The sequence below is a fragment of the Chelon labrosus genome, assembly GCF_963514085.1.
Source record: "Chelon labrosus genome assembly, chromosome: 4".
Taxonomy (NCBI): Eukaryota; Metazoa; Chordata; class Actinopteri; order Mugiliformes; family Mugilidae; genus Chelon; species Chelon labrosus.
The window spans coordinates 13,247,356-13,497,072 of record NC_140340.1 but is presented as its reverse complement, the minus strand read 5'-3'; the positions used below and the strand labels follow the sequence as shown (position 1 = coordinate 13,497,072).

Below are 249,717 nucleotides of genomic sequence, written 5' to 3'. Positions count from 1 at the left end.
AGATTTGAAGTGATTATTGCATTTGAAGTTTGTTGCTGTCAAAAAAACAAACTAAAACTGACACCCTGACTGATCACCTGGTTGGGCAGGCACACCACAAACTAGAGCTGTAGTCCTCACTGCTGTGGTGCAGGTTCACTTCCAGCGTGCACCCTTTGCATACCCTTTCTCTCTCACCCGATGATTTCCTGTCGCTCTTCACTGGCACTATCAGACAAAGACACAGAAGAAATCTGAATCAAAAACCACGGCTGGTCACTTCAAGTTGTTGCCATGAGGTCTAGATGGAGACAGGTATGAGGTGTCATGAGTTTTATATCGTGTTAGCGATGACAACAATAGAGATTGGTGTTATTGTTAAAGCAGCTTAGCTCTCAGTTTGCCATTGTCATACACAATCATCTTCAAAGCTCACCTTCATGCACACAGACACACACAAACTGAACCCAACCACATCCAGTCCATAAGTTTACACAAACCTCACCTTTTAACAGATGAAAAAAAGATGTTTGTATGAAAACCAAAAAGGCCTCGCCTTTAAGGCTTAACATGTTTAATGACTTTTAAAAGTGATTCATTGAACCATTTCTCCCACAAAGTCCTAAAGATGACGTACACTTAACAACACACTTTCTACTCTACATGTACAGCGGAAACACGCTCTGCTCGTTTCTTGGTCCACGGCACGTCCAGTCAGCAGAGATCTGTGGGAACGTCTCCGTCTCTCTGCTCATGGGGACATGGATGTGGGCGGCTAACGCACCAAAGCAAGCCTATACTCGCCAAACCCTGTTTGTCTTGGTGGTCTTCCCAACCTGATGGAGCCAGACTGAGGGCGAGACCATATGAGGATGCTGGGACAGATAAAACCATCCTGGCCAATTTCCTCTCAGCAAATAATCATAACGCTGATTTCAAGGGTTTCATTTTTACCTCAGCACGCCACATTGATTTTGAACAGCTTGCTTTCCTCCCAGGTCTTTTCCCCTTTATAGTAATTACAGCGTCATGATAATGTAGGAGAGCCCTGTGAAGATACACAAGCACTTTGATGATGAACATTATCGGATACCAGAGCTGCAGTCTGCTGGGACTCTATTATATAAACAATCAGAAATTATTGCTTTGCGTTGTTTGTGACAGCACAACTCTCCAGGGCGTCTTTTTTTATTTGAGCTCAGCGCAAAGAAATTCTGCGTGGGGAGGACATAATGTACATGAGGCAGAGTGAGAAAACGTGTGTGTGCAAAGTGTGCCGGCTGTCTTAATTCACCGTACTGAGTTAAGGCACAGTGAGAGTTGCGTAGTTCGTCTTACACTCGCTGCTCCTAAAACAGTTTTCAAGTAAGACTCGGTGGCAACTTTTTCAACAGTGTGCAGCACAGTTTCACATCTCAAGTGTTGTAATGCTTCATAAACAGGTGGAAGTAGGGAGCTTGAATTTGCTTTCAAACAAGTGACACTGTCAAGTATCTGTTCACACATTTAGTTTGGTTTGGTTTTGACAATTTATTCTGCAACACAGTCACACTTATTTGATTTTAAACATGTCTGAAATTTATTTACGGTCTTTTTTGTTATATTTCTGTTTAGGAGAATCACTCAAGTTCAAGTTTGGGATGCCCTCCTGTGCAACATAAATTGACTGATACCCATATGTTGCTGTCAATAGGTCGCATTCACTGACACTGACAGGCTAATAAAAGCATTATATGACATGATATCTCATGACTGAGGTCTCAAATCAGATATGACGGTTAGTCATTTCTGATTAATCATTTAAGCAAATTACAAAGTACAAAAACAAAAAAAAAAAAATTACAATCTGTCTTCACCTTTTCATGCACTCATTCGGGGGCAGACAGACAGGTCAGAGTTTGGTTAAGCGATGCTTTGATAAATGAAAGACAGACTATCGTTCTGATTGTGGAAACATTTTTTCAGTATCCTGCTCTGTGGCCTGTTGCACTATTATGTGTCTCTGCACTGCCGGAAGTTTAAAACCAAATCTAAACCAGAATCTTTCAGCTTGTCAGTAAAACATTCAACCAGCAAGACTCAGTTGATGCTACGTTTCAATCAAAATAATAGTTTTTTTAATTTAGCGAACTTTCAACATTCAGTGACATATGCCTCTACACACAAGCTTAAGTAAAGCTGCTGCAGTCTTTTTTACCTGTGATATTTACAGCAGTTCAACATCTGATATTTTCACAAAGCTAGATGCGATTTTAGGGTAAGTAGTTAAAAAAAAAAAAAAAAAAAAAAAAATTGAAGAGCTGCTTTCAGTAAAGTACTGTCTAGTTTAGACTTAAAAATAGAGTGAGGTTTACACTGGGGTTAGTCTAAGGTCCTCGAATCTATAATTAAGTCTACAGAGATGCAACAGGTAAGCAGGTGACAATTCATTGGGCCTCACTTCTTGCATTTGCTATTAAGCTGACTGGCCGAATGAAGTTTCATGGCAGTCGCTCCTACAGAGCACAGTTTAAAATAATCTCTTTTCTCTGATTCTAGAGTAAACCATCCGAGAGCAACGACAGACCGTTATCCACTGCACAGCACTCACTGAGGTAAGGTGGATGACTGAATTGTAGAAAACTGTCAAATAATCTCTACTATTATGAATTATGAGATCAAAGTGTGAGATGCCAGTGTTGTGACTGTAACCACCCCATTAGTCATAGTTACTACATCAATCAGTCAACCAACGAAAACAAACTATCTTTTACTGTCAAGTAATTGTCTCTCAAATGAACTATTCAACATTTTGGGAAACACACTCATTCACTCTCTAGAAAAAAAAAAAGAACTGTGTCAGAAAGCAGCCCATGCACATTTAATTACTGTACATGTTATGAGTTCTGTATGCTTTACTTATATGTTTTTCATTTACTCCATTGCATTCAGACCTGTTTATTTCACTGTTAGTATAAGCTTTAGTTACTTGCCAGATTTTATATAGTAAACAAACATATTATGAGTTTAGAAAATACATACCCAACAGTAAGGAAAATAAAATCAGCTCCACATTAAAACTACATCAGTAAACTCACACATTAATGTACAAGTATTAACAATAAAATTATATAATACATAATTCTACAAAACTCACAAGGGTTATTTGGGCTTTACACATATTTAAACTTACTTTATAGTAATTATTTACTTGAGTAAAGGATTGTTTTACTTCCATGGTGCTACCATTATCACATGTCGTCGCTAGCTAGCTTAGCACATAGACTGAAAACTGGGATAAAAACAATAACACAGGCCTTGTTCAAAGGTAGCAACGTCAGGTTACACATGAAACTCGTATAAAGCTCACATTTAAACAAATTATACCTTTTTTGTTTAAGCTGTAATGCAAAAATAATGTAGAAACGTGTACCGTTACAGCCGGACTACTTCTCGGAAGGGAGCAATACATTGTGAACGTAGGATAGTTGCCTAGCAACTGCCTGGCTGAGAATATTGTGGCACATAGTTAACGGCAAAAAAACGCACTTTGAGATTTTGGTCAAACTTGTGAATTTTGAGGTGTTGGTAAGTTAATTTTATTATTTTCTAACAGGGACTGCAAATGTCTTCCTGTTTGCAGTCTTTAGCCTGAGCTAAGTTAACGAGTGGCTTGCTAGGCTACACTTTTAGCTCCGTTTTACGTCTAGATAGCTAACTATTTGCTAGCTAGGTACGTTAGCATAACACTCAACAAGAAAGTGAATGAAAATGTGAAATTATTCCTTTAAGTTAGTTAATCCATTTGGTTAAAGCACACAATTCAGTGTTCACCAACAAACAGGTATCCTGACTGAAGTTTTTTTTATTTAATTATTTTTACTTTACCTTTCTCCAATACAGAGCAAATGAGAGAGATAATCCACAAAAAAGTGTTCAAATGATGTAAATCATTGCTTTAAAGAGTAATCTGATGCCTCTCCGTGTGTCCTCAGGATCCCGGGCGGTTGTGTTGAGAGGAGGGAGGAGAGAGAGGCAGGCAGACAGCGACCACAGCAGCAGCAACAGCAGCAGCACCATGAGCAGAAAACACCACAGCGAGCGGACCTGACCACTTTGACGCTGCGCTCCCGTGCGCACGGTGCGGACGCCACGATCTCCACGGCCGACCAGCCCACACCCGAACAAGTCGATACAGCTTCGGAAACAACAAAGTGGGATCCGTCTCTTCTGCGCTTCAACACGCTGATCAGGTCAGTCACCTTCCGGTCGTTTGCTGCGCTGTGAGTGTTGTGGCTGCTGGGTGGGTGATAAAACAATGGAAACTACCGTAAACAATAATCTAAATGCATGGAGATTGAGTTGGCAACCGTAACCACAGTCTCTCTCTGATATTAAATAATTGGTGTTCGTACCTAAACCAAATCTGGACCATTTTGATGCCAATATTTTTAAACTGTAAAATTCAACATGGAGACTTCTTGAATGACCACATATACTCAACCTTCCCACAGTTTTAAGACGCATCAGTCAGACAGATGATTTCTTAAGGTGGACACTTTTTGCAGTGTGACATGGTGCCAGTGGCATACAGACTAGGGGGGGGTGGTGATGTTTATTGGGGGGGGCGGTCACAGGACTGACAACTGGCACACAGTCAGGTGTCGGTCCATACTGTGTCCGTGGGCCACACAGAGCGGGTGTGAGTTTGACATGCAAACGCCAGGCAGAGATTTTAACCATCAAAGTGGTCACAACTATTCAGGTGAGTGAAAGCAGTCATTTGTCCGTCTAGGTTTATAATTCTGACCAATTTTATATATATTACTCAGTAAGCATTCATGTAGATAAAATCATTTTTTATTTTTTATTTTTTTACACGTGTCCTTTATCTACTTATCTGGTGTCTTTATCCTCTTTGTCACATGATGAATTTGTAGGCATTACACAACTTTCAAGCAGTTCTGTGTTTTAGACTTGACTGGAAAAATATGGTTGTGACTCAGCAATAATGTGGACACAAGTTCAGGGGGCAAACACTGATTTCTCTTTGAGGTTAACTGTGTGGCTTTGTGATTGATGATGTGAACTATTAAATGACCTCATGCTATTTTATTATAGTAAGATGAAAAGAAAACGTATTGGCTCGCTGCACAAAACCCAGATTGTCACTGCCCACAGTGGGTCTAGTTGTTCACCATTGTCACAGGACTCTTTTTCTTTTCAATCTTCATGTACGATTGTCACGTCAGTGATCTGACAACACAGTGAAAAAAGTGAAAACATTAAGCAAATTACCTATTTTTTTCTCTCGTATTCGTAGATCCAATGGGAGAATTCAGATTGTGTTTATTTAAACGTACTAAGTAATGCTAGCGTTTTACATTCGTTTTTAATCTCCTTCCAGACAGCAGCAGTTTAATCTACGTCTCATTTTATTTTAAACTTTATGTGGCTGTGAAGACGCTGCTTGAAGTGCAGACAGTATTATATCATCACACCATGATAAATCAATATGCAGAGTTCGCTGTGATTATCAGTTTCAAGCAGATTTAAAGTCTCAGTATGTTAATTTTAATAGTGGAGTGACATAACTGAAGCCATTGTCATTGCCTGTCTTCTTGATAGCAGAGATTTTTAGTGATGACAATTCATTTTTAATTAAAAAACAAACAAAAAAAATTACAGTTAAGCCATTGTTCCCAGACAGGAAATCAGTGTATAGCACGGAAAGCATGGAAAATAGTTGCCGATTACGTAAAGTCCATGTTGTTGAACGTAAATTCTGAAAAACATCAAACGTGATAGGTCTTCAGGTGAGTTTGTACAAATAATCTGATGATGAACATTACCCATCACACTGATGCTATAAATTTTAAAACACTTCTCAGAATGATATCACAGGTTATACATTCATCAAAGGTTAAAATGTCATCCCTGATGTAACGTGGTTATTTTAAAGTAAGAGAACTTGTGATGAATTTGTGGGTGGGAAATAGGAGAAGTTCTAAGACGTCGTTGCTCTGATCAAATATGCTGATCTGGATTGATGTCATTATGTCACATTTTAACAGAGCGATTTCGTTATCTGTCATGTTAGTTTGGTAGTCTTTTGTCTTGCAGGCATGTTTGGCTTTTTAAATCTTTTATGTGGCAAATCTAAAAATCTCAGGTAGTTTTAATCATGTACATTGAAACCACTATCTGCTAAACTATGTTGTTGTCTCTGCATAGGCTGTATAAAGTCTGACTGCCCGACTGAGTGTATTGACACATTACCAACCAGTGAATTATTGCTTATCAAGTTATATAATTCCTAAACGGAGGTGTGTGTGAGTATGTGAATGACTGAGACAGAATTGGACTTTGCTCTGTTGTCATAAATGAAAGGAGTGCCTGAAGATACCGTGCTATGTTTATGTTATCCATCACACATGCTGAAAGTTAAAGTCTCTGTAGACAACGTACCTTCACACAAAGCTTTGTTTGAGTTCTCGGAAATGCACTTCAGTTTTTTTGGAGACGCCCCGAAACCATTTTCGTTCGGTTTTGTGTTTTAAAATATATGTGTTAATTTAAAAACCATGCAGTTACCAGTCTTCCAAGCAGTAGCTGTAAAATGTTACATATAAAATCTGCAAGAACTCAGCATAATCAGTGCATGAAAGGAAGGAAGACAGTCTTCACATTTGTATATGCGTACAGTAAATATCTAGATAAAAGAGAATGGCACGCTCCAGTTCAGCTGTTCAGCCCACAGATAATTAACCGCTTTTGCCTCTACCAACATCCTGTCTTTTTTAAAGCTATAGTTCTTATTGTTTTTGTGAGTGTTTGCACAAAACCCACCTTTGATTCAGTTGCATCAGATGACATTGATGTTTGAGATAATTTATCCCTAAGGTCATCAATTTGTTTTTTGAATTGGGTGTAATTATTAACTTCAAGGCCAATCATTTGACCATTTACTGTCTACTTACAGCAACGTTTTGGCCGTCGTTGACGTCAAACTAAATTTGGGAAACAAGCAGCCTGTTTGCAAATGAAAAATTCAGTTCTAGTTAATCTTTTATGTTTGCATCTCACCCAGTCAAACCACAATATCCTCCCCTTGCTATAAAGTGTCTTCCTGGACCAGTGTACTGATTTTATTGTTATCAGTTAAGATTGGCATTTAGATTATGAGTACAGTTAGAGCAAGATCTTTTCAATGTGGTTACTTTTGTTGAACTACAGTTCATAGACAGCTCATGTATAGTTGGGAAGTCTAAATCTAATCTTTCTAATTTTGTCTAAATCTTAATATATTTATAATAAATTTCTGGGCAGACATTTTTCACTTTGAGACAGAAGTTGAGTACATGTTTTTCTGCTCCACTTTTATACAGTGCAAACAAAATCTAGGTAACGTTTTACAGAATAAATCAGCCGTTACAGTTGATCACATTTTCTCACTGTCAACAATGATGCTTCAATCACAACAGCACCTGCCATCAGAGAAAGTGACTCATTGTCAAGACAACATCAAAGCAAGTTTTCAGTTCTCATGTCTTAACACTTTGTATAAAATACATCTGTGTCAGGATGGGAAAATAATACGTTTTAGAGCATGGTGTAAACATGTCTCTCAGGTCATGCCCATGTTTAATGGTTTGAGTTTGAAAACACACTTTTCCATCTATGCAAGTAACTGTAAATGGTATTACTGTAACAGTAAATATGTCGTTTCTGTTCTGTTTTGTTGCTTTTCACTAGTTCATATCATTACTTCATTTCAAACTTGACGATAATTCATTTTCTGTTTATCAACTAAATAACTAAAAAAGTCCATCTCTGCATTTGGGTAACCATAGAACTTCCCACAGCTCACAATGGCGTGTGGCAAAAAGATGCACAATCCAATTTTCAGCCGAACAGTTTACAGTGAGACAGCAAAGTCTAAAGCCCCGTCCACATATAAAGCAATTTGCTCGTTGCCCATTGTTTTGTACCTGGCAATTGTTTGGCCTTCCAGGTTGTCTGGGTAACCTTCAGGTATATTTCCCAACCCAAATGTTTCACAGTGAATCAAGTAGAGTATAAAAGTTATCCAGCTTAAAGATGGAGATGGTTCTTTTTGCTGTCACCACTCACTTTTTCAAAAGAACAGTCAATGCACCATAGTCAGCATGGTAAATTTGGTGGTCGACACTAAAGTTGTGAACTCTATTCTCTTTCTGTAAACATTTGGGGATCTAATGTCAGTCTCCTGTATCAGGCGCTCCCCTTCATTGTTGTCTCATATTCGTCGCCTCAATGTTGACATTAGTTTAACTTGGTAACTGCCCACTTTGCTTAAGTTTTTTTTTTCACCTGTCATCCCTACAACTTAATTTAATGTACATTACATGATCTCTTGTCCAACCACAACGCTCCTAGACGCTTTTATCTTTACCCACCTTAAATTTGCCATACATACTGTGCTGAGATAAGGTATTGATGCTGTTTTATCTGCTTTGGGTTTTACCTCCAAAAAAAAACAACAACTTGGCTGAATGTTAGTTGTCTGGATGTTTTTTGTAATGCTTCTTTGTTTTTCTGTCAGATATTGTTGGAGCAAAGTCACTGTGTTCTCTCAACTTTGTTAATTACCTTACCGAGTACAGTGGTGTCAGAACAGAGAGAAACATGTCTAAATATATGAAAAAGGACCAAAGTTGGTATAAATAGGAATCTTGCTTTATTAACCAGAGATCATGTTGTGATGAAAGAGTTGTGTGAATACACAAATCTCTGCATCCTCCCAAACAAATGAGCAATTAATTGAATTACCATAAAACAACTGACACACGCTTAACCTGCAGCTGCTGAGGCCCCTGTGGGGCTCTGGGGTAAATTAGTCCTCAAACGCACCAACATATATGTCCACTCATACAAACACACAAACAGTTTTCTTGCCAATGCACTTTAACATAGAAATTGTTCAACAGACAGTAGGGATATCCAGCAACCTTTGTCCTAATTTCCCTTTTAGGAAGATGTGGGAGCAAACCGCAGCTCCTCGGGTCATAACCTTGGTCTCTGGTGAGGACTAAGACTGACTCAGACTTTATGTGCACATATGGCACTGCTTGAGACATCACCAGTTCAGGTCTTGCTTGATGATGTCTGTAATCCACTCTCTCAGTTCAGAATTGGTTTATAAAGCGTAAATGCCAAATGACCTTGGAAACAAAAAAGAGGAACAAAGATAATCAGATAAGGCAATAGCATCTCTCTTTCCGGAAACTCATTTTGAATGTGAAATAATAGTAAAACATGAGAGATTATAACAGTTTCTAAGTCATAGACAGCTATTGCATATTAAAATCTGGCTAAACTTGTTTTGCTTTTTATTTTATCATGACACACATCTTGTTTTTTAAGTTTTTGCCCGTCTTCCTGTGTACATGTTGTCGTGAAGCTCTATAGGGCTTGGCAAGCAAAGGGAGCACTCGCTTTCATGCAGCAGATCTCCCTGTATAGATCTGCATAAATATGGCATGACTGAAAATGAGACTAAAAAAGTGAATCGAGATCACAATTAAAAACAATTAACCAATAACCAATGAATTTTAACCACTGGATGATCTATTTATTTTCTTTATATGAAAAATTGATATAAGAAATAACTTTGTTTTCTTCTTGCAGTTGAAAGCTAGTTGATCCTCTTAAGATATGATAAGGGAAAATATAACATCCACTCTTTATTTTCTACTCACATAACCTTGTTTGGCTGCTTGGCTTGGCCCACTGCAGCCACTTTGATACCAGACAAGTGGAGAAAGACCTGATCAGCTTTGATTGAAAAATCCCAGGGAGTGTGTTGGCGAGCACTTAGTTGTTCAGCCAACTCTGACCCTTCTTAAACCTCCCTTAAACTTCACGGACAATTCAAGATCCGTTTCTTCTGTGTACACCTTTCCCGGCACACATATTTACAGTACGTTCTGTGAATGAGAGTCACGTCATGGGTTGCTTTGTTATTGTCCAGCTAAACAGCAGCAGCACACCCCCGTCCTTTCCTCTCCACTTCGAAGAACAGGGCATGAACCTTTCCACATTGTACCTCTCCCCTTTCCTACTACCGCATTGCCCTCCTCTCCCTCCCTCCCGGTGTCTGTCAAAACACTAGCTTGACTATAAATCTTGTGCTAACTTCCACTGCCAGCATCTTAAACACACGAAGTGATCATTATCTATGTAATAACTTGTAAATGTATCTTTTTCTATCATACTTATTCATGTTCTTTTGCAATATATGACAGTGTTTGTAACAAAGACTGATAGGGTTTCACTTTGTTCTCTTATCACAAATTGAAGGAGTGCCTCAGCTTTGTTTGTTCTGTGCACATATATCCCCACACATGTGTCTTTCAGTGTTAACACCATGACACATACATGTGTTGACATGTGTGTATGTGTGACCTTCTGTGAGTGTGTGTGAGGCCTTGACAGCATGCACCACTCCTTCCCCTTATCCAGTGAGGAAGCTCTCAAGACTCGGGGGACTCATCAACCATTAACTCATAACTATTTAAAGGAAATGGGGGAAAGTTCATGTCCTCAGATTATTGTGAAAACTCTAGATTCCCAGAGAGCAACATATGTAGCACACACACAACATATATGATACAACAGTATGCGCTGTCTCTGTGACACTGTGAGTTTCTCTATACCCTCACACTCATGCATGCTAACCTGGGAATATTCTTACCCATATCTAAGTTGAAATGGTTAAGTATTTAAGTTCTGGTGTAGTTACATGTCATACATACACAGTGTCCTTAAATGTGTGTGTCTGTTGACATGAAAGGGTTTGCTGTGCCGTTGCTGTGTCTATCTAGACGTGTGACTCTGGCAATGGGAATGGGAATGGGAATAGGCAATGGACAGATTCGGTATTTTCACTCAGCCTGTTTGAAAACTGTTGGAGCTATGTGGGATAACATATTTAGCATTATTACATTATTACTGAGAATTAGGTTCAAGGTGTTTCCACACGTTATCATTGAGTTGATGATACCTATAATTTTACCGATGATATGATGACTGCTCAGATGTCAGTGCAACCATAGAAGTATGATGAGTTTAACCATGTCTGTTCCTGTCTAAGTCTCTAGACTGTGATCTTCATTAGGATTTTGGAATTAATGACTTGCAGTAAACATTGGCATCATGTACAACAGTGAGAAATAATAGAAACAAAACGGCCAGAAAATGGCAAGAAAAATACAAACTATATACTGATACTGATATCAGTCATACTGCTCTTTCCGGTGTTTAAAAACACAGTTTATAGTTTTTTACAGCAAACGACTGAGATGCATTTTACTGTGTTAGCAGTTTGTTAGCTTTAGAGCCACTGGTAAGTGTATTTTTCTATTTTTAGACACAGACAGGCTAGCTGTTTCTCCATTTCCTGTTTTTATGCTAAACTAAAGTAATTGTCTGCTCGATGTAGTTCTTATTCGATCTTCTCATCTAACTCTCAGCAACACAATGAAACGGCACAAGTCCTGAAATATACTCCTTTTAAGATCACCTCTATAATTATAGGACAAATTTTGATCAATGTGTTGTTGCTGTATTTACTCATATATGTTGGTTAGACATAAAATGGTTAGACAGATAGGAGCAAACCTTTTAAGTAGTAAGCTCAGGCCAGGCATATTGAAAATATGAAGTCTCAAAGTGCTTTCACACATGCAGATATAAAGTAGTTGGCAGCATGTGACACCTCATGAATCTGTAGTTGACGGTGTGTTGTGTTGAGCACATAATTTACATATTCTACTCAGACTGGACATTTGTCTAGACCTATCTACCATGTTTTGTACTACTTTGTATACACAGTAGATCATTTCCTCATGCCACCTGTTTTCTAAAAGCAATCGTAGTGACTGGCTGCCATTTGCACTGCATCTGAGGATATTTGCATAAAATTGAACCTTTTCCCTTTAGTTTAGCTGAGTGCATTTTGAGTCTGTTGAGTTGGGGGCTGGTGGAGAACAGTCACGCAAAGGGAGGTTGCAGCATATATTCATAGGGAATAGCATACAGTCCGTGCATGCGTCTGTGTTTACATATGAAAGCGCCAGTGCATTGTAGTTCACTGTGACTTTCCGAAATCAGTTGATTTTTGGCTTTGAACCGTAACAAGCCCAACTCATATTAGTTTTAACATACGCAATACACACAAAAAAATGCACAACTTGAAGTACAAAGACAGAAAATCTAGCCTCTTGATGGATGGAAAACAAGTGTATGATTTGGTCTGATGAGTAATTTTTCACAGTATTCTCCCCACACCTGAGGTTTTCAGACATGCACCTGAGGTTTATGCCTTCAGATCTACAGTACTGTATCTTTTCCAGACTGGTAGATCTGTCACGGTGTGGGCAGCCACCTTGTGTGAGCTCTTAGCGCAACATGTGCATGGCCTTGAAACGACTCAAACAAGACTTTAAGGTACAGATGCTACATCTAAATCTGTTGATCAACTTCAGTGTCACATCAGAAGGTTTTTTTTTGTTTCAGTTTTTCAAAGAACTGATCTTTCCTCCTTAGAAAACATTCATCTCTGCATTCTCCAGGTGGCTCTGCATTGTTGAAAAGACTGCTTTTTGTATCAGAGTACACATGGCAGGAGACTGTAGTGACAGCTAATGTGAAACCACTTGACCCTACCTGACCAACCATGATCTTGGCAACATAACACCATTGTGAGTCAATGTTTGCCGCTAACATACAAGCTGAGACTCTGGATTGCTCAGTATGTCTATCCATCTTGTCTCATTACCTCGATTATAAATTCACATTGTTTTTTTTGTTTTTTTTTTGTTTAAGTCTTTTTTCAGGATAACATTTGTTTGCCAGGATCCATTTTGCTTCATAATTTTTTGTGCATCACAGCATAGTCACATGACGTGTACAAATGTATGAATAAGAAAGTTCAGCCAGCCACAATACATAAGACGAAACCACTTCTCTTTTGTTTGGCTTTGGGGACGTGTCGAATCTCAACACATTTAAAGCAAGTGACAAATAAGTGTACAGAATCCTGCTCTGTGTAGAACTGCTTAATGATATGCTGTGTTTCATTTATTTGGATTTTAAAGGATACTCTATAAAACTCTGTAAAACATTGGCTATGATTGCATTTAAAAGAATGAAAAATATGTTCAGCTAACAAAAGAATAATAAAGTTGAGCTTTGGACTTCATGAGAGTTAAAGGTTTTAATATTTTGGTTAGTACTCCAGAGAACATGTTAGTTTTGTGTTTAAGGTTAGATATTGCATGAGGAAGAGAAGTGAGTGCGTCACCACTGTCACATCGACACTGAGTGACTGAGCGGAGGGAGAGAAGAAGTGCAACTAAAGAGAGGCATGATGAGGTTGCCTGTCAGAGTGAAGCAACAGGAAATCATCTGCATCTGATGTCTACCACCTCACACACACACACACACACACACGCACACACACACACACACATATATATATATGTGTGTGTGTGTGTGTGTGTGTGTGCGCGTGTACTGTGTGTGTGTGTGTGTGTGTGTGTGTATATGTATATTTATACATAGTGTGCATACAGGAGAACACATTTATAGCAGGAAACACAATTCAGCACACGGCTCTAGTACACATATATATACTGAGTATACTGTATAGTAATGCTGAGACATGCGCACATGAAAAGTGAGAATGAAAGATGCATGCACACACAAACACACACACAGACCACATGATGGTTCGCTGACTGAACTTCTGCTGAGCCCAGACTCTGTCAGAAAGAGAAAACCTGTGTGTGTATGTGTGCGTGCGCGCGCGAGTGTGTGTGTAGTTCCCTTTCTATTGGTCATCACTTCCTGAGGAAAAACATGACCGCACACACATACACACACACTCACACACACACTCACACACACACACACCAGTCCTCTCTAGTCACTACGAACAGTCATTTAGATGCTGGTCAGTGAACTGACACTTAACACTGAACTGAACGGGAGAAACAGGGTGAGTGGTCTGTCCGATAGCCTTTGCGTTTTATTGTTTGTGTTTTTTTAATTTTATTTATGTTTTGTTCTTTCAACATGATGAACTGCTTTTGACAGGCACAATAAGTTCAAAGACCAGCCCACTTCCGATGATTATGATCAGATAGCTGCAATGAATACATTTATACATATAACGTCTGGTCAGTTGAGAGCAGACATCCGTGTGAGATCCTGTGAGATAGTGTAGGTCAACCAGTTTTGTGTCATGTGCAGTGTGCATTCTCCCAGACAGTATCTCCTCATAAGCTTGCTTTGGTTTGTGTTCAAGATTAATATGATATTGAGTAGCACCACTAAGCTCAAAAATGTAACTAGGTCATGCAAGGCGTCTCCATATTCTTCAGTTTTCTGTCTTTTTGACTTTCTTTTGAATGTTGTGTGTGCGAATTGTGATAAAGACATAAGGTTTAAATTACAATTGGACATCCAGTATAATACTTAAAACCTGTGAATTTGTCTTAAATATAGGGATGGTCGTGTTTTTTAAAACGAGAGCTTGTGTTATTTCATTTGTGCCCGTATGTAAAATTCTTGCCTCCCACTCAGTGTAACCTCAGCTTGACCAGATGTTTATCTGTGCTCCATTTTCCTAGCTTTGGAAGTTGAAACAAAAATTAGACAAAAAATCAAATTGAAATCTGAGAGAGGTTGTCTGTGTGCTGTTTTAGTCACAGTTGTGCCAAGCAGACAAAGATTGTGGTTTCTATCCTCCCCCTGTGCCAAGCTTTGATGAATTTTCATGAGTCAATTCGGTACTAACCGAGTAAGTGGGTTTTCAGACAAGCGGAGACTCTCGTTTCTGTTGAGAGGGCAGTCCAGACCTCTGCCTGACACTTCGTGTGCTCTTGGTTTTCCATTGCCGTCTCGTTTGATCATTCAGGTGCAGAGGGGGAAGGCCCTTACAGGTAATTCTGCCCAATGTGGCTTCACACCACCAGAGTAAAAAAAAAAGTGGCAATTTCCTGAAGAGTGAAGCAGGATTACTTTTTTGCAATGAAACTGCATTCAGCCTTTTATACTTTGCTTTTTTGGATGTGAGAATCTGCACACAATTTGCTTTTGTTCACAATATTATTACTATGCATTTTCCAGTGTTCCACAGCTTTCTTATGCAGGACTAGCCAGGTGAAAATGAAGCACGCTAATCTTTTTCAAAGAAATTGTGGGGACTGTGAGGCAGACGTGCAGGCGGGCATATCTTTGTTTTAGTCACTGACACTGAACCACATGCTGTTTTACATGAAGAGGTCAGGAAGTCACAGCACTCTGCACTGACTCCCTCTTTCTCTCTCTTTGTTTCTCTCTGTCACACATAAACACATGCATGAACACGGAACAATATAAATGGCTTACTGTGCAAAAAAAGACAAGCCATGCCTTCTTCTCTGCAACATGTCACTTTATCTTCAGGATCTTATGAAAGCAACAGCAAGAAAACTGTCAGAGTGTCAGACTGAGCTAAATTAAGTATGTGTGCAACTCTACTAGAGGGCACATATTTCTATTTACCTGCTTTCAGTATCTCTACTTAGTTCTGATGCACAAAAAAAATGCTACTTGTATTCAAAAATCATCAAGAACATGTTTTTTTATTTACTTTGTGTATGTGCGATCTAACTTTTTGAGTTTCCAAAGCCAATTCTTTTCCAACAAAACATGTTCAGTTATCACAGTATGTTGCCAGCAGTGCTTTTGAATGAGAGATTATGATCTGGTGTGATATTAGTGGTGTAGTTCTCGCTCTCAGAGAAGGTACATTGTTTTTATTCAAACAGAAGATAAGAGTGTTAATGCCTTGAATGCAGCAGGGCAGGTTCTGCCTTTTGTCTCTCACTTTACTAAATATACTAGACAAGCTTCTGTGTTAACTTTAGTCGTGTCCTAAACTCCTTTTTACCATGTGCATTTTCTTTGCCTGACTGTTAAATGACTCCTTCTGTGTGGGAGTGTCAGAGGCCTTAAAAGAAATGATGATAAATCGCAGCATTTTCTAACTGCTGGATGGGCGTTTTCCTTGTCTTTATTATTAAAGTAATTACAAGCGCATTAATTTAATTCAATAAAGCTTCACTGTCAAACGTACAAAAGGGACTTTAGCCACTTTCTGTGCAGTAACCTGATCCTCAGCGTTTGCTTCACTGCTCTTTGGGACCAAATCACTCCTGTTGTGAAGAAATATGAACGTTAAAAAGTCCTACATTCGTTTTGCAACTCTGTCCCTGAAGGAAAGATTTCACATTTCTCCTTTTGACCTCTTGGTTTTACCTCCTTTTCCATAGCTGCTGCTTTCAGGCTGCAAGAAAAGCATCTTAAAGTTAACATTATAATATTACAGTTGCATGTAATAGTACAGCTTCAGCAGCAACCTGTACTTTCACTCATTCCTCTCCCACCTTAATGCACTAGAAATGTCTTATTTAGAAAAAAACATTTTACATAAAACGGTTGATGCACGCACACACAAACTTTTTTTGCCTACAGCAGCTTGCCAGACCTGCCTGCCAGTTTGCCGTTGGCCCTTTGTTATTATGTCATTACTGAGGCAATAGCCAATAGAAAGTACTCCTACGCACTGTGATCTTACCTGGAATGCAAGTTCTGACATGTAAAAATCTGAGAACCGGTAGGAGACACCAGCACAACTGTCACGCACGTGCTCACACGCGCACATGTTTGCAAACGCAAGACTCACTGCGTATTCCTTACTAATCATCTGTCACCTTTTGTAATGTCTGACAAGTTGCTTTCCCTTACAACACTGACAGATACAAACTTGTTGAATACAGTGCATTCTGTACTGCTGTGTTTCCACGAACACCCTATAGAGCGAAGTTACAGTAAAAACTTGTTTTCATCTTTGATTATGACATGATTTAAGCACCTTGGGTAAACTGCCACACTGCAGCTGCCTTCCTTTTTTTCCTTGCACATTGAATACAGAGCATGAATTTCCTAAGTTGGGAGGTTTTTCTTAGAGCCCCCTGGGTGCTGTTTGAGTGGTCCGGGGACTCGCTCTCCATCACCCCTCTCACTTTATCTCTCTCACCCCTCCTCTCTCATCTCTCTCCCACTAGATTTGTGTCTCCATATGATGACTTGATGCCAACCAGGACATAAGTTGCTAAATCTATTTTAGCTCTGGCTCGGTTGGAAACTGGCCAACAAAATGGAAAAATAACCAGGTTTCTCTGGTTATTAATAGTCAGCAGCTTCCATGGCTGTGGAAGCCCCTGCCTGTGGACACACACAATCTTTCTCTCGCTTGTTGAGGAACAATGCCACAGTCAATGTGAATTTTAAGTGGACACCCCGCTAATTTTCACTGCCACATTCCAAACAAGCAAAAGGAAACAATATGTAGTTGAGAAAGGAGGATGTTTGTTCCATGGGGATGTTTTGCCAAGTAATTTGGAGCCATTTCAAGCCTGTGTTATACCTGGTGCTGCTGTGCCATCTGAGTATTGCTATTTTAGTTATGTCCTGTTACATAATTCATTGCATTCTTTGTTGCATTTTTTTTTTGTTCTTTTTCCAAATCAGGCACTGGAGGTTGATTAGCAGAGGTTTATTTTGGGATTCGGTCTTGGCCACCAAGTTGTTTGGCAGGCCAGGTGTTTCAGTTCACAAACCTTTCACACTATTAACTGTTGCAAAAACCGATCCAATACCAAGCTTTTAATATTCATTACCGGCTGATCCGAGTCCCAATCTGATCTTAAATAAACAAAAATGTCCTCCCCCTGCAGATTCATAAAGGCTTTTCTTGTCTTACTTGTATTCTCCTAGATCACGTATGTACCATGCGACTGGAATAGCACTGTCAAAGCTAATTTGGCCAGGCGAGGGTAGCTCCTTCTGGCTCCAGAAGCCCTAACAACCTGAAAAACCTGCGCTTCTACTCCAGAAATGGGCTGGTCATCTAACACCATCATCTTTCGCCTTGACACTGTCTCTAGAAAACTTTTTTAAACGTAGCATTCAGTGTTCATTGTTGCTTTGGTGCCATCTTTGCCTGAGTGTACTTTACGCTTTTTGTTTTGTTTTTTCTGTGGTATTGAGTGATGATCTCTTACTACCAACTCGTGTAACTTCCACATTACACAATTTACAAATTCTGACTGATTTCATTTCCCACATTAAATTGCTTCCACACAGCAGACATGTTTAGTCACATGATTGTAGGTCATCTACTTCTTCAGTTTTAGGCAGCTTTGCCACTAGCAAACTGCCGTTAACACAGAAGAGGACAAAGGCGCTTTGATTGTACAGGGACATGGTTTTAGTTTTTATGGCAGACCTAAAATAAATAACTAGAAAAGATCACGCTTGGATGAAGCCTGATACCGATCTAATGTGATTATTTAAAAAATGCCTGGATCCAGCCCTCACTAATCTGTTATAGTATATCTTATGACTGGCCAAAGCTATTAAAAGAAATGTTCAGTGTTATGCAGCCCATATTCTATGAATCTCTGCATTAGTAAATCTCAATCTTGTACAGATCCACAGCTGCATGTAGCCTTGTGTATAGTTTGCTTTCATGTGGACTGCAGTAACCTCTGACTACTGGACTTTGATCATCTCGGCTGACTTATCTCTTCCAATCCCTGATCATGTGTTAGATACTGGAAAAACTGGAGAACCTTTAATTACTTGAATCAACAACGAAATGTGTTGTACAAGTCTATGTCTAAGGCTTTTTGTATATTCTTAGTGTACGTAAATTATACAAAAGATCAAAACCAACAATTAATTTATCCTCTTAACATGTTCTCAAAGTCTGATAAAACCCATTTCTGTGTGTCATAGAGCTGCTTTAACTCCACACCATTGTGATGGCTGATATGTTCCAGCATACTTGAATGCTGTAATTTATTCCTAGTCAGTACTTTGTATATATGTAAACAGAGAGATATTTTTTTTTTATTGTAAAATTTCTTTACATAGATTGACTTTAACTGAGAGCCACAGACAAGTTCGGGCGGTCTGAAAGTGTTGACAAACGTTGTTGTCTTTGGTCTTTCCATGAGATTAGTTATCAGTAAGACGCTGACCAAAGTGAAGCCTACAGGAAATAATAAAAAATTAAATATCCTTAGAACCTGAAAAATCTTTCTGACTACACAATGCTCCATTTTCAGCGTCCGAGCAGCCCTCCATTTCAACACTCATAAGGTGCAGTCTGTTCCACTCCAGAAGCTAAGGTCCTACATCCTTGGCCTGCTTTCTGTGTCCTTTGGTTGGGCAATCACACAGTGAGACACCCAAACAGCTACAGAGGAAGGCAGTGTTTTGAGCAGAAGAGACGTTCCTCAGTGCCAGAGTTCGTCTTGTTCTCCCTGTGACACAGTCTGCCTCCGTGTTTACTAGATAACAGACAGACTGAAGGAATGAGTTGGAGGGCCGCGTGTACTCCTTGTGGTGTTTGCATGAGAGAGTGTATGAACGCCTAAATGTTTTGAACTTTCTGGGCAAACTTACTTATCAATAACAATATGTGAAACGCTACATGCAGGTTTTCATTGTCATATTTTATTTTCCTCGTATCCTCTTGTCCTTCCCCTCCTCATCTTTTCTTCTGGTATTGGTTTCTTTTATCAATGCTCCATGTTGATATTGCTTCGGCTAACGCATCCTTGTTTCATCTGCCTTTACAGTAGACATGGTGGACACCCAGCAGCTCCTAGCTTGGCCTGTTGGATTCAGTCTGAGCACAGTGGACCTGCCGGAGCTGGACGACAGCTCCCACTCCCTCGACATGAAACATTTGTCCACGTTAGACTACGCCTCCATTTCCTCCTCCTCCATCCCTTCCTCCCTGTCTCCCCCACTTGTGTCCTCCATCTCTTCCGCTGGTGTGGCCTACGACATCAGCCCACCGCAGAGGGAAGAACACCTAACCAACATGGACTACACAAACATGCACTGCTACAGGACAGACCTGGACACACACAGTAAGTGAAGTCTGTGTGATGTGTTCATCAAGAGATAGAACAACACATTTTCTTCTGCTTAGAAACAAAATGGCCATACAGGAGGCAGAGCCTGTATTATTTGCAACTTGTAGAACACCTTGTACAGGAAAGGGTTAATGTGAATCTGTACCACAATAAGAGGAGAGTTGATCAAGGTATCATGTTGCAAACACCAGAATAGCAACATTTAGCCAATATGAAGTAGTTTATGAAAGTTTTAGCTTTTTATCTAGCTGTCCTCTCTATGTCCTACCTGACTGATTCTAATACTGTTCTATCAGATTCAATCAAGCTGGAGCCAGAGTCGCCTCCACAGTACTCTGACAGTCCGGTGTTCTCCAAGCTCCAGGACGATACATCGGCAGCAGCGCTAAACATCGAGTGCCGCGTGTGTGGAGACAAAGCCTCAGGGTTTCACTATGGCGTCCATGCCTGTGAGGGCTGTAAGGTAGGACTGAAAGATCACACGAGTGAAGATAAAAAAAAAAAAGAAGACCTATACATATAGAAGATGGCTATATAAAGACATTAAAGTAGAGATATGACTAACAGTTATTTTAAATTTTCCATCAATATGCAAATTATTTCTTGATTATTAAAGATGATTTTTTTTTTTGTCCATACAGTTAAAAACACCTCGAATTGTTCAATTTGCTATCACAAAACACAAAGACAAGCCCCAACTGAAGCTGTAACTAACTTACGGTATATTTGGTGTTTTGCTTTAAAAATAACGTATATGATAAACTAACCAGAGCAGACTTCTCTTAACTTAATGATGCTTCTGAGATCTAAATACTTAAATTAAATATATTTGAAAGGGCAATTTTGGATGAGCAGTCACATAACGCTGCATGTCAGTGGAGAATAGTATAACTGCTTCTCTAAAAAAGTTTTGCTCAAGATGAATCAAAAAAATCGACAGTCATACCACCTTAGCGTTGTTTCAGGAAATGGCAATGGGTGTAACAATTTTCTACTGCGAATCGCGATGTTTGGTTTCTCTGCCACTCTTCCTTTTTCTGTCACCATGTGTCATCCTTAGGCGAAACATGTTGGTGGAATAAATAATTCTGTAATGCATGGGGAGAAGTGTGCATTTTTTGTCTATTTGATGTCTGTCACTCTAACCACAAGCCCCATACATTTTCCACTCTGCGAGGGCTCAACATAGGCGTGTGCTTCTACACTCATACAGCCAGCCCCTTAAACTCTGTCTGTCTGTCTGTCTGTATAGAGTATAAATAACTAATAGAGTGTGGGGGAAGTTTCAGACATATTTCCATTTTCTTTGAAATATTGACACATTATAGGAAGCTGAGCTACAAACTGTGACATTGTTCTCCAGACACATAATGGATTTTCAGAAAAAGCGTCAGTACTAAGTATTCATTTCTCTGGTTTGGTTCCAAGAAGTTTTCACAGATATACAATTAGCAAAAAGACGTCTATCTTTTGACTTTACAGGATATGTCATGATAGTCACTGCATTAATGCCTGAATATTTTAAGTAACTATTGCAGATACCATGGGGATCTAAACTAAATATTATGAGTTACAATTTAGAAAAATGTGAATATTGAATGAAATAGAAACATTTACTTTGATGCCATTATACTGTGCACTGAAGAAGCATGATGTAACTCAGTACAAGTCTGTATGCAATGTAGGTGGCATATTACTATGTGTCAGACACTACCCACTTTTGGTTCCTTCACAGGTCATAAAGTCATCTTCTTAACAGCTGCAGCTATCCTATAAATAATCTTACATTACAATTTGACATTAACCTCAAAATTGACTACACTTGCACACATGTTTTATGGTTAATATAATAACCTTTTCTTCTCTTTTTCTGCCTAACTCTTAAGCACTTTTTAGATATGGCCTACCATCACCATAGAAGGTTAAGGGCATTGGATTTATTTGAACGTTTTAATTTTTCGTACCCATTTAAATTTAATTAGCCTCTTACCTCACCTACTTTGATCTATATTATTTGTCAGCACATATGAATTGGATGGACTTGGTACGAGTTATAAACACAGTCTCACAGTTGAGTGAAATCTGCCTTTAAGATTTGGTATCAGTTTAGGTGTCAGATTCCTCGCCCAATACACCTCTAACAACAATCAGTTCTGTTTCATCAGTTGCAGATGTGACTGAAGAGGCATAGAGTCTTTCAAGACAGATAAAAATGGTGCATAATGTAACTATACAGACATAGACACTGAATTTACATAATCTGTTTGAGGTCCAATGTTGTGTTGTTTTGTTTATCTCCTTGAGCCCAATGGCTGCTAATCTCCATGTATAATCAGCTTTTGTTAATTGGTGAGTTTTGTACAATTATAACTAGGGATGCACCGAATATTCGGCCACCGAGGACTTTTATCACCGAAACAACACGGCCGAAACAGGATGTTGTGATGACGCAAGCAAAAACCGCAGCCAGCACGGGCATGTCTGCCGTGTGGAGTATTTCAATATATAAAGTATTACATAAATATTATATAAATACCCACTGATAGGGATTTGCATTTAATATATCACCTGAACTCCAAACATCCAAGCAAAGAAGTTTCCCAGTGATGGTGTCAAGGCAAAAGGAGTGCCCAATACGTTGATTGCAATAACCGGTAGATCGCGAAGGCAGTGCAGGTAGATTGCGTGCCATTGGAAATTTTTTTTTTTTAATGTTAGTCTGATCATTTATCTGCTGCACCTCCAAAACAAACAGCAAGAGAAGCGTTCATCTTTTTGTTTGTTTGTTTTTCTTTTTCACTTTTTATTGCGACGTGCCCGTTCAGCGGCACACATCCACAGCCATGCACAATTTTAATTAAGACTACCGTCTTTCTTAAAGGGACAGCGCTGTTTTTCTAAAGGTGCAGTGCACCAATTTTTCTTAATAAAAAGAAAAATAAATATGCTCAGTCCAAAAAAAAAACTGCACAGTGGATCGATGCTGATTTCCAGCTGCAAAAGCTTCTGCTCCATTATTATTTAACATGAGTGGGGTCAAGTTAAACGTTTTATTTTGAATTTTATTTTATTTTATATTGTGCATTGTTGGAATGTGCTAAATAAATATTTTCATAATTTTGTAACTGATTTATTCTTTGAAACATTAATATAAATGTATGCAATTGCAATGTATTGATTTTAGTGAGGTTAGTACACAGTCATAGCCATGAATGCAATCGTACTAATAATTGTCGTAATAATTTCTTTCGGTGTTTCGGCTTTTGGTTTTCGGCCTTGGGCTCTTCATTTTCGGTTTTCGGTATCAGCCAAGAATTTTCATTTCGGTGCATCCCTAATTATAACAATGTCTAGTGCATGCATGGTGGAAAGGAACCATGCATGCTCTTCTTGTGCCCAACTTGGACTCATACGGCTCAAGGTGTACCACAGGCTTAACTTTTCTAAAGTCTGACTCTCTGAAATACAATACATATATTTAGTGATAGAAGATTGATGGGACCCATTTCAGCCATCACTTCTTTATTAGCTTCTCCTTCAGTGGTAATCCAGCCTGTTCTGTCTGGCCTGTCTTTGTTTTTATTTCATTGTGTTTCATCATACTCTGTTGACAGGGAGACTTGGTATGTTGTGTAAGAAGTACAAACGATCTTGGTCTCAGGAGGATGTCCAGCTTGGGACTGTGAAGATGTTGAAAAATACATTTAAAAAAAAAAATATTAAAAATAGGGAACAGGGAACTGGATTTATGACTTTCTTTTTCCCTTCGCCATCATGTTATGCCAAGGACACAAAGACGAAATCTGAATTGTTCTGTTAAATCAAAAATATTTGTTCACGATGAGAAGAGTTACATGCTTGGTATGAATGAGCAGGCTCTGAATCACAGACAGGGCAAGGTTGTCACTAATTTTGAGTAGCCAAAACAATGTTTAGTTCTTTGAGATGTTCAGCATTTTGCTACGATCACAACTTGTGCATTTGACTCAATTGCGTCATACTTTCTTGTGGCTTTTCATTGCATGTGGTTCTGTATTGGACTTTGTTTAATTTTTATTACGTCATTCAGAATATGACATACAGCGCAATAGAGTCAAATGCTACAAGACCACTAACTATGGCCTCCACCACTACCACAGAGTTCAAACAGTACTTCTTTGACACCGTTGTGGTGCAGGGGTTTCTGTTTTTCTGTCCCCTTAGAATAAGTCGTACAGTACCTTCAGGGGCTGAATGAAGCTAAGGTACAGCAGTTATTGTTCTGCTGAAGTCTCAGGGGAGACTCACCAGAAGAGGGGGTCAGCCAAACAGGCAAACACTTAATTGTTTCAAAACAGAAAACATTCTTTATTGAGGTGGAGTCTTGACCCCCTTTAACTTCCTTTTTCTTTAAATAGCCCATGATTAAAAAAGGGAACATCTGTGGGATCATAGGAATGCCGATGCCAAACACACGAACCTGCACATAGAGTCCAGATGTGAATCTTTGCCTGCTTGCTAAAGAAATAGTTCTTGTAAAAAAGCCCATTGTGTTTTTCTTTAAATATATATTACACACTTACGACACATATGACTAGGTGGATGAGTGTGTATTATGAGTTTGACCATGGCTGCATAGTTAAATGTTGAGATAAGCACAAGTCTTATGGCTTCTTTGGTCCTAAGGTTGAAAACATCAAAGCGTAAATCTACCCAATCTACTTTTAAATACACGAGTGGGCAGTAGGATCGATCTCTTCGCACGCTAGAAAATAAAGGGCCTAATCACTATCTATCAGTCAACAGCCATTTCTCAGAATCAGAATATTAATAATTAATTGCAAGTATGAAAATGATGGTAATTTTTTTATTGGTAAAAATAATCTGATCTGAACATAACCTCTTGCCATTTGATTTTCTGTATTTACAAGGCACATACTGTACAGCGATAACAAATTTGTATTACGTCTCCAAATTTACTTGTACAAATCTCAAAAACATTTCCAGAATTAGCACAGCAGGGCAACTAAAAAAAAAGAAAAAAAAAAGTGTGCAGTGATATCTTCTATAATAACTGTGTGGCTCTGTCTCTCTCGCAGGGTTTCTTCAGGCGCACAATCAGGTTAAAGTTGGTGTACGATCACTGCGATCTTCACTGTCGCATTCACAAGAAGTCCCGCAACAAATGCCAATACTGTCGCTTCCAGAAGTGCCTCAACGTCGGCATGTCACACAACGGTAAGATGGGTGATACTGACATACATGCATGTTACAACTCAGATTACAATGTGTGTGGTGTATTCTATCAAGATAAATTCACATCAACATTTTTTGACATGGCAATAAGGTCAAAGCTTCTGCACATTCAGGTGTTTTCATATTCTAGCCTTCTGTTCAGACAGGAATGAAACTCCCCCATTTAGGCTCACTTTAAATAAATGCATGTAGGTAAAAAGGCCCATTTGTCTTTGAAATTGTGGTCCAGGAAGTGCTTCTTCACAGATCAACTTCACTTGCCTCTTATGCCCTCTGAGAACAGCAGCTACATCTTCACCACACTGCTACCAATTTAGTCTTTGAGGTGTGGTAGCAGTGTATGCAGCAATCTACACCACTGCCTCATATGTTGCCAGTTGCTTCTTCTGTGGTCTTTGGTCTGTATCGCAACTCTCGGTCATGTTTCAGTTCCCACTACTCGTGCAGTGTAGCTGCCACCCCTATAGCATTAAAATTCAAAGATAGAATTGCGGTCGATAGCTAACTTTTACTTCCCAGGACTTACAGCGGCACAACTAAAACAACAAATAGAAGTAACAATCCTTAGTTTTTAAGTTAAACTCTGATACTTGTGCTTCTTGTTTTAACAACAAGTTATGGATTGCAGTTTTCTTTGCACAAGCAGTATGCTTAGTGTGTACATCTGTCACGAGTTGACCACTTTTGTTGTATTTGTGAAGAGTTGACATCACAATTGGTCCATGTGCTTCCTTTGTGGTTCTGTAAAAATGTCAGAAGCATTTCATGCAGCAACGTTGTAAATGTCCGGTGTTGGCTCAATGGGAGCCACAATTCACCAGACAAGAGGCATGAGGTTTTTAAGGCAGTCAGCGCTCGCAAAGCTCGCTGTCCACCTGCATATGTGTGAATAAAGTGCGTGTAAAATCTTGTAGCTGTGTCTGGACTAGAAGTTTGTTGCAGGTTTTTTAAAAGTTTGCCTGTAACCTGTGTTCAGCGGTGTGAAAAGTTCTCTTTTAACCCAACGTGTGATCTTTTTCTATACCGTAACAAGTTGTTTAGTGTTCTAAACCTAACCAAAGAGTGACTGAAAATAACCGTACTAATCAGCTCGGCGGGAAAATTCAATAGGGAATAATAGACCAAATGTAAGGAAACACAACACAAAGTCTGGTGTCGCCACCTTGGTCTACAAGTGGTCTTATAGTCTTTATACTACCGTGACTGAGTGATCATATATGTTGCTATGAAATCTAATCATCACTCCGGCAGCCAGAGACTTTCAGTGTACAGTATTTATACTTTATTAGTCAATCAGTTTTTTATCAAACCAGATACATTGTGGTTTGAAGTAACTGCAGTTATTCGGTTAAAACTTAAAAGCTGTTCACGACACCTTAAATCTCCGAGACAGATTTACAACGTGTAGAGAACAATAAAGTCTTTTCCCTCGCCCATCACTGTTCGGTTGAAGAATGGTTTTGTTTTATTAGCTTTTGTTGCCCACTGAGGCGCATCGACTTGCACTGACTCCGCCTCCCCAAGTGTGTTTCAGAGCCGTAACTGCAAGAGCACACACAGGTTGTGCTTGATTGACATCTCCATGACTCTCTTGCTGGTTGTGTTGCACCTGTTAGGGTGGGACAACTTACAGCTCTTTAACTCTTGGATTCAGGAAATTTAGTAATGTCTGAGAAACCCAAGTACCACATATGCCTTCTACTTCTCGGTTTGCACTGAAAAGTGTGTGATGTCCACTGCAAAAATAAGAAACCTGTTCTTTTTTTTTTATATATATAACAGCACATGTTTTAGTCTGATTGATTAAAGCTGTCAACTGTACATACGTCAGTTTGAGTCTGTGAGAAACACGTGAACGCGTGACAGAAATGAATGCTAGTGTGACTCTACCGGAATGCTGTGGTCATGCAGGATTTTGATTGCTGAAATGTAGTTGCGTGCTGAGGCAAGAAATTGGCAGAACGCAAAATAAGACTGGACAGGTTCTCTCACTTTAAGTCAAGCAGCATCCCTCCTCCACCTCCTCCTCTCCTTGTATTTTTCCAAACGGTTGCATTATCATCAACATCACCAATTCTTCAGATAACTAAAATATTCCACTATGAAAAGTTTCCACTCGTTATTTTCATTTGAATAAAAAGTAACTACAATAATTAGCTATTGCTGAAAGTTCTTGCTTCCCTAACAGGTCATTTCTTCTACTGAGGAAACATTTAGTTTATTTTCTGGCTTCCACCTCAGACACAATTATTTCAGTTTCTTCAGTCATGAATTTTTTTTTGCTTTTTGTTTTAGAGGCCTATCACTAGTGTGCACGTCATCCTTATCAGTATTTATGCACATTTTAGTGCACTTTTTTCAAGACATTATGTCTAGAATTGAGGTCAAATAGTTTTCTCCTTCTCCAATTTAACACTTATGGAGGCCGCGGTGCTCTCCGGGATCTTTCAGTGCGGCCGATTGTATTGTAGCCTTTGTTCTCTGCCTTAACGCAAACCAGATTTTGAGCTATGCTCACAGTTCTTTTGACCCTGTGGCTTGGTTTATGCCCTGATATGTACGGCCACCTGTGAACATCATACCAAGTTTAATTGTGAATTTTAGCCAAAGACTGTAACATAAAATTTGAAAATAGAGAAGAGTGGTTTCTGAATGACCGAGCTATAATTTAATCTGAGAACTGACAGCGTGGGACTCAACAAGCAAACCGCACATTTACTCTATTAGCCTCCACTATGATTAGTTTGTTTCTTGTCTCTTGACACTTTATTTCTCTCTTTTTTTCTCTCCCTCGCTGCCTTGACTCTCCCTCCTATCACTCTGCTATTATTTCATAAAGTGCAGTCGGTGTTTTCGAAAATCTGCTCTGTGTGTGTTTTTATTTTATCAATGATTGACATCTGTGAGCACACAGGGCTCAACTGAGTTCTCCAGCCTGCTGTGTCATCGTCGCAGGCTCGTTGCCCAGTTAGGTCACCTAAGTTTGTATTCATTTGCTCAAGGTGTGCAATCGTCACATAGTCAGGATTACACAACTACTTACACACTGCAGTAAATACAGAGCGCAGGTTTGAATGGAGGCGAGGGATAATTAATGACTTCCACTAACAGAATAGAATAGGTTTCACACGCTGGCATCAAATTACACTTCATTCTCATGGCAGAGAGCATGAGACTGCAGTTTAAACTACTTTTGATAAGTGTAAGGCAAATGTAGTAATAGAACATTTATAGAATAGAAAGTATGTAAGTAATTATTCATCAAAAGAAATGAAAAAGTAGAAAAATGTAAAAGGCTGTATTTCCATTAGCAGCAGTCAAGAAGAGGAGGAGCAGAAGATGTTTTTTTTGTGAGCTGTGAAAGCATCATTACCAACACTTCATCAAAATGAATAAGATGTTGTAATTGCTCCATGAGGCACACCTCATAAAATCACAGCAGGACCATTTGTCATGTGCTGTTGACAGTGGATTTTGTCTTTCACTGAAAGATGGCATGAGCAGCGTGACTTCTCTGTAGCTGTCTGAGCAGTGACTTAATTCCTCACTAGTAGCGAGTAGAGTACAGGGAACGATTTGCATTATTTAAAATGTGTTTGCGTATAAATTGAACTAAAGCGTGTTAACAAGTTTTTACGTTATGCTGATAACGTAAAAAATATTTTTGGGCCAAATGAAAAGTCTTGTCACATCTAAGGTGAATTGAGATTTGAATGTATTACTAAATACATTGCTAATGCATTTAGTAATACAGTGTTTGTTTGCTGTAGATAGCAGGTCATTCTGTGGACATTAGCTGCTTTGTCCGATTCATTGATCACTATCCAAATATTAGAGATGTGATAAAGAAATTAAATAACCTTGCTGGCAGTGGCAGGCGGGCAAAAAATTTCACAAGAGGAAAGCGTGCACCAACGGCAGAACAGAAATTAATCATGTATTAATGCATTCAACATCACAAAAACAAGTAAGCTTGAAAACCTTGTGCTGCAGGATTTTCTGTAAGAATATTTATTAAAAGTTTTGTTAGTTAGACGTAGTGGTCTCCACTATGTTTTGCCAATTCAAAGTTTTCTTTGGGGGATGTTTTCAAAACAAGAGATGTTACAACCCGAATACCCAAATGTGTGTTTTATGTTTCCTTTCCCAGCCATTCGCTTTGGCCGAATGCCCCAAGCAGAGAAGGAGAAACTGCTCGCCGAGTTTTCATCTGACATGGAGCACATGCATCCAGAGGCAGCAGATCTGAGGGCTCTGGCTCGGCATCTTTATGAGGCCTATCTGAAATACTTCCCCCTCACCAAGGCCAAGGCCAGGGCCATCCTCTCTGGGAAGACCGGAGACAACATGGTATGCCATACTTCCTTAATTATTTTTTTTTGTGTGTGTGTGTGTGTTCATGTTTAAGACAGTTTAGACTGAAGAACATCTCTCTCCTTTATTGCGCAGAAAATTTCTCACCACTAAAGATCAAGTGTAGCCAATTAATCAGTCAACCAGTCGGTCAGCCATTCAATAATAAGAAAAAGAAAATCTAGCTCTAATGTTAGATGAACGCTTGAACATTCACTCAGCAGTTCATGGGGCTGTGGCGACCATTTGATAAGAGAGTTGTGCAGTGTGCGTCTAGCCTCGGTTGTCTTTGAATTCCAGGGAGATATCAACCATATCATCTCCCTTTTTGAGCTGCTCTACCAGTTGCTCCATCCAGACGACTTTTTCTACACCGTGAACGAGATGTGCCGTCAAAATGTATATTTCCATAAAAAAAATGTTGTGATTACAATCTAGGAAATACATAAGCAAGGCATCACATATTGTACATTTATACTTCAATAAAATCAGTCAAGATCATCAACTCCTGCCCGAACAGACAAAGACAAAATCAACACAATCTCATATTCTACAAAAAAAAAAAAATCAGATGTAGGTCATAAAGATTTATCATACAGTTAATTATCTCAATTTCAACTCAGAGTTTAAAACTTTGAATTTGACCAGCCTTGTCCTCGTGTCACCGATCTCGGCTTTGTTCACGTGAGGCCTTTTCACGCTGTTGCTTTCACAGTGGATCAACTGGTTTCTATGTGTCTTGGCTGTTTCGTCTCAGATTACAATGGTCAAGCTGTGAAACAGGATGATGTGGCTTCTCTTACACAGTAATGGCTTCAGCATTGCTACTCTAAAGTGGAATGTAGGAAACCTGCTAGAAGAAAAAAAAAAAATCATTGTAGTGTGAGAAACCATCTAGTTCTGGGTTTTTGTACTTGAGGCTAGGAAATATTAATCACCACGATTTGTGGTAAGGATGAGTGATTCGATGATGAAAGGTTCGTTTTTAAGAGACAGGAGAACCTGATCACCCAATCTTGTTATATATTATATATTTAAATAACTCTAATACAGCTAATCTTATCGATTTAACTTCAACTAAGTAAATGAATACATACGAAACTTCTATTAAACCACCGAAGCAGCATCTGTTTGTCTTCACCTTCTGTCTTGGTCGAGTCTGTTAAGTTGAAGGTTGTTGCGCATCTCTTCTGTCTGCTTGTTATGACTGTTCGTGACAGCGATAGCGGCCAAATGACACTGAATCGTCTGCTTGTTTGAGGGAGTCCCGGGTTATTTACTAAACCACAGTGAACCTCCTAAAACAAATTGGGAGTGAATGATTTTAGCTTCTGTTGAATATTTACATTGTTTTAACATCCAAGGCCTTGATACGAGTTGATGTTTTACTCTACCGGAACTGCAGACACACCATCGGAGAGGAAGGAAGGGAACGATATTTCACCCTATAAATAGATATTTTATTAGTAAATCTTTGTAGATATGTGTATCAATCAACTCATCTATCAGCATATTTTCTAATATCATACATCTTTCATTTTTCTGTTGTGGCTGTCATTTTTACAAAGTGTCCAGGTTTCTATTCCAAAGAAGTCCTCCACTTTTGACAAATGAGTTCAGGCTTATTCAGATAAACTCTCATTTTCAGAATGAGTTTATGTTGTAGCAGCTCTATATGAGTCTACGAAATGTCTGGTGATGTTGATGTTTCACTTAATTCAGTTTTTGTGTGACTGATGCATTTTCGAGTAGGATAGACGTCTAATTTCCTCTGTATTTTGCCATTTAAACAGCACAGTACTTCAGTTCAACCAGGCCTGTGTAGCTTTTACTAAATAGCTGCTTATATGACTACAAGTATTGATGGTACAATTATGACTAATGCTGAGGTATAACATAACTGAAGCGCAAATAGATGAGATGGATCGTGACACCTGATGTCTGTAATACAGCGTCTGGTCATAGCGGCAAAGCTGACAGTCCTGAATGAAGTAAGGTGGTGTTGAACGAATACAACCTTTCATTTATAAGATATGCTCTTTCAAAAGTTATACAATTGCGTTGCTACATATACAAACAGACAAAACAAATATACACATTCATAGATACTATGATAGACTCTCTAAGAATACACGCTTGCTCCGGCCTCACTTTATTCCATCCACTCACACAGGAAATTCATTTCATAACTGTTTGAGAATTGCCTGCTGTAATTCCCTGTTAGACGGTTCATCGGTCATCCTACCACTATGAAAAAGGAAGATTTAAGTGTATGAATAGTAGCATTCATGTTTCAGGCCAGTGCATGTCTTTGCCCATGTTTTACTGAACAGCATGCTAAGTCAGTTAAGCTCCATTTACTCTGTGTTTTTGTCTGCCTCAGCATGCCTGTTTTTGCTTTGCCTGTTATACATATGAAATGTTTGCTCTTGGCCTGATGAATGAGCCATGACCAAAGTGCACAGATCTGTAGGACACATGTCCTCAGAAGACCTACGAGGAGCTAACACTGTTTTTTTCTTTATGCTTTTTCCTCTTCGTTCTGCCATCATTTTCCAATCTCCAACAATCTTCTAGCCTTTCGTCATCCATGACATGAAGTCTCTGATGGAAGGAGAGCAGTTTATTAATTGTAGGCAGATACCCATGTTGGAGCACCAGCAGCAGATGTCCGCCGTTACAGCTGGACACGGAGGTCAGTGGTGCTACATTACTGTGTTAAATTAAACATTTGTGGTCTGTTATTGTATCATAGTCTCCCCGCTCTGTTTTCGGTTTATCAAACATCTTGACAAAGCAAAATTTCACCATTCATCATTCATTAAATAAGTCGTTGAGTTTGTGATAGAGACTACAAGCAATATCGATGTGCACTCCTCAATAAGGCTTCATTTTTGTGTTGCGCATTGTGTGCTTGTGAACAACCAGTAAATAACAAAGATACAATTTAAGACACAGATCTCTTCAGACGTCTTTTTTAAAACCAGTCAGTTTCCTGTCATGTTGCAGATATAGTCTCACAGTGTAAAATTATTTGCTAAACTGGGTTTCAAAATTTGCTTCTCAGGGTTTGTTATTTATTTTTTATTTTTTGTAACTAAACCGCCTCCATCTAAAGCGTTTCACCTCTCGTGCAGTTTCAGGGATCAACGGAGGTCATCATGGTTCAGACTGTGGCGTTCTGGGAATGACGAGCCTCAGCGGACAGGAACCGACAGAGGCCGTGGAGCTGCGATTCTTCCAAAGCTGTCAGTCACGTTCAGCAGAGGGAGTGAGGGAAGTGACGGAGTTCGCCAAGAGCATCCCAGGATTCGTCAACCTTGATCTCAATGATCAGGTGAGCCGCATCAGTTCATCTGATCTTTACATATTAACATTCATTCATGTATGTTGTGAGTGATTTAATTGAAGCTAAAGGAATCATTTTGGTACATGGTTAAATAAAACAAGTTGGATGGATATTTTATATTATTTTGAAATAATTCATCACTTAATCAATAATCTGGTGAATTTGTGGTGAAAATAACTGTTACTCGTAGCTCTAGATTTTGATGCTGACAGATTACCATGTTCATTTTTAGATACACACCACCTCTCATTTCTCCAGATCTTTACATGAACCCTTTACTTTGGCCTTTCTCCAGGTAACTTTGCTGAAGTACGGTGTGATTGAGGTATTGATCATCATGATGGCACCTCTGATGAACAAAGACGGGACCCTGATCTCCTATGGACAGATTTTTATGACGCGGGAGTTTATCAAGAGTCTCAGGAAACCTTTCTGTCAAATGATGGAACCGAAGTTTGAGTTCTCCGTCAAGTTTAACACGCTGGAGCTGGACGACAGCGACATGGCACTGTTTCTGGCCGTTATTATCCTCAGTGGGGGTGAGTTCTGTTTTCGGTCCATGCCGTAGATCATAGTGACTGGTGCCACTCTGTTGTGTGCCAGGGTAGCAGATGGTAAAGTATAATTACCTACCCTGGTGAAACCACTACCGCTAAGTCAATTTTACGCTTAAGTTTCCATCCAGAGCTTCACTCACCACTTCCTGTCTCCTCAGAGCGTCATATTGACGGGAAAGAAATTAAAAAACAAAAAAGCAAATCAACACGTTGACTGAAAATCAAAATTCGGCATAATGGCGATCCAGTTATTCATGAACAGCTCAGGTAGTTAGAACAGAAGATGAAGTGACTGGCTAATTCAAATCACTGTGAACATAAAATGACACAAGGTAGCTGCTGTTAACAGTCACTATTTATGGCCAGCTAAAACCAATTTACCAGTTTCCTTTAAGGCTCTGGATATTAGTGGGGAAGAAAGTAGAGCAGAACTAAAGGAGATTGATGAGCTTTCGCATGGGATCAGTAAACAACAACTGCACCATGTGTTGTGAGATTCAGTAAAATCTGACTCATGTTAACAGTGAGGAAAAGAAAGGCAGGTGAGGTTTCACAGATAACCACATGCGTGACTGAGAATCACTCAGCTTGTTCCTTATTCGCGTTTTTACAACATTATTGATCATTTATGGTAAAAGGAAAACTACTGGTAAGAGGAGGTGGCGTAAAGGTTTATCGTCTCTCTAAGAACTTCATAACAAACTGAGGAAGTCTTCATGCCAGTGTCTTAACAAACCCTCACTCTTATCGCTGACCACATCCTCACAGGTTTATTCTGGTATTGGTGATTAGCGTGTAGCTGCTTGATATAAACCTGACCTTGAACATGATGAGGATTAAAATCAAACATCTAAGTCAATAATTAACTTCAGTGGCCAAGATTAGAGCTTGAGGCGAAGATAAGCGGCTCGGTCTAAGCTTTGTTGAGGTATTCTCTGCTGCGTATTTACCTCAGTTATTCACATCTCATTGCAATTCTAAACGTTTAAATCATCTTCCTTTTACATTTTCCCCGTCACTGTTTATTGACCCGACATGTCAGGTTCAGATTGATTTATCCTCTTCTGTCTCTGTCACCCGTCCAGACCGCCCGGGCCTGCTGAACGTGAAGCCCATCGAGAAGCTTCAGGAGACGGTGCTTCATTCTCTGGAGCTGCAGCTGAAACTAAACCACCCGGACTCTCTGCAGCTGTTCGCCAAGCTGCTCCAGAAGATGACGGACCTGCGTCAGATAGTCACCAATCACGTCCACCTCATCCAGCTGCTGAAGAAGACCGAGGTGGACATGTGCTTACACCCACTGCTGCAGGAGATCATGAAGGACTTGTATTAGAAATCCACAGGAGCCGAGGACAAGTACAGAGAAGTGCGAAGAAGTGTAAAAGAAAGATCAAAATGAAGAGATTTTCTTAGAATAAAATCATGAGTTGTGATTAAGTGACTGACTGAAATTGAGAAAGTGATGGGGAAGAACAAGAAACGAGAAATCAAGGAAAAAAAAAACACAGATTCTGAGTTTTAGATCTTGTCTAGACAGACTGCATGTGAATAACTTGTGGTGCACAGTCATTTATCCTCTGCTGAGCCTGGACATTGTGTTATGAGTAGGCTGCCAACGCAAGTATGAAACTACCACCTATTGCACCCCTCGCCAAGAGCATCTATGACTCGCTGAAAGAGTGGGGACTTTCTTATTGGCAAGCTCGAGTATAAAATTGTGAATGTTTGACACAGCCAGCTTTATGTGCCTTAAGGAGAAATGCATCACTGTGAATATCTTACACCGAATCTGACACAGTAGAATATGTGTTGTTCATGTGCAGCTTCTCTACACGTTGCATTACTATCATAGGCGGCAGCAGCAGCAGCAGCAGCAACAGCAGCAGCAGTGTGTACGTGCTTCAGTACCTCCGTGAACACGCACAAATGCTTGAGTGCTCACACACACACACAACTATTCACGGACAGTCATTTTCTGTTTTGGCATCAGGGTGAAGGTGCTATCTCTTCTTAATCAGCTTTATCCAAAAACAGAAATCTGATTATTGCCTGTAACATATTTTAGTCTCTGACATTTGCAGAAAAAACTGTGAGAAAGAGTGGACCCAACAAGAGGCACACTGAAAACCGTATACGCCATGTTGTGCCTTTAAGATTTGAATTATTTTTTGTTTGTTTGTTTTTTGTGTGGAATGAATGCCGTTTTAAAAACAAATATATTATACATATAAAATGTATGATATATATTCATCTGTTTTATGTATGGATGAAATTATTGAATGCAATTGGCTTTTAAGCCTTAGTTGTGTTATTTCAAATCCTGTAAAACCTGTTGAGGTATAATCTTTACTATGAAATTATTTTGTATCTATGGAAACTGTCTTCTCTGTCTGATCCATCAGATGTTGTTACTATGGGTGGGTGGGGATGTGCATACAAAGACTGGATTGATAGAAATTTGTTGTAAATAAAATATTTTCTAACTTTTTACTTGAAGTCTGTGCCTCGTTCGTCTGGTCTGTGAGAGCGCTTGCACATCAACTGTCAAAAACCATTTCCAAACAATGTCTTCCTTGAAGGCATTCCAGTCCTCGGGCTCTTGGAAATCTGTTTTACAGCCATTACATCAGCTGTCCTCGGTGTCTCTTACCACACACGCACGCACACACACCCAGACACACGCACACACTCACCCCGTTGGAACGATTGCAACATGTGAACTTTGCTGAACTGTGCCGGAAGGCCAAAGTCTGTGGATATGAATTTGATCAGCAAGCAGGGAAGTGGTTTTTAATGTTTGCCCTTTTTTTAGGGGGGGGGGGGGCATCACCTTTTGTCCCTTTTTTTAGACAGATCAATTTTACAGAGAGACCTGAAAAGCGACTGAGACTGGATAGCACGCAACAACAAGGTCAAAGCCACTATCAAACTCAGGACATCAAACCCTGACACACGGAGACGTCAGGTCACCTCAGCACACGGCACGGGTTCATTTGTTTTTTGCCAACTGACAAACAATCCACGATCATGTGTTATTTTGTCTCAGTAGACGCTGCCCTGGCCTTAAAATCCACCACTGGGTACAAATTCTACAAATATTTAGTGGAAAGTCAGATATGAAATGTCTGTAAAGAAAAAACCCAGAAGGCAAGATATTGAAAGTGGCATCAGAACGCACGCATTTTATGTCATAATACGGTTTGCTTTTTTATATTTTTTATATTTGATGAACCTCATTTTGTGTCCTTTCTGTCAGGAGCCAGCAATGAACACCTGAGTTTCTACCCCCTGCCTATGCTTTCATGTTATTTCTCTCCCTCCTTATGTCCTTAAAAAATGTTGTTTGTACTTTTCTGGATACCTAACGTTGTGTGGTATGTGCCATTCATGGTTTAAGGAACAAATAAAGTGGAGTGGTGACTTGAAACTGGTGAATCTGATCGCAGCCGCCATTCTTCCTCTTTTCACTGCCCTCAGTCTCACTCACAGTCAGCAGGAAAAGATACTTCATCAGGATCTGTAACTATAAAATGCATTTGTGTCTGTATTGTGTGAGTATAAAAAAAAAAAACCTGACTGGAGTTATCATTTCGCATCACTTGGCAGGTAATATTAATAATAGAGTTTTGTTTATTTGATTTTACTAGACACAGTTGTCTGTAGCAGTTTATGACATGGATGAATGAACCAGAAGAGTAAAGTTGTAGGCCAGAAAAAATAATACATAAATAATGGTAACATAAAGTTTGACTTTCACACAAAAATATCTAACAGAGGATGATAAGCATAATCATCTGTTATAGCCTCTTTAAGCCATTGTGTTTCTAGTATTTGTAGTTTTGTGTAAAATTATTATTACCTACTTGGGATGTCCCAATCAAGTCTTCTTGCCCCTTGATCCGTTCCAGGCCATTTAATATTTGGTATCGGCCGATCCAAGTCCCAACCTGATCTTAGATCAACAAACTTTCCTCCCCTGGAAGCTTTTCTTGTTATCTTATCTTACTTGTATCCTCATAGATCACATGTGCACCGTGTGACTGTACTGAGTACAATGAATAGGGCTGTCAGAGTTGATGTAGTGTCGAGAGGATAGATTGTACCTTGGCTGCAGACGCTCCAACAGACGGCAAAAACCTGCGTCCTCTGCTACAGAAATGTTCTAGTCATCCAGCTCCACGCAACCCTTTCTGTAATATTTTTTGCCTTAACACAGTCTCACAGAAAACTTTCTCTTCTTTTAAAGACAGCGATTACTTTATTAATGTTGTTGTTTCGGTGCAGCATTTGGCTGAGTGTACTCGATGTATTTCCTTTTGTAATTTATTTGTGGGCGTCTAATGAAGTGATGATCTCCACATTACACAATTTACAAATTGCTGTCTGACTGAGTACTTCCATGCAGCAGCAGACATGTTTAGTCACATGATTTTACTTCCTCTTCTTTTTCTTCTTCTTCGTGCTCTTCCTTCTTCTTCTTTGATTTTTGGCAGCTTTGACGCTAGCCAACCACCCTTAAGACATTAAAACAAAAAGAAGTTTTAACACTGCAGGGACGTTGTCTGGGTTTATGGCAGACCTAAAACAAATAACTACAAACAAAACGTTTAAAAAAAATCCCTGGACCGGCCCTGACAACAAGCTCCACACACTGATTAGGACACGCTTATTATCTACTTCATTATTCGTGAAATGAGACGTGAAATGTTTAAAGGAGGAACTTGTAAAACGTGTCCAATAGGGGTCGCTGTTGCTTCTGTTAAACAGCCCCGATGCACTTGTTTCTGTTTGAATGCTGCCTCGTGAAACTGGCGTAGAAGCAGAGTAAAGAATGAATATGTATAAAATTATCAGCCACTACGTAATGGCAAAGGAACAATATATAAAATGATTCTATTCTTAGAGACTTTCTTTAATTTCTACGGGACATGGACATCAAAGCAACCACCAGCAGATACTGCTGTAATGTAGAATTTATCCCACGACAAACCTGGATGATGGTTTGCAGGATAAGTTAAGCGACGAAGAGGTTAGAATCGTGGGCTGTATAAAAGAAAAATACTCTCTGGGCGGCCTCTTCTCGTGTTGATCTGAGACTAGACGATGCATTGACAAACTTGGAACTCGAGAGCTCTTCATCACGCCACCAACAATACGGATTTCAATATATCAAAAACATCAAATTTGTCTTCCCAACCCCAAAACCCGAACTTCTGCACGCTTCAGCTCCTCATCTGATTCATCAGGGACATGTCATCAGATATTTCGACATGTAAGAACTAAAATGTTAAGAAATGAGTGGGCGTGAGGGCCAAAAAGTTGCATTGACGCAATGGAAAACCTGGCATGACAGGTTGCTGTTGAGGGTGTGGTATGTGAATAATAAAGTTGAGAATTTTTATTTAACGACACTAATTGCAGCAGATTTATTTTGTCAGCTATTACTAATTAGTTTCGTTACAGAGACTTAACGTGTAAAAACCCCCGAAATTTAACCATATCAAACAAAGTATTTTATAGATTAAACAAGTCAGCAGTGTGTTGAAAAGGAATTTCTCATAGATGATAGATGATTCTATAGTTTAAATACATTTTGCTAATAATACTTCTCAAACAGGACGTCCTCCACCTCTGCCTCTTTTGCTCTGGTTATAAATGATGGGAACAAGGAGGAATATAAGTGGACTGTAAAAAAGGGGAAAGCCAGGCACAAGTGCTGAGAGAATAGCCCGGAGGACGTGAGAACGAAGCCGAGTAAAGGAGAAGTTTGGCCCCTAAAAATAAGCCTTTGAATTGGCAGATGATTGTGGGGGGTTTCTGGCTCGGGGCCGGATGGTCCTCTTGGATGGCTGATGATGATGGTAATTAAATGTGTTCTTTATGTCGAGTCAGCATATCCTCACTTTGTTGCAGCGGGTCTCTGCTGACCGAACGCTGCCAAGATTCCTGAGCTAATCTGCCAAATCATTTTCAGAAAGTATATTTCTGCTGTTGTCTGTCCGCGCAGAGCCAAGTCCAAAGATAGCATTTGTGATTTACACAAGGAAGTTGTGTTTTTGTTTGAGCTCTTTAAGAAACGGCAGCTTCATTTTTTTTGTCCTTTTGTTTTAGTATCAGGGAGGAATAGTACTCCCACCAGCGTGTGCGATACCTGATATGTGTGTGTCCTTGTGCGAGCCGCGTTTCTGAGGCGATACACCTGCCACTGTAAGATGAATGTAGCTCTCGAGACGAGGTTTTATTTAATCTGGTGTTTGCACAGAAAACACCTCAGGAATTTATGTTGAGGCACATCATGTTCCTGTCGGGAAAACATCTCAGAGTTTCAGCAGAAGAAATACATTTCAGGCTGAAGCCAGTTAAAGTCAGGCAGACTAATGTAGCCCCATGAATCTGCTTTATTTCTACATTTTTTCTCAGAATATCCTGGAATGGTTCTAATTTTAATTTCACACTTTTTCATATATATGTGTTATCATGTGGCTCGTTCATCCTTATCCTCCAAATCCAAAAAGCTAATGAATTACTTAAAGGACCAATTAGTAAAACTGAAAAGAGAAGGAGTCACTGTTGTTTCTGTTATATAACCTGGAGACACTGAAGATGATTTACACGTCCGTGCTTAAATACTTACGCAAAGTCTTCTTAAGCTTAAGGATAAAACTAGTAGCTACTAACTAATAGCAGGGCAAGGACGTGTAAAACTGGCTTATGTCAATGGTCAATCTGATCTGAAACGGTGCCATCATTTTGTCTTTGTAGAGCACATTCAGATCAGTGTTTGCCATCAGCCGACACTCTGACACTCACTTCGTGGTCTCGGCTTGCTGCCTGAACCAGGCCTAAAGGCCTCAACGACGACTGATAGCGGTGTGTGAGAGGAAGTGGAGCTGTGGCTGAGATGTTGAGGGTCTGCACCGGGACTAAATCTAACCTCAGGTGGCAGGGTCTACCGTCCGTCTCGTTCCTCAAAAGCTCAGAGTTTGAGCCATTGTTGTGTTGACTGTTTCATCCATAATTGTTCTGTCAACATGATTAAAGCAGCGAATGTCCTGTGTCCTCTTCATCACTTGTTCAGCTGAGTCAAGACTAAACAATACACTGACTCATCTAATTCCTACAAATGAGACACGTGAGCTTGTGATGACGGCATGATAAGTTGCTTGCCGTTCAAGCGGTGCTATCGACTACTAGTAAGTACACCAATGCTATGCAACTCCTGCTAACAAGCAGGTTACCACTTATCCTGCATAGAGGGCAGTAGGGGGTGCTAGAGCAAATCCCAGCTGTCAGTGGGCGAGGGATGGGGTGCACAATGGACAGGTCGACAGTCTATTACAGAAAGTGTCCACACATTTACAGTCACACCTATGGGCCCGGCGGTTGTGAACCCAGAACCATCTTGGTGTGAGGAATCAAACGACTACTGCAAGATATTAATATGCCATCCACCAAAAAATTAACTTCCATGATGTCTGTTACTTTGAGTTGTGAAGACAGCAAGATTCACACGGACCTGTCCGTCTCGCGAATACAGTAAACATGAACCCATGTGAAAGCATGAACGACTCCATTCTACGGTACAAAGTTGCACGAAGGGATCTGCATCGGCGGTAGCTAGTTAGCATGCTAACATCAGTTGATATCTCTGTAACACCATACATTGGTGTCGGTGACGTAATGTCATGGCTGTTATTAATTTACATTCTGATGATATTTTTGGTTCATATTTGACAGTTTTAATCTTTCATTTTTACAGTTTTCCCTAAATCCTGTGGAAGTTAGCTTCACTTGAATGCACCACTCAGTAAACACGTTTGTTTCTGTTGTAAAGTCGGGTATTTTAACCCAGGGGCGCCGCTAGGGATTTTGGGCCCCATGAAAAGAGTCTTCACAGGGCTCCCCTGCTATTTTACATACAATTATGCATTTTAATGGTATTTTTGACTATCATTACCATATTTGTGAAAGAAGAACAACATGACAGTTGACGTGTACAGTAGGGGAAGAACTGAGCACTCTGAATACAATGGAATTCATTTTGATTCATTTATTTGCTGCAACACTGATTCTTAAATTGGAAATAAACTCTTCCATGAAAAAATAGCAATTATAATCAGTGGAGAGAAAAAAATCTCAGCAAAAACAAAAACACCATCAAAATACAAAATGGCCATATATGATTTCTCATCATTTAAGTAGAACTTAATATATGAAAGAATGGCAAATATATAACGTTGTCGACTGAGTCAAGCTTCCTTTTGCAACCTTTCAATCACTGGTCCTTGCTCAACTTTTCTCACCAAAAGCCCAATGCCGAGCCTTCTCACGTGCTCCCGTAGAGCTCCATGTTAAAATTTTTAACATGGAGCTCTACGGGCATTGACTCACTTTCAGCTGAAAGAGGCTGCTGCTTGACCCCAGTTAGAACTAAACATTTTGTTTCACTTTGTTTCACTGACATTTTAGTCTTTATAAATAATGAAAATACTCCGTTTTAGTTGAGCAGTATATCGTAAGACAGAGCAGGAGCTTTTTGTATTTATGTATTGATTTGAATTATCAGTACATAAAGTAGTAGCTAACTGAAGTAGTAAAAATGTAATTAATCAGGGTTCCCCATACATCCTTAGGGTATGTCTATACAGTTTGAGGTTTATTCTTGTGTCATCAGCTTCTGTGATCCTCAGATTGTTTTAGGTGCTGTCATGTTTCTGTTCTGAAATGGTTTATTCCAGGTTTTCATCCTCTTCAATCAGTTTTCTGCTTTTTTGTGCTAGTTTCTCAGGTGCAAAACAACATTTTTCATCTTAATTCATCTAAATAACTTAAATATAACGTAATGACTCATCTGTAATTAAGCGCACTGTAGTCCAACATGAAACCATTATGTTGTAATAACGTAGAAATGCTCCTGTTCAAATGTCATCCACCGCCCACCAACATTTTTCTGTCATTGTGTGAGTTTGACCTCAAGTGGCACAACTGTCAAACGCAACATGTCCCCTTTGTTGGGAAAGTGTTTCCGAATGATTCACTGACACCACTGACTGATTGACATCAGTTTAAAGCTGGTGCAGTGATCTGGTTCAATCACATGACAGTGATGAGGCTATTACTAAGGAACATATTGTGAAATTCATGAATTTTAAAAGCGTTTAAAATAACTACAATAATTCAAACCTAATATAATGGAGTGAAACAGGGGACACAGATTATATGATACCTTAGTTTAAAGACAGGAAAGAGTTGGAACAAAATCCACTTTGCTTTTTTTGTGTTGATTCAGCCAATGAGATATAGGCTAACATGTAAATTAATGCTCTTTAGAGGCAATGGTAGGTGTATTTTCTTACCTTCAGACAAAGCCAGCCCTGCAGTTTTCCTTTGTTTCCAGTGTTTAATTTGAAGCTAAGCTGTCTCCTACCTCTCTTCGTATTTCACACACACACACACACACACACACACACACACACACACGCATAGACATGAGAGTGGTATCGATTTTCTCTCCCTTCAAGAAAGTGAAAAAGCATATTTCCCAAAATGTCAGTGTTCATTGAGTGAAAGGAAGTGAATGCAGACGATAAACAGGTTGTTTACTAATGCTGCCACGTCGTACCTGCCGTCAGAGTGTCATGCAGTTTTCCTGAACACTCACCTCTCACTTGGTATCTGTCTGTTTTTGTGTTCGGTTTCATGTCATTCTGTCTATCATGACAGAGTCTGAAAGTGTTTCTCACAGAGTTTGATCATTGGCCTTATGTACTTTTTAACATAAAGCTCTGAGAGGAAACCCTAAAATGTCCCTTCTTACTTAACAAGACTATGAAACGTTGGGCTCTCTGAAGCTGACAATGTCAAAAGGAGTTGGAGTTCAGATCAGCAGTCAGAAGGGACAACGCTCAGTTTTTTTTTTACCCGTTGTGGATTTCTCGGCTCATCATCAGCAGTTCCTGTGTTTCGGGCAATAGCAAAACTGAAGGCTTACAGTCGTTCAGAGGGACTGGGGTCACTTTAGTCAGTGGCACTCGTACAGGGAGGATCACGGCCTGCCAGTGACAGCACCAGCACTGCAGTCTCAGTCTGTCTTCTTGAGAGGCGACTCGCTCACAGGCATTAGTTTTAGTCTTAGGCCTAAGGTAGATTTACCTGGTGGAGGTTTGCTCTGTTGACTAAATCTGTTTCCAGATTCAGCAAACAAGAGGAACAGAAGACTGTCTAGCAAACTGACAGGAAACAATGAAAATATAGTTTGATTTACTGCCCTGATGTTCAGTAAAACAGTGCAATGTCTCCCTCTGCTGACCTGGAAACACAGACTGAGCATCAAGGTACTTTTCAGCCAGAGTTAACCAGACCAAACTGCGTCACGCTCCGACGACCCAACCACACATCTCCTCTGCAGCTGCTGATTCTGAGAAAACAAAACAAAACAAAACAAAAAAAACCTTCCCTGATATCAACACAGCAGATCAGCCCTTTAGCGTGATAATGACTCAAGAATGAGTCGATTATTTCAGGGCAGCCGTTCAGATCAGGGGCCACAATCAGCTCCAAGGAGTGAGTATCTTCACATGTATCTATGAGTGTTACTGATTGTCTACAAACATTCGTTGATTTGGAGGAGTTGCGGCACCTCGGCGGCCGTTGTATTGTTTCAGCTGGTCGAGCTGAGGAGGGAGAGCAACAACAGGGGCCAATAACAATACTGTAGCTGTCAGGACTGCGAGGGAGGCAAGGTCAGCGAGGCGATACGGTAAACATGCTCAGCCCAATTCCTTCCCATGGCCTCTCAAACTTAACTGAATGAAGCGTAAGAAAATATAAAGCTGCATGTTATATTTCATCAAATCTAACAGTAACAATGAGTCTGATGAAATATTGTTAGAAAATGTTGATTAGGGTCGACCTTTATGACAGAACTGGGGAGGCTAAAATTAAACAAAAAGGAACATTAAAATACTGTGGAGGTTTTTTCTTGTTTTTATTACCAAGCAAAAAAATTTTAGAATATATACATATATGGTTTACACCGATCAGGCATAACATTATGACCACTGACAGGTGAAGTAAATAACACTGATCATCTTCTGACAACACAATATTCTGCTGGGAAACTTTTGGACCTGGCATTCATGTGGATGTTACTTAGACATGTACCACCCACCAGACCAGACACCCCCACCCCATAGCAATGACACTCCTTGATGGCAGCAGCCATCCCCAGCAGGATGCAGCCTGACACAGACATACACACACAAAAACGGTTTAGGAACAACTAAAAAAAAACATGAAAAACAACACAAGGTGTTGACCTGGCCTCCAAATTCACTAGATCCCAAACTGATCAACTATCTGTGCAATGCAATGGAACAAGCCTGATCCACAGAGACCCCTCCTCTCACCCCATAGGACCCAACAGGACACCCTCAAGAGGTCCATGTCCATTCTCTGATGAGTCAGAACTGTTTTGGAGGCACAAGGGAGCCCTACACAATATTAGGAAGGTGGTCATAATCTTATGCCTGATCGGTGTATATCAAAGATCACATTAAATTCCACCACCAAGACATCAGACAATAACTTTGGTCCTTCTGTAATTTTGCGTTTTAAGACACGTGAGAGGAAAGACTTCTGAATAGTTGAATAATATGAGGAAATGCTGACTTCTGTGGTCTAAGCTGGTCACGTTTTACAGACCATATACTGCAGGAGAGACAACAAGCATGTGCGTGTCATTAAATCTGTGTAGCAATTTATGCTTCTTCAGGAACCGAGCATTACTCACGTTCCCACATTTCAGCTGAAACTCATTTTTCGTTCTATGTGACTGAAGCTGTTTTGTAAAACTTGACCTGATGTGTTTCATGATGAGGTGCTGAAATCACCGCAGCAGTTTTCATTCGACTTTTCAGCACCTGTCTCCGGGGGACTATCAACTGATCAGAAGCATTATCTCCCACCGAGTTTATGGGTTTTATTCCAGAGATGTAATTCCTCACATTTGGTTGTTTCTTTCTTGTTCTGTGGACGTAAGATCTCCGAGCCCTCTGACTCTGTGTGGTTCCGACCTTTATTTATCATTCGCACAGGCATAAATCAGTTTTTATTTTTGCACATATTCCAGGTCATAATGTATTTACAAACATGTGGAGATGATCTCATATTTGTAAGCCTTTGAGACAAATTTCAACCCTCGTGAGGAAATTAATCAGATGCAGGTCACCATTTGTCATCGCTGCTTTTAGCTTTTACTTTTGTAACGTCTCTTTGGTATTTTGGTCATTATTCAGTGAAGAGGAGGAGGCAGTTTAGAAGAACAGATAGTAAAAACACATTTTTTGCACCATGTTGCTTGGACACTAATTTGAAACTACTACTTGTCCTCTCTCACCCACATCATTTATAGTAATATAAATAAATAGATGATAATAAATAGTTGAAGAATATTAAATGAAAGAAGCCAAATGTGGATGAATGATCTGCAAGGCAGCACATTTACTCAAATTGTGTATACAAATTTGGAGTACAGCTACTTCATGGCACCAAGACTAACACGTTAGACCAGATACCTGTGAAAAGCTTCAGTCTCCTCTGGAGGCGTGGGTTCGAATCCCACTCCTGACAGCATTTTCTATTTACTATTTGCAGTGGGAAGACTGTGCTATTTCTGTTTACTGCTGCACCTGTTCATTAAGCATGTGCCAATGCTTGATAGAAGATATCCTAACTCCAAGGAAGCCGTCTTTGGCAGGCCTAATTCCAGCCAATTCCTACTGGTAGACTCATAATGAGTGCGATGAATGTCTAAAGTGGATGTATTATAAGATAATCTTCTAATTATCCCACACCTATCCAAAAGACAAACCATGAAGACAAAAGAACACTCCAAGCAACTCAGAGAAAGGGTTGTATAAGTGAAAGTATGGGGAGGGACATAAAAAGTCACTGAACACTCCCTTAGGTTCACTTAAATCAATCATGAGGGAACATGTGCGTTCTCAGAAACTGAGTGACTGTGTGAGAAGTTGAGGGAGGCCACCAAGATGCCAGTGACTATCCTGAAGGAGTTAAACGGTTCTGCAAATGAGATGGGAGAGATGCAATATACAGCAACTGTTGTCCTGTTTTTTTCACAAGTCAAAGAGAAAGGAGAGTTCATATATGAGTAAAGAATCACATGAACACAATAAATACTTTTTTTTTTCATCCGTTATGAGCTGATGTGACCAATATGATGCATTTTCATTTATGTTTTTATGTTAAGTATATAAAACAGTTTCTATTAGGTACATCTTGACCAGCTACCCATAAAGCCATGTATCTGCTTTATCAGTAGAGTTTCACTTCTGGTTTTATTTGCATTCAATACAGTTTGTTGTGCTTACCTTTATGCAAGTAATGTTTTATTTTTATCAGATTTTTTTTTTTGTTGTGGGTACTTTCAAAATGCAGATAATATACACGCACTTGCCAAAACATTAGACACACTAGTGACAACAAAATGCTTTATAATACAACAGTCCTGCACTAAATCCCCCGTCACGACTGTTAAAATAGATAAGGGCTATTATATCAGAATGAATTGGTTTTCACTAGTGTACCTAATGAACTGAATGCTGTCTGTGTATTAATGGGGTTTTAATCTAAACACAATATAGTACATAGATACAAACAGTGGGGGCAGTAATGCTACACTACCTGGAAACAAGTCACCGAAGAAGAAAAAGACCCGGAAGTAGGCTGTGTTTTGGTTTTTGTCGGGGCGGGAAAGCTCAGCTAGGAAGACTGCACACTACACTACAAGTACTTGGTAAATTTTAAAATAAATTTCTTATACATCCATCTACTGTCTGAATCTACCACTTACTGCCTACGTTGAGGCTAAACGTGTTAGCCAGACTTAGCTAACGTTGCTGTTGCTAACGGCAACCTCTTCCTAGCTGTTCACGTGAGAGCGTCTAGTCTTGTTTTTAGCTTCTCCCTAACAAAAATATAATTTTAAATCCGTTTTATGCTGCTTCGTACGTCTCTCGATGCATATGACAATATTTCCCAATACATTACATGCTGTTATGGGCTGTTAATAGTTTCAGACTGTACACAGTATAAGCTACATGAAGGCAGGACTTCAATATAATTAAACGTAGCAGGCTAGTAAATGATTGTCTGTCAGTTCATCGGTTTAAACAGTTTAGTTTATAAGAGACCAAATATGTCCATCAGAATTTGATAAAGACAAAATGTGTTTCGTCAAATCAACAATATGAATACATTACATGTCTTTAAGCAGCTGTTCATATCAGTGCTTACAAACAAGGCCTTAAGGAAATGCTGACAGGCAAGCTAACTGTTAACAGATATAGAGATGCAGCATGAGACTGCTTTGGTTGCTGGTTTTTATATTATTCTGTGCTGCTACTACCATCAGTTCTTCTGCACACCACATGTTAACACAAAACACAATTTTTAATCTACTGCAATTTCATCTCTCTGTTACCAGGGGACATATCCCAATCATGGCATCCAAACAGAAAGGCGTGGCCCCGGTTACAGTCTCGCCAGTTCTCTTCATGACTGTGGACGGTGAACCCATGTCGTTCTTCCTGCGCCCGGGTCCCACCAAACGCAACCTCCAGCCGCTCATCTCCGCAGGAGGAGGGATGCTGTGCAACATTCAGCAGCCAGGAGCAATCCTGCTGATCAACCCTGAGGAAAGAAGCTCTATTCCTGAATCTTCTGCTCATTGGTAGGTGCTAGACTGTAGTGACGATAGTAAGTGGTGATAGATTTATTCGACCCGGTGATGATTCATGTTTTTAGATTTAGTCTGTGTTTCGTCTTGTCCTGTGTTTATATTTTGCTGTTTGTCAGAGTGCTACAACAAAGTTTGAATTGCTTTAACTTTGTCTGTGATTGTGTGACGTTCTCTGCCTCTAGTGCTGCTAAAGTTGTAGCACAGTAAACTGAAGCAATAGTCCCCATGCAAATTTTGCGCAGCACATAAATGAGACTGCTGTGTTTATTTATTTTTTTCAGGTATGTGTCAACGCAGTATATTCATGACTGCATTGAGAAGGAAGAGCAGCTGAATATAGAGGACTACAGGTTAAATCCTGAAGTCCAGAAACAGTCTGCAAAACCAAACACCAGCAAAATCAGCTCTCCTGGACTCTCAGGAGGTATGATACTTTATGTATAAGGGCTTTAACTTTTAAAAGTCCCAATAAATACACTGAATTTTTATTACCCAGATCCTTTATTGTCTTATTAGGAATTTGAGTAAATCATTGGCTACATTAGTGAAAATGAATTTTAACATCAGTCCTGCACTAAATCTTTGTTTCAACAGATATTTCAACCCCCATGGGCTAAATAACAGAAACACTTTAGGGTTTAATTCAGTCCAGTTCAACAGCACCACAAACTACATCCTCCAAAATGACCATACAGTTTAATTACCAGGGTTCTTACTCTGCTTTAACATAAATGAAACATTATAACAGTCAATTTTTTTGATTATAACCAGGCAGGATTCCCTACACCCCTGAAGAAGACGAAACCATTTTGAAATATGTTAGCAAGCACACGGCGGAGATCGGGGGGAACCGGCTTTGGCAAGAGATGGAGAAGCAGAACCTGACCAGTCACAGCTGGCAGTCGATGAAATATCGCTACAGAGTACGACTGGCTAAGAGACTGTCAGAGTTTGTGGAGGTGGAAACAACGGAGACAGAGGAAATGACTGAGGTAATAAAATACCTAGAAGGTATAGCCACGTTTTTTGTCATTTATTGATCTCTTGCACATTTACATAAGCGGTACAGGCTTCAAGCATGGTCCAGCACAGTTTAAACCAGGTCAACATTTATTAATTTGTATAAAATGATTTGGCTTCACCAACATAGCTCATCATCCACATAACAACAAGAACGGTGGATTCCATAGACATTAAACACCTTGTCATTTATCACCTTGTTGTGTGCATAACATACACTAATAACACTATTGCTCTGTAGATATATATATATATTGTAGTTTATTTAAACCAAGCAAACATGCTTATTAATTTTGTTTTGTTACCTCTTTGCTTCAAGAGTTATTTATTCATTTGTTCAAATAACTTTATGTAAGTTGCTAGTTTTGATGGTACATTGTAGTACAATATATTGAAAGGTGTTTTTATTTTTATTTACCCCTGTCATGTATTAAATATAGCAGTTATTAGCAGTTAATATGTCTGTGAAGGTTCTCAGTCATCCAGGTCATGGTATATCCAAAAAGCATTTTTAAAAAAGTCTAGTTGCCTATTTTTAACGCTTTTTGGATATTAGAAGTTAACTTTGTGTCAGCAACTGTTAATTGGACGTGCAGCCTTCTGCACTTCAGGCAGGATGTGTAGACTGTAAAGATATCAGAATATTTTACAGACTGTGTCAGTGTCAGTGAAAAAATGACAGCAATCTGTTACATTTGGTTTATGAGGCAACATTTTTTGGAACATTTTGAAGTCAAGGGCTCCCTCTGGTGGGTCACCGAGAGGTATCTTTCTTGTAAGGCCTGAAAATAGAAGCAGGAGCAACCACTAATCAATTTCTGTGGAAGATGCCAAGAATGTAATTATGAGTGGTCTGTTATGTCACTTTGAAATGGAATTTTAGTCATGTAGAAAGCTCTTTATTCTCCACAGATCCAATTTTGCAATGAACATTATAATACTGTTTATTTTCAATGGGCCAACACAGTCATCACTGTCATAAAACAATGCAAACAAACTGTACTGGAAAAAAAAAACATGCATGTGAACATGTGTTACAACCTCTGGATTAGAAATGGAAGTTCCCTCAAGCTTCTTTCCCCTTCAGAAAAAATATAAACCCTGGTTGACCCAACAGGTTTTAACGGGGCGAGTGCTACCACTGGGTATAACTTTGTGCTAAATATAGTATTTGATTATACATATGTATTGCAAGACACCGTACTACATTATGACTACTGTGCACATATTTAATAGACATGAATCCTCACATCTGTCTTCTTTTAGGAGGAAGAAAATGAAGATACAGATGTTCAAAACCAGTCCTGTGAAGAAGACATTTCACATTCAGCGGAAACAGATTTGACACAGGTACATCAGTAGCTACAACTTGTACATTGTATATAATGCTTGCTGCAGTTGAAGAGCTAAAGACACAATGATTGTGTGTGATTTAATAAGTTAATTAAGTAGAAGTTGACAGAACGTTTTCGTTTTCCTCACAGATAGATGCCCAGGTCCTACCTTCTGGAAGCAGAGCAGACAATGCAGATGCACCGACGTCCACATCCTCTGTTACAGAAGATCAACATGTGAACCAACAGGCAGAAGAACAACCAGCTGAAAACACACAAGTAGAAACTTTTGAAGCTGAACCGTCTCCCTCACTACAAACTGAGGGGCCTTGTGCAGAACTACAAACAGATCTCAGTACAGATGAGACTACAGAACCAGAGCGAGATGGACTTCTGACAACTGTCTCCCCACAGAAACAAAGTTTACAGGAGGACTCTGCACCGGCTCAGCCCTCGCCCTCGCTCAAAACTCCTTCTTCCGCAAAAAAGACAAAAGGAAAGCAGAAGGCCACTCCCGAGCAAAACCAATCAGAGCGTCGGGTGACTCGCAGGCGACTCGAGCTGGAGGCGTCATCAACACCTGAACCTTACGGCAAAAAACTCCGATCATCATCAACAACACCGACACCATCTCCCCAGTCCGCGAAGAAAACCAAATCGGCAGTGAAGTCTGTGCCTCAGAAAGAGGCTACGACAGAGCAGACGCCTTCCAAGAGAGCCCGAGGAAAGTACGTGGCAGCAGAGGAAGAGACTCAGCGGGAGCAGAGTGGACATGCCACCGCCTCTGAAACGGAAGACGCTCAGCGGGAGGACAGTGGACATGCCTCCGTCTCTGAAACAACGCCAGCAGGTTTGTCACGCTACTGCTAGAGAGGGAAATACACGAGCCGCGTTATCTTTTTTTATATAGGCTTTAACTTGTCAGAGATTTAAGTAGATGTTCTATCAAATGGGGCAACTGACCTTCTCTTCTGCGTTACAGATGAACCTACTTCAGCACCACAGAAGAAGAAAGATAAGAGACAGATAGGGATTCTTGAACTGGCATCAAAGGAGTTTGAAGATGGAAGTGAGGTAGGACGCTGATTTTACAGTAGATCAGGGAGACCGTCTGAGGAGGTGTCCGTTATCAGGAATTAATGGATGATGGAGTTGGGTGTATATCTCACTTAGACTAACTAATTTGCATTTTAACACATTTTACAATCAAAACCTATTTTTCCTGAAGACATAATTCAGTTTCAGTGGTAACACAAAACTTGGAACAATCATTACTGTCTGTTAAGCTTCAATAGAAATGTTGTTCACTGCTCCACAATAAACAGGAAATGTTTTTCTAGTCACTTCATCTCATAGAACCATTTGTCTCAGCTATGAGCCAAAAATCTACCATCATGCTCTTAAGATTCAAAGACTATAACTGTACACAGTTGAAACTCAGTAAATCTAATGTGACACTGTGTTTAACAACAAGATCAGTTATCTAACCAGACAGGTTTTCATAAACAAATAATTGGCCGTGCGTGTGTGTCAGCTGCAGCCTGTCAGATGAGAAATATGAGACGATCCCTGATGCAATACAGGCCATCAGTGAGTTCAGGGCCTGTGTGTTACAGCTGCTATCCTGTGGTGTTCAGAGAGCGAGACACTCAAGGACTACGCTAAGTGTAATTAGATTTTGTCTTGCTAACATGTTGCAGTTATTAATAATTGAGTATTGCTTTGAGTGCATCTCCTGTTGCTATGGTTGCCCACTTTAAATACCGGCTGAGACCGCTCATTAATTTAGATGATGACGAACAGACAGTTTCACTGGAACTACTCAATAGCTGTCTTTTATCAGGAGTTAATAGAGACACAGAAGCCAGACATCAGAAGTGAATATTTGGTTGAATGTGTCATTTACTTTGGTCCGAGTGCTTTTACGAAAATGCACAAAATGTCACCTGCACAAGTTAAACCCGTCTACACTCTTGAACCAAACACACATTCATGTCACATGAAAACCTTGTACGCGCTCAAGTTCGATTCCAGCCTGCGCCCTTTTGCTGCACGTTACTTCCTGTCTCTCTCCAATACTAAGTCAAAATAACTAATCAGAATAAAAAAGCCCCGTTCTGTTCCTATCTCGTAGTCTGATGAAGATGAAACTCCAGATCTCCAAAACTCAGCTGAGACAGCAGCCACATCGACAAAAGCCCTCACCCCACCTTCAGACACAGCTGCAGACCCGGCTTCCTCAAGGTCTCACCCCGAACCTGGACCCATCCTACAGAAGGACACACCACGGACACCCCGTCCTGGACCTGCTGCTGCTGCTGCTGCTGCTGCTGCTGAGCCTCCTGTCTCTGAGCCTCCTGTCTCTGAGCCTCCTGTCTCGAAGGCTCATCTGTTCATATTTGACAGTGAATCTCAAGCCTCTCAGTCGATTTTTGGTTCAGCAGCTCCATCAAACCCTCAGCCAACAGTCAACAAAGCCGCGGCACTTTCTCTGACTCAGGTCCAGTTAGAGGAGGATAAGCAGCGAATCAGAGAGCTGATGAAGCAGACAAAACAGGTGAGTGTGACGAACCTGGTATTTTTTTCAACCAACATTTTATCTTTTTATTCTTCATCATTTGAGAAACTCAGATGTTCAGAATTTCTAACGTCTACTGTGTTCCTCCTAGGACTTAGTTAGCGTGACCACAGCTTTGTTGAAGACCAGCGGAGACTTCTCGGTCGCTCTCGACCTGCTTTTAAATCCCTCCACCGTTTCTGGACCATTTTGGAATCGCCACGACGACGACCTTTTGCTCTCGGATGACCCTGACGTTCGCCAGCAGCTGCAGGAGAAATATGGCGAAGAGAACGTGGCCAAAAGAATCATGTTCCTTGAGGTGGAGGGATGAAAACAAGATATTGGTGCACATGGAAATAATCGGACATATTTGTCATCTGGCGAGCTAGTTAGCGGATATTGATTTTGCTGCCTGTTCCTTCACTGTTGCTCGTACTTTTATTTCTAAATTTGAAGAAATACATCTGAGCAGAATTGAAAACTTACAGATGGATAAATTATTAAAAGTGTTAAATTACCTAGAAAATATTGTGGCATGAACAGTAATTTTGTTTGGCGACAGAATCTTTTAATGAGTTTTAGCGTAAAAATCTGTATTTTATTTTTGTTTTCATTAAATTGCATATTAAATATTTTAGATAAGCCTGTGCATACATTATGAAATAAAATGAATGTAATTTGTAATATATATGTATGTATTGTGTTTCCTTCTTTACTTTATTAACAGATCCTCTTAAGAAGAAAAGGAGAATTGATGATATGTCCTCTAGTGGTTCCAGCTTTAATTAAAAGTACAACAAAATAGGAGAAACAGACATACTTTTGCTTCTTTAAGTATTACAAATATCACTGCAACAATTTAATCTTAAAAGGTCAGGTTTAGATCTGTAATCTTCTTTTGTGCCGGCAACTGAAAATGATGGTCAATTGTTTGATTAGTGTGAACAAAATTACATGTAAATTTAAATTAAGACAGAATTTGGCCAGTTTGAAATGACAGGGGGGGACATTTTAATTTGCCACATTTCCTAAAAGTTTGTTCTTTCTCCAAAAACAGGTTAAAAATAATTATAACTGCGGCTTTAGTATTCAGACTTTTACTTCATATTTCAAGAAAACTGGAAAAACAGTGAATCCTACAAGTGAAAATGGAACTGTCCACTTTTTTTAAAGCTTAAGTACAAAAGTAATAAAAAAAGACCAGAAACCATTTCTTTTTTTATCCAATCCACCATTTTATTTCATTTTACCCCAATACCATTAGAGTACATTCATAATTTTGAAACTGAATCTGCCCTCGTCCCGCATGAATACACCGAATCAATATATATATATTTTTTTGACAAATAAAAATAATAACGGTACAAATCTAAAAGAGAAAGCGGTTAAATAAAAGTAGACAAAATGAAATCGTCAGGATGCTGCTGCCCGTGAGGCAAAATGAAACACAAAGACCAGTATCCGATACAGTTGAGTAGATTTGACTTAATGTTGGCCACGAGTATTGCTGCACCTTTTATCTCCCCGTTGTGAAATTAAACAAGGACGTTAACAGGGTAAGCTAATGACCTGCACGCAATGACAGCTGATCATATACTGACAAAAAACGCTCGTATAAAACCGCTTTAGTTTAGTATTAAACATTCACATCCACCACGACCTCATTTACATACACCTTCGGTCACGTTCTGTAACTTGGTCAGGCTAAGAACCTGTTTACTAAAGCAAAACATACCAACATCACACCGTGTATCCCTGGGTTTTAAACAGCTACAGGTTTTTTTTTTTTTTTTTGCTTTCGCTTAAGGTCTTCAGAGGAGGCCTCCGATCGAGCTACATTCAATAAGGAGGCTTGCTACAGTGTTTTCAACGGGAAGTTAACCTGCTTTGAGTATAATGGGGGGAAAAACAATACATATTTTCAGATGATGTTAAAAAAAAAAGTCTGCAAAGTGAAACATCTGTGGAAGACACGTTACAAACACTTTCCAGAGTTAGTAGGATTCATAGCTTGATTTACGTCTCACTGCACACATCTGCTTTGGTTGGCTGGTTAGTGTGAGGGTCAGAGTGGTGTGAAAGTCAGACCTGCTGTTCCTGGATGTTACAGCCGCACGGTCAATAAATAATGTTCGATGTCGCCGCTACAAAGTACAGTACCAGTAAAAGAATGGCTCTTCGTTACTCGTGAGGCTGGTTTTATATCAACTCAAAGATAAAACTTTGTCATCTTCACTTGTCAGCGAGGCTGCTCCTCACTCTGGTCGGACGTGATCGATTACTTGTTGTCATGGGTGATCTGTTTCCTGCGAAATGACTGAAAGCTGAATACGGCGACAGTAGCACACAGTTTTTCTTTGACACAGACTGATTAAAAACAGTGAAAAATACACTTACGTAATGATTAGGATAGACACTGTTTTGATTAAAAACGTAGCGCACAGTCTGCATTGCAGCTTTTTAGTTCAAAATATAATATTATAAAAAAAAAAAAACAAGGACCCTTTTCTCCCCACCAGCATGCTGAAACAACAAACGGCCTGTGTTTTGACATTCTGCTTTTGTAAAACTTCAAGATAGAAGTAGCACTTAATCTTTGATCCAGCAAACCGTACATACGTTATAATACAAAGAGGTGATAGAAAGATCACTTCTGCCCCCATGCGTCGATCAGTTTCTGCACCGAATAGCAAAATTGTGAGACATCTCAATAAGTTGCAAAAAGACAAATATAAACAACAACAAGAACCAAAAATAAAAGGCCTCTGGGGTATACGATCGCATGCCTGCAGTCCTCTATGTACAGTCTGACATTTCTAGCCCCAATTAAGAGGAGCAGGACTTGCTGTTCCCTGCACGACAACAGGAAGTAGTCTACAATCAGAAGTATAACAACCCACACTTAAACCACACACAACAGAGATCTCCTTAAAATAAAATGAATAGAAATGGCATTCATGAGTAATGTGAAGGAGAAGCTTTTTAAAATGTGTCCTTTGGTTTTGCTTAAAAGTTTAGAGGGCGTGGTTTGGCTTTGATTATATTGATGATTCTTTTAATGCAGCTGCAGGAGTTTACACTGATCGGCCATAACATTACGACGACCAGGAAACATTGTGTAGGTCCCCCCCTTCTAGTGATGAAACAGCCCTGGCATGGACTCCACTTTAGGTTCTGCAGGTTGTGGGGTGGGGCCCCCCATGGGTCGGACTAATTCGTCCTGCACACAGATTCGCCACTTTTGACTACCTTTAATGGGTACTGACCACAGCAGATGGTCACACCCCACAAAGAGCTGCTGTTTTGGAGACGCCATGACTCAGTCGTCCAGCTATCACAATCTGACCCTTGTCTAAGTCGCTCAAATCCTTCCACTTGCCCATTTTTCCTGCTCCCAACACATCAACTTTTAGGACAAAATGTCCACTTGCTTTCCTGTCCACTTACAGGTGCCGTGCCGATTACTCACGTCACAATCTTATGGCTGATCGGTGTATGTACACAAGACGAGAACACTGTTTCCCCATTGAATCAGAGCAATGCACTTACTGCTTCGGCAGCACAACATCTGGCAAATGCTGCAAATTATTGCCATAACTGATGATCTTAAGAGGAGGAAGGGGGAGCGCTGTTGTAGTTTTTACGCTTGATGTTCATGAGAAAAAACAAAATGTCCCCATACAGTTGTTTCACACACAAACAAGAGCTCTCAAACAGATACATAGAAAACACCTGCCGCGCTTAAAAGGCGAATGGTTTTTAAGAAGAAAAAAGAAGAGGAAGGGTGAAAGCCAGTCCAAAAAAATAAGGCCAGCTAAATTGCATAGAACTTCAGTAGTGCACTGATGCTTGAAAAGGCTGTGCTCCTTTCCTCTGTCAGCTTTGGCAAGCCTGTAGAGTTCCCTCAGAAACCACCAGAACTCCAACACCATTTGTCTCCACTTCTTTTTGTCTCCTGGGCAGAAGACTCTTAAACCCCCAGACAATTTAATTTGGACTGCAAATACCCCACCTGGAAATAATAATAAGGACAAAACAAAAACAAGAAAGTATTCCAAATAAGGGAATCTTGAATCTTTACCGAAAATAAATATTAAAAATGTAAATGTGTTTTGGTTTTGGTGATTAATATATTAGTTCATTAAATGAGGAGCACAATATGTACTGTATTCAATTCCTTTAGAAAAAAAGGATCTTTATAGGGTAGAAAATACTTATTAGGCCATTTAAAATATTAAATTTTTTTTCTCCCAGAAATGATGTGAAGCTCTGGACAAGGATCCAGCGAGGCAGCAGTGAGGAAGAGAGCACAGCTTGGTTTCTATATGCACTCTTTCTCTTTGTCAAGCAAAGACAACCCCCCCACCACCATTTTTTTTTTTTTTTAACAACAGAAATAGTATAAAAGCACCAGTTCTGGGCCTGCATCAGTAAGCACGACCATTAAAATGGGCCAAAACAGGCCCAGATTTAGGATGGTCTGCCGCTGTAGCAGGGTTTTTAAACCCTGTGATAACCAGGGGCAGACGGGAGGAGGGGGTGGGACGGAGCCCGGCATCAACTGACGGGGACTTCGGCTTCTACGTCCTTGTCTGAAATCTCGTCCTGGATCTCATCCGTGTTCCCTGAGTCGCTGCTGGCCACAGAGCTGAAAGACGGAGAGTTCCTGCCACCTTTTATCATCCGCCGACAGGTCTCCATCTGCACGTCGAGGCCCCTCTTCATGCTGCACATCTCCATGTACTCGTGCAGGTGTCGGTTCATGTCGCTCTTTGCTGTGGCCAATTCCATCTGAAAGAATAAAAATAGATTAAGTGAAAATGGAACAAGGAACAAGACAAAGAGTAGCAGATTTACTGTGTTCACCATCTTGGATTAGCATATTAGCATGCTAACATTTGCCAAAGTGAAGCTGAATTTAGTTTACCAGATATTTACTCATATAATCTATATTGGACAAATTATTTTTTCTTCAAATAACCATTAGCACTATGTGAAGAGTTTAAGGCCACCAGGAATGTGTGTAGCAAATCCTCTGGGAAACATGAACGTGTGTGCCAATCCATCCAGTAGATGCAATGTTTTACAGGATAAGTGAAAATGTTGAGTCAGGGAATAACCAAAATCTGTAGTCATCTTTTGTGTACCGTGGCGGTCTGCTGAAAAATTCATGGCAATCCATCAAATACCTGCTGCAATATCTCAATCTGGAATACAGTCACAGACAACAGGCCACTAGCATAGCTAAAATTAATCGCAAGTGTTTTTTATATGCTTCAATCTTCCTGCACGCTAGAGGGAAATCGTCTTTCATGCACAAAAACACACACACACAGATTTGTTTACCTCGATCTGGCCGATGGTCTCCTGGTACTCCTGCTCTCTGGTCTTAAATAGTGACTCTGTTTCATCAATGAGGCTGCCAAGACTTCCATCCTGGGAGTCCTTAGAGAGCACAGACAGAGGCCTCATTCATCTTGCATGAGCGAACGTCTTACACAGCAACCACAGCCAATGATCTACACTCTGACTCGCGTGAGTCTGATATGCGGTCAGTTCAATGCAGACAGGACTCACCGGCTCGGCGGCTTCAGCGCTCGGCTCGCAGGGGAAGGCGGTCGCGCAGGACGTTGCAGCGACGGTGCACGGCATGTTGTAGTTGGTGAAGTCCTCCCACAGCAGCAGAGTCTCCTCGTTTTCCTCCCACGTCAGGCTGTCACAGTCGTCGTCGATCTCAAACGTCTCGCGCCTGGCAACAAAGGAGTTATCTGAGCAATTTCTGTGTAGGACAAGGACAGGGAATGGAAAGGACAAGAGAGAGAGAGAGAGAGAGAGAGAAGGAGGAGAGCGAGTATAACTGCCACCAGATTAAGCAGAGGTCACATGCAAAGTGGAAAAAAGTGTTGAGAAGACAAATAGATGGACAGGAGAGTTTCAAAGAGCTTTCACAAAAATGTTTAAGGTGTTACTGGTGAGTAAACGTCTCTCAGTCTCTTTAAAGTTGAGTTTTGCAGAATGACTTAGATAGTTGCAGCTCTTTATATAAACACCAGAGGGAGATGAAGAAACACACACACATCAAATTCATCACAACAGCAGGAAACTACTGTCCTTTAACAGCAGAGCTCACTCAGCTTCACTCAGAACAGCCGAGGACTTCATTATGTCAGACGTGCAGTGCAACTCACAGCTGGTTGAGCATGCGTTTCATCTCGTCCGTGATGTTGAGCGACCCGGGGACCTCCTCTTCTGAGGGACTCGGCTCGGCATCCATCTCCGAATTCTCCTCATCGGACACCGCTTTACGCTCTTTTCTCCTGCAGCAGGCCATGGCACCCTGCAACACACACAAGCAGACGCTTCGTTTGAGTATCCGTGGACATCCTGATGTAACAGCTTACTTAATTAATTCAAGATAAAAAGTTAACAGGCTCCATTCCTGTTTATGAACTCTAGATGCATGCATACATCTAGTACTTTGACATACATGTGTACATAACCTGCTTCATAAATTGCAGATCAATACTTATGTGCATGTAAAAGTGCAAACTGACAAATTGCATATATTTCATTTAATAAATATGACAAGAGAAGCCGCCTGCTCGATCCACAGAGGATTTATTCTTGGGCTTCAGCCAGCAATGCCGGCGCAATGTGATAACCTTGTGTGCAATGGATAGTTGCCAGATAAGCATTTCACTTTTCCCCGTTTGAGTATGTGCATGTCTACACGTGTGTGTTTGGGAGCGTATTTGGTGGTGTACGCCAGCACCTGAAGAGGGGTCACTCAGTGCATGATCAGCTGGCAGCGAAAGGAACAAAGTCACCACGCAGCGAGCGACCGGCAGCTCTGATTTCATTTGTGCTGACAGTTTGCTTCACAAAACAATTCATATTCTTTGCTGCATTTGCTGTCAGCTCGTCTGGAAAACGAACAGCACATGGGTCCGACATGGACCGGGTACTTGCCTTCTCCGGCAGCGACTTGGCAGGACTGACGTTGAACATCTTCGACATGTCCTCTGAGTTGCGTTGCTGGGCCACGTCGCACAGTTTGGCCGTGATGTCGATGCGCCTGCAGATGTCCATGTCCACCCGCCTGGCTTTCTCCTGAATCTTTGTGTCCAGGTCAGACATTTGCTGCGAGGGGGAAGGGAAGCTGTGTTAGATGGCACGTGCAATCCAAATATCTTTTCACACTGTGAAAACATTCAATATGCTGAATTGATTCGCTGTGACAAAGCTGTGGCTAAGTTGATTGACATTAACTGATTCATCCACTGAGTCCTTTTTGCATCACATTTGTTTTAGACAGCTTTTAATTTAAAGGATCATTGAGCCAATTTTATACGCAAAGGTTAGTTTCATTTTAGTAATACTAAAGCAAATGCTTCTGGAAAGTCCTAAAAAACTGCAGTTCCTCTAATGGCCACCTGAGGGTGTCCATAAAAATGAGTCAATCCTCATAGACATAAACATGTTTACAGTCTAGTACAAAAAAGCAGTTTTGATATTGGATATTTAAAGCTAATCTCCCCGTGTACAATAAGTGGTTTAAATGATATCAAGGTGTAAAATTATTAATAAATAAAGGCGTGGCTGCTTTGAGTGACATGTGGGTGCCATCAGAGGATGCTAGCTTTCTGTCTACATCACGGGTGTCGAACACTGGGCCTGCAGGATAAATTTGCAAAGAAGACATTAACTGCAATTCTTCAATAAAAACAACTGCTGTTCCTAAATTGCCCACTAGGGGTCACACTAAACAGCAGATGGCAGCAATGCACAGAAATTGTACTTACTCTTCTTAAGATATTTCAGGTTGTTCATAAAATGTTTTGTAAAAGGATAAATGTTTAAATAAAGTGAAAAAAACAACAACATTTATTTAGAAGTTAAACTAAAATGAGTTTGACACCCCTGGTCTAGATGCCACCTGGCCACCTCAGCTCCACTCACACCACACCTCTTTGGCATTTTTGTTTTAATTAGCTGGGATGGAGGGTTCATCCACCTTAGCTTTTGATGTAATGTCTTCTGTTGCTATTGTGAGGTAAGATAACCCTGAGACTTTATACATTTTTAAGACCTTTATTACGAGCTAGAACTGTAAAACTGTAATATTTAATCCAACTTTATGGTCATCTCGTAACAAATATCTTGAGTGATGTCACAATGATTCTAATCTGTGTTTTTGACAATTACACATTTTTATTCATGATGTTCTAATCACATTTTTATTTTACTGTGGTCTTTGACAAATTTTATCTTATGTTTCAAGTCTGTAATTCCCTGTTACACTTTTGCATCCTCATTTTATTATTATTTTTTCTATATGCAAACGCACAATTCTGTTTTGATAAGGTTTGATAAGGTTTGCAGAGGCAGATATAGGGGCATGTAAAATAGGTCGCAGTGACGGCTGCAACTGTAGGATCAATTCTGTTTCTGCGCAGAGACAGGAGATGACAAGAGATCACCACATCCAGGGCCACAAACTACAGGAGGTCTAACATCAAGGATCTACGCCACCTACTACGTACTGCCACTTACCCGCGTCTGGATTCACACATGAGGGATGAAGTAAAGCACAGAAAATAACGTGAAACATTGACAGTGCACAGATGCAAAGGTGAAGATAAGCAGGAAAAATAAACAACAGCGATTTTGCCAAAACAAAAAGCAGCAACCCGACTATCTATCCCTGAGCGAGCACCAGCTGTGACTGGGCCCACTGCAGTACATTACAGCTGTATATCACACCAGCGCAAACCTGTCAGGGAACAATACAGGCCTGCACAGAACAGGAAGTGCTTGATCTACAGCTGCCATTTGAGCTATTTTCAATGAATGCTTGTCTTTGAGGCTTTATGGCATTATATATTCTTCGTAAATAACGAAGGAAGGAGGGAGGGGCGCGTGTTATTAATCAGACCTATGTCAATGACGTCTTCTGTTAAAACAAAGCTTAAGGACACACAGGAAAGGAATTGTGAATGCCGTAAGGTCATGACTACTTTAGGAGACACTTTCTTTGTGAAAGTTAAGCTCCGTCAGACATGAGGAAGTGATAATGACATCACCCCAGCGCTTGGACAAATACTCACGTCACTCATTAGGCTCTTGAAGACCACGAGTTCGGCCTTCAGTCTGTCGACCTTCTCGCTCAGCTCATCCTGGATCTCTGAGGACTCTTGGGCGCTCTGAACGGATGTCACAGCGAAAGAATTCAAACAACACTTGAGTTAGACGAACATTCATAACCGCAGCATTCAAGTTCAGGAACGGCATTTGTTTATTAGAGTCAGGGAGTGTGTTTTCAAAGGCACATTTGGTTAGATACAAGACGGGACAGGGTTACATTCTGATGGGCCAGTCTAAACAAATACGTCTTTGCATGATATTAGTTTATTATTTTCAGATTTGCGAGATGCAAACATCCAACTTAGCTGGAAGCGTTAAGCAATACAAAAGACGTTTTAGAGCTGTACTTGTAGCTATATAGAGGAAAGTTAGGCAACCACATAGAGATAAAATAGAAATAAGTTATTTGACTTTATGACTTGGATGGGAGGATTTCCACCACGCTTCTGCCTTTGCGATAAATATGAAGCTAATGCCAGCAGCTGGTTAGCTGAGCTTAGCTGGAAACAGCGAAGCAGCTTGCCTGGATCTGTCCAAAGGTAACACAAATGTACCCATGAGCGCCTCTAAATCTCCCTAATTGCCAGGTTCTATCTTGTTTGTTTAATCTGTACAAAGTTTAATGGTACTTTCCAGGCATGCCCCATTATCCCCAGGTGTTACATCTTTCCGTAGGAGCTTACAACATACACCACTCTGATTGCCCCCGGTCAAATAGATGGCTTTTCTATTTAGGTAGTAAACGTGGAGTTTTAAGGTTAAACTTTACAAATGCTAAAATTATGGCTCGGAGAGAGACAGCTTTTGCTTCTGGATTAAATCATGGCATGGTCACAGGCCTCTGGCTCTGGGCCCTAAACAATAAACTGCTGCTTGTTGTGAATTTACTATGTATCTCTGCACATATTTCCTCCTCTCCTATACATGGCGACATCTGCCTGTGCTCCCTGAAAGGTTAAAGCCCTCGAGGTGGGGCGGGTGACGGCACTCCACCTCTCTATCTGGGGTTTTTGCTGACCCAGAATCCAAGACAAACGCTTTCACCGATCAATTTGTGCAAAAGCAGAGAAAAAAAAGGGGGAAGGATGCCAACCAGATGAATTACTAACACACCGGCTGGGATGGCGTATGTGCTTTGGTCGTGATGTAGCCTTCAGGAGTGACACTTTGAATTGATTTTTACCTCTACATCTCTTTCCTTTACCCTGCTCTAGGCACAAAACTAATGGTGATATTCGATGATCATATCTTTATCTAGGCCAACAGGCTCCTCTTGATGGGTTTGTAATACGTTTTTTCTGATCTGACACACATCCTCCTGCTCCATCTCTGCTGAGCCCACACCACATAAAACCCTACAGGCAACTGAGTTATATGTGTTATATGTGTTATACATTGGCTGTAGTAGCGGATTCAGACATGTTAACAATGTTCCCGTCAGATTTCATTCATCTCCACGTGGTACATGTCACTTATTAAGGCTTGGATAAAAATCTGTGCATGTTAGTTTAACATATTTCACTGTTTATGTTTCCCAACCTGATGCAGGGATTCCACCGTGGACTCCAGCTGCTGTCGTTTGGACAGCTCCTCCTCCCATCTGCAACACAGAACACAGAGGTGGGTCAGTTACTGCCGGTCCTGGTCCCGTGGGACACACCAAACGGAGTAATGGTACTTTTGTGGGGATAATACTCCCGTCTCTGATTACAAAACGCCCTTGACAATGCGGGATCACACCCACTTTTTGCCCCCTATTTTTCAACCTTTTGTCTCCTTCGTCCTTTGTACGGTAATCTTCACAACCCCACTGCCTCAATAAAAACTACCAAGAAGAATGGAGTCCCATCCTTTTACAAACAAAACAAACATCATTCACCGAAAGCCTTTGAACTTTTGAGCGACAGCAGAGGGTGGAGTATCTCTCTGCTGCTGCCTGAATTCCTCTGCGCTAGCATGCTTCAATCCTCATGAAAACTGAGAGTGGGAGTCGGTTTCTCACATGCAACGAATTAAAACAAATAAAAATCTAGTGAAACTGCTGACGGAGAATAATTTAAAGATAAGCTGTTTGCTGAATTATGCAATCCATACAACAGCTGGGCAGATAAGCTGCACGGAAAAAAGCACTTATTATGTCATTGGTGTCATTCACCTATAAGCAATAAAAAATAACATAAGGCAATCCAGTACACTTAGTTACAGAATAACATAAAGCAAAATACAAATAACAGCATGATATTACGCTCAGTGTAAAAATATTAACATGCTCCTGTTTTGTAGGTGTAATGTTTAGCACTTTAGTTGAATGCATGAGCATGCTAACACTGATGTTTAACACTAAACACAAACTGAACCGTTGTTTGCAGGCATGTGTTCACAAAGCACAAGTAAATACTAGATTAGAAGTTAGTTATTTTCATTTTGAGGTGGACATAAATGTGTGTACACAATATAAAAGTGTCAATCTCAAAGATTTTCATTTGTATAAATGTCTATTAAATTGTAATCTGGTGCCAAATGAGATAATAAAATGGCAATTAGACCTTTTGTTAGGTTCATATGTTAAAGATTCAAGATGTTTCATGTCATATGCACAGTAAAAACAACAGTTTAGACCACGCAATGGAATTATTCCCTTGCAAACAATATATAATAATATAAAATCTAAAAAGAACCAAATATACCGAAATACGCTAAATTAAAAGCCTAAATTTTCTGGAAAGTGCTCCATGGCTTGTAATACAGATACAGATTTTGACACTGTCATATTTTTTTTTTTGTACTTTCCGCTGTATTTTAAAACGTACTGGGTTATATAATGAACATGGGCTTAAAGTGCAGACTCTCTGCTTTAATTTGAGGGTGTTCACATCCAGACTGGATGTGTCCAAACACATATGGAACTCACTGTTTGGATCTCTCCCAGACATCACAGAGATGTAATCCGCACATCAACCTTATGTTTGCAGGGTCCCTCCCATGCAGACCTTTAATATCTGTACATTATTTCACACACGTGCTAGACCAACCAACCCAACAACTGCATTGCCGTCCTTTGCTAAAAATAAAGCGGCATCCTTTCTGATTGGCTCTGAGCTATGATTAGCGATACAGTTCTCGTTTCCCTCTCTCCTTCCCGCTTGTCATATCGCTCTTCTGCACTGGGGCCGCTATGAATAAACAAAATTAGGAGCCTGTTTAATAGTGTGGGACACAAAGCACTGAAGTCTACTGCATCGGTCTCCTCATCTCGTGCCCTGGGATATGAAGCTGCAGGCAAGCTGAGTCACGGATGCTTCCCAAAAGACAGTCTGAGGCTGAGAATGGACAAGAAACTCTTTCAGCAATATGGAGTAACCACACACAGTATCGGACACCCATGTGACAATGAGCCGCTGTGGGCCACATGGACGACAACAGGGGAGGATAAAAAGCAGTGGGGTGGTTTCTGTGTGAGAAAGAAGAAGACTGATCCAGTGGAAAGATTTCTGGGTACTGGTGTGAGTGGCACATGCCCAAACCATATATGTTTACTTGGAGTGAGAAGGCAGAGATATGACGACCACTACTAAATTCTGAGTTGTTAGCTTATCCCTAGCCTTTACCATGGAGAGACACAAACAAAGTCTCAACATCCGTCACTATAGAGATTCACTTTCCCAACACGACTCAGGCCGGTTTCCATTCAGGAACGGCTGAATATACACTGTCTAATTAGAGAGAAGTATTCCTTGGCAGTGCTCTGTGATTGAAGCCTTGTTCTAAAAATGCTGGCAGCGGTGCTTTACTGTGTCCACAACACTCGGCCCGTCTGCCGCAGGACTCTGGCTGAGGTCACCGGAGTTTGCAACTGCATCGCATCCTCCGCAGACACAAATCCGTTTGTCACATCTGCATCTCTCGTGGCGTCGCTTCCCGAACGTCTACACCTTTTCTTTCAGCGTGTGGGGGGAGATAACTGGCCGGCAACAGGCCTCGCTCTATCAACAATATGTCAAGGCTACGTATGCCATCTTTCAACGGTAATGGAGTCATTGAGGCAGCGAATGCTTCCACATTATTTGGGGCGGTTACAAATCAGCAATCCATAAAAGTCGAATGGAAAAACCACGGAGTGTTTTCAAGCATCCAGATAAAAATGGCTAACCCAAACAAAGCTGACACTACAGCATAGCAGTGGTATTTTGCCTGGTCTCCCTGCCATAGATGTCTGTCTTGTTTTCCTGTACCTTTGGTGACTAAGTCAAAGAGGAACACACCGGGAGTCTCCTTACAAGGACAAAGAGGAGCAGGAGGGTTGGAGCCTGTGTCAACTCACAGATGTCGGTTTACTGCCAAACATATTCCACTGAAATCTCTCGCTAATGAATCAAAAAACTATGGCGTTACAGATGTGTAGCTTGCTTCTTATTACAAAGCCGACTGTGGAAACAACTAAGGTGGTTTTGTTTGCATTCTTGACAAATTCCCTGAGATAAGATTTTTAAGAAATCCTTCCAAAGAATGAATCATGTGTGTTTTGGAGCTATTGCACGAATTTCACGCAATCCAATCTAATAATAAACAATTTTTGATTTAATTCCGTATGGCATTCAAGTTGCATTGGAGTGAAACCGTGCTTTAAGAAAATACAGCGGCGAAAAATGAAATGACTCCCATCAAACACACTTTTACTCATACATTTTTTGGTCGGTGGAACAATAGCATTCCTGCAGCTCTTGCCAACTAACACTCCCTGCCTTGTTTGGTGTGTCTGGGAGTTACGTTTGCACGCGAGCTGCCTCAGCGTCGTCCCATTAGTGCACCCGAAGGCACAGTGCAATCTCAACACGGCATGTGCGCATCCGAGTCTGACTCACCAGTGTTCTTGGGCCTTCAACGTGTTTTCAACGTTAGAAATCAGTGTGATGGTTTTATGGCGCTCATAATGATTTATTGCTGCTGGATTTATTCCCGTCAGAGACAACATAATTGGAGGTAAATATTAAACGATTAATTATTATTGATCATTATTGTGATCAAGCTTGTTTTTTGAAATCCAAAAGTATTCCGGTGCGTTGTTACACAACTGACAGTAAATACCAAAAGATGCTTGGGGGGGAAAACTCTGAGGTGTGGTTGTGCATTAAACCACAAAGCCTCCGTCGCTCATCGCAAATAAAACTTTGAGTCAGACAACACCCTTGTTAAACTATATGACATGCTGGAAAGTGTTAGTCTGTGGAAGCTCTTGATAACCAGACATCAACTCACAGGCTCTACTAATGCAGATCTTACGTGTCAGAGTTAATTAAATCCCTGTTATTCATCATAATGTTTGTTTTAGCAGTTCTCCTTTGTCCTGATTGACCCTGGATTTAAATAGTGTATATTTAGCAGTTGAGATGTTTGTCCATACAAAAGATGAGGTTCGAATGGGCTGAGAGATTTTAAACCTGATGTCAGAATGTGGGCTGGAGACCTACCCTAGCTAGCTTCAGGCAAGAGGCGGGATACACCTTGGACAGGTCATCAGTTGCAGGGCTAACACCGAAAGACAAACAGCCGTTCACGCTCACATACACACCTATCATCAATTTAGAATCACCAATTAACCTAACTTGTCTTTGGACCGAGGGAGGAAGCTCAGAGCAACACACCACAGGCGGAGGGAGAACGTGCAAACCCTGCAGAGAAATCCCCCTGATAGCAATCAGTCATTATTTTTAACTTAAACTACAATCCATGTATGTTTTTAAAGACAAGAAAAGGAGACAAGTTGCCAAAACACTCCTGCACGTGGACTTGTTTTGGTTTTACACGTTCTCAGTTTAATGAGCTGGTTCAAAGACAACATGTGAGGATGCTCCAAGTGATTCAGTACCAACCTTCATCACTGTTGGAGCTGTTTTCATTTCTATGAAAACAAATAACCAGATTAAACTGTCTAGCAATTCATGCCGGGAAATATGATTAATATAATAGTTGGGTGTAGCCTCAGCAGTTCATTAGTTCAGTACTATAAGTTGAATTAACTAAAAACTAACATATTTATTTATATTACAACAATAGAAAAGATCAGAGTAGACTAAATTCCTGTATCATGTTAACAGAATTCCTCGTCCTAAGTAAGACTCATACAAGCAACGAAACCTGATCATACTTATACGGTTTGCATCTTTAATGGTAAAACTTCAAACACTGAAATCATTGCGTGTCTTTTCTAAAAGCTCTTAATAAGAGAATATTTGTTTAAACCCTATTTAGAGATTTTAACAGCTCAATTAATCCTCACGGGAGAGGCAATAGTAAAACAGGAAGTCAGGGACGATAACAAAAGGAGGGATCAATACATCTGCAGGACAAACACGTCCATTCAGCTGAGTCGCTTGTATGAAATGAGGCCAGTGACAGCTGTGATAAATCTGAGTGTCCAGAGCGCACGTGATTTGTCCCACCGAGCTCTATAGGTGTCCATATAATGTCTTCTCCGTGACAGCAGCGTTCCCCACCCTCCATAACACAGAGTGCAAGTCAGGCCGTAGTTTATTTTCAGCAGCTTATTTTAGGAGGAGCTCACTGGGTGGACGCAACTGTGCTACAGACATGCGAAACAGTGAGCAACATATGACTGTAGACTGTAGGCTTCCCTGACTGTAGTAGGTCATCGATTGAATGTCATGATGCTCTGTGATCGATAGCCTCCCCAGACTCCACAGAGAGACACGTGCAGCGTGCTAATGAGTCATGTGCAATGGGTCAGGCCGGCAGGTAAAGGCGGCTCGGGAGCCCATCGTCTGGCTGCTCAGGAGCCTCTGCCGACGGGACAACACCCAAGGCTCATGTCATGCCTCTGCCGCACCTCCCTCTCTGACCTCAATACATATCAATGACACACACATGCACACACATCCGTCTTCCATCACTCCATCCTCACAAACCGTCTTATTCCCATGGAAACCAGGCCTGCATCGGATGTGCGTGCAGATTAATTCTCGGCTCATTTAATTACGTGCACCGTGCGCGCAGAGAATCGTCGCTCACTGACAGAAGACCTCCCTGCTTTATGTTCCGCGAGCATCGCCAGTCTTAAATATAGCCCCACTAACCCAGACTGGACACAGACACCACCAGGAGGAATGTGGCTGAATGTGGCTGTTGCTAAGTGACCACAGACGTTTTCTCAGGTCATCGTTCTCATTGGCCCCCAGGGGAACCGGCTGATTTTGTTTGTAGCTAACGCGGGGAACAGGATTAAACACACTGCTTGTCGTTGTTCTTTTGATTTATCTCATTCAGGCTTTCCATAAGGAGATAATTGATTAATTCATTAAGCCATTTTAAATATCCATATTCTACTCTTGTAAGATGGTTATACTAAATCATGTGTATGTTATAGGCCTGACAGCAGAAAAACAACACTAACTTGTGGCTCTGTGATATTATAATCACACAACTGCCAATGTCTGAATGGTAGCATACTCACAATGATAATGTTCGCATGTTTATGTTTTAACAGGTATGACGTAAGCGTGCTAACATTTTTTTATTAGTACTGAACAAATGGTACAGCTGAGGTTGATGTGTGTATCATTACTTTAGCAGATACTGAAGATAAAATAAAGTAGTAGACAAATGAACAAAGAGTAGCTGCTCTTAGGACCATGAATGTGTATCCTAAATTTCAAGGCAACCCATCTAAAAGCTGACGAGATGTTTGAGTCTGGATCAGCTCACTGACTAATAAAAATGACTCAGTTGAATTGTGGTCTGAATTGGCATGAAAAAGTGAAAGTATTAATCACAATAAGCTTGGCATGTGCATGAGTGACCCGAGACAATAGACCAAAGAAAATAAAGCTACGCCCAGGTCATATAGTTATGTCTGTGTCTCCTCTCCCTCCCAGTCGAGGTAAAACAGGAAACAAGTGAAAACTACTACAGCAATGCAGAATTTCAATACAACGTTGTCCATCTAATTCAAGCACTCACTGCATTGAGATTAAGATGCCAAGTATTTCCTCTCGTTCTTGTATACACTGTTTTCTACACACATTTCAACACAGAGTTAATTTAGAAAATATAGGAATAATGTGCATGCAAATCAAAGTATTGTGTATTCACGTGTTTTTACAGTATGTGCACATTTATAGAGATGGCTGCAACTTGGACAGGGATCTTGTTTTGTTGGTCTTCATGTGTCTTTTGTCTTGTGTTGATTTTGTTGAAATATTATCAAAAATGGGTTATAAAAACTTCACACGCAAATCTTTAAATCTTTACAATCTCATCTATGAATGCATTTTTTTTTATAAATAGCTATATATATTCAAGTTATAGAAATATTAAGTCAAACAGCTAGCTAGAATTCCTGTTAACTGGACATTTGAACACTTAAAAGGCTTTGGGAGTTGTCAGTGAGCATTTTTTCTTCATGAGTTCATTCAGGGAGGGAATAAAAACATTTCTGGCTAACATCTGGGAGGTTAATTGCTCAAGGTTATTTGAACTTCTGAATGGTAATCAGTGAATGTGAATGACTACGTCTTTTCTCTTCTCCTTTATCTTTCGCAAACTGTATTTGCTTCACAGAAACCTGATCTAAACATCAAGGAGTCGGTCTGGGATTACATGGAGAGACAAAAGGCACTCACTCGGCTTCAATCCACAGAAGAACTGTTCTCCAAGTTCTCCAGCCTAACGGCCAAGTAAGCTTCAAAAACGTACGCCAAGGAGAACTGATGCTGTTTTAAAGGCAGAGTGATAACACCAAATTTTCAGTTTACCTCACTTTGCATGACTTAAAAGTAGCAACGATTTTAATACAACTATATGTCTCTTAGGTAAAACAGTGGTGACTGCGCCTGTGGCCCACTGGTGTATCATTTTAACTGGGTGTCCGAGGATATTCCCTGTAACAAATGTTGTATTAGGTTACTGCTAATGTAATCTCTGTAAACAGATATCTGGATATGAATGCAGAAGTCGTTGTCAGACTATAGCTGAGGGGCTCTCAGAATGCAACCCAAACATTTCCTAGTACTGCAAACTGGCCAAACACGAGTTGCCTTTTGTTATGAAGGAGTCTCAGGAAGTGAAGTTAGTTTGTCGGTGAGCTCAGCACTTGCCACCATTTTCCGTGCAAAAATGCATCTTCAAAACGAGACCATGTTGAACAGCGTGTCGGTCTGAAATACTTGCATGAAGAGCTGCACACCACCAGTGTAGCATCAGGGTAACCAACTTCTTTCACTATGACCTGCTGTTTGCAGACTCACGTCGCACGCAAAATTCAGATTTACACTTGTTCACAGAACTTCTGGCGGCTGTGGCTCAGCAGGTAGAGCGGGTTGGCCATGAACCAGGTGGTTGGGTTGGTGGCTCAATCAGGGCGGCAGAGAAGTGTCAAAGCTGGAGATGTAATGCTTGTTTGGAACATATTGGATGAAATAACATTAACATGGAAGATCAGAGGTTGTCGGCACAGGGAGATGTATATTTTGTGAGTTTGATGAATCTTCCCTGTCTAATAGGGTTAGGGTATGTATCTATACACTCAAACTGGGTAATTAAAGCATCTAAAAGCTTTGTTAGTGTTGACAGAAAGTCATCCTTTATATAATCTATGCATAAGCTACTGTAAATTCTCAGTAAACGGAACATTTTCTCATGATTTTCAACACCAGAGGAACTTTGAGAAGCAAGTTCAGGCAAAAGGAGCCAGAGCAACATGGATGAACTGTAACGTAAAGAATAAAGACACAAATTACAGTACCGTGATGGAACAAAATGAAACTGTAACAAACTAATTTACGCTCATCAAAGCCTCCATCTGAATGGAGGGTGTGGTTAAACACCAGAGGATCCTCCCTTCATACTGATGGACCAGCAGATAACTGGGAGTCAATGTTGTAACATGTCTAATCCTCCATCCCGAAGTGGCCCCACCACATTGCCACCCTGACGTTTCCCAACAATATAGGTGTGAGCTTGACATGTTTGCTCTCAGCGCATGTATTATCCGATTGCGTAACTCCCAAAGCCGCTCCTAGCCCCCTTTTCTCTGCCCCGCGGGCTGCTGCTGACAGATTAGCCCGTGGAGAAAAACGCATAGGTGTTCACATATAATTACCAGCAGTTACCAACTAATAGCTATGACCTGAGAGCACCCTGCGAAAAAAAACAGGGATAATTGTTTTCAGTGGAACCATAAGTGTTTATAATGGCAGCGATTCTTCAGACTGTATGGACATGCACAGGTGACGTGACGGTGAAAATGCCCGAACACAGCAGTTAATAATGGATGGCAGTTTTAAGATCTTTGCCTGAAGAATTGGCAACAAGGCAGATGAGTTTCTGTCAGCAAGAGTTTTGTAACTAAGCTATTTTATTGATATCTTATATGCAAATACTGGGAGACAGAAAAAAAGAAAAAGAAGTGGGGGCAGAAGAAGAGGAGGAGAGAAGAAGAAAGCAGAAGGAAACAGATCTGGATCAAGCATGCATGCAGCAAATAAACAGGATGCAAGACAAGAGTACAAGATATAACTGATGCAAGTTACAAGAGAGACTGATAATGAATAAAATAAGGAAAGGATGGAGCTAGCATTCAAAATATTCACTGCAGAAATGCTTAGTCTGCTCATAAAATTAATACGATCAGGGCATAAAACTGTCAGTGACAACAGTGGTTGTATGGTATGATGTGTGAATATAAGAGGCTGGAGAATCATACGTGACGCTCACACTCCCGCACGCTGTTTGTGCAGCACACAGGAGAGCGGGTGACACAGCGCTGTGACAGAAAATCTGTTTTCCCTGCAGTTTTCGTATCCCACACTGCAAAGTGACCCCACCCCACATCCTGCAAAAATAAACTACTCCACTGTTCATGTGTTCCCACTGATTTAATTTACCCCTGTCCAAATTATAAAAGCCAGAGGCTCCGAGCTACACAAACACGTTTAATTGACGTAACTTTGTAAAACACTTAACTCTGAAAAGAGCTAGACAGGCGGTCTTAACAACCCCATAATGGGGGGGATTTAAGTTGGATGTATAGATTGACAAATGGCATGGCTTTGGGAGATTCCTTGCAACTGCTTAAGAGAAAAAAGCAAAAGCAACAGCCTACATGCCCGGACCATGTTTGGGTGGAGCAGCACAGGGAGTGACATCCCATTAAGGAAGAAAAGAAGATGAAGATGTTCCAGGGTGTGCACAGTGACACATAATAGACCTACGAGACATTACCGCTAGACAAATATATCTTTTGTACCTCTGGGTACACACACCTGGAGCATGAACCCCAGCAGTAAATATGAAACTGCAACAGCTCCATTCAGAAAAAAAATAAATAAATATAAAAAGAAATTGGCGGCTTCCTGAGTAAAGTGGTTTCAATTAACCATGCACAACAAACTGAATGAAATCCAGGAGATGGTTTTATGACGTCCGGATGACATTTAGAACAGACCGCATTTAGATACCACATTCATCAAAAGGACGAACACATAAGACTGATGGTAACAAGTTATTACGCAAAGCACTGAAGTTTGTGTGTTTACAGTCGTGTTGAGCTTTTCAACGCGTGGACACGGCTGCATCCTGTACAGAGTAATGAATAGATTGTATAAAATTTAGATTTTCTGGCAATAAATCAAGAAAATAAAGAATAAAATAATGAAAAATAACTGTTAACTGCAGCTTCAGTTAGAAAAAAAGATGAGTTTCAAGCTGCAATGAACAAACCTGTACTACAAAGGACAGTAATTTGATTATATTTGGGTGAAGTTAGCATGATTAATAATTTGTTTCATTTGAAAAGAAAAAGCTGTAATTTTCCAGGAATATCAACCAACTTGGCCAAAATTCAGAGCAACATGCCACTATGAGGGAAAGGAGTCGGACGTGTTGCTCAGCTTTGGATTGTTTTTACTATTATTTCCCATTTAGTTTTACAGCACAGCCCATAGGGGATAACACATTTGGCAGAACAACATTTCCTTAATGTTCATCTGCAGAGGACGAAATCAAGGCTCTAAGGGACGTGACGATATTTAAAGATGCTTCGGTTGTTGGCACCTTAAGTGAAGTTGGAATGACTAAAAACTGTAGGCCTAATTTGATGTAAACAAACCTTTGCAGTTCCAGGAAACACTGAGAGATAACAAATCACAAATCGCACAAACAGTTCACATATAGCGACTTCAACATGCGAATGTTTTTGCCGCTGTGAGAGCTATAATGAAAATGCTGCCACAGAAGGTTAAAGCACTTTATTTCCAAAGAGCTTTAGAAGAGAGACGAGGTCGAGCATGTCAGAGCACCGAGGCAGATTTAACACCGCTGTCATGACTCTCACACACCACCTTCCCATCTGGCACATGTGTGACATTATTTACTGCCAGCATGTGATCGTGTGCGCTTGTTTCCCGAGGTGCCTGGCAAACCAGCATTTCCTGTGAAATAATGAGCTTTTGAAATAGAGAAGTGATTAAGTCAGCCTGCTGAGTCAGCACATACAGGCGTTTAGAAAAGGTGGAAGAGAGCCTTTAAAACCGAGCAGGTCTGGACAGAAAGGCAAAAATGACTTGTTAAATTGTTGGGTGCAAATAAGGATTATGTCTGCTAATTATGGACTTAACAAACTGCACATCTCCTACTTTCTGCGCAATTGCTACAAGTCAGTAAGCCTCCTGTACACGGGAGTATGCTCCACCTTTGCAGTCAGGTGCATTTCTGCACTTTTAAAACATGGCAACGTGCCACTGCTCTCAGCTGTATCGATACCCATGAATAATCAACAACAGCTGCACGGCACAGGAGCGGCTCCACACGCACAAGCTCTGAGCAAACCCTTTTTGCAAGAAAGCAGAGGTGGAAATACTAAGGACAACATCTTCATTTTCTCAGTTGTTCCTTTTCTCCTCTTAATAATGGTTTGGGTTCCAAGACGACCATGTATCCCGTGAAAAGACCATAACCAACAATGCCTTAGTATTTGCCTTATATATATATATATATATATATATATATATATATATATCCTGCTGTCTGTTGCCACAAATTTTAAATGCTCAGTAAGTTCTTGCACTGTAGAAAATGTAACTCAAACTGCATTATAAATGGCCTACTTTGGAGTCTGCAGACTGATAAATATTTGCTGTTCTAAATTGGCTCTTACTGGCTTGTGACCTCTTACAGCCAAACAATTACAAACTCTCAATCCATCATCACAAGCCGCATATTCCTGCGAGTTCACCCGCATTGACTTTACTTTCTCTCATTGTTTGAAACACAACGATTGAATACTTCACAAAACAATAACAAATTGTAAATGGTAGATTTATCTCAGGTCCCTTCAGACTTATCTGTGGTTCTTACTGGATGTGGGATTCGCTCCAAATAAAGCTGTGCTCATGCACATCTTAATGAAAAAATGTCACTGAGTTCAGCTGCGTCACATTGATGCGCTTTTCGACTTTATCAGCAGCCGTATCCTTTTAATGTCTCAGCTGAGGACGATCCAGGTTTGTGAAACTGATGATACCTACAAAAATGAATTCTTCATCTATGCAAAAAAGATGGTCTTTAATCCTACAAATCACAAGCAAGAAGCGTGTGTTAACAGATAAACACGAAGAAGGAGTGAGTAACAACATAGGCTGGAGTTAAATGGTCTAGGCGAACTGATTCTCTCTCTCTCTCTCTGTCTCTCTGTCTGTATCTCAGCAGCAGGAAGCCTTCCACTTGGAGAGGCTCTCTTCAGTGCAGCGGCTGTGTGCCAGGATGTGGTGCAGGGCTGGCTGGATGCTGGAGCCTCGGTGCTAGGTGACGGCTTAGAGAAAATCCCCTTCCTGAATAGACGGCCCGGATTATAAGCAGGTCAGGTCAGGACCAGAGACAGACAGAGACAGTCTGAGGAGATCAACAACGCTGCTCTACGTGGAGAAATATGACGTTTGAAAGTCAAAGCAGCGTTCAGCTTCGGGAATTAGAGTTAACCTCAACCTTAAATGACTCAGAGTTTTTTATTAAGATGAGCCTGAATCCCACTTTTAAAAGAGAGGCTCAGCTCTGCCTTTCTTCCCCTTTAAACACAGGAGCCAAGATCAAAGCCTTCGTTGAATTCTCTTTGCATTGATCCACGCACGGCTAAAATCAGTTGCGTGTGAATTATTCATGCAGGAAGAACATGCCCAGGAGGCCCAGAGACTGTTCGGGTTTACTATACATCCTGTATCTGCCACACTGTGATCCAGCAGGACAGCCATTTGGCCTCTGCTCAGTGATGGGAGTAAACAACCAATTAGGAGTGGCCCCAATGATCGGGGATCTCTGGTTCAGATGTTGACTGGAGCACAGCTTGATGTGTCCTTTAACACCACAGCAGCAAAAGTCTAAAACACCGCAGTAGGCAGTGCACCTTAAGGTGGGTATTCATTCATTCATTCATTCATCTTCTGTAACCGCTTGTTCCTGTTAAGGGTCGCGGGGTCTGCTGGAGCCTATCCCAGCTGTCATTGGGCGGGAAGTGGGGTACACCATGGACAGGTCACCAGTCTATCGCAGGGCCAACACAGAGAGACAGACAACCATTCACACTCACACTCACACCTACGGCCAATTTAGAATCATCAATTAACCTAACCAGCATGTCTTTGGACAGTGGGAGGAAGCCGGAGTACCTGGAGAGAACCCACACAGACACAGGGAGAACATGCAAACTCCATACAGAAAGGCCCAGTCGGCCCATGGATTCAAACCTGGAACCTTCTCGCTGTGGGGCATCAGTGCTAACCTCAGGTGGATATAAGAGTATAAATTATTCTTGTCTGTGCTTTAATTTTCTTTCTATCAGCTTTATTCCGGATGCACTCATCTTAAATGTTTTGAAAAATAAACTGTGTTACTTATCTTTATTTACACAGCTCTTTATTACTGGAAGTACACTGACCATCTTATAGTCTCTATCTGTCTTCCTGTGCACTAATCTACATAAGGGCTAAAGGCGTCTGACTTATCTCTGCACCAAAATGTAGAACGTGCAAATTTTTAAACAAATGTGCCCTTTGCCTATGTGGCCGCACAAAGACAGCTGTCACAGGCGACAGTTTCTATTCTCAGTTTGCATGCAGCGTGTTGTCGGCTGTCAAAATGTGTTCATCAATGTCGACCACTGTTTTCACAACCTTTTAAGCACTATCGCGCGCTGGTGGCAATTACTGGCAGAGCCTCGCTGGCCCCCAAGTGATGCATTTCACATGGATGCAAAAGAGTGGCATAAATACAGTGAGGATGAGGGCACTGACATTGACCTTAGCCATCTTACTTTGCACGGCCGTTTGTCTGCGCGAGAGGTATCTGACCCCACAGGCCAGACACTGCGTCACTAAATGGGCCTTAATTTAAGATGGGCGTCTGATTTATGAGGCCTGTCCTTGGGCAGTGTGTGTGTTTACAGTATTTTCATCTGTGAGAGACAGAACGGAGCACTGTGTCAATGCATGTGCAGGGGCAGGGACACTTTTGCATATGACAGCAATGAATATACAAAGCACTTTCGGAAGTGAATCAGTTAAGCAAGTAGATTCAAATCCCCCCTCTCAGTCAAAAGCTAAAGAGCTTTTTTCAGATCCACAAATACACACTCTGAAAGAACAACTGTTCTCTCTACCAAAGGGACATTGTGTCATAGCGAGCAACCGATTTAGAAATATGATTAAGGTCAATGGAAGTGTTTTTTTTTTTTTTTGGAGCTGTGAACTTTGATCATATGAGGAACGTTAAGGTAGCTCAACTGAAATAAACAGCACACAAGAGCTGTATTCCTATTGTACTGTGATAGTGAGACTAATCCCGTGACTGGGATATCTGACAAACCTACACCACAATAGAGCCAACTGATCCAAAATCTTCTTAAGTTAACAAACCCGAGGGCTCAGATGATGAAATCACAAATAAGTTGAATATATCTCAGCGACTGCAGGATTTGTAATATATTTGTGTCACTATAAAGACGGGACTTGCACATTTATTGCAGAGGTGTCTGATAGGTGGAAACAGCATAAATTTAAGATTGATTGTCGTTCATTTCAATTCACTCTTGTTCATTTTTCCTGTCTCTTCTCCTCTCAAATGTTATTATAGGTCTTCATTAGAACTGTAGAAGAATTATGAGAATATACATTAGTCTATATGCTGAATATACATTAGTCCATAGAGCACATAATGTCTGTAGGAAAGGTCACAGTTGTTCTAACAGCTGTTGAACAAGAAGTCAGAGAACATCTTCAAATGTAATATCATGTGTTTCATCTTGGGAGCACATCTGTAAATCTGCGTTTCTATACTTTGGTAGAGTCATAACAAATATATTTTCTGATAATCAGAAGCCCATTTCATGTATTCAAGCATCTCATTTTCCTGTTCCTAGTCTCTTGATCAGAACGATTGTAACATGACAGAGTATTTCATGCTACCAACGCAAGTTGGTCGGATCAGATCTGAACCAATCCATCTCCTTGTGTGTGTGTCCACAATCATGGACCTTTAATAAATCACTGGGGCTGTGTGGGATCACTGAGGGGGGCCTCCACTGGGAATCGAGGATGCCTTACAAAGCAGTCTGTATGACACAGAGTGGAGCGGAGGGGCGGGGGGGGGGGGGGGGGGCTGTGGTAGGGTGGAGAGAAGGAATGGCTGAACACAAAGAGCACCGGACTGAAAAGGCCTGGCCATGAAGGGGCTCGGGGGCTGAATGCTGAAACGTGGATGTAGTAAAGAGGATTTAGACTGGGAGACAGAAAGAAAGCAACTGGGCAATGAACTTGGTGGTGATGCAATTATTGAGCTCAGAGCGAGGAAGGGAAGAGAGAGGCAGGGAAAGAGATTGATTACAGAGATTATGAGCCAATAAACAGAGGACAGGAATGTGTCTAGTTCTTCACTTTTCCAGATGTTAAAAGAACTAAATGACTCTTACTGACACTAAAAAGTATAGAAAATCAGTTTACAATGTAAATGGCCACCATCTGGAAGCATAATATAGATTTTGTGAGCGAATGAGTAAAGTGGAGTAACTCTATATCTGCTAAATGAACGCTAATTAAAGAGCGAGTGATTAGGTGGTTTCAGTGACTTATAAAGTCAAAAGTTCCTATTTTTGCCAAAACAGATCCAGATTTTTGGATTTCAGCTGCAGGAGTTTTTAATTTGGCTGCAGTCCCAGTCCCTGCCGTTCATCTTCTACAGCCGAAATGCACAAAAAAGGACATGCTGGAGTTATAAGGAATGACTGGACAGGATATCCAGTTTCCCAGAGGAGTGGGAGAGCACACACATTCTGTGTCAGTGAGTCAGTGCGCTCACTGGGAAGTCAGCATTTGTCATAGGCGAGCTCACAGAGCAGACAGAGGCCTGTTAAAATGCCTCTGTGCTTGAATCACGACGGCAAACAGAAGCAGGCGGTTGCTTGGCATGCGTCCCCTCCAGTAGCCAGCCGAGCCGGTCAGCAGTGACGTACGTCAGCCGGGGACGCTGCAGCGGGTCCTCAAGGAAACGCATTTAACACGACTAGAAGTACAACAATTGGTGGAGGCTGAGCCATGAGAAGGAATTTCCTCCAGAGTGTGAGAGAAACAGGATCAATTCAGTTCATGTCTTTGTCTGAATTAAACTGCTGAGAAGCCGTTCAGCTCTGACATCCTTCAGTGAAACACTAGCTCTAGTGTGTAACTCAATCACTGTGAAGGCTGTCATCTCCCTCCACTACTCTGTCAGATGAGCGTGTGGTGAAAGAAGTCCCACTAAGTTAAAAGTCACAACGTGAGTCCCTCATATCTCTCAATAAACTAATAATAATGAACATTTCCTTGTCTGATTACTCATTTTGTTCCAGAAAACTCCATAAAACAAGTAGATAATGAAAGAATTACTTAAACTATTAACTGAAAATAGTTTCAGATTCATTTCCTGTCTATCTGCTTCTAGTTTTAGCCCCCATGTCAACCATTTAACATGAGAAAAGTGATTCTATTTTCAAGAGCAATATTGATTATGTGCCCTGCTTTAATGTAGCACAACATTAGAACAATTTTTCACATTGTCGCCTTGCCTTCTACGTAGACGCTGAATGAGTCCAACCTGACCAGGTCGGAGGATTATAATGTGGGATTAATGAGGAATTAGGGAACGTATGTGTGTTTTTGACTACGCATGCTGTCTTTCTTATTTCTGTGTAGCTGTGTGAGGTGGTTTAAGGGCCTACAGAAGGGGCCCCACAGCAATATTCAGTCATGGCCTTCATTTACTTTGCTGCCAATGATTACTTGATGCCACCACATAAAAACAGGTTCTAAACTGTCAGTTTTGTGGTCAAACTATGAACAGCACATACTTCAACAGGCACACTGATTTCACATTAGTGCAGCCAGGCTGACTTTACTCACCTTCTCTTGTACTCGTCCCTCTCCCGCTTCACTTTGGCCAGCACATTATACAGAGCCCTCAATTCTGGGGTTATGGTGTCTATTTGGACCCCAACTCCGTCCGGGTGCGTCCAGGTCACTCCGGGCCCGTGCAGCGTCTCAAAGCGCTCCCCTTGCCTCCGGACGTGGGTGAAACTCCAGATGGTGCCCGGCAGTCTCGACTCGGGACCGTCCGTCTGCACGGCCACTTCCCGGGCGTAAAGGTGGCGGTAGTGCGGTCTCTGCAGAGCTTGCTGCAGCTGGCTCTCCAGCAGCTTGTTTCTCCTCTCTAGTTCGTGGACTTTGGCGAGGAAGCAGCGGAAGCGCAGGTTCAGGGTCTTCAGCACATGGATGTTGGAGCCCAGGTCGTTTCGCAGGGCGCTGGTCACCGCGCCCGACCCGGTGGGGACGTTGCCGACCGGCCCGGGCGGAGAATCGGAGAAAAACAGCGAGTTCATGTTGGTAAACAAAAAAATAAAAAATAAAAAAAAAGCCCGTTAATCCAGATATGGCTCTGTGTGACTTGAACGCAGCAAACAAAACCTGGTGTTTGTTTATCTCTGCATATTCCTTGAAAACCTCACTCCCCCCGGACGAGCTTGTGACTTTACAATGCAGATGCTGAGAGTGACTGGGCAGCTGGAGACGAGGAGGTGACCATCACTGTCTGTCCCTGCTGGATGTTTACCCCGAGATACTGACATGGATCACAAGCAAACAAGAAACACAAAAAGACCCGTAATAGGCACAGAGGGCATCATCTTCTGGAGGAGGTTTGACGCAGACTGCAATAAGCAGCAGCAGCAGCAGCAGCAGTAGCAGCACTTCCCGTCACCCTCATCTCTGAGTCTGCCTTTGCTTTGTCAGGAGCTGCTGATGTTGTGAGGGTTCATATAGTCAGCAGACGAAGGAAAATGGTCCACCTTCTTTTCTTTATCATCCCCAGTTCACCGCGGCTCTACCCAGTCTCCATGTGGTGCGGTGTGGCAGGATGCAGCGCCGCAGAGCCCGGCCTCTCCGTGGATCATGTTGCAAAGTGCTAAACTAGGCACTATCACCTAAACCAGCCCCTCCCACCTCCCCTCCCTCTGTCTCTCCCTCCCACACAAGGGCGCACAAAGTGGACGAGGGCGTAAAGAAAAGCCTAATTAATAGGATGAAGCGGACACAAACAACAAAGTTAAATTTGATTTAGTTGTACAAGTTATGCCCAGGTTTTAGTTTGGGTAGTTTATTTAAATGATAGTGAAACAAACCCTCAATATGATAATACAGGCTATAATTATATTGCATTCAATTGAGCACATGACTTGTGCAATAACTATTACATGCGTAATTCTGCTTAAACTGTTTGTGTTTTATCTTTTAATCACTTCAAATATTTTTTTATATTCTTAAACATTATACCCTTGTACAGTACGAAGACACATGCAAACTCCCACATATAATTCAAGGAAGGCATTTCTATTTTCCATTGACTTTCATAAATGTCTGACTGAAATAAAGTGTGCTACAAGTAGGCTACGTATATTTCACCTGCAGGTCTCATAGAGGTTACTCTTAACGGTTCAAATTCTGTCTTCTGGCAATCAAGATAAAATATTGCTTAGAAAAGCACAGATTTACAGACATAGTAGCCAACACAACAACTAAACACTAATATTTGAGCAATTTGTAAATGCGTTTCATGACTGTCTTGTAGGTTTATGGTTAGTGCCCCCTAGTGGCCTCATTCGTTCATATTCCATGTTGATTCAGACAAATTACAACTTCACCATGACATACTACATGACAGAATGAAAAAGATATGAAACGTGGCTCAGCAAAAGTAGTCTGTTTTTTCTCCTATTAATGATGTTGATATAAACAAATATAAGTTAAATATGCAACTTTACAATTGACGATTCTCAAAAGAAGATTGTTATTAATTTTATTTTATAATAGTACATTTTTATTTTATTTTATTTTATTTTATTTTATTTTATTTTATTTTATTTTATTTTATTTTATTTTATTTTATTTATTGTCAGGCACTCCACGGTCAGCTCCGCCAAACAGAAACATTTGGGGTCCTTTCACTTCACGTGTGCGCCTGCTGCTCTGCCATCGTGAGACGGAACCATGCCGAAGTCAAAGAGGGACAAGAAAAGTAAGCTAATAAATGTTAAAATTATGATACTTATGAACATACTAATTCAGTTGAGGCTTTTTACTGGTTGCTTTATTAATGAGATATTTTGGATTAGTGAAAACTAGCAAAAGTAAGGGGAACAAGCTAACGCTAGCTTAAGATTTGTTTCAGCGTGGCTCTAACACTTACTGCTCGGTGATATTCATTAAACTTTTCTCAAACAGACTCTCTATTTTCACTTGATTTCCTCCTCAGTTTCGTTAACAAAAACCGCCAAGAAAGGGCTGGAGTCAAAACAGAAGTTAATCGAGGAGGTGAGTATTTTTTGGTTTGCTGTCACCATGAAAGGACTAGGGTCCAAGATTATGCAGCATTATTTGTGTCTGTTCTCACACGCTCATATTATTTTTATTATATTATTTTCTTAGTTACGGAAATGTGTGGACACCTACAGAAACCTATTCATATTCTCCGTGGCCAATATGAGGAATAACAAGCTGAAAGACATCAGGACAGCATGGAAACACAGCAGGTAATAGCATCTTCTGATTGTCCAGGGAGCATCCCTCTACCTAAGTACGCAGGTCCCTATTTGTGCCAAGTGTTTGCTCTACTTGTCACACTGCCCAAGCACCTGAGAAGACTGCAAGCTCTTAAAGGATTATCAGAGGTCACAGGGACTTAATTGGGTCACTCTGTGACATGGCTCATGTGATTTATTGGAGCCAATAAGTTGGATCAAATATTCGTTCATTCATTCATTCATTCATTTTATTTGGCACTTAAAATACGATAAAAACACAACAACAGTAACAATAGCGAAAGTACATTAACAATATGCAATTAAAGAAAGAAAAAGCATAAAGGCATGCCAGGGAAACCCCAGAAACCTTCAAGGGGCTTGAATAGGAGGTTTCCCCAAAAGAACATTCAAACTTTAACTAATATTCATAGTTACTATCAGTAAACGCTCAGATGAGGGACTGAATTAATAAAGACAAATGGAGCGCTATTCTGCTTGAAATATGTAGATCAGCTGTATATTTTTGAATAGTAAAGTGAAGAAAATTTAGCATCCATTGCCAATTAAGTGTTGGTACGTTTTGATTTTTATCACACACTGGCCTTCCTCCTAACAGTTTGCAAATGTGCTCTCAAGTGTGGGTGTTGTGATGGAGCCTAAAGTCAAGTGTGTGACAGGATTGTCTCTGTTTCACAGATTCTTCTTCGGCAAAAACAAAGTCATGGTTGTTGCTCTTGGAAAAAGAGATACCGACGAATACAAAGATAATTTGCACAAGGTAGGCAAGATATTAAAAAAAAAAACTGTCAACAAACCTGAAAGCATAATAACATCTATCATAATTGGCAGCAGAGACTTTTATTGCTTTTGATAATGTTCAGGTCACCAAGTATCTGCGTGGAGAAGTGGGTGTACTGTTCACAAATAAAACAAAGGATGAAGTACAAGAGTAAGTAAGGCTTTGCTAAATTCAGTTGTTGTAACCAGTATTCAGACACTGCTCATCGACTGACTATGTGATGTTCTTCTCCTACAGGTATTTCAGTCATTTCAAAGAGGTGGATTTTGCTCGCGCAGGCAATCAGGCACAGATGGACATAACTATTGATGAGGGACCTCTTGAACAGTTTCCTCACTCAATGGAACCTCAGCTGAGGCAGTTAGGACTTCCCACGGCTCTAAAGAAAGGTGAGATTGAAAGCTTGGCCGGATGCTATCTTATAAATGCATTCTTTATTAGTTTGCAGAAATCCATAAAAGAAACAAAAGAGAACCAATGTGATCGTCCACCTCTGAAAGCTTGCTGATTTCCTTTGAAATTTCCTTGAGTCTGTCAGCTCTTATTGCTGCTTACTTAAGTTTTTAGCGCACCTACTTAAATGGGTGTAAGTGGTATATTTCTTGAACAAATTTTAGTCACAGGGAGCATTTATGTCAGCAGGAAGAAACATGAGGTAACGACTGAAGGCTTTTCCTGCAGATGAAGTAACTGTTGGCATGATCAATGTGTCCTTCAAAGCCTTGTCATGCACTAATTGGTATTTGCGACTTGATGGCCCTTCCATTTTTTTTGTTGTTTGATAGGAATTCACTCTTAAACAACTTTCACAAGATATCTGTCTAGCAGATAACCTTTTGGGGTAACTTGGCAAATTGATCAAAAACTACCAAGTCAACAAGTTTGCTGTCGTAGCCAAATATCAAACTACATAAGACAAAGAAATTCAGTTTGTATCAGTCCAACAAAGCCAGCCTGGCTTCCGTGTTGCAGCCTTTTATTTTGTTATACTCTTGCCAACGACTAAAAGCCAGTCTGAGGTTTATTCTTGTCTGGTCTCTATCCCATTTTCTCATCTTATCTTCTTTAGTCACTTTAGCTCTGAAATAATCTTTTAACACAGAATACCAAGCTTATATCTTTGTGTATTTAGCTGGAGACCCATAGTATGTGTGGTAGTGTGTGACGTAGTGTCATAAAGCATTTCCTGGGACATCAAATGTAAAATACCAAATAAACGTAGCATCAAAGACAACAAGCGAGAATGAAACACCATTCTTACTACTGCAAACCAGTACTGTAAAACTATAAAGCTGTTATATTTACGTACAGTAGTTCATACTGTTGCTTTAAACATGTTTGAGTGCATCAGACACTTGATGCACTGGAAAATGACCATTGTGACCATTGCTGCATTGGGTATCCTCTTGTTATTACAGGAGTAGTAACACTGCTGAAAGACCATGAAGTCTGTAAGGAGGGAGACGTGTTAACTCCAGACCAGGCTCGCATTCTGGTGAGTTCTTGGCTGTTTCACTTGATTGAAAGAAAAAATTCAAGAGTAACACATACAATTGAATTTCATTGGACTGATGGTTTAAATTGCTTTTTTGTCCACAGAAACTCTTTGCCATTGAGATGGCAGAATTCAAGGTGCAGATCAAATGCATGTGGAACTCAGAAACAGGAGAGTTTGAGAACATTGCAGGCGGGGAAGAACCAATGCAGGATAATGACGACGATGAAGATGATGACGATGCAGAATGAAACTTCTGCAAGGACATGCGCTTGTACACACATGTTTTAAAGTCAGTTTTGCCTTCACTAACAGAGACATTTATTTTGAATACTTTCATCCTGACCGGCAGTGTCGCCTCTCATTTGTCTTTTTATTTTTACCTGCAAAACCAAAACTTCTGTCTTTCACAATGAGTCTGGGCTGTGGACAGAGTTGTTGTTCAGTAAACACAGTGGATTGGAGTCAAAAGAATCACTCTTGTACATGAGTTGTGTTGATGCTGCTTGTTTTTTTATTTCTTTCAAGATTTGCAAATGCATTGTGGGAAAGGCTTGTACTGCAAGCAAATACTCTTTCATTCAAACAATTAAACGCGTCACCATTAATGTGTTAAACCCACCCATCTCATAGAAATTATTCATGTAGGAAATCATTTTATGTATGAACATTTAAGGCTTCTGAAAACATTATTTTTCAATCGAAGTATATGTAATTTCTGCATTAACAATGAAGTGCTCTTTTACATCGACAAAACTGTTGATTCATTCAAAGAAAACAATTTCAAGAAAAAGATAAAGCTAATTAAAGGATCTCTATTTTCTGTGAAACAAAGATTGAGTGGACTGTGATGCAGATTTAGTTTCACAACAAGAGGAAGCCCTCATCTAAAGTAGTTTGGACACTCATGGGTTACGAGATTCCAGGCTTCTTTAAAGGCATCGACCACTCTCTGATCCAGGGGACCTTCCTCCGCAGCAGCCAAGTTCTGCTGAAGTTGCTCCATGGTAGACATGCCGATGATGACTCCATCTCCAGCGTCACCCTGGAAACAGTAGTTTAAATTATTCTTTCAGGTGGCAAAATTGTTTTGATGAAATTTTTTTGTATGCAAGTTGGGAGGCACAAGTCATAAGCAGTTATACATTTTGGAGCCACAGCTGGAGGTATAATGTTGAGTAAATTGTGGTTGTACAGTTGAAGATTTAAAATGACTTTAAAAGGTAGGCAGGTAAACGCAATCAGAACGAAACCTCAATTTAAAACAGACTAATATCCTACAAACGTATTATGCATGACTACTGATGCAGTACTGACAAATGTGCCGTTAGTAAGTGTGGAAAAATAAAAGCAAATTTGAGTTTTTAAAGTTACAGTAGCCAAACAGTAAATAGAAGTCATTATGAGGATTAAATATTGTATTGAATATACGGTAAACCCATACTGACACTGTCACTGTAGCTATATATTGCACAGCGGGTACCTTAAGTTGGGAGTGGTGGTACATCCAACGCATAGCGGCTGAAGTCAGGGAGGGCTTCTCTGAGCCGTACGCTGTCTCTAAGGCCTTTTGAACCAAATCTATGGCCTGAAAATGACTCTGCTTCCAGTACCTTAAACAAAAAAAGGAGGACACTTGTAACTGGTATTAAAGTGTTTGTGTAACATGCAGCAACATAAACAATGTTGAAGGACTTTTACCTGTCCCTGTATGCTGCAGCCCAGTTGTTACCAAAGAATCGTCCTGCAGGCTGAGAATTATCTTTGTCTTCGTAATGATACTTCCCTGTCAGAAGGCCACCTGGCAGAGGAAAAGTAATGTCAGACCTCACTGTGCAATAAGTACTGCGAGCACATGTACAGAGAAGCAGTTTCAAAACATGACTGAGACAGAAAATGCTGATGGCAGATAATGTTTCCATCAGTTTTGTCAAATTAAGACTGATGGAAATGTCAGGCTTTCATGTTTATGTCATTCTTAGTTTTATCTGACAATGGCGCCAAAGAATATGAAATTTGTCGGGTTTATTGAATTTCCCTTGATCTCAATAAGTACTTCAGTCTTAATCAGAGTGATGGAGCAATAGAAAGGCTTTGCCATCCCTGGAGCCATACTGCGATTATGGCTAAAAATAAAAGATGTGATGTGTGATATGTAACCGCTTAGTAAGCATGAAACATTAACATTTATCACAATTGTGAACTGTCTCCTTTTGAATGAAACAATTTCTACAACGTGCACCACAGACGACAGACTTACTGCACCTGCTAGAGGATTGTAAGCATAGAATCTCATCCCATAGTTTCTGAGACATGGCAGCAGCTCTGTTTCCACCTGCCTTGTAGTGGCATTGTACATTCCCTGTGAAAAAGTAAAGATGCAAATACCGGTTAAAAGGGTCAAATATTAATGATAACAGGTCTAGAATATCCCATTAGAGATTAGTAATGTTTAATCGATGCTTCATTGCTTAACAAATCAAATGTTACAATGTAAGGAACAGCATTTCTTATGGAGGGCAGCAACAATGCAAATAACGAAATGCAATTCCTACATTATTTTAATTATAAGAAGTCAAATAATACCTGGTACACAGTGGGAACTATCCAGTCGTTATGTCTGCAGAGGCACACAATTTCTGCCACTTCCCACGATGCATAGTTTGACAGGCCAAACTCCTTGAATTTTCCCTGAGGATGACATTTTAAACACAGTTTAATGTAATAAATTATCATAAGCAGAAAATATCTCAGCATCAAACGTTAAGCATGCAGTTTTATTTATTCGCTGTGGACAAAAGTGCATCTTTAAGCGATGTGTTTGAGGGATTTTACTCGTAGAAAATAAGCTCCCTGGTCAGATCACCTCTTTGTACAGCTCATTGCAGGTCCTAAGAGTATCCTGAATAGGGTTTTCATGGTCAGGGGCGTGGAGGTAGAAAAGGTCCACACAGTCGGTCTTCAGCCTCTGGAGGGAGGTTTCCAGCTGGGAGCGGACACTCTCTGGCTTCAGTGTCTTCCCATCCCAGGGGTTGGCCTTAGTAGCTATGCTGACTGTGAATGAACGTCAGATTAGCACTGAGGTTAGCTAGCTAGGTTAGCTAGACCCTTTTCACAGCAGACATTTTGACTTATCGCAGTAGGAGAAGCAGAAGTCCACTTAAAAGAGGGCCTGACTTACTTAATGGAACCAAGCAATTGTTAATACACCTCTGGTTTCCTACTGTAACACATCAAACGTCTGCCATGGAGAAAGTAAGTTATAGTTTGCTGGAACATACCTAACATCATCAAAATAGGAGTAGTTCATGATTTAAATGAGAGTTTGAGCTTGATTTGACATGAATTGTGTGGAACCTACACAAATATGTATTTATTAATAAATATACGCACAAAATACAGAAATAACCAGAAACATGACATTATAAGCACTGAAAACACTGCAGAGAACTAGTAAACGTTAGAAGTTGGTTACCCACAATTCAAAGCGGGTGCCAACTGCCAACCAGCAGCAGGTGCGTTGCTTGGTTACATCAATTTAGAAACTTGTGGCGGTTGGCACACACTGATAAACTCTAGTATTTCTGTTTGCTAAGAAAATGTGTGCTTCCGATAACTTACCCGTTTTGGGGAGATTCATGCCTCCTATGACTTCTTCTGACTTCCCGTTCACGTACATGAAGGCTGTGTCCAGGTGGTTGTGCCCCCTACCCAGGAAAGCCTTCGCCATCTCCAGGCTCAGCTCGGCGTCGGCTCGTCCCCCGAACGCCATGGTGCCCAGTAAGGTAACCGGCCGTTTAGCTTGAGACGACGACATGTTCCTACGAGACACAAGCCTCGGCAAGCGTACTAGCACGTCTTTAAAAGCGTGGCCCTGTCGGAGTGTGCACACTAGTCTGCCTGTTATTACCCACAGCATGCTACAGTACAGCTGTGCAGCACTGAGCATGCGAGACCAGACAAGGCAAAGGTCGTGAAGGGAAGCGGTAATTAGGGAGCGTCGTGAAGTTACTTAACCGGTTTAAAACGCAGCGAAGTTAAATTATCAACTCACAACAGCCGTTTGGCTTCTTGGTATCTTTGGTTCAGGCAGTGCAAAGTTCATTTTTGCGACCATTTCCTGTTGTTTTAGTCACGTAACCTTTGAAATGTTAATATTTGGTCAGTCGTTACAAAATACTGCATATAGGGCACTTGTCACAGTTTGGCCACAAGGTGTCAGCAAATCACCATCCATTTTATTAAAAGGGTTCATAGGTGTCTCCTGCCTCAGGTACACAAGTGTTAACGAATGCATCCCAATATAACAATCCTGCACAATATTTTTTGTTTCATTAAAGCTATGGCATTTAGCATTTGTTTAAATTGACCGAGAGAGTTCTTGATTGAACTATGTTTTCATTTTTTGAGACAGTGGTTTGTGGCATTACTGCATGGTGTTGTACCGACACATGTTTCTGATAGTCTGACAACCCCATCTTAGTCAGTGGGCTAGGCTACATAACAGAAACACTTTTTTAAGTTTTAATTTGATCCAGTTTAACAGCACCACAATCTACATCCTACAAAATGATCATCTACAGCTGAATTACCGCCTTATGCTGTTTCAGCATAAACTAAACATTTTAATAAAGGAGGACTTAGTGCAGGACTGTTACTTTAGAAGAAACTGATAATTTGTTAATGGTTAGCAACAGGAATTTGTGATAAATCCTCTAGTGGTTCACGCATTTAATCACCATTAGTCATTTGTTGGAGTGACTTGAATTTTCCTGTATTGATATGTAAACTGAAAGGTTAGATCATTCGTAGATTATCTGTAGCAGCTAAAGGAACTGGAAGATTCATTTTATTGTCATTAGACTAATTTGGGTCGGTGTTATCTGTCCCCACTTTGGCAGCAGATGTCTTGGATGGACTCTAATATGTCTGGGAGCAAATTAAAGCAACATGCTGTATTGGTAGTGCCCTCAAAGGCTGCACAGACAAGCGTTGACCCTCGACTCTTTCGGGTCATGAACACACATGCGTGCAATGAAAGCTTTGTTTAGAGAGCAGCACCCTCTGACCCTTTGACCGCCCCATCAGCTGTTTGCCCTGCAGAGTGACCACCCTCCCCTTGACACAACCCCGAACTTCCTCTGTTGCTCTACGGGCGATACTATATCACTCACTTTTCCTGGATGTCAATGTCTGCTGGCTGTGCAAACGCTCCTGTTAGCACTGCAGCGCGCATAATCAGCGGATATTGTTCAGTGCGCCCACTCACAAACTCCAGGTCACATGCGTTAAATTAAATAAACCAACTTTCAGTATAAGGGGGATTTAGGGTTACTCGTTCTGAATCCCCCAAACGAAGTCACTGATGCGCAACAGAGGAATCAGGTTTACGCTACTCCTGAGAAAACCGAGTTACCAAATCTGTGACCGCGCGTTGCCGACTGCAGGGTGTTTTTCCGAGAGCTACAGAAGCTTTGAATAATAGTAGGACGCCTCTCCTTGCGTCCCCCCCTCCTACCCTCCCCAAACCATTGCCATCATTACCAAGTCAATGGAGGGAGACGGAAAGCGCTCAGCCTCCGCGAGTAGTTGCCCGTCAGTCCAACATCTGCAGTGACGAGGTGAGCAGCGGGTTTCAGTCAGCGCTTGTGATGGCTGTGCCATTTTTGGACAGTGTTGGTCGTTTCCACGCGGAAGATCCTTTACGCGCGTATTAAGTTTATCCAAGTTGACTGCTCGATTATTTAAATAGTTATTATTATTATTATTATTATTTGTATATTGCCTCTTTATTTGTTGTTTTTTCTCGTGCTGGGTAATAATGTACCCATGAATAAGTTTGTGTGTAGTTTTTGAAACTACTGGCTAATCTAAGAAGAGGAAGATGGACAGTGTTATTTTTTCTTTTTTCCTAATATTTATTAAAGAGGTTCACACTTCCCGATATAACATTGCCAACAATCTCCAACCCTACATGTAAGTAAAGATTTCTCTTGTTTTTTTAGGCTGTTTTAGTGGATTCATTACAGGTAATAGTTACTCTTCATTTCTCTTAAGATATTTATCACATGTTGTTTGAAGTTTGGGAAAAGTTTGGTAAATCTACACATCCATAAACTTATGTCCAAGACTCAACCAAAAGCTGCCAAGAGAGATTTGAGAAGATGATTTTGCCGCTGTGCACACTCATCGTGGTCTTTAATTTGGATGTACAGTGTTACTGCAATTTCCATAATTATATAAATGGCTCCATGTGGATAGTCTGCACAACATTATCAAGCTTGTTTTGTTATGAACCCCTAAAGGTTTCAAACCCCTTTTTTTTTTTTTTTAGAAGAGCTTCTCTGTTGTTACCTGTCACTAATAACAATAACTAGCAATAAGATCTTTTATAAGCAATTATGTGTACAGCTTGAGGTGACAGTGATTACTCTTGTTTATGAGGTGAGCGACTGGCTCCTGCTGATCGCAATACGCCTTCCTCTCTGTGCTTGGAGAGCTACCAAAAAGTAAATGTTTCCGTGCTATGCAGTGGATGATGTGAAGGCAGGCGTGCCGGTTAACCCACACAGACTTTGCGCAAGGAGGACAAAACATTAGAGTTGAAAGCTTATGAATTTACCTGCGGGACAAATAGTTAACTATTGTTCTGCTGCCATTCAGTCTATTACATACAAGTGAAAACATGTACGTAGGAAAATTACACCATGTTCTTGTTGTTTTCATTTATTCTTTAAATCATGTGCAGTAAGGTGTCTCAGAAATTGCCCTTCATCTGATTTTGTTTCCCCAAAACCTGTCTCTGAAACCTTTCCAGTGGAAAATTCTTTCATGTCCATGCCACTGTCTAAATACTACCCAGTAGCACATTCAGAAGGATATTGAGTTTAAGTTGAAGTACAGGTAGTATCTTGTATCTCAGCGTTCTGAAGGCTGACGTTTGAGGAATTCCCCTTAAGTCTTTAAAAAAATACCTAAGACCAGACATCACAAACGGCCTTATACCTTAGCACAGCTAATGCCCTCACAGGCATTACGTCGTTGACAACTCGAAAATGACTCATGCAACTTTGTCCATCTATCTTCACTGCAACATTTCTTTGAGCGCTCGTAAATTGCCCTCTGCCATCTGTACATCTGTAAAAACACTGCAGAACATTTTGACATGTTAAGTATTTTTCACCACTGTTTTTGTTCCAGGCCCAATGTGTGCTTGGAGAGGGAGGTGACACTGGTTGCCCAGAGGCAGCCGTGTGTGCAGGCCTTCACACGCATGGTTAAAGTGTGGAAGCAAGGCTGTGTCGGGCAGTCGTGGTGCATGGGCTATGAGAGGAGGTGAGTAATGCACCTCATTTGTAGTCTGTCTACTCCTCCCTTTCTGTTCTCGAGGCGTCTGACTTGGCTCTTATGCAAACACTCACAACTTCACCTGCAGGGGATGTAGTGCTTTGCTGATAAAGCTCCGGCTAGAGCAAAGCATTAATTAATGGTTTTGTGTTGTCCGCATGGCTCATGCAACCAGAAGAATTTATCTGAGAGGCCATGATTCCTAGTTTAACTCTGTCACCAAACGGCATCTAATAGGTTTAGATCCAGCTTTCTGATCTCCTTTTTCCTCTTCATTTACTTTGCGCTTGTTCTATAATCACAGCTTTTAACCTGTCATACAGTTAAGTGCAAGGTGTAGCCCCACTTCACTGGGTTTACCAGCTATTTAACACACAGCCGTCTCTGCAGCCAACATTCCTTTGAAGGAGAGTCCTGATGCTAACATTTTAGCCCGTCTCAAGGATTCTGTTACAGGAGTTTCCCACTGTGCCACTCACGATCGCTTTCTCTGTGTTATTTACCCTGTTTTAAAGTCAAAGGCTGCTTTGAAGGCAGCATAGGCCACAATTACTCGCTGTAAACAAAAACGTGTTTCCACAATGTGTAATGACTGCAGAGCAATGAGAGGGGTCCTAAAGTACAGGGATAGGGGCAGTTCTCAGATGTAGAGTCTGCCAGTCTCACACTTTAAAGTGATGCCTTGAAAGCCTGGGAAAATTAGTTTGTTACTTCAGAGGCTTAGTATTTTGATTGGACTACTTGTTTGCCACATAAGATATTTAATACTATAAATATGTAGGACATATATATTTTCTGTTCTGTTATTGCTTTAAAGGGTTTGACTGACAGTTTTTTTGACATGTTAACAGGACGGCGTACTACACAGCATACAGACAGGTGTACAGACAGGATTATCAGACTGTCTACAAGTGTTGTCCTGGATGGTCTCAACTAAATGGGGAGTCTGGCTGTCTGTATCGTAAGTATCTTTGATTTTAACATTTTATGTCTTTTATGCGAGCATATGTGCAGCACACGTATTTACTTTGAGGCAACAAGGTGCAGAAGGGTGCGTCAAACATCACCTCGCCATTGGTCCAGACCTCTGAAGGAAAGGGTTTCAGAAAGAGGTCAAAAAAGTCAAGAGATGCTTTGCCCATCCAGACTCCTGAGCAGATGTTATCCGCCAGTGCCATTTCCACAAGCTGTTACGACATTACAACTAACTTCAGATGTAGATACTGGGGACAAAAATCTTAAGTGCTGCAGGAGTTTAAGTGTTGACATTTGTTCTCAAATTGGATTAGCTTTGTAGTGTCTTGTTCTACACTGGGAGGTAAAAAAACTTTTACAATCTAAGTGAGGTCATGTCTCTGCAGCGCTGCTGAAGTTTAGCAGAAATAGCATGTCTGGCAGACAGCTTTGGCCTGGCTGGAGATGCACTGTGAAGAGTATAGTAGAGATCTAAATGGTTTAGCCACTGCACTACCTTTACTCGCATTTTTACTCGCATTTTTTTCATTTATAGAAGTGACATAGCAGTGCAGGTCAGAAGGTTGCATTTTGGATATGAAAATAGAGAAGCACATCCACTGTTTAACCCAACCGATCACAGTCATTGGTTCCCAAACATTACCAGGTCATAGTGGACACCTGCTGATATGCACAATAATAACAAAAAAAACAAAAAAACAAAAATGAATTTCCCAACGGGGTCCATGTATGGAGTAGTAGTGCTGTTGGTCACACTGAGGCTGCCAGCAGGTCATCTCCTTGCGGATAAGCTTAGCTTCACACTGCTGAGACCAAGAAGCCTCCTTTGATGGGATTTTGCAGCCAGTGATCCACATCGCATAGCCTGCATACCATAGACAGACCCTTGGCAAAGCCTTCCTGTAAACAGTTTGTCCCGCTGTCCAGTGGATGGACAAGAAAGTTCCCACTTCCCTGTCCTCCTTTCCTGCCTGGAACCGACCCATGTGCTTAGTGCCCTTACACCCCGAGTACAGGCAGATTACTCTCTGGGATGACCTTCTGAAGGCTTGTGGATGGGGAGTGGGAGAAGATCCCCTGCATGTTCCTGTCATCAGTGTCTTATTATGTCCTCTTCAAAGAGCTCTTTGTTGCAGAGGAGAAGGTTACAGTATTAAATTATGAAAGGAAGCATTACACTGTCTAATCTTCGATGAGTCTGTTTTGTTTTAAAACACTCATAAAGAAATGTCTCAAAGACATTCCTCAGGACTGCCCAGTGCCTTCCAACACTTAAGTTAGACGTGGGGGTGCTGTGTCTGTGTTTCGCGTGACAATGGCTGCTTTCTTCAGCATGAAGGAGGGCTTTTATCTCTGTAACCGAAGACGTGGCAGCACTTTGGGATGGGACAAACTAATCACCCTTTTCTCTGAGCCATTGAACCTGGATAAAAGGAAGCTCACACCACAATCCCACCAGCCCTGCACACTTTGCTCTGTGCTATCTGTACTGTACCTCAGTCATGCACAATGCAATCTGTGTGGCTCCGACATCCAAAAGGGAAAATCTGCTTTGCAAAATGTACAGCTTTAGCAAATCCTCTGAAAAAACCCAAATGAGGGGAAGATGGGAATGCTTTGTGTTGAGATAGTGATTTAGTGTTGGGCACTTTTGAGGTTTTTTTATGTCCCTTGTTGCCTCTTTTTCTTCTCCGTGTGTATGTGTGTTCCCTTATAAAATCAGTCAGTCAGTGTTGGGTAATTAGCCTAATGACCTCTGGTTATTGTGAGGCAGTTGAGCGTAAATGAGGGTCTAATCATGTGCTGTATCTACAAGTTGGGTAGTTTGTTGGTCTGCTCCTCCTTCTGCCCTTTCATTTTAGTTCACCTGTGTTCCTTTACCATTATATCCATCCGCTGAACTGTACTCTAATCCATGGTCTCTGTTGTTTGTGAACGCCAACATTCGGTCTATAGCATAATTAATCATATATTTGGAGAGAGAATATCCCACAGCACAGCAAAAATCTGATTTTTTTTCACATTTTATTTCCTCCTCCCTCTTGTTTTCCATATCATTCTGTTTTAATCTGTCACTGCTGTTATTGCTACTATCATCTAATTATGAAGGTTTATGCTTTTTCCATTTAGACACTAGCACTGATTTCGATTTCCTAAGCACGTTCTGATGTCTGTGGTTTGGAGGTTTTGTTTTCCAAGTTCTGATGTTTTCCAGCATTATTGCACAAGGAATGCACAAACAAGAAATTATGTTTATATGCTCTTCTGCAAATCTTGTGGTTAATATTTTTTATAATACTTTCCATGACATTTTGTCAGCAAAAAAATCAGCCAGGTGGAGTCTGGAGCCAGAATGTGGTGCCATCTGAAAAGTGTAACTGAGGAGACTTTTGTGTGTTTTGAAAAGGCTCCAATTTGCTCAATAACTATCTGGTTTTTCCCGCAACTGAAGAGTTCTTGACTTTGTGATGGCGACTTCCTCCACTTGTGTGTTCAGAAGACCTTTCAGTCAGCGAGTTAAACCTTTTAGTTTAGTGTGCAGCCACGGGACAAGTGAGGATGGCCAGGGTTAGCCGGGAGTGGAAACAAGCAGTTATGTTGATTGACGGCCACAATAAGCTTTGTGACAGGGGCTGAGGAGCAGGGACAATGGCTACTCCAGTTTGTCGTCCTCGTTAACTGCTGAATGGGAACTGGCCCCCTTTTGTGGTGCGACTGGCGAAGGTATCTAGATGTGAAATAGGCCCTGTATCCAGAAAAGAGGAAGTGGTCCTCTGTCTATCCATGGGTGGTCTTTTGTCTGTGTTTGAGTGTGTCATGGAACGCAGCAACAACTATGTCAGCGGTCATGGGGACCACTTTGCGCATAGCTGAAGACAAATACACAGACCCAGACGCATACTGAGAAACCCAGACATTACATGCTGAATTATACAACAAAACAGTGGTGTTGTTTAGATTGTTTGGTTGATCAAAATACTCCCCCTGGTTACCACACCACTGCTTTTGATCTAATGACTAAGTGCAGCAAAGACAGCGAGGTCAGCAAAATACTCAAAACATCTTGACATTCACATTTGTTAAAGTTTGTGGAACTTATGTGGGTGCGAACAAATATTAATTTTTTCTTAACAACGTGACACACATGCTATTATCATGTCTCATTTTGTTGTATGGAGCAGTGTAAAGGAAAAGTAAGTGTCTCACTATAGATGATTTTATGATGTTTTTTTTTTTTTTTATCTTTCTTATGTAACTGAATGGCAGCATTTCTTAACCACCTACTTGATTCAACCAAATGCAAAAAGTATAGACACCACTTGAACATTGTTGCAGACCAAGCACACTCCTATGGCGTGTTCCTTGCATCCTAGTGCCGTATATTTCCTAGCCAAGTGACACACACATAACTAGCCATCCAGGTAACCTAAAAAAAACCTTAATCATCACCTTCTTTTTTCGCTTCGGCGTCCAGTTCTCATGCTCATAGTAGGCACTTTCAGCAGTGGAAAAGGGTCAGCATGGACTGCCGGACTTCTCCACTGTATTTTGTTGTTTTTCACCATATAATGACAATAAATACTTCTTATTCTATGCAGCCCCATATAAAACAAGCTGTGATGCACTGTGTGTTCACACACCTTTCTATCAGAACCAGCAATAATTCTTTCAGCATTTTGATCTACAGTTGCTAATTTGTTGGATCGGACCACATTGACCAGCCTTCGCTTCCCCCATGCATCACCCCTCTTCCTTGGACCCCTATTGATAGGCACTTACCACTGAAAGCCTGAAATACCCCACAAGAGCTGCAGTATTGGAGATGCTCTGGTGTCTGGCTCAAATCAAATCTAAATCAAAATTTAGCTCTTGCCAAAACCACACTCACATCATACCTCTTGCCCATTGTCTTGCTTCTAACACATTCAATTTTAGGACAAAATGTTCAGTTACTGCCTTGATATATCCCACCCTGTGAATGAAGCCACAATAACAAGTTAATCAGTGTTATTTACTTGACCAGTGATTATAACCAGGTGGTTAAAATTTATGGCTGATCTGTGTACAATTTAATGTAGGACACAGCAAATGCCCCACTTATTCTAATTGTACTGTTTTGCATATTGGAACATTTTTTGTCGAGCATTATTATGCTTGATTTGTCAAACCAACCTAGTTTAAATGGTATTAAAAGGTTTTCAAAGAAGCCTGTCAGAGATCACATGACATAGCTAGTCCTGGTTTTCACAAAACTCTTCGAAATGGCACATTCCTCTGCATAGCAAAACATGATTTGTTGCCTCAAAATACAGTACTCGGCACTGTGCATACCAATTATGGCACCAAACGGAGCCCTGAGCGCAGGCCTTTGTGTCTGTGAAATGCTCTAAATGTGGTCTCCCTCTGGGTCACACTCTTGGGGTTAAACAGATCGACAGAGCCTAAACAAACACAGGGGTTCCTCTATGCTGATGTGGTCATCCCCTTCAGAAGCTGTAAGTGTGACACCTGCTTGTTGGTTTTCAGTTTTTCTAGAGTTGCTGACCCCTGCTCTGTCTGTCTCTTCTTTTTGTGGAAGCTGCTAATCCTCTCAGAGAAGGTGTCTTTGTAATAGAGTGGAGGCATTCACAGCAACAGGCCAGAGTGAGTTTTATGCCACGCTGCATGCCACATTAAGGAATTATTTCAGGGAAGATTAAGCAGCATAAGGGGCTCAGAAAAGGGGGCTGCCCAAAAATGCTCTGGTTAGCTGCCAACACTCTTGTGTGTCTCACATCTCTAAAGAGGGAATGTGCATTCCCCTTGTTGTCGCTTAGTCATGCTACCCCAAAGTGACTCTGAGAGGCATCTGACCTTTTTCTTTGTAGCTGGTGTTCATTTCAGGCATTTTTTCCACTCAATTTAGGAATGTCTCATTAATTTGATCTTTCACAGCTGGTAGTAATATCATTATCCCAAAAAATTTGGATCTTATTGAATCTGTGCAATTAAACCTGACCAATGAGTAATGTTTTTTTCCTGCTCGTCTGTCATCAGTTACTTTCACCACATCAAAATTCCTTCACATTATATAATCACAGAAGTAGGAATAGATATGTTCCTGTATCATGGTTTCTGTAGCCACACAATCTTGAGGAACTGGAAGTCATCATGGGCTGATTAGCGGTGGTGAGCTGGTATTCCTGTTGGAATAGGATTTCACTGCCTTCACAAATTGGGTAAAATATTCAACTGTAAGCTATTTAGCACAAGATATATACATTTGAAATTGTGTATTGAACCGCCAGTGTGTTTATGTGATGTGTGGAAGATGGGAAGAAAGAGATACTGATGTTTTTATTAGGGTTGTGTGTTTTATAAAGCAATACTACATGTGTACGGGTGGGTTATCTGTTGATTTTGATGGTCCAACTGTTCAGCAGGTGTCTGAGGACGGGGCCAGATGACAGGCGGATGTTTAGGCTGAGTGCTAGTCTCCACAGAGCCATCTGAATTTGTTGAAAGACATGCATGAAATTACTCAGGCTCATATGCGATTATTAGAGAAAATACTTCTTCACATTCATCTCCTTTGTCTGGAAATGTTATATTACTCCCTGTGGTAGTCGCGACATGGTACAGCTCACACATCTTCTCATTTCCTAAGCTGAGTAGTTGTATCTGTTTAATTGTACACCTGTTTAAAGTATTTGGAAATGTTTTGTTGATTATTAATAAGTTTTTTGCTTCAAATGATTTAGAATTGTTTGGTTCCAAATGAAATTTGGATATAAGGCAAGTGAAGACACTGTGCTACTACTATATGTAACATGCAACATACATGAGCTGAAAGCGGGAAAAACAGCAGTAATGACAGCAAATATAAAGTATGTGTATATGTTGAACTAACACTGATCACTATCCATCACTATGACCATATATGGCTCATAAAAAGGAATCAAAAGCAGTAGCGCCTGGTGTGATGATTGATGATCCCGTCTCTGGTTGGATTAGATGCACAAAAATGCATATCTGGCAGAAGATGCTAAAATTAATCTGGCTTAACAAACATCTTAGGGAGCACTGGTATTTTAATTCCTCCTGTGATTAGCTGGACTGTACTTTTTACACTCCCAGTGTCCAACATCAATCTTTGGACCTGTCATCGATAAGCACTGTACTCTGCTCAAGAGTTAGTGCAAAAAAACAGGCATGTCTTTAACAGTTGTGTCTTATTTCACACTGATATGAGCCTGAAAACACATCACATATAGATTCAGGGAAACAGACCTACACTTGAACTGTATGTGCACACACAGTTTAGGTGGAGGGCTGTCATGGTTAATGTGAGTGTTGTGTGAGTTTATGGAATGCAATAGTACACCTCTGAGGTGGATTCACATGTTATGAGCTACCTAGTGGCTCTCCGTGTTTACATGTCCTGGATTCTTGGAATTTCACGTCTTAACTAGCGAGAGCAGTGTGACATACGGGAATTTATGGACACAGTGTCTCTGGCTCCAAGAGATGGATGAACCACGAACACCCTGTGGCTCACCCAAGCATATGTGTATGATCACAGTTTGTGACAATGATCAAAGGTTTCATTATCAATCAAGGTTATTCACGGTTAACTTTGTGTGGGTAAGAGTGCAGATTCCCGTAATAGTCATACAAGCTGTTGCTGTCTATCATTTTTAACAGTCAGCACTCTTATTCTGTGCTTGTAGTTTAGAAATTTCTTTTAGTTGGCCAACAGCCTGCTCCTTTTCTCAAAGCCAAGTGTTGGATTCCTCTTACATTGGTTAGTGTGAATGGAGGTGAATCAAGGTTCCTCTTCAGACGGGAGTTAACAGGCCGCTGATAAGTCTTTGATAGAAAGAGGTCATTGTTTGAAACTGCATATGTTGACATCTCATGACAACTGCCAGGTGCCTTTGCTTCACTTACCTGTTTGTCTCTTACCACCTCATCTGTCCACATGTACACATGCAGCGGTGTGCAGCTACGGTGTGTGCTTCAATGGGGGCCAGTGTCGGGAGGGATCTACGCAGCTTTGTGACTGTCCTGCAGGGTTTAACGGGCCCAGCTGCCAGTATGGTGAGTACATACAAGTTTTGTGTTGTGTAGTTTTTGTCTGGTACAGTCTATATTTTTCAGTGTTTTGTTATTTGGTTCCATGAATGCAATTATGTGATTGGAGGGGAACTCCTATAAACTTTCGCCATGCAAAGTTACGTTAAGAAATTGTCAGCATTTCCTTGTGTCCATTTGCTATTATTGTCTCTGGATGGAGAATATAATTTGAGAACTAGGTATGATGATAAAAAAATAAACAGACTAATCAGTAGCTTAACATGTGATTCTGATCCATTCCAGGCATTTTAGCCTGCTCTCTAACTCTGTTTAAGTGATAGACTTTCTCTACAAGTGAATGGGAATCTCCTCACATCAGCAGTTGGCTTACACGCCAGAAAGCCAAGAATTTTATCAGCAATTCCATTGTTGAATTTGAGCCGTTGAAGTAAAACAGTGGAGGATTTTATTGTTTTTCTGATAACACCACACGACAGGAAATTCCTTTTAGTGTCAACTATTTACCAGAATTATCCATGTCTTCCTGACATTAAGCCCTCCTAGAGGCTTTGTTGCATCAAGTCAAGTTCAGACTGCAGAACAATTGAACATCTTTTTTTTGTGTTACAATGGTCTGACCTAACTTAACACTCTCTTCTTGATCTACACATTTGCCATTCTCACAGGCTTTTTTGTAGCAACATAATGTAGTTTCATGATACCACTTTGCACTTTCTGCTTGACTCACAATCAAGACTTTGGAATTGCTGCACTGACAGCTTTTCTCTAGGTTCAGGGGTCTCTGTGGCAGCTAAGCTGACCTGGCTTAGGTCTGATTACTTCATGCTCGAATGAAAGACTTAATCGTTAGGACGGAGGATCCATGAAAACACATGCCCAGTGAGGTGCTGCTCAAGACCATTGGGTGTCTAAATAAGCTGGTTCTGATGGGCTTTATATATGAAAAGATTGAAACCATCTGCTAAACATAATCTTTGCTGACCAGCATTCAGTATTTACCTAAAACTGAGCATATAAACATTATCAGAAGTATAAAAGACTCACCATAAACACATATAGACCAACCTTCCTTTCTCATTAGATGCAGTTATGTACAGGTATGTGAATTACATGTGTAAGGGTGCCTTTAGGTTCTGTGGTAGGATAGGATGCTTGTCCTCTATATAGAAGTAGTAGCTCATAGTAGAAGCTCATTATCAAAACTGAACCAGTTCTGCTCAGTGTTTTGAGCAAAAAATTTAAAACTTTTATTTCATATACTTAATTTTAGTTGTCTTACCAGTTGTTCTGTAGGGTTTCTGCCACAGCTTAATTTTATTGCAAGAGGTGAGTAGGTAGAATGGTAAATGGTCTTGTTTTTAAAACAGCACCTTTCTACCTATTGGTACTCAAAGCGCATTACAGTTACAGACACATCTATCCATTCGCTCACACACATTCATACATTAGTGCCATGCGAGCCACTGCCACCCTTCAAATATCTACTTTTTCATATTATACAATTGACATGTTTTGGTCTGTGGTGCCAAGTTCTCAGAAACTATTGTGGGTCTAACACATACACTTAAGTCCTAATCTTGGATGGCTGTTGTTAAATTAATCTTTGTGCCCTCTCACTATAAGACAGTATAAGGTTTTACCCCCAGCCTGCCCTTGAGCTAGGCTTTGATATCAGCGCAACCATCAACCACCTCCCTTACTTTTCACACGCTGAGCTCCACCAGCATTGTTCTGGATTGTGAATGATAGCTGTCATGAATGGGTACCTAGGGGCCCTTACTGGTGGAGTGCTATGCAGAGCCCCCACACCCTGATCCTCCCTCTATTGGAGGCTATCAGTCCGTAAACTCTCAGGCAGTTATATTGCTCTGTGATTGGCACTGAATGGGCAGCTGCACGAAGGGTGTGGGGCTGTCAGTGACTCGCCTGACCAGGGACAACACTTGGGATGATTGGAGTCGGACTAAGGCAGGAATACACTCGCATCTGTTGCTTTTTGGGGGGTTCTGAATGTTCCAAATCCAGGTCATGTCAGAGTAATGAATCCTGAGGGCAAAGAGAATCACTGCAGGCCATGTACAAAACGGCTCATTGGAGAAAGAGCAATAACACCCCTTTAATGAATGACTGTTCATTGAGCGACAGCTCTGATATATTGTTCAGCCATTATAAAGATCACTGGTGGTCAAGCACATACCATTTTGTTGTAACTCTGTCACATTCCTGAGCTCTGGATAAATAACCTTGGCGGTCGTATAGATGTGAGCACAAGCTGCTCTTATAATTCAGTTACTGCTGCGGTCCACATCTTCACACAGCTGTCAAACCCTGCTTGTTCTCTATTGACATGTTTACGTAAAACCTGATGCCACAGAGGAGGATGTGGCTGAGGACGAATGTGTTGAGCCGCACTTTGCTCGGCGATTCACTCATCATTTAATCACTTCAGGCGGTTCTGAGCAGCATTCCTCTGCAATCGCATGTGGTGATATCCCCTTAAAGCACTTTTGATGTGGCTTGTCTATGTTTGTGTATAGCAACTGGTGTGTGTTTATGTTGTTCAAAGGGGGCAATTAGTCCTCCACTCTCAATAGTTGTCTGAAGCCGTCATCTGTTTTGCTTTTTAGTTGGATTGTGTTTTGGTGATATATAAGGCCATAATTGCCATGTTTTTATTTCAATGTTTCCTTAACTCTGTATTAAAGCAAAAACTGATGCCTAGAGGCTTCTCTAGTCCTTTCATAGACAATAAATCACATGTTTTGAATGGGTCACCAACCTCAGCTTTGTACATTCCAAACCATGATCCTATCATACAACATGATAGATTGGCTCATTTAAACGTTTCTCAATTTGACATGACTGATGGAGACTTCTAATGATAAGTCATTGTGCTTATAAAGATCACTTTCTTTTGATGTGATAGTCCTATAGCACAGCAGTTGAGGGTTTCCCTGTATTTTGTGTGAACTTTTCTCACTAGTTTGAGGTACCCTCTGCAGGAAAAAGGTGTAGTGAAGGTGTTATATATTTTAGTGCTACAATCAGAACAATCTTTGATCAATGATGTTATATTTCTTTTAACATGTACTATTTATTAGTTCTAAACACGTATTCTTGCAGTTTGAAGATTGAAACCAAGTTTGGGGTACTTTAAGGTTATGTTGTTAAATAAAAGATTACTACAATCCTGTAACTTCTGCTTTGCATTCATTTAATTAAATTGTTTTATACTGAACTCAGTACTGGAAGGCCACCCTCTGTGTGTGATGCTTTGACATTTTTAAAGCTCTCTGTCTATATCCAGTGGGCTTTAGTCACTTGGTGCCTGATGTACTTTGTATCCAGCCTGTCATCAGCAGACAAGTGGTATCCACTGGGATCTGCAGCTTCCAAGGGTTTCAGACCTCTGGCAGGGCAGATGTCTTCATACCAGCCGACATCTGGGCTCAGCTACAGACAAACAGACAGACGAACAGAGAGGCTGGCGAACATTCTTTGTAACATGAAACTTTACCGTCTTAGCTTAAGAGCTTTTAAAGCTACCTTGTGTATCATGTGCTTAGGTGAAAGGTAAAGCAGAATATCTGTTATCTGAAGACGACATTAACGTTAAATCCTTAAAATCCTACATTATTTATATGTAGCATACTGTGAAAGGCTTCACTGAAAGAGGTCTTTCTCTGTTGCAATAATTACGTATCTTTTTTTTTTTTTGTAACCTTACATGCAAATCTTGGCTCAGTTTTTCGTTCACTGTGATGCCAGGAGGACCAGCTTGTTCTAGACATCACTCAACATGGACTTGTACTGATGACTATCATCATTGTCATTATATTCTGTAAGGCTCTCAGGCATGTTTCTCAGCCACCGCAATGTTGAGCTTGCAGTCAATGCAAATGCCGCTCTGTCATTCCAAGTTACTTAACTTTATCCACCCAGATTAGAGCTGACTTAAATAAAGCTCCTTGGTCTGATTTATACCATGTTTCGCTCAACTAAAATCTGGTAAAATAAGTACTGTGGATATTTTATTGGTAACTGTATATTGTATTGGAAAGTTTGCGTTGCTAATGCACAGACGCCTTCCGCTGAAACAGATGTGGACTTATTAGGTTGTTATTCAATTCTCATTTAAATCCTAAACAAACTCAATTAAACAGCTCCTTCAGTCATTAGATATTTACATCAAATATAGAGGTGAAAATGAATTTTTCAATCCTGTTTCTATATTCTTTCCATTTTTAAAATAACTAATCACAGCCAATGATCAATCTAAACCAATTCATCTAATTTTCTTTTGTGACATTTTGTTAATAATGTCACTATTGCGTAATTATGTTCTAATTTGGGTAGATGCGCCTGTGACTACCAGTAGGTAGAAACAAGGCCATTTACCATTTGCCAATAACATAGGCCCAATAAAGAACACCTTAGCTTTGAATATTATGTCTTTTAAGTTTTAATTAGGCTTATATACAGTTGTCTGAAGCTCAAAATAATGAGGTCAGATATTTCTGTACGTGACACAAGTCCTTCACAGTTTAATGGCTGTGGTGTTGAGAAAAGACACTGGGAACACAGTGAGATCCCATTCTGAACATCTTAGGTAAGATAATGTGCAATTTTCTAGTAGATGGCTGAAGCTATTTCTAATAACCTTTCTATGATATCAGATCATATAGGTCACAATTATATAATGGCAAAGATTAAAACCTTTACAAAACTACTGTACAAAAGTAATTTTATAATAATGACATTATATACATATTTGAAGAACAGTAGGTGTACGGAGGATTCAAAACTGATCAAATTTGATCCTCACTGACTTTAGTATAGAGTGTTTTTCCTTCTGCTATCCTGATTAATCAGTTTCTGGCTCCTTTCGGAAGTTACATGCTTGTTAGCATGGTTTCAAGGTCAGGACAGGACTCCTGGAGCTATTGTGAGAATTCATTGTCTCTTGAAAGGCCACTTGTAGTGTTGCACACAGACTTTGATGTACACAGACTTGAAACCATGGGTCATCTGGTCAAGAGGCTGAATGTAGAAAATGTCTTAAGTGTCTTTCTGCAATGTGACGTAGGAGGAAAGAGTTGCAGAAAAAGTTAAAAATGCCATTGATGTTGTGTTGTGTGTTGTGTTCTTGTGTTCAAAATGTTATATGCTTGAGGTAGACATTACTTTTATATTAAACAGTTTATCTTTCCATTATAGAGTTGCTCAGTTCATATCAGACTTCATCATGTGTTTTGTTGCTCTTAAATAGCTGTTGCTGTTTAATACATAATAATAATAATAATAATAATACTAATAATAATAATCTGGAAAGTATGTGCTTCAGAAGACTTAGCGTGTATACCTGCAGTTAGCAAGGATGATTTCAGATGTTGTCCTTTGCAGTAGCTTTGTTCCTCTCCTAATAGCTGTCCTACTCTGCAATTACTTAAGGTTCAGTAGTGGTCTTTCCTGAGACTAACAGTCCGGTAACCTGTTGTAGCCTGCCTTTTTGACACCCCTCCTCTCGCCTCACTCGAATGTAGACATAGTAAAATATGTTAACGCAGGCCACGGGCCTCTAACCGATACATCCTTTTGAATTTTGATAAATATGCATCGCTTTCTTACTCACAAATGCTGTATGTTCTTGTCTTGTTTTCATTTTTACATGTTTGTACTGCTCAGTCATGGGAATTTCTGTAGCACATTAAGGCCAAATGTGACCAGAAGTGTGGGTGGCTCATACCTCCCAGATGTCAAATCCCACTTAACACATTAGTGGCATGTTAGCCGCAAGTTTACAAGTGTTGTCTGACTTTAATTTGAATGCAGAAACAACACACCAGCCAGTGATGTGTTGTTTCTTTGTCTTTTTAGTCTTGCAATGTGGAAAATCACCAGTAATTATTGCATTATGACTGTGTGTTTTATTAGGTTGATTTATGTGACAGCTGTGACTTTTGCTGTCTCCTTTTGCCTGGAAGATTGCAGAGGAACAGAGAGGTTAAAGGTCAACTCGCATGAGGACCCAGTCTGTGCCTTTTTCGGAGTGGGCTTCTCTTCCATGACTGGACACACAGCTAAAGGCAGATTTATTGTTCTGCGTTGGTGTTCATTTGACTAGCTCTAGGTTTATGTAAAGCATTATGGGACCTGAAACCATGTGGAGTCTACAGAGACGTATTTCCCTGTAGTCCTCCGACAAGCCAACAGCAATTCGCCCCTGGTATACTATGTAGGTCGAATGCTGATTGACTGAAAGGTTGGCTTGAACTGGAAGGAAGACGACCATGACAGAGTTCACCATGAGAACTGTGATATATAAACAAAGAAAGAAGAAGCACAAGCAAGAGAGAAGCCCAGACAGTGGCTACATATTAAAATTTGTTTTTCACTTCACTGCAAAGAAATTCTTCAGTGACTTTTTCCGCTGCAGGGGCAAAACAAAAGCACCAGCTACAGCACAAACACAGACCAGAGCAGCATACATTTCCAATTGTTCCACATATTTCTGACACTGACTTTAAGCTGGAGTGGACTGCCACAACAAGTAGACATGCAACATCTAGTTATATTTGAAATCTTGGGTAGCTGTCAGTCATTTGGAGACAGTGATGGTGAAGAGCAGCAGTGACACAGATGGTGTCTGTCATGTTTAGGGGATCCAGGTTCACATGGGTCGTGTTGTAAAAGTGAACATCCCTTTACCGTATGGTGAAACCCTTTAACACATCCTACTTGCCCTGTCTAGGGTACAAATTTGACAGAAAAAAATCGGATTCCTCCATGTTGGGGACCACTGAGGTATGCAACGAGAGAGCTTTTGGTATGCTGGCCTTGAGACCCTCCCTATTGTAAAAATAAATCCCTGAACTCTGAGTTCTATTGAATAGTTTTTACTTGGGATAAAAAAAAAAAAAAAAACATATGCTAAGCCTCCATGCTGAGTTGGCTAAGTACTTAAGAAAGAAATAGCCTAAAAATGAAACTCATGTGTGCACTGTGGTCTGGAGATAGGACAGTTTCACTGCTCTTCACTGATTTACTACACCGTGCCATTGCTTGACACTGCTGATCATTGTATTAGGCCTTCTTTGACTGAAGGACAATGGACGCTTTCTCTGTACTGTGAGAAAGTAAATTCTCCAGGAGAAGGACTTCCAAATGTGCATTAAGTTTATGATGGTGTAAGAAGAATGTGAGATTTACAGTACTGCCTGAGAGACTGACAGGTATACTACTATAGCACAATTGTATTACAAGGTTGTTGTGGAAATCCTCCCTCACCTTTGGCTGTTTCATCATAGAAAGGTTTCCAGGAAAATCACACCTTAATTTTTTCCTGTTGCCTCAAACCACGGAACTGGTAACGGTTGTTTGAGTAGACAGGCTTTAACGCTGGCCCATATTTCACGATTATCTTTTATTTTGGTCAAAGTGAGCATGACGGACTATAAACGCTATGCGACTGTAAAGCAGTGAGATGCCCAGCTGCACCAGTTTGTCATTCATGACTGGCGTGTCCATCCTCCACCGAGAGGTCAAAAGGTGTTGGACGCCAGTGCTTTAGGTAATACTACTTTAACGGTTATATCATGACTGCCACTCTTTTATCTGCTCATAATCTAACCATGGGACCTATAGTGCATCTGTAAGTGGGAGAGAAGAAGTTGTAAAAGTAAAAATGCTGATAATGTCATTGTAAATATCTAGAAAACCAGATGCTGTCTAAATAGGGTTTCCCTATTGTGATGGGTTTAACAGGCTGCAGCTGAAATGACTGTGAACAGGTTGCGGTCTGCTTTTTTACTTACTAGAGAGAATTGTGACATCTTAACCTTAAAGGCACAAAGTAATGTGAAAAGAATTGATATTTGTTTTAGGTGATGATATAATGTTACTATTGATAGAATGCCATTTCTCTCCTCAGCCTTAATTGGAGTTTAAATGGACCATTCAGCGTCACAGGCATGCTTGTCTGTTTTTTACCATTTGAAGGTTTAACCCTGTTCTTTGAGTATTGTTAGCAGCCAGCATAGCGAGACTTCCAGACTAGCTGAAATGAAGGAGACTGGGGTGATACAGCCAACATCTTAGCCAACCTTTTCTCACGCATTCTTTACCTCTTTGTCCCGAACTCCTTTGTTTCACCATCCCTTTATTTCTTGACATCCTTCTCATTTCCTCTTTCTAACCTTTATACGTTCCTCTTGACTTGCACTAAGCAATGGTTAGTAGTCGTCTTACTGTGGAAAGGCCAGAAACACTTTTCTTGTATGGTTGAATATTTTAGAACTGTTTCTCTCACAAATACAATGAGGATGATGGAGAAACTGGTCTTGTCAAAAACACAAAAAAGTTGTTGATAAATCTAGCTATGACACAAACCATGGATACTAAAGTCACCCCAAGATGAGATGTTTAAATGCAGCTATGAGAGAGAGCTGCTTTGTGCCTGGGAAGTCAAAAAAAGGCATCTCTAATGAGAGGGAGTGCACTGCAGTCAGAGGGTGGGGTACATCCTTGCCCACCTACCTGCCATTGCATCCTGCAAAGCACCCTAATCTCCTGTAATTGTGCCGAGTCTGAACTCCCACCCTGTCTCATTAGGTTCTATGCAGCATTCCTAATGAAAGGTCTCTCCTGGTCACACTGGGGAAAGGGCATCAAGTTTGAGTAAATTGGAAGTGACGAGAGTTTGCAAAATACAGTTAGAGGAATTATCAGCATGGAATGATCTTTTCAAGTGCCAGTGGTGCCCGATTCTCCCCATCTGCGCCTGAAGTATTACATACTCCCATATCTTCTCCTGATTTTGCCTTTGCTTCCTTTGTTCTTCTTATCTGCTTCTTGTTTACTCAACTGAGTCAAACACATCAAAAACATCTCTGTTTTTCCTGCACTTTTGACATTATTTCCACGGTTGTGTATTCTCTCCATATGGAGTGTGCTGCTTGACTCGCTGATGTTTCTTGAGGTGTGCAAAGCATATGCTAATCTGAAAGAGATGTAATGAGACATGGTCACTCGCCTTTCACATGCAAAGGCTGTTTCTTAAAATCTGATTGCAGTTTGAATGTTGTTATTGCCATTGGGGTGTATTTAGTTGTAGTTTTTATGTCAGCAGAGAAGATTTACTGGCATTCTCTCCATAGACACATTAAACTGTAAAGATAAAACACACGTAGCTTCACATTCTTACAGCATTTAGAAATAAAATATGTATTCATAACTCATTAGTTCAGTTTGGAATTGTTTTTTATTTTCTTCAATTCTTCTACTTCCAGTCGAGAAGAATAATTGTTGGTTATTAGAGAATTCCCTCAAGAAAAGCCTCACTTTTTGCCAAGTTTAATTGCATACCCATTAACTACAAATGGCCAATGTGTACGCAGGTGCCCTTGGGAAAGACACTGATCCCGACATTGCTCCCAAAAGCAAGTGAGCCCCTTGCATGGCAGCTACTGCCATTGTTGAAAGAGTACCACTAAGGTAGAAAATCGCCATATTGCTCACAACTGACCATTTACCATGCAACATTAGAAAACCAATCATTTTTGATGTCTGGCTTTATGCCTTGTCAGCATGGAGAGCCCATCATGTTGCAGCTCTGTTGTGCCACACTAGGCATGAAAACATCAGAGACATGGCAGAGCTTGTTTGTGTCAAGAAAATATCACCTAACTTATTCAAGCTGTGCTATGAAAATGGAGTCTGTTACCTCTGAAACTACATATACCCAGGGGATTATATATTTGACTGCTGTTGCTTTTAACGTTGAACAACTGTGGAACCATGTAATATCACATTTGAGCATGTAGAGCAATAATCGGCCCTTCAGTGTTTATTCCCTCTGTATACCTTGAGCATGACAGTCTGTCATGTATCTGCCACCTTATGCCCTGTAGGTAAAAGGCTCTGAGCGACTTTTCCTCTGCTCAGGTCCTGTGCATACCTCTGCAGCATATGTCACACATGCAGCCAAAAGGGAGGCTGGAAACCACAACAAGTAATTTTTGGATTCCTCTAGGCCTACATGTGTTGCCCTAGTTGCTCAAAACTCCTGGGTCAAAGATGGAAAAGACAGGCCTCAACAGGTAGTACAGAGATAGAGCACACGCAAAGGGTCAGGGGGCAATTCCCTGAGGTCTTGTTCATCTGTGTAGATCATAAAATGTTATTCTGCAGACATGCATAGGTTAATGCAGATGGCCTACTTTTTTTTGAAGTCTCTTACTTTGGACAGACAGTAAAACTGAGCGACAGAAGTCAGAAACCTTTAGCTATCCACAGGTTTTGAAGGGACACATTTCTCACGAGACTTATTGTTCTGTCAGTTTCCATCGCACGATTAGTCAGAACGGGGCTGTGAAAGCCTTTGGGGTTGTCTTTACCAGTTCAGATTTCCAGTTTGAGGTGACTGGCCATTGGGAACAGCCTTGTGACTTACTGATATGATTTGAGCTGCCTGTGTGGGAACGAAGGAGTTGTGAGAGTTGCACTCAGCTCTAGCGAAGGCAAAAATGAAAGCTTACAAAGTGAAGTGCAGCTGGTTCCTAAGAGAGGTGTATTCTTTAACACATAAACATAAATGAGAGCCTACGCTATAGAACGTGCACATTTGAGCTCACACACTTACAAGCTTGCAGTGCAGTGAAATGGATCATCAAAACAGGGATTAGAGGAGTTAGGACTCAGTAGAGCCGAATGTTCACTAAACAAACTTAAACACTGGATTTCAGTGTCTTTGATATCACCCATAATTCCCCTGTGGTCAAACATGCACAAACATTAAAACTGGATGCTCCGTGGTCAGCATAATAAGGTGTATACAGACTACTGAGTCGTGTGATTAATATTTTTACTCTAGAGTCAGACAGTCTTGGTGCTTCTGTCAGCATAACAGTCTGCTGCTTGTCTCCCTTTTCTTGTCAACACATGCCTGGAAGAGGCGCTGAATAAAAACAAAATACAACTGTTTAAAAAGGCAGATAAGCGGAAAATGTAGATTCTGTTGTTCTGCATTTTCACATGAGAACGGTTTAATCAAAGGAAGTGCTACAGCTGGCTTTAATTAGCTGTCAGTATACCTTACATTTCTCAAATCCATCCATTTCTTAATCCTTTCGTTTTTGTTGTTTTTTAACAAATTAAGCAATCGAGCATTACAAAGGACTTATAATGACTCTGTGTTTTTGTTTAGTAGTTAGAAGTACAAAAACCTTTTGAATTTGCTTTCAAGAGCCGTGTGGTTGTGAGTGTCTTTTGAATATGTTAAGGTTTAAAGAAATGGACTTGCTTTTCAATGCTGTAATACCCTATTTTATGGTTACCCCAGACTTGAGAGGGATTGCTAATGACTTTATGGAAACGTTAGTGGTTTGTGAATAGAGGTGCAGATGTCTTAAACCTCAGTGAGTGCACATCACAGAGGCCTGTGTATGGTTAGTCCTTTGTCATTAAAAGGGGACATTTTTTTAACTTCTCTGATTTCAGAAAAGCCACACCACATCCCAGTGATAGTGCCACTTAACAACAGCTCAGCTGCCATGTTGGCCACAACTAAAGACCTTCAGGAAGGAACTCGTACTCAAAACTGGCACTAAGACTGGATTAAATAGGACTAGGGGAGGAAATTATAGGATGCTTAATACAGCATACATATTTTTCCTGAGTAGGTCAGTGTGGTACACCAGAGTGAAAGGCAATTTGACAAGTATGACTTTCTTTGACAGTGAATTATTTCACTGTGGCAGCTGTGTTTTAGTTACATGATGAATGAGAACATGGCAGAATTACACAGTGTCAGTTTAATAAATGCTCACTTCCACATCTGGGCTGTAATTGATGTAACAAAAGATTAACAGCAGGGGGCAATGTTGAACTTGAGCTGATGTCTTGCAGAGGATAAGAAAAAGATAAATATGTTGAGTTTATATTTTTTACATAACATAATCACACATCAGATAGTTGACACGTGTCGTTTGAATTGTAGTTGTGTGCACTGGCAGTCTGACTCGGACTCATTTGGAGACCTGACCAACCAATCATATCAGTCCAATCAGTCCTCTCTTATTTACATGTTTACACAATTGTCTCCTGAAATTATGTGCGTTGTTGCAAAAATGTGCCAGAAAATTAACGGTTCCATGCATCTTTATTTTTTTACTTATTTAATTAAACCAGAAGCAGAAGTCTTTGATTACACTTGCCGTGAAAAATGTGCCATTTTCTTGATATCTGCTTTTATTTGCTCTTAGTCTATCTGTAAATGTTGCATAGCACAGAGACGGCAGTCTGGAAGGAGAACTTTTCTAAAGAAACCTTAGTGTCAAAGTACTTACACAGTGGAGACACATTTATCCACACTTCAGCTTGGACAAAACATTTAGAAAATATCTTTGTGATATTTGAGTCCTATCTGCAAGGGTTCATAACCTTCATGTGCTGTGAGCTTGGGTGAGCATATTTCACCAGATCATCTGTTTCACTTGGGCCCATAGGAGGCAGGATTGTGATGCTGCCTGTCAGATGGCTACAGGATGGCTACACTTTAAGGGTCGGTTATACTGGAGGTCAAAGATGAGGATGAGTTTCCTTTGAAAGAGTGTGAAGTAAATTGCTAGTTCCAGTTCACAGACAGTTAGTTCCTCAGTTGGACAACAAACATGTTATAGACTGTGTTTCACCTATCGCCACATGTGCAGGTCAGCAGCTGAGAAATCCTCTTCTGAACGAAACCTGTGACTCAAATACGTCTCATGGAACCTCTGGCCAATCCCCATCTTTGTAGCACCTGGTAAATGAAAGCAGCTGTGAGGACTTCAGGGAATGCAAGCAGGAATGAACTCCACCAAAGCACGTTATTACACCAGCAGGCGTTTAGATCAGAACCCTAAAAGGAAACAGGTTAGAGCTATCCACAGTGTCCCAACCCCCCCGATCCATGATGAATGCTGCAATTTTCTGGCCCATCAACCCCTGAGATAATATCAGAGGTCTCGTGGTTTTCTTTGGCCCTGTTAGACCCTCATGGTCAGTCGAGACATTAGCCTCATCCTCCTGGGACCTGTGGCGGTCGTCCTTATCAGAGGAAGTCACACAATACAGCAGAAGAATGTAAACTCAAAGCTTTGCTGCAGCTGAACTTTCAGAAACATAAAAGTTTTTGTGAAACTTTATTCTTCATTCTTTACCGGGTTACTTTGGAGCAGAGTTTCCACTACAAAGAAATGCACATTTTCTTCAGATTTGTTTGTTATAGATTTGTTAAGAAGACACAAGATAATTTGGCAGTCGCTGTAATGTAGTTGAGATTGTGTTGTCCTCACAGTACAATGCACAGAAACTCCACCTTCATATATACACATAACAAAATATTAGAAACATTTTCAGAGTCCTCCCAAGAAATTGTTCAGCTCTGGAATTTGGCCATTCAGATCCATTCACAATTCTGTCTTCTCGTGGTCAGTAACATTTTTGACATTTGTGCTGCAAAATAGCGTTTTCCCAGATGTACTTTTTTATGAGGTTATAAGAAGAAGTTTTGGTGTGAGGCAAGGCAGCCCACCTCTGCTAGAAAACACTACAGGGAACCCCAGATGCACTGCAATAAAACACCAAACCACTAACCACAACCTCCAGAATTAGCATACAGTTGATGCAGCATTTCTTTGGTGGCATGCTAACAGAAGCTAAACACATTGCTTATCCAGCTGAGTTGATTAGGGAGGGAATCAGTGACATTAATTACATATATTTAATTATTTAATGTGTCATTTACTGTTTTCAGACTTTCTTACATTTTATAAATTAAATAATTAAAGGATTGTTTTTGTAGCATTCCAGAAATGGTTTAGCATTAACAAAGAACTGCACAAGGTGTTGACCTAGTTTCCAAGTTCCCTAGATCCCAGAATGATCAAGTGTCCTTGGGATGACTTGGAACAAGCCTGATCCACAGCGGCCCCTCCCCTCAGCCCATAGGACCCAAAGGCCCCCACTAACAACATTCTGTAGCCAGACACTACAGGACGCCCTCAGAAAGCCCATGTCCTCTGATGAGTCTCAACTGTTTTGGGGGAGACCTTCACAATATTAGGAAGATGGTCATAATGTTATGCCTGATCGGTGTATATCCAAACATCTGCCAAATGGTGAATGTGATTGTCTCAGCATGCGATCAGCGCTGAGCCTTGGCCTTTGACTCTGACCAAGGGGCATGAGTTTGTCTGTAGACACACCCCTATATTCTAGGTATCTGATCTCCTTTGGGAAGCAGTGAAGACCGACCTCCTCCGAAGGCTCAGGTCAGGTAAAAGAAACCTCTGTGATTTGATGTTCACGGGATGGGGCTAATCTTTAAACACTTCTCCTTTGTAAGAAAGGGTACAGCTCTTGTTTCACATCCTTAGATGTGTCTGGTAACCCTGCTGGATGTTCAGTCTGGCGACGGATTGATGGATGGGTGAGCATGACGTATGATGAACTGGAAAAAAACAACCCTCTGGCGTAAAGTGTTGGTGTAGCCTTTGTTTCAACCACGAGACTCACTTCAGAGGTCACTGAGTTCAACACACAGAGAAGATTGTTGTTGTTGTTTTTAAAAAAGGTTGCATTAAACAGCAATGTAGCAGAAATGTATTATCAGTCGTGTTTGCTTTTCTCAGTCTTTTGGATCGTTTCATTTGTTTCCAATGAGTTCTTCATTATGAAAGAAAACAAGGGGACTCAATATTATTTATACAATGTCATCCTAAAAGTACAAGAGAAAATGTTTATTTCTACGCATGGCCTGCGCATGATATTACACAAATTATTCCTCTGCCCGCTCGCTCCCTGTTGAGTAAATCCTGTTCTGAAATAAAAAAAAAAAAAAAAACATAAACATTTAGTTTTCCACTCCTGCATTATATATTCTCTTTCTAACGCTTAGCTGTTCAACATTCCTGTCTGCTTATTGGGCAGAAAGACTTGGAGAATGATGAGCGTGACTCTGACTATGGCCAGACCCCGGCTCAAACTGCCACGCAGGTGTGTGGCCTCAGGGGGCAAAAGGGGGAGATAGACATCCTCACACACACTCAAGACAAACGCACTCATGGTGTAACCGCAGGATGCCTGAGGGTCTTCAGTCCTACCCTTGACTTAAGGTCACATACTACTTAGTGACCATCACTTGTCTGCTTTAGTCTGGTAGTTTTTTTTTGCGTAAATTTCTACAAATCTGCCATTTACAAGATTAATAAACTGTACTAAAAGGAAGGTACTCTCTCTCACCCGATGACCCAGACTCAGATTCAGTCAAGCTTTTGTGCTCTAAGCAGTGAGCATCCCTCACTGGATCTCTAGCTAGATATCATCTGCTTCATCTAAGAAGGACTGGTTTAATAAATAATTAGAAATCATGTTTTATTCTAAAAAGAAAATCTATTCTTGACATTAAAGATGTCACCTCATTAGATTACGATGTCTTGCAGGCATCATGAAAGTTTTAAACACTTGGTAATAGAAAGAATGCAGGGTTTTTTAGCATGAGCATTTCCAGATGTTGTGAACAGAGAGGGAAATCATTTAATTGGCTGGTTAAACACTGGCATTGCAATGTACCGAAATTTGCTAGAAGGGGGAAAATGTTCTATATAGCAATTTTCTTTGCATTCACACTCTTTTCTCTGTAGAGTAGCTCTCTACTTTTATGACCATCGAGGATGTTTACAAGCTGATTAGTGCCAAATGAATGTTCCTCCTTAATTTGCTCCATGGTTTTCAGTTTTCAGTCCAAGATTCCTTCCGCTGGCATGGCAAACAAAACTACCCACTGTCATCAAGTATTAAACAATACAGAGAGCATAATCTCTCCCGACAAAGCCCCATATGAACAAAATTTAATGTTAATGCTGGGAATGTGTGCCTTTGTCTTAAAAATTGCAGCGGAAAACTGAATAATTCGTAGCACGTTATTCCTTTCATTCTTTATTTATTATCTCATTATGCAGAATCTCTGCACCTCCAATTATGGTATGCTGTCATCACCTGTATCTGACCCCACTCATTATGTGTAGTTTGGGGACCGAGGGGAAAGATTTTATCAGGTTTCGTTGTTGACAGGTTTGGCAGCATATTTAGCGCTGATGGATATGAAATGGAAAACTGTGACTTCTTGTGGAAGTGTTTTGGATGTTCTGCATGATTGATAAATGCTACTTCATGGTTCACGTCGGTAGTACATTTACAGGTTAAAAGGCAACGGGGATAAAATGTTACTACTGCATATTTTCTGTTGTCTCACTTAATTTATCATGCCGATGTTTTTTATTCCGTTCTTTTCTATTTTCTTTGAAGTTGGTACTATGGAAACAAATTTCGACAGTTTCCTGAACCATTTCTCATGAAGTTCCAGGCCCATGAGAACTTTCCACACGTTCAAAAGTCAGATCCAGATTTATTCACGGAAGACATTTAAAGCTTAATAGACTGACATGAAAAGGCAGACACATTCTCTCACAGCTCAGTCCTGTTTGAAACAAAACACTATTTTTGAACACAATGCATGACTGAGCTTTTTCATTTAACCTGTGTCACCCTTTGTTCTTCCTAATTTGTGTTTTAATCTGTGGACCATTGGATTAACTTTGTCTTATTGTTCCCCGTCAGATGTGAATGAATGCGAGGAGACCAATGGAGGCTGTGAAGCTCTGTGCTGTAACACCATTGGGAGTTTCTACTGCAGGTGTCCCCCTGGACAGAAACTGAATGAAGATGGCAAAACATGTCAAGGTCAGTGCATTGTTTTATTTATTTATTTATTTATTTTTGTGGTGAATTTGTTTCAGTTTAAAGGTACATGCTACAAATTGTAGAGTGACACATTAAGTCTCTGCTTTTCAGTTTTATTGTGTACTTGGTAGCTGTGGAGGGAGATTTTTTTGGAGTCAGAAAATTAGGGATATCTGGGTTGTCTGCATGCTACAAATTGGAGTTTTAAAAACTCACTAGACAGGGAGGGTTGTAAGTTGCTACTGGCTTGAATTATGTGAAATGGGGCAGTAAAACATATTCAGGATAATTTGGCCTTAACTATGTTGTTAGTGCCTCTAATGTGTACATGGGAAGAAGTGTTAACTGAAAGTGGCTGGTTTTATCTCTGGACCAGCTGCATCTGGACAGGGAAGGTGAAATAGCACTGGTGCTTGCTCCTCCCTTATTACTGGTACTGAGTGCCTTTGAGCAAGGCCGTTTACCACATACTCATGGTGCTGTCGACAAACTGTGGTTCTGGTGGTTCTCTAGGGAGTGAGTGTGGTCAAGATGTTCCTGCAAAACATTAGCTGAGTTCTGAAGGACTTCCCGAATGAAGGTAAAAAAAAAATGATCCTTATCATGACTGACATCATCAATGACCACTGTGCTATAGTTTGCCATGCCATTTTTGAGTTCATTTTCATTTTATGCTCATTAACGTGGAATCAACTTCAAAAATACCACAGTACCACAAGGATCTTGGTTTCTTCTGTTCATCACTCAAAGTATTTATGGAGGAAAGTTTAGCTGCCAGTGTGCTGGAAAGCCCTGTATCTGAACCACAGCGCACCAAAACTGAGCTTCTTCCCTACATTTTGCAATAATATCTTTTTGCTCCATCATATTTTAATGTTTCTGGTTAGGGAATCTCTGTGAGTGGTTGGATTAATCAGAATAATGATTCCTCTGTGCAGCGGCCAAGCCTAGATGAGAGTGTGGCTGTCTGCTGGAGGAACCCGTGAGAGATCTGATCCATGTCACGGTTGTTAGGAGAGCTGACATGAACGTTGTCACAGCTGGCTTTCATAGCTGTCTGCCCTTTGCCATTGGTGTATATTGGAGGAAAAAAAGCTAACCACAGCATTAATGTCCTAATTGGCTGTAATTGGCAGGAGTATTAACAATGGTAAGAAAAAAGAAAAAGAAGGTGGTTAGAAGATTTTAGAGTTGGAGATGTTTAAGTTAGAGCTGCCTGTGTGTTGCTGCGTCTGCAGAAAGTGATCTGCTTTCCATTTACATGATGGCCTGAAGCTCAAACGGCTGCGGAGCAAAACACACGTGTCCAGATGAGAGACAGCATCCATTCAGTTAGCTGTTAAGAATAAATAGTTCTTGTGAGTTCATGGATGACCAAGTGACTGTGTGGTATCCTGTCCTTGAGAACATGTGTAGTGTTCAGTATCTGGTATCAATAAGAAACAAACAAATACAACTTTTGTTCTGTGATGTTTTTTCTAAATCATTCTTTTTTTATCCCCGTGCAGAATTCATCTTGAACCCCTGATTTAATTTTTTATTATAAAGGCTGCACAGCATTGATTCAAGTGGTGTCGATCAAAGCTGACATGGCCAACAGAAACAGCTGTCTTGCTGAGTGCAGCAATGTCAACATTTTAGTCGTCACGCCAAATGAACTTTACAGCTCAGACCATTAATGCTGAGCCAGTGCTTGGCACCTGTTGAATAATGAGCAACCAGAATCAACACGTTTTAGTTTTTCCTGTTAACCCGGAGAGCTGGGAAGTTACAGCACAGCTTCTTTCTTGGATGGTGTTTTATCCATATTTCTTTTATACTTTGGTGAGTTATTTTATAGTCATGGCTCTGAGCCTATCATCTGCCTCTTGTCATCTGGCTTCCTTACTTGAGCAGGCTGCTTTTCTTCCATACCTGGTTGGCATGGTTGTCCACACATGATTTTGATGTCCGTACAAATATGCATTTTTTGTGTGCAGAGTTGGGAAGATGTTGGCAAGCGCTGTCATAAAAACTTTCCATATTACTTTCTGCTAGTGTGTGTTTGAGCCACTATGATTGTGGCATAACTGTACAGATGTATGTCAGAGGGAATTTAAGGCTATAATATTTAAAAGAAAAGTCATAAAAGCGAATTTCAGGGTCATTGTATCCTGCAGTGGTCTCTGCGGGCCAATTCTCTGTCAGACATTTCTCTACGGGCCATTTGTCTATCGTCCATTTCTCTACGGGACATTTCCCTTCAGAGCGGCAAAGGGATGCTGACCATGAGCATGTCTTGCTCCTGATAAGTGCCCCTTTGGTTCTGCTGTAATGTTCGCATGTATGTGTTGGCAACAGATGAGAGAGCTCAGCACTGAGCTCCTGAATAGACGATTTCACTGTATAGCTCATTCCTTTCTCACATGTTTGGATTAAAAATACGGAATTTGACTTCTGGCGTCGGATTTGGCATTCCAAAGGTGGCCGTTTTTTTTTTTTTTTTTTTTTTTAAATACATGTCAGTATCAAAAGAAAAATATAGACAGCACATCCTTTAGTGTTCTCATTTTTTGAGAACAGACCTCATAAATCATCACTTTATATCACAAAATATTCTTTGAAGGAACAGAACAATACAGTGGCCCAGCAGTGAAAGGTAGTGGACTCGTGGTGATAGAGAAGTTTTTGGACAAGTTGGGAAGAGAGAGGAGGATCTATAAAGTGATGGACATGTAGCTTTGGTAGATGGGAGGGTGAAACAAAGAGGGAGATGGAGGGAGGGAGGGAGGGAGGGAGGGAGGCATAAAAATCAGGAGGCAGAGTGAATAAGAAGTAGTTACAATGTTATTTCAGGCCAGGAGTCTTTACCGGAGAACTGGTCATTCATTTAAATAGGTCAATATCTTAAACAAAAATGTTTACAGCATTTTATTTTTTACAGTAGATTATTGGACATTTAAAGACATATTCTTATTTTGAATCTTTTCTGGTGCTTCGTACGCCAGCCATGGCTTTGTCTTCAGAACGGTGGATTTTGTTTTTGCTGGTCATTGAGGCATCAGCATATCTGACATCTGCTGCAAACTATCCATACAGTTACTATAGGAGGATTTGCTATAGGCCACACTGTTACCATGGATACCAAGGATACAACACTGGCTACCTGGCCAGAGGTAAGTGATGATTTCACAGCCACGGTAGCAGCTTTAATGGTGCCCGCACAAACAACTGTTATTCATTTGAATTATATTTCTTTTTCTTAATAAAAAATAACTTATAGTCTCAGAGGACTGAGTGAATAAGCAGGGAGTTATTTACGGGAGTAGTCGGAATAGCTAATAAATTCCTCTGATAAATGTGCCTGCTGTATGTGTTGGCTGGCACTGCCCATTTAAGTCTGTGATGAGAGCAGGAGAGATTTACCTCTATCAACATAGATTAGTGCACATGAAAACAACTATGCATGAGAAATGCTTTGTAAAGCCACCACTAACAGGAATAAATACCAGATACACTCTCAACACATTATGTCAGTATTGTTATGACTGAATATCTCTTTTTAAGTTTGAGATGACTGCAGTGCACATGGTGAAACATGTTTTACAGTTATTATCAACAAGTTGTTGATAATCCCTCTGGTCTGCTGCGTTACTTAGATGTTTTAGAAATAATTCATCCAATGCACACAATAAAACAAATCACCTCTCATACCGCAGTAGTTTTCCATGAAAATGACACTGTGCTGTAGGTGGCTACGAGCAGAGAATTAATGTCCTCTGTAAAAGCCAACGTCTGCTGAGGCTTTGGCTCGAGCTTTTGAGAGGATCGTGTTCTGGACGTGGAAACCAGGCTGGAGGGGATCCGCTGACTTTGTGCTGCAGTAACAGCAGCTCCACAGCGTTGGTCCCATTTCATGAAAAACCAAACCAAAGCACAGCTTACAGCATGAATGGAGGGAAAAAACCAAAGGGACAGCTTTCTGCCAGCTTTCCAGGATGAAGAGAAGCTGAAATTTGGCAGCAGGGAGACCAAGAAGAGGAAAGTTTAGAAGCTGATTTCTGCTCCAAACTCTATATTTGAAGGTTTTGTTGGATATTACTGGGAGCAGATGGGTTCAGCTAAAGGATATTTCTATAATTCATTATTAACAGTCCCTTTATGCTCATATCCTGCATATTTTTCTCTAATCCTTTTTTTTTTTTTTTTTTTATTATAAAGCACAGCATTGATTCATATATTAACCACAATTTTTAATGATATGTAACCCTGTATTTCCTCCTTTATGGCTTATAACATCAAGGTGACAGACTTTTGGTCTTGTAAAGACCTGATTTATGTGTAAATCACAGGTCACAAACTTTGAGAACACAAAGTTGTGATGTGATGGTGTTTAGTGTGCAAGGTCAGGCTCAGATACTGATTGCCACACAGCATGATGCAAGCACTATGAAGGCCAGATTTTCTCTCTTTGTTACAAAGAGATTTATGTTCAGATGTCTCCCCGTGGGCCACAGAAAGTACGACTTTGGCTGCCACGGTAAATATTTTTACACTGATTCAAAACTGTGTGAAAATGTGAAAGGGGTCACTTGTGCTGATGGACTCTAGCCTGTACATGGAGCTTTGCAGCTGCATTCACCAAGTGGCTAGGAACATGTTCGCAAACATGATTGCCATGTCAACTGAAAAGGCGATGATACTGTGTGTAGTGTTAGAACATCTATTGTACAGTCTATCTATCCGTTATCTGTAAGTATTTATGCATTGCAGGGTTGCTGTCCTAATTGACATGTCTGTTGACTGGTAGGCTTTCCATTGTATCACCATGTTTATATAAATGGATGGACAGCTTACTGTGTCATACAAACAGTACCCTAGCAGGAGGAAGATGCACTGTAAGACTGAATCTGTTATATATCTATAACGTATTTATGTGCCAGACTATCGTGTCTGTTATTTAAAGTGTCATTGTGTGGTAAGACGGTTTGTACCAAGTAAAACTAAAAATGAAGAAAATGTAGTAAAAGTAATATTTATCCATAGTGAATTGTATAAATTATCTACTTTATAAACCCCCTTTTCGCAGGAATTTCAGTGAATTCTCGAAATGGTTTCTTGTTGAAAATTCCTACCTGGAGTCATGAACAACACATTTTTCAACCGGACATTTAACTTGGCCCTGACTAAGCATATTTTATGGTGTGCTAGTTGTTTTTACAGGCACCCGGCAGCCAAAATACATTCCCACTCACCTTTTTAATGTGTCGTGTCACTTGTTGCTGTCAGCAAAATTTTCAACAACTCCACTGTGATAATTTTAGCAATCTTGAAGCAAATGTGTGACTTGTCATTGGCCTGTAGGTGAGATGGGTTTGGCTTAATGTCCTAATAGCAGCAGACAGGCTGCGAGCAGAAGTCCAAACAGAGCGGGACTTCATAAATCAGCTCAGATCTCACATGGAGGTCTACTGGGCGATTCACCAAACAATTTATTAGTCTTTGACCCCTAAAATAAGTGTTTAGGAAAAAAGTTTGTTTCATTAGAAATCTGGTTACACAGTGAGGAGGTCAGGTTTCGCTCACCACTACTTTCTCAGATGAAGAACCCCCTTCTTTTATTTGTTTACAATCCACACGCTCGACTGAGAGGAATGTGTATGTTTCGCATCCTCCGATTTAAGTTTCCATATGTTTGTGCACCCAAGGGACTTTGACAAGTACCCCAGGAATTTAAATTTGGTTTTAAATGTTCAGTAGTTGTTACCACATGGGGGATATGTTTGTTTGAGCTGCAGTGCGCTTATAGAGTACTTTCCCTTCTCATCCATCATCTCCCAGGGTACATCTTTATCCTATAACCTGCTTTAAGTTACTCTCCCAGCTTGCCAGCTCATCTGTGCTTTATACGTGTACACAGTTCTTTCCCATAATGAGCGGATTTAGTCAAATTGCACTCATTTCTCTCCTTCTGTCTGCTTCTGTCTTTCTCTTTTTTCCCCCATCCTTCAGATATTGATGAGTGCCAGGTCCATAATGGAGGCTGCCAGCACAGATGTATTAACACTAGAGGCTCCTACTACTGCGAATGTCACCCGGGCTCTCGACTTCACGTGGATGGCCGCACCTGCCTCGGTGAGTAATGTTCCAGCTTTGGTTCAGTGATTGCATTGTAAAAAAAATAACCATGTGCACATTGGGGGAGAACCATATCAATTGTTGTGCACTTGGGTTACATCTGTAAACATGAGAGTGCTACACAAAATTTTAAAAACCTGAAATAAAGTGACATAACTGAGTACAACGCGATGAAGGGGATCATTTTAGGTCTTGTCCTTCACTGAACCCAATTAGAAACACAATATGAAGGCCTCTAGAGGTGCTTTGTAATGTAACCTCACTTTTCAATACAAACAATGGAGCACTGTTTTGGAGGAACTCAGCTACTGGAAAAATTTTTTGGAGAGTCCTTACCGTGAGCTTAATTTTTTGTTCATTATTTAATTGAAGTTTAGCCACATATGGTTTTCGACACGGGCTCTTAATCATGTAGACCGCATTCATGATGTTGCGACGCACCCTTTTGGTCCTGACAAAAAGCTCTATTATGGGGCGTTTCAAATAACATTTGCTGATGAAGCTACATTTAGTATAGTTCATGGAGCTTTTCCTTTCACTGCATATCTTGTGCAAAGTCTTTTTTGAAGTTGTTTTTCTGATTGAATCGACTCCAACTGACATCCGATCCTGGAGAAATTTTGTATCGTGGCTGCAACTAATGATAGAACCATTGGTCTAAAGACAGTTTTCTTGTGTCAGCAGGTTGACAAATGACTTGTTTTGTCCAAAAATCTGAACATATTGGCAAGATACTGACTTTGAAAGCATCGATAGGAAAAATCAGTAAGAAAAATATCATACAACAGAGAACCTGAAGCCAGTGGAATTTGGGCAATTTTGAAAAATTCTATCAAAATAGAGTCCCTGACTCTTCTAGTCTTTTATCTCTCTAACATCTAAGTATGCATACTTAGTATATATATAGTATAGCACTTTATTTGTCTCAGAGTTTTGATCCCTGCACTAATAGATTCTGCACAGAAATCTGTGAATGCACCTGGTAAATTATATTTGAATACAATGATGGTGGTATTTTAAAATAGTGTTTCTATTTCCACTTTGACCTTAACATCAGAGGACAAAAAGGAAGAAAGCATTTAAAATGAAATACATTATCAATCAGCCTTTAACGTGGATGTGTCGTCCGTCAATTGACACAATTTCTCTCGTACAAATGAAGTAGGATAACACATGCTCAATATAGTGCACTCAGTAATTTTGTTGTCATAGCTGTACTTCTTACGTTTTAGTGTGTAACTTGTTGACATTGTGATTTTCTGTCTGCTTCTTGTGGTGTCTCACTTTAGAGCGAGTTACTCAAAAATCTACAATTCAGTGACGGCTGGGCAAACTTTCTTCTGAGGCGGTCGGTGTGGTGTGATCAGACGCACCAGAATGACCACTAAATGGGCACTGCGGAGAGATTGTTTGGTCTAGAACTTCAATGAACCTCGTGTCTGAATCACAATCCAAGAAGCATTGTTTTGTTTGAGTCGGAATTCATAGGGAATTATTTATTAAGATTTTGAAAAATTGTTTTAAGTTTTGCCTAATGTAAAATAAGGGAGAATAATGGATACAGACAGATCCGCCATGTATAGTAGATAAATAAATAAATAAATAAAAATTCAATTAAATAAAATGAAATGGTTATTATAATAACTCCAGCCATTCCATCCTTTAAATGCAGCTCATACAGAAACACTTACATAAGTTTCATTCCTTCAGTTTGTGCTGTATCGTGTCACTTGACCTCTGCACTGTTTGTACATTGCTCCTGTCATAGCAGATACATTAGCTGTGGGCTTTTTCAGAAATAGCTGATAGAAAGAAAAAAAAAAAGAGTATAAACCTGGCACTAGTCTCTACAGTCAGGAATGTACACAGAACGTCCTTTTTGACATTTTTAGTGGAAAATCATTATGTGATTCTTGGCTTCATAAGGCAAAGTTGTTTCATTGTCTTATAGAACAGATACAGTACGTTAGCAGGGACCCATCTGTCCCGGAGAGGCTCTAGTGAGACAGCTGTTGCATGAAGAAAGGACTGATTGCACTAATAATCACAGTGAACATGTGGACCCACTCACAGGTGAAGCTGCATATCTGTCTGCTGACAGTCGTGTTAAAACTGTACAGAGCCAAGCTGCGAAATATTTGGGGTTTCTCAGTTTTGCAGTAAGATGACTAAATACAGACTGGGCAAAGGACAACACATACCAGTCAGTAAAGTCAGATTTCCTCAAATCAGTTCTGCTCATCTGATCCAGCTCATGATCTGCTTGTAGAGGTCAGATGTATCCCACAATCTTAGCATGTAGCCGCACTGAGATGGAAAGCACTCCGTGGTTTGACATGTACTTGAATGAATGGATTTTGACTTCAGCCTGATTATAAAAAAACACTGCCTTTGAGAACAGCGGGCTGTTCGGCCTCTACCTCTTATTGTCTTTTAAAGAGAGCCAACGCAGATGGAGAAGACCACTGAGCTCACACTGCCCTCAAACTCATCAGAGTGTTGTTCACCACGGATTCATGTCCTTCTGTTATTTAAGTCTCTCTGTGATTTTTGGTTCTTTTCATATGACGGATTTCTCATAGTTTGAAGCATAACAATTCCTTGAAGTATTCTCTGTGTCTTATACAAATGTCAGTATAATAATTACAGTTTCTCTGAGAAGCTTTTCTCAAGATCTGATGTTTCAGTCACATCACAGGTTCAAAAGGCCAATATGAAACTTCAGTTTGGACTTATTTATTTCTGCAGCGATGCCTGATTTTCTCATTCCTTCTGACTGACTACTGCACCTGCATCTCAGTAGTTCTGTCCCTTTGTTGTATAACACTCTTTCGTTTTCTGTGTGTCTTTAGCTGTCCATTCGTGCGCCATCAGCAACGGGGGATGTGAACACTATTGTGTGCAGCAGTCTGCTGCTCATTTTCGGTGCCGCTGCAAGCCAAATTACATCCTGGCAGAGGATGGCAAGCATTGCAAACGTGAGTGCCCATGTTTTTAGAGTAAAGAAACACTAAATAAACTTGAACACTATACAAAACAAGGAATTATGAACGCGTGGGTGATTAGGGAAAGTACTTTGGAAAGTTATGAAGGTGTGAGTCTGACATTTGAGCATAACATTAAAAACACATTGTCTGCATCTGCTGCCAATTGTAATTATCTCACAGGATGTCTGTGCAGGAATATGATTAGCTGTCATTTATGGGATAAGACATTAAATTGGAATGAGTCACACCAGTCTTCTTCATTCGTTTTCTTTACTCAAATTAATGTTTTGATGCCCTTGCTTCTTTTAATCTCCCCAATCTTTGAGGCAGTGCAGTCACGTTTGGTTCACTGGAGATGGCAAATTATACATATATTTTAAATTACTGTCTTTCAAATGCTTTTACTTTGTAATTGTTGGCTGTGAACGTCTCTCATCCCAGATGCCAGACAGGCTTACACAAGTTAGACACACATACAACTATGCAGAGAGAACAATAAAGGGATGAGGTGGAGGTGCATGGTGGATTTAAAGCTTTACACAAGATGTAGTCAGTTTAACGCCTGAAGCACCATGTCGCTTTATGTTGATGAGCGCGTGCTTCTTGTTTTACAGTGCAGAATCCCTGTGCAGATCAGAATGGAGGCTGTATGCACGAGTGTCGGCCTGATGGTGGCAAGGCTCACTGTGACTGCAAAGTTGGCTACATCTTGGCTGAGGATGGGAAAACCTGTGAAGGTAAATCCTCCAGTAACAGCGATGTGTGTTAGCGATGCTACTGTGATGTAGCTCGGGGTATCGATTGATAAAGATGAAGATGAAGTTATTAAAAAAAGAAAAAAAAAAAGAACTGTGGCTTTTAAGATATAGAAAAATAAATAACTTATAAATGAAAAGAAGATGGAGAATATGGAAGCCATTGTTTCAGTGTCAGTATCAGCCAACACTCAAATGTGTAAATGTAATAGTAAATGTTTATATATCAAGACATGGATTTGATTAGCGACCAGGCTCTTGAAAATGAATCTTTGGTCACCAGAGGACCATCTTCCTCAATTCTGTCTTTTTTAATCCATTTTTTTCCCCACAAGATATTGATGAGTGTGAGACAGAAGAGGCCGACTGTGCCCATGGCTGCCACAACACACTGGGCTCGTACGCCTGTGTTTGCAACAGTGCCTATGAGCTGGGATCTGATGGAAAACAGTGTTACAGTCAGTTTAAATCCTCCTACCTAAATGTTTTTACATCCATACTTTATCTATTTAGCTCCATTTACTCACACATGTTCTGATCTCACTGTGGCCCGAAGGGATCGAGATGGAGATCGTGAACAGCTGTGAAAACAACAATGGTGGATGTTCGCATCACTGCCAGCATTCAACCAGCGGGCCAGTCTGCAGCTGTAACCGTGGTTACAGGCTAGATGATGACCTTAAAACCTGTGTTGGTAAGACACTGTGATGCACTTATACTGACATAAACACATATTTACAACAGTACATGCATTAAATCAGCTCTTACAGCAAAAGGCCACGAACTACTTATTGAATTATTAGTAATTATGTAAAAGTGTATTTGTAAATAGGTGTTTATTGGATAAGTGTACCAATACATGTAAATAAATAAATGCCTGTCTTCACAATTCACTACTTCTATATCGCATTAATGAGTTCACAGTTACTGTGTTGCATTTTGGTCACAGCTGTTGTCTGTATCTGGTATTCAGTCTGATTTTGGTCTTAAAATAATTCTCGTCCGTTGTTGTTAAGCTGTTTTTTACACACGTTTTTAACATTTTCTGATGCATGCCAAAGTTTGAAGGGTAAAGAGTGAGAAGAAAATAGAGAAGTTCATTATCATCCTTAAACTGGAACTTTACACCTTAATTAACCATTAAACCTGCACAGTTTATGTCTTATAAACATTTTCTCTCGGTGAGCAGGGAATCGCATCACTTCACTTAATCATGAATTTTGTCTTCCTGCAGATGTCGATGAGTGTGGAGAGCAGAGCTCATGTTGTGAGCAGGACTGCACCAACTACCCCGGGGGTTATGAATGCTACTGTTCAGCAGGATACAGACTCAGCTCTGACGGGTGTAGCTGCGATGGTTCGTTTCAGCCTGAGTCAAAATATGTTATTCGCTTTTTTGATGCTGATTTAGCAGAGTTCTTGTTTGACTCACACAGTGGTGTCTTTGTTTTGGCTGAGTTTCACTTGGTTAAGTTGCTTATGGCTTTTCCTCTCTTCTGCGCTGCGTCTGTGTTGTTTAGATATAGACGAGTGTCTGGCTGCTAATGGCGGTTGTGATCACACATGCCAGAACAGCGCCGGTTCCTTCCAGTGTTTCTGCCGCCGGGGTTTCCGTCTGGACGAGGACCGGCAATCCTGCATCCGTGAGTATCAGCAATCATGTTTAAGAGAGCGGGTGAGCGGGAATCACACCAGAAACATTCCAGTGGAAAACCTGGCAAACTATCTGCCTCCAAAAAAACCCTCTGTGTACCAAGTCATTTAGACAGGGTCTTTAAAGAGGTGTTGACACGTAAAGTAGGAAAATGTGATCCATATGCTGTTGAAGTGTGAAGCAGGTACTTCTCACTGTCGAACAAAGTTTTGATTTGCGGAAATGGGATTTCTGAGCCAGCCTAAAATTTGTCAAATTTGAATTTGACGCGGACAGTAATATTGTCATGAACTCACAGTTTCAAGAAAAAAAAAAACAAAACGAAATATCCGAAAGCACACTTAAAATTTATTGTAAAGTAACTTAAAAGTTTCCCTGTGGAGTGATCCAACAAACATACCGGATGCTTTTCTTTTGTCATAAAACATTTGCAAGGCTGATGTTTTGGATAAGTTTCACTCCTACAATGTGCACTTGTATATTTACTACCAATTTATTTCTTCCCTGCCGTTACTGGCACTTAACTTGGTATCTTGACCTGCATGTCAGTAAAATATTTAAATAAGAGCCAGCATGTGTGACAAACACACTGGGGGCTTATTCATTTAAAAAACAAAAAACAAAAAAAACAATAAAATGCTTGTGTTGCATTGCATTCATGCACAATCATACCATCACACACACACTAATTAGAGCGGTTTTAAAACAAGCAATCTTATTCAGTTTGTGCATTTTGTGTGTGCATGTTTTTTAATCTGTTCAACACATGCTGTATACACATATTGGGTGATTTCCCATTTTTCCTCTCACTGCAGCTCTTGAAGATGCGATAGAGGCCCTCTCCAGCGGCGGTGCCATCGAGCTGCCTCTTGTTCGGCCCCAGCTCACCTTGCTGCAGGACTACAGCCAACCCCTGGAGCGCTATGACGACTATGAAGATGACGAGGGGGAGCTGAGGGCTGAGAGTAACCTGGCAGAGAAATTTGGTGAGTTTCCTCCCAAACCATTAATGTCTCATTAACATTAACAGGAAACCTGTATCTGATTACCCGGCTCCCGTGAAGCTGTCTGACAGGCTCATTTAGTGAAGGCAGGAACAGCCACACGGTGGGGGTTAATTACTTTGCTTCATGCTTCCAGACGTACATCGTAATAAACCACCGCACTTTCTCTAGAAGGAATGCTGAAGCTTATGAGGCCTGGCAGCTGGTCAGAAGCAGGAAGTCGGTGGCTCTGTTTTGTGTCGCCTGGACTTGATAAAAGCCATTGTTGAAAATTCAATCTAACTTCCCTGAAATTTGACAGACTATCACCTACATACAGATTCCAGTGTATTTAAATGTGCAGTGTTGCAATCCCAGTAGAGTCCTTTCCATTTAAACATATTCATGGTTTGCAGTTTTTTGTGTTTATGATGGTTAAATGGTACATGTAGTAAATACACTGCTTGCATTTTAATAGTCCTGAGTGTGAACACACAGTAGCTGGTTTCCGGAGTTAAAAGTCCTCATTGATTATTTTGTTTTCAGTGTGTTTGGATGACACCTTCGGCAACGACTGCAGTTTGACATGTGACGACTGTTCTAATGGAGGAAAATGCAATCTGTGGAAAAATGGCTGCGATTGCCCCGATGGGTGGACAGGCGTCGTCTGCAATCAGAGTGAGGATTGACTCAACTCACACAAAAACCTATGTGTCACTGCTGCTGAGTTTTTAGTGATAAACCACTTTTATGTTTCAATTTTACAGCTTGCCCTGAGGGATATTTTGGTAAAAACTGCTCCTTCTCCTGTAAATGTAAAAATGGGGCCAGTTGTGATCCTGTCAGTGGAACCTGCCGCTGTCCTCCTGGTGTCAGTGGAGATTTGTGCCAAGATGGTGAGTTGCCTCCTTCTACTTCAACACTTTTATATCTTAGGTTTCACCGAAAACAGTTTTTGTTCTAAGATATGATCTAGTTATTATTATTATTATTATTATTATTATTATTATTATTATTGAGGGTGAAGTTGCTATCTGAGTTTTCCTGAGAAGTATTTTTGTGTCCAGGCTGTCCTAAAGGTTTTTATGGGAAGCAGTGCAACAAGAAGTGTAACTGTGCCAACAACGGACGCTGCCATCGAACCTATGGAGCCTGTCTGTGCGATCCTGGACTCTATGGGCGCTTCTGTCACCTTCGTGAGTACCACTGCTTGCACATCACCAGCTTCTCATCCTCTTGTGCCAAGAGACGCAATTTATAAAAACAAAACCTCTCACAGTCACTGCAGGTTTTTCTAGCACCACATAAATCCACATTCAGTAAAGCATACCTATAAATACTCATCTTGTGCCTATAAATTTAATGTCATATCAAATAGTCTCCTCTACTTCATTTTCACCTTCAGCATGTCCTAAGTGGACGTTTGGACCCGGCTGCTCCGAGGAGTGTCAGTGTGACCAGCAAAAAACTTTGGAATGTCATCGTCGCCATGGCACCTGTGTTTGTAAACCTGGTTACCAGGGAAACACCTGCAAGGAAGGTGAGGTTTTTTTATTTTTTATTTTATAACTTGCAACCTTGACATTTAGCTGTTCCGAATGGCCAAACTCAAAGGCAGAGGGAAAAGCTGGCAGACATAAGGAGGGAACTTGATGTCTTCATTTCTGTTTGGGTGTAATGGTGCTCATTTTCTGTCTCGTGGGTGATATTCAAGTCATTGCAAGTCAATGCTCTTATGTTCATATAGACGGTGAGAAATAAGAAATAGCAATAATCCTGTCAAAAATGACAAAGAGATTTCTAATCCCTGGCTCCTCGCTCTCCTCCAATCATTGCATGAAGTGGGTGTGAAAGCTGGATCTTCAGTTTTGGAAAATTACAGCAATAGTCAAACACAGACTTCCCTAATTTGACATAGGAAAAAATGTGGGTGTTTTCAAAGTAATCCAACCGTCCAATAAACAGTTCTGAAAGTGGATACTTAAGTTTCAGCTAATTTGACTTGCTTTCTCAAATAATTAGTGAAAAATGTACAACATGAGTCACTCAGTCAAGTACTGTCTTCATTGATATATGCACTAACAAAGAAACCATTTAACTGAACCACTTAATAAATGTAAGGATAGGAGGGGGATTTCCATGATCTCCAATAACAGTGCTCCGTCTTCTCTCAAGAGTGCAAACCAGGTACTTATGGAGCCGGCTGCGAGAAGAAGTGTGTCTGTCCGCCGGGAGTGTCATGTGATCATGTGACTGGAGATTGCCAGAGAAAATGCCCTCCTGGTCGACACGGGGAGAACTGCGATCAGGGTAGATGACTGTGTAGACAGCTTGCTTTTGCATACATGAACGTTTATTTGTGTTAGTGTCTGAGACCAATACTTCCTGCATGTCCTGCGTCAGACTGTCCAGAGGGAAGGTTTGGCATCGGCTGCGTCCGTCCTTGTAACTGTACCGGTGCCCCATGTGACAAAGTGACGGGACAGTGCCAGTGTCCAGCGGGAACATCAGGAAAGCACTGTGAGAACTGTAAGTCCGGCAGTAGAGAAAAAAAAATAAGCAATTTAACACGACAAGATGAGTAACAGTGTTCATGATCAATCTTTCTCAGTGTGTCCGGAGGGTTTCTGGGGTCCAGGCTGCGCTGAAACCTGCCCAGCTTGTGAGAATGGCGGTGTGTGTGATAAACACAACGGGTCGTGTAGCTGTCCACCAGGACTGATGGGAAGGCTCTGCCAAAACTGTGAGTAACAGCAGTGTACTTTTTTTTGGGAGGGTTTCCATAGCAACAGGCATCAAACAGTCAACCAGATGAGGAGGATGGCAGCGCTGTGGAGATCGGACGTGGTGCAGGATGTGAAACGAAGCAGCATACAAGAAGACAAAGGAGTAGTTTTCCTAGATTTCCAAGATCATTAGCTAAAATCCTCCAGACATATTTCCACTGGAAAGAAAAACAATATAATTCATCTTTACCAACCACTGGCACATCAAGAATCACTCCACGGCTGAATCCAGTGCAGAAACTGCCATGGGAACTTGGTGTGCTTCTAATGCAGTCTGGTCGAGTGGGTTATGGTAGATTAGTGTTGATGTTTGAAGTATTTTTTTCCCCTTTTTCCTTGTGCAGCTTGCCCTAGTGGACGTTTTGGACAAGGATGCCAAATGAAATGTGTATGTGAGAACAATGCTCGCTGTGACCCAGTGAGTGGGCGGTGTACCTGTGCTCCTGGTTGGACTGGACACAACTGCAGGAAAGGTAACAGTAATAATAAGAAGAGCACAAGCTATCACTGCAGAGTCAACCTTGCATTTACAATTAAAGATTATACTTGATGTAATCCGACCCCTCGGTGTGTAGCTTGTGATGCAGGACACTGGGGAGCTGACTGTGCAGAAAGCTGCGACTGCAGAAATGGAGACGGCAGCTGTGACGCTGTTACTGGCCAGTGCAACTGTGAAGCTGGTTTCACTGGAACACACTGCCATCAGAGTATGTTGTTATCTGCTTGTGTCCCATGTGACAAAGAGGTTCATTCTGTTTTGATGTTTTTACATAGTCTTGCCTTCTTTCAAGTTTTATTCAGAGCTGTGTCAGATTAAAAACCGTGATTGTGAAAGAACAAAATAATACTATCTATCAACATTATTTTGGTTTGAAATAACGGTGTGAGGACTGAGATGTCAGTAATAAAGAAGGATTAATTGTTCCTTCACGGCTTTTAGAAAAAAAGAAATAATCTTGGTAGAAATTGGAAATTGATTTGATTTTCAGTCCGTTCATTTATTAGCTGTCACGCTTTCCTGCCGCCGAAAGGCACCAGAGCCAAGCGTATTAGAATCACTATCCATTGAAGCTATTTTATTTAATTTACGAATTTATTATGATTGCACGGCACCTTTTCATTGTTCTGCAACTGAGGTATTGTGTGTGTGATACTCTCTCAGAGTGCCCAGCAGGTATGTTTGGTCTCGGTTGTCGTCATCGGTGTCAGTGTGACAACAAGGCGTTGTGTGACCATGTGAGTGGAGCTTGTACCTGCCTGGTCGGATGGACAGGGACCTTTTGCGAGAAACGTAAGACAGGCTCCTTGATCACGAAGCCAAACTCACCCGCTGAATATGTTAGCGAGTAACTGGTGGTCTTTATGTTTGCGTGTGTCTTTTACAGCGTGTCCTCAAGGTTTCTACGGTCTGGACTGCCAGGAGAAGTGTTTGTGTCTGAACGGTGGCAGCTGTGATCACGTCAGCGGTGTTTGTTCCTGTCCTGCTGGCTGGATCGGCCCGCACTGCAACCTCAGTGAGTGACAAGTTATGGTATCAACAGGTGCAGTCTGATTGTTTGCAGCAGGACATTTCTGCAGCAGCAGCAACAAAGCAGTGAGAACGTCTTTCAAACGCTGCCTCACAGTAGAACAAAAACATGCTTGGTGTGAGAGTTATTCGGGAAAGCCCAGTCATACATGAGAAAGTACCAACTTGATGTTCCCCATGCTGAAGCCTGTATTACTTACACCAGACACTGGAATTTCCACTTTTGATCTGCAGAGTTCATCAGGAGGTAATGATATTATTTGTCTCTCCTCTGGCAGCGTGCCCAGCTGGGTTCTATGGGGAAGATTGTAACCAAACCTGTAGCTGCCGTAACGATGGCATCTGCCACCCGGCCAGTGGGCAGTGTGTGTGCACGCCAGGCTGGACCGGACCCAACTGCACAGAAGGTGAGTTTACACAACAGAGAGAAATGATCGTCTATACGACGAGGTAAAGACGAGGTCACCTGATTGTTTTTTTTTGTTTGTTTTTTTTGTGTGTGTGTTTTTCTCCCAGAATGCCCTTCAGGATTTTACGGCGCAGACTGTCGCCAGCGCTGCTTGTGCCAGAACGGAGCCACCTGTAACAAGACCAACGGAAAATGTACATGTGCCAGCGGATGGACGGGAACGGCCTGTGAACTGGGTAAGACTCAGGGATAAAAGTCTCTGTATAAACCACCGCTAAACCACCTTAAAATGGAGCAAGGAAAAACTCTTAATTTATTACAACTTGGAACATTGTTTGTACATTTGGACGTCATTTATAATAACACTGTGCTGAGAAAATTAATCTGCTGACATACGTGTAAAATCCAAGGAGGTTTAGCTTGTTTAAACTGGTACAGTGTTTTATTTTAAGGTAGAACTCAATGTGAACACACACAGAATGTTTCAAATAAGGATTTTTATAGGAAAACCATCTGCATGTCCAGCTGCAGCAAGCAGCAGAGGAAAGTCAACCAGCAGAGCGTGGCTTTAATGGGATATACTGTAATGTAAGGTGATATGTTGATACTGCAGGAATGTGATGATTTATCCTGCTATAGATTTTAGGTAATACTGTCCAACTCTGTAAACTCAGCCTCATCTTTTTCAAACCATCCTATTAAACCACAAAGACTTTATGTCGGTTGCTCTGGACAGACATGCAGAAGAATAACATCACCTGAACCCCAAGGTAAACATTAAAGACTGTGGCCTGTGGTTGTTTTACTGTGCTCAGGAAATACATCAGTCTGAGTTTAATTTGCTGCCTGAGCTCATTTGTTTTTGCCTGAAGTCTGGTTATTTGCTGGCAATAAGTTGGTTGTGCACCACAGACGAGTCTACTCTGTAAAAGTCTTGGTCGACCTGGCTATGACATTCCAGCTCCTTCTCCCTCTGAGCGCCACATCACACACTATCCTCCCTCTGTGCCAGTTACAACCTTTCCCCCGGCCTGCCGTGCCATGCCCGGCCCCCTCTTCGTGCTCAGGAAACCTCTAATTCTGTCACTGGAATGGCTTTAGCCTCCAAACTCTGTGACCGCTACCTCCGATTGCCAACTCAATAAACGGTCCAACTATAAATTATTGGAAAGAAAAAAAAGGAGTGTATTGCTCTCCTCAGCAGAAATATGACAGAGCGAGTTTCCCAGTTGTATGTTGTTCACATCATGAAGTCTCTGTTTCCTTTCCCTTGTCCTCTCTCTCATGTGTTTCTGCTTGTGCACGCTGGATGTTTACACAGAGTGTGTCGCCGGTCGATTCGGGGCAGACTGCCAGCGGCAGTGTGAATGTGAGAACGGCGGCCAGTGTGACAGACAGACCGGACGCTGCAGCTGCAGCACCGGCTGGATTGGAGAGCTCTGTGAGAAAGGTGAGCCAGTGAGTCAAATTTAATTCAGCTACAGAGGCCTCATGGCAGATGGTGTACTGTGGAAACTCTACAGCCACAATGGCAGTTCTATGTATTTGTGTTAACCATAATGTCTACTGTACGCCTTTCTCTGCCCAGCGTGTGAAGCAGGCCTGTTTGGTGCAGGCTGCGCAGAGCGATGTCAGTGTGTGCACGGGGCTTCATGTCACCATGTCACTGGAGAGTGCCAGTGTCTGCCGGGATGGAGAGGAAAACTCTGTGATAAAGGTACAAACCTGTAGTTAAAGGGACTCTAGCACCTCCTGGTGGACGGAGTAGGTCCTGTTCTCTCAATAATGAACCTGTTCAAACCTCTACATTAATGTCCAGGACTGAAGAAACCATATTAAAAAATATTTTAAATAAAACTCTTTTACTCATTTCAATTAATAGTTACTTAATATTATATGTAACACATGGTATTTGATATTATTTATTTTCTCTAAATTATACCTCTACTACTGATCCCTCTTTCCATAAAAATAGAAGTTTTTCCTTACCTGTGAATTTAGTATCTAGGAATAATTTTTATTAAATATGTGGTACAGGACAAATAAATGAATGTCCGTTACATTCAAGCTCATGTCAAACAAGCTGACACGATGCTAATCAAGATAATCTGTGCCAGGTAAATCTCTCTCTATGTATGGCAGGATAGCAGAATTATAAATCCGGTGTCTGTAGTGAGATTCCTACGCTTCCAGGTCTGAAGAGGAAAGAAACCGTAGCAATGTAGACGGAGTAGCCTGTAACATCTAGGAGCGTGGTGAGAGTTACTAATGTAACTCAGGTTCTATGAATTCACTGACTCAGGAAAAGTTTCTGATAATCCAGATTAAAAAGGAACTCTGGGTTCAGATGAAGGATTACAGTCAGATTACGGCAAGGGCAAACACTGTTCTCATTGGAATGGCTTTTAGTCTTTGGATAGTGCTGTAGATTGTAGGCGTACATCATACTCATGTGTGGACAGTGTTTGAGTGTCAGTAGTTTGTAGTTTTTTTTTACAGTTACACCTGAAAGGTATAGGGAAGAAATACACTTCAGGGAACATTGTTTAACGTTTACATTTATTTCTGTCGGATTAAAGCTACGGAAGTAAAAACTAGGTTGTTACTGAGATCAGAGTTATTGACCTGTGAGGTATAAATGAGGGATGCTCAGAGCTAATTATCACTCATTGTTTCCTTCCCGCATCCTTCAGCGTGTTTGCCGGGTACATATGGAAAGGGCTGCATGCAGCGCTGCAGCTGTGCACAGGGAACATCCTGCCATCACGTCTCTGGAGAGTGCGGCTGTCCTCCTGGGTTCACTGGCAACGGCTGTGAACAGAGTGAGTTCAGTAAAACTCTAACTCCTCCCTGCGTTATAAAATCATTCATTCAGTAATAAAGCACTGATTTCTGGTGCATCTGAACACGGTGTGTTTCCTTCTGTCAGCTTGTCTCCCAGGAACATTTGGGCAAAACTGCAATCAGGTGTGCCAGTGCTCAGAGACGAACCAGCTCTGCCACCCGGTGTCTGGGTCTTGTTACTGCGCTCCAGGCTTCCACGGCCCCAGATGTGACAAAAGTAAAAACAAAGAAGCCCTGACATAAACACTACACTGAGGAAATAAATAAAAACAAATGACATGGTTAAACTCTTCCTTGTTCATTTACAGTCTGTGAGGACGGTCGCTATGGTCCAAACTGTGAAAGAGAGTGTCAGTGTGAAAACGGAGGGAGGTGTAATCCTTCCACCGGAGCCTGTGGATGTCCAGCAGGATTTATAGGAGCACGCTGCAACATCAGTGAGTCCTTCTTCAAGCTTTGACGATGATGGTAATTTTAGAGGGTTCACTGATGAGTGTGTGTCTCTGTTGTGACAGCGTGTCCGACTGGACGCTACGGCGTCGACTGCGTCCGGGTGGCTCTGTGTGGAGACGGAGCCCAGAATGACCCGGTCACCGGTCGGTGTGTGTGCAAGGCTGGACGCAGAGGAGAGGACTGTGGAAACGGTGAGCTCTCATTACCACCGATACATGTTTGCTGTGTTTGACAGCCGTCTCAGTTTTCATCTGTGACTTGTGCGAGTTTCTGAACAGCGTCAGATGTCTGAAATGGGGCCCTGTGACCATTACAAAGTCTAGACTCCTCCACAGCTCTCCATTAGTGTCACGGAGACGGTGCTTTCTCTGATGGATTATCTCAGTCAGCCAATTTTCATGTCCCCTGTAAGCTGTTTTTCATATTGTATAAGAATGAAGGGCAGCAAACTGCTTTTCTTCTTCCCTGATGTTTTAAAGTGGACTACAAGTTGAACAGCGCGAAGACTTGATTTAAACTTTTTTTTTTTTATTAATATTTAAGCTTCTAAAGTACATTCACATGTCTGGCTGTTTCCCTCAGTTTAATTAGAGCGTGTGTGTGTGTGTGTGTGTGTCTTGCCTCAGGCTGCCCTCCAGGCTGGTTCGGGGCAGACTGTGTCCAGCGCTGTAACTGCAGTAATGGAGGAGTGTGCGACTCTGTGACCGGCAACTGTACCTGCGGTCTGGGCTGGACCGGTTCACACTGCAACAGAGGTGACGACACAGGATCTCTACGATCTACTGCAGGATGTTGAGTCTAAGCAAAATGAAGTCAGGAGATTGATTCTTTGTCTCGTTGTTTTGTTCTTCTTGTCCCAGAATGTCCCGCGGGCAGATTTGGTGCCAACTGCCAGCTGAAATGTAACTGTCAAAATAACGGCACTTGTGACAGAGTGATGGGGACGTGTCAGTGCGGTCCGGGCTACTACGGACATGTGTGTGAACACGGTGAGGGCTGCACACATAAAAACACACACTAAGAACGAGGGAAGTGTCTTCAAGGATAAATAAATAGCTTTTAGATCAACACCAACAACGCTGCATAGTCAGACCCTGCAGACCTCCACAGATTTACCCACTGTTCTCTAATTATGGCGAACATGAACACTACAGCAACATCTCCCTCTGTAAATACCACTCATCAATATTTTATTGAACGTAGTAAAGACTGTGCAAGGTGGAAAAAAAAACTCTAGACGGATGATTTAACAGCTGAAGACGACTGACGTTTATCTTTCATGTCGACTCTGGACTGAGACCAAATCTTTCTATATTTGATCGTTAAAAGAAAACTTGATTTCACAAGATGTAGAGAACCTGATAAATCATTTCTGGTGCTATGAATGAAACACAGCGTTTCGTCCCTTTTTGAGTCAGTTCAGCTGAAAATGATCAATATCAACTTGGAACTTGTTTATGTTTCCAGTAAGTTTGGTCTTTTCAGTGGATTGTTTTGACAGAAGAATAATTATGGGAGCCAACATTTCACCTTTAAAGGATGAAATGACATTACTATGATACACATGACGGCTAAAACTGTGTGGCTGTTACAAGGTTGAATTGTAGTTACCCTCATAACCCTCAGTTCTTACATATTATACAAGAAAACAAGAATATTTTAAATTGCATAAATTAGTAACAACCAATTCTACATTTGCGTGTGAACTAAAATGCATTGAGTGAGAATGTGTGAATTTCTTCCTTACATGACAGAAACCTCTGGTTCATAGTCATTTATTAATCGAGCAGAACATTCCCCAAACACATCCGTGACTGTACCGACCTTCCTACCTTCAAATCTCTGACAAAAACACACCTTTTTAAAATAGCTTTTAATGTTTAGCTCAGTTTGTGTTTTTGATGTTATATTTCACATTGTTTTGCTAATTTGATGTTCTTTTTATGTAAAGTGTCTTTGAGTATCTTGAAAAGCGCTTTTAAATAAAATGTATTATTATTATTATTAAAGGTCGACATTAAACCTCCTTTAATTCCCCCGTTAGCCTGCCCTCCCGGTCTCCACGGCCCCCTGTGTCAGCTGCAGTGTGACTGCATGAACGGGGCCTCCTGCCACCCTGCGTCAGGCCAGTGCGTCTGTCCTCCAGGATACCACGGAGCCCGCTGCCACAGAGGTCAGTCACATCTAATTAAATAACAGGGTCACTGGCATGTCTAATTTATTCATGTTGACTATGATACCCTCGTCCCCGTCCATCTGTCAGTGTGCGAACAGAGTCGATACGGTCAAGGCTGCGCCAAGGTGTGCGACTGCGAAGACGACGCTCCATGTGATCCTGCGACGGGACGATGTCTCTGCTCCTCAGGGAAGACCGGACCCAAATGTGACATCGGTACAAACTTCAGTCATTGGTCACACATCAGTGAAACAAAGGAACCAGAAACAACCTCAGATGAAGACAAGTTGTTTAAATGTTTAATGAATGAACTCGAGTTTGAATCATCGACCTGATGTAGAAGTTGTCCAGCTGCTCTGTTAACAGTGCGCTCACCTTCCTCTGTGTTTTGTGTCAGACTGCAGAGCCGATCGTTACGGCCCAGACTGCTCCGAGACCTGCGAGTGTGAGAACGGTGCTCAGTGTGACCGGCGCAACGGCCGCTGCAGCTGCCCGCACAGCTGGATCGGACTCTCCTGTCAGGAAGGTACGGTAATGACCAACACTCATGTCCACATGGCTGGCGGGAGACGGTCGTTTGCTCGCTCTTGAGTCAGAACAGATGTGACATGTCGCTGACTCGGTGAAATGGGAGTAAACAACTAAGTGCTGACAGTGTTCAGTGACTGTGTCTGTGTGAGGCAGAACTGCAGACGCTGCACTTCACTTTGGTCTCCTCTTTTTTTTTTTGTTCTGATCAAATATGAATGTTGTGTGTTTGCTGAGCTGGACTCACAGCTCTTTGTGTTTGTTTCCTCAGGTGGACCTCCGCTCCTCACGTATGGAAGCAGCACAGGAGACTCACAACACGACAACTCGTTATAGCAGCACCACCACCAGACTGGAAAACTCCAACTGGGACAGAGGTTTTTACTCAAGTGACTCAAGTGAGTGAAAACTTAAAGAGAGGAAGCTGTAGCAGCTGGAAGATTGATGGAAATAGACTCTCTGATGAGAACTGCAGTTCCATATTTGATCCCAGCTGGATGATATCATTTCTTTTTTTTGTGCCAAAGTGCCCTTTTTGAACCGTTGGAGTCGGTGTCATCAGCTGCCCGCCACCGATAGATGCTGATTTTTAAAGTGGAACATGAAACTCCTTTAATCATCAGGATAAGATTTTCTCCTCAAAACCTCCAATCAGAGTGCAGCATCAGGAGATTCACTGCACATTTAGTGATCTGTGTTTAATATTTCTGCGCTCAAAAATCTGCAGGTACTGTATATAAAATAAGAAACCAGCGACAATACTGAATATGTTCCAACCTCTGACTGGTTTTCCATTATGATGAAGTTGTTTTTCAGTATGAAGTATGGCCCTCAGTCCAGTGGTGCTTTACTGCTCAGTGCATCAAAGATTATAATATCGCACTAAAGCACATTCCTCACTACGCCTTGATGGGCAGCTGGAATTTTACAGTTCAGTTGTCTAAATGTTTTCTTTTGACTTGAGTTTTTTATAATTGTATAAATTGCTTCATATTTATATTTTGCACGGTTGTATACATTTCAATAAACGGCATCTTTGTTTTTTTTTTTTTTTACTGGATAAAAGAGACTTTACAGCTCTGACACATCCAGCAAACACCACGAATAAAGACCCAGAACAAGGCATTAAAAAATAAAAATAAAATAAAGGACAGACGCAGACGGGTTTTGTTTTCCATTCTTATTTTTATCATGATTTCATTTTCATTGAAGATTGAAGCTGTACATCCTGTCTAAATTTCAGATTCAAGCACAGTGCAGATAGCAACGCCTGCAAAAGAAAAAGAAACCGAAAAGAGAAAAGGCAGAGGTGATCACAACCAGAAATATATATATCTACAAAGGTCAACGTATGTACAGGAGACACCGGGCTCTCACTACGTCGTCTTCAGAGTGAATTCAGTGCACCGCTGCGTTCGAGCACTCGTGATGCATACACAACACAAAAGATTGCTTCTGTTTGTCAGTCTTGAAATCAACACAATACTGATTAATGCAGCATGATGGAAAAAAAAATAAAATAAAAACTGTTCTTTTAATTCTCTCTACTGCATTAAAGACTAAAACGTAAAAAATATACTCTCTGTATAACCTAGAACCTTCTGTAAAGCTCTATCAATCTGTGGGTCTGTTTCATTTCTAAAATGTAAGAACGGCAAATGCGATGAAACAAGAACCTCTTAAAGCATTAATACACTCCTACACAGGTGAGGGCATCACACAACGTTGCGTTATTTCTACTGTCAGCACGGTGAGAAATAACACTGACGCTCAAACAAAACGCACAACGATACAATTCACAGGAAGAGTTCATCAGCTGAAATGGGCTCATTGGAGCCAAGACTTAAATAAGAAGATTGATACCACTCTCACATCTGTCTGCTGAACACAGCGTTAAAGCCAGCAGCTGGCTACGTTAGCTACGTTAGCTTAGCATCAAGACTGGAAACGGGCAAATCTGGCTGTTTAAAGGAAACACAATCAGCCTATCAGCACCTCGATAGCTCACCAATTAATGCCTCATTATGTCTTTTGTTAAATCGTTGACAACCTCCAACTTTATGGTGGGTTATGAGCAGGTATTGTTTAAGTGTTTCCTTCCACCAAATGAAGGTGATATTTACTCAAATGTAATTTGTAAGTCCTGCATAGATACAAACAAAGATGAGATCAGAACAAAGTTATGTAAACTGTTGCAGAACATGGTAGAGTCCCTTAATTTAAAGGGCCAGTATGTGGGGTTTAGTGCCATCTAGTGGTACGATGGCAGACTGCAACCAAATGAATACTACTGTAGAAATATGGTGGCACAACATATGTAAAGTAGAGCTCAATCTAAGCTAACGAATACACAACATTTCCACTTCTGCCAATACACCCCTATACATTCAACATACTAGAAACCTGCTCTTTATCTGGGAAGCCTCAGCACATCCACAACTATTAAAGCTTAGTGAATGGTTAGGCATCAGAGATAACTGAGGTTGAGGTCGTGTTAAGCACAGAAAATAAAAAGACTGGTTAGGGTTGGGAATACTTTAGGAGGAAATAGACTTGGGCACAGTAGGCGTCTATTTCCTGGCTGGGACCGGTGACTTCCTGGAGTCTCTGCTAGTTTCCTGGCATATGACCCGGTAAATAACAAAGCTGTAAAACAGTGAATAGTTGCAAACGGCTGGTCTAAAATGAGATAAAATGTCACAGATCTGACAGAGCTGAGTACTCAAGGGTCAGAACATCAATATTTTGTTGGTGTTTTCAAGTTTTAATATGGCCTCTAGCGTTTACAGTTTCGTCTGTGTGGATTTAACAATCTATAAGGTGTTAATTAGCGAGCGTCAGAGATGCAGGCAGGTGGATAGTGTTTCCTTAGGGCAGGGGTAAATGAACCGCTTCCCTTTGTTTCTTTTTGCTAAGCCGACTTATTGATTATAGATGCGAGTGTGGTGTCAGTCTTCTCAGATAACTTTCAGCCAATAAGTCTATTTCCCCCCAACTTCTCCTTTACGACTCAGACTTATTTTCCGCTCCCTACAGATGAAAATATTAAGACACTCCACAAACTCCACAGACTAATAAACTAAACGTTCTTTCTTTTTGTTCTTCTGAGACAAGAGCATCGGCCTGCGCTGGTTTTTATTTACTCAGACGTACAAGACGCAGCAAACCAAACCTATAAAGGGGTCAACTAATACGACGTGTCCCCCCGTCCCCACACAGACACAAAATCAACAGCAGATCACTTTGCTGTTAAAAACTAAAAATCACCTAGTAGTACTGACGCAGACTAAAAGTCCTCCACACGGTGACATTCACTATGAGTATCCCCTCCAGCTGAGAAGCTCTCATTCACGTCATTCACACTAATACAGTTTTCTAATCTGCACTTGTTTTTATCTGCTAAGAATCAACAGTTTATCAGCTGTTAGTAAAGATTAGTCATCTACATGTGTTAGTTAAGCTGAGAAGCGCCCCCTAGCTTGTCCCACAGGTACTGTAGGCTGGGCGAAGAGGGTCCATGCTTGGAGGATGTGTCACATGCTATCCACTTGTGCTTTAATCACAGTAAGAGAGCACCCGAAGGACAAAGAATGATAAAGGGCGGCGTCAAAATGTCTGCAGTAATACTCGTGACATGTCTCAGTTCGTCTGCCGCCTCAAACTAACCTTACCAATCCTAAAGCACTTAGCTGCACTATGCATTCTGTATATGAAGGAGATATTTGTTTACTAGTATAACAGCTTGGTCAAGTAAAGATATATATGGAGTCAAGTCCATACCATAGAGAGATAACAAGCTGGACAGCACATGCGTCAACATGATTTCTATAATCTTGCAGGAAGTGAGACTGAAACGCTGGGGTATGTGTCTAAGAGATGAAGAAGAAGAAGAAGAAGATCTTTGGCTCAAGCCACGCTAAAAACATCACTGGTCCTCCCCAGTGTCCACACATGAAAGAAAGACAGACGACTAAATACAACCTCCCAACCATGTGCAAGCCAACACACGACTGAAACCACCTGCTCCGTTCCCTGAGCTGCTGCCACTCACTGATTAACTGGACACGCGACTCCTTCCTCACAGTTAGGGAGCAACAAACACAACTTTGACCAGGCGGCGTTCCCGTTTACTCTGGGGACGCGTGACCAGTCGGCCAAAGAGGCAGCTGTCGAGCTCCTCGTCTACACCAAAAGCCCAAAGCACAGTTTGATGCATCTGTAAATAAGGCAAAACAGTTGAACAGAATTTGAGCAAGGAGAGGGTGAGATGGAGAGCCAGCACTGATGTGAGCGCTCCTACAGCGGCCGGGTAACACAGTGAAGCAGGGCGCTGCATTTGATTTAACACGACTGCTGGGGATAAGTAGACTGCTCATCTCTTCAGTGGCAGACAAGTTGCCCAGACACATCAGCCTAAGCTCCTAAGCTCCATCATGGCGGACGGTTCAGTGGTCGGGGTGGAGGAGCTTCTCCTGCAGAGGGCAGTCACTCCCCCTCGTCCTCTCAGTCCAGTTGAAATCAGGACTTTGAAGCTGGAGCGTCGGAGCATTAGGCTGGACAATCGCACTGCCAGTGAAGACACAGAGGGAGGACGAAGAGAGGGAATTATCAGGAGGCGATGTGATTCTAGTGCAATGGCTGTGAGATAAGATTATTATAATACCCATTCTCTCCCCTCCAACAGCTTTACTGACAGTACTAAAGTGCTGATTGTTAAAGCCCACGAGAAGGCTCTGGTAACGTTGACAACACAAAACTTTTCTTTCAGAGAAACACTGACGGACTTGTACAGTACACAGGTGTTTGTAAACAGAACGTCTGAGGAACAAATGCATGGCTATGGTACATGTGCAACAGTAGCTCTCTGATATTCATACAGTGTGAACTTCATCTTCCTTTTAGTTGCATTCAGTTTTAGAAAAAGAGCAAAAAAGAAAAAAGAGTGAACCAATCTGGCTGCCAAGCAAGCGTGTGCTTATTTTTTAAAAAGGTAATTCTTCTCTATGGTTTTAAAATACGTTCAGCTGAATTGAATGAATAACTGATTTAAGTATGAGCGCATATCTATAACCTCGTCTCATCTTTCTTTCTCGATCCCATCCTTCCCTGTGGAGGTGACTGACTATTTTTCCCCCCCTTTTCTTATCTTATCCCTGTAACTCTAAATGAGGTGCCCCTGGGTGGCCTTGGTGTGGCCAGACTCATGCGCCAGGGTCTCACTCAGTAAAAGCTCAAGCAAACAGAGGATCAGGCAAAGGTGGGGCACTGCGGCTGCAGGCCGGGTGCAGCCCTGCCGGGCGGGGCCGTGCCGCCCGTTAGGAGCGGTAGTCCTTTTTACTGTACGGCTTGTTCCCCAGGATGCTGTCCACCTCATGTGTTATGGACGACGACAACTTTGGAAGAACCTGCGACAGGAGAGAGACACACAGGGTGAATATCCAGGAGGATTTAGTGTCACGATCATTTATTTATTTTTTGTTCAACAGTCCTTTAGGTAAAATCAGAAGAATCTGTTGCAGTTTCACATCACAACCTCTAGATGGTGCTGAAGAGCGATTTAACAACATCCTCCTCATCACTGTATTAAAGAAGTGGATGTAACCACCTTGTAAAACTGTTCTGAAGCTTTTCGTTGTCTTCGTTTGTGTTTTGTTTGGAGCCCATGTGGTAGCAACTTGTCAATCACGTGTATTTTAACTTGTACTCTATACATTTTGCATTTTTTTTGCATCCAGTGGAGTCGCCCCCTGCTGGACATTAAAATAAATGCAAGTTTAAGGCGTGCTTCTTAAGCTAACATTAACTTCTTTTACACATCATATAGTAACTATCAGTACAGAGGGACCACAACACTGAGATAATAAAGAAGAAGTATTTTATTTTTTATTTTTTAGAAGATCTGCAGCTCATTTGTTTCATTTTTGTCCAGTGTGCGGAAACGACTGCAGAAAACCTACTCGTTACACAGCAGGAAACACTCTGTGTGTTATATTACTATGTTTTACAGTGTTTGAATATTATTACTGATGCATTAAGTTGCATCACTATTTCTGTTGAGAGGGAGTTAATATTAATTCTTTGTTATATTGTTGGGTGGTTTCATCTACAGTTTTAATTTGCAGTAAAAAGGCACATTATTTCCATTTAAATGTAGTGAAATAGAATAATAGAAGAGCAACAATCAAGTGCAGCACCTTTTAAATGACATTATTTAGTAAAGTCCTGTGGATAATGAAGAGTTATCTTTGGATGCAAATACTCAAATCTGTGTTCTGCAAAATGACAAATTGTTTCATCTCACTACCATTAAATTAAACAGGAACTATTCCCATGTAGTGAATATTAAAGGTTATTTGCTCACAAATGTTAAATTATGAATTAATTTCATGTGAGAAATAAAAACTCTTTCCAGTGAAGAGCTGCGTCAGCCTGTTTCAGGCTCTGTGATATAAAATTGTGGTGAAAAGAAAACTGCAGAGCCCTTGGGAAATGTGAGCATAGCATTTCAAAATATCAAATGCACTAAGTGCGAGCAGACACACCGGAGCGTACGCAAAGCATCCGAATAGAGGAGATGCTCTTTACTGCACGCCAGACATAATGTGAGGAGAGAACCCCCCACCGGTCTGAAAACCCCATTAAAGAGTGCATCTTATCAGGAGAGGAAGAAGAGGCCGTAAGCCTGTCTCCGGCGCCCCCGGCAACTGAGACTCTGACCTTATTAACTCGGTACAGTAAAGCACCCAAGCGTGCAGCAGCAAACTGCCCGAGAGGCCGAGCTGTACCCAGGAGAGGAGGCTGCTGCTGCTGCTGTGGACTTTAAGGCACGAACGCGAGCCTGTCACAAGTTAAGCTTCTGATTTTCTCTGCGGGAGAAAAAAAACACACACTCACCTGAATCGCTCCTATGTTTTCCATCAGCTGGTCGGTGTTGGACGCCCCTAAAAGGACAGAGCTCACCCCCTCGTTCCGTAGGCACCACGCTGCAGGAGACCAGTAAACAGCGATGACACCCCCACCATGACTAAACACACACACACACTCGGACAACTTCGCTGATTCACACAAACTGCACATCACACATTTGATTTTTATACGTGTCAAACGACAAGAAAAGTCCTGATAAAACTAATTAATTATGATTCAATATAGCTTAAAACCTCACTCTCACCACACACTGTATCACAATGCACATACATTTAATTCTGTTCTTTTTTTCTGGAGGTAGTGTGAGACCAGGGGTTGGTGTTGTGACTCATCTTTCTACCCGTCCGACTTTAAACAGGTTAGTTTTCCTTGTCAATGTCGCCTTAGTGCTCGCTCTGGGAGGACTTCAAGAGTTTGGGTTCTTCAGAGCACCTTGAGACAATTGGGATTATCACTAGCACTATATAAATCTAATGTTTTTTAAATAAGTGTTTTTGACGTAGCTTAATCCTGATCGGACGCAGAACAGAAACGTTGTTCATAACTACGTATAAAACGTGTACAAATGTACTTGGATTTCAGCGCAGCACAGGAAACCGGCCTTTTTTTTATGATTGCTCTTGGAAAAAAAGAACAAAAAACACGGCTGCTTGGTGTGCCATTATAATTGTGTGCCGCATTACGCAACACAACTGCATGCTCTCGCAATGGAGGAAAATACACTTGTAAGCAGATTACAGCATAAAAGGCTGGAGGATGTTAAAAATAGTGGGATTCACATTCTACACAAACCTTCCACCAATATAAGAATATGGCCACAAAAAGAAGAGGAAGAAGAAGGAGGAGGAGGAGGAGGAGGAGAGGTCTTCCTGTGGACTGACGCAGGACCTTCCCTGTGGCCGCTGAGACTTCTACCAACATCTGTTATCTCTGTTCTCCTGCTCCCAGTCTAATCCCTGAATTCACCTCCTGCTCCAGGAGCGACTGCCTCTTCACTAATATATAGTTTTAATTCAATACTGGGGTGCCACAGTGATGTAGGGGACTACACGGTGCATATAAATCTCCTGTGCTGCCTTCAGGAGCGCTGAAAGGATTTATGGTAATTGGGAGAGTTGAGGGTTTCCACTAATGGGCCGTGAAACCTAATCTATGACACCGTATTACTGCGGGAGTGAAAAATCTGCTGTGATCTGCGCTCAGACGAGAGGCCGACCTCCAGATTTATTCTCTGCGTCCCTCACGTCCGGCACTTTAACAGTCATTGCAGGACTGTGTGCGTCTTCGGGGTTTGCACATTCTCACTTTCCTGCTTGGCAGTGAATCAATAACAGTCACCCACTGGATTTATGTCTGGGATGCCGACAATGCTGACACTGGAAACTGTTAAATACATGTAAACACCAGGGAAAACCTCCGACCTGCAAATACAAACATATTCTGTGAACATAATCACAGCATCACTGTGCTGATGGTTTCATGTTTAGAGGAGATATTGTGTGTTCTTAGACCTTTTTAATGTTTAATTTCTCAGTGTCCTCCCTATATTATTTTTCTAATTTCTGTTTTTTTTCTTTTAAACCACAGCAGTTACAACACAAACACAAAAGTGACAACACAACACACCAACAGTCAAACCAGAGCGGTGCTGACCTCGGCCCGTCCGAGGCAGAGGGACGGACAGACAGACAGAAAGAGAGAGAGCGGCAGAGTGTATCTGCGTACCGATGGCGAGTTGGGGCAGAGTGCAGCCCAGCCGCTCCGCGATTGCCTGCAGCTCTTTCAACTTCGCCTGCTGACGCCGGCCCTCCTCGCTCAAGATCTTGTCCTTCAACCACTGGTAGCCCTGTCGAAAACACAGCACACCTGCTCAAAAACACAGCCCTGCTCACACCGCTGCGCCGCAGCTCCTGTGTCACCAGGGCCTGTTTTTAAACACGTGACTCTGTCTCCTGCTGCCAACACCTCCAGCCAGGGAAACACAGCTCCGTCTGAATATTCATTTCATTATGTCATAATTAGAAAGTTACAAAAAAAAAATAGCTATTTAAATAGACCATCTGAGTCACAAAGTAATATTTATATCCAGCTGTCAGAGCTAAATAATATCAACGGTGCTATTAGTAACACATTAGAACCAGAGAGATTAATCACGGAGTTAAAGAGCCAAAAAACATCCACAGGCAACACTGAGCCAAACAGGAAGCAACACATTCCACACAAGTCATCAAAGGTACAACACCAACACGGAGAGCTAGCTTCATGAACCAGTGGACATCTAATCAACTGACACACAATCCACAGAAACACAACATGCCACTCCACCACAGAGGGACAGAACATTGAACTGAGTCAGCTGCTAGCTTATATGTGTTGAGTTGGACTGGAAAACTATTACAACACTGCAATCTGACATGATGGATAGTGTGTGATTACTAAGTAATACTGTTCCTTCTCTTCATTAATGTTCAATTAAAATAGTCATTTTGTTTCCGTACCTAAGAGATCTCAGATAACTTCATGATTACCCCACCAGTTTAATTATTTAGTTTCCATAGTTGGTGTTCTCAATTAGATCTGTTAGTAAGCACCCATGCTGTGCTGTTACTGTCCCCTGTGTGCTTCTTGTGCTCATGTGCGTACACTAAAATGCAATAAGCAGCGTCAACAGCGCTGCTTGTGAAAAGGTGCACAGTGCGTGGCGTCAACATGGCACTTAAAACACACAGGTGAACGGTATGTGGTGCGCACAGAGTTACAGAACCTAAAAAGACACAAACACACGATAAACAAACAACCGGTGCGCCAGCAGGCAAACACAGAACAGTGACAGTGGCACGCACAGACGACCGAATCAAGACAGGGAACAGCGAGCCAGGGGTGTCTACCTTCAGAGAAGCCCGAGAGTAGGGAGGGACCCTGCCGTCGTATTTCCCTGAGATGATCCCACATGCCAGTGGAGACCACGTCATGGCCCCCACACCTGAGAACAGAAATATGTGATCATCGAAATCCACACTGAAAGACGGAGCGGGAGTAGAGCTGAGGTAGACAGCCAGCACCCTGAGAAGGCACTCACCTGTTATTCAAAGCTGTGGTATTTATGAATACCAGTATAATAATATAATTTGAAACGAAATAAAAATCCACTTGTACAGTTTTCATAAAGGAGAAAATTGGCTTTAGACTTAAAAAAAAAAGCTGTAAACTTGTTTATTTCTGCTCTTACAGGGGAACTCCGGCGCAAAATGAACCTGGGGTTAATAACACATGTGTACCGAGTTCGACCGTTCTCTGGTATTTGTTTTCATGTATTTGTTTTGTTAGTCAAATGTGACCAGTTTTCTTGCAAACCGCTATTTAGCGTATAACGCTAGCCTTCGGGGCACACCGACACATAAAAAGAAATCGCTATTTCTATACCACTAACAAGGCTCACAATATCACCACACTTACACGGTAGCATAACTAGGGTCTCTACATGTAAACCGAAGCATTGAGAACTTTGCAAGTATACAGGCAGTTTATTAAAAAAGGAATACAGTACCGTTCGCGTCCGGCTCGCTTATCCAGGCGGGCGCCATCTTGGGGAAACTGAAGTGTCTGTTGCCGGAAGAAAGCACTGAGAGCACTGAACGAAGAGAGTTCAGTTTCCCCAAGATGGCGCCCGCCTGGATATGCGAGCCGGACGCGAACGGTACTGTGTTCCTTTTTTAATAAACTGCCTGTATACTTGCAAAGTTCTCAATGCTTCGGTTTACATGTAGAGACCCTAGTTATGTAAGTGTGGTGATATTGTGAGCCTTGTTAGTGGTATAGAAATAGCGATTTCTTTTTATGTGTAGGTGTGCCCCGAAGGCTAGCGTTATACGCTAAATAGCGGTTTGCAAGAAAACTGGTCACATTTGACTAACAAAACAAATACATGAAAACAAATACCAGAGAACGGTCGAACTCGGTACACATGTGTTATTAACCCCAGGTTCATTTTGCGCCGGAGTTCCCCTTTAAGTTGGATATTTGGAGCCAGCCCCAAGTGGCCATTTGTGGAACTGCAGTTTTAGTCCTTCTGCGTTAGATTCATTTTTCAGCCCTGGGAGTTAAAGTTTTGTGACAACACATACAAGACCTGATCCAGCTACAGTGTGAACAAGCTCACTTTAGATGGACGGTGATACATCTATTAAACATGTTAAAAAAGCAGAAAGGATCTGTGTAGTTTCACCACAACATAAAAATATATATAAAAATATCCCATATATGGGATGTTCTCTTTCTTTACATCAAACCTGTGACCCTGAACTTCAAGTTTGTGTGTCCACGTGTCAAATGTCACCCAGGATCTATTGTATAAAGCTCTGTGTTATATTATTTGTCTGTGCTCACCTATCTTATGGAAAAGCTCAGGAAGCTGCACCTCCACTTTCTCTCTCTGGAACATGTGGTACTCAGCCTGCTCACAGATGGGAGGAATCTGGTTGAACTGTCGTGCCACTGAGTACGCTTCCTACAGGGGAACACAGGCGAACACAATCAGTATTAAAAACAGTATGAGGAACAGAAACAGATGAGCTTGTGATCACATTATTTTGGACAGTTATTACGCAGCCACGTCGTCTCACCATTATTTCCATCGGGCTCCAGCGGGATGTTCCCCAGTACATGGCCATGCCTTGGTTTATCACATGGGTCATTGCTCGAACCGTCTCTGCAGACAATAAATATACATAAATGTTAAAATCAGCATCACCCTGTAGGGTTTTCTGCAGCACATTATACAGCAAGTAATGCCCTGGGAGGCTACTGTATGTGTCTCTGCTTGTCCTTAAACCGTATAAAAGATGCATTTGTTATCATCTGCAATCCAAATTGGCCGGGGCCATTCAGGAGAGAAGTGGAAAAGCTGATTATGTTAATCAGAGCGGTGAGTGATTCATTCTGATGAGGGTGACATATATTCATAACGGGGCACACTTGACTGACATCAACGTAAAAATTCACAAGAATCTGTTTTTTTATGAGTCCTCAGCTACAGATTATGTATTTTAGGCAGTGAGGGTTAAAAATAGGGATTTTTTTTTATGCGCTGCCTGAATGCTACAGAAAGATCTGTTTCACGGTGTAGTGTCAATACATCTTTATACATTTTTAAAAGGGAGGAAGCTGTCTGTGTGCTATCGATCAGAATCTCACATTACTCGGCTATAGTTTATGTCTTTTCGTTGATAAAAGCGTCATTTTGCTTTTTCACAACCAAACTATCAGCATTATATCCTCTTAAATAAGAATCAGGGCGTCTCAGATAAGAGCTGGAGCACAGGAGTGTAAATAATATCGGTGCATCAACCATCAATAATCCTCCATGCCTTTATTCACCTTACTGATGGTCCGTTTCTAACAATGTGACCCCTCCTATCGCCAAGAGGCTGCTTGGCTTAAGAAGGTTTCTCTGCAAACAGACAGAGCAGCAGTTCACCTCCTCCTCACCGTGTTTACCCCCTTGGCTACTGCCAGAATAAAATACACCAGATGGCTTAACCACTGTAGATTTAGAGACATATACTCGGAGCTGTCCATGCGAACTGTGCAATCTTTAAATGGGCAGATGGGCAAAACAATCATCCTGACTTTTACATCAAACAACACCAGCTACTTCTGCATAACGAGACACTGAGGTATTGTGCAAGAGCCAGAGCCGGTGAGGCATCAAACACAAGGAAGCAGGGCGACCTCTGACTAAACTCTAGCCCAAAGAGGAACTCTGACACGGGAGGAGCAGATGGGTACCGTGGGACCAACCGAGCCCACACACAGTTAGCGCTCTGCCATTTAAAGGTCTCCAGCTTCAGTATCTATCCTCATTCTCACTGTGGAGGTGGAAGCACCAGGACAACATGCAGCATTTAAAAATAGATGTTTCAGTTACAAGAGGTTTTGTATGTATCTGAGCCTTCTTGTTGCAGTAGCCATAGAGACAGAAAACAGGCTTTAAAAAAAATACGATAAAACAAGAAAAATATGATAAAAAAGGTGATAAATCAAAAGGCAGATTTCATTACCTTCCATAGGTGTATTAGGGTCCGGTCTATTCGCAAAAACCACGTCCACATAGTCTAACTGGAGTCTTTCTAGAGAGGCTTTTAAACCTAGGAATAAGCAGCAGAGTTAGTCAACAGTACACCTCTATTATAATCTCTACAGTATTAAATGTTTTAGGCAGAATTAGTGCAGATGAAAGTTTATTTTAACTGGGTTATTGTACCCAAAAGTTTTCTTGGCAACTTCAATAACCTGAAGAGGATGTCAATTATTAATTGCAGCTTTGATTCCTTTTGACCCCGAGCAACTAATTAAAAGCTATTTTCTTGTTGCAGTGTCAACATTAAATCCAGTAACACGCAGCGCTGCTACTTACCTTCTATAATATGTTTTCGGGATAAACCTCTTTCAGTCTCCGCTCTGCAAAAAAAAAAAAAAAACGTAAACCATTAGACACAATCATTTAAAATATGACCAGACCTGCCCTTCAGCGGTAACATAATATCATTTGACCCACTGTGAAATATGAGAGGTGTTTTCAGCTTCACAGAAAGTACTTGACAACAGATCAGTTTGGATGACACATGAGCCCATTACCGGGAGCATCGTCATCAAACAAAATGAGAAAAATTGCACGTCTGGATGGTTTTTCATTTGGGCACACAAGCCGAGTCCAAACTTACTTTCCGCCCCAGAAGATCTTTGTTGTTATCACCAGACTTGAACGTCTAAAAAAGAAAAATGACAGCACATCTGTTAACACAGCTGCCAGACAAACAGTGAATTATTGCAAAAAACACTAAAAACGCTGAAGTCTGTGATATTTGCAGTCTACACTACACTACACACAGACCTTATAATATATGTTCATACGCTGTGACATAGAGCTCAGACACGTCTCTTAGGAAAACATGACATTTCCACCTTCCTTTATCAACGTCACAGTCGTCCACATCCCACAACAAGTGCGACTGTGCCAGAACTTTGCTCGCACCAGTGAATGGTTGTTGTGAAGTGTAACCTGATCCAACATAACTTGAGCTATACAAATGACAACCCAGGACCGAAAAAGTAAAAGACCAGGAACTAGAGGTCCATTCATTATTCAGCGTCTTTGAGGAGGGACACGGGAGTGTGGGCATGGCACGGCTGTCCGCATTAATCTTTCATCTCCCCACTTCACTGCTTCTGTTCACAACACAGAGCCTCCCGATATGTGCAAAGGAACGAGATGATACAACAAGATTAGGCCGGCTGGCTGGGACGGAAATTAAAAAACACCAAACTAAATTAAAGTGTGTCTCGTACCTCCATCCTTTCTTCTTTATGATGTTCCCGAGCACCACCTCTGCCCTGCAAAGCAGACGGAGAGAGAAGACATCATTAAATAAAGATGGTCTTGAATTGATAAGAGCGCTTTATACCAGACTGTCTGGGAGCTGATTTCTAAATTGAAGAAAGCAGCCCAAGTCTGCGCACAAGCACTGTATAATTCATAAAGAGGCTTTCACAGGAAAGAGCACCTGTTTAGGACTGGTGAGTGTGAATTAGCTGCCAGGTCAGAGTTGGCGAGGCTTGGGCCCAGCTGCGCTGCGGAGCCACCACTATGTCAGTCATTAGCAGCCACGGGGGTGCTAATGACTGACATTACGTTCAACATGGGGCTCATTAGCACCGGGCAGAAACCTGTCAGTAAGATGTCTCTCTAGTCCTCTGTCTCTGACATGTAATGACCCGCACCTTCTTGAAACACACCCATGAAATGCATTTAGACACCCAGAGGTACAGAAACACATTCAGCAAGATTTGTTTCAGATTCATTTTTGGTGTGCTGGTAACATTAGTATCAGAATCTTGATTGTCGTTGTGTGAGTGTATACAACAAAATTATCGTCAGCAGCTGAAGTGGTGTATTCATTAACCATAAAACAAAACAAAACAAAACACAGCACAACATTCTAGCAAAATAGTGAAAACTGCTCAACTTTAAAGTACAGCCTAGTGCAAGAATAGCAGAGGTAAACAAATAATGTATTATTTATTCAGTGTGACAATGGCTGTGGGAAAGAAACCAAGTCTGGTGTAATGTGTTTTGGTAGCCCTGTAATGTAGGGTCCTTAATGATGTCTCTAGCCCTACTAGCATGACGTAGCGAGACCTTCCACTGGGGGCAGCTGCAGTATTTCTTACACTCCGCAGAGCTTTTTTGCCAGGGTGATGCAGTATGTGAGGGCACTCTCAATGGTCGCACTGTATGATTCCACCAGCAGCTTCCTCTGAGCACTCTTAGTAGAGTCTTAGCGGTGCTCTCTTGATCACAACTATTTAATACCAGCTGCTCTATCTATCTATCTATACAATGAATGGGAAGATGAAAACACAGACAAACAGACCAAAACAGATTTTAGCCCAGAGGCATAGCTGCATCAAACGCTGCCAAGTCTCGAACTCATTAAGAGACGGGGGTCTTGCAATAGGGTGAAATATCTGCGCTTTACAGTAGGAAAGAGTTATGAAGAACTATTATTGTTTTAAGAAGAATACGGACTTCTGCGAAAGATGGTATGACACCACAGACTCCTAATCTTAACATCATGGTGTCAGCCTGGGACACAACTCCAGCAATTCCAGTCAGGATGCTTTGAACAACCTTCCTGACAAATACCTTGAAGAACTGTGTGTGAATGTGTGTGAGGAGAACTGTAATATTTAAAAAAAAAAGTTGGTTTCTGTTCACTGCACTCAAAGATAAATAAAAAACTGCTCGTGGCATTAGTTTTGACAGCATCTTCAATCTTGAGCTGGTGCGTTAAAATTCTCACAACACTGCATATGCGTCAGCTAAAGTTGAAATACGGATGGCTGGTTCCAAACTGCTAAATTAAACATGCATTAAATTAAATTACAATTCTTTTAAAAAAGGGGTCATTAGTCTGGTTAGCAGCTAGCTACAGTAGTTAAATCAGTTAACCATATATGTTAATGTTAATATATATACATGTATTAGACTTACTAAGCATTTTAGATGAAGAGATCATTTTTGCACTATATGCAGTATATGTAAAACTAAGTTTAAGGTACCGTCACTGCACCATAGCAAGAAACAAGCTAATTTATCAACTCACTATTATTCTGTTTCACCAAATAAACAAATAAAACAACTTGCTTTTACTATGTTTTGAAACATCATCCGTACCTCCTTTAAATTTTCACACTATTGTCTCATCCTGCATTTTTCCTTTCTTTTCCCAGTTAGCTACCTGAACTATCTTTTCTGTGTGGTTCTGCACTAGTTTAACTCTTCAAGAAGTGTATTAACCAGACAATATAACTATTTTTATGCAGTGACCATTTGGATAATATTCATTTCTAATTTTCTCTTCTGCTTGTCTTTTGTTTCCGTCTAATGCATTAGTATTAAATCTGCAGATGTGTTTATTGCGTTTTATTTTGTTCATCTTTTACTTATTAAATATAAACTCAGTTCTCCTCCCAAATCCTGTGTGTGTGTGTGTGTGTGTGCAGCTGGTATTTTCTGCTGATCCAACCAGCACCATTTGTACAGTAGATGCTGCATTTCTACTAGAGGTTCAGACCCTGCCAGCTGGACCTGCATCTTTTTTTAACAACAAGCATGTGCTTCAATGCTTGTTGTTTAAAAAAGATCCCCTGAGATCAATAACGTGCGAGTGTGTGCATCCACATAGTAAGTGTGTGTGTGTCTGTAGCACACCCACGCAGCGCTCCGAGTGCTGCCCTTCGGAAATGTGAGTAATTTGAGTACCCAAACATAAGGTACGGCGTGCCTCGAGCAGGTTGACTTTCTTCATCCACTCATTAATTAGGCCTTTATGCTGCACAGTTGATGCTATGACTTACGGCAGAAGATGATGATAATGCTGCATTATTCATGGGTTTATGATATTTTATTACTTTTCTGATTCCTCTGTAATTATGCTACCAGTCACTGGTTTCACATAATGACATGCTTTAAGTTTGTATATGAAGCAAAATGTCTAAGCCTGGAAGAAAACTGAGTGAAATTCTGTTTTGCTGATTACTTTCTAATGCGCTGGCACCATATGTGTTTGCTGATAACAGCATATGACATGGTATAAACATTTGTGCAATTAGTCATATTTATTTATATTTCAGAGAAACAGTAGCCTGCATATTGTGATGAATGTGCACCACAATCAGTATTTAAATATTCCTGCGTTGAACGTTTTGTTGTAGGGGGCTGAGCCACAACAAACATCGTTCAAACTGTGTTTATCTGTCAACAACATAGCACCCGACTGCACAGCCACCAACGGCACTTCATGTTGTCTGACTCCGTCTGATTAAAGAATCATAATCCACAACTGAAGACTTTAGATGAAAGCTTTTTCCATTCTGGTCTGCAAAGTGTGAGATCTCTGTATGCGTCTGTGTGTAATATAAGCTCCTCTGTGCTGCTTTGCAGTGGAAGCTGTCAGGATTAACACCTGTGCAACACATACTGAGCCGTGTGACGTGCTGTCACAAACATTTGCACGTGCCAGAACCGTCCTTTCAGTTGAACTGTGGACGCCGATCAAACAGAGAGTTGGTTATACTTCTGTGTCAAAGATCAACTCTGAGTTCGTTTTTCTGGTCCAAACATAATACGAGGCAAACTGGCTGTTGAAAACTACACAGAACAATGAAGCGTGTAGTGATGACGTGTATCAGACAACAGCTGCTGAGGGTTTAGATGAGAAATGAGGACAATCACTGAGACCGACTGTTTGTTTCTTCTTTCTGTTTCCTTCTGAGACTCAGGCGCCTTGATGAATCTCCCCAAACATAACAGCAAAACCAGAATATTCTTGGGAGGATTAAAAACAGGACTCAGTGCTGTTAATCAGAGACACTGTTTTCAAAGGATAATCCCTCAGATGATTTCAAAGCACCCAAATTACTACAAGGCCAGATTAATCCATGCTGGAATTTAAACCATCACTACATCCGGCAAAAGGCAGCACAAGGCTGATGTTAAAATAACATCACTGTTATATATATAAATGTAGGCCATGAATATCTGAACCCTTGCAAATGATACTGCGACCATGACACGGAGATGATGAAAAGGAGAGCCCCAGTTTCAGGTCTACGTTCAAGGAGAGAGACATTAAAGTACCCATAAAATCCAACTCAATGTCTTAGTTTTTAAATGTCTTACACTATACATCACCTGTACACCAGTATCTGGCCCAATGACGACAAAAAAAAAGAGCGTAAACTTTGTAATCTCCCAGAAGATGATCTAGAAATGTTGATGACTCATCTTGCACTTGGGGGCGTACGATAAACTTGCATGTAATGAAATGTTCTCTTCAATTTCATCAGCTCACTTACACTATCAGCTCTATCTCTCAACTCAAATATGAATTGGCGGTGCTTTCTCAGATTATCTGACCAATCAGAGTAGACTGGGCTTTTCAGAGAGGGAGGCGACCTTGCTAGCTCTGTATTTACAGGGAAGTTGTGCAAATGAATTATCATCTCGCTAGTCGTTTTATGGGGACTTAAATCTGTGGTGGTGATGAATAGTTTTTCTTTTCGTGTAAATTTCCAGAATATTTGTGAAACTACTGAACTAGTGAAGTTATTACTCTCGCTTGGTGGCATTATGCCATAGTTAAAGAGGATGGTGAAACCAGAAGACTAACCTCAAAATAATAGGGCATTCATTGTACGTCTTTATCATGCATTAATTTGGGAAAGGTTAATGTATTCATCACTCCACGTAGCTCGAATAAATTCTCCACAATGAAGGTGAAGCTTCAGTAGATAAAGTAATATATGTTTCACATTGTGTACATTGTGATTACTTTGCTAAATGTGCTTCCATTGCACTGAAAGACACTGCAGTACAGTGACGTCCACCATTTGTTGGAAATTCCAGTTTTACATATGTTTTTATGCACAAAGAGAAGACGTCTATATATAGATATATATATGCCAACACATGTAGTAATGTTTGGGGACAACGCAGAGTTAAAGGACAAAATTATTTTGTCACCACTTTTAGTTGCTAAAAAGAAAATCTAGCCCCCAAACATACTAGGATGGTGGTAGGAGTTCTCAAAGCTTCGATATATGTAAACTGAATCTATGCTTTATATACTGGGTTAAACTGACTGATCAGGATTTTTCACATCAGCAGCTTGTATTCAGAGTCTACACGCAGTAATATACCATTTACATCTTTTCTAATGCCAGCATCATAACACCTGGCAAACACAGTCAGCTCATATACAATCTCCACCTGGTGCCTTCACAATCAATCACATGGTACTGCTCACTGAGAAGTGACCTGCAGCACAGGATATACTCACTTCCCAGCAGCGTAGACCTCCGCTGTGTCAAACAGATTGATGCCATTTTCATAGGCCAGAGTCATCAGCTGCTCTGCCATCTGTTGAGAGAGCAAGGAGGGAAGAAACACAGAGGGGATAGGGTGGGGTGAGACCACTGATGTGAGGTGTTAGGACTTTTCAATTATTAAACTGCCTTCACACGACTAAAGAAGGCTGCAATGACTTCCTGTGACCTTTATTCTCAGACTGCTGATGCCCTCTCGCTGTGTGTTTTGACTATAAGTAAAAATAGACTTCTTGAGCAACCTAGCACATGCCAGATCATATGGAGGGTTTTCATTCCCGAGCTTTGACTGATGGAAGATGACAAAATCCATCTGCTCTCACCTCGTCCGTTATCTGTCCGCCGAACGTCACCCATGTTCCTGCGTAGGATGACAGGGAGGCAGAGTCAGCAAAGACACACACAAACACGCATGTGCACACAGCAAATCAAAAGTGATGCTACACAACACAGTGTACAAGATGCAAGACTTGAAGAAACACACTCATTAATAGAATCTGAGTGATTTCATACTTTCTGCAGACTCAGTGGAAGCTTCCATTGAGCTTATTTTTTTTCCACAATAACACACTTCACACTTACTACAAAAAATTGGTGGGGTTATAATGTTCCCCTAACAAATCTCTCACGCAGAGTCCTCTTCTGAGTTTTTCTCGTGATCTTACCTAATCCAAGGCAGGATACCCGCAGGCCCGACTTCCCAAGGTTTCTGTCAAAACAGAGAGAAACACATTAACATTAATGCAGCTCTGAGGTGGCAGTGATTTGTGATACTGTGCACTCCGTCGGTGGCTGTGACCAGCACAGAGGGACTTCAAGCCTCATTTTAATAAAATAAATAAATAACCCTATCAATCTTCGGTAATGTTAGCTTCTCTGCCGTTTAGGTCGTTACTGCAGTGGAGGCTTACAGTGATGGAGGCAGAGAAGAACAGAGCTTCATGTGGATTTCGAGCCAGCCTGCATCTATACTGCAACCCTGACACATGTAGAGTGGATGGTTAAGGGAGGACAGTAACACATGAGCTGACAATGAGAATGCATGTGCAGAAAAATGTCAGGAGGAAAAAAAAAATAATCAGAGACATGAAGTGGGTCTTTAGCAGTCCCACCATGACATCCACTGAGATTTCTCACAGCACACCAGGATCCCCCAGCCTCCATCTGACTAAAATCCCCTACAGCAACACGGAAGCTCGACTACTCACAACTACTTGCGCCTAAAGCTGGCGTCTCTGAGCCTATCACAGTCCAGACAGACCCCTCTGCTGACAATAACAGCTTTGGTTTGGTCTTTGATTTGCACAGGCTTCTGAAGTTTGCAAAGACGCCCATGGTTCCTCGTTAAAATGCAGCATCATGACAGATTTGTTATGAGCAGTCAAATAACTAATCTGTTTCAAATTCTTCCAGGAGGGAACTGCATCTTCAGATCTACAAAAATGTTGATATTTTAACAGTGCTGTTTCTTCAGATGTCTCCAAGCTAAAAAAAAATTATTAAACATATAGGGAGCAGCATGCTACTTTTGGTCAATCCCTACCCAAGACAATCTGGCAACACAAAAAAGATAAAAGGCATCAGAGATGATGTAACGTGCAGGAGTCAAAGTGAGCATGTGGGAGGATTTCTAATATAGTTTTATAAGGCTGACTGTATAGAACAGTAGGAATGAAAAAGGGTATAGAAGGAGACAGAGGTGTATGCATGCGTGCAGATGTGTATATCATTGTGTTGCATGATTGTGCAAGTGACTGCATGTGTGAGCGGGACTGTGTGTGTGTGTGTGTGTGTGTGTGTGAGTGGGTGTTTTGTGAAGCCACGGTAAGATTGCTGAATTGCCGCAGTGACTAACAAAACACTTCCTTCACTAAGTATGAACACCAAGTCCAAAAACACAGATGAGACCATTTCAAATCTCAACAGTATCTTCTCTAAGTAGGTTAAGTGGGCTCCATTTGAGTAGCAAACAAAAAACAAAACAAAATTCAAGCTCTTCTTATGCTTGGAGTGTGGTTTAGCGTGCATCCATAAACACTATTTTGGAAGAGTTAATCCGGTTAAATGCTCACTACAGCGTCCAACGTTATTAGTTCCACTCTTACTTCGCTAAACCACCGTGAACACTCTCCCTTCATTTATATTGTTTGTTTTCTCACACAAGATGTTTCAAAGCCGCATCACACAGCAATAACCAACACTGTCATATTCAGTTTGTGTATTTTTTTTTAAGTATACTGCTTGTTTTCAACTTGTTTGTACAAAGAACCTCATTAAACAGATCTTTTTTTGGTCAGTGAGGTCTGTAATCGTGTTACGGTTTGACTCTGAGAGCCAGATGACGTCATGAATAGGACCCTTCTGAGAAAAGACTGTCGACTGAGAATCTAGAGGGACCATGCGTCCGCACGGTGCACCACAGTGCAAGTCCCCTTTGGCAAACCACTAGAGCCGATCGACAATTAACTGCCTCTTAATTGCATGAGTAAAATATCCCCTCGGGGAGCTGCTGCTCTGCTACACAGAGATGACCGAAACAAAAAGCAGCTTACTGACTGAAATTGTTAGTGTAGCATGCTTGCTGGAGTGGTTTTAATGATGGACAGAGACATTTCTCCAGTGGTTATGCGAAATATCGTCTTAGCCCCACATTTGGCTCGTCTTTAAATAGGTTGTATAGGTTACAGTCACTGCAGACATCTTCCTGAAACACGCTTGTGCGGCAGAGTGCTACTGTACATGCTATTTCGAGAATTACATTATTCCAGATTTAAACACCACATGTGAATAAATAAATCCTTGATATTTAATATGATCAGAGTTCACAATGAGACGCATAGTAAAACTGTTTGCACCATTTTCATCGGGCTTATCACGAAGCAAAGCTTACTGTGTAAGTGTTGCATAAGCATGTTTCAACCATGAATATAGCACATGCAGTCTCGGTGCATATAAGCACTTCCCCAAAGCTAAAAATAAGTAACAAGGGTATCAGAACACGCAGCTCTGTCCTTGCCATTGTTCTCATTGCACGGATTCCCCATTGTCAGCACATTGTTCTTTTCGATATTTCACCAGACTGGTCTTCAATACTAATTTGTCCGTTGCCCCAGCGACCCTCCACCACGTTCTGTGAGCCGGCAGGGGTCAGGTTACTGCTGAGCCTAAGTAGACATGAACCGCAGCAGTAAAGTCATCCCTCTCATACCCTCCTCAATAATGAAGGAGACAGGCACAGTACAGGACAGTAACGCCAGTACAGCCACAGGAGCAAAGCCAGAAGGGATCCAGTGGACAGGACACGTAGTGACCATTACACATGTCAAGAGTCTTTGAACTAGTAGATAACCTTTCTCTGAGGTTCTGCTAACGTCAACAAGATCCACAACAGCAAGAAGCCCAAGGGGAAAGGAAAGGAGTTTCCACTGGATTTGTTTGATACAGCATGACTTAGGAGTCTGTTTGGGGTTTGCTCACATGAAGGCTGAGACACTCATGGGGTTTACAGTGTTGTCCTGACATACTGAGCAGAACATACAGCACTCTGACCTTTCAAGGTCATTTCTGACAATGTCCCCTCGGTCAAATACACTGATGAGACAGAACAGAAAGATCACTGCTGCATAGTATGCTGGTGGTCTGTTGCATGCCACAACAGCAGGTCTGAGCTATGCCGAGACCTGCACTCCACCATACCTCTGAAGGTGCCCTGTGGTGTCTGACAGCACAGAGCCTTTATCGGCCACATCCCACAACACCCCGTCACCGGTTCATTGTTTGTCCTTTCTTTGACCACTGTGACCACATGTCTGATTGGGGAGCCCCCTACGAGCCTTGTAGTTTCAGAGACGCTCTAAACCAATTTAATCTGATCATTTCTGATTTTAGTTGTTCCGGTGTTTACAACCCGTTCATTTCTCCCACGTCCAGCATGGTGAATGCCCATTAGATCCAAGACCTTGTACAATATTATTCACCAAGGTTTTGGCATATCAGTGCATGTATTATAATTAAATTCTATCAGAAAACATCTTTTTTTACGGTTGAATTATAATATTAAATAAGATGCTAGAAGGACTAGGACTATGAATATCATAAAAATGCATCTGTTCATTATTGCCTCCTATAAGTCCTAATTTATAAAGGACAAGTTTTTATCATATCGAATCTACTGTGAAAGTGTTTCTCTGAATGGCTGAGAGGATTGACGGGATGTGATATTATTGTAGGAGATGTGTACTGGTTAAGACTTGGTAGTAAGGTGTTAGAGCAGAGTGGAAGTGAGAGGACTTAAAGTTAGGGTGTAAGTCAGCAGACAGGACAGGGTGTCGAATGAGGAAACAAGGTCACAGAGTCGTGCAGAGGAACATGTTGTTCACTGAGCAGAACTATTAATGCAACTAACCCCGAGCTTCAACTTCAGAAAAAACTTACACAATGAATGCCATTAGCTTGTTTTTGGCTGCTGGCAGTTTCCTCCTCTATTCAGGTTTATAACTGATGTATGTGTATATATATGTATGTACATATAACAAATAAACCTGAATAGAGGAGGAAACTGCCAGCAGCCAAAAACAAGCTAATGGCATTCATTGTGTGAGTTTTTCTAAAATTGAAGCTTGCTCTACTTGCAAAGCTAGACAAATGGGCAACGGGGAACTTAAGAATCACTTTACCCTGAAAAGCTGCTTACACACAGGAACCCAAAGATTAAGATTTAAAAATGATGTGCTCCTCTTTGTGTTAGCTGAAACTTAAGCATACAACATGCAAGACCTCATAAGCAAATAACCTCAGTATTCACTGGTAAGAAACTCTAGTTTTCAACATCCTACAGTTTCACCTTCAAACTTCCCACCAGTCTCGTAGAACTGAAGAACCTACTCGGATAAGTGGTGAAATGTCTTCACAAAAAACTCAAGTCCGGTTTCCTTTTTTTTTTTTTTTTTTTTTAAACGCCTTTTGGGTTTCACCTTGAGGTTTCGTTCATTGCTGGATGTCCTTTATTTTAACTCAACAGCGATAAGACACATTCTTGTTTCAGATTAGATGAGTTTCAACTGGAGGTGAACGGATAAAGAGATTTGGGGAGTTAAATACAGAGGAAAAGTCTGGGAAATATACTAATCCATTTCCGTGCTGAAATTTAGATGAGGAGATTGATACCACTCATAAGTATAAAGCTGGAGCAAGGACATATTAAGCTTAGCTCAGCACTAAGACTGCGAGCAAGACTGGCTCTGTCAAAGCTAGATGATGAGAAATGTCCACCAGCATGTCTAAAGCTCACTAATTAATAAGTTATGTCCCATTTATCATTCACCAGAAATGTCAAAATGAATTTTTTATCTATGTTCTCCAACATTAATGACAGTAGCATCAATAGTAACCTTTCCCCCAAGATATATCAGATATGGATGAAATTATCCGTCAATAAATAAATCATCATACTACAGACCATTCGGGAGTTAATGCGCATTCGAGTTTCAGGAGGTATTTTCTTATGCCATCAGTATTCTCCAGTAAAAACTAAATAAATAAATGTATACTGGCAGGCAAAGAGGCTAATTTGAACCTAACATTTTCATGTCGTTTAGAGAGTGTTTACTTCTTGTTTTGAGGAACCCTGTGGACATCTCTGCTCTCGCTCTGACGGTCAAGACCATTGTGAAGCGTACACACGGTTATTGACAGTAGCCTCAGACATCTAATGTGATTAAACTATACAAACAAGTTCGTACACACAACAGCAGAGACATAGAGCCGCTGGCACCGAAGCACTTTAAAGACAGCTGTCAATGGAAGTTATTTTTATTTATTTTTCTACATGGACATAAACAGACCGTTGGCTCAAGAGGGTTTTCCTGAGGCAGAATATGTTTATCATCTAGTTTTGCAGAAGCACTTGTCTGTGGATAAATCTGCCAGTGCCCACGGGGATGGAAAATCTTCAGTTATATGCTGGAAAGGAACGAGCAGAAAAACTACTGGAAGCTCTGGGGAAGTTCAATTCAGTGCAATGATTCTTATACTGAATCTTTAATATCACACTGAGCTGTACAGTACTATACTATTTTGGCATGCTATTAAATCAGAGGCAAAGAATAGTATAGTCCAGTGACCAAACTGAATGCATTTTTATAACCGTAAATAAAAAACAATCTATATTTAACTTATTGAAAGAAAGTTAAAAACAAACATAAACAGAGTCAAAGAGTAATTTAATGATTTGATCTGATTTATTTGATTAAAGATGCACACATCCAAGAAGAGACCAGCCATGTGGAAGCGAGTTCAGAAAATTCAGCAAGTTGAAACAGCTGATATCAAATTTAAAAAATGATCTAAACTTTGAGACGACAGCTAATGGGAGCTACTTGATATATGACCCAGGTATAGAGTTCCCCACAATGTTCACACAGATGGAGCGGTGGTCACTGACAGTGTTTTCTTTTCAAATAGCGATCGAGAAAGCGAATTGCTTTTTATGTGGACGGGGGTAAACCAATTAGTTGATTGACAGAAGCTTCACTGACCCTCAGTCAACACATTCTCTGGTTCCAGCTTCTATGCTTCAAATATTTTCTGGTTTTCCTATTCTTGTATCATCTTTAGGAGATCCAGTCAGATAAAACCAGACATCTGAAGATCTGTCATCTTGAGATCAAGAGAAGTTTAAAATTAGTGGCACATGTCCATCAAAGGCTACACAATTAACTAATCCAGATAATATGGGGCAGCTGTGGCCTCGACTGTCAGGAAGAATATATGTGTGAGTATGGAGCGAGTGAGCTCTGCTTTTCCACTCAACATCCACAGCTGAAGTGCCCTTGAGCAAAGCACCTAACCCCATATACTGCCCAATTCTCCATATGTGCTCACTTATTTTTGTGTGTACATACGATGGTACAGATAGTTTAAATGTAATGAACAAATTTCCAAACATATGGGTAATACAGATTCTTCTAATAAACAACAGATTAATGAATAATCAGAATGTTTGCTTTCTGTATGTGTAATCAGACATCAAACAGAGGTTTTTATATATTGCTTGTCAGAGACACTGCATACAGAGAGGAGATTACACTGACCACGTGTCACTTCAGAGCAAACTGGCGCCATTTGCCTAATTGGAGGAATGTTGAGGTTAAACATTCATAGTACGCTGTGTAATCACGATGCCGTGTACGCTAAAGCTCCCGTCTCGCTCCTATTTGGGCAAACCTTTCTCCTTCAATGGCTGCCTTACATATTATGTAACGAGCTGTTCAAAAGCTTGTGGAAATGTCATTGTCGAAACAAGAAGGTGATTCAGTGTTCATTTATAAATCTAAATCTTACAGAATAACAGCTTCCTGTGCTATACTAAGGCCCAACAATCATGAGTAACCTTTAAGGAAAGTACATATAAACAGTCAGATTAAATACCTGCACACACACACACATACAGTATGGAACTGTATAAGCTGCACGACTATAATGCAGTTATTGAATGAATCAAGGATTCGTCTCGTCTTGGCAGCGTACAACAGAATTAATAAATCTAAGCTATTTCTAGAGCTTTTATGAAAATAACACGCAGGGAGACATGAGCGGCGCTGAGACACAAACACGCACAGAGGCTCTAATTAAACTCTATCAGTGAAGCAAAGAAAGAACAGCTGTCTTCCTTTTCTCCTTCAACATAACACAAGTGTGTCTCTCGCATGCTCATAGACACATAAGCAGAACACTCCACAACGACCCCCACCCCTTGATCTTACTTGTTTTCTTTTGCGCAAACACAGACAAAACCTCAGCGCATACAGTGAAACATGAACGTACATCAATAAATGAACCATCGCACTGTTTGGCAGTTCCTCCCCACAAGCCCAGAGCAAACAGATGGGAAATGTTCTGCACACATTTAAGACGGTACCTAAGTGGTTACTGTGGCCTGAAATCTGTGCCGAGGATGAGTCTAAGTGTTTATGTCAGCGTGGTCAAAGTGTACCGCAGCATCGTGCACGTATTGTTCCAACTACCACGGACTGTTCATGATTCATATTTTCAAGAAGGGGAGTGCTTGCCGTGGAAAGCTGGCTCCTTGATGAAGAGAGGCCTTCAGAATGCAGGAAAAAGTCCCAGCGTACACCCACACTCTAGTGACGCCCCAAATCTCACACCCACAACTTTTGTCACCCGAGTCCAAATGATGCAGATTATTGCATATGTGTACCAAAATACTCAGAGACCTCAGTTTTATGGTTCTTAAAAAATTACCCAAAAGGACAACAATGCTCCCATGCTCAAACACATCAATTTATTTCCCTTTCTGTAGTCACAACTAATAATGTTATGGCTGCAAAGTGATAATTAATGTGTAAAAGTTCTCCTCACGCTTCTCTTTTTCTGCCATCTGTTACTTCAAGGTACACTAAACAAAGACAACTGCGGGGGGGACAGGCTATTTCCTTGCGTCGTATCATTGATAATGATGCATTACAGTTTGAAACAACGCAGTGGTGGGTTTTAAATGCCATCCGCTTACACAACACTGCCAGTAGCTATTGGCTCTGATTCACTGTCAACTTCGCAAACAAAAGTGGACCTCCAAAGATGTGAGGAATCCCACTGACAGCCTGGGCTAAGGCGAGTTACTTGTAGATTTACACCAGGGGAGGAGGTGAGTCAGCTCCAATTTACATGGCCTCTGCAGTAAACGACACGGAGTGCAATACAGCAGAGGAGTTGTAGCTGATACGGACTGTGGCAAAGAACAGCGCTTTGAAAATGTATAAATCACAATTGTTAACCACAGCAGTTTTCAGGTGAATTCTTAGTCTGCACAAAGCGCAAAAAAATGGCAGTCCAGCTGAAAAGTGACACTTATTTAACTCAGCATTACTTTGCAGCAGTTTATTTGTAACACCTTAGCAATGAAAACTGTCTCTGTCAGCTGGCTTTGACTGACTGAGAGAAGGTACTGAACTGTGAATGGCAGGAGTCTTATGGGATTGCCTCCTCACCTGCACTGCCGGCCCATTCGCACAGAGATTCCTCTATTCCCTCAGAAGGGCTACTTTACATAATCATAAGCCATTTTGTGTGCATCATTAATTCACTCCTCCTGACTATACGCATTTAATCATTCCTCCGAAGAGGTGCGGGCTCTCACAGTCAAGCTTGATGATTTTAACCAGTCATATCAAGCAGAAGCAGAGTCACATTACAGCCCAATAAAGCTGCAGCAATCCTTCCATACCTCGACAAGACGATTATTTTGATGGTTTCCTTCTCCTAGTGAGAGAGAGGTCATTCCCCACTTAATCTGCATCCTTGCCCATAGACGTAGACTAAGTGTCTGGATTCAAGGCTGGCATTCAAGGAAAGAGAGGAGGACTGTATGACAATGAGGCTGATCTGAATTTCACACTGCTATTCTGCAGAGTGGATAATCGGGGGAACTTTTGGTGGATGGATAAGACAGCTTTAACTGTATTCTTTTGGGGCACAGTTATAAAACCACCAACCGCTTCAGCTGTCGAAATGGAAAGTTCAAACTCTCGTTATTAAAAAACGCTGAAGGATGAAAAGAGAAATTCATGGCAACGTTAAAGGGCTTCGCCTCTGAGAGGCACGTTTGAAAGATACACAGTGACATGAGCACAGATCACTCCAGCCTACTGTACTTCCTCTTAGGCATTGTGCCCACACCAGCATTAACCTTAGTGACTTCTCCCTTCCTCAATTTCACTCTCGCCTTCCTTCCCTTTCATTCGCATCTCTTCAAAAAAAAAGAGAAAAATCACAAACTCTATGCCACACAAATCTCCGAGCCTCATGCTGCATTTAAGTCTGCATTACCATCCGTTTACATCCGATACGAGCCTGGTTCAGAAACACAGAACCCGTTATTTACTTTGGGCTTCACTACAAAGAGCACAAACAGCCGTTAGTCCCCCGACCTCCCGGGCTGAAAATAATTTGTACTCATTCAATATCATTAGCCTCAATAATGACAGTGTTCCAAACCGACGAGGCTGCTGCTAGCTAATCAGACGCAATGGATCGTCATGTGCCTTCAGACAACAGTGCTGAGAGTGGGTAATGTGTCTTCTAGCATCAACCCTATTTCATGAGACCAAAAAATAAAATAAAAAAATGAAATGTAGTCTTCTTTAAAAATTTTAAATTTCAGTTTACAGACTACATTAGTTTGCTACTTAGAGGGGGAATGAGAAATTACTTAAATATTTTTATTGCTTGTTGACTTATTTTTTCTTTTACATCACTATTTCATTAGAAACCATGATTGTCTTTTGTGAGCCGTTGAGTAAGAGCTGGGCAAATATACACGAGTCGGTTATCGTTGCATTTATAATAACTATTTTTACAACGCTTGACAATGCTGAATGAAGTCTGTGACGCAAAGCAAATATTGATGACCAGCTTGCTGCAGATCATAACATACTGTACCTCACCATGAGCTCATTTTCTCACTGATACGGCATAAACATTCTTTATTCCTGTACCACTACTACTCAATCTGCCATTCACTGTTCTACCCTCAGTGCTTCAATATCCATTTAAAGCTATCCTATTTTATAATCAGTCTCCGGCTCCTTTTTTTCCAGCCCTTGTGTAAAAAAAAAAGCTGGGCTAATTTAAATGATTCACCACACGAATAGACGGCATTTGCATTTTGGTACAAATACGTTTCTACGAGTAAACATTCGAAATATGGGGAGTGGAAGATAAAGCGCAGTCATTAATCTTCTTGTCCCTAGAGGTTCCTGCACACAAACGGGCTTGATAATTTCCCTTAAATAAAATACAAAACCTTTTATCCATCATGTCAGAGTGAAAGCTAGGGAATTGTAAATTTTACAAATGAGTGGCAATCAGCTGACTGAACGGTCGGGTTTGTGTCAGCATACAAAAGTGTAGACAAAAGCTATTATTGTGCAAAGTGTAATCGTTTTAACTTGCACGTTGACTGCTACTTATTATTAAATATATCATCTGATTTTATGTGGCTTTTGCTTCAGTGATACGATCAAGTACACGTTGAAAAGTACCTGTAATGGTAATAATACATTGGAACCCAGCATACTAATTAATTCTTCCTTTTAATTCTGAACAATTGCAGCTTACTGTTCTTTATCTGTAGGGTTTGTTTATGTCACTTCTGTGCAGAACAGATTAAAGATCAATGGCCATTAATTAAACTCAAATTACACACCTACCAGTCAGTGCTACAACTATTTTTATAAATAACAGATACAATTCCAAGTTGACCATTTCCTCATTTGTAAAGAAATGCCTGGGGAAGTTTAAATAACTGGTTACTTTCATGATAGGGAACTAATGTTAAATGGCATTAATCTCAGACAAGTGGAGTTTGGCAGTTTTGGCAGGTAGGAATACATCAGTTCTCTGTCATGTATGTTTGTATGTGTGCATACTCTTCCATCAAAATCTGATTTAACTAGGTGAGGGAAGTTAAGTTTAAAGCTGCCACTTAGTAGTTCAGACATGCCCTACCTATACTTCATGCCAGTCCTCACACTTTGCTCGCTGGAGGAAGGCACACTCTGAACAGAGAGTTGTCCAAGACTGCGAGCAACCATCGCCACTGCTCTGAACTTGCTGCGGGTGCCTGTGTTGGGGCTGTTGGCATTTTGTCGATTTAGCCGGTCCTCCGTGGTGCGGCTCACCCCGCCTCGATGGTCCGTGCACACTAAAGACACCTGCATCTTGCCTTCTGGCTGACTGTCCCGACTGTAGATTCTCTGATTAAACTCTCCTCTGGATAGATCAGGTGAGGTAAACTCCCAGGGGTGGCAACTCCTCGTAAAAAACGTGAAGCAGTTCAAACTGAGGGATGCTCTTACTCCAAATCGAAATCTCGCACACTGCGCCTCTTCTAGAAATCACTGCCCAGTCTATAAAGTGACCGACGAGCTCACAATGTTCAGGTACAAAAAAAAAAAAAAAAGCGTAAAAGGGTGGGACAGAAGATTAGAACGGGTGCAGATTGCTGATCGGGTGAAAACAAAATCCTGTCAAAGGAAATCCAAATCCAAGCATCATTACAGTAGTTCTGCCTCAGCTGGTATGAGAAATAAATGTGCAATCACCGCAGACTTCACTTAAACGCAAGCCCAACAAAAAGGAACCAAAAACACAACAAAAAAAAAGATTGTATAAATTTCCCTCTAAGTTTTTTCGTGGATTCGTTTGGGTGTCCTCCTCTTGCTGTATCTTTTAATCAGAGGCTCATCAGAAGCTGACAGGCAGAGTCTTACAATTTCCTTTTAAGCTCAGTGCTACAGATAACACCTCTTGCTGCCAAGCTTTAAAAGAGTGTCAATGCATAAATCCACACAAAGAGATGGAGAGAATAAAACACGACACACAGTTCCAGGTGGATTTCATCTTCCCTTCTAGGTCCGTCTTGACAGTTGCGCTGGCTCCTGCATATTCTCCTGACTACTACTGCATGTTAGTAAAAGGGCAACCTCCTATTCACTTCCCAGCTCTGACTGTTGCCTGGATTAAACTTACATCTGTATGCCTTGTGCTCAGCATAAAGCTGCACAGAACACACAGGCGAGAGATGGGAGGAGAGAGAGAGAGAAAGAGAGAGAGAGGGAGAGAGAGAGAGAGAGAGAGAGGGGGGAGGGGGGGTGGTGGGAGGGATATGAAGAGAAGCTATGAAGAGGAATATTCAGAGAGCAACAGCAGCGTGAGAGAGCAAAGCATTGAAATCTGTTGTTTACAGCGGCTCCCCTAAGAAATGGTAGTACATATTTTGTGCTAATCTTTGTCCGTCTGTTGCCCTGAGGTGTGGTTTAATTTCGTTTTTTTCTGTCAGGAGAAAAGGGACAGACTGAATGTTCAGTGGTCAGGACTTTGCAACCGCCTATAGCCCCTTAAAAGGGGGCACTCACGTGGGTCTGTTCAACTGCCCATGAAATATTCATTATGCAACTTTATCTGTGACAATATATGTCCAAGACAGACTTGTCACAGACATAACGCTGACCCCAGCTTCATTTCTCATCTCCAGTCTTACATATTCTCTCTTCATATTGTTTGGTGGAGAATAAAATAATTAAGTTTGTAAATAAAACACACCTGCTAAATTGGTATAATTAGTTTTATAATCTGTTATTAATTAATTACGTTTATTGCAATTGTATTTGATTAATTATAATAGCTACTCTTAGGATTTACTGAACGAACAGCAAAAATATGATAATGGCTGAAGGTTGAATGCCACAGTAGCTGGATTTAATGCTACAGTGGTTACAGATTGATGTGACAGCAGATGAGACACGCGCTCCAAGTAATATAACACTCAAGCTTATCTGAGTGGACCAGCTAGTGTGCCAAGGAGATAATTAAAAGAGATGCCATCAGGAACAGACATGTATAGTAAAGCAGTCGAAGAAACAACCTCCATCAAAGGAATCCAGCTAACAGGCTGTTGCTAACTGACAGCCCTATTCTTAGAGCTATGACCTTTTGGTCTCCTGGACTTAAATAGAAGCTTGAGGGGAAAGGTGGTTTAATTGAACTGAAATCTGATTTCAGTTTCACACTGAGAGCCGACAAGCCAAGCTCAAAAGGTCCTTCTGAAAGATCCGTCCTGTAACAAAGACAGAATGAGGGTGCTAGTGTCAAAATGCCAATCATGTTGAATGTATGTTTAGATATCGGTTTCAGCAGCAGCAGCAGCAGAGACCACATACAGGAAAGATTGATGGGCTCTTGAAATCTATGCAGGGTTAGGTCTTTACCTTTAGGTCAGGGTGACCGGAGTAGATTTTTGGACTCATTTTCCTTACCATCTCTGCCGGCTCATTTTGACAGAGCAGTTGACCATGAAAGCAGAAGTCTGACTTGATGTTGTTCAGCACGCGGTATGGTCCACGCATTCACCTCCAGACACTTGGAAATGTGACACCACAATTCATGCTGCTTTGCTCCAGGGCCCCATCAGAAGTCATGACATTGGGATGGTAGTGAGAAGTGGGACAGGAGCTCAGGCCATACAGATACAGTGCCAGACTTGTGATCTATGCTGAGCCCACATGACTAGACTGACAGCTAGCCATAAAAACACGCCATCAACATCTAACTTAAACACACATCTAACGCTAAAACAAAAAATAATAGACAATGTATGTCCTACAGGATATTATCAAGGCTGTTGCTTCCCCGTCACTGCTTTTTGACATTACTGAAACCATGTGACGACTGATTTCTTGTCATTACCACTGCACATAAGTCCTTTGTTGACTCTTGATTGATCTGCGTCTAAAAATCTACACATTTATTGAATGGTGTGCAATGCAAGGTACAGTAATCAATACAAGTATGCATCATCCGACAGCCTAGTGATCCATCAACTAAATAAATCAATAGAGCAACCATCTTTTACATATTGCTCTTTCTGGCATTTTGTCCAGCTGACTACCTTCCACCATCAATAGCAAACCACAGTGCAACACGTTCACCTTACTAGTCCTGTAAAATAGCTAAAATAAAAATAAAACAACGCCGTGCACTCCAACGCCTTGCAATTAATAAGTACAACATGAGCCGTTACCAGCTACAAAAATATGTCAATGGAGTGAGCAAAAAATATGTCAAATCCAATAAATCATGCCTGTCATGCTCACTATGATTTAATAATTCACATCTGCCAGCAATCAGATTGACGGCATGCGTTTGATTCCCTTTGACTGTATCTGGAAAACAAAAAAAGCACCAATGAACAGAAGAGACGTTCATTAAAGATGACTGACACCTAATCGGTGCAAGATGACATGCACGCACACTTGACAGACATTTTAGGATCTACACCTACTGCTGTGAATGAAACGATGATTAGTGAAACCTTCATTTTCTTTTGCTGCAGACCTTGTTCAACATTATCAACACGTGACACCCCTTCAGCGCTATCAAGGCATTGCTGAAGGGCGTTCATATATGTGTCCTACTCATAACCTATAAACCATTTTTGCATGACACATGAAATTGTACTGCAGAGGACGTACGGCCTTTTGGCCCATTAGTAAACTCACAGGCATTTTATGATCTCACCCAGCCCTTTATGCCTACTTTCATCACAATTTCTTATCTCAACACCATTATTGAGGGAACACTGGCCTGAAAAATGAGCTGCTTTGCGTTCATTCATCACAGTGTGCTGGAGCATGCAGCGAATGAACTTCTATTCAATGTTTGTCACGAGATAAATCAGTCGTAACAGATGCTGAACTAAAAATAAGAAACTCTGATCTTCACATAATGCCTCAGGGCTAAATAGCTAATTAGTGACATTGTGTTTCGGGTGCACGTAGTAGTTTCACTCAGAAAGCCAAAGCACAACTGTCCTTCTGCAATAAAAAGCAATTTTTGTATTGATGCAGGAGGAAACAACTGAACAATACCTGAAACCCAAATCCTATTAGTTTCAATTGTTAGCGCTGGACTCCGTGGCTGAACTAATCTCTTCCCACTCCACATATAATCACAATGTCCTCCCTCGTCTTCGGGCCTTCACCTCCAAACTTTGATTAAGTGCCTGATTTGTCGTTATCCTCAAAATCTACTGAGCTTTTTAAAATCCTTCAGACACGCCACCACTGTGAGTGAAAGCAGAGGACTGATAGGGCCCAGTGCCTCATTCAATGTGTGGGGGAGGAAGAGGAGAGAAAATCAGAACATGTGTGTTTCCCTGATCACGACTACAGCTCAGTGAAATTCACCAAAACCTACCTTCAGATTTGAATTCATTATGCAGTCCAACAGCTGCAAGTACAAGCAAACTGCAATTAAATTAAGTTGTGGAAATACATCCCATTTATTGACATACCAACATCCTTCATCGTTAATAAAAGAATAGGAGGTGGCACGTTTCACACTCATAATTATTGGTTTTGTTCAGCCCTGGTCAGAAAGAGGCTTAGACCATTGATGATGTTTTGCCATAATGAAGCCTCTGGGGTCTGTCCTGCTGGTTCAGGGATTTCTGCTCAGACAACTGACCTCTTCCAAACTACAGCCCACATACTGCAGCTAAGCGGCACAACGGAAGAGAAGAAGGCAACTTTAATTCAACAGAGCATCAGAAACTACTCTGACTGCAGAAGAACTGATCGGTACGGACATGAGCAGAGCAGTGATCCTTCGCCACAACTGCAGTGTGAGCTCTAAAAATAGCCATCGGATCTCTGAATCAATTCTACACAGTGAGCAGAGACAAAATACAAAGTATTCCCTGAGCTGCTGAAAGGGGACAAGGACTCCCAAAATTCACAGTCGTCACCGGAGCGAGTGTCTCATACAGTCACTAATTTGTTCTCAGGGGCAAACTGGGTACAGCCATCGAGCTCGGTTGGGCACATGAACTGGCATCCAAAGTTGCTGCAGGGTTCTCAGCCTGATCTGTCCAAGCTAGTTTAGCAAGAAATGTCTTTCTGCCCCCCTCTGTAAGGACTTTGGTAGAGTCTGTGAAATCTGTAGTTAAACAGGGATGCAACATTTTAACACAAGTGTCTTTAGACCTGGGTAAATGACAAATTTAAGGGCTTCATCGTAGTCTAGCTCGGCCTCCTTCAGTGTACATATCTCAACCAGAGTCTCCAAGCCAGAACAATGTCATTTGTGGCAGGCAATGATTATTAGTGCAATGACCACAGCTGTATCATATATAACCATCGTCCAGCTGTCCAATGGCGGTTTAAGTAACACTTACTGAGAGATTAATTGAACAGCATTCATGAGGATTTGAATTGCTGAGTGAAAAGGACAGCATCCCTGAGAAGGGGGGGAGGTGGGTGCGTGCATGCATGTGTGTTTGTGAGTGGGTGGAAGGTCTTGAGATTTAATGGAAAGAGATGTGAGGTCAGACAGACTGACAGTGTTGATAAGACAGATGTGGTAACGCTTTTCAAGCTGCTTAATGCATCCCGAAGCTGTCTAAACATGGCCGACTGTGTAAATCACTAATCAGGAATAAACATATTTGTCATTTAAAGGTTATTTAAGTGTCAATATTCTGTTTAGATTACCGATCTTAATGATCTCATCTGTGACTAAGATGCACTGTCAGTTGACTTAATTTAAATATAAAGGAATAAAAGGGAATTCCAACAGAAGAGAGAAAAGAAACATAGGTCACATCTGCTTGCAGTGAGTGCTACAATTCTTAATTCTCCGGTGAACACGGCAGATTCCCCGCAGAGCAGGGCTCAGGAGGAGATGTCATTTCAGCTGTCCCCACTGACGCATCTAACAGAGCAGGCGAACTGAGACAGTCAAAAAACAGGACAGGAAACCCCTGCTCTTATGTAATGTCAACTCAGAATGAGAGGTTTTGGCTAAAGCCACTCTACGATAAAATTATTTTATTTTAAATATGGGAATGTGGCGAGTATAACAATCTATTTACAATGTTTCTCATACATGTGTACTGGGATACAATAGCAAGTACTGTACTATAATTATATACTACCTAACAAATGTGTTTCTAGTGCAGTAGATTGTGGATCAATTAGACTGTGTGAGTAAGTAAATACATTGGCTTTTACAGTACAGCATACAGTGATCTCATGGTTATGTGGGGATTTTAGCTTCATGACTTGAGTAACTAGGTGTGCTGACACCAAACAGGCTGATTTACACAGTCTGAGGGAGCAAACTCACTAATCTGAAGAGAGAGAGCTGCCATCGCTTTGCAGATGCCATTTGAACTAAGCTTATGATGATCCTATCACAGACTTGCTGAATTAACAGGGTTAAACCAAGCTTATGAAACAGATGGTTTCCATTTTATTCTTAGCAGCGACCCCAAACGGCCTCTACCTGTAGAACATATAGAAACAAGGCAGCGCGGTGCCGTTAATAAATCCCTGACCTTGGCATTCTGAGAGGCCAAACCTTTTTTTCAATCTGCAGTCTACACAAACCTTATGACCAGATGGTTTCATAATAAATCTTAGAGGAACTATGAGGCATAACAGATAGCAATGCACAAAAATGTTATATATCATCAGTAGAAACTGAACAGAAAGGGCAATAAGTCAGAAAAATACAGCAAAGAAGCGTTGGAATGTGAATTTGAAACACTTTAGCTAAGTAAACGCACAAACACACTGAAATGAAAAGAACACTTGGTGAGTGTTGAGACGAATAGCCTTCTTATTTTCAGATGCCTAAGGACCTACTGTAATTTATTATCAAAACAGAATCAGAGACATGAGAACACAAATCAGAGAACGTCTCTCACAAATTTATCAGTTTTGCAGTTATGAAGCAGAGAAAGGAGATAATGCAATAGTCATGGCCCTAGGAAAACTTTTAAACAAACACAACTTCACATTTTATTCAGCTATGGAACACGACAGATGAGGAAATATATGCTGAATGCTGTTAAGAAACAAGACTACAACAGAGGTCTAGAGCATCTAAAAGGCTGGGGACACCGGACATGGCCTCCAACCGCCTACCTCCTGTCAATGTTGGGTATTCATACAAATAATCCTCAGCTGCCTCCAGCTGACTCACCCGAACATATACGCACGTTATGTCATAAAGAGAGAGGACAAGGTTATGGCACAGAGGTATGGAAGCATGTGAGGAAGGACAATGGCAACACAGGCGTGAAGAATGATCACCTAACATTTCAAAATAAAAATAAATAAACAGGACATACTAAATGTTCTTATACCGTATATGAGAAATCAGTGACTGCAAAGCTGAAAGGAAATCTATTTTATTATCGTTCATGATAACCATTTAAATTATCATCCCACAAACGAGTTTAATAAATTAGTTATATCAACAGAGATCACATAAATGAAGGGAGTTGCCCTCTACAACTTGACCAATCTATTCCTCTAGATGTCTGAGAAGATTATCAAGGTCATCAGTTGTAAAAGAAAGCTAAAAATAAAGGCAATTGGACTTGTCTTCTTGAAGACATTTCCCCACTCATCCAGGAGGACTGTTGAGGAATGACTGTTGAGGAATTTAGGTTTTTATTTGAGACTGTGGGTGGTGCCCGCCTGAAACTCACATGACAACCAGTTACTCACCTGTAATTAGAGGATGTTGTTCAGATGAACCTGGGTAGTGTCCTATTTTAATCTCTAAGATTTTAACTAATGTAATACTGTCATTAACTGCACGTTTAACAAGACTCTGTGGGTGAATCAGACATCAGATTTAAAACTATGATCAATCTGTTACAAGCAAACACAAAGGCCTACACATCATGATAAATTCAAACACTTAAAAATCACTGCGGTGCCATATGTGACATAAATAAAGCAACGACCACCAAAACAAAATGGAATTGTGTAATCACTGGCATCCCCATCTCTTGCGCCCACGCTTCATTTCTGACTAGAACATTTTGACAAGCTGTCACACTAGGCTAGCCAGAGATAGCTCAAAGAGGAACTGGAGAGGTCAACACTGGAAACGAAATCTATACCACTCCAATTGCCTAAACATCACCTTATGACAAACCGAAAGAAGCACGGCCACTTCTGCATCTCTCAAAATAGCTGCCAGGCAGTGGGTTTGAGGTGAAATAGTGGATGAACGGGTTAATCTGAAGCCCATTCAGTTGTATCCAGCTGCAGCTGTGGATACGAGTCTGTTACTAAATTTAGCCCCCCCCCCCCCCGAGTAGGGGATCGCCTGAAGAAAAACGTCACAGTCGCCTGGACTGACACATGTGCTGCAGTTCCGCCGGGACGGAGCAAAAATAATATTTTGGAGAGGCCCAGTGCAGATTTCTTTATCAAACAGCAAGGGGTTAGTGAGTGTGTATCAGAGGACAGAGGATGATAAAAGTGTGTGAGAGAGGAACAAATAGAAAAAAGCTAAAAAGAAAGAATTCCTCCACACTACACGCTGATGTAACCCTCCTATTTTAAAGGGCTTTAGTCATCTCTTGTTAAAGTTTCAGTATGAGGCTATGATCAAAAGACAGCGATACACATTAGCTGGACAGATTACTTAACGGTGTAGGAGTGTTCACTGACTGCATTATGGCATTAAGTGCAGTGGGAGAACATTTGAACATGAACATGTGCAGCCGTTTCAGTTTAGCTCCTTAAGTGTAACATCTGCGCCACCTAGTGGAGGTTAGGCGTTATTGACAAACCCTCCCATGATGTGTTAGTCTAAAAAATGTCATAAAACAGTGGAAAAAAAGGATCTATGATATCTCAACCTGAGAAGAAATCCTCAGATGGTAGGGTTAGCTTTGGCTCAGTGGATAGAGCAGGCTGTCCAAAACCAGAGGATTAGAGGTTAGTGCATGGACCACATGGCTTGAGCAAGACACCAAAAACCAAGTTTGTGCCAGAGAGTAGCCCAGGTGTTTGAACGTGTGTACGTATATGGGAAAGGGGTTGATGTGTCATTGTGACTGTAATGTGTGATGAGTAGCAACAGGTAGAAAGGTGCTATATGAATACAAGTCCAATCACCATATGTTCTATTCGAATAATAGAAGAAAGAAAAGTGTTTCAGGAAGCAGCAAAATGTTTGTTTGTGATGTTTTAATACCCACAAAATGAATTGGATTTTAAAGACAGATTTAAATTTATTATCTGTGAACTGTGTGGAGTAAACGTACCACACAAGTGTATGCAGAGACATTAGAGAGCTTCAGTGCATTCTTCTGCTTGTTTAACAAATGTTCAAATCTTTTATGCTTTATATGCTGTTTGTTCTATGGTGGAAAAAGCAACAAAAAAGACTTTATTGGTTTAGATTTCTTTTGTTTTCAAAGCTATTTAATGGTTGACAAGTAGAAAAATAAATGCTATTTGGAAAAATTCGTTATTAGTTATGTAATTACAAGGAGTTGTAGCCGTTATCTGTTTATATCACTGTAACTGAATATATTTTGGTTTTGAACTGCGAGACCATCGTTAAAATCAAGAAAACATTATTCTGCTTTGGAGCTTTTTGAACCCCTAAGAGATGTTTCAAAAAGTAAAAAAAAAAAAAAAAAAAAAAAAAGTTCTTAAACCTAAACCTACTGAGTGCCAACAAAAACAGAGACTTGAGCATCTAGAAACTTAAGACATTTTTGGCAGGATAAAGATATAAACAAAGCTAAGACATACAATCATGAACACAGTTCGGACCCCAAAAAAATGCTGTTAATCTTCCTTGTTTGTGCTAAGATGAAATAAAATGGGTCTAAAGACTGGCCTCTGGGCTATAAGAACTTGATAAGACAGTAAAGTGGTGCAGACTGTGAATGTGTCAGGTTTTATGTTTTTCTGCCCTCTAGTGGCCAAAAGATGAATAATGCAGAATTTACAAAACTAAATCCGCACATAGTATCTGTTTAAAAATCAGTGGGACCTAAGATTTAATTCCTGGGTCCCATTTAATTCTTAGATTTTACTTGTATTTAATTACAGATAGATTTCCTTTCATTTTCTTTTCACATTGTGGCTGCTACACATTAAAACTTTTCACAATGAGCAGAAAAGATTTATTGTACAAGAAAGAACAGTCATGGTCACCCAACATAGTTTTCCATGTATGAACGCCCAAGCGCAGGTCGTTACCATGTCCATTAGTGTTAAATCACTCCAGAAATCTATACTCACTCAGTCATCCTCCATATACTTCAGGAGACACAAGGCTTCCTGTCTCGCCTCACTGAGCTCTAGCTGGCTCCTTTACCCACTGCCTGGCTCTTTCAGTCAGAGGACATCAACACTAGGGAAAGTTTTCCGGTTTCCAAATGGGCCTGCTGAGTGGTGGTATTTAGTTTCAAGGGCAATATAATGGAAATACAGTAACTCCTTTCATTAATTTGAAAACTACTGTATTTACTACAATAATAAATTATTCATAATCAAAAGCAGAGACGTTTTATTTAAGCATTAGCAAAAAACTTCTCCATGTCTGCTGACCAATGTGATGTCAATTATATGAAATTAGTCTCATGCTTTTCCGGTGATGAAAAGCAATTCCTTCCTTAATAGAAATTAGCACCACGAAGGATATCTGTGTGGATAATTACTAAAACAAAAAACAACAGTGGGCGAGCCAGAGAGCTAAAAATGAGACAACTTTTTAACTTGTATTTGGTGGAAAAGGTGATGTACCTACTAAGAATGGTTAAATGTGACTAAGTAGCAAAGCTGGCCTGCCATCCTGACCACACGCCTGAAATAATGATGAGTTTGAGTCAGAGGTTACATGTACTTGCCGACCCAATTACAGCCCAATTACAGAATTGCAGGCGATCACAGTACAAGAAACAGGCGATCCTTGCAGGACATCCTGGAGCTTATACTACTGCAGTAACCAATACCAATGATTAAACACAACACCGCAAAAGAAACCACTTAAATCCCACTGCTGTTCTGACCTATGATCAGTATTGATAGTTACTGTAGGAGACTCTGAACAGCTTTCTACATACAGTAGCTGCAACCAACTCCGACATGGGCCACTGACTGAGCTTTACACAACAGGGAGGTACTGTAACTACAAGCAAGGTAACATGCCAGTGATGGTGACATACAACACTGCCTGGAGATGAATGTAAAACGTGGTCACCCCAGACATAACAACAGCAGCCAGCCATACCTGCGTTCTAGTCACTGGACAGAGTCAAAAACAACAGCAGCCAAGCCTGTGTGTGATGAAAGCTAACCCTGTCCACAACAATAACCACACCAGCTTAACGGGCCATACTAGACAACACAACAGATGCCAGGCCTGCTGCCCCATCAGTCCAACTGTCCATAAAATAGCTTGTTTGGTTTCTTGTCATTGTGTTGATGGCACGGACAAAACGAGCAAATGTTTCAAATTTTATCTCGTTTTACATCCTGTTAAAAAAACAAAACAAAAAAAACTCCAACATAAAGATTCTTGACCTCCTGCTTTTGAACTAAAGCTTGGTCTACCGACACAACACAAATATATTTTTGACACTGTTTTGGAGCTAAACACATTTGGGTTCCGGACTAAAAAAAGGACATTAAAGACATCGACTTTTTTGCTCAATATTGTTTTATGAGAACGTTCATTAATAATGTGTTTTTTTAGACTAATGTTGATTCAAAGGACTGAATTGTAAAGGGGATATTCATATTGCAGCAGAGAAAAGTTGAAGCTCTACTGTTTTTAGGGCCTCTAAAGGATGTTTCAAAAAGTAAGAAAGTTTTTCTCAGCACTATCTTACCAGCAATTAATAGTTGGCATTGATAATAATGTGAAAATATTTAATATATTTAATGACACATATCATGCAGTGGGTTTTAACTTCACCATACATGGCAAAACACTGAAATAGGTTCAGAAAATAATTATAGTATTATCAAAAATTAAAAATATTTCTAGCCTACTATCACTACTTATATAGTATAGTATATATGTATCGGCAGATCCACCCTACTTTCAATACATGTGAAGTAGTATTAATGCCTTTGTGAGGCAGAAAACTGATAGGGAAGCATGGCTAAAAGAAGGGGAAAAGGAAAAGTCTGAGTGCGATTTTAAGGGGCCAGGTAACTCCTTACGGAGCAGTCTGTCCTTCCCATGTAGTTGGGCAAATATGCCATCGACCTAGATGATTAAAATAAAACCTGAGCCCTGGTGCTGTACCTTTGCATAAGTGCAATCTGACCAGAGGACAGAGGAAGACGGTGGTGATATTGACCAAGAACAGGCAGCTAAAGACTTACTAACTGCATATATTATTCATGGTGTAATATTAATATAAATTAAGTCAAGTTAAAAATGTTATGTTTGGGGCGAACCAAAAACAATTGATCAAGCACCTGTTCAGAAGACCATCAAGTCTCTGATCCCTCCAACAACAAAGCTGAGCTCACCTGCCGCTTCTCAGCACCCACACCTGTCTCAGTCAGGGAAATATCTCCATCCCTGTCTAGCTCTGCCTCTCTCTTACCTGTACTTCATGCCTGTCTGATAGGACACACACTCCTCCAGGGCCAGGCCATTCATCTTCAAGAAGTCTTCCATGTTCTTTATCTGAGCAGCTATCCTTTGTTCCCGGAGTCTCTGCAGCTCAGCCGGGTCAGTGGGCCTGGCCGGTGGCTGATTCAGCCCCTGGTCCGAGTGGTAGCGGTTGATCCCGCTCCGGATGCTCTCGCTGTATGACATGGACAACATCTTGCCGCTGCCACTGCTGCTGCTCTTCCGAACACCGCTGCCTGGAGCTGGCGGTTTGGGGATCTGCAGGTTTTCAGGAGGACAGTAACTGGACGTGCGCCTGCCAGGAGCCCCCCGGGGGCCACCAGCGTACCCTCCCGCAAACATGCCCCCCCCTCCTCCTCCTCCTCCTCGTGATGCTAAAGCGACCCGTGCAGAGTATAACAAAGTAGTGACACGGACGGAACGAGGAGCCAGCAGGGTACAGCCACCTCCTTAAATAGCACCTGCTCCCATAAAAAAACAGCTCTCCTACTTGGGGCAGTGCATGGCCATGCATCCTGTAATCAGAGTCGCACAACATAGCCCAGCACCACCCTCCCCTGACAGGTACACAATGGCAGGGTTACACCGATAGGGAGCATTCAGGTGACTTGCTGGTGAGTAAAGAGCAGGACGGTAGAGGGCACATGCTGTCCACAGCGGGGAGGCATTCAAACATGCACCAAGCAACAGGAGGGGACAAGTTCCAGTTTTCACTCCTCATTCTGACTAGTCTAATAAGAAGAGCCAAGAGTCAAACTTGATGAGAGTAGCCCACAATCTAGTCTGATGGAATAGGCACAAGAAGCCGATCTGGATCAGAAAAAATAAATGATCACAACAAGGTCCAGAAAACCCTTCAAACAACTGTTTAATATGCACTTGCCACGGTTGACTGACCCTTTTCGTTCTACTAGAATACACACCTTTCCCACTCAAATGTTATTTGACTCTTCCATGATTCAGGCAAAAAACAAAAAACAAACAACAAAAACATTGTTCTGAATTCAATCAACAGAGGGCAGCATGCTGTCAAGTCCACTATCACTATGAGCAACTTATTGCCAGTAGTCTGCAGCAGACCACAAACCCACTTTATCCGTAAAGGCAACATATCATTTTAAGACTGCAAAATTATATTGATACATAATTGATACAGAATACTCAACCGCTCAAAACAATGTTTGAGTATTTATCTGTATATATAATCCAATAATGACGGAAAGAAAATAAAAATCATAAAATAGTGAATATATTTTAGTAAATCATACAACAACAGATAGAAACTCACAAACATGATCATTATGTAATATAATTATTTCATTAAACAGTAATACGTCACGTAATGAAGACTGTTAAAAACAATCTACCTAAAAGTAGTTATGGTGACATTTTCATAAAGAACATTTTAATAATTATTAACTATATAACTGCAAATTTACATTTATCTTAAGCTCTGCTTCCTTAATGACACTTAGACCCAGTTTGTCCATTTAGAGTCCTGCTTTGTAACCACCTAGGAAATTATATTCTCCTGCTGCCTTTAAGAGTACCTTAAGCTCCAGACTCTATTGATCGTTTAAAAGTCTATTGACAAATAGAACACATGAACAGCCCTCTCTTTGCATCTGTACAAAGCATCTCGGAGCTACAACGGCGCTGACACCAAACCTCCATTGAAAAACTAAGAATTTAAGTCATAATAAATGTTCAATCTCCCGTTAAGTATTTAATATGCAACACTGTAAATAATACCATTACCATCTGTTTGAGATTCTGATACACAATGTAAAATGAGTCAAAGCGTTGGTGCTAGCATGACATGACTCAGTCCCTGTTAACTGCAAATTTCATCAAAGTTTTCCGAAAAGAACTGGTTTCCTCACACATAGACAGAAGATATAAATATAGGAGGAGACTTCAGGCTTGGCAGCATGCATCCACACATCCTCTCCATAGCACATTGTCATCCGCTCACACACAAAACATACACGCAAACAAACACGCTCCCTATGTTGTCGTGAGTGTAAATCTTTCCTCAAACTCACCCGATTTCTTGGAGGTCGGCTCATGAGCGAGGTCAGTCTGCTCTTATAAACACACACTGCAGACAGCGATGAAGCAGGTCCACCCAAACTGGGAGTGTCTTACAAGGAAACGTCTAAACCAATTAGTGAATAAGAGAGTGCATCCCTCCCCTCACCACTTGGACCATACTCTATCACCACAACCAAACACCTCTCCTCCTCCCCTCCCTGTGAGATCTCATAGAAGAAATCCATTTATGTCGTTTAGTGGCCCGTCGTGTTTCTGCTAACCGCAGCAAATAATATCAGCCCTGAATTATTCACCAAAGCTTTTGCGCTAAAAGCCTCTGATTGTTGTTCCACAGGAAAGAATACTTAGAGATGGACAATAATGAGTGGCTGAGAGTTGTGTGCACATGAAACAGAAACACAAGCACACAAAGCATCAAATACAGACTGTATGCGTACATGCATAGGACAGAGAGAGAGAAGACAGACCACCAAGCATGTTCGAGCACTCTCTAACCATGAAGGCATTATGAGAACCACACCAGTTAAGCATGCTGACAGCATCTCTCTGCATCTAGCTTAGTGTTGAGGTCAAGGTCAAAATCTCAGGGTGTCATAAAATAATGACAGCTCCCACACAGATATGAAAACACTCCCTTTACTTAATGGACGCTTACGTTCATGATTCAATCACTAAAATATTAATAGGCACTATTCATACATCATTTGCACCATTATACAAAGGTAAATAATATTATTACTCTATTATACAAGAGTCATTGATTATTTGGACATATTTGGCAGTAAGAATCTTGTTTGCACATGTCTCTCGTAGCCTCTTCGACCCTATCTGAGCTATTGTGGTTAATATGTTGCTGCAACGCCACGTAATAATAAAATCACTAGAAAGTAACCCAAAAAATACATACGCGTGTTCGGTTTCTTTCATTTAGCAGCTCAAGGCCTCAGGCAGTAAACAAACAATCAGCCAAAGTCATGAACACCTGGAAGAACGAGTGGTAGGGGTTGAACGACTTCCAATTTTTTAAAGTCGACTAATATGTGGTTATTGATATGCACCCTCGTTCTCTCTGTTACCGTAGGACGTTTGGTGAAGTTGTTAATTGACTGCTGTCCAGAGGATCCGGACCGTTCCTCAGCTAGCGTTAACGTATGTGCATTGCGCATTGCAGCAGTGTTTCAGGGCTGACTTACATATGGGCTTCATCTTAAGTGAAGTATTTCCACACTCTTGATGAACCGTTGCTAGTTTGCTGCAATGACCCACTAGGCTCCTCACCCATTTTCTCGGACAGGTCTGTGTTGTTACCGTCACGTGATCGGCGACTAGTCGACTTCCTCCCTAAAACATCACGGTACAGCAGTGACTAGTCGACTAGTAGGTACAACCCCTAGTGTGTGGTCATTAGTGCCCAATTAAAAATGGCGTACCACCTTAAGTGGGATCTTAAGTTCATTACTGATGCTGCTAGTAATTTTTTATTTTGATTTAGCCAACTCCATTCAGTAAACTTTTAGTTTTAAATACATTTAGAAAAAAAAAAAAAGAGAGAAGTAACTGTGACTTGTCTTAAAAGCGTGTCACTGTAGGTGAAATGCCTGGTAACACTAAAGTGTAAGACTTAAAATATATTTTTCAACAAAAAACAGTGAATTCAAGAGGTTAAACTGCTAAACTGCACATATACCCGTGACATCTGCAACAAATCTTAAATCCTTAAAAGAAGAGCTTGCCATGAGAACTCTTTTTACTTTCTCAGTTTTCCCATAATCTATACATCATAGAAGTGACATATAGGTCAGAAGTCAGCCACCTTTACTATCAGGAAAGTACTCCCTGGAAAATTGTAAAATGGTTTAACAGCCAGCCAGCGCCGGAAATACTCAACTAAAAGCATTCTTAGCACAGATCATAAAGACTAGCTTAAAATGGTTCATCTACTCTGACAGTTATACAACTCGTGTTGGATATAGTAAAGAAATGTAATTAAACAAAAAAATGATAAAAGTCTTTCATCTGGCTATTTCTGTTCTGGCTCAGCACCCAGGTAGTGTTTACAACTATGTACAGGTTTTTATCAGATGACTAAATTAGTTAATTAATAAGATACAGTATAATGAGCTAATAATGACAAAGCAGTACTTGGATTCCATCATAGTGAGATAACAGAATACATTGGTACACCAGTAAAGGTTGCATTAGCAATCATGGCTCCTGTTAGGGTTTGTTACACTGTTGACTGAAAAGAATAAAACTTCCCTTCCCAGCATCAACCCGTTTGGCCGTCAGTGTGACAGACAGACACAGATGGGGGTCTTAATCGATCCCCCTTCACATAGGCCAGGGGTGCAGCTAGTGGAACGGTTTGCTTTAAAAGGACAGAAATGTGCAAGGCGCCAAGATAAAAATTCGATAGTGAGCTCATTACAAGCACATCCACACAGTCAGGGGTTTTTATAACTGCATCAGCAGAATAAGGCTTGATATTGGTCCATAAAATATGATCCTACTCTAAAGCAGCCGAAAGACTGACCATCTAAAAGCTCACTCCAGGAGGAGTGAGAACCAGATACTCTACGAGAGCGTGTTCTCAGCCCCAGCACTGATCAAAATGCGCTCTCTGGTTTTCAGACCAAGACATATCAGATTCAGCTACCAAGAGTTCAATAAGAAGCAGTTTAATATAGAAATGATGAATAAAGGAAATGACTATCTGCTTAGTTATGCCAAAAACTGTCTAAGAAGCAGTTCAGTTCGAAAAAATGCATCTTGATCACATGTTGAAGTTTGACAAGTACAACAGTGGTTGTCTCAGGTATCACTGCTAGAAAAAAAAGGAAAAAAAAAAACATTTCAACTCTGACAGTTATTGTTGATTCAAAGGTTTTGTGAGGCAACCTTGCAACTAAATCCATCCTCACCCCTATCAGGTTTAAGCTGGATAGTGCACTGCCAGCTAAATAGTAGATGATAAGTGTCATCTCTGCTGCAGTGGATGGATGCATGGTTTTAAATGACAGAACAGCAAGTCTCCACAGCAAGGTTATTATAGTTAAATAAAACAAAAATTAAACACGAAATACAGACATATACTGCACACACATAAAGAACACACACGTTACAATAGACACAACGCAAATAAAAGAAAATGAACCAGTTCTGTGACTGTCGGATACAGAGACAGACAGGTACCTGTAGAACTGCAGCTGTCGTTTGGGGCTCCCATAACGAGCGCTGAAGGCAACAAGGAAGAGGAGGAAAAAGAAACCTTTGATTAATTAGAGTAGGAAAGGAAAAACGTTAGTAGTGGCGAAAAGTTTAATACAGACATAGAGAAGGAGACTGAAAGCTGAATGTTGAATAGCAAGCACAGAGCAAAATGTGGAAGAGTGACACAGGAGGAAACAGAAAATTCTGCATTAGAAGTGACACACACAGACACTGTTTTTACAAATCTGTGTTCGTTCAATATGTTTGATGGATAGAGTAATGTATGCTGACAAGTCAGACTTTAGCACACAATCCCTCTTTAACCTTCACTAGAAGAGCCATCATCTTTCACGATACTTTTTATACTTTAACAAATCTTCTGAATACAGATAAAATACAAGTTCTGAACATTTTAACTATTTATACATTTATTACGAGAGGCTTTATTTACTTTTCAATCCTAGCCCATGTAGCAGACAAGTAAAACAGCAAGCTGTTTGTGGTCTTTTACATAAACTGTGCTAGTCTCTCTATAAACAGACTGTTCATTTCAACTTTCAAACTGATCAGGACCCAGAAAAAGTAAATGCAATATTGTGATAGAAAAAAGTCATGATATTTTTGACAAAAGTTGTTTTCTTTTAAAATGGTACGTCTTCATTCTCAGCGTACATCTCACAGTTTTTAATTACTGTATTCCCTCGAATAAAGCTGCCTGTTCTGAACAGGTAATGTTTGAAGAGGTAGTGCACTATTTGAGGAAACAGAGTACCGCATCAGCTGGTTTGTTTCGATGAGTGGTTCTGGAGAGGGCTGCAAGCTGTAACTGGTCCAATCCAAAAATACATAGTTTGTACAGGCTCTGCACTAGTAAACCTACATCCACAGTAGCAGTTACACACTCAGCCTTCACCTCAAACAGTTTTGAATCATTCTTTGTTAGGAGAGAAACTTAAGCATTCATTACCTATCCCTTCTAGTGTATTGTTGTTGTGCAGCAAAATATACCTTATTATAAACTCGGCAGCTGCAGCTTGGAGCTTATAGTGTTTGTGCTATAGCAGAAGAATAATATGGAACAAATATGTATTCTTTAACTTACTTAAACACAAGATAATGCAAAATAACAAGGCTTTAGTGCCGATTAATACAGTGAAGAAGTAAAAAGCATGAATAAATGTAAATTGTTAAGAGGCTCAAAGCGGATATACTTTGCTTTATTAAATCTCACTGCCACAAAATGTCCTCTCATCCACTTGTATTGTTACATTACTCAAGTGTATAGAAGACAAAAGTCCAGTAGCTGCCCTTTAATCGTAGTGATGCATCACAAAACATTTCAGCTGACAGCTACTGCATCCTATATGTCCATTATGAAGGTAATGTGAAACACAGCCATGATGCTGACTAAGGAAAAGAGTGGAACAGATGCCTTTTAATGATTAAGGTGGATGAGTCTCTGGCGCCACATGCTGGTGAAGCGTCAGGACGCAGGATAATCTCTACTAATTGTGCATGGCTGTTTATACTGCTGTCCCCCCCACAGTAAGTAAACAACTACAATGTTGAGAGTACATTGAAAATGCCGTGACATGTCTGCATATAAGTGTGTTTGCCCCATTTCACTATTTATGGTACACAGTGAGTGTACATGTGTTGGTTTTATTGAGAACATTTATGCTGTTTTTGCTTTATTTCCAGCCTACTAATAGTTGACCTCAAACTGACTGAAACCACAGTAATCATATCAGAGTGAACCCAACTTAGGTTCACCTCCAAGTTTTAGCTTAGTAAACATCTCACAGAGCAGTTTTGTTTTTTTTTTTGGTTCAAAAGACGCAGCATTACGTACAACAGGAATGTGTTTATATCAGCATGCATGCATATATACTATACATCCATCATCTCACCTGTAGATCATGCCAGGTGAGCCAGTCGGTCGGAGGGAGAGGCGGGCGGGGGAGTCTGTGGTAGATTCAGGATACATGGAGGCAGGAGGGAGGGGATGTGGCCAGCCTGCCGGGGGTGGACTTCTTTCAGAGGGACCACAGGGGACAGTCTCTCACTGCTCAGGGCCTCTGGAAGGGAGACAGCACATCTGAGTAAGTGAATTAAGTTTTTATCAAGGTGAGAACAAGAAAAAGAAAATCCCACCCCAAACGTTAAATATTATCAGATGAGGAGAAGAACACAGATGGTTCTGTGCCATGAGTATGAATCCACAAGGGTTTTTTTAAATTTCAATTTGTATTTGCACGTCAACTGGCTGGGTTCCCATCTTATTACTGGCCACAGTGGCCAGGCATTGTTGTTTGACTCAAGCAAAGTTGATAATGATCCTCGACAACGTCCCAAGCATGAAACGATAATTAAACAATGGCGCACTAACCCTCCTGGACAGAGTTCACAATGGCCCTGTCTGTAACGTCCCAATCAGGCGTTCAGTTGATCAGTTGCACTGGTTGGAGTAGGCGTTTCTAAAACAAGTCCCTTATCTAACCTCACAGGGGAATAGAGCAGCATTGCAGATTACAGAAAGAGCCAATAAATGTGTCATTTGTGAGTTTATATAACCTTCGTTTTGATTTTGGTTTGCTTGCAATCTGGAGACCCAAATGCAAAACAATATTATGTAAATCATGAACCTGAATTTTTCATAAGGCTGCTACAAACTTGCACCACTAGATGGAGTCATGTCCTCACACTCTGCGGACATGAGCTGAATAAATAAACCATCAGGCCAATTTAACCTCTACTCTCTAGTTTCCCACAATTTGAACAGAGTAAATTATGTTATGGATACCAATTTGGAATAATAACCTATTTACACAGGAGGATTATTACGTCAAAATACAAAGACAGACTCCTACCGTAAAAAAGGCAGTAAAAAGGCAACAACACGTATAAAAGACCTCAATCTTTCTTACTTCACCAGCTATGACTGCTGTGTACTGTGCATTCGTGCATTCACTATAGAAAACCACAGCTGATCTACTGCTAAGAGCGACTTGGATCTATGAATAATTCAATGTGTCTGCCCAAGAAAGAGGCCGTTGCTGTAAAGAGGTCTATAACAAGAGAGCTGGGTGAAGGGTGGTCTGGGTGGTTAGGTATACGCAGAGGCCATTAACACACACAAAAAAAAAAAAACCTCATCTGAACATTTCAAGTAAAACACCACGGCCTGTGAGGGAGGAGAGCTGATAGTTCTGCCCATTTACTGTGGTGGATAACATAAAATGAAAAAAGCTGCAGAGAGAGGCGTCCATGTCCCCCTGATAAAACGGCAGTCGAGCACCTTATTTCACCAGTGGCTGCACTCACGTGAGTCATGTGTCGTAACCAACATTGTAATGATAACGTGAAGGTGACTTTCTCCTCCCATCAATTTCCCAGGCAGTGGATATACGTGTCCTGTGTTCCCAAGGACGCGCTCATCGTTCCCTGTAAACTCATTTCAATCATGCCACAAAGGATCACAGGTTATCCCTGCTGTTAGATGATGATTGTGGCACGACCCTGATGGACAAAAGGCTTTGTGGTAGATTTACTACACGGCACAGACCAGTCCACGTGGGTCATCTGTCACGGATGTGGATCTGAGTACACTGTGGTTTGGGTGGGGGACTATAAAAGCAGACTGATCCAGATTGATTGCAACTGAAAATAACCGATCATAGGCAATTAATGCAAATGCTAATATCCTAAAGATACCTGTTGGCTTAGTTACATTCAGAATGAGCTGGCTGGTTGATTCACCCATACAGTGGTTGACCAAAATAGGATGTGAGCTAACGCTTTATACGAATTCAAATGAAAACATATGCATCTGGCTAACCCCACAACCATGCTGTAATTGACTGAACTGCCGAAATGGAAACTTTTGCTTAACAGAAGTTTATTAACAAATCAACTATTAAACACACACACAACTACAGTTAAAAACAAGTACAAGTTAAAAAGATTTGAACAGCAATGGCGAGATCCTACCAGACACCAATGATTTGACCCATTCACGCGTAACAGAAATATACTTGTGTGGCATTGAAATCAGTTTGTTCTGAAGTTTTGCTAAATTACATCATATTAAACTATATCATCATCGTCATACATTGGTCAGGGCTCATTTTTCAAGCAAGTACCAGTCTCATCACATCACAAAATCTACAGTAGAGTGAAACCAGGCCAGTCTAATTACTACATTGGATGCAAAATTTAAGAAAAACAGGCTCTGGTGCTATTGCTGCTCTTCAGTTATTGTAACCTACTTAGACACATCCCAGCACACTTGTGTTTGTGGAGATCTGGCTGTAGCACATTGTAGAGCAATGCACCAATCTCACAGAGATTGCCTGTAGTGAGCTGCAGTTTGGAGAGGTTGCTGCTGCTGACTGCAGCAATGCGGTACAGACTCATCCTGGCCCAAGTTAGAGGGCTCAGATTTACTGCACTAATGGGCCACTGTGCACTTTGCAGATTAGAACTGCAGACAGAAAGAGGGAGAGAAAGAAGGGGAAAAAAAAGAAGTTGATGTTGGACAATAACTGTCCTATTTCGACCCATCTGATATAAAAACTAACAACCAAGATGTGACAAAAGAAAAGGAACATTTGTGGTGTAAACTAAAAGTCTAAAAAGTATTCAGTCCTTTCTCCCAGCTTCGAACATCTTACCTGCTACTTGTAATTTTTTTGTTTCTATTTTAGGCTAAATACGTTTCTAGGTGAAACTAGTTTTTGCCAGGTACAAAGGAATCAATCGGCGTCAAGGTGAATCATGAGCCTTCAACTGGACTTCTGAATCATGTGAGATATGTGTTACAGCACACACGCATGTAAACACTTTATTCTGGTCACCTAAACAAAAAGCGAAACAGGATGTCAAAAATATGTTCCTTGACTTCCAGTTCCAGTTATGAGAATAAAAATGCTTCATAGAAACCTTGATCAGATAAGAAATAATTCTGAATCGAACTGGGTGGGGTGGCGTAAACCTTTGCGAATCCAATGAATAGGGGAGCACCCATGTAAACAGTCAGAAGATTTAATTTGCCATCTATTTACAATACAGTTTTAACTTCTGTCCCCAAGAAGTTTCAGTCTCATTCACACCATGACACTGGAGCCTCTGACGGACAAGAGTCGTTAGAGAACCATTCATAGGAAAGAGGACAGGGACAACACAGTCCCCCCCTCCACTACAGGTAAGTACCCAGTCGTTAAGGGAAATTAGCTGCACCAGTTTCTGGTTATTAGCATAACAAGCAAGTTTTTTCAGGAGGAGTTCCTATTTAAACCTCAGATTTCCCACCAGTCCACCAGAACTGAAGAAGCTACTCGGATGAGTGGTGAAACGTCTTCTGAACAAACTCTACAAGTCCAGTTGCCTCTTTAAACCTTTTTTGGATATACCATGACCTGGATGACTGAGAACCTTCACAGACAGTCAGAAGAAATATTGACCATGTAAAATGAAGCATGTAACTAGATTTCATATTAGTGCAAGCATAGCATATAGCTTTAAGGCTGCAGATTGTACATAAGCATGTGTTTAAATGGTAGGACTTTACGACGTTAGAGATGCATCTTTTCAAAAATGATTGTTGCCATTAAGTAACGCTTCAGCCGTCAAATATTAATATCAGTCTTCGACTCAAAAAGCCACTCAGGTTAAAATATTAGTTACAGATGTATTTCTTTACAGATTGGAAAAGGTTGTGGTCAAACAGGACAGAGTAGATGGAATGGGAGAAACAGTGCCAGTCATGACATCCATCTTCACAGCCTCTCTAAGTTTTGTCCCATACACCTCAGTGTTTTCCAAACAAAATGCAAAATTGAGTCACAAAAAGGCGGCTCTTCATGCTTTTTATCCATAAATCCACCTACACCCAGCATGAGAGAATTCCCTCTTGAGACAGGGCTTACGTGAGCAAGGCAAGCAAGCAGGCATTGCTGGCCTTGAAAGCACAGCTCCGTGTTGTGTAGTGTATTGGCAGCTGCAGAAAACACACACAGACCCGAGCAGATGGCTGCATAAGAGGGAGACAGGCTAACAGACGAGAACTGCCGGGGATATCCTACATGGGAGTTCAGTCAGGCAGAGAAACAAAAGTTGAGATACCCTCGTTCTCCGTCAGCCTACAAAGAAGAATCAGACGGAATCTCCTGCTTCTTCAGTGACATTCAAAGGATTAAAGCCAAACCCGTGTAAAGATGTGAATCCACGATAGCACATCTTCTTTACTCTCATCATCAGACAGACAGTTTGTGATTTTATAAATGGCCTCATCTCTGTTAAGCTGTGGAGGGCCCTTGATTACAGAAACGGCACAGGTCACTGGCTGCCAACTGAGGAAAAAAGCGAACAGCAATTTGCATAAATAGCCTATTTATACAGCAAACTTCTGCTACAAATCCTCCTCCCTCCAGTTAAAAGATGTCAAAAGCGCAACTGAGAGCTCTGCTGTCAGCAACCATTACGTTCTGGGACAGCTGCAGCTGTTGTACACACAGAGGGTTGCCACATACAGTTCTATGGTCAAACTTTAAGCCATGCCCATCATTAGCCGCCATGGTTGGGACTACACAGATTAGAATTCAGCTTCAAATGTCGAATACAAGGCATCTTGCACTTAAGTTATAATCCTTAAGATTTAAATTCCATCAAACCTTTTGAGGAAAACGTTCATATTACTCGCATTCTCTTCATGTCTCTCCATATACTGCAATAGTTATGGTTTTGTTAGAGTCACTCTCAACTGCAGAACACATTGTGTTCAAGTAGAGTACATATGTATGTGTCAGACACAGGCCAACCCAAACCATCGGGTTAAAACTAGCGTAGAAATCAAAGGTAAACACTAAGGCAAAACAAGATTAAGAGTTATGCAGTGTTTTTGAGCATGTACAAGCCATAAAGTATCCCCATGAAATCTAGTAAGCATCTCCCACTACCTGGTTATTGCAGCATGAGATGTATGGTCCCAGGACGCCTGTATCACTGACAGCATGAAGATGAATCAGTACTCTGTATACCCTTGCTCAACATTTTCTTTATGCTGTTGTGCTGACTTACTGAGAATCCTTGATATTAAAACATGGCGCTACTGAAGCTCCTACAGAAATAGCATTCACTGCAAACACGCAAAAAAAGTCAGGTTCAAAGACACCCTGTAAGCGTGAAAAGAATGAGGCAATCTCCTCAAACCTAGACGGTAAAGGGGCTGCACAGCAAACGTGGGCCTGTGATGCTGAAATGAAGCATTTGTTAGCACTGCAGGGAGAGAACATGCTGCAGTGAACCAGGAGCACAGAGCAGCACACTGCAGCAGAAATATGAAACCATCTTCCTCTTGTTCTGGGTCCAACCCAGCACTCTCTCTGCTAGCCAAAGACAAATAAAGACAATCAAAATTGGACCTGGAAAGAAAGATGTGATTTTCCGTAGTGGTTCTGGTCTGGGAGCAGAATCACATGCCAGCACTTTGGAACCTGGTATGGGAACTAAGTGTTCATGACTAAGACAGAGAAGTTGAGGTCAAACTACGGTCAGACTGACCTTTATAACATGTATATGAACCTACACAGGCTGCACTGGCATATCCCACATACATTTTAAAGCACCACTATGTTCAAAGTGCTCTTACTTAGCAGGTTTGTATGCGCTTTTATATCGCCACTGTAAGCATTAATACAGAAATACAATATTTGAAATACATCTCAGTTACCTGTCAGATTGTTTCAGTACACAATCTAATTTTTCTGTGCTTAAATACCAGACTCCATTAGGTTCATAACATCCTTTCACTATTCATAGTCTGTCCTGTTTTTTCCCCTTTATCCTGGGTCAAGTAGTACATATCAGAGCTCTCTGCATCACTGCACATGTAATGACACGTGGGCATGAGCTGGCCGTACAGGAGTTCAATATTTAGTTCTGCACAGGTGAGCAGAAAGCATTAAGTTGAGTAAAAAAAACATAGCTAGGAAGAGGGACACTGTGGCGATGGTGATCACAACTAAATCGAATTATTAGGGAAGAAGACAGCAGCAGAGGAGTAAAAACTATATAAATACTAATCATTTTGAAGTGAATAGCATATACCAGTGACTTCATGCAATATGCAACGACGGTATTTTGTGCACATGCAGTCTGGCGTTTGCTGACGCAGCCTAAGAAAGTCTCTATAATATTTCTACCACCTACTTAATCAGTTTTGTCCAAGCAGAGTTTAATGTTTGTATAAGTGCGGATGGAGCTGTGGGCTCTGGCTTGGTCTGGCTGGAAAATGGAAAAAAAAATATCTAGTGACATTTTGGTACTAGATACTTCTCACTGCAATAACCTTTGTCAAAAAACAAAAATAGGGAGATGAGTAATCTGAAAATGGAGCATATTTGCTGTGGAGGTTACAAAGTGTGTGCAATAATAAATATAAACACAGACATCATAGTCTGTGGTGGTATTTAAGTTCTCTGCCGGATTTATGTTAGGTGCACTTGGCTAAGGATTCCTAGGAGCCTGTGCAGATGGCAGAGAGCCACTGCAGCAGATAAGAGCTGTTCAATACTAACAGCTTCTGCTTGCTGGTTTTCTATTTATTTAAATACTTCAGGAACTTTTGTTTATGCATTGGACCTAATGACTTTACATATATACTGATCAGGCATAAAATTATGACCAGCCTTCTAATACTGTCTAAGTTTCCCTTGTGCCAGTTTTGACTCATCAGAGATTACACAACAGAATGCTGTTATGGGGGATCTTTAGTTACTATGGGTTGAGGGGAGGGGCCTCTGTGGATCAGGCTTGTTCCAGTGCATCCCACGGATACTTGATCAGTTTGGAGGCCAGGTCAACATCTTGTGCTGTTTTTCATGTTTTCTGAGTTGTTCGTTTTTGTGTGTGTGCCTGTGTCAAGCTGCATCATGCAATTTGGGCGTCCCTGGTCTGGTCTAGGTGGTTGGTGCATGTCTAAGTAATAGAGCTGTCCCAAACGATTATTTTTCAAACGATTAGTCTAGCGATTATTTTTTCGATTAGTCGACTAAGCTAACGACTAATTATAAGATTTGTCTTGAGTTGTTAAAGTTGTGCGTGGCTGTGGATGTGTGCCGCTGAACTGTGGGCATGTTGCAAATATAAAGTAAAAATAAATAAAGATGAACGTTTGTCTTGCTGTTTGTTTTGGAGGTACAACAGATAAATGTTTTAGACTAACATCTAAATAAAAAAATCGGCGGCACGCGATCTACCGCACTACCTTCGCGATCTAACGGTCGATCGCGATCGACGTAATGAGCACCCCGTCACAGATCATCTCGTCGTTTCTCTTCTCAAAAAATTCTCAAATTCTCTTCAAATGCCATCATGCTGTCCTCAGATGTATGATAGCGCCAGGTGCAGCCAGGAAAGCTCAGACAATGCAGCGCGACCTATGCGTGTGTATGTGTGTGTGTTTGTGTGTGTGTGTGAGTGCGAGTGCGCTCACTCGCGGGCTGGAGAGACCGAGTACACCGGGATGGGCTGGCTGACTGTGATTAGAGATGGTGAAATACTGTTTATTATTATTATCATCATCATCATCATCATTATTTATTTAATTTTTGTAATGATTTTTGTTTATGGTCAAATGAGACTGTGGCGGGCCCAAACGATCGTTTGAAAAATAATCGTTTGGGACAGCTCTAACTTGCTCCTCGCTCCCACTAAAGCTTGCCGCCGCCATTGTTATGTTCTTCTACTTCTTCCGTTTTAAACTAAGGCGTCTACAGCGATTGGCGACTAGCGTTCTGGTGCATATTTACTGCCACCACTGGACTGGAGTGAGAGTAGTAGGTTGTTGTTTGGAACGGGGACTTAAACCCAAAAAAAAAAAAAAAAAAAAAAAGGGGGCGCGACGCGTCGACGCAAATTATTCATGTCGACGAATTTATGACGTCGATTACGTCGACTACGTCGACTAATCGTCCCAGCTCTACTAAGTAACATCCACACGAATGCCAGCTCCAAAAGTTTTCCAGCAAAATGCTGCATTGTCACCAGATGGTCAATGTTCTTTACGTCTCATGTCAGTGGTTTTAATGTTGTGGCTGATCAGTGGACAAGCACTTGATACCACCAGTTTTCTATTTTCCAGCCACACAATATTCAATCTTTTCCCCTGGGGGGCTACCATGCCACTCTGACGGATGCTTTTTCTAACTGACAAGGAAAACAGAGCGAGTTTCAAATGAAATTTGGCACGAATGCAGCAAGTGGCTGACGGTCCTTTGAACAGACTCTGAGTGGCCCCAAGAGAAGCAGCCTGCAGTGACTAGTAAGCAACACACATACACCTTCTGGGTAGTAGGAGAGAGAAAAAATAAAGAAATATATAAATAAATAACAATGCCTAATAATAAGAAGTGGGAAAAGGAGATGGAGGAGAAAGCAGAAGAGAAAACTGCAGTTGAGTAGACATTGCAGGGAAAAGCTGAGTAGGCACAAGAGAGCAGGCTGGTCCAGGTAGGCCATGTGCTGCGAAACAGCAGGGACATGATCCCTCCCTACAGCGTGGCCTATGGCCATATCAGACTTTCACCTTCACTTACTTCCTAGATGCTTTTCACTTGACTAGCCACAGGCCCCATTTTCAAGGCATGCACAAAATAAACAACCCAAATATTGAAACATTTAATAAAATGGAAACTTTGGCCCAGGCAGATATTTGCCAGGGCATAATCAGCTCCAATCTAAACATTTGCACGGGCTTTATGCAGTGATGGATAGAAGAGTAATAACAACTGTATTGTGTGTCAGTCAACACAATATAAGTAAGTAAGTAGGAACATTTTAATGAACTTCATCATCATCATATAATGTTGATACGCAGAGCTGAATATTTTTTTTCCCCTCAACAGCCAAATCCAGGACACTGGAGTATCAGTGTCCTGGCCTAAACGCAGGACACAGTGATGATTCTTTTGGAGAGTGGCACCTTTCTCCACAGTATCCTGCCACGGACTGACATACACAATCAATGAACTGATACTGAAAAGAATCAGAATCAGCACGATCCTCAAAGTAACTACCACTGAGCTACTAAACAGTGTGACTAGCTTTAGGAAAGTAAAGCAAAGACCAACCTTGTGGCCTTTCAACTAACTGAAAGTACAAGCAAAGACAGAGACATGCTTTCCTATTGCTCTGAGTCATTCTGAACAGTGCAAAGTCATTGAAGAACTGAGAAGCTGTGAAGGGAGGAGGTGTTTCTCTACTCGTATCTGCACTAACTTTAACATTTCGAACTGCTGCAAATGTGCTTTCACACATTTCATTTCAAGTTCTGCTATGGTGTTGGTATGGTCGAGCACTGTACTGGAAAGAGAACAAAACCACCCACCCCAACTGTGATACAGGCGATCTTCTGTTCCCCATTATTAAGTACACAACACTGAAAGCATGTTTGTGCTTAAAACTTGAAAAAATAGTTGGTTGTAAGGTCTGTTTGTGGATTAGAGGTTTAAGGCACTGACTGCACCAAGTACAGCTAAAGTCTGATTTTTTTAAGTAACCAGAAAAAAACAGCAAATCTCAATACATACAAAAGAAAAAAGCAACCTATTCCTCCTTATTACAAATACTGCCTTGCAGTCATATGTTGCTGCCAATCAGTCAAGTACATAATTTAATTTTTCAGCATGAGACACAGTGAGTTAAAGAGCTGTACGCATGGAGTGCAAATCGACATTTGTGCCAATTTCTAAGAAATTCCCTGAAGGCATTCTTGAGACACTGATTGTGTTCACCAGAATGGGGTGGGCCTGGTGCCATAGCAACCTTTGACAACACAAATATGATTGCAGTTCATCCTTGAGTCCAGGAAAAAGTTTATTCCAAAACTGAGCAAATTCTGTCGAGGCATTCCCGAGATATCATGTGTACAACATAGGAACAGAAAACCCAAAAACAGAATACCTCCTACAAGGGCTGTCACCGGTGTAGATGCAGAAAAAGCTGGTATTTAGCTCAAATACAGACATAATAACAATACAACTATTTGATGTGAAAAAAAGGGAAAGAAATAAAACTCCCATGAGAGTTAATATGCTTACTGTACTACAGCATCCCCTACATAGGCTGTTTATGCATCGCTGTACTGTACAGAGGCATGGTGACAAACTGGCGAGTTACACTGTATTACCTCCCACTCACTAACACTCCTCACTCACACAGTCCATGCTACTTTGCCCACTCAATGTGGTAATATTGACAAGATGACCAATATGCTCAGTCACATACAGATCATATGTGACAAAGAGCATACAAACTCAGAATTAACTGGGTTTGCCGTGTATGGATTACAACCCGGCATTGCATTTGGGGGGAATACATGTTACATGGTACAAAATGTGCCCATGCTGAGGGACTTGTCTAACTAGACTCACTCAGCTCCCTCGTAAACTGTGAAATGTTTAGATATTTGTCAGATTGCATCAGATTTCCTCAGGAAATGAGAACCAACTACTTCCTACCCAATGAAGATTAGGATTCTAAAACAAATATATATTCCAACAATCAGGCTCATTTTCAAAAATGATCCTGGGTCATGTGCTAGTTGGGAAATAAAGGCATTTAAAATCACTGCTACTGGATTTTGATGTCCTCCTATCATGGTGACAATCTATACCAACACAGGCCCTGTATCAGGATACAGCATGCTCAATATTACAGACTAGTGAGTTGATGTTTGGGAAATCCCAATGTAAACAACAGAATGATATCACGATAGACACATGCAAATGAAACAGTTGGCGGACACACGCATTCAAGACTATTCAAGTCCAGCTGGGCTCCATGCTGTGTCTTTGAAATAGCAGTAAAATCCTGAATATTAGTGGAACACAGACAATCTGCCCGTCTTGACATAATATTTGTGATTCAAACTGGCTTTAAATGCCAGCTGAGGGAGGCCGCAGCCTTTACGGTGGTTATCAGCTGTGAGATAGATGCCGTTTACAGATAAAATCTGGCTGCATACAAGCATGAAGTGCATAGGCCTCCATCCCTCTGATCACACACATGGACGACTTGGCAGGTTCACACACACACATACACCACCGTTGGTAGCTGCTCTTTTACAACAAAACACTGCTCCTTACAGTGACTCTAAAGTGGGAACATCCTTCACTTTGAGATCGCAGCTTTTGTACTCCAGAGGGTACTGCAACTAATTGCTTAATTAAGTCACTCGACATTCAGATTAACTGAATACATGGGGATTTTTTTTTTAACACAAAACTCATGTTGCTCAACTATACATTTTTCTATACATTAAGGAAGCAGAGAATTGCTTTCAAACTTAGTACAAAGAAGCTGAAGTGCAGCAAGATGATACACTGGGCTGAAAGTAGGACGGCCTTAATGGTTAAGTGCAAGTGCCCACACAATGACTGCATGGTAGTGTATGGATCCACCTAACCATGCTTAAAGATTCTAGCTATTTGAGTTTCTATAGGAAGACAGAAGGACGACTGACACCAAATGTCTATCTCCCTCTTTCCTTTTCTCTACAAATACAAACACACTCGCATTACATCAGACTACCTACACAAATCCTTAGTGCTTGTGTGGTCAAGCACGGGAATATTGCCAGGTTTCCTGAGGCATAAAGGGTTAACGTCATGCTGTTTATTCATGTCCATATACATGCCGTTGGCCTGCCCATAGTCTGTGTCACAGACAATAATTGCAGAAGTTCAAGCGTTTGTTTACTGACTCCCTGAGGGGGAGTCAGTCCTCTAAGAAGAGAGGGTTTCTATGTGTATTAATGTAATAGCGCTTGTTTTGATCCTGTGTGCCGGTGCAATGTGTCCAGGTGTTGTGATGAATCAATGTGCCATCTGTACTGTAAGATTAACCTTGGTAAACTCTGAGGCTAACAGCTACTGTTAAGATGTGAAGTACTGCTAGCGGATGTGGTGTAACACTGAATGTGTTCATTGCATAAGATCAGTTGTTACTAGTCTATCATTGTTATATTTTCTCGGGAAACCAAAGTGTGACCATTTTCACAGACGAATCTTTAAATGAAGCCTATTGCTTTTAAAATAGTGTTTATTTTTTCCGTGTCGCATGAGTCAATGTATTTTCTGTGTGTGAGAGATCAGGTGCTCCATCTGCCATCTATATAGTAAATAAAACACCTGGAACCTACATTTTTAACACAGATGTCCATCCAAGTAGATTTTTAGTATTTTTACCTCTGCCCTCGATCTGGGAGCAGACTAGATGTTTCATTCACAGTCTATCAGTTTAACTTTTACTGACTGCAGCTCTTCCAATTTCATAGTTTTTCTCCTCATTGATGTTCACTGCCTCGGCCATTATTTTCATTCATCTTCTATACCCGTTTAGTCCTGTTAAGGGTCACGGGGGTCTGCTGGAGCCTATCCCAGCTCTCATCGGGCGAGAGGCGGGGGTACACCCTGGACAGGTCGCCAGTCCATCGCAGGGCTTGTCTCTTACTAGTGAAGATTCTAATTCTGTTACACAAAAAGTACAAATCTTGCAAGTGAAACATTAATATATTAATAAAACATTGCTCTCAAAGTAGATTTTTCTGTACATGTAGGTAAGTGTAATAAATGGGACAAAGCTGCTTCTTCTTAAAATACTTTCCTAAAATTTAATAATTTAATGGCATGCATCAAAGTTGAAAGAAATAGCTGCAATGCCAGCTTTTTGCATTTGTAGACAATTCTGAGAGAGGTAGCAAATTTTAGCTTGGACTATGTTATGAAACGCTTCAGGGGATCAGGAGAATTGTTTATTGCCATTAAATAGAGGTATAAGAATTATAAGGCAAGCCATTAGTATGTTAACAATATATCACTTCTAATAAACTTCACATACTGATGAGATTGGATGAGATACCATATTACCACGTTACGTCACATTCCTGTCAGCTAACAAGACGATGACATGGTTACACAGGACAAATCATCACCCAAGTCTGGAGTGGAAACACTTCTACCTGGCCAACATTTTCCAGGGTATGGCGTTACATGTTGATGACAGGGAAAGTATTTGGCATCGATGGCACTCTGACGGAGTTGCAGTATAGGGTTGGAGTACATTCGGACATAAGGCACCTTAATGTCAAATGAGCATTGCCTGAATGCCACTGCTTACATACACTGCTTACATACTTACAACACTATTGCGAAATAAGTGCATCTATTCTTGGCTACTTAGTACAGGACAAAGGTTCCTGACAGTTTATATCAAATGTGCACACATTCCCTAAGTAGCACATTTTGGATGAGGTTGATCACTGTGTCGCTGTCACACCATAAAAGTTGCAGCAATGAATACTTGCCTCAAACTTCAAATATTTTTGAAAAATCTTTGCAGGATGTGACTAAAAAGGGGTGACTTTCTGATCTAAAACTTCATTGTGAAACTATTACATAGCAGAGGAGTGATAGGAAAAAAAAAAAAAATCAGTGTCACACCCGGAGCTGGCAAAACATTTTGGGAGGATTTCCGTCTTTAAAGTGGAAATGAAGCAATGAGAACTGTGATTATTTTTTGGTTGCTTTTTCATTTTTGGAAATACATGGATTTTCATTAAAGCTGAAATTCAAGTAGTTTCACTGGAAAATGACATGTAGATAACGACTTTCGCCACGAGGGCGCGGCCATGTTTTAAAAACATACGTCATCAGAATGGTTAGCGTTTGTTTTAGCCATTAGCTTCCTACTAGCTTTGTCGCTAACTGTCAAATAAACATGGCAGATCTTGGGAAAAAAACAGGGGGGTCATTTTGTATTGCCCCTGGCTGTTCAAACGAATTCTATCGGGTAAAAGAGAGCGGTAAATTAGTTCATTTTCACGTTATTCCAGTCAAAAAGCCTTAACTGCTCCAAAGATGGTTAGCTGCACTGAGACTGAAACGCCTCCGTCACGTTTATTTATATAGCACACTTAAACGCAATGTAATTGACCCAAGGTGCTCACAGAAATAAAATATATACAGTAATAAAAACAAAAATATAAATGACAAAAAATAAAATAAATAAAACATAAAAGGACAGAGAGTATGTAGCGACCACTTTATAGAGTCTGATTACGTCGAAGAGGGAGCTTTTGATGAAGATGGGAGATTTGTTCGCCGTCCCACCAATCGCCTGAAGCCAGATGCTGTGCCGACAATTTTTAATTTTAGTGGCTATAGTGCTGGAGACACGGACAGACCTGTCAAATCGGACCCGTCAGGCGCTGCTATGCGTAGAGACAGAGCGCAGAAACGAGCTTGCTCGGCAGAGGAACGAGAGGATCTGTGGGGGGCACTAAAACTCCCACTGCTCTAACAGGCTCAAAAGCATAGGCAATTGGATCCTGCCCTCATTGGTGGGTCTGTCCCATTCGTCCATATCCATTTTGTTTTCCATTTGAGGCAGTAAGCTAACTGAGGCTACGACAGCCGCTATGTAAACAACGTAGTGTGGCACCAACTATTCTCGTGACGTCATCATTTTCGGAAAACAAAGATGGCGGCGCACAGGCTGAATTAATGCAACTTGTTTGTGCTTTTTTCTGAATAACGGGTCATATTTCCGACTTTATTTGTATTTATGGTATATTTAAATATTTAACTAGTGCTATAGACATCTGTTTTATTTGACTGCTTCATTTCCACTTTAAAGTGGCATTCCTTAGTTTTAACGGAGGATACACAATCACAACACACAATCTCTGTAAATAAATTACAATATTAATTATGTTATTTCTCATCTTAATAATTGAAAGTGAAATAGTTTCATGTTTACATCTAAAGTAGTCAGTAGCACAATACTAACACTTTATTACCTCATAGCAGGTCATTGTGTAAGTTTCATTGTGACCAACGATCAAGAGAGTTGACTATAACCTCAGAAAATTCACCACAAGATCGAAACCCCCGGTAAGCCTCAAAAACAGAAGTAGGAGGTTGAAGTTTGCGAAACCATATAAAAAGAAATGGTGGTGGTTCCGTTATGTCTTGGGAACTGGCAAACTGACAAAAACATGACAAAAAAAAATAAAAAATGAGATGGGAGGAGGATCCAGTGCTCAAATTTAATTAAATGCAACAAAACTTATTGAGGAAAATGACACGTGACCAAAATATTTGGAGATAGGGATATACGCAAAGCAACAAACACAAGTTCATGAGTTCCTGAAAGTGAGGGAGGATGGACAGAGAAAGTCTTGATGAGGACAAAGGGTTAACACATGGGGCTTAGAAGTCAGAGTTGCTGTCACTTGGAATATAAAATATCCTAGAAAAGAATCCCCAAGCATGACACCCTGGCCTAGCCTGACGAGCCAGACCCACATTAAATGTAGGGTCTGGGCACTCTCCATAGACAGGGCTCAACCGGAGGGGTGGGATAAACGGTTGTCTTTCAAACTCCATTTCCACGCAATAGGATAGCGCTACAATCAATCAGAGCAACGAAGAAGGTGACGTAGTCAGAGCGACGGAAAAGAGAGTTCCTTTCTCAGAGAAAAGCTTAACTTCAAGTCTTTCAGAGTGGCGGCCAAAGCCGATTCGAAAGAAAGTTGTTCGCTAGCAGCAGCCATCGCTCTGGTAGTTCTAGCAGGATGGGGAATTCACGCGTAATTCACGGAACTTATGGTCGCAGGTCAGTCGTCATCATGTTAAGCCCGCCCACCGACTCGTGATTGGCCTGGTCCATTTTGGATTTTTCAAAATCTCAAGTCAACGGAGAGTAACTAGACTGCCCCTGGAAGCAAATGTAATTTGCTGCCACTAGGGGCGCGTCTAGATTCTAGGCTAACCCTGGCTCTCTTTTAAACTAGCTTTTTCTTTGTAACCATAGAGAGCCGAAGTCCCGCCCCCTCTACTTCCGGGTTATGGGACCTATCTTTCGAAAAAAATATGAACGGCAGTCTATGGCGAAAGATAAATTATTTTCTGGTCCCGATCGACTTGTGCCTTGGATTATACATATGTTGTTTTTCAGAATAAAAAATGATTTTACATGTCAAGAATGTCACAGTTTGTCGCAAGATAGTTAAGTAAAACGCTATGTTTGTTGAACATTGTTCGAGACGAGAGATGTAGTTCACTAAGCGATCTCATACAAAACCTAATGTTGTTCAGTTTATTTACGTCAAATAATTTATCTCTTGACGTGAAAAATTATCTTTTAAATCCACACACATCATATGTGAAATTCATGCCACAATTTGAACGGGACCAAAAAATAATTATGATCTCTCCATAGACTGCCGTTCATATTTTTTCGAAAGACAGGTCCCATGACCCGGAAGTAGAGGGGCGGGACTTCGGCTCTCTATAGGCTGATTTACCCAAATCCCATATCTTGCCCCTGTGAGCTGGACCTCCATTTTGTTGTGGACTTCTATTTTCTTTTCCATTTGTGCCAGAAAAGTTTTGAAGAGACAGTAACTAATAAAAATGGACAGTAAATATGTCCATTGGTAGACTGGTCTCCTCTCTTCGTCTTCTTCTCCTCTGCATTTCCCTTTCCATCAACCTATTTTCACCCTCTCCCTTTTGACTGTGATCTATGTGCCAGGTCGGCCAGCCCTCTGCTCTCATTACAGTACGGACAAGCATGCTAGGACTGACAAACCTCCAACAGAGGGACAGGATTTCACTCATTTGCTTACAGCACTTTTTGCGCACACTGAGAAATCAACGACTATGAACGATATGAGTCCGTTTTCTGAACCATTTCACAAAATGGCACAAAAAAATCCCACGTTGTGCTCAAGGTACAGACTTCGTATCAATCTTGAGTATCTGCAGCAAATATAGACATGACCCCAATAACTCAGGCATCGCAAACAGCACGATGTCTCATAAGTCACAGGCACACGTCCACCACAGTAAGTGCCAAGTCATTATTCACACCTGCAACACTGTTACCACAACGCACACGTCTGCACAGTGTTGCAATGGGTCATGATGAATGTGATTGTCTTTGTCAACTGCATATACATTCACAAATCACTGCTGACAAACACACATCACTTACACTTCTAAAAACAGAAGAATGGCTTCATAATTTTTGGTGATCGCACTAAATCTTTCAAAGATCAGGGATCATCAGCGAAACATCTAGAGGGAAAACAGAACTTCAGCACAGACCAGTATGACCTAAGTGTGAAAATGTGTGCCGTGAGATTCAGCACACATTTTCCTGTGATGTTTGTGGTCTGTGCTGGTAAGGAACCAACATGCAGATGGCACTTACTGAGAACGATTGTCTTGCTTTACACTAGAGAGACACATCTTACATTTGTACATGCATTGGTCACCAATGAAAGAATGGCATGTCGCTATATTGGATACGAAACCATGTGAATCTTTTATATAAAGGAAAATAGAAAGGTGTAGGAGTGGTGAAGTAAAACTGAGAAATTTTCACACATAAAAACACATTATGGTTTGTAATAAATTTTATCAGTATTTTGAGGCTGTGCAATGAATTCTCCTCTCAACCTAAGTGTTCATAATTTTGCTTGGATTTGCTGTGAAATCATCAATAAATGCAAGTGTGCCAGTTCCCAAGCCAGAACAGAACCACCACCATGTTTGATGGATGAGATGTGAATGTTTTAACATGTTCATTCTCCTCTGCAAATATATTTTGATAGAATTCTTTTTTTTTTCCTTCTTGTTTTGGTTCTTCCGGGGATTGTGGTGAACTCTCTCAATATAAATTTGCAAGATATTTCCTAAAATAGCAGTTGAACAATAGTAAGTGACAACCCCATTACCACAATGATTCAACAAACGGTTGACAAATACGTGGCTAGTCCTACTAAAGGTTATTATTTTCAAACCAGGTGACAAACTTTGTGGGCTTGTACTAAAAACACTCAGCAGCAACACTTTTTCACAACAACCATTTTAATCACACTGTAAATGAAGCTCTTTATTGGTCAAACAACCCATTATCCAGCATTGTGTGGAAATACATCTAGGGTCATTTTCTCCATTACAGTGATTTATTAAGTTGTATGACACACAATACCTGCCATAGAGCAACAGCATGCTGCAGTAGTCAGTAATGGCCACTAATGATTCAGGGAGTCAACGTTACAACCCATTCAAAACATCTTAAAAACAACCTTCAGGGAGACGAAATTTAAATGAGCACCTGTTTAGGCCCAACACTGTGAACAAAAGGTACGCCGAGGAGCCCCCAAATCTTGCGTCTTGCAGATTTCCTTTTTTATGTCCTATATATTTTCAATCAAAGCAATTCACCTTTGGCTAAGCCCCGCCCCCCTTAGTTACTGTTGCTACGTCCGACATTCTCTTCTGGGCTGTGGTTTTCTGGTTATCTATAAGGCTCTGGTATCAACATGGCTTATGCTGTGACAGCTCTTCCTGCTGAACTTTTGTCAAACTTTTATAAAGCAGCAAATAAAGTGTCCGATAGAAGTAGGCAAAAGGGGCTGCAATATGCGTTCGAAGGCTATATTCAGGACATACAAGTGTAACGCAACGAACAACAAGGCATCCAGATAGAGGCAAAAGCTACCGGTCACAGTCAAAAAATGAACCACCGCATATCCTATTAATCGAGACGGAGGCTGGGACTGACAATATCAAGGAGCAACACTGTTCATGCAAAGCTGGGTACGTCTCTATTCACTTCTATAATCGTTATTACGAAGCAAACGGACTAACGTTACGTTACGCACGTATAACGTTGTATTTCTTCAGCGTGTGCTAGCGTATCAACAACTATGCAACTTAAGCTGTAACGGTGATGTTGTGGTTAGCTCCACAGGGTTTTGCGCGCACATCATTGGGCTTATCCATACCCTGGATATATACCGACAGTATAGCCTGCCGAGACCGAAAATATGAGACGCCTGCGTTAAAGTCAATGGAGCGCTGTGAAAAAGTGTCGGACCCCTGTGGGAGCTCTCTTGGCTGTGATTGGTCAATCTACATTCTAGGGTGTGGCTTAGCCAAAGGTCAATTAGCTTAAAATTACACAACGTGTAATGATACTGTCCGAGCGTTTCTCATTTTCTCAAAACTACCTAGATAGTTCATCGCTTTCTAATAATAATCCCTTTTCTATCCAAATGCAAATAAAAAGAAATCAGAGAAAGTGGCGTTTTGATTAATGGACCCATCTTACATCAAGCATAAATAACTGTTGCAGTGAGTCAAATACATGTCTTTTCCACCAAATATTGATTAAAGCCACTGGAAACTCTTACCTTTTACCGTTTGCCTCCATATCAGTAAATATTCATTACAAATAAGAAGAAGTAGAAGAAGAAATAAAGTATATAATCGCCATTTTCTGACCCAGACCCACCACTACGGAGACGAGATGGAAATCTCGTGTGAAATGACCTGTAGTTTAATATGGAAAGCTGACTCTGAGAAGATCTTTTAATGTTATGCATTAGAACTGAATCCATTTTAATAATTACCACTCCTACAACTAGAAAACTGCATTATAAAAGAGCTAGCATGAAAAATGTTCACCTAGTTCAGTTCTTAATACGAGTGTCATGAGCAGAAACTTCTATTCTGTCTTTTCCAAATCCAAACTAGAATACAAATACGGCAACTAGGGAAGAGAAAAACACACCTGCTTAGTAAATGTATGATACATTTACTAAGTTCCTGTGTGTCTGTGTGCATGTATGTGTGAGTATGATGCCCCGTGGGAATCCCAAAACAGGGCTAACGATGCCAGACAGGCTGCTAAATCTCAACTGCAGAAAGATTACTGAGCTCAGTTTATGAAACACACCCCCTCTAGAGCATCCAGCAGGCCAAGCTGTGAAAACTGCAGAGAGTCAAGACCTACATTACTGATAACGCCGAGTGAAATGTCACAGTTCTGCCATTAGCTACAGTTATCCTTCAACCAGTGACGTCTGATCTTACATATATATTCCTCAGACCGTGTTTGGCAGAGCCTTTCAATGCGACGTTTATCAGTTATCCATCTGATGGAACAGATACGCATCCACTTTAACCAACACTGTTGCTCATATTGGCTGCACAATGACTTGCACCTTAATTATTTTTTTATGTTACTAGCAAACTCTTATTGCTGTTGTTCATTTTACTGCTTAGCTGACAAAGTGTTAGCCAAGCTCTGTCTTCGTCAAAAACGCTCAAAAGTTGTCCTTTCACAAATTACACTCACATACGCCAAAACATTAGGTACACTAGTGAAAAACAGTCCTGCACTTAATCCCCATCACTGTTATAATGATCAGTTTATGTTGAAACAGGGTAAGAAATCGTCATTTTGATCGTTTTGCAGGATGTAGTCTATGATGTTGTTAAACAGTATTAAATTAAAAACTAAAGTGTTTCTGTTATTTAGCCCGGTCCACTGACTAAAGTTGTCAAAACAATAGAAATGTACAAACCACATGAAATGAATACATATTTGCATCAAAAGCTTTCTCAGTTATTTTAAACGAATGCCGAATACTATAATCTTCATGAAGCTAAGCTATTTAATGCAGGACTATTATATTGTAATGCATTTGTTTTCACCAGTCTACCTAAGCTGCTGGCAAGGGGTATATTGTGTATTTTAATATTAAACCGAACTAATACAGCGTAGTGTAAGAAGCATCTGGCTACACCAACGTTAATGTGATTTGTATTGTGGCAGAAAAAGCACTAAACAAAGATACGACAATAATCAAAGACAACATATATAGTGTCATATAATCAAAATATCACTCAGAATGCAAGATGATGTTGCTGTGTCACGCATTACGCGCTCACTTCTGATTTGTGATGGCGCCCTCTTCAATAAAACCTGCACGAGCACTCAGGTGCAGTGCTCTGCTGCAAGTGACAGATGTTTACTTTCAAACATTCAAACCTCAAAAGAAATAAACTGATCTGTTCGACTCTATTGTAGTTCCTTTCTTTATAGTTACTGCTCTAAAAAAAGATCACTTTCAGCAGGTTACAGGTCCAGCATAATTGCATCATCATCATCAGAGAGGCAGAAATACCTTTGTTTCTAGCGTAACAAGAATTAAGCATGACACCTCACCAAAGCACCTTCTTTTTCATTAGATGTCACATAGCATTTATTTGTGTTTGAGGTATTGTTAGTAGTAAGAAATGCAGAATTAAAAAAAACTATGGAGGGTCACTAATGTTTTGCAGTGTCACACTAGCATCTGTTTCATCATCATATTATATGGTGTAAATAAAAGTTAAAGGTCATACAGACAGCAAGCTTTAAGAATTTTGCCACTCAAGGACATACTGACTGCAGACATTAAAAAACAAAACAACATAAAAACAGCTTTTTATGTTTTTACGCAGTACAGATGTACCGGCTCAGTGAAAGGACACACCAGCACACGAATCTGCCTTTTCCTGCTCGTTACAGAGCATTCAACAGCTTACTGCACCAAACTGAACCCCTGCAGCCTGCCTCTCCTGTGCCTTCTTCTTGGATCAGAGCCCACGGGCAGGCAAGCAACCGTACCGTATACAAGAGTGCAAACACACGCACGCAAACGCAGGAGCATACACTGGCATGCAGAGATGCTGGCCCACAACAATCCACCTCAGCATGAACACCCACACACAAACACACATTTAAATGACACGGTAACACATTCGGCCAGGCACAGATGACTGTCACAACCTCTCAGTAACACACATCACAACACTGGGGGAACAGTTAGAGCCTCGCTTCAGGGTGTCGCTTGCTGTGGCAACCGCAACAGATGGAAGTGCAGCAGCAGCAGCAGCAGCAGGGCAGGTAAGGTGAAAAGGAATCGAACCTCCCATGCTTTAGCACAAACGTTCACCTGTATCTTCCACCCTGACTATTTTAGGATAGTTCTTTATAAATCTTAAAGCATGGCCGAGTCTTTGGCAAGAATTCAAAAGGACAGATCATGCATAATACATGACAGACATTCAGACAAAGGAGAGTAATGGAGTAGAGACAGACAGGAAGAGAGCAAAATACATGGCAGTTTAATAAGGTATGCAAAGACTGTTTTCAATGCACCAGTGGCGGCACTATCAACCGTATTGACAGCGCCGAAGGATCTCTAGAGGCAGATGTGCTGCCTCGCTAGCATTAGTAAGTGACAATGTAAAACGCTGCTGCATAACAATAGTATGGCACTTGCTGGTCTGTAGGAACAGACAATCACGACCATCCCGACTCTCACTGACAGAACAAAGTGAGAGGAGAGGAAAGGGGTGAGAGAGCGGAAGGGAGAGAGAGAGAGAGAGAGAGGGAGACCAAAGACATGCAGCCTCAGACCTAGCGATGATGCTCTTAATACACCCACCTCAGTCTGTTGCTGATTCCTGACGCAGTGAGAAGAACCAAGGAGTGAACGCAGGAAACAGTAGCTATGACGGAGGAGCAGTGGACAAAATCCAAGAGATTGAGCAGGAAAACAGTGAGAGGAGAGGGAGGAGGAACGAAAGAAGACTGGTTACTGTGAGATCCTGTGTGACCAAGACTACGCGTCTGAGTGAGATGAGCATGTGTACATCGGACACGAGAACATGAGACAGGAAAACAAAAATGACACGAGACAGACAGAACAGGGACAGGGACAGGGACTGAGGAAAAAAAAGAAAGAGACGGAGAGAAGAGAAGAGACAGAATAAATGTGTGAGCTTGGAGTCACTGAGCAGAGGAGAAGCGTTAAAGGAAATGCCCCTCCCTCTTTCCTCCTCACACACACACACGCATGGACGCACGAGCTCACACACACACGCGCGCACACACACACACCTTCTTTGCACTGTCAGCATTTGAGTAAGCATGCATTCAGTGAATCAGAGTGAGCTGTAAAGGGTGAAAGAGGAGAGGGGTGGGCTAGAAGGACGTATGTTCATCTATGAGAACATACTCTTATCGCAACTGAGAAAGTCATAATTTCCACTGAAACTGACTCAACTTTTTGACGCTGCACAGCAAGTGAACTCTGCACAGAAAGCTGACTCTGGCTCAAAAACAAGAACATTACAAGGTGGCAACACACAGTCACCGATGGAAAACACTCTGTGTCTTCTTATGCCAGAAAGTAGCACAAACACGAGGAGTACAGTGTCGACCCCGCAACTAAACATCTTCCAACCACCACAGTCCCTCTCAGGTCCTGCATGTTGTTCACAGCTGTGCACTCACACCTCCATACAGAGAGGGGTCAAATGAGAGGATTACTTCCTTACAAAAAAATCAATAACTTGTTGTAATACATACATAGTATTGTACATCAACTGCACCGTATCCCCGGCATGCATTAAGCTTCCTCTTTTACTCTCCTAAGCATAGTATGTATTTTAAAGGCAATGTACACGACTGCAGCTTCTGAGAAACAGACCCCACCTTGCTGATAGTATTTGCAAGTAATGCTAGCACAGATCGATGGGCTATAAAACCACTGCTCTCAGAATGCAGGACTGGAGGTTTAACTTATTGATGTTTAAACAAGATTTATATAATTGACTGCCTGACTACTCTTAAAAAAAAAAAAAAAAAGAGTCAGAGAAGTAGGCGGGCAAAGGGAATGGGGCGGGGAGAGGAGTGAAATAAATTTGTCACTTTTGTATTGGTGACATTAAGGTTACAAGGAACCCATAGAGTGTTGACGATGATCAGCAGAGGGATTTCCAGATTTGTTCGAATTGTGTTTCAGGACAGATTTCTCTGGGCATCAGGTAACTGAACAGGTGGCTAAGCAGCAAGTCGGGCTCAGATATGGCACCTTTTGATTGGAATACAGCCCAAATCCCATCATGCGTTTATGACTTGCCCGGGCCAAGGACATATTTAGCAATATCGTATTGAGTAGATGCTTAGATAGAACACATAAAATAAGCAACGTATCATAAGTCACATACAGTGTAGTATGCACCGCTGACAAGAAGACTAATGTTTACTTATTTCACATTTCCAAGAAATATGAAATTTAGTTTTGTTCGATGTGATTGTGATGTTTGCAGCTGCCTCTAGAGTTGTGTTAATATGTTTGTCTTACCCTGTGTGTGTATATATATGTTTTTGTTGTCCAGAGCCTTAGGTGAAAGCTACAACTTCACTGTTGCGCACCACCGTCTCTGGCCTTTCTTGCACAAGCTCAAGCTCAGTCACGACATCTCCAACTTCTGCTTCAAGCTAGACCACAGTTCATTCATTCATTCATTCATTCATTCATTCATTTTCCATAACCGCTTGTCCTGTGGAGGGGCTTGCAGGGGCTGGAGCCTATCCCAGCTGTCCTTGGGCGGGGTACACCCTGGACAAGTCACCAGTCTATCGTAGGGCTAACACAGAGAGACAGACAATCATTCACACCCACACCTACGGCCAATGTAGAATCGCCAATTAACCTAACGAGCATGTCTTTGGACGATGGGAGGAAGCCAGAGTATCCGGAGAGAACCCACGCAGACACAGGGAGACCTTCTTGCTGTGAGGCATCAGTGCTAACCTCCACTCCACTGTAGACCCCAAGACCCACAGTTCTACAGCTTTTTCTTCTACAACCGAGACACCAAGCATGCAGAGGTGTCTGCCAGACAGCACAATGGGGCCGCAGCAGAGACCTTCACCCAAATAATAATGAAACTGCAGCATTTATTTTTGACATGTATGAGATTGATGAAGGCTGATTTGATACGATCTGGAACTGTGACCTTCAAAATTCATGAAGGTCAGTGAATTCTTTAGCAAGATTTTCTTGTGTTGGGCCACACCTTCAAAAATGTCCAACCTAAAGCTCCATGTTCATACATACATATACTGAATGGTATGAGAGTCTGTTCTGGAGCTTTGCCAAACAGCCACATAAGGAAAAGGTTAAGCTGTTTGCCATCAATGACTGCATTTACATGGTCTTTAGTATCCCGGTTTTGATCGGGTTTTTGAAGTATCCCGTTTTTGTGTTTGTCCATGTAAACACCATATCCCGAATTCAGAAACCGGGTTATGCCCATTTCCCGATTTCAAGAAACCCGGTTTTGCCACCTGGAGTACTCCGATAGAAGCCAGGATACTGGAGCATGTATACACCTTATCCCGATTTCTGACGGCTGTCCACTGTCTGCGCAGGCGCGAGTGACGCCAAGTGACGCACCAGATATACAATCAACATGGCGGCAATGAGAACTTCTCACTTTTGGAGCGACGAAGAGACTGAATTTCGCCTTAAAATAATGAAAGAACTCAACATAGCTACGTGTTTAGATGGCAGAAAACACATTAATGCCGACATATTCAAGTCTGTTGCGGAAAAGCTACGTGACGCTGGTTTTCCACCTCGCACTGTTGAACAAGTTGGGTCGCGTTGGAAAACATTGAAAAAGCCGTAACACACGCATGCGCAGATAGAATGCAGTGATTAGAAAACGGGTTTCTGGCATTTATCATGTATATGGGGATATGAATAACCGGGTTTCTCTGTGTTCCATGTAAACACCATATCCCGGATAAGCCTCAAAACCGGGATACTAAAGACCACGTAAACGCGGTCTTTAAAATCAGCTGGACAGTTTAACAAAGACTCCCACAGTTAATGTTAACCCACACCTTTCTACTACAATAGAGAGAAAAGGTTTGAAGCTCACAAAAACTGCCTGCAAGCATACAAAATGTCAATTCCCCAAAATTTAAGACATCATACATCCTTCCTTTCGCTACACTCAGTTGTCTGTTAACAGTTCATTGGACGCATGGAAAGACAGTCATCAATGATTAATTTGGCCCAAGCCTCGATGCCTTCCAGTGATTGGAGCAGGTTACGGTTCTTTTAATGGATCCCTATCTGCTATATAAAGCCTGAGTCATTTCACATGTGATGTTAATTGCAATCCACTTTGCTCTTAGCACACATTCTGTATTAACAGATGGATGCAGTTCAGTAAGTGTTATCCACACTAATAGCAAGCAAGACTGCAGAGAGCTTCAGCGAGCAAGTTAATAATGAAATGTTTTTAACAAATGTCGTATTTGTTCCAGACATGCATATAAACTGCATTTTGTTCACGGATGGGGTAAAGTAAGCCATAAAACATCGCAGTCACAGATTAAATGTTAAATTCTGAGATAGGCTACAGAGTTACTTAATCTAAAGCTATCATAAAAAGAAAACTAATAACTTACATTTATGTGTGATAACATTAATTAAGGTGACTACTTAGAAGCTGTTTGAGGCAGTCATTTGAGGTTTTGTGTGTTCAACGTGGCCTATAGGTATGCTTTTCACTTCATGCATGTAACTAGAAAGAGCAAATGCTTCATACTTACAGATAGAAAGGTCAGAAATAATGAAAAAAAACATACAGCACTTAGCACGACAGTTTACATGAGGTTGGTTATTCTTTCCATATTGAGTTGATTCTGGGGTCCTTTGGGTATCGCTGAGGAGAAGGCCATTAGGCTTTTAGTACTACAGTCTCTGCCTAGTCTCACTGGGATTACCACACAGAGAACAGAGCAAGTGACAGGCATTAAGTAAACTAAATTACATGCTCGGAGGAATTAGGGCCAGTTTATGGTCTCTCGCAACCAGTTCCTAAATATGTTCATAGCTGTTCCAAATGGCCGCACTGAAAAAGAGTTAAAAATAGTTTAGATTAGTTTAGAAAAATATAGCCTTTGGTTTTGCATTAAAAGTGCCACAAATATTTGCCAGACAAATGAAACATACACACACACAAAAAACCAACAAACTATTAAAAAACTGCCAAACTGGTTGTCTGTAACTGCTACTCGATTATCAAACTTAAACAAACACCCCTCATTTTCACAACTTTGAACTCACCCTACCTAAATGAAACTGGTGGATTTGATGGTGTTGGCTCCAAACTGCCATCTTGGTGAGACGGATTACTAAAAAAACTTGCACACTTTCACTCCTCAAAAACACACACACAGCATATCACCTAAAATATTAGGCTTATTAAGTGGTCAGGTGTATGCCGGCCAGCTGTCTGTTACTATTACTTCAGCATATTACTTCCATATTGGACACACTTCTTTTTTTTAAAAAACCAACCACTTATATTTCAGATCATTTCCAACACCACCAATGAGTAGCAAACTCCTAAAGTCAAAAGCTTTGAACAATAAGTACTTCCCAGCCAGGTTCATCACTTTTTGGGGTCTCTTGGAATAATTTCCATTGTTGTTTGCATGAATTGCATTGTATTTCAGTTTTAGCTAGTGCGAGAACTGATGCATATGTTTTCTTAATTCGCTTGCGTTTTGTCTATTTGCATGTATTGAGCTCTCTCTGCCAAAGTAATAAATCATTTTCAGAGCTTTTGGTCTACATAGAAGGTCAGCAGATGAGTTTAACAATGCGGTATTGACAGATGTCTTAAAATAAGGACACATCAAGCCAGCAACAAAGAAGTACCAGCAAAGAAAGCTGAATGTGACATCACCTCATGTCACCCACGTCTGGGTTAAAGCGCTGTACTTGAACACACTGCAAACACTACAGTAAGGTCAAAGGCCACCTGGCACATGCATCCTATGTGCCTGACTAAAAGGAAATACCTCTTCCATCTAGGGACTCAGGTCAGTAGGGATGGCCCGATCAAGTTTATTGCCCCTCAATCCGATACCAATCTTTTAATATATTAATCTTTTTATAATATTATATACTTGTATTCTCCTAGGTCATGTGTGCATCTTGTGACTGTAGCAAGTGCAGCATAGTGGGTTAGCTCGTACCGGAAACCTGTGTTCTCTGCTACAGCAATGGGCTGGTCATCCAATGCCATAAACTCTGCAACCATCTCTGTAATATTTTTCACCCCGATGTTATCTTGAGGAAAAGTTGTTTTAAACGTAGCATTAAACGTAGCGCTTGTTTCAGTTGTTTTTTTTGGTGCAGCCTTTTCGCCCAAGTCTACTCAGAGTATGAGTTTTCTTTTCTTGGTAGTACTGAACATGACTCACCGCTAAAACAGAGGAAGTCGTCGTCTTCTTCTTAATAAACTTTTTGGCAGCTTTGTCGCTAGCCAACTGCCATTAAAACAGAAGAGGAAGAGGACATTTTGACGCTAAGTGATGTGGTTTTGGTTTATGGCACACCTAAAATAACAACTATAAAAGATCAGGCTTGGTTGAAGCCCGATACCAATCTGATCATTTTAAAAATGCCTGGACTGGCCAGGATACCGATCGGACATTCCTACTTCCAACCTTTGTCTTTTGTTGTTTTATTTACTTTCATCACTACCATTTTTCTTCCCATGCACCGGTTCTGTACGTTGAATAGACATTCAGAGTGATCTTTGTCATCGACTCTTTCTGCCACCATTTAATCATGGTGAATTATTTGGAAAAAGTTAACAAATGTTTGACTAGACCTTAAGACTAATGTGTTAAACAGTCACAGATATTCTTATCATATTTGTAAAAACGTGGATAACTAGTGGATCAGTTTTCTTGAGAATACCGTGAATGACATGATTATATCAGTTATTCACCAGTACTCCAGCAGCACCAACACCAATGGGTGTGTTTGCTCATATACAGCAGGCAAACCAAAGCCATTATTCTACGCATCAATTAAGCTGAGTGAGCAAATTATCTTCCTGTTTTAGTCCAGGATCCTCTTTTAATAATTATGTCATACACAGTCCTTCCTCCTAATTGTACCTGACCTAAGGACAAATAGAAATCCAAATTTCCACCTCACAGTTGCATGTCAGCACCAACCGGTCAAGGTGCTGCTTGAGCCGTCTGTCCAAACTCCTAACAAAGACTTTGAAGGGATTTAATAAATGATTTTATGTGTATCACTTCTAATTTCCTGAATCAGTTCACAAAGTCCCACTTTGATTGGATTCATATCAATATCAATTCATTTGAAGAATTCAGTTTCCAAACAATTTTTCTTGCTTATGAAAGACATTTTCACAAAATTCTTCTTTGTCATCATAATTTAAAATCCAAAATGCTGCCATAGATCAGCTTTTTGGGCTTGACAATGCTCTCAGTAGAAGCCTTTGTGGTGTTTTGTCGAGACCAGTCATGAAAAAAAACTGTCCTTCGGCACCACAGTGAGATTTCTGACAAGAGGATTCACAAAATGGGTTATTTCTTTAATTTTTTTTTGTTATTTAAATCCATCCAAAGATTTTATGAATCGATACCGGATCTTTCACATGAAGATATGTTTTTTCAAACCTAGCCTTAATTCATATTATATATTTTGAGAATTTTTTCCTGAAGTTCCAGTGACCTTGACCTTTGATCACTGAAACAGTTCATCCTGGAGTCTGGGTGGACATCTGTGTCCAATGCAATGACATTCCCTCCAGGCATTCCCAATATTTTAAGTTCACAAGAATGAGACAAACCTGAGGTCACAGTGACTACCTAAAGGATAGTCAATAGGTCAAGGCTTGTATGCTTCTCCCCACACAGCCCCAAAACCTTATTTGTTTATGGGAAAAACTCATGACAATCAGTGATATGTGTAACTCTGCACTGCTGAATTCAGCATTTCTTAGTAACATTAAAAAATGTTCTAGATAAAACGTCTTGAATATCTGTGCTATTACCTTTTTATATTGTCTTCTAAAATAAATAAACACAAATTAAGTATGAAATTTTTATTGTAGATGGCAGCGGAGTAAGGTTTCTAAACCATGTCGCTGGCAAATGAAATTCCCCAGAGTAAATAACTGGGGTAAAGTGGTTGCTAGAAACACATCACGCTGATCCATTTAAATCATATAATGAAATACTGTTTCTTCAAACACCTTGGCCAAATATGCCAAAAATAGTACAATATCATTGACAAAACTATTTGTTTTCTATGTGTAGATCAGTTTCATGTTGACTTGATACGTGTGCGTGTTGTGACTAATTTAATTTGCTGATAGAGCTAAAACAGAATTTGACATAAAATGTATATATTATCGTTACATCAAGAAATCACTGACCTACTGTGGCTCTGAAACGTACAATCTTCAAGAGCTACAATTTAGTCTGCACATAAGGTTAAGTGCCACAGCCTCATCTATCCATTGGTTGCTGATGACAGGAAAACAAAATGTTTACGCCTGATGAAACTGCAATTGCTTCAAAATTGTCTATTACGTCCTGAAATGCATCTGTAAAAAAAACAACTCAGGCAAGCAAATTCAGCCTTCACCGTCTGCAGGCCAGCGCAAGTAGGGGATGTAATCAGGAGATGCAAAGTGCAGCACTGTAATTGCATCATTAGCTAAACCAATGACTCAGTCACAGCGACTTCAGCCTCGCCCTCCCCCCATCCCGCCCTCCTTGCCCCATCCAGAAATAGGGAGTCAGGCCTCAAGCTCTTTACTGTACAGCTGCTCAAGCAGAATAATTCTAACATGTTATGTGCAACAGTGCAAAATGTTAACGTTCCAGAAATATCCAACTGAGAAAATACAGCATTGATGAGACCATGCTATACAACTGTCAACAAGGCACTATTTAAGCGGGGACGTTTGTCTTCCAGGAATGCCAAGGATTTCATTTTGAAAAAACTAAAAACAGGCACACAATGGAATCATGTTGCCTGAACGTAATAGGAACAGCCCCGTCTAAAATGCTGGAAGACTATCACAGGGCAAACAACTGGCCTGTACCTCTCCAGACGCATTCATCATAACACAGGTGGACGCTCGTGATTTTTGATGATTTGGATTTTGATATGATGTGATTTTAACAGGAAAGATATCAAAGAACATCAGTCTTTCTTTCTGTTTAGTTGGAGAATGGTGGATGAGAAACCCACTTTGAATCGTTTCCTCAAACTGGACTGACCCAGCGAGTGCTGTTGCAGCCTTTCTGCACGCTTTGCTAGGAAATGACTGTTGTCTGAAGGTGTTAGAAGAGGCGGTCCCCCATCAGAGGAACGCTCACAGTACCAGAAAAAGAACTAGCCTTGTATTTCCTGTGTAAGTAAAGTGAAAGAGGTGAACACTAGCACCACTGATTCTTCCGGTTTTAATAGCCCAAGTGGGGATGACTGCATTATCTTAACAGGCGTCCTGTCAATGAGGATAGCTCATACTGCAAAATGCTGCACCTGGCACTCTTAAAATTACTAACACACACACACAGCTGTCCACGCATTTATGTTGATAAGTCATTCAAGTAATGACAGCTGTAGCAACGATATCAATGGGAGTTTAACCCTTAAGATTATTACTACTGAGGTGGTTATACAGTTAGATTCCTCGCTGTCACGGTGATGTCTCGGACTGATGGAGGACTTGGCCTCTCTGCCGCACTGTGTTAGCTACAGTCAGGGCATGCGGCAGCAGACTGACTGCGGCGTCTGCTGCTGAGGATGGAGAGCCTCTGGAGCTGACGTCTCAATGTCGGGTCACATCTGCAGAGCGGTCGCTGAGTGTCAAGATACCCCTGGTTTCACTTCGTTCCGAGTTCACGGAGCCTGAACGCACCGTGAGCGTGTAGTGAACGTTACCCCCGGGCTAACGTTACTCAGCCCGGCCAATTTGAGACGCCGACGTCAATCCATTTACGCCACGGACCTGAGGCTCAGCACACTTAGTGAGCTAATCACAGTTTATAAAAAAAAAAAAAAAATTGCACATAGCTACTCTTTTTAATATTTTACTCTGGTCCCAGTAGCTGTCGTGGCAACAGTGTAACGTTAATTTCCTAACCGTTGGTAGCTAGTTACCGTGATTAACGATAGGTAAACTGGTCCGCCAACATTAAATAGGAGGCTTGACAATATCTGAACGCTGTTATACCCATTTCGGGTGAATGCTGAGATTTATAAAAGTCTAAATAACCCACTCAGAGCCACCGGAGAGAACCAAAATGGTCTTACCTTTGGCGAAATTCTTCTCTTCCTTTCTGACTGTGTGAAGACCCTCCGGATTTTGTTGCTCTGACACAGCCACCACGCGCTGCAACTAGGCCCCGCCTTGCTGGCTGCGGACGAGCTGCCATTGGTTGATTAGAACGCAACTGCAGCCGGGTCGAGGATTCTCATTGGCCAGGGCACCTGCCAATCTATTCGGATTCCGCTTCCCGCGTTATAAGCAAGTAGCGCTCACAATACATTACATTATGCTGCCTATATTTAGGTGTCAACAACCACTGCAGGCATGTGAAGCCAAGTCACAGTGACCTCCAGTATTAATAAACACTCACTTGACAGTTCCTTACGTACATTTGTGAAAACAAATGTTATCTAATATAACAATCCTGTACTAAATCTGAGCTTTATGAAGGTGATGGCATTTCCCATGTGTGGATTCAACTGTGTTTTCGTTTTAGAGGCTGTGGATTGTAGTACTACTGGAATGTACACGCCTCTATTATTCTGACAACCCCATTTCAGTCAGTGGGCTAGGATAAATGACACTTTTGTTTTTAATTTAAGTTTTAACAGATCATACAGTTCAATTATCACATTCCTCATGTTGTTTTAACATAAACCAATCATTATAACAGTCATGTGACGGGATACCTCATAGTAAGACAAGGAGACATTTGTCACGCTCATGTTTTAATGACAGGTGACACAATAAGCAATCAAAAATAATGAGAAAGCAATCTAAAGAGTGCAATGAAACTAAATGAATCGATTAGAAAAGCATGTCCATTGATTATCCATATTGTGTTTCAGCACAAAGTATGTTTTATGAGCAACTAAGAACACAAAGGAAGACAATAATCGGTCAGAACATAGACAGACTTTTGTCTCCCGGGAAAGCATGACTTGTCTCTAGTGACTTTGATTCTTGGTGCCGGTTACGTTGGATTCGTTGTCTCAGTAGTACCAGGCTTATAGAGGGCTAGTGCTGCTTGCAGGATCGGAACAGTGAACATGGCTACAGTCAATCTTTCATAATAAGCGGAGCCTTGACTTGAGCTGCTACCTCAGCCCCCATAAGTTCCTCTACGATCGTCAGAGCAAATTCAAAACTGGTTCCTGGCCCACGGCTGGTGATGTAATGTCCATCCTTCTGTACTCGAGCCTCTGAATATTTATAGTGGTCTAAAAAAAGACAAAGAGCATAAGGATAATGGCGATGTGAGAGATAGAAATTGAAAGCCGCATGTGTCAGGCAATAGAGCACTGCAAGCACGAACACATGGATAATGTATCAACACTTCGGCTGACCCAGTTCTAGTATGTTCTGTCAAATTCCTGCATCCGCCCTCACCTCTGAGTGGTGTGCCCTCCTACTGCAGAGTGACATGATACTCTAAAGGTAACAAATAGCAAGTACAGCACCATCTGCTGCCTTTTACAAATAATTGCAGCTCACTAATTTTACAGTGTATTTTCATTACCTCCAGCCATCACCTTCTCCTTCGCGCCGGGATGTGAAGTGACTGTGCTGCCGTAGCCAATGCCATGTGCCAGAAGAGCAGTGGGACCTGCAGAAGGACAAAAGTTAATTTATCAGCTTCCAGTTATTAAGTGACACAAGAGCATGCTATGTTGCTTGTATCAGTTCTGCTTTTCATCTTTGGGCAGTTTAAAGGAGGTTACAAAGTCAAAGGGTAAAATCGGGTAAAATGCTATGTCCTCAAATAGCTCACTTTGAGTCCCCACACACAACGAAGAAAATAAAAATTATGCTTTTTACATTTCAGTTAATTGTGAATAAATGTTGTGTACAAAATAAAATGAGTGATAACAGCATGTCCTAAAGGTGTCCTCAACTGTATCACTGTTTCTAAGAATACACACTGTACACACACACACAGTGTACAGTTTCAGACTCTGCATCACATTAGAAAGAGAGGGGGGAGGAGAGGCTGAAGACAGTGACTGCTGCTGCATTAACTTTGCTAATGTCCTAGCACTGCAGTGAGCTCATCCAAAAACTGTTAATAAATAGAAAGTTATTGATTATGCTCCTTGGCTGGCTTCCCGTGCAGTCTAAAGATTTCACTTTCCTCTGGCAGAGCCGCAGACTGCCAGTTAAAGCCAAGCTACTCTTGTTACAGACAGTCCCCACCCAGAGGACGACAGTCAGGGAGAGGGAGACCTTCTGAGAGCCAGAGGCAGGCAGCGAGGTTAATGCAAAGAGAGCAGTGATGATGACAATCTGATGAATCCAGCATACGATGTACACACCTATCAGCCATAACATTACGACTGACTGGTCATAATCACTGGTCAAGTGAATAACACAGATTATTTATTTTTTATGGCTCCTGCCATGGGGTGTGGCATATAAGGCAGTAACAGAACATTTTGTCCTCAAAGCTGCGGTTAGAATCAAGACAACTGGGCAGGTTGTAGAATTTGAGGGACTCCAAAAAGGGCTAAATTGTGATGACTAGATAACTGGGTCAGAGCATCTCCAAAACTGTAGCAGTTAGTACCTATAGGACCTAAATGTAGTCCAAGGGAACATAAGCAGTGAACTGCAGACAGGGTCATGGATGGGCATGGCTCACTGATGCACGTGGGGAACGAAGGCTGGCCAGTGCGGACCGATCCCACAGACTATAACTATACTACTATATATCTAATTGCTGAAAACGTTAATGCTGATTTTGATAACCTCAGTCTAGCATCATACCTGGACCACAGAGTAATGGAAAAAGGTGGCATGGTTTGATGAATCACATTTTTCACGTTTTTAAATCTCGAGCGTGACCGGGTGCATTTAAGTCGCTTTGCTTGGGAACATACGGCACCAGGAAGCAAGGAACACCCCATAGTCAGTGCTTTGGAGGTGCACTTATTTTGCAACATCATTCGGGTGGTGGTACACCTCAAAGTAACATCTTTAATGTTTTGTCTGAAGCGGAGTTTATACCTCTGCGGGACATAGACGGCAGAACCTCCGCACGTAGCCTTCGCACGTAGCCTGCAGTGGTGTGAGCCATTTATACTTGTGCACTCATCAGTCTGGCTCGCTCTGTAACAATGCTTTCTGCTTCTCTTTCAACAATCGCAGAAATATTGCAGAAGACAAGTCATACAAACATTTCTATCTCCAAACCTCCTCAGTTAACCTTTCCTCAAAGTGTTGCATCTTCCGGAGAAGCAGACGAAAATACTAAAGCGTACTACAAAGTGGACCAATCACAGCTCTTGTACTCTGCGTCGCCGCGGCGTGTGTTTACATTTCTGGGAAGGTGCACGCCAGCTACAGCATTAGGGTCTGCATAGGGGTCTGCGTTGTCACCGCAGCCTCTGCGTCTACTTAACGCAGAAGTCTAAAGGCACTTTAATAAGTGTACATATTTCAGAGACATAATCTTATGTGTTTGAAAACCGCATTGGCTCAAAAACAGAAATATACACTGATAAACTTGTCCTGTCTGTATTTTTCCTCACATTATTAATCTGGTTTTCAGTAAAGCCCTTTATCAATTAACCTTTCTCATGTGTCAAGATAATAACTTTCATTTTAAGGCGGAATAATAAGTCTTGCAACGGGCACTCATACTGGCAGGTTCATTAAACTGTATATTCCTGTGAGGATTTTGTCTTTTCTAGGACACCCTTCAATCCACTTTGCCGAATTGGTTCCCTGTCCCTATTCAAAATGTCCTTCCAGTGTCCTTTCCCTGCATACGGAACCTGTCACATTAAAATGTCAGTGCTGGTGGGTTCTCTTATTAATCAAACCCCCTCACCCTTTCACTTCAAATGTCAAGGGAGTTCATAGTAAATTGCGACAAATTAATGAAGCATGACGTTTATTAATGGTGTATATTTTTCAAAATGTGGGCAAATTGGAACATCCATTAACTGAAGTATCACAAATTGTTCTGAATCCATTGTTTTCTCTAGACATTGCAAATCCATATTCTCTTTCCCAGCACAACATTAGTTTAGTACGTCTAAACCCAGAATATCATGTTTGGTGTTGTTTCTAGGTATAAATGTGTGTTATTCATTTATATTCTTAAATTGTCAACTGTTTTAATTTGATTTGCAAAACTGGCTGGTTAATCCCTTAAAATTAACTTACAGTGGTTGACACAACATGATTACAAACATAAAACTGTCCTATGTAGGCTGCCTTTTTTAAATCTAATACTAGAGCAGCAACATGATTTTTTCAAGTTTAACGTCATAACATATTTTAAGCTTTAACACGTAGAGAGACACAACTATCAGAGGTGGGTCACATTCGTCCCGTGTGTTTTCACAAACTGTACCTGCACAGATGGCTGCAATCAGGCCTTTTCTGCCATCCTGATCCTTCAGCACCTCCTTCACAGCAGGAGACTGCAAAAGAGCACAGAAACCAGGTGCACAGTTAGTCGTTTTAAGGCCAAGTAATTCCACTGTGTATACGCGGACACTGACTCTGTTCTAATAATGTTTTACACAAATCAGGCATGTGCTACAAAACGACTGCGTCGTCGTTCCAACAAAAGCACACATTTGCAAGACGAAAACGTCATACAGTTTAAATTAAACACGATCTTCTATCAGATGAGTTGTGGGTTTCACATTATGAAGGTGTTCTTCTTGCCTCCAGGGTCATTTACCATCCATCCACTCAATTTGTGGATTCATGTTTGTATGGTCACAGAGGGGTTGTGGTCACACTCAGGACGACGCAGTCATTTTAAATATAAAGTATAAAATGAATTCAGGAGACTCACACTGGTTATTGCTTAAAACTACCTATGTACTACCTGTATTTCATCAACTTATGTTTCATACTAGCACCTCACTGAGGCAATAACATGCGCCTTGGGTGAACAGATCACAAGTGGACAGCTCTAAGTGTGTCCATTCATCTATAAAAAACACATTTGGGAAGCATCAAAAAAAGAAATGTACACCTCATTTGCTATTAGGTGCTGAGGGATCCAGTGTCCATGTTGGCTATGGTTTATAGTAATAAGAAAGCTAATTTAAGTTAATTTGTTGGTGCAACTTCCTTGCTTTTGAGATACTAATAAGGATCCTGCTGCTGTAATGTATTTCAAATGTTTTTCATTTTTTAACATCATCTGAGATACCCAAAATAATAATGAGTGGTTTAGGCTCTAATTGTATGTGGAGTATTTTAGATATTAAACTGAAAATACTGCACCAATAAATCTTAACCTTGGAACATAGAGCAAAGCTGTGAAGCAACGTGTCGTCTGCTACAAGACATCTGTCACACGTAGGGGACATCTCAGGATACATTCTGTGTAACCTCTCTTTGGAGTAATGAAGACGGTGTAAGATTTTGAATTGGATTAGGCAGTGCCTGGCATTATCAGAGCATCTGTGAATGTGCTCCAAACTCTCTTCCCACAGAGTGTGCGAAATCTCAGTGCTCATTTCTTCTTCCCATTTTCTTTTTATTAGAGTGCAATTCGATGGATTGTAATGAGTCATATATATGAGATATCAGCTTTTCTGAGGAAGATAGTGCTGCTGTAATGTAATGTAATGTAATAAACTCAGAGCAGAGCCTCCTCACAGGGATAGGTCTATTTAATGGTGATGGAACATAAGTATTCAGTCATACAAGTAAATTCAGACCTTTCCTAATATTGACATCACTAAACCTGCATTGTCTTGCTAGAAATATCCACACCATTGCAGTTTGTAAGAGTATGTTTTTATCCAAAGTTGCAAGCATGACATTTGTGATAGAAAACCCTAGAGCTGATGAAAACATGAGTCATGTTTGAGTTTTTCTCACCTCTGCCAAATTCTGGGCCCCTGGCATTCCTCCTGGTAAAAGCACCACATCATAAGGGCCCTTGGAGACAAATGATAATAGATGGAGACTGACAAGGTTTGACAAAGCGGAATATCAGCCACTGATAAGATAAAAACATTTACAATAAAATATACTGAATTTGGCTTTGAAGCACCATGGAAAGTGATTTTTGACATGTAATCAAGGTGTCCTCGTTAAACAGGGAGCTGCACCTGTTTGCTGGCATCCTCCAGGCTAGCGTCAGGACAGATGACGACGTTTCTGCTGCACTGGACTGGCTCTTTGCCCGTCAGACCTGCAACCGTCACTGCAATCTACAGGTTTGGACAGTAGAAAGTGAAAGTGCAGCACTTTCAGCATGGTGGGACAACATGGCATCCTGTCTGCGCAGTACATGGCCGACGGAGACTTTTATTTTGAAAGATATCAAATAGCGGAGAGGTTTTGACATTTAACTTGCCCTCTGTCCGCCCACGCCATTAAAATAATGGGTGCGTCGACAGTTTGCAGACTGCAACACAAATAGCTGACTAAACTCTTGTTTTAAATGACAAAACTGCTTGGTTTAGCAGTGCTAGCATGTTATTGTTAACTTTAGCAGTTTAGCAAATGCCGTTTTATTGCCCTGTGCAAAATTGTCGTCTTTGCTACGACGGTTAACAAATAATAATACCGTTATGACCAGAAAACATTAAAATATTAGCAGTGTTATGAACCAACTGCAGGGGTGGCTATGTTAAATTCAAGCTATCAGGCCAAGTTGTGTGTGTGTGTGTGTATGTGCCATCAATAGCTAGCTAGCTGTTAGCATGTAGCACTTATGTCATCGAGCCTGCAGACGAGTTACAAACCCCGGCTCTACGCATGATGTCCACTGGGATAACAGTCTCCATCTCCTCTGCTCCTTTAGACAGGATCACCAACGCCCTCTTTCCTGCCATGGCAAGCCCGAAGTTGCGCGACTGTCAGGTGCAAAGACGCTAACTTCAGTGTGCAACTTCCAGCAGCGACTTGCATGCAGTGTGGACTGAGGTTTTGACGGGACAGGTTGCCAGAGTGCGCTACTATATCCCCCTTTAGAAGACTGTGCTCAGTGCTCTGACCTTAACGACACATGAAATTAAGAAATAAAGAAATATAGATAAATATATATAAATATCAAATACAAATAACATACAATAATATAAATGGCTTCTGCAGGGATAATAGAAACTCATCTAATCAGCTCAAAGTTGGGGATCCTAAATATATACGTACTCACCAAAATATTAGGTATACTAGTTAATATAAATGCATTCTAATGTAACACTCCTGCACTAGATCGATCTTAATGATAGTTTTAATGTCCAGTTTCTGTTGAAACCATAAAAGAAATGTGGTAATTCAACTGTATGATCATTTTGGAGCATGTAGTTTGTGATGCTCTTAAACTGGATGGAATTAAACACAAAAGTGTTTCTGTTATTCTGCCCACTGACTAAAATGGGGTTGCCCGAATAGTACAAACAAGATACAATTCAATAGTGCCACAAATCACAGCCTCCAAAATGAAGACACGGCTGAATGGACAACTCTCCAGTTATTTCAAACAAATGCTGAATCCCATAACCTTCATGAAGATACCATTATGTTAGAATTAATTCATTTTCACTAGCATCCCTGTTGAAGTGGCTTTCAGAATACTCATTGTGAGCTATGTGATGTTTTGCAAATAAATATTTAATCCAAATAATAGTTTTGAGTGAATTGGAGACACGAAGCCATTAAATTAGATATCCTGTACTGATAAAAACAAAACACTGACAAACAACACAGACTGACTTGAGCGTTCCAGATGTTTTAATTATATGCATTTTGATTTAACACCTTGTCAGTTTGTGTGTTTAAGCCAGGGGAAATCAGAATTAAAATCAATGTATTTTATTATATGTTGTGCACGAGAAAGCAATTTAAAGCTGCTTTTTGTGCTATTAGTGGGCACTTGTGAGATAAGATTGCCAGCACTGTGCAGTATAACCACAAGAAACAAAAAGTCTTTCCAGTCAGTGATAGTTAAGTTGCAATATTAAAGCAAAGTGCTTTTAAAAACCGGCAATATCCTCGTTTATCCAGTAGGTGGAGGCATTAACCAAAGATTCAGGAAGGGATTTCAAGGGAGACTCAAGATTGAACAGTATGTTTCCCACTATCTAAAATGTAGAGACAAAAATGTAACTTTGAAGGTAACAACATATGTAACAACATATTCTTAAATAAAACATTAATTTGCTCAGTTAATCTCAAACTTGTAATAGATTGCACGGATCAATTCAAAGTGCAAACAGAGTAATTTAATAATGAATGTGATTTTGGAAACATCTCCATGCAGCAGGTCTCCAAGGTCACCAAGTTCTTCAAGATCTGTTTGTCTAAGAATGTCTGCACCAAACTATTAAGACACTGAGGGAATGATATTCCAGTGTAAATCCTCGACTTAATGTCTGGGGCTTTAGTGTGCAGGCACACATCCTAGTTAATGTGCCTCTGTGCATTCTGCTGCTGAGATTCACTTTCATATTTGTGCGACAAACTAGAGCCCAGTGAAACAGCGGATTAGACAAAAGCGTAGGGGGTGCTGGCAGCAGGTTGCTTATTGCGTGCCTGCGAGTGAATTCAAGAAGCAGCGGTGATTACCAACATGTGCAGCTGGGGATCAACTGAGCCAGACCTGCGATGGCACTCGAGCTAATTTCCATACATTAATTCACTTATGTACATTTACTAATTCCCTTCGGTGTGCGATCCCACAGTGCACGATCACTCTGAGGAAATGTTTCAAAGTGAGGATGACACTTGATGTCGGAGACAGGGGAAAACAAAGGGTTTGACTAACAACTGACAAATACAATTATACAACTGTTTGCCTAGTGTTTTATCTGCTCATCTCAAGGTTAAAGTCTTTGGAAGTGACTGAAAACAATGTATGGAAAACAGTGAAAACACATTATATTTCATTTTTTATGCCAACAACTCCTGTTAAATTACCAAAAGCATCAATAACTGATTACCTAGGCGGCCAAAACTCTGTTCCTCTCTTCCTTTGATACATTGCTATCAAAACTATTAAAAAATAGGCCACTGTCTGGCTGGTTCCTCATGAAAAGTATGTCCACAATTGTTTCTTTTGAGTCCCTGATACTCAGCTCACCAATACACACTATAGTTTTAGTAAAAACTACAAACTGCTTTAACAGATTTCTTTCAGTATATCAGTTTATGAAGTTTTAGATCTTCAGTAGGAATCAGTGCTAATAAACTAATGGGATATGTTTACAGTATGAAAAAAAAATAGCTTAATGTAAATCATTAGCCGCGTGAGTTGCATAGCTTGTAGGAAATTTGTAAAAACATGCAAAATGTTATAACCGATAAATGTGACGTGGCAATAAGTTCTCATTGTGAGTATATGTGCATAAGTGATTGCATGTTTGTATGTTGTACTCATTGGAAAATGTTACGCTGGCCTGTGGAGTAAAAGAGAATAGCTTCCTTGGCATATTACTATTACTATTATTATTATTCTGTCGTGCTCCCTCATGCCGGCATCACCAGGCCTTGCTCTGCTCTGCTTTATCTGGCCCTTCGCAGAGGTCTGCTCGAAACCTGAAGGGCTTCTGGAATCAAACCTCCAGGGAGACGAGAATACGGAAACACTTTTTCTTTTTCTTTCCTTAAGACGGGTACAGAGCAAAAAGAAAATCCTCAAACTGAAATGAGGGAATTCCACAAATTACCGTTTGTCACAAAGTAATCCTGTTACTATTGCAAAGAATATGAAACGGTGTAAACATGGAAATAAACTGCTAATGTGGATGTAGCTTACGAGCGGAGGCTCTGTTCAGTTGAGATATAAGGCAGCGAACCCTGTTTCAGATGGTAAGGAAGAGTGCCACAAAATTCAAAGTGGTTACAGAAAATTTGCTTCTACAGGGAGAGATTAAAATGTTCATATTTTTTTTTTCTTTATTTATTCTTTGAATTCCTAAATTCCTTTTGGTCAAACCCTTTGGTCGCCAGTTTTCCTCTACCCTTCCCAGTGATCCAGTGGCGGCATTCAGGGCTTGCATTGCTGCAGACAAAAAACAGATGAATATTTAGGGGAACATTTTATCTTCCCATCTGTGCACAGGCTTTATCTCGTGCCTGTTTCACACATTGTAAGCCACTGAGTGCAGGGAATGAGTGACAAGCATATAATCTTGATTGCATCTTGATGCTATTACCTTATGCTGCCAAGCGCTCGGGTGACAGCTGGGGGACAGTGAGGAGATCCGGGGGAAAAGGTGACATTGAATTTTATGCACCTGTGCCCGCAGTTGTCTGCCTCATACAGACACAAGATGGCGCCAGTCAAGTGAGTTCAGGTTTGTGTGTACACTGCGGTTCGACAGCATGGACCGGAGAGTGTGTAGGAACATTTTGAAAACAATTTCTGCAAATAATGGGGAAAAAAGTGTTGTGTAAACGTGCAACAAAGGTAATCAGCTGTCTTCTTTGTCAGATTATCAGAAGTTGTCTGACGCTGACTAAACACAGACTGAACAAACACACATTTGTGAGATACGTCTCAACATTCATTAAACAATTTGAGTTAAATGCTTTAGAATTATCCAAAATGAGATGCCTACAAATCCAACGCATGACAAATTGTCTTCAACCACAGAGGCAGTCTTATAAATTAAAGCAGCACATTAATGTGTTGTTTAGATTATTGAGTATGTGTAACAACATGGACCAGAATTGCCTCACAGTCATTTCTGGTCGCAATAATCTGCCTATCCCCAAATTATGCCCCCCACCCAAGGAGGACGAGGAGGAGGAAAGATAGGGAGGGACATTTGAGGACTCTCCTTTTTTCTTTATTCTCCTTCTCTGTCTCAGAGAGTATCAGTCTGTTTTGCTCTCAGCTTGCCTCTATTAGATGTCTTAATGCTGTACAGTGTGGCCTATCTTCAAACAGGAACGCTGGTGATACTGGCCCTGCAGCGGTGCTTCCCCCCAGCCACAGCCCCGGCCTGCTCCTCTGCACAGAGGGCAATAAAGACACAAGGAGGATTAGTGTTGTGCGCCTAACAAAGTGGTTGCCAGAGAGTGAGAGGGCCATGCCCATGGGCGCAACCGCAACCCTGCTCAGCTCAGCTCCGCTCCGCTCGGCTCTGTCGAGGCCACCCCCACCCCCTCCTCCCTGCTTGGGCTTCCCTAAGGTCCGCTCTCTCTGAGGGAGCTCTGTGGATGTGTGATAGACTCTGAGTGGGTGAATTCATGTTGATTCTAAAGAGGCAGAGGACGCAGACAGATAATCCACAGCTTAAGCAGCGCTGTAGTAACTTTTCTCCCTTAAACAAGGGAACATATGTGCAAACAGTTAAACATAATTCAATCACGGTGTACATATTTTTCCCACACTCAACTCAAGGCAAAAAAATTCCAACTCCTGACTAGTAGGCGCTTGAGAAAAACACAGTCGTGTAGTTTATCCTACACAGCAACCTTATGATCCAAAACAAGGATAATACTCTTGTCTTTATCCCACTCACCATCCAGTAGAAAACAACAGTTTAATACAGAGCATGGTCAGACACAAGGCCATACAGTATGTTTATGGATATCTCCCTCAATGTAACCAGTGTGCTCATACAAACGGAACACCATATAATTGTACAAGTCTGATAAACCGAGGTGCTGTGGTCTTGTAAATGTTGTCACATTAGATAGGAGTGTTACATCTGACATTGCTGTGGAGGAACCATGTCTGCGGGCGCAGGCCTGCGAGGACAGTAGCCTCTGGTTTGATGGAGAGCCGTGTACAGGACAGGACAGGTGAACCAAGCAGCTGCTGCCCCCGTTTTTTTTTCCTTAAAAACCCCAGCGTGACAGATCAGGCCATGGCTCTCACACACAAACGGCCCGCTTTTCACACGGTAGCTGTCTCAGGCTACGTTACACACGTCTTTTGGATGGTCCATTTTGTGCGTTGGGTAATGAAATTTACGCTGGAGACCTCAGAATATGCAGACATATGGTGTCTATTAATGCTCCTTTTCTCCCTTTTCAGCTGCAGCCCTCTCCGTCCAACAGCATGGCCTGTTCCCGCCTGTCTGTTTTGGGTCCTCTTCACTCGTCAAGCTGTTTGCCTTTTACCTCTGTCACGCCAACCAGGATTCATACTCGGCGGCATGAACTTCTGTGTATGGAAGGAAGGCCAAGTTCTGTTAATACTTGGCTAAGTTTACATGTTCATTCACACTTGATTATGGGGGGGAAGCCCTGAGTTCTGAATGGTTCCAGCATGTCAGCGAGGCATATCCCTTTAACAACACATGCACAGTATGGATAGAATTTAAACAAAAATATCATAGGATTTTTTCCAATATTGACAAAAACATTGCTCACTTAAATAAATTCAAAATTCAATTAAAATGCCGCATCCTTATGTAAATGAGTTTTATTCCTAAGTGCCATTGCTTCATTTTCAACTAATTTATAGTGCAAGAAATTTAGCAAAAAAATCGGATTGTGTTCAGTTTTTCTTTTCCCTATTCAAGCCTCTGAATTGATGGTAAGCTTCATTCTTTGTGCGACGTATGGAAGCCACTCAGAAAACTGCCGGTAAAATATCCCTTTACTGTTCCCTGGTAATGGATATGGATGCGCAATAGTCCCCCTCTGCAAAGTATTATGGTGGTAAAAAGGCATGCAGGTGTAGTCTATTTTTACCTGCAAAAGCCTTTATAGATTAATGCAGTTTACCAGTCCCAGCAGGGCTTTTGGTACACTATCATAACTCTGAAATTAACTGGATTCCACTCACTTAATCCCCCACTTATTTTCCCCCGTATAAATGCATACTGCATTATCTGACTTAATGTCTGAGACGTTCCCGAACAATTTTCCTTTAAAACTTCTTCGAATTGGTATGAAAAAATTCCTGCGAAAATGATGGATTCTTTATTGTTGTTGAAGAGGATATTTGCAGCAAGGAGTGTAATTTTTCTTGGTTTTGGAGGAGACAAACCACCTATAAATAAATCCTATGAGATCTCAATTATGTTTTTTTTTTTCCACCCCCACCCCACACCCCCCCTTGCTATTCCCACACTTTTGATTTCCACTTTAAAAGGACAGTGATATATCCCTATGATTGGAAATGTTCAATGCACTTCTGGAAGTGGGTGCACTGTCCTGTGCAGATAAGGTTGCGAATGCAAGATCTGTCTCTCTGAAATAGAAGCCTGACAAACAGTGCTGTCTCTCCCAGACACAGTGGGAGAGGAGTGTGTTCAGATGGAAGTCTTTGAGACCAGCCTTTTTAATATCGGCGCCGCTGTAACATCAGTAAGGTGACATTTCGGCAGCACCATCAAGATCCAACAGTGGCCATGCTGCTTCGACAATCAATTATCCATGCATAACATCCCACCAGTGTGTGCGACATGAATCAGTCCTGGACCAGGCTTCTCCTCTGCCTTGATTCTCAAGAAAAGAGGGACCTTTCATTCGACCCTTAAGAAAGAGAGAAATGCTCTGCGTGCTGATAAGGGAGTGAAGAGAGGAAAGTTATGAAAAAAACAGGCAAATCAGGGCTGATATTTATTTGCATTATCTTGAAAGGAGCTCAAATTGGTTTCATTCCAGCGACTGTGAATTGTGATCCAGAGAGCACAATGACCATCTCCGAGCGGAAACCAGCGCTATGATTGAACGGGCAGAATGCATTCTTTGTATTGCTTGGTGGACTACAGGAAAGAATGCATATTATCTGTTGCCCAAGGAGGAGGAAATACATTTCACAGACCATATTGCTCACATCAGGTTTTGAGACCAGTTTAGTTGTTATATGATCGTTATCAACACAGTGGCTCCACGTATTTTGTGTCCACAAATAACTGACATGAATGACATCTCCACAGAGATTTCTTTTCCCTGTCCTTGTCTTCTTCTTCTTCTTCCTCCTCAGAATAATTTGTTCAGAAAAGATCTGGAGGAAGGCGCTCAAGGGAGAAAACAAATTCCCGTGCATTAGCAGGTTCTGCGGAGAAGTGTTTCACATCTGTAGGTGGCCTAATGTGAAAGTCATCTTCTGTCGTTTTGAAGACTACACAACATATGTCTTAATCAGATCGTGCAACATGTACGACTAGAGTGTTAAAGTATAACATTTCGGGTGCTGAAACCTCACACTAAGTGAAGTCAGAAGACCCAGTCTGGCACAGGAATCTACTCCCCGAACCCAGCAGCTTTCTCCCAATGTTTGACAAACAGCACCATTCCCCCCGCTCGCCTTCATTTCCATCTGTATGCTATCACTTGGCTGTCAGCGGCCGGATTGGCCTGTAGTTTGCAGGATGAAAGGCAGAGAGATCCTGTTGAGTGAATAATCTTGCCAGTTTACAGAAGAGAGTGGATGTCAACTTGACAGACTGTGAGTAGCACACAGATTTGGGATTCACGGGCAATCCCATAGTCCCTTTAAGTCTGGACGTGTGAATGTGAAATCAATAGTACATCCATACAACAGTTTGTTTGCTGGACCCTGGAAAGCTTTGTTATGAAAATAAGAGTCATGGATCTTTACCTTGTGGATTGAGGACACAGAAAAGGGGGACTCTAAAACATGGGATTTCAGCATGAAAATCTTGAAACATTTATTTTTTTATTTTTTTTACTGTAAATGAAGGCATGCACCATTCAAATACACCTATTTATGAGCACAATGCAATTTAAAAACATGAAGCCAGCGCGAGTGATCGGGCACATGGTTAGTGTTAATATGAAATCTCTCTTGTGGAAAATTCTTAATTATATTCTCAGTGAATGGTTTGGTTTTAATTACCATATTCACCTGCGATGCTTCAAATCAATAGTGTCACATCCTAAAGGTAAAGCTCACCATTCGAGACACCTCCTCAGAACTCCATACACTCCCCATACAAGCCACTTCATCCTCAGACACTGTGTCACCATGACCTGTATCACAGGAGAAATTCAATAGACTTCAGTGGCACCTTTATAGACATATGCATGTGCATCAGTGTGTACATATAACATAGCTGTCTGTGTTGGCACTGCAATCATGCCCTGCTGTTTATTTGATATGCAAAGGAGTGCTGTGGAGCAGCGCCACGGTCTTTGCTAAAGTACTTTACTCCTCACATAACCCAAAGTGGCAGCAGCAGCATCAGGATGAGCTCCAAGAGCGAGGTGGCTCCCTCTCAGTAATTTATAATGCACTTAACTCCTCTACCCTGTTGATTGTCTGCATTACCAAGAATCAAACAGGAGGCAAAACAAATAAAAAATGCCACTTTTTATTCAGGTTTAACACCGTCAAAGGCACAAGTCTTTTATTACGTTGCCGCTCATTCGCAGCGCGGTCTGTGTGGAAGAGAAACCGGGGATTACGGTGGCGAAGGAATACCGCTTCAAACTGCTTCCATAAACAGCATCAAAGAATAGGGCCTTCAAAAAGCTGAGGTGGAAAAGAACGGGAGAGGGGGGGAAATAAAATAAAATATGTCAGTTAAAGTGTGGTTGAATTCGAGGAAGTTTGGGAAAATGCCAAAAATATAATTATTGAATACACCAAAAGCAACATTAGATTTTTGAAACAGACACTGCTGGGGCTTTAACCACACCCTTTGTGCCATTCAGACTGGCTCCAGCCTTCCCAGAATACCGTGCTGCTGCTGCTGCTCCAAGACTAGCGTTATACGGACTGCCCATCGCTAGAAGATGGGGGGGGGGGGGGGGGGGGGGGCATTATTAAATATGCTCTGCGGAGGGCCCGCAGGTAGCTCCCAGGATCAGACACAGGGAGACCGAGAGGGGGTTGTTTGGCTTAAGTGTTTTTTATTAGGATAGATGGAGACCTAAACTCCATAACAGAGCTTCAGCCCTTTCTCCCAGACAGGGGCCCACTTTCCCTTCTCACTCCAAACAGGCCCATATCAAAACACCGGCCCCTCGCAGACATGCCCCCTCGAAAATGGCACGCTCTCTCTCTCTCTCTCTCTCTTTTCTTTTTTTTTTTTATTTTTCCACTTGGCTCAGCTTTCTCCTTGGAATCCTGCAATTTCCTTTATCATCTGCGACAAGCCCATTTCTCAGCTGTTGAATCCGTAATTATTGTCAATTAAAACAAAACAGCGCAGAGAAGAGTGACTTCTTCCTTGCATGTGCACAGGCTGTAAAATTAAGGCTGTACTTATGACAAAACTCTGCTCTACTGTTGTTGTCTGTCTGCCCCCCCTCCGAACCCACCGCGAGAAACACTGCGAGCAACTCGGCCAAGTTTGAGTTTGAGCTCCACCTCCGCTCCATATTTTTCACACAATGCTGCGGCTCGTATTAGAGCCAGCTGGGTCGATGACATAACTTCCTCCTCCTGTTGTAACGATATGGTGACATGAACATGTGTAAGGCTGCTTTTACACTGCCCACCACTGACATCCGAACACCCTGAACATCTGCTCTGAGCAAGGACACGAAGTCGGGGAGGGATACTACCCTCAGACGCCTCCATCCTTTCATTTGATGACAAGGACCAGTTGTTAAAAACCTCTACTGTAACCGTGGCGCACGTGATCACGCTACATGTGTTTCATACATGATTTACCCATGTTCGAATTTGTCCCTTTATCTTTAATGTGCAAGATATGAGGAAATACTTTTGTTTTACTGGGCGATAGAGGACTTTACCTCGCCTTGAACCCTCTGTTGTGATCAGGCGAGGGCTGTAAACCCAGAAGAAGAAAAAAAAATCCCATCTGGGTTGCCGCTGTTATACGAGTGGGAACTACACTGGTCTCCATTGGGCACAGACAACGAAGAACGAAGGAGGAATAATATGAGAGAGGGATAGATTCAGTTGAAAGATCCAGCTGTTGGGCCATCTGAACCCTGGGAAAGTCTGATACTGCTTTTAATGTATGTGTGATCACCTCGCCAGCACATCAGCCCGACTTATAAAGCCTCCAAAAAAAAAATATGTAGGGAACAGGTGGAGGGGGAAGTTTGGCAAAGGGTGAAGAAGGCAGAATGCCAGGTCACTCCTCACTGCCAACATCATGTGTTACTTTGAACCCTCCCGCACTGCAGTAAATCACTTTCATCTTGTTAATTTTCCCACAGTCTCCTTTTAAAATGTATTCATTTCACAATTATTCTCTCATTTCTCCACGTTTTATCAATGCCCTATACGTCGAGAGCAGCGGTTTGCAGGCAGATGCGGAAAGTGGAAAAAAAAAAAAAAAGAGAAAGAAAAAGAACTTGTTACAGAGCATTAATGTGGTGCAATGCGGGTGCAGACTGTACGGCGGCGTGTATAGTGACTTCTCTGTTTCTGTAATGTTTCATTGAATAAAACAAACAGCCAGCCCCTCAATCCAGTTTTATCCATAACCTCTGAAATGAGACTTTATGTTTCATACAAACAGCATCTCGGTTACATCAATAATCCTGCAAATGAAATCGATTTCCCCTCCCGCTCTTCCAATTCTGATCACAGCTGGGTTCCCCATATGGAGTATTAATGGGGTGGAGCACCCTGAGCCTGATCTAAAGCTGGAGAATTCTGGGCACACCACAACATCAAATCCCACTGTAATTACCTTCATGCAAACACAGGGGCCCTCTCCAACACAATATGGGTTGAAGAAATGGGATTTATGTGCATTGTTTTTGACGCCGGGATTGATCTTGAAAATTGTTTGGTGCAATTTACCGAGATGCTTAAGAAAATTGAGGAGCACCGACTGCGTGCCATACAAATGTCGTGTTGTGATGAGCTCAGTGTGCCGGCTCTGCGTGGCTCATCTACATTTTTGACAGCAGTGACTTTGTGGCACAATGCAGCAATCGCTAATCATTGTGTTTTCCATAAATTCAGATTACAGAGATCACGGATCCCGACAATCTTCACTCATCTTTTTTACTCAACAACAAATTCTCCAAATCGAAGATGAAACTAATTTTAGCCGCGCACATGGCTATAAGCAGCTGGTTCTTCTCAATTAGCTTACACGTGTATTCAAGCCCAGTTTTGGCACAGCAAATAAAATGCCATTTTGTCACTAGATTATACTATTTGACATAAGGCTATTGTCTTAATTCCCTTAGGCTGTGGTGTTGAAAAATCAGTGAACGCACAGAGGGCCAGGCTATATCCTGTCTTACAGACGTCCCTATCCCATCATGCACACCCCAGCCTTCTCTCTCCAGCAGGTGGGGGTGGTCATGCACCACGCAACACGGTTATGGGTTTAAGTCTGAAATCTACATACTGAAATGACTTCAGCTCCCTCTCACAATGCCAAACTTGCTGGAAGTCTGATGAGTTTATTTCATCAATTTCAGAAATGCTGCAGAGAGAGAGAGAGAGAGAGAGAGAGAGAGGGCGAGAGACGGATGGACAGAGAGCGAGAGATGGACGGAGTGAGAGGAGAGAGTCTATTTCTACGTACAATAGCCTGTGTCCATCATCCTCAGAGCATGCGTGTGCGTGCGTGCGCGCACTCATACCCCCTCTGCATACACAGACGTGTGGAAGTAAGTTTGATGTGGATCCTCTGTGCCCTCTGAGTAGCACAGTGACTGCTGTCCATCTGCTCCAGGGTCTCAGGTGTGTGTTATCTCTTCCTGTGCCCCTGGGAACTTTCAGCAGATATGCCAGTCAGCCCGGGCTGAACTGCTCTTGTAAATTACTCACTAAACAGCCCTGCCCTGGATTCTGCATTCGGGGGAAAATCAATTATTTGACCCCCCCTTACATTTCACAGTCCATTTTCAGCATGCTGGGGCCAATTACACCCAGCAGAAAGACTACTCTTTATGTCATTCCCACGATGACCTCCATCTTGCAGCTCCACACGGAGCACTGTTAATGCACCAACTACAAGCACTTGTGCCACGAAGGAGCGTGCTAATGCACTGGTTACCCACACTTTAGCCACACCAAGCACACAAATACAGCGGCTGAGAGGCAGCACCACAGCCGCACACAGTCAGCTGTAGTGTCTCTCAACTGGGAGGTGATCATCCCATGTCCAGTGCACTGAGCGAATGCCGCTGACGGTTTGACAGCCCTAATGAAAGCTGATTACCAGGAGGCATCTATTAATTTGTCCTTAATCATGACAAAGAGAGTCTGTGGCTAACAGCTGTGAAATGGCAGCCGCCGCGCGGAAATGAGGCTCAGGGAAAGGCCGGGGACAAGGGGTTAGGCCCTGCGCTGTCATTAACTGCCTGCCATTGTGTGCGCTCGCTCAGAGCTTAGCTACAGGTAACTCAATAAGATAACACGGAGGGCGCTCTGCCCTGGTCTTTGTGAAAAGCTACTGCTGTGAATCCTGGGCGGCTGTGCAATGAATAGGAGGATATTGGTTTGCATGCTCCGAGCAGGAGCTCTTATGATCCAGGTGAGAAGCTGACAGTAACAGGTTTAAGCTCCACTCCTTCATCTGCTGCAGGGCGCTGAGGGAAAAAGTCAATCACGGGCTGAACAGGTTGCTGAATAAGGAACTGAGCTGCCTTTTCAAAAGAGACAGAGCAACAAATGCATGCTCAATCAAGCCCTGATTTCAGATTTTTAGAACGTGAAGAAAAAGTCTGCCTCAGTGAAATTTAAAAATAAAGAGAAACTCCAGCATACACAGATTTCATGCAGTGAGGACACATACTAATGAAATTATCGTATTTGAATATTTACAGCTGTGTCAAATCCTGGATGTAGCCGCTTTGGCGGATTGTTGGTAGTGATGTTCAGCAGAGGAGACGCTTCATAGAAGTCTAAATGACGTGCCTGGGTAGACTGGCTAATGTGGTTTATGGGACCCTTGGGAACCATTGGGAGGGGAGATAATTATAGTGGCTGTCACAAGGTCTTTGATATAACAACACAACAGAGTATTTAACCAGCAGAATGATTTATCACGACACTAATGATCTTTTAGTTGCTGTTCTATTGGTAAAACACCACAAAACCACACCCCATCAACAAAAGCACACAGAGTATTTTTTTTGGCTGATTACAAAGCCACAAGTACAGCTACAAGTCTGCTATATTATGTGACTGAGACAGTTTTTTCTCCAAATTTCCAAACACCTTACACAGTTGTGAGTGTCGTATACACATGTCTGATCCACCACTGTCCCACAGACTGATCAGACTCAACACTAAGATGTTAGCAACTGAATCATGGATCATTTAAAATCTCAAATTCTGCGTTTAGCTTTCCTGTCTCCACGCTACGTTGCATCTTTGACCAGTGGACGCACAGCTTGACCAAAAGTCCATGCGTCACTAATGTTAAATAGTCTGAATAATCCATTTAATTAGTGCAACACGGACAGATTCATCACAGCGACGTCAAATCTGTTCTGCTCCAGACGACATGTAACATAAAATTACGTGTAATTCACTCTTATTGTCTTTTGCTTTTTTATCACATGTAATCACAAGTCGGCAAAAAATCAAGACAGTGGGATCCAGCCGGGACACACGGAGAGAAATAGATTTGACACCACTTCACAAATGTGTAGAAAGAAATGTCTTTATATGTGAACAGCTTCACATATGTGTAAAAATAATGAATCGGTGTGTCGTTCACCTCTTTGTAGTGTGTAAACGTTCAAGGTTTCTTCTGTTAGAAGGGAGTTTTCGTTCTCTGATGGTTTGGTTTCAGGATCTGGGTTCTGCAAAGCGTCTTGAGCCAGTTTGGATTGTCATTGACACTGTATAAATAAAGACAGAATAAAACCTCATTAAATATCTCATTCATTCTGAGATTAAAACACTGATGTTATTTTTCCATATGAATTCCCTGCTTGACTTTCCACTGGGCTTTTCTTTCCCCCCATCTAAAAACATAAGGCACTGACTGCAGGAAGACTGCAGGGCTCGGATGTGACATGACAAACAAGGCAGAACATTTCGTTTGGCTTCGTATGAATTAATCAGCGGAAATGGGCAGACATGTTGAGCAAACAGTCATTTAAGGCTCTGCTGAGACACTGATGGGAGCCATGATTCAATTAGGTGCCGCGCTCTTAAAGATGCAACAAGTATTTTAGCTCGGGAGGGAGAACAACAGCCACGGCTGACTGATACACCTCACACCTCTGGAAGTTCTCCCCGCGGCGATTGGTCAGATGTGATAACAGCTTTAAAGTGGTATGGTATGGAGGGTGTAATTTAGTACTTTCATTTTATTATTTCCAAACAATATTCATGTTCATATGACATAAAGTATGAAAATTTATATTGTTTGGAAATAATAAAATTACACATGGATTATTTTGTTTATCATTTAGTAGATTTAGCAGGAGGAGGAGGAGGAGGAGGCCTTGTGGGACTAGGCTAACTGCTGCATTTGTGTAAAATGTGCATGCAAAGGTGTCTCTTATTTTGGCATTTATTTATTTTTTGTCTTACATGTTGCATTAAGTTGTCGCTCGTTTACGCTGCATCAAAAACCTGCTTTTGATTTGTTCAAATGAAATAAAATCTCCGGTATCTGTAAGATTAATATTTAATATAATTTGATCAGTTTGCACCTGGACAGTATGCATACTAAATCACAAAAAAATAATGACAAAATCATATTTCTAGCTTTTTATAGTGTAAAAAAAACATGTGAAATATAAAATATTAAACTCAAATTCAAGCCACAATTTAAGCAACTCAGACGTCTTTACTCTGACTGTAATATTTTTCTTTGTATCTGTAATAGTACCCTGTACCTCTTATATACAAATATTTGTAAGTATAAATCTTCAGAGCAACATGTGGAACAGCACAAAAACATATAGTAATATTTGAAATTGATGCAGAGCAGTCATTCCACCATTTAATGTATCTGTATTTCAGATAAATGAATTGTCATCGTTTTAAAACAGCAGTAGTAGTGAACTGTGTCATCGCTGATATTAAGCGTGCATACAGTGGGAGCTGCAGAAGCGTCTTCGTCCATCTCCTGTCAATCAAGCTTTGTGTCTGCATTTGTCTACATCAAAAAGGCCTTCTTTCTGGCGACTGGTTAAGTGCTGCTGTTAAGCTCGCCGGCTGGATGTACGGGATCTCATTTTAGCGCCGAAAGAAAAACTAATATCCCAAGTTGAGACGACACAAAAACTGATTTTCATCAAATGTAAAGTCCTTTAATGTCGGATCATTACACGCCGAACGGTGGAATGCGGCATGGTGAGATTCTCTGTATCTTTGTTTGCCATTTGGTGGGTGTTGTCACTTTAGGGTTGGGGCGGCGGGGGAGTCGAGAGACGCCCCGCGCCTCATGCTGAGTCCCCTGGCGCTGCCCCCTCTCATCTGCGAGAAGAGTCTCTTCTCCCCTGCTAAGTTTGCAAAGTCCAATTTTCAGCTAATATGGAGGTCGCAACAGCAGGCGCAGAGGGCGTAGTAGGACATAATGGCTATGGGATTGTAAATATTGGTTTTAGAGAGACACAATTGGAGGGCAAGCGGAGAGAAATTTCCATAGAGTTATGTGCTGGCGCCATTGGAGGCCTCGGCGCAGCAGAATAGATTTTCCATTCTAGTGTGTCACATTAGATTTTCGGAGGTGCTCAGTGGCAGGTACATGTCATTAGTAACACTTTAGCACAGTAATGAACCTTTTTATTTATCCGGTGCTTCTCTCATGAATGAATAAGGAGCTGCTCCCCAACTGTGCCCAGCCGTGAGAAGCAGACAGAAGAGGCAGAGAGAGAGAGAGGGAGAGGGAGAGAAAGAGAGAGAGAGAGGGAGAGAGAGAGAGAAAGAGAGAGAGAGCCTGGAGCGCTATGAAGTCGAAAGGGGAACGTGAAGCCCTGGGGAATGCTGAGGAGGGTTAAATGATCATTATTGTGACACTCACATGCACACTCTCCGACACACACACACACACACACACACATGCGCTCACATATGCATCAGTGAACAAAAGAGTATACAGACACATGCACACAAGCCAAGCGCACACACAGGCATGCATGCACACTCCCCACCTCCACTCCCTGGGGTCCTGATCTGACACTCTATTTACACACACATTTACACAGTCTACTCCCTCCTTTATAAAGCTGACAGGTACTTAAGCGGTACATTACTCTGAGGAGCTCAAGCCTCATGGCGGTGTAACCAAACTGTCCATTCACTGCTGGCCTTGTCTCAGTGTTCATTCAATAATGGCCTCTGAGAAATGCTCCAGTAACGAGCGCTTGTAACTGGGCGAGCGGGGCCGGCCGGGAGCCTGACGCCGAGCATCAGGGCCGTTTTAAAGATGGCGCAGGCTCATTGGCGGAAACAGAACGATCCGTCAGCAGCTCGCACGGCCGCGACATCCAAAGCCTCGTAGGTGTTTCACTCACAGCGAAAGCTCCATGATCTGCTCATGACAGAATACAAGTTCTGTTGTCTGCTTGAAAACTTATCAGCGCGCATCAGACTTTATCCGGTGTCGCACAGGTGGCCGAACTCAATCTCGGCGCCTCCTCTCGGGCTCACCTCAGCCCCGCAGCCCGGTGAGGCAGTGAAGCGGTGAGAGCGGCAGTGGCTGGCGTGGTCAGGGCCCCCCCCGTGTCACCCCCAGCATCCTCAGTGTTCATTTCCCTTTCATCTTGAGTGTGAAATCGCTGCCGGTGCAGCACTGACCTCAGCATTAAGAGGTCAACTATTGAAATCTGATGTGCGCCTCTCTGGCTGAGGGACTTCAACAGATGGAGGGAAAGAGAGGGAGAGGAGGTAAGAAATGGAAGGAGAAAGGAGGCAGTTAAGATTAACAAGTTGTGTGTAATAGCTCCGAGGTGGACACTTACACACTTACTTTGCTTAAAATAAGTAAAAAACATATCGTTTTGGGTGAGAGGTAGTTTCTGATTTTTTTTTTTTTCTGTGAGTGATCTGCTTTACTTTTACGTTATCTTTTATTTTTTGAAGAAATACCATGAATGTAGAGGGTGTTAAGTTTGGATATTTTTGTTTATAAGCCCTGAGGATTTTTAGAGTGATGTGGACACAAGTTAAGTGAAAAGAATTGAAAGAATTTTAATAATGCATTAAAAATAAGTGACCTTTTATTTAGGTTAAATGGTTGTTTTCATAAGAAACCACCCTTGTGACTGCTCTGTAGATAACATTAGACATTTTTTAAACTGCGCTTATTTGCCTGCGCATTAAACTTTACACTCACGTGTTTCCTCACACTTAAGGGCACTTATATCTGAGAGAAAACTCCCCAAACTCCAAACTTTGCAGCTTTTGGCAGCTTTCTACAAGATACACGCCAGAACTTCCCATCTGCGTGTGTTTCAAACATAAGGTTCTGCATTTAAAGTCAATTCGACACCTCATCTCAGTATGAATCCTCTCTGAAAGCATATGTGATACGAAGCGTCAGAGAAGTTTGAGGTCTTGTCTCATATTTCCCATCGGCTACACTTTCATCCCTCTCTCTGCAGCAGACCACCCCTAGCAACCCTGCCCAAATAAGGTGTTCTGCCTTCAATACTCTCCTCTCTGAAGAATCTGAAGAGTTCAGAAACTTTGGATCTCAAACACAAACATCTTTTATTCAAAGGGTGTCTGTAATCACAAATAAATAGCTTTTCTGGCGATGAGCACAAGGCACAAGAGAGAGAGAGAGAGAGAGAGAGAGAGAGAGGAGCCTATCTCAGGAGCAGATAACTAGTAGATATGATTCCTTAGATAAGGAGCAGTAATTTGGCTTTTAGAGATAGCTCCAGGGGCCGCTGTGCTGAGCTGCGCTGATTTACTGGGTGTATGGGAGGTTGTTTTTTTTCTCCACATTTTTATCTCTCCTGTTGAAGAGCTTTTCATCTCTGATGATTTTCCCTCTTTTTTATGTATTTCCCCCAGAAGGTGAGATCACAAACCCACAGAAGGCAGAGTGGCATGTTTTAAAGCGATGGACAAAATACAAATATTTGAAAATGTATTTCATGGTAATTATGTCAGGTTTCATGGCCTTGGCACAGTACTGAGGCACAGCCTGGATGCCTTAATTTGTATAGAAATTGTAATCATTTGTTCATTTCAAGGTGAAAATTGCATTTTTTAATTTAAATTGTATCCTGCGTGATAGGCTATTATCTAGAAAAATTGTCTCTGTGTATGGCGGTCTATGCCCTGCCGTCACGCCTGTTTAGAGCCCACTTCTCCTGAGAAAGGGCTTGTGTATGAATCTCCTGACTGAATGCACCCAGCTTGTTCGTCACTTAGGGCCGCCACTGCACTCATTTCCATTTTTGTTATTAATATTAATTAGTTTGAGAACACAGCTCAGATTTTAAATGTAAATCGAGCTCGGCTTCACAGTGATTTTTATCTTACTCCGATTTCTTAGATTTACAACTTTACTTGGACTTTTTTTTTTTGTTCTCCTTTCTTGCTTTTTTTATTTTCTTGCTTTAAGGGAGGTGTGCATTTCTATGTGTCTACAGTACATGTACTCATACACATTTTCCCAATTAGACATAAAAGACAAGACAGATCTAATAAAGTATTAGTTTTTACAGTGACAACACGCTGGTTTCTGGTAAATCAGATGACTTCAAGCTATGACAATACCCCTATTTGAGCAGCTGCTTTTTACTTATACATGACAGATTATCTATCTATAATACCTAAGAGGGGTAACCATGAAATTCAAAATACCTAAAATGTTCTGAAAATAAGATTTTCTCCCTATGCAAAATACATGGCCGGGAAGGAGATATATGCGCAGCAAGCTGTGCGTCTGTGTCTGTGTCAGTGGGATCCTTGAGGTGACGAGCACAAAGCTGAGGCTCAGGTACACAGCGTATGCTGGCATAATTACAGGATTTGGAGGATTATTATACTGTAAGTGCTTTCATGGCGACAGCTGGGAGCTTTTTACTCCCTGTGACACATAATCTCAAAGAATAAAACCAAGACCCCCAGAGCATCTCTTAATCATTTCTTAGCATACCTGCACACGGTTCTGAACTCTTTCTGAAGACAAATTGGTAAAATTAGAATATAATTATCATATCTGGTTTAAATCATTCTAAACTCGTGTTTTCAAACACAATTTCTCTTTAAAATTGAGACATTTTTGGCCTGTTTTTCTTCTCCGCCTCATGGCTTTCCTGACTCTTCAGCGGCAGGTTATTTATCACAGCATGGTCAGGTTCAGGAGCCTGGTCCTAAATTAGATCTGAATCAGAGCCTCTATTCCATGGCTCATTCGGAAAGCAAGTA

The 249,717-nt window shown here is 41.1% G+C and overlaps 8 protein-coding genes across 12 annotated transcripts; 4 read left to right on the top strand and 4 right to left on the bottom strand.

Moving 5' to 3' along the window:
* Positions 1-3,858: 3,858 nt before the first annotated feature.
* On the top strand, positions 3,859-35,920 carry pparg (peroxisome proliferator-activated receptor gamma). Its single transcript, XM_084543739.1, has 9 exons — positions 3,859-4,211; positions 19,698-19,994; positions 20,297-20,463; positions 25,079-25,217; positions 29,386-29,585; positions 32,166-32,283; positions 32,726-32,925; positions 33,233-33,476; positions 34,580-35,920. Exons 2-9 carry the CDS (start codon positions 19,703-19,705, stop codon positions 34,825-34,827), a joined length of 1,608 nt encoding a protein of 535 aa, XP_084399865.1. The 5' UTR covers positions 3,859-4,211; positions 19,698-19,702; the 3' UTR covers positions 34,828-35,920.
* Positions 35,921-46,823: 10,903 nt separating this feature from the next.
* On the top strand, positions 46,824-53,933 carry terf2ip (telomeric repeat binding factor 2, interacting protein). The gene is made up of 9 exons (XM_084543884.1): positions 46,824-47,310; positions 48,001-48,246; positions 48,537-48,679; positions 49,027-49,247; positions 50,542-50,625; positions 50,760-51,459; positions 51,592-51,683; positions 52,744-53,166; positions 53,279-53,933. The coding sequence occupies exons 2-9, from the start codon at positions 48,017-48,019 to the stop codon at positions 53,498-53,500; spliced, it is 2,115 nt and encodes a 704-aa protein (XP_084400010.1). The 5' UTR covers positions 46,824-47,310; positions 48,001-48,016; the 3' UTR covers positions 53,501-53,933.
* Positions 53,934-54,360: 427 nt separating this feature from the next.
* Positions 54,361-82,247, bottom strand: iffo2b (intermediate filament family orphan 2b). Its single transcript, XM_084543888.1, has 8 exons — positions 80,748-82,247; positions 63,853-63,913; positions 62,277-62,372; positions 60,139-60,309; positions 59,358-59,506; positions 58,747-58,918; positions 58,516-58,614; positions 54,361-57,960 (listed from the first exon to the last, which is right to left on the bottom strand). The coding sequence occupies exons 1-8, from the start codon at positions 81,221-81,223 to the stop codon at positions 57,727-57,729; spliced, it is 1,458 nt and encodes a 485-aa protein (XP_084400014.1). The 5' UTR covers positions 81,224-82,247; the 3' UTR covers positions 54,361-57,726.
* A 403-nt stretch (positions 82,248-82,650) lies between these two features.
* mrto4 (MRT4 homolog, ribosome maturation factor) lies at positions 82,651-86,334 on the top strand. The gene is made up of 8 exons (XM_084543893.1): positions 82,651-82,914; positions 83,152-83,210; positions 83,325-83,428; positions 84,116-84,197; positions 84,301-84,368; positions 84,456-84,607; positions 85,637-85,713; positions 85,818-86,334. The coding sequence occupies exons 1-8, from the start codon at positions 82,887-82,889 to the stop codon at positions 85,962-85,964; spliced, it is 717 nt and encodes a 238-aa protein (XP_084400019.1). The 5' UTR covers positions 82,651-82,886; the 3' UTR covers positions 85,965-86,334.
* Positions 86,335-86,485: 151 nt separating this feature from the next.
* akr7a3 (aldo-keto reductase family 7, member A3 (aflatoxin aldehyde reductase)) lies at positions 86,486-89,755 on the bottom strand. Its single transcript, XM_084543892.1, has 7 exons — positions 89,335-89,755; positions 88,580-88,767; positions 88,300-88,404; positions 87,979-88,075; positions 87,415-87,514; positions 87,197-87,326; positions 86,486-86,758 (listed from the first exon to the last, which is right to left on the bottom strand). The coding sequence occupies exons 1-7, from the start codon at positions 89,660-89,662 to the stop codon at positions 86,597-86,599; spliced, it is 1,110 nt and encodes a 369-aa protein (XP_084400018.1). The 5' UTR covers positions 89,663-89,755; the 3' UTR covers positions 86,486-86,596.
* A 1,256-nt stretch (positions 89,756-91,011) lies between these two features.
* megf6b (multiple EGF-like-domains 6b) lies at positions 91,012-142,267 on the top strand. Of its 3 annotated transcripts, none has more exons than XM_084543883.1 (38): positions 91,012-91,334; positions 92,914-93,048; positions 93,912-94,021; positions 101,011-101,115; positions 117,769-117,891; positions 123,883-124,005; positions 126,861-126,986; positions 127,610-127,732; positions 128,086-128,208; positions 128,307-128,444; positions 128,985-129,107; positions 129,271-129,393; positions 130,220-130,390; positions 130,934-131,065; positions 131,155-131,283; positions 131,455-131,583; positions 131,793-131,927; positions 132,563-132,697; positions 132,791-132,916; positions 132,999-133,130; positions 133,518-133,646; positions 133,749-133,880; positions 134,336-134,464; positions 134,559-134,687; positions 134,980-135,108; positions 135,218-135,346; positions 136,432-136,560; positions 136,699-136,827; positions 137,804-137,932; positions 138,040-138,171; positions 138,263-138,391; positions 138,470-138,598; positions 139,034-139,162; positions 139,268-139,396; positions 140,452-140,580; positions 140,671-140,799; positions 140,981-141,109; positions 141,383-142,267. In XM_084543883.1, the coding sequence occupies exons 2-38, from the start codon at positions 92,987-92,989 to the stop codon at positions 141,445-141,447; spliced, it is 4,632 nt and encodes a 1,543-aa protein (XP_084400009.1). In that variant the 5' UTR covers positions 91,012-91,334; positions 92,914-92,986; the 3' UTR covers positions 141,448-142,267. The 3 variants fall into 3 exon arrangements, with proteins under 3 accessions (XP_084400009.1, XP_084400007.1, XP_084400008.1); XM_084543881.1 differs by having other exon boundaries at positions 91,328-91,689; XM_084543882.1 differs by lacking the exon at positions 101,011-101,115 and having other exon boundaries at positions 91,328-91,689.
* Positions 142,268-142,367: 100 nt separating this feature from the next.
* On the bottom strand, positions 142,368-191,811 carry kcnab2a (potassium voltage-gated channel subfamily A regulatory beta subunit 2a; the record flags this gene model as incomplete). Of its 3 annotated transcripts, none has more annotated exons than XM_084543891.1 (14): positions 142,368-146,516; positions 148,006-148,094; positions 149,764-149,884; positions 150,927-151,021; positions 152,425-152,545; positions 152,661-152,746; positions 154,098-154,184; positions 154,454-154,497; positions 154,761-154,805; positions 155,386-155,430; positions 160,440-160,519; positions 160,809-160,846; positions 161,151-161,194; positions 191,652-191,811. In XM_084543891.1, the coding sequence occupies 14 exons, from the start codon at positions 191,726-191,728 to the stop codon at positions 146,427-146,429; spliced, it is 1,062 nt and encodes a 353-aa protein (XP_084400017.1). In that variant the 3' UTR covers positions 142,368-146,426. The 3 variants fall into 3 exon arrangements, with proteins under 3 accessions (XP_084400017.1, XP_084400015.1, XP_084400016.1); XM_084543889.1 differs by lacking the exon at positions 191,652-191,811 and adding an exon at positions 184,448-184,818; XM_084543890.1 differs by lacking the exon at positions 191,652-191,811 and adding an exon at positions 172,012-172,249.
* A 32,372-nt stretch (positions 191,812-224,183) lies between these two features.
* On the bottom strand, positions 224,184-230,509 carry park7 (parkinson protein 7). Its single transcript, XM_084543894.1, has 6 exons — positions 230,297-230,509; positions 229,658-229,759; positions 229,425-229,484; positions 227,932-228,001; positions 225,094-225,180; positions 224,184-224,794 (listed from the first exon to the last, which is right to left on the bottom strand). Exons 1-6 carry the CDS (start codon positions 230,384-230,386, stop codon positions 224,634-224,636), a joined length of 570 nt encoding a protein of 189 aa, XP_084400020.1. The 5' UTR covers positions 230,387-230,509; the 3' UTR covers positions 224,184-224,633.
* Positions 230,510-249,717: the final 19,208 nt, after the last annotated feature.

Coding starts and splice junctions, on each gene's coding strand:
- pparg (XM_084543739.1), top strand. CDS start 19,703: ATGGTGGACACCCAGCAGCTCCTAGCTTGGCCTGTTGGATTCAGTCTG. Junction 19,995..20,296: donor GACAGACCTGGACACACACA/GTAAGTGAAGTC, acceptor CTGTTCTATCAG/ATTCAATCAAGCTGGAGCCA. Junction 32,926..33,232: donor ACCTTGATCTCAATGATCAG/GTGAGCCGCATC, acceptor GCCTTTCTCCAG/GTAACTTTGCTGAAGTACGG.
- terf2ip (XM_084543884.1), top strand. CDS start 48,017: ATGGCATCCAAACAGAAAGGCGTGGCCCCGGTTACAGTCTCGCCAGTT. Junction 48,247..48,536: donor CCTGAATCTTCTGCTCATTG/GTAGGTGCTAGA, acceptor TATTTTTTTCAG/GTATGTGTCAACGCAGTATA. Junction 51,684..52,743: donor AGTTTGAAGATGGAAGTGAG/GTAGGACGCTGA, acceptor CCTATCTCGTAG/TCTGATGAAGATGAAACTCC.
- iffo2b (XM_084543888.1), bottom strand. CDS start 81,223: ATGAACTCGCTGTTTTTCTCCGATTCTCCGCCCGGGCCGGTCGGCAAC. Junction 63,914..80,747: donor AGGGACGAGTACAAGAGAAG/GTGAGTAAAGTC, acceptor TCTGTGTTGCAG/ATGGGAGGAGGAGCTGTCCA. Junction 62,373..63,852: donor CGGTGGAATCCCTGCATCAG/GTTGGGAAACAT, acceptor ACATCCGTTCAG/AGCGCCCAAGAGTCCTCAGA.
- mrto4 (XM_084543893.1), top strand. CDS start 82,887: ATGCCGAAGTCAAAGAGGGACAAGAAAA. Junction 84,198..84,300: donor ACAAAGATAATTTGCACAAG/GTAGGCAAGATA, acceptor GATAATGTTCAG/GTCACCAAGTATCTGCGTGG. Junction 84,608..85,636: donor TCCCACGGCTCTAAAGAAAG/GTGAGATTGAAA, acceptor TTGTTATTACAG/GAGTAGTAACACTGCTGAAA.
- akr7a3 (XM_084543892.1), bottom strand. CDS start 89,662: ATGCTCAGTGCTGCACAGCTGTACTGTAGCATGCTGTGGGTAATAACA. Junction 88,405..88,579: donor GCAATGAGCTGTACAAAGAG/GTGATCTGACCA, acceptor TGTCATCCTCAG/GGAAAATTCAAGGAGTTTGG. Junction 87,327..87,414: donor GCTGCAGCATACAGGGACAG/GTAAAAGTCCTT, acceptor TTTTTGTTTAAG/GTACTGGAAGCAGAGTCATT.
- megf6b (XM_084543881.1), top strand. CDS start 91,598: ATGGACAGTGTTATTTTTTCTTTTTTCCTAATATTTATTAAAGAGGTT. Junction 126,987..127,609: donor GGATGGCAAGCATTGCAAAC/GTGAGTGCCCAT, acceptor CTTGTTTTACAG/TGCAGAATCCCTGTGCAGAT. Junction 129,108..129,270: donor TGACGGGTGTAGCTGCGATG/GTTCGTTTCAGC, acceptor TGTGTTGTTTAG/ATATAGACGAGTGTCTGGCT.
- park7 (XM_084543894.1), bottom strand. CDS start 230,386: ATGGCAGGAAAGAGGGCGTTGGTGATCCTGTCTAAAGGAGCAGAGGAG. Junction 229,760..230,296: donor ACATCATGCGTAGAGCCGGG/GTTTGTAACTCG, acceptor CCAAACCTGTAG/ATTGCAGTGACGGTTGCAGG. Junction 225,181..227,931: donor GATTGCAGCCATCTGTGCAG/GTACAGTTTGTG, acceptor GTCCTTCTGCAG/GTCCCACTGCTCTTCTGGCA.